Below are 267,564 nucleotides of genomic sequence, written 5' to 3' on the forward strand. Positions count from 1 at the left end.
GGGGTGACAATCTCATTCCGCAAGTCTTTATAAAACAGAGTGCAAGCCAGAAGGGCATGCGCCACCGATTCGGTACTTCCATCTCCACAGGGATATAAGTGTTTATCGTAACTGCTGCAGAAGTCAAATCACGGGGGCAAAGACATCTCATGATTCTCTCCTTTTGCCCTTGGAAGGAACCAAGATAATGGGGTGATTGGCCACAGGAGGCTTCGCGTGCCTGCCTCCCAGAGAAGCAGAGCAATAACCTTGGCACCCCGGCGCTGATACACACATGTACTGCGAGGGAGCCAGCGTTTGTCCACAGACAGCTTTCCCGGTCATGTAGCCAGCAGGACTAAACCGCTTCTGGCAGAAACAGAACACCATGACAGAACACCATGACAGAAACCAGAGTGCACGGAAATGCCATTTACCTTCCCTTCCCGCCGCAGCGGTACCTATTTATCTACTTGCACTTTTGTGTGGGATGCGGGTGGCGCTGTGGTTTAAACCACTGAGTCTCTTGGGCTTGCCAGTCGGAAGGTCAGCAGTTTGAATCCCCGTGAAGGGGTGAACTCCCGTCGCCTATCAGTTTGAAAGCACGCCAGTGCAAGTAGATAAACAGCAGTGTTAGAAACTGAGAAGTGAAAGCTAGGAGCTCAGTGGCACCTGAAACCAAGGTTATGGGCTCCGCAACGGAGTGTCTAGGCACACTTCTTTTTTTATAACAAGAATACAAAGCTGAAAATGAATGAACTGCAGCTTAGGCTCGTTTTTCACATGGTCTAGTCCTCATCTTAAGACTGCAAAAAGCAAAGCCATTCTTCCCTTGCCCGCCTCCCTAAAATTCTTATGAGGGTTCCTTCTCCAGTCTTCAGAGAGTGGCTGCAAGTGGGGAGGCGGAAAAAGGTCCCCCTTTCCTTCCAGCAGTGGCAGTTTTAATCTGAGCCCAGAGCTCAGAAACTGCTCACATTAATGAAATTCCCTGTCACAAAATGCACCAAGAACAATGGGAGTTTCGAACATTGATAAATACCATAGGTACCACTGCGGTGGGAAGGTAAATGCCATTTCCGTGTGCTCTGGTTTCCGTCATGGTGTTCTGTTGCACCAGAAGCAGTTTAGTCTTGCTGGCCATATGACCCGGAAAGCTGTCTGAGGACAAACGCCGGCTCCTGCAGCCTGAAAGCGAGATGAGCGCCGCAACCCCATAGTCACCTTTGACTGGATTTAACTGTCTAGGGGTCCTTTTTACCTTTACCTTTTTACGCTAGGTCCATTTTTTACATAAACCTATACATATTAAAAGACGCCTGCTTCTTGGGAGGAAAGGAATGACAAACCTAGACAGCATCTTAAAAAGCAGAAACATCACCTTGCCAACAAAGGTCCTAGAGTTAAAGCTATGGTTTTCCCAGTAGTGATGTATGGAAGTGAGAGCTGGACCATAAAGAAGGCTGATCACCGAAGAATTGATGCTTTTGAATTATAGTGCTGGAGGAGACTCTTGAGAGTCCCATGGACTGCAAGAAGATCAAACCTATCCATTCTGAAGGAAATCAGCCCTGAGTGCTCACTGGAAGGACAGATCCTGAAGCTGAGGTTCCAATACTTTGGCCACCTCATGAGAAGACAAGACTCCCTAGAAAAGACCCTGATGTTGGGAAAGATGGAAGGCACAAGGAGAAGGGGACGACAGAGGACGAGATGGTTGGACAGTGTTCTCTAAGCTACCAGCATGAGTTTGACCAAACTGCGGGAGGCAGTGGAAGACAAGGGTGCCTGGCGTGCTCTGGTCCATGGGGTCATGAAGAGTCGGACATGACTAAACGACTAAACAACAACAATACGTATATATTTGTGCACAACTGGACCTGGTCAAGCGATCTGTTCTCCTTTGCAGTGAACACACAGGTCACATGAATAGGGCCTACACCTGCATGCAAATGTATACGAATAAACTTTGGTCCACGCTAATGAAGTACATATATATGTTTACATGGGGAGTATTTCCCATTAAATAAAGTGAGGCCTGCTTCCAAATAAAGCATGCATAAAATTGTGCTGCACCACCTTGATGCATCCTGCAGAAGGTCAGAAAGACCCAAGTTGTTCTACAACCTGCACTTCAGTGTGAAATGGCGCACAGAGAAACCACAAAACCGAAAACCTGCACTGTGTGCCAAAACAGAATCCCTTTACATTCTACAGTCATACCTCGGGTTACAGGCGCTTCAGATTGCATGATTTCAGGTTGCGCACTGCGCTGAACCTGGAAGTACCAGAACGGGTTACTTCTGGGTTTCAGTGCTTGCACATGAGCAGAAATGCCAAATCACGCTTTGCACATGCACAGAAGCATTAAATCGCAGGTCGTGTGGGTTGCGAACGTGCCTCCCACACGGATCATGTTCACAACCCGAGCGTCCACTGTACTACAATACATTTTTATGGCTATACATACAGATAGGAAGCACTGTTTTTTTAAAAAAACTAAAACTTGTCTTGTTCAGGGTGTATTTTGACTCTTTGTGAAAACCATGTATGACTCGGCCCCCCTGAGTCTAGAAATGATAAGTGGTTGGTGAAACTATTCATTCAGCTTGCTAACATTAGAGATATAAACACCCCCACCTAGATCAGAATTAAAACATGCGCACACACAACCTTGTTCTGTTTAACTGATTTATATATTAAAGGCAGTTATTACACTTTCAAAGGGAGAGATGGATGGCTAGTTTAGAAGGCATTTCTACAGTAATTTATGATTACAAAAAGATATCCTAAAAGGTACAAAAAAGGGTTGACAAATAAATACCCAACCTAGCTCCTAATTAAAATAATAATAATATACAAAAAAACATGTTTAGGCACCAAGATGTAAAATGTTGCTTGAGGCTTGGTCTCTGATCTCCAAGTTCAAGAACCGCTTAAAATACACAGCAAGGATGCGTTATATCAAGCATAATAGCTCTAAACAATATTCATTAAGTGGAGGGAATACCTTAATGCATTTCCCCAGACATAATTTAATATCACCACCTTTATAATAATATTATTTAAAGGGCAACTGCAAGGAAAGTCCTTGCAACTGAGGCAATGATAATGAAAAAGGGCTGCCATATGTCTGGAATAAGGCAGTTGGATACAGTGTCCAGGCAGAAATCATTGAAATATCCAGGAAAATCCAGACGCATGGCAACCCATGTCGGAAGTCTAGTTTTTGGCGAATCTCCTTCAACAACTTTGGCCCCAAAAAGCAAAGTTTTTGAAATATGGTGTAATGGTTCTAGAGATTGCTTGTGCGTAAGTTGCCTTTACTCCTGGCTAGGTTGCATGGTTGAACCCTTTCTGACCGGACAGCCTCTATTCCGTGGCTGCCTCAGTCGCTGGCAGAATCCGTCAGTGGGCGTTTCATAAACCGCTTCCAAGATAAAAGCTGCTTGACGCCCAGTCTCCTCCCCCGTTGCCTGCGCGAAAGCTTTTTGCGCAAGGTGGGTGTGGGCAAAGGAGCACTAGTCCCCTCTCCGCTGGTCTCCTGCGAAGAGTCCTGGAGCCACCTCACCGCTTCCTCTATCTCCTCCCCTTCACCACTGGTGTTACGCTGATTTTCTTCCCCAGCGTATGGGCTATCCCTCCTCCTACTGGGACCCTCTCCACCATCATCCGGGAGCCCTCTCACCTCCTCCTGCTCCGATGGCAGTTCCCTGACATATGGCAACCCTTTGATAATATGTGTAGTCTTTGGTAGATCATGGCCACTGGGCCCATCACGTCCTGGCAAATAGAAGGGGAAGAAATGGAGGCAGTGAGAGATATTACTTTCTTGGGCTCCATGATCACTGCAGATGGTGACAGCAGTCACGAAATTAAAAGACGCTGGCTTCTTGGGAGAAAAGCAATGACAAACCTAGACAGCATCTTAAAAAGCAGAGGCATCACCTTGTCAACAAAGGTCCGTATAGTTAAAGCTATCGTTTTCCCAGAAGTGATGTATGGAAGTGAGAGCTGGAACATAAAGAAGGCTGATCGCCAAAGAATTGATGCTTTTGAATTATGGTGCTGGAGGAGACTCTTGAGAGTCCCATGGACTGCAAGAAGAACAAACCTATCCATTCTTAAGGAAATCAGCCCTGAGTGCTCACTGGAAGGACAGACCATGAAGCTGAGGCTCCAATACTTTGGCCACCTCATGAGAAGAGAAGACTCCCTGGAAAAGACCCTGATGTTGAGAAAGATGGAGGGCACAAGGAGAAGGGGACGACAGAGGACGAGATGGTAGGACAGTGTTCTCGAAGCTACCAGCATGAGTTTGACCAAACTGTGGGAGGCAGTGGAAGACAGGAGTGCCTGGCGTGCTCTGGTCCATGGGGTCGCAAAGAGTCAGACACAACTAAACGACTAAACAACAACAACAACAAAGTGTCCTGAGTTCAGTGTGGCTTCCTCCCAGATAAATGAGATTAGAATTGCAGCCTAAATGGCAAGGTAGTGAATAAGCAAGGCCTAAGCTTCTATGCTATAGAAACAGTGAAGCCGTGGCTTTGAAGCTCTATAGGAGGGATGAGAACCTATGCCCCGCCAACTTCCAGATCATGTTGAGCTTCCATCAGCTCCCGCCAGCAGGGCCACTGGTCAAGAACAATGGGAGTTGGAATCCACCACTGTCTGTAGGACCACACGTTCCTCAACCCTGCTCTACAGGCTGTAGTGAAACAGAAAATGGTGTACATGGAGGTGGAGAGTGTTAATAAATGTCTATAGGTTTCCAAAGTGGGTGGTATCATCCCCTGAAGAGCTGTGGTATTGCCTAGGGGGAAGCTAAAAGGCAAGGGTGCTGCATGGGGCACTGGTGGTACAAATGACTTGAAAAGCTGGTATCAATGAATCAAATTAGCTTTGTTGAATCAATTAAAGCTAGAACCTTCAAAGTACAGTCGTACTTTGGATCTCGAATGCCTTGTGAGTCGAAGATTTTGGCTCCCGAATGCCACAAACCTGGAAGTGAGTGTTCTGGTTTGCGAACGTTCTTTAGAACCTGAACGTCCAATGGGGTTTCTGTGGCTTCCGATTGGCTGCAGGAGCTTCCTGCAGCCTATCAGAAGCCATGCTTTGGTTTCCAAATGTTTTGGAAGTCAAATAGACTTCCGGAACGGATTCCACATGACTTCCGAGGTACGACTAGTTTTAACTGGATTTGAACGAATGCAATTATTTGTTACTGCTTTGAATTTTACTGTGCTATTGTCTTCCATAGTGAGTTGTGCAAAACACTATTCTGAATAATGGGGTTTTTTTATATAAAGTAGGGTAGGGGGCATTGGGGATGAGTTTATGGGACCAGGGGGGCAGTGGCTCAAAAAAGTTTGGGAACCCCGTTGCTATGTACTAAGTTAGTTGGCCTTACCATCAGCCTCACGAAGACCAGCACCCTGGGTGAAGATGTCACCCAGGATGTCATCCATGCATCATCGTTGGTGAAGCACATGCTTGAGGCAGAGTAGACAGTTTTGTCTATCTGGCTTCCACCATAACCAGCAACCTCCCCATTGATACTGAGCTGGACAAGCCTATTGGCAAGGCGGCTACGGCAATGGCTCGCCTCTCCAGAAGGGTATGGGAGAATGTGATGCTTACAACCAAGACCAAGACAAAGGTCTACCAAGGTTGTGTGTTGAGCACACTGCTTTATGGAAGTGAGTCATGGGCAACTTACAACTGCCAGGCAAGACATCTCAATGCCTTCCACATGCGCTGTGACAGGAAGATTTTGGACTTCACAGGGCAGGGCAAAGTCTCAAACAAATATGTCCTCTCCCAAACCCACATTCCCAGTATGTTGGTACTCCTGTCTCAGTGACATCTGTGTTGGCTTGGTCATGTCCACAGAATGGAAGATGGCAGGATCCCCAAGAACATGCTCTATGGGGAGCTAGCATCAGGCACCAGACCCATTGGCAGATCAACTCTTCATTACAAAGATGTCTGCAAACATAACATGAAGGCTGGGAACGTCAACCCTGCCGTGTGGAAGTCCCTTGCAGAAAACCGCAGTGCCTGAAGACAAACAGGTAATGCATCCATAGCAGTGACCAGAGGAGGAATGACAGCTGGGAGGAGCTCAGAGGAGAAACGCCATGGTGCATCTACAGCAGCACAACTGGATGCCTTCCTGTGCCCCAGCTACAACAAAACAAGTCTCTCCCATACTGGTCTCTACAGCGACAGCAGACACTGTAACTGCGGGTGCCTGATGATCATCTTCCAAAGCAACTACTCTATTCCGAACTTAAAAATGGAAAGCATAATGCTGGTGGTCAACTAAAGAGGTTTAAAGACTGTCTCAAGGCAAATCTAAAAAAATGTAGTATAAACAGTGTCAACTGGGGAACACTGGCCTGCGAGCGCTCCGACTGGAGAACAGCCTTTACCAAAGATGTCATGGGCTTTGAAGACACTCAAACTCAGGATGCAAGGGAGAAACATGCTAAGAGGAAGGCACGCTTGGCAAATCGTCACCGTGATCAACTCCCGCCCAGAAACCAATGTCCCCACCGTGGAAGGACGTGTGGATCCAGAATTGGCCTCCACAGCCACTTACGGACTCATTGTTAAAACCGTGTTTATGGAAGACAATCTTACTCGGCTACGAGTGATCGCCAAAGAAGAAGAAGAACCTTCCAACAATTTGACTTCACTCCCAAAGGTGTATTCCTCCATTTGTCTCCCTAGACTGATGAATGCCAACCAAACCACTGGTTCCCAAACTGCCATCCATTCAGGTGGCCTACAGTCTGTCTCTGGATTTGTGGTTTGAAGATGGGAGATGGCACATCCTTAGCATTAAATATTCAAACTGATTTTTAATTGTATTATACAGTGGAACCTTGGTTCTCGAACGTCTCAGTTGACAAACATTTCGGAACTCAAACGCTGAAAACCCGGAAGTAAATGCTGCTGTTTTTGAACGCACCTCAGAAGTCGAACGGCTTCCGCTGTGTATTTAGGGAAATTTTTGATGTTTGAAGTTTTATTCTGCTTTTACTGTTCCGTTGGAAGCCACCCAGAGTGGCTGGGGAAACCCAGCCAGATGGGCAGGTTATAAATAATAAATTATTATTATTATCATTATTATTATTCAATTTTCTCAATTGAATTTGCCAACAGCCCTTTACGCCTCGGTTGTCAAACATTTCTGAAGTCGAACGGCCTTCTGGAACAGATTGCATTTGACAACTGAGGTTCCACTGTAATTGCGTCTATTATTTCTCGTATTCTATTTTACTATATTAGCACTTGAATTCTATGGAATACAGTACAAAATGATACAATATATAAGAAATAAAATAAGTGATTAAAATACAATTAAACCTCATGCAGCATTGAGCACAGCACATTTACTACAACGGGAAGATGGTCGGCTAAGACTCAGCAATTTTCAAGTGGCTCATAGGAATATAGGTTCGAGACTAGACTCTGGGGTGGGCTATTTTAAAAAAAATATTGATTTACATATAAGAAATGACAATGTATGAGGGTTTTTTTTTAAAAAAAGTTCAGCATTGTTCTATTGTTGTTATAACATCATTTTCTGTCCTGGGTGAAAGGAAAATATATATAGAAACCACCAGCAGCCTTTGAAACAGTTAAGCGTATGGAATAAGAATTGGGAGAGACAGTGTGAGAGCTTCCTTTAATCATCTGTATGGCAGTCTGAGTCAAAGACTGGGGGCAAATTAAGCTAAATTCAGATGGCTTGGCTTTGTTCACTAGAGGCTGGGGGGTACTTAACTGCGAAATACATTGAAACAAAGATCCAGAGCAAGTACGGCAATGTTTTTTGGGGAGGAGGGGAGAAATGCTTTAAAATCTCATTTCATTTGTGCTGTGTGAAGCCAGCACGCATAGGAGCTTCCTTTTCTGGGAGGTGGGGGACCAAGATACAGAGTCGATACATACGTACTCAACCCTTATAATTCCAAGCCCACCTGCCCCCATGTGTCATTTAATTTCTCCAGGTTAACTGGCACCACTAAGTGCTAACTTCTCTGTTGTTCAATCCCTGATACCAAAGCACCTCACTTAGACAAAATACGCAGGGCCGTCTGACCCATAGGCGCTAGGGGTGCGGAGCACCTGGGTGCTGGGCTCTCAGGGGCGCCAGGCCGTGAGTCCGGGGCCCGAGAGTTGAGTCCGGGGAAGAGCCTACCCTTTGGTCGGAGCTCCGCGACGGGTTCTTCCGCGCCACGAGTTCGGGAGCGACCGAGCCAGCGAGACACTGAGGCCGCCAGCCTTCTCCACCCTCCTGCGCACCTGGGGCTGGGCAACCTGGAGGGGGCGCCGGGCGGATCTTTGCACCCTGGTACCGCATATCCTTAAGACAGCCCTGAAAATACAACTGGGAAGTAACACTTTGTCACCTCCACTTTTCTTCCTAAGGCTGCAACCCTATAGCCATATACCCAGCAGTAGGCTCCTGTTGAACCTGATAGGGTTTGCTTTTAAAAACCAGCCCTAAGCCTTTAGAGGGAGGCCCTCACAATAACCTAGCGGCCATGGGCAGTGTGAGTTGTGCTGAATGCTAATCCTGCCCCACAGGAACTTGCAAAACAGTGCTTCAAAACAGTTCCTGCAAAAACAGTGAAAGGGGCACGGTTACACGAAACCTTTCTTTCCCCCAGCCCCTGGCTCCAAGACAAAAGTATTCTCCGAAAAGAACGCTTGGCTCTGCTTTATAAAATCATAAAATCAGCCTGGCCAAAAAAGAGCTGGTAACGGGAATGCAGACAAGAAAGAAACCATACAGAGATATCCCAGAAGAGCCTTCTAAGTTGAGGTCGAACACCTTCCATTGAAATTGTTAGTTTTTGCGCAAGCAAGTTATATGTTGAAGCAAATCTTCACAAAGGTGAGCAGGCCTGTGCAAAGTTGCTCGCTGATCCATCAAAGTTTGTCTTATTCGTGACTTTAGAGCTAAGAGGGTTTCTACTGAGATTAGGTAAACCTCCAGATCAGAATGTGAGAAGGTTGTTCCAGACAGCAATGTGTGTGTTTTTAAACTGAAACGCCGCAACGTTTTCCTGAATTAAATTTCATTTCATGTTTCCTATTTTATTGTTTTAACAGCAGGTATAAAAGTACAAAGGAATTAATCTAAGTTTACTTTTCAGGAATGGATGTTATTAAACAGGGCTCCCACTGACTTCATTAGTTTTTAACAAAGAAACTGGCTGTAGCATCCTACTGGCCAAAAGGGATGCTGACAGTTGTCACTATAATTAAAAAATAAATTCAGAGAGGAGGTGAATCACAATGGGGTTTTTTGCTCTGATCAGTGCACACAGGGAATGAGAATTCCCCACATTCTATACATACAGTGGTACCTCGGGTTACAGACGCTTCAGGTTACAGACTCCGATAACCCAGAAATAGTACCTCGGGTTAAGAACTTTGCTTCAGGATGAGAACAGAAATCGTTGGTGGTGGCACGGCAGCAGCAGGAGGCCCCATTAGCTAAAGTGGTACCATAGGTTATGAACGGTTTCAGATTAAGAATGGACCTCCAAAACAAATTAAGTTCTTAACCCAAGGTACCACTGTATTTGTAAAAATTATTTAGATTGTGGGTGCATTTTATTAATGTACAATGTCTAGTAATTTTAAATCAAAACAGTGATAGGACGGGAAGGGTTTTGCTTATTGGTAATGAACAGGCCCATCAAAACTGTGCAACACCATTGCTGGTTTTACGGAATGTTGTAGAGTATTTGTCTCAAAAGAAATAGCAAGATAGCACAGCTTTGTATTTGTAAAAGCTGGGGGAAGGAGGAAAACAGTGCACCGAGTCACTGCAAACTCTGGTGACATTCACAAACAGGATATACACAGCAAAAGCAGAGAGTCTTGCTATTGCTTCTTTTTCCCTTTGAAGGGGGACTAAACTTCATTTAGAACCTTTTATTGAGGGTGAAAGAGGAGAGCGCAAAATATGGTCTGAAGCTCAACATCAAAAAAACAAAGATCATGGCCACTGGTCCCAATCACTTCCTGGCAAATAGAAGGGGAAGAAATGGAGGCAGTGAGAGATTTTACTTTCTTGGGCTCCATGATCACTGCAGATGGTGACAGCAGCCAGGAAATTAAAAGATGCTGGCTTCTTGGGAGAAAGGTGATGGCAAACCTAGACAGCATCTTAAAAACCAGAGACATCACCTTGCCAACAAAGGTCCGTATAGTTAAAGCTATGGTTTTCCCAGTAGTGATGTATGGAAGTGCGAGCTGGACCATAAAGAAGGCTGATTGCCAAAGAACTGATGCTTTTGAATTATGGTGCTGGAGGAGACTCTTGAGAGTCCCATGGACTGCAAGAAGATCAAACCTATCCATTCTGAAGGAAATCAGCCCTGAGTGCTCACTGGAAGGACAGATCCTGAAGCTGAGGCTCCAATACTTTGGCCACCTCATGAGAAGAGAAGACTCCCTAGAAAAGACCCTGATGTTGGGAAAGATGGAGGGCAAAGGAGAAGGAGACGACAGAGGACCAGATGGTTGGACAGTGTTCTCGAAGCTAGCAGCATGAGTTTGACCAAACTGTGGGAGGCAGTGGAAGACAGGAGTGCCTGGCGTGCTCTGGTCCATGGGGTCACGAAGGGTTGGACACAACTAAACGACTAAACAACAACAAACTTCGTTTCAGCTCTCACTCAACCCCTCTCTAAAAAACAACCCCCATTCATTTTGCCTGTACAGAGGATTGACTAAGGCCTCCCTTGCTTTCAACATCTCAAGGTGCCTTTTGCAAGTGCAGCTAATGTACCTGCGTTACACCCTGATTTTTGATATATTCACTCATGTCCTGCAGGAAGTAACTCAATGCTGTTTGAACTACAGCAGGCCAAATGCTAAAGAGATTATTGACGGGCATTTGTGAACTCACAAATCTTCTTCTTGAGAGGTTAGACAACATTGCACTGAGCAAATGTTATCCCACAGTTTACTGTCACTTTACTTGTCAGAAAAAGCCCAGCAAGACTGTTGCACAACAGCTCAGATGAAATTTTATTGCACAACCTGAATTTGCCAGTATACAACTGAATTCCATCCAAAAACAGCAACTGTCTGTAATAGCGCCCAAAGTAACTTCATACATCTCAATATATTGTTGGCACAGCCAATATGAATAAGCACAATTTGGATCTAGTATCATCTATTTACATGAGATTCCGTTTTAAAAATTATTGTTTCTTCCATCCCCACTGACTACTTTTGTTGTTAATTACTTGAGCATATGCTGTATGCCCCTTGGGAGTTAGTTAGCATTAAGATGTATTGGTTTCACAGTGTCAAAGTATAGTGAAAATATCCCAGATCAATAGAAGAAATTTTGCCTGTTTGAATTATTCCTGCTACTTTAGGACAACATATCGTATGTCTGCTCAGATTAGAAACAGAAGTGCATGCCTTCTGGTTCCTAGAAAACCTTGGGAATAAATAAGCCATGCAAAATTCAAGCTGAACTGCATGCTTTTTAAGAATTCGGGCAAATGTAAATAGAAAGCATTTGTTATCCTTTCGAAAGTAGAAATGTTTCTTCATTCTATAGAAATGTGCGCTCTCTTTCCGTAGATCTGAACAGTTAATCTCATTGCCAGCTAACTCAGTTTAGACTGTAATACTATACTGCTACTAACATGCTCAAAGTAGAGGCTTATACAAAGTGTATGTATTCAAGACCACTTCAAGAAGTTTTCTTTAGTGAAACTTGCTTTAGAGCGAATCAGACAGTTATAGCTAAATTCTGCAGTAGGCTCCGAAAAACCTGTGGGGGGAGGTAGCTGTCAAAACTATCATGAGCTTAATTCTTCATTTCTAAAGTGGTGGCATTTCAGTTTCATGGTCCTGCAACTGTAAATATGCAGTGTTAAACCTCACAGTAGTGTGACCCTATTACAAGGCTCCGAGGCTTGTGCAATGAAGTTTAAATAACACAGTGGGATTTTCTCTTTGTAAATAACCTATAAGCCATTTCCCAAAGTCATACTGTGAAGTTAATCTAGATCTTTGTGGGTGGTAGATGTGAGGAAAAGAAAAAAAAGGACATGCACACACACTGACAGCACACTACTTTTGTTCCCTTGAATTGGGAATACTGTTTCTTTTATGATACCTCCAGCCTCCTACTGTATAGTCAAATATCTGTGAACGGTGGACCTTTGACTCCATTCACATCAGTGAGCCAAAAGTTATTCCCATTAAAAAGTTACAAGTTTTTGCACAAGAGGTCTCAGCTGAATTCTTGGATTGTCCCTCTTACTAGCTATTAACTTGCTTCTCCTTATTTTCACTCATTAATTGCGTAGAGCGGTTAGTTCGTCCCCCTAACAAGGCCCAGAATCTGGTTTTTGAACGGTGGCTGTTGCGTAGAAAACTAGCAATTAATATTTACAGGAGGCAAAGAACTGCATCCAGTTGACCACACGGTTAAGTCATTCTGTAGCTGGCATCGGAAAGGCTCTGTCTCAGAAGCCGGAGCCAGGAGTACGTCAGCAGTAAAAAAAAACCTGGTGTCCGTGAAGTTAACTCGTTATTCGAAGAAACAAAAGAGCTGAGTCATAGTGGTCACAGCAACCCTTCCCATTAGGTCTTGCCCCAATGAGACAGTTGCAGATAGAAGGTCTCCCCCTTCCCACTGTTCTCTAAGGCTCTTCTTGCAGTTCCTTCCACAGCAGCCTAAGGCTCCACAGTCTTGTCTAACATTGCTCCACCCTGTTTATTTCTCGGTATGTTCTGGGAGACCAGGGGGGATGGGAGCTGGTCATAGCAGGAGGGGGAGACTCCCTAGATTCTTCAGCAGCCTGCCTCATCTCTGCCTCCTGGGGCCCCTCCTCTCCTGAGACTGAGTCTGGACTGCTCTCTTTCACAGCCTCTTCCTCCTCACTATACCCTGTTGCCTCTTCAGCTTCTGACACATTCTGTTCCCTCTTTGTTTGTTTTAATACTGCTGTACAGTGGTACCTCGGGTTAAGAACTTAATTTGTTCTGGAGGGCTGTTCTTAACCTGAAACTGTTCTTAACCTGAGGTACCACTTTAGCTAATGGGGCCTCCCGCTGCTGCCGTGTGATTTATGTCCTCATCCTGAAGCAAAGTTCTTAACCCGAGGTACTATTTCTGGGTTAGCGGAGTCTGTAACCTGAAGCGTCTGTAACCCGAGGTACCACTGTATTTTCTATTTTTGTTACTGTTGTTTGATTTTATCGCTGTTTTCATATGACTATTTTATATCATTTTACACAAGCCTCTTAGAGGGTTGGGTTTTGTTGTTGTTCTTAAGCAAAGCATTATATAAATCTCGATAAATAAATGAAATCCTGTCTGAGAGGCTCGATTCTTGCTTCCAAGATGGTTATTGTTCTTCAGCTTAAAAGCATAAATTATCAAGTGCATAATCAGTGTAGCTATTTAATGGGAAATGGTATAATTGCAAGAGTGAAATTAACTTTCCCATTAAGAACTACCCTGAGGAGGGCAGGTGAGAAGGGTGAAATAAAACATTCGAGCTGTAGAAACCTGCCTGAGGTTAGTCTTTCTGCCAACACTGACAAAACAAGTTTGATAAATGGTCTTAAAACACTTTCTATAAAAATATAAACATGTCACTAAAATAAAATTATTCCTGCTCGCAGTTGATAAATGTCTGTCTGATCAAATTTTAAAAAATGCCTTGCATTGTTTTTAGGCAGCTTCTTTTGTTGAACCAATTGCACCACCTTCCAATTGTGCAAACTTTGTATTAAATTACTGCTGTACTCATATACGTGCACCTCAGTTCAAAACAGGCATAGATCACATTGAATATGAATGGTACACTTCTCCTTTGCGGAGTCTTGCAAATGAGCTGATTCTGCCCTCCTCCCCCAAACACTTCTGTATTGGGCAGGGAAATGCTTCAGATGATGCTTAGTGTGTCTTTTCCATGTGCGTATCTTCACTAAGATGTAATATAAGGAGAAGCCAAGCCCATAATTAGCGACTGGAGTATGGAATTGCCCAAGAAAGATGTTTGTATGCCACAACCGCTGCTCAAATTTTACTAGCTAAGAATTGGAAAACACAAGAAGTCCCAGCAGTGGAGGAATGACAGATGAAGATGATGGACTTTTTGGAGCTAGCTGACCTGACTGGAAGAGTCCGCGACCAGAAGGAGGAGGACTACCAGGAGGAATGGATGAAATTCAAAGACTATTTACTTAAATATGTTAAGTTAATTTAACTGGAAAAGCTTGCAAATATCAGATAGGCTTAGGATTTAAATAAGTAATATGATGAATTAATATGTTTAATGCTGAATTGGAAAGAAAGAAAGATGTTAAGTGTGAGAAGATTTCACCCCTCCCATATCCAAGAATCTGCTGGTGTTCTCTGCTGATTCTCCAGAGAAGAGGGGCGGTTTCTGCTCTCTACTTATTCCGCTCCAGCCTCACATCAGTGTCGGAGAGAGAGAGACTGAGTGTTAGAGAGAGATCATGTGTATAGATAAGGTTGCTGCTAAGAGCAGCTGCAGACACTCAGTGCAGTTCGGAATTTTCGTTTAAACCTCATTCAGTGGTGCCTCGCAAGACGAAAAGAATCTGTTCCGCGAGTCTCTTCGTCTTGCGGTTTTTTTCATCTTGCGAAGCAAGCCCATTAGCGGCTTAGCGGATTAGCGCTATTAGTGGCTTAGCGGGCTTAGCGGATCAGCTGATAAGCGGCTTAGCGGCTTGGGAAAAAGGGGGGGGAGGGAAAAAACCCCGCAGGAACTCGCAAGACATTTTCGTCTTGCGAAGCAAGCCCATAGCAAATTCATTTTGCGAAGCACCTCCAAAACGGAAAACCCTTTCGTCTAGCGGGTTTTCCGTCTTGCGAGGCATTCGTCTTGCGGGGCACCACTGTTGTGTATTATAGCTGTAGATAGAATAAAGAAGATATTCTACAGAGCTGTTCTCCGAGTCGTTTATGCTCTGCTATACTCTGCTATACTCTGCTGTGCGACAATTGTCTTCTTGTGGAAGTGAATCCGGTGCTCACAACTCTAAGCTGTGAGTCCACAGCACTTTGACCTGTTCCTGTGCAGAAGGTGGTCTCTGGAAGTGCTACCCAGCTTGCCTAGCCAAGTCTGGGCTGAAGTGGATGAGTCCAGTCAGTGGCACTGGCTCAAGGGCGATGCTGACAAAGTGATTTAGTTAATTTTGTAAGAATTTAGGTTTTGGAAAACCATTAAAATGGGATACACTGAAATTCAACCAGGGGGATACGAGGAAGTCACTTAACAATGTTATGAAGTTTGGTTTAAATACGGTTGAGATTTATGTTTGCTTGCTTAAAAAAATTCTGGAAAATTAATTTTAAAAATTGGGGGGGGGGAGAGAATTAGTGACTGAAGTAAGGTCATCTTTAATTAAATGAAGTCATGCAGTAAGCCAACTTAAACTGCTGTTACAATCATGCCATAGGATTTTGCCATCACTCTGCAAAGAGGAGGAAGAGGTATGATAGAATGATAGAATCATAAAGTTGGAAGAGACCCCTTGGATCATCTAGTCCAATTCGCAGGAATATGCAGCTGTACGGCGATCAAACCTTTGACCTTGGCATTATCAGCACCAGGCTTTAACTAACTAAGCTGGGCATGTCTATAAATTCTTTCTCAAGCTGTGTACATTACAGTCGTACTTTGGTTCTCAAACTTAAGCCGTTCCGGGAGTCCATTCGACTCCCAAAACTGTTCAAAAACCATGGCACGGCTTCCGATTGGCTGCAGTTGGACATTCGGCTTCCGAAAAATGTTCACAAAGCGGAACACTCACTTCCGGGTTTGCGGCGTTCAGCAGCCAAAATGTATGAGTACCCAGGCGTTCGAGAACCAAGGCATGACTTTAGTGGCTTAAAATGCAGCTAGGTCATTCCTCCCCACCCCACCCCAATTCGGACCAAAGCTTGTTTGGGGGAAAACACATCAAAATGCATAAGAAAAAACCAGGATAGATAATAGATTGTCTATTCTCCGAATGCTGCTTTTCAAACCAGCAGCAAGAGCACACTGGTTGCCGAGTAATCAAGAGGGTGTGTACAGCCGAAGTCTCTGGTAGCATTTTTCAACTTGGGGCAAAATGGAAACAATTTGGTTTGTTGGCTCCACATCAAGAAGTTCCTGTTTCTGCCTTAAAATCTCTGCCCTCTGGCTACATGGAGCTAGGTAAGAACGAAGGCCCAGAAGATAGACTTCAATTAAACGGAAGATTGAGTATCAGCTGGGAAGGAGCAGGTTGACAGAGTAAACTGTAATTATGTAGATCCAAAGCTGGGAAATGTCAATTAACAGGGTGCTAACAGGCATTTGGTGCTCTAGATTAATTAGTTAATGTTAGCAAAGGGCTCCTTGAAGATGGAAAGTGTTGCAAGCTAAGTAGTATAATCACAAATCAGCATGATTCCCCTAAAGGAAAATATGCACTGGTTTTCTCGAACTGCTCCTATAAAGAGCCATCATTTCTGCATATTTTCTTCAAAATGTCCACATTTTGGGATGTGGGGAAGAATGCATTATCCTTTCTTTTCCACCCCCTGAAATATAATGTGAAAACTAAGCAAGTGAGGCACGAGTTCCATAACCAGCCTAACAAATGCACAATATCCTGGACCAATAATACCTAGAGTAGTAAAAATATTTTCCACTGGTGGCTTATATTAAGTTTTTATGAGTAAAGAAAAACATACATTCTGAAGTGTGGTGGATATGTTTCTTTCCACCACAAAGCCTTGCGCACACACAATTCTGTTCTTCAAACCACCTAGCCCCTCTCCCTATGAGTAGTCAGTTCTCGTATTCTGTTTTATTCAATTGCTTTGCTTAAAAAAAAAATATGCAAGCTGCATTGTCAGGATGTGCTTTTTAGGTGGGGTGGAAATAAAACAAATAGTCAGCTGTTCTCAATGATCAATCCCTATTCATCCATTATGATTAAGGTCCCCAATTCAGATTCCTCCTCAATCTGGAGAAGACCATTCCTGACTGACTCCCACAATTTTAGAACTTTGTTTCTCACCTGCCCTGAATTCATCTCCGTGGTCCTCTCCCATCTGAACTTCAGCTGCTGCTTTTAGAACTCGACCTCTTGCCTGGCTTGGACTGCACTTCCTACTCCTGGACCTAATGACCTTGGATGTTGTGTATGGGATCGTTGGCAATCGTGGGCTAACTACTTTGCCCTATCAGAATGATAGTCAGCTTCCACCGTATTTTTAAAATGGACTGTTTTAGGCCCGATCCATGCAAAACACTGTGGAGTCCTGAGGCAGAGCGGGTAGTTAGGGGAGCTGAGAAGACAAAGTTATTTCCAAGTCTTCTTGTGTTTTGTATTTTCTTGTTAGGTCTTGCTTCCTCCTGGTGGTATGCTATGATTGGCTTCAGACTGAGGTGAAATCTTCACCTCTCTCGAATGGGGTGGGGCAGTGACCTAAGGCTCTCCAGAATATTAGCGAGTACAGTGGTACCTTGGGTTAAGTACTTAATTCGTTCTGGAGGTCCTTACTTAACCTGAAACTGTTCTTAACCTGAAGCACCACTTTAGCTAATGGGGCCTCCTGCTGCTGCTGCGCCGCCGGAGCACAATTTCTGTTCTCATCCTGAAGCAAAGTTCTGAACCTGAAGCAATATTTCTGGGTTAGCGGAGTCTGTAACCTGAAGCGTATGTAACCTGAAGTGTATGTAACCCAAGGTACCACTGCATGTCTTAACTCACACCACTTCTTTTGTAGACATAACATGCTGCTATCATTGATGAGACTAACTTCTGAGCTAGTTCCTCTGCTCTCTTACCTAACCTCCAATTTCGATTGGAGGAAGTATGCGTGGAGGAACACTGACAGCAACATGGTGGTGTTAAACAATAACGGACATTTAAGTAGAGCAAGCAGGGATGAAGGCACAAACAGGATAATAGAGGTTTGACTAGAGCAAATGGAGGAGGAGACTGAGGGGGAAAGTGGTGGTTTAAAACAAGGCTTCAATGCAGCAAGAAGAAAGTTGGGAACAGATCTGCCGTGGTATCTTTTTGGTGTTAGCTTCTGTGCTGTACCCATCTCTGCTATTTTTCATTGTTAGAATTTTTTAAAAACAAGAACAACAACCCTCCTTTCTCGATCTGTTCAGACCTCTCCTACCACTTTCTGATCTGGGTGTCCTTCCATTCCAGCTCCCATCCCATTGTCGTTGTGCAGCCTTCTTTCTCTTATGCTCCCCTAATCCACTCTGACTTCATACAAATCCCAGCTCCTGGTGAGTGATTCCAACTCCCCCAATGGGAGCTGCATGATGACACACTTACATTTTTATTATATAGCACCATTTTTATTATATAGTAAGATATAAATTGTTAACAAAAACAAATGATAAAAAGTGAATACTTTCTTCTGTCATCAAGTCTTTGAGGATTCCCCATTTGTTTGTTTTAATCCCTGTTATCAGTTTAATTATATTTCTTTGAACGGCATGGATTGTATTTGACTGATTTTTAGGTGTTTTTATTCTTGATTGTAAACTATTTTAAGGGAGTGGTAAAGTAGTGTATAAGTTTAAATATAAGTAAAATAGTACCCCAAATTACAAGTCAAAGCAATAGTTTCCTGCAATCTGATAATCTTAACAGATGTTTCATATTAAACGATTCCTTCTTAAAGAACTGCTTCAGTGTCTGCAACAGGGCTTTAAAAATAACAAATAAATAAATAGCAGTACAACTTTAGATTATAAGAAAAATCAAACTATGCCAAAAACCTGACATAAACATTTGTATAAGCTTAAATGCCTACCTAGCTCACCCTGTTTCTTGTTTCTGAATCAGATCAGGTTACCTTTTCTGCTACTGTAGAAATTGATGGAACCGTTTTCTTTTAGAATTGCATGGTATTTTTATAGCTAAATATGGACCTAATTCCTGCACAGTTTGAGACCGAAATCAAAACAATTTGATTTCAGTGTCTTTCAATATCCCCCAATTCCTGACTTAACTGTCTGTTTTCCAATCAATTCTGATTTTCCACTGGAACCCTCTGAGATTTGGTTACATGTATAGAGTACAACTGACGTGCTCTTACCCAAGGAAACCCAGGGTGGTAACACCTCTATTGTCTATTGTCAGAGCTGGCTCCTGGTCCCAGCTCACAAAGGACCAACGCTAGCCTGTAGTAAAGTATCAAAGTCTTTATTGAAGAATAGTTTCCATTTCCAAGCCTCAGCGCCCCAGCTCTACGTCTAGAGTCTAGACCGGCGAAGCTCCGTCTGAATCTCCGCCCCCTGTACACCAGTTTAAGACTCTAATCTTACTCCACCTCTCCCTTCTCTCCTTTCTCCTCTGGGTCCTGCTGCCCCCCGGGGTCTCCTCCCTCCTGGACTCCTCTGACGCAGACGTTGACCCTCCTGACTCCTCCCGCTCTCTTCGGCGGGCTTTAGGACTTGGCTCCCTACCCGGGCTGCCAACTGTGCCGCCTTCCTGTACATTTGAACTTGGCGCGCGCGCGCGTTTAACCTTCCTCTTAACCGTTTCCTCGCTCCCTGACGGAGGCGTGGTCAATCCTGCCTCATGTTCTCCCGCTGGTAGCGCGCCGCCTGATCCCGATGCCTGGGACTCCTCCCCCCTACTTCCCTCTGGTGTGGACGCTGGTCCAGATTTCCAGCTGCTGCTCTCTGAGTCCCCTCTGGCCCCTTCTCCCTGAAGTGCCCCCCTGGGTACTCCCCTTGCCCTGACCATGGGAGCCCCTTTTTGTGAATCCTCTGATTCACTGGACAGACTCAGAGACCTCGGATCGCTGTCATCGCTGACATTTCCTTCGGACTCCTCCCCTTCGCTCTCCATTTCCTCCCTCTCCTGTGCCTCTGCTCCTGAACCCCTGACATCTATGAAGACTCCTGGCACTATACCCCGATAAAACTGCCCTACATAAAGAAAAATGTTTTATCCCAGTTCCGGCAATGCAAAAAGTATAGAGGTATGTACTTCCACCTTCAGTGGAAGTGCAAACCAGGGTAAAAATTTTGTGAAATGGTATTTAGAGAAATTATAAATTTCAGATTATGAAACAGAGTTACCAAGAGCAACTTAAGCACGTCTGGGAATATGGGATGGTCCTGATGAAGAAGGGACCAGGTAAACATAATATGATTATTACAAAGAATTAGAAGTATTTTGAGGGGATTACTAAGGAAGAACGGTGTAACTGAGCATGGTTAATAGCAAGGGTTTGCCTGGTGAGGAGCAACCCAGATCCTGAAACTCTGGCGCCCAAATCTGAGAACTAAGGTGGCCCCTAGTGATGTAATAGGGTATGGGCTTCAATTATGTCAAAGGGGGTGGGCCCCGGTGATGTCATTAAGCATGACACATTACGTATTTACTCCAGTCACTGAAGGGACGCGGGTGGCGCTGTGGGTAAAAGCCTCAGCGCCTAGGGCTTGCCAATCGAAAGGTCGGCGGTTTGAATCCCGGCGGCGGGGTGCGCTCCCGTTGTTCGGTCCCAGTGCCTGCCAACCTAGCAGTTCGAAAGCACTCCCAGGTGCAAGTAGATAAATAGGGACCGCTTATTAGCGGGAAGGTAAACGGCGCTTCCGTGTGCAGCTCTGGTTCGCCAGAGCAGCGATGTCACGCTGGCCACGTGACCCGGAAGTGTCTCCAGACAGCGCTGGCCCCCAGCCTCTTGAGTGAGATGGGCGCACAACCCTAGAGTCTGTCAAGACTGGCCCGTACAGGCAGGGGTACCTTTACCTTTTACCAGTCACTGAAAGAACATCATTCAAATGAAAAGAAGTGCAGTGGTACCTCAGGTTAAGTGCTTAATTCGTTCCAGAGGTCCATTCTTAACCTGAAACTGTTCTTCACCTGAAGCACCACTTTAGCTAATGGGGCCTCCTGCTGCTGCCGTGCCGCCGGAGCACAATTTCTGTTCTCATCCTGATCCTGAGGTAATATTTCTGGGTTAGCGGAGTCTGTAACCTGAAGCGTATGTAACCCGAGGTACCACTGTATTAACAAATAAGCAAATATATCACTGGTTGGAAATTAAGATAGAAATCTTGGCTTGGGTTCCCAGGTCCCGCTGAAATGAGAAGAATCGGTAACTAGCTAATTAATTAAGAAGCCCAAAGGAATTGTTAGGTAGTGAAACAGGGATTGAACGCTGACAAAGGCTGAGAGCAAGGGAAAGCAAGTGGGAGGCATTTTGACCCCACTGTTCTCTAACCAAAAATGTGCACATTCAGCACAGCCCTAACATACATCAAGAGGCAAAGGATTTTGTGACCTAACAGATCTCAAGCTCCCAAGGAAACTAACCCAATAAATAATAATAAAAAGTATGCAGATAGAAAGCCAGCAGGGGTGTGGAGGCTACCCTGCACATCTGTAACTCTTTGTCCACTGGAAAAAAAAGTTGTGTGTGCAGAGGGAGTGTTTGATGCAAGCAGTGGCGTAGCGTGGGTTGTCAGCACCCGGGGCAAGGCAAGTAATTTGCGCCCCCTAACCCGGGGCAAGGCAAGTAATTTGTGCCCCCCCCCCACTGCACTGTCCCTCCCCCAGATAGTCCCTTGCTCTCTCTCTGCACCGCACCACATGCCTGGCACCCTCCCCTCCACAGTGGGCGGTGACCCGGTGGCTCAGATCGGATTCGCACAGCCAGCACTGCAGTGAGAGAGAGTGAGTGAGCCAGGTAGGGGCAGAGAGCTGCGAGTGCGAGTGCGAGTGTGAGCGTGCGCCCCCAGATGTTGCGCCCGGTGTGCCCGCCCCCCCTGCACCCCCATGCTACGCCACTGGATGCAAGGAGCTTGTAGCCTTCAGGAAAAGAGTTCATTCCCTTGAGGCCAAGGTGGTTGACCTGGAGAAGCAGAAGAGGATGGTGGATTTGAGGATGCCACAGCTGTGCCCTGCTCCCCCATTGTCATGGCGAAGGGGCTGCAGAGGAGGAAGGTGTCTGAGGAGGAGGGAAGAGCTCCCTCAGAAGGGACCCATTACTTGGGGGATTATTTTTATTTTTTTAGGATTTGATATCCCGCTTTATCACTACCCGAAGGAGTCTCAAAGCGGCTAACATTCCCCTTTCCCTTCCTCCCCCACAACAAACACTCTGTGAGGTGAGTGGGGCTGAGAGACTTCAGAGAAGTGTGACTAGCCCAAGGTCACCCAGCAGCTGCATGTGGAGGAGCAGAGATGTGAACCCAGTTCACCAGATTACGAGTCCACCGCTCTTAACCACTACACCACAATTATCCTCTTGTGCTGCCAGGGGGCAGGAAGATCCTGGCAGTGGGTGATCCAATCATTAGTGACACAGGTGGGCATACACACTGCATGGTGCCTTGCCTGTTTGGCACAGAGATTGGGGATCTAGATAGCATGGTAAATAGTGTTTGGGAAGGGGTCCGTGATCGTGGTGCATACAAGCATGAGGAAATATAGCTGTGCAGTCCTGGAAACCTAATTTCGGTTGCCATATTAAAAGCTAGAACCTTCAAAGTACAGTCGTACCTTGGATCCTGAACGCCTTGCGAGTCAAACATTTTGGCTCCCAAACACCTCAAACCCGGAAGTGAGTCTTCCGGTTTGCGAACGTGCTTTGGAACTTGAACGTCCGACAGGGCTTCTGCAACTTCCAATTGGCTGCAGGAGCTTTCTGCAGCCAATCAGAAGCTGCCCTTTGGTTTCCAAATGTCTTGGAAGTTGAACGGACTTCCGGAACGGATTCCGTTCGACTTCCGAGGCACCACTGTAGTTTAAGTTGACTTTCCCTGTAGGTGTAGCTGCATAGTCTCAATGCATGGTTGAGATACTGGAGTCAGGAGAAGGAATTTTGATTTGTTAGGCACTGAGGAACAAGCCAAGTCTGTTCATATGTGAAGTATTCCCCTTGGACTAGGATGGAACAAGACTGTTGGCATTTAAAAATAAAAATGTGACAAAGCAGCTTTTAAACCAATTGTGTGCTCCTCTGTAAGTGGTGATAAGTGGTCCAAAGAGTAATTGAGTGCTGGGGCTGTACAGTTGTGCCCTTGCCCAAAATGCCTAGGCTAGGGTGACTTTGAGATGGAGAATGAAATCAATGAGATAGCTAAAGGAGGAAGTGCTGTAGCAAAGTGACTTCAGTTATCTTTACATAGACTGGATATATGCATATTATATTAATGATGTTATGTACTGAGTTGAATAGGATCCAAAATACAGCAGTCTGATTGGTCCTAGAACAATAGGATCCAAAATGCAGCAGTCTGATTGGTCCCAGAACAATAGGACTCAGAATGCAACAGTCTGACTGGTCCTAGAACAATGCAGCAGTGTGACTGGTCTGCAGGAGCCACCCAATCCAGTTCCAGGTGGAAGTGAATCCACAACCTGATTGGCCTACAGGAGAATTCCAGAATTAGCCAATCACGTGCAGCCCATTGTGTAAATAATGTATATAAAGCAGATACTTTGAGGGGACTTTCATTCCTCCTCACCACTATGAGCTGAATAAAGAGCATGAAATCCACTCTCGACTCTCAGTATATTTCAAATGACAAGGAGAAAGTTCCTAAAGGACTGTGGTCATGGAACCAACCAGGGGGTTGGTGACCCTATCTTTAATCTTAAGTGGTGCCTGTACATGCTGTGAGATATAAGTGTTGCTGAACCAGTTAGAAACAAGGCCCATACTGCTATTAAATTCAACCTATGTGTAAGTGGGCATGTGTCAAGAAAGGCCAACACAATCACATTTAACTTCAAAATCTTCCCCAAACTAAGGGGACTCTTAAAAAAGAAGTTGAAACAGAATGTGATGAGGGTCAAATCTCTCCACAACACTCGGGTATTGCTCAAAACCAGAATGATCAAAGCTCAGCTGCACTGTATAGCACACATCAGGAAAGGTACCTACCTTTCTAATAGAATGCCAGCATGGTTAATGAGCAGAGTCAAGGAGACTACCAGGCTGCAGGCGAAAACGTTTTTCTATAACCAGGACTTTGTCTGATTAAACAATTTATGGTCTTTTAAATGTGTTTATGGGAGGAGGACTATTGGCTTGTTTTTAGTTTTTGTTATGTATTTTGGGTTCTCATTCTGTACTTTTGTTGTTGTAAACCACTCTGGAATCTTTGGATGAAGGGTGGTATCCAGGCCTTCTTAAGCATATCCGGTGCCGTGGTGCAAAGATCCCTCTGCCCCCCCCCCCCCGGTTTCCCAGAGTTGTCGACCTTTTCCCAAGCCTCTGTGGGGATCGCTCTCCTCCCATGGAGGAGCCAGCCATATGGTTGATGGGGCACAGATGGCAGGCATGCAGGGAAAGGGGAGGCCACCGGCAAAGCCGCACAGCTCCCCCACTTGCTGGGGCGCCCCTGAGAGCCTGGCGCCCCGGCACAACACGCCACTAAGCACAATGGAAAGACGGCTCTGGGTGATATTATCATTAATAGTGCTACAACAGCAGCAAGAATACTTATCGCAAAGTATTGGAAGACACAAGATTTACCCACTCTGGAAGAATGGCAGATGAAGGTGATGGACTATATGGAATTGGCAAAAATGACCGGCAGAATCCGAGACCAGGGAGAAGAGCTGGTGGAGGAAGATTGGAAGAAATTTAAAGACTATTTATAGAAATACTATAAAATTAATGAATGTTAGAATGATGTTGGATTGAGGTTAAAGGGTTATTAGTAATAATTTGGTGAAGGAGTATGGAAAAATGGAAGGTTAAAAAGATGAAAAATTAAAGGTATAATATACTAAGATAAAGATAAAGATAAGATAGAGGGAAAGGATTTGCTGACTAAATAATTGAACTGGAATACAGAGAGGGGAGGTGTGGGGAAGTCTGGGAAACAAGCAAATGTAAGAAATACTATGAAAACTGAATTGTTTTTATTTGTTTTTTATTTTTGTATTCTTCTCTTTCTTTTTTTATGTGAAAATCTTAATAAAAAATATTATAAAAAAAATATTATTATTAAGAGTGTTTGGAAAACACCATTTGTTTGGAAAATGGAAGCCTAGTCCAAATGAAGGGAACACAAAAGCAAGCAGAGAACAGGAGATGCAAAAGAAGAAGAAGCCAATTCAAGGAGCACATCGCTTAAAAACCTAAAGATTACTCACACACAAAAATCTACATCTGAAGGCCTTTAATACGTTTTAAGTGGTGACGACTTCTCTTCTTCCTCAAGCAGCTTAACCACACAAAGTGATTTATTATCTTTTTAGAGGCAGAGACTGCTCCCAGTTCCTCAAGGTGGGGCTTTAATGTTGAGAAACTATGATACAAAATCCCCAGTCAGTCATGAAGCTCAGTTAATGGCCTTAGGCTATGAGAGAATGACCTACTTGGCTATTTAGAGGAAAGAGCAGAATTTGTAGAGCACTTCATACAATGAAACAAGAAATAGTAATCAATAAAATATGTATTTTAGGTCTTCAGCTAAAAGCTTCTGGCTCTTTTAAAGCTAAAATTCCTTCGGTAAATCAGTATACGACCACCATGTTCAGTTTGCACTCAGTTTGCCCCTCCTCAAACTTATGCCAGTAACTGAAATATTCTCCAAAGGTGAAAATTCCTGCATTTCACATACTCCTGAAAGTTCCTTTCAGAGCCTATTGCCTGAAAGGAGAAAATCATAACCTTTCATTGTTATTTTCAAAATTACTGCTTGTTTAAATTAAAAGCGATATTATTTTCCCTCCGAGAAAGACCCGCGTTCATTTTTTTCCTTATTAAAGCCATTCTGCTTTTCAGAAATATTTCCCTGGCGCTTTCTTTTCTGTCTTGATTGTAATTAATCCTGACATTTATCACATTTAGGTAAACTGGTGAAACAGTATCCATGTAAACTCTCAACGGCAGCCGTGTATGCAATATATTTGGTAGTTTCCGAGGAGCGATGTTTGCGTTTTTAGATTTGAAAAGTTTGAACAGAGGATTCCAGCTGTGAGATACCAGGAAGAATCCAGCTGCACAGCTTTAATGGGGGAGAAGGGTGTTTGTAAGAGGGGCCTATTCTTCCTTTCAATCAATTACCATAACAAATTACTGGATTTCGGCCAGAAAAGACACAAAAGCTCAATGTGTAGCATTGTTTTTGGGCTTCGTAAACTGTTACATTTGAAGCCTGGCCTAGATAAAACCCAGATGGGGGAAAAGGACAGGGCAGCCAGCACCGTTGGTGTGTCTGAAATGATAGCAACTCAATTTTCGCCCAAGAAAACGTTTTCATGAATGTGCTTCCTTTTGAAGGGTACTTGAGAGCCGGAGGTCCAAAGGCCTTTGAAATCAATGTCAAGGCTACCATTGACTTCAAAGGGCTCTAGGCTTTTTACCGTTGCAACAGGTATAGCATAAGCACAGAGGCTAACACATGTCAGATGTGACCCAGAGAAGAAATCCTATCAAGGAACGAGTACAGGAAACTTATCCATTCTTTCTCCAGCATTTCTGCAGGGACTCAGCCAACATGGGTATCAATCACTGCCAGCTGAGTTGGTGGTTTTATGATGCGAATATCTGCCTGCTGTGAAATGAAAATCACCCACTACTTTCACATAAACCAGTGAGCGGCTCCCTGTCGCAAGAATACTGAGCCGTGCCCTCTTTCGTGGTGCGCATCAAGGGAACCTTTTGAAAAATGGTGAGCGGTCTGAAATTTGGCTGCTAAGATTGTCTAATGCATAAAGGAAAATACCTGAACTAAAGAAAGCATCTGATCTCATACATCAAACTAAGGAAACCATGAATATAGTCACATGCATCACATTTTCTCTTGCTCTGACATATTACAGTGGTACCTCAGGTTAAGAACTTAATTTATTCTGGAGGTCTGTTCTTAACCTGAAACTGTTCTTAACCTGAAGCACCACTTTAGCTAGGGGGGCCTCCTGCTGCCGCTGCGGCGCCGGAGCACGATTTCTGTTCTCATCCTGAAGCAAAGTTCTTAACCTGAGGTAATATTTCTGGGTTAGCGGAGTCTGTAACCTGAAGCGTATGTAACCCGAGGTACCACTGTACATTAAATTATACGTTACTGCTGTATCCCAGATTCAAAAGAACCATTCCAGCAGAGGGCCTGTTTCTCCCCCCGCCCCCATACAATGAAACTGACATTTAACTGCCTCTTCATTTTCAAACCCTTTACCAGTGTCTAAGCTTCTAATGCATGGGTAGGCAAACTAAGGCCCAGGGGCCGGATCCGGCCCATTCGTCTTCTAATTCCAGCCCACGGACGGTCTGGGGATCAGTGTATTTTTACATGAGTAGAATGTGTGCTTTTATTTAAAATGCATCTCTAGGTTATTTGTGGGGTATAGGAATTCGTTCAATTTTTCTCTCCAAAATATAGTCCGGCCCCCCACAAGATCTGAGGGACAGTGGACCAGCCCCCTGCTGAAAAAGTTTGCTGACCCCTGATCTAATGAATGCCCCTGGCCACATACAAATGAATACTTCAGTGAACACATAAACTCCCCACGATACATATTTTTCACTGGACTGACTGTGGCATGTTTGTTCCATGGCATGTAATGTGGTATTGATTGTATGATTTTGGACTCGGCTTGATTTCCCAGTTTGACCCATAATGAGTGAATTTCTAGATTACACATAAAAAGGTAAAGGTAAAGGTACCCCTGCCCGTACGGGCCAGTCTTGACAGACTCTAGGGTTGTGCGCCCATCTCACTCAAAGAGGCCGGGGGCCAGCGCTGTCCGAAGACACTTTCGGGTCACGTGGCCAGCGTGACATCGCTGCTCTGGCGAGCCAGAGCCGCACACGGAAACGCCGTTTACCTTCCCGCTAGTAAGCGGTCCCTATTTATCTACTTGCACCCGAGAGTGCTTTCGAACTGCTAGGTTGGCAGGCGCTGGGACCGAACAGCGGGAGCACACCCCGCCGCAGGGATTCGAACCGCCGACCTTTCGATCGGCAAGCCCTAGGCGCTGAGGCTTTTACCCACAGCGCCACCCGCATCCCACAAGATTACACATAATGATAGCCAAATATTGTCTATTTATTAAATTTGTGTAACACCCTTCCTTCAAAGAGCACAGTACAGTTCATACCATAAAAATACAAAATGAGAACACAAAATACATAATAAAACAAAAACAAACCAATAACCGCCCCCCCTCCCACGAACACATTTAAAAGTACATGGGATGCTAATCAGCCAAAGGCCTGATAAAAGATGAACATTTTCGCCTGGCAGTAGGCAAGCCTCCCTGGGGAGAGAATTCTACTATGAAGGAGCCACCACAGAAAAGGCTTATTTTTTTGTTACTATCCTCCGAACCTCTCATGGAGGGCTTCAGATTATGATTGCAGGGTCTTGGTTAGTTCATATGGAGGGAGGTGGTCCCCCCATATGTAAACGTTAAAAAGCACAGATGTTTAATAACATTGAACCCTGAAGACCCTCACGTTGAAGGCTCCACAGGGCCAGAGAACCTTCCCCAAGCATCATCTTCTGGAAACAACCAGTCAAGTAGGACCAGAACCACTGTGAAGCGGTGCCACCCACGCCTAACTTGGACAGTTGCTCCAGAAGGATGCCACGGAGGTGTTAGAATTCCTGATCTATGATTGCAGTCATAGGATTGTTGTCTTTCACATGACGGTATACGTTTTGACTCCACAGAGTGGGATGTGATGGAAACAGGATGTTTGTGTTACTGTGTTCCGTGAAGTGGGACTATTGTCCTTTGTTCTTTTTCTCTTTGCTGCCTAATGCTAGAAAGAGAGGGAGCCATGTTGCAGTGCTCCGTGTGTGTTTATATGTAAATAAAGTAGATTAGCCAAAATGCTGAGTTGCTGAGGTCTGTTACGCAAAGCTGTGAAGACTCTGCAGATCTCTAAGTGTGCCGGTGTCAGCTGGCATTGGTCACTGTGATGTTTGGGCTGAAGAAAGCTTATGAAGCTCCTGAACGATCGACCAGGAGGGAGGGAACATGCCAGTTGAGCATGTGTCTCTACCAGAGTCCTACTCGAGTGAAGGCTGAACTCCTGACAGGAGGATGGTATCAAAAGCCACTGAGAGGTCGTGGAGAATTAACATGGATACATTTCTGTTGTCTTCTCTCCCACCAGAGGTCATCCTACAGGGAAACCAAAGCCATTTCTGTGTAAAAACCGGGCCTAAACCCCAACTGAAATGGATCTAGAAGAATGGTTTCCACCAAGAGCGCCTGGATCTTGGAGGACAACAGCAAACCACCTCTCTCTACTGACAATATTCATCAACCTTCAGGCCCTTGATTTCTAACAATGTCTAGCCAACCTTGCATCCAAGGGTTTCTCTTGCTTAACCCGCACAAGTATTTCCATCGTACAGTCCATGGTGCCAATAACAAGACTCTATAAACATTTATTTAAGGACGCGGGTGGCGCTGTGAGTAAAACCTCAGCGCCTAGGACTTGCCGATCGCATGGTCGGTGGTTCAAATCCCCGCGGCGGGGTGCGCTCCCGTCGTTCGGTCCCAGCGCCTGCCAACCTAGCAGTTCGAAAGTACCCCGGGTGCAAGTAGATAAATAGGGACCGCTTACCAGCGGGAAGGTAAACGGCGTTCCGTGTGCTGCGCTGGCTTGCCAGATGCAGCTTGTCACGCTGGCCACGTGACCCGGAAGTGTCTGCGGACAGCGCTGGCTCCCGGCCTCTAGAGTGAGATGAGCACAACCCTAGAGTCTGGCAAGACTGGCCCATATGGGCAGGGGTACCTTTACCTTTTTATAAACATTTATGCTACTGCCTGTTTCTGTCCTCCCACTGGTGGTTTTCACCAGTTCCCCATTGCAGCTGCCGACACCACCTCACATACTGTTTGTGGGGCTCCCCAACCCACCAGAACAGTTTTTTTGCGGGGGGTGGGGGTGTTGCTGCAGTGGGAAGGAAAAATGGCCCTGCTGGATCAAAGTCACTGAGTTCAGCTACGCTAGTACATGTGCAAAATAAATTATTTTAATTGAATTAGTGTTTAGTACAGTGGTACCTTGGTTTCCAAACTTAATCCATTCCGGAAGTCTGTTCCAAAACCAAAGCGTTCTAAAACCAAGGCGTGCTTTCCCATAGAAAGTAATGCAGAATGGATTAATCCGCTCCAGACTTTTAAAAACAACCCCTAAAACAGCAATTTAACATGAATTTTACTATCTAACGAGACCATTGATCCATAAAATGAAAGCAATAATCAATGTACTGTACTATAAAATAAGTAAGACAGAACTGTAGGTGATAAAATAATAATAATAATAATAATCTTATGTGCACTGATGATAGTCATTGTTTTGGGGGGTATCCATTTCGTCAGTCACACAATCAATCAATCAGTAGCTGAACTGGGTTCCACACAGTCACAAAAACAAATCACAAAAACGAAGTCACAAGCCACAGTCATAAAAACGGAGTCACAAGCAACAGTCACAAGTCAGTCCCATAAAACAAAGAACAAGTCACAGTCAAAAAAATGAAAAAGCCACACAAACAAAAGGCACAAAAAAAAAGCAAAAAAAAGAGCTCCAAATATCACCTCTGCGTTGCGTGGGTGCGCGGGACTCAACAGCCGACAGACTCAATAGGAAGCCTCTGATTAGCAGCAGAAGACTCAGTTTACAAATGGAACATACTCAACAGGAAGCAGAACATGTTCAGCTTCCAAGGCACAGTTCACAAACCAGAACATCTACTTCCTGGTTTGCAGCGTTCTATTTCCAAGTTGTTCGTAAACTAAGCTGTTCTAAAACCAAGGTACCACTGCAACAGACTCTTGCCTCATTACATTGAGGACATATATGTCACTGAGAAACAAATGACCTAGCTTGGGAACTCATGTATTCTAGAAATTTGCTTAAGGCCAAAATAATACTTGATCGGCAAACATTACCACAGTGGACAACTATATCAACGTTAGCTGCATTCTGTAGCAGTTCTGAGAGACAGAAAGAGAGGATACAGAACTCCAATAATTTAAAAAAAAACCTTATTTTTAGATACACTATGTTGTAGATGTCATTCCAATGGCGCAATATAGAATGCATATAAAAAGGTCCAAATTCAATGCAAATTTGTTACTATAACTGAGTGCAAAGATGCCACAGCGGAATAATCAAACACAATCTGGCTTTGTTTATATGAGAAATATTAAGCTATGTTTTCCACGAAGGAATGACATTCCCTCTGGATACACATAGCGATCACAGGGTTATGATTAATGACTATGGAGGGTAGGAGTGGAGATTAGCTTCAAGGGAGGGTCATAAAGAGTACTCAAGTTAAAGATGACTATACTCAACGTTGACTTTTGTAGCTCTATTTTTTAAAACATATCTGATGAACTGAGAACTGATGTAAGTGGAGAGTTATAGACATTCCACCCTTGATTGTATATTACTCTTTTTCTCTCTGGAATGGGTGCAGTTTACAGTTTCTGTTATTTAATTTTGCTGTTATTTAATTTGTCATTGTTAAACCCCCCCCCCATATAAAAAAAGAAGAAGATTCAAGACAGAAAGATCACTGGAAATCAGAGCATATTGCATTTCCGCACGTTTCCTTTAAAAACAACATTTAAACGTCTCGGTGCTGTTGTGATATGTGGGATTAAGGATATTTTAGCATTCTTGAATAGCTTTTTAAAGAAAACCAGGGCAACCATTTTGATTTCCCACAATGCCCCAGTGTGATGCTGTGTGGCTGGGACAAATAAACGATGGAATTTCAGGATATCGGCAAAATGTCCAGGTTTCTGAAACTTTCCCAAAAAACGCTCAACAACTTTTGGTGCCTGGATTTTTACTTCTTGAAATATGGCAACCCTACTCTGGACCCAAATGATATGAGCCCATTAGAGTGTACAGTGGTGCCCCGCAAGACGAATGCCTCGCAAGACGGAAAACCCGCTAGACGAAAGGGTTTTCCGTTTTGGAGGTGCTTCGCAAAACGAATTTCCTATGGGCTTGCTTCGCAAGATGAAAATGTCTTGCGAGTTGCTGCGATTTTTTTTTCCGCTCCCCACCCCCTTTTTCTAAGGCACTAAGCTGCTAATAGCCTTTTAGCAGCTAATCCGCTAATCCCTTAAACCTTTAATAGCCGCTAATAGCCGCTAATAGCGCTAATCCGCTAATCCGCTAATGGGGTTGCTTCGCAAGACGAAAAAACCGCTAGACGAAGAGACTCACGGAACGGATTCTTTTCGTCTTGCGAGGCACCACTGTACTTTGCGCAGGACCCCTTCACTCCTGAAGCCAGCCCTCATAACCATCAAATGAGTGGATCTTTGGGAAGACTTTCTAGCCGGTTCTGAACTGTGTTTTCCTGACGGAGTTCAACTCCCCAGTGTAAAAATAAATAAATCTGCAGCCAGTTTCACGGTAACTGCAGGAATATTCCGGGTGCTCCATCTCCCAACACTGACATTCTTCCTCAAAAGTCATAGACTATTAGCAGGGCCGTCTTAAGCATATCCGGCGCCGTGGTGCAAAAATCCCTCCGGTGCCGACGCCCCGCCATTTCCCAGTGTTGGGTTTTTTTATTATTTATTTAATCATTTTTTCAATACAAAAACAACCACAAAAAAACCAACAAAAATCATAATAACACTAATAACACAATCTGACACTTCAGATTTAAGTACTGATATACCTATGACTACACCTTTTTAACAATATTTCCCCACCTCTCCTCCCCCTACCTCCTACCACTGTCCGCCTTATCGCTTAAATATTCCTTCCAGATTTCTTCATATTTATCCATTCTTAATTTGCATCAACATGCAATTCATTCGTGTGTAGCTAGTCTGTCCATATTATCAATCCATGTGCTCAATGGAATCTTTTTGCGGCTCTTCCAATTCATCAAAACAAGTTTTTTTTTGTTTGTAATATGGCAAGATACATCCATTTTGTTGACCCCTTGTAATCTCCCACATTTCCGGAATATAATTTAGAATTAAATTCAATTCACCTAAACAACAATTTCTTTTTATTACTCTTGCTATAAATGTCCTCACCTCGCACCAAAATGATCTTATCATCGGGCCATTTTCAAGAGTTGTCGACCTTTTCCCAAGCCTCTGCGGGGATCGCTCTCCTTCCGTGAAGGCTTGGGAGGCAAGCTGCAAGCCTGCCAGTCATATGGTTGACGGGGCACAGTTGGCAGGCATGCAGGGAAAGGGGAGGCCGTCGGCAAAGCCACACAGCTCCCCCACTCGCTGGGGCGCCCCTGAGAGCCTGGCGCCCTGGCGCAACGCGCCACTAAGCCCAATAGGAAAGACGGCTCTGACTATTAGAGAACTTTCACATACAGCTGAGAGAGAAAAATATCTGCTGTGCCGTGCTAGTATAGAGAATGTCTCCAGAGCACCAATGAATATAACCACACACAAAAAGCAGATGCAAACTTAAGATTCTAAGTTGTGCAGCTATTAGCAAGCGAAACTGCCCGCAACATGATCCAAATCATGTTTACTCAGACTAACGTCCCACTGGATTCAGTGTGGTTTGTGTGCTTAAGGTTACTGCTGTGGAAATATTTCCTGCACAATGTCACAAATGCTATTAACACATTTTCCTATTCTAAAAGACGGGATATGCTAAAAATCAATATGATCCAATTAATGTGCTCTCTAGTCTATAGTAAAGCTGGAGAATATTACAATTTTCACCTACGGCTTTTAAAGTTGTCTTTAGGTTGCAATATTATGCAAACTTACTTGGGAGTAAGTCCCATTACCTTTCGAGTAAACAAGCACGGGAGCAGGCTGTTCATTTAGCTTATGCCGCCAATCATTGTTAATGACCTTTTAAAGTCATTTGCAAGTGGGATTTCTGTCATACTGTACTGCCATCAGGCTTTTTATATATGTCTACATAATGCATATGGCTGCAATGTTTACATGTCTGGAAATTTGAATGAATTCAACAGCACTTCCAAGCTTGCATGTGCTATATTTAGAGAGAAAATCTTTGCCTTTAAACTTAACTGCTTGAGCCTGTGAATGCAGTTCATTCTCGATTTCTTTAATACCGTACCAAGAATTTAAGCGGAATGGTATCTCAATAGGTATAGAAATAAATATATGTATTATGTCTCAAAATCATAAAAAAGTCCCTTCTTTCGTTTCAAGTGTGTAGGGGATGGGGAGAAAGTAGATAAATGCAGATGGGGAATTGTTGTGTTAGAGAAAAATCTGCTCCTGCGGACACACACAGTTGTCTTCCCCCAATTCCTGCAAAATATAGGCTATGGCTCCTCACTTCTCCCCATCATAATGATGGGCATTTTGCTAGCAACATACACCACTCTGTAATTACATTTCCAGACGGAAATATGGGCAAGAACTTGACCGAGGAAGGCACTTTAGTTGTCAGATTTACTTGGTGGACAATAGAAAATGGCAAGGAAGCACAGGGGATTGGAATGATCTAATAGAGAGTTCATCAAGTTGAATTTCATGTGTTTGCTTTCCAAACCAACACCCTTCTGTAGCTTGGACACGGACCCTAATGGATACACTTCAAAATAACAGTAAGCATCTAAGCCTGTGTGGGTTGAAGAACATCTCACAGGGCTTTGTCCTAGCCAAGGTTAGATGAGGCTCTCAGAAAAGTATTAAATGAAACCTCCGCTTTCAAGCCTCAGAAGATTTTCAGAGTTAAAAAGTTTCTATTTGCTTTAGCGTTTTTTCTTCCAAAAAGCTAATGAGCTCTTCAAATAGGCAAAAATCTGTTTATTCCCACCTGGCAACTAATAATACAAGTGAAACAGATATGTGTTTTCCATTGAGGTTCCTACCATTTGCTCTTGCATTTATATTATTGGCTTGTTCAAAGGAAAGAAATAGTAGCTTGAGCTCATAATATATTGGGCAAAATTTCAAGAAGATTAGGGCACGTGGTGAAGGATTTTGGATGGAAAGCATACATTTATGGCAAAGAATCCTTTGTGCCAGAAATCCAAATTGCACTGGAAATCATCTCTGCCTTGTATCAGCTATGTCCCAGCCATAGACTCTCCTAACAGCAGGGAGGGCCTAACACCATTGTCACAAAGCCAAAATGAATTCTGAATTATACCAACCCAGAAAATGAGCAATCTTGATTGGATAGAGCTCCACATTCAGAAGTATTAGGCACCCAGATATACACATTCAGAAATATTCCATCTGAAATGTACTGATGGGTAATAACTTGCTAATAAAGGTAAAGGTAAAGGTACCCCTGCCCGTACGGGCCAGTCTTGACAGACTGTAGGGTTGTGCGCCCATCTCACTCAAGAGGCCGGGGGCCAGCGCTGTCCGGAGACACTTCTGGGTCATGTGGCCAGCGTGACGAAGCTGCTCTGGCGAACCAGAGCCGCACACGGAAACGCCGTTTACCTTCCCGCTAGTAAGCGGTCCCTATTTATCTACTTGCACCCGAGAGTGCTTTCGAACTGCTAGGTTGGCAGGCGCTGGGACCGAACAACGGAAGCGTACCCCGCCGCGGGGATTCGAACCGCCGACCTTTCGATCGGCAAGCCCTAGGCGCTGAGGCTTTTACCCACAGCGCCACCCGCGTCCCTTGCTAATAGGAAGCATGCAAATCAAAGAAAAGTCCAAGTTAGGACTCCTGTCCTTGACAGGATAACTTACATATGCAGGGAGATTTTAAAGTATGGAACCTGTGTGCATTCTACTGGTTCCTTCCACTACTGGTTACTGGGAAAGCAGGACACAACTCACCAAATTCTAGGAGTTTGCACACAGCCCTATTCCAGATGAAGAAAACTCATACACAATCTATGAACATTTACACAAACGGGCTGGGACAGGTGTTGTAAGGGTCTTGGAAGACACATTTGGACAAGGGAATCCCCAGGAAGGGTGGGTCTTTCAACCTGCCCTCTGGGAGGTCAGACTCATCCTCAAGGTTTACTATGTGGGTTAACTTCCCAATCCGATTACTGAAGCTGTACCTAGGGGCTCACAAGCTATCATTCTTTTAGATGGCATCCAGTCGCATGTCGTCTAATCTCCTTTCTAACAAATCAGAATGGGTCATCTGGAAGCGCCCTCGTTGTTCCGATCAAATTACAGATACCTTGTGTAATGTATAGTTTGCCCATCAGTTGACTCTTTGTGAAATTCTTAACGATAATAGGCTTCCGTGTGAGACAGTATAATGCCCAGCTAAAAGCACATTCGGGTTCTGCATGTCTTTGTTTATAACTAAAATGTATCTGCTGCTCAGCCACTTGTGCAGCCTCAAGACCAATGCCCCCTGCTATACATACTAAACATACCTTATAGTGAACACTGGGCCACGGCCAACAGGGTAGTGGCAAATTCAGAAGTGCAAGGTGCCTTCATCATTGTCACAGCCATGTATCCTGACAGCCGCACCCCCTTTTTAGACTACACAACCTAAGATTGTATAATAATCTTATAAATAAACAAGAATAATTAGGGATGCATTGCTATGCTCAGTGTAGATTGCTGAGTGTTGTCTTTCAGCAAGTCTACTATTTTCTGGGCAAGTGATTTGGCATGTTCTCAAGGTTTTTTTTCAGCCGGAACTCAGTTCCGACACCTCTCAGGTGGGCGCCATTGCCATTACAGTGGTGCCTCGCAAGACGAAATTAATTCGTTCTGCGAGTTTTTTCGTCTTGTGAATTTGTTCGTCTTGCGAAGCACCACTGTGCATTGACGGTTTCCCATAGGAATGCATTGGTGGTTTTAAAAAAAAGGCGCAAGACGTTTCGTCTTGCAAAGCAAGCCCATAGGGAAATCCATCTTGCGAAGCAACTCAGAAAACAAAAAACTCTTTCGTCTTGCGAGTTTTTCATCTTCCGAGGCATTCGTCTTGCAGGGCACCACTGTATAAGAATATATATTCCTTGAAGTTCCACGGTAGATAACAGAACTTGCACACAATTCTCTTGGAAAGTGAAGCACCTTGTTTTTTCAGTGTTCCTAAATGCTCTGCTTGGGAGCATACAATACAACAATCCCTCAGTCTTCGTTTTGCCCACTTTTTCAGAGTGATCCCATGAGCTAGTCCTCAGTGGCAGACTCACTTCTTTTCACTGATTGGCTGCAATCAGAACAAATGATGAGTAGGTAAAAAGTTCGTCTTTCGTGTTCTTTGGGTGGCTTTAGGGCACTATAATAACAATTTAAAATAAAATACAATAAAGAAGTAAAGTAAAGTAAAATAATTTATTTATACCCCGCCACTCTGGGCGGCTCCCAACAGAATATTAAAAGCACACTAAAATATCAAACATTAAAAACTTCCCTGTAGACATGGCCCCCCGCAGCAGAAATATTAACAGGTCTTCAACCTCACACAACCCCAGACACCACTATACCTCTGAAAAGGACAGGTGGACTCTTTACATTAATCCTGTAATGTTGCACATAACAGCTACATGAGAATTCCATAATTCATGGCAGAAATAATGTACTTCTTATGTGTGCTGTTGGGATTCTGTGACTGCAGAAATATCATCACACTTGATCTTAGCTGAAAGGCCCAAGAGTCTATCCTGGAAAAAAGCCTTCCCTTCATGAGTCAGCCATCATATGAATATGCTGTTAATGTGTTTTCCTAGTGATCCCCTTCATGGAATTGGATGTCAGAGCTCATAAATGTTATGCAAAGTACCACAGCTGTCACCAAAAAAAGAGGAAGCAGAACGTCTCCATCCTTTCCTTTCCTACATTCTGTTTTACTTACATCTTTTTCGTGTTCTGAATCACAACACCACTCACTATTCCACCCCACCTTATTGGCTGGCGCTGGTGGGGGAGTGCGCTGTGCTGTGATGTCAGGATGACAAAAGGTGAGTCAAACTAAACCTGGCAGAGAAACGGAAGAGAACAGCATGTGTGGGTTCTGTTTTGGTGGCAGCTACATGTTTCAGCCAAAGGAGGAAAACGCTACCAGTTTTGAATTAATAAAAGAAATAAAACTTGAATACTTAAAAAAGAAAAGAAAAAAGCAGCCGTTCTCCATTGCCACCGAGGAAAACTCAAGAATAGCAGCCTGAATTGTGACTGAATATTAGGAAAAAGTGTAAGAACAGCTGAGCAATGGAACAAGTTGTCTAGGAAGTTCTCTGGAGGCCTTTGGGGGAGAGGGTGGATCAACAGTGTCAGAAATAATTTAAGTCAAAGGAATCCTGCTATAGTGCAGGTGGCTGGACACACGATGACCTAGAATGCACCTTCCGGACTTTATGATTCTGGATTTTCTGAAATCACAGCAAATATGCAATTGCTATAAAACTTATGTGGTGTTTCCATCCTTTGTAACAGATTGTGTGAGTGAGTTAATGCAAATACCCTTTGTGGAAAGATTTATTTTTAATAAATGAGATATTGGAGTGGTCACTGTCCAGCAGCATTTCTGAGCGAGGGAACCATGTCTTTCAATGTTCTTCCATGCCACAAATTCCCTGCCTGTGGAAGGCTCTCTGATATGCTGATTTTCTATTTGCAATGAGATTTTTGGTGAGAATATTCAAGGATGCACTTATTCTCCCGAAGCGTCTACCGTTACATGAACGGCACAACATTTCTTTACCTTCTTCCTTTAAGTCTGTCCTTGCAACTCCTTTTCTTAAAAACAAATCTTCAGATCCATTCCCCCTTTTCTACCAGCCCTCTTCTTGATCACTTCCAAACTGGTTTTCACTCAGCAGAGGCTTCTATAACTACCGGTAATGTTTTCATCCATCTTGTTGTTGTTGTTGTTGTTTAGTCGTGTCAGACTCTTTGTGGCCCCATGGACCAGACTACGCCAGGCACTTCTGTCTTCTGCTGCCTCCCACAATTTGGTCAAAATCATGCTGGTAGCTTTGAGAACACTGTCCAGCCATCTCATCCTCTGTTGTCCCCTTCTCCTTGTGCCCTCCATCTTTCCCAACATCAGGGTCTTTTCCAGGGAGTCTTCTCTTCTCATGAGGTGGCCAAAGTATTGGAGTCTCAGCTTCACGAACTGTCCTTCCAGTGAGCACTCAGGGCTGATTTCCTTCAGAATGGATAGGTTTGATCTTCTTGCAGTCCATGGGACTCTCAAGAGTTTCCTCCAGCACCATAACTCAAAAGTATCAATTCTTTGGCGATCAGCCTTCTTTATGGTCCAGCTCTCACTTCCATACATCACTACTGGGAAAACCATAGCTTTAACTATACAGACCTTTGTTGGCAAGGTGATGTCTCTGCTTTTTAAGATGCTTTTCATCCATCTTAATCTTGCAGAAAAACCTAAGAATCAATTCTCTGTACTACTTCTTTAGAATCTTTCATTACCCTTTGATACAGTTGACTACTTTCTCTCCCCTCCTCTTTTCTTTAGTTCTTCTAGTTTTTCAGCTATACTATTGCCATGGTTTCAGTCATACTATCAGTCCTTTAAGGCTTATTTCAATAGTTCTTCATCTGCTCCACTTTCTGCAAGAATTCCTCAGGGATCAGTATTATGCTGCCTTCTATGCTTTTAATATTTTCTCTCTCGGTTCCATTACACATTCTTTTGTTCTTCAGCACCCCCTTCATGCCAATGAATTTTGGTTCTACTTCATTACATGATATTGCACTGCATTCCTTGCCTCCATTTCGGGGTTGACATCAGCACCTAGCATCCTTGGCCAGCTGACAAAAACCCCAGTATCCAAGCAGGAAATGATGACATTTAAAATTTCCCACAATACCCTTGAGTTTCTGGCTTAAGTGCTGCCTTGTGGGATTATCGGAGCCTTAAAGGTTGGGGCACTATGGGGAATTTAAAATTGCGATCCATAGTTGGATCTTCCCTGAGGTACAGGAGGGGGTTGGCAGAGGCGGAGAAAGAAAAGGGTGTGGTTAAAAAGTAAAAACAGTGTAAAATAATTAAAAAAGAGGTGGGAGTACTATCACAACGACTAATGGTTAAGGTAAATATTGTGGCAGCAGACAGCATAAAATTAACAATAATTCAAATGGAGTGTGTGCAGTGTGTCTTGTGATCAATTATGCAGGGCGGAGCTTACCTGGGCCCCCACAATATTTTATTCAAGTTGGCACCCCTGACAGATGCAAAATACATCACAAATCAGTTTTAAGTGGGTGCCTAAATGCCATTGGGTGGATGCCTGTCTGATGTTCATTCCATAAGGCAGGTGCCACCACACTAAAGACCCTGTCCTTAGCAGACTTTGGATAACCCTCAAGAGACTATGGTCCTACCAAGAACCTCTCTCCCAAGGATCAAGGTGACCAGGGAACAGTACACAAAGGAAAGTGTTTTCATTAAGAGGCCCATGTTCCCAGCCCTGATTGATTCTCCTCCTGCTTTCCTTTTCTTCCTAATGTGAGCATGACCTATTTTTCTTTCTTTCTTCTCATTTGCATACGGCACCTAGCAACCTTGATGTGGTTTTAAATAGTAGCATCGGCAATTCTGAACGCTCAGCTCAGCTCTCATATCACTTTGGTCTAGTGGTAAAAAGCTCCGCACCAAAAAGACCCAGCTCACTGATCAGATTAAACAAAAGGAGCATCTTTGCTAGGGTTTCTTTTGCCTCCGTGATTCAGTGGCACTTTTAAAGTGGTATATTAGGGGGAGGATGCAGTTTCCATTTAAGAAATTGTGCACACCTCAGGTTTACCCTGTCAAATGATAATTGCTCAGGTATCTGGTTTCAGCTGGCAGGCAACGGTTGCTCCTTTTTCATCTCTGAAGAATCTGGGTATGGGAAGGAAAGGGAAAATTCTAGGAATGTAGGCAGGTAACCTTTAATATCATCAGAGTCCCATTCCTTCTTTCTATACTGAGTGGCTTTTCTCACTGTAAGTCCTGAGAGGCCTGGCTAGTGGATTCAGGAACTACAAGTTAACATCTTTCCACTAAATGATTATTGGCTTGTGGTAACACAGAAGAGGACGCGGGTGGCGCTGTGGGTTAAAGCCTCAGCGCCTAGGGCTTGCCGATCGAAAGGTCGGCGGTTCGAATCCCCGCAGCGGGGTGCCCTCCCGTTGTTCGGTCCCAGCGCCTGCCAACCTAGCAGTTCGAAAGCACGTCAAAGTGCAAGTAGATAAATAGGGACCGCTTACTAGCGGGAAGGTAAACGGCGTTTCCGTGTGCGGCTCTGGCTCGCCAGAGCAGCGATGTCACGCTGGCCACGTGACCCGGAAGTGTCTTCGGACAGCGCTGGCCCCCGGCCTCTTGGGCGCAGAACCCTAGAGTCTGTCAAGACTGGCCCTTACGGGCAGGGGTACCTTTACCTTTTTAACACAGAAGAGGGTTTTTTCATTGGTGCCACCAATGTTGTGGAATGCTCCCCCAGGGACACGGGTAGTGCTGTGGTCTAAACCACTGAGCCTCTTGGGCTTGCCGATTGGAAGGTCGGCGGTTCGAATCCCCGTGGCAGGGAGAGCTCCCGTTGCGCTGTCCCAGCTCCTGCCAACCTAGCAGTTTGAAAGCACGCCAGTGCAAGTAGATAAATAGGTACGCTGCGGCAGGAAGGTAAACGGCGTTTCTGTGCACTCTGGTTTCCGTCATGGTGTCCCGTTGCACCAGAAGCAGTTTAGTCATGCTGGCGACATGACCCGGGAAGCTGTCTGTGGACAAACGCCGGCTCCCTTGGCCTGAAAGTGAGATGAGCACCACACCCCATAGTTGCCTTTGACTGGACTTAACCGTCCAGGGGTCCTTTACCTTTTTACCTTTAATGCTCCCCCATCATAAATGCAAGACAGCACATCGGTACTAATGACATGCTGCCATCTGTTGAGGTCATTCCCCCAATCTACTGACTTGCTCTTTAAACCATTTCAATTGTTCAGTTGACTTAATGGGCTTGTTTAATTGTCCATTTTTATTGTGAACCATAATTGCGCGTGACTATACTTTTTATAATCAGTTTCATATTTGTAAACCGCTTAGAAGCCACTTTGGCAATTAAGCATTATGTAAATTAAATTAATCATAGATTCTATACATTCAAAAATGTATAGAAGTGGGGCAGTGTCTGCATGGGTGATATGCAAATATAATAAATAAGTGTCTTTGTTGTCCCTTGAATTTTACAGGCTAACAAAAAAAGCAAGTGATTGGCAGGTATACATGTAGCAAAAACTTGGAGCACAGCAGTAAATCACCCAGCAAAGGGTAGAATAACTACCTCCTTCCCATCAGAAAGAGCAAATGCAGATGCAATTACTTTGCGCCTGTGACCATGATGGGAACAGAATTTTGCAGACCGGCAAATGCAAAACATTTGCTAACAGCATCAGATGCTACATTATAAATTATCTAGACTTTCTATAATCTATGGCTTGGAGGCAATTAAATGAGGCAGACAAACATTTGGCCATAGTATTCCGATCTAAGGCTGTGCGCGCACATGTTTTTACTTTGTGTGACTGCGAATAGAGAAAATTAAATTAAAATTAAATTAGATCTGACAGTAGCCTCATTTTGTTGGGAATAGAATCTCCAGCAGGGTCTGTGTGGTCCAGAAAGAAGAGATTTTAAGCATTTTCCAGAATTCCCTAATCCTGATTAGATGCTGCATGTCCTTAAAATTACTTCCACTTCCCGGAACTTCTAGGGGATCCTGTTTTATTTTCTTTCATATGTTTTCCTCTTTGAAGGGATACAGCTTACCAAAAACAAAAGCAGTATCATGTGGTCGGTGCAGCCAATCAAAAATATGCCTCACAGCCCCCATTTGATACATAACATGGCAATAAAGGTAAAAAGGTAAAGGACCCCTGGACGGTTAAATCCAGTCAAAGGCAACTATGGGGTTGCTGTGCTCATCTTGCTTTCAGTCTGAGGGAGCCAGCATTTGTCCACAGCTTTCCAGGTCATGTGACCAGCATGACTAAACCACTTCTGGCACAACGGAACACCGTGACGGAAACCAGAGTGCATGGAAGCGCTGTTTACTTTCCCGCCACAGTGGTAACTTTTTATCTACTTGCACTGGTGCGCTTTTGAACTGCTAGGTTGGCAGGAACTGGGACAGAGCAGCAGGAGCTCACCCCGTCACGGGGATTCGAACCGCCAACCTTCTGATCAGCAAGCTCAAGAGGCTCAGTGGTTTGGACCACAGCGCCACCGGCATCCCTTCACATGGCAATAATAAAATATGTGCAAAAAGAAACCAAAATCCTTTGCAGATAAATGAGAGCCAGCCTAGTACAATGGAAACAGTGCTGTACTTGAGTTGGGGAAACCTGGGTTCAGCAAGTGGCTCTGGACAGGTTATCATCTCAGTCTCCATCACAGGGTTGTTGTACTTATAAAATGGGATAATCTTCAACTGTGCCATTCTGAGGCCTTTGGAAGAAGTGTGTGAGAAGTAAATATTAAAATTAGGAAAAAGGAATCTGTATGGCAGGTAAGTCTCTCTCTGGCTTTGTTCAGAAGGTGCAAAGGGAAGTCACTGAGAGAGAGAGAGACAGAGAGAGAGAGAATGAATATGAATGAAATAGAGACATTACATTTGTTCAGCCCAGACACTGAGGTCCAGCTCCGAGGGCCTTCTGGCGGTTCCCTCACTGCGAGAAGTGAGGTTACAGGGAACCAGGCAGAGGGCCTTCTCAGTAGTGGCACCCACCCTGTGGAACGCCCTCCCATGAGATGTCAAGGAAATAAACAACTATCTTACTTTTAGAAGACACCTGAAGGCAGCCCTGTTTAGGGAAGTTTTAAATGTTTGAAGTTTTAAAGTGTTGTTGTTGTTCTTGATATTCTGTTGGGAGTCACCCCAGAGTCGCTGGGGAAATCCAGCCAGATGGATGGGGTATAAATAATAAATTATTATTATTAAATATTTGGAACATTTGCTTTCTTTACAGATACACTAGCAAAGCATCATGGACACAAAGGGGCATTGTGATTTGTTACACACACCACACATAAAATCCTCAGAGAAAGGTCCCGAATCCCTAAAGCTCTTCACTTTTGGCCAACTCGCAGCTTTCTCTCTGCATCTGTCTTCAAAACCACCAACTTGAACTTTCTGGCATACAGTCACCAAAGTACTTTTCTCTGACCCACCCATCCCCCGTATGAACTTTCATAGCCATTCATATTCTAGACTCTTATAATCATCTCTAGAAAGCAAAATCAGATCCATTCGCATTTCATATTACATGTTTCAGGTTAGCGATCAAATTGAATTTTGCATTTCTTAGTAAGGCTTTAAAGAGTATAGCTGTGTGTGTGCTGTTGTTTTAAAAAATCATGACCGAATATGTTTTGCATTTATAACAGCAGCTTTAAATTTTCAACCAATCTTAAATTTTTACTCTATTTAACTGAGATGTTGTCAACAAAAACTGGGTTAAAAATACATTGTAATCTTCTGTGGTCCCTCTGGCCAGGCTGGGAAAGAATCACAGAAGGCAAGAAAAGCAGGGGCCATCACTTAAATAATCCCTGCCCTAAATGCTACAGTTTTGGTGCTGGGCCCTAGTTTTAATAATATGAAATTGTGTCTTCTTCTTTTTTTACATTTGTTGCATGTTGCATCCTATGTCAACCTTGGAAAGATTTTTATTCTAGAAAGGCGGTATAAAATGTATTGAATAATAAATGAAATAATACAATATACAGTAAATTTTGGGGCCACTTGGCTGAAGCAAGCCTTATTGGTGGCTAACTGACACAGTCACTCATTCCACAGTTTCAAGCATCCCACCCTTTCCAGAAAGCATGTTCTCCCTCATGGAGAGCACGTGTTGCGGTGGGGTCTGCCGAGCCACCCCTCTGTTGCCAGGCAGGTTCCTAAAGAGGGCCTAGGGCAACAATTGGATAGCTGGTGAATGTTAGAAGAATGCTGGAATGATGTTACATGGTTTTAGCAGAAATGTTATAAAGAATTAAGTAAAAACTGATTGTTAATGGGCTAAAGTGGAAAATTTAAAGTTAGATTGTGTTAGACAAATTATAGAACAAACAAAAAAAGATTGAGAAAGATGGAAAGGATTTGCTGAAATAGCTAAATTGAACTAGAATACAAAAAAGGGAGGTGTGACGAGGTCGATGAAACTAGTAAATGAAAGGCAAAGAAATGGAAATTGGATGCGTTTTTTAATGTTTTTGTTTTTCTTGTTGTTTTGATGTATTTTGTTGTTGTTGTTTTTCTTTTTATCTTTGATGTATTGTTTGTTAAATTCTTTATTGTTTTTTCTTTTTTTCTTTTTGTAACTGTTAAATTTCTAATAAATATTATTATAAAAAAAAACACAATTGGATAGCTGGGTTGCTGGGGTAAAAGTTATAGTTGCAATTTGGGTGGGAGGAGTAAAAGGTTTTAAATACTCTGCACGCAGCCTGGAGCTTTCTCTTTGCTGCGTGCAACGGATCACCCGCCCACCCGCCCTAAATTAAGGGGGTTTTTTGCGTTGACCTTGCTATGCCTGTCATGGGGTTGTCTGCCGTTGGGGCAGGGGCCCGACGGCAGGAATTTTGTCCATCTGGCTGATTGGCTGGGCCATTTGGTTTTTGCCTACTGCGTAGCAAATCGTCACAACTTGTAAGGTTGCGGTTAGGCATTGGTTATAAATTGGCTGGAGGAGGGGTTAGGATAGGCTGGGCCTGCCCCTCCATGGTTGCTGCGGAAAGGGAAATCCGTTAAAGGAATCCAGGGGCTTGCCATCTTTTCATCCGGATCCCTGGAATGGGGCTAGGGCCGGGAAGCCTTGGGGAGCATGCGGGGAGAGGTGAGGGCCTGTGACTCAGCTCCATTTCTCCCCAATATTGTTTTCCCTTACTGGCTTTCGGTGGTGCCCAGAAGTCAGTTCTGTCGCCAGGCAGGGGGACAGATAGTCTTAACCAATGCCTAAACAACCACTCACGCTCATGTATTTCAGTAAATTTGTGGCCAAAATTATGCCAAAAACCTTAAACAAAAATAATGTGTGTGATGTGAGTTATTTGGGGGGTGGCTTGGGGACCCTGACACGCAATAAACCATGCTTCCAAACAAGAGGGGTCCGTCCCCCGTTTTAGGCTCAATTTCTCTGCCCTCACTTCCACCTTTACTCCTCAACAAACACATATTCCACCACGAAACTGGATGCCACCACAATTTGATATGGATGCCTAGCTGAGAAAGCAAGAGACTCCACCCAGATGCAACATTTCCTCTCAAAATACACACATTAAAACAGATTTTGATACTTAAAAAAAAAAAAGTGGAGAAGTTAACTGCAATTTGGTTGTTAGCAGATAGCTTCTCTCTGCTCTGCACATTAGCCTGGAAGGAGTGGATCAGGCCAGTTTAATTTCTGAATTTACGGAGAATGAATTCCTCAGGCATCCCTAAAACCTAAGGGAGCCTCTCTGTAAGGTCTATTGAAATTAGAAAGGCATGCTTTTAAGAATATTTATTAAGGACTGGGCATAAAGAGAGAATAAGCTGGACGCAAGTAATCGTGGAACACTAAGCTTTATTGCACGCGGTAGTGTCTGATGCGAGAGTTATAGGTTAATGTGACCTTGCTGTACTTTAAAGGAAATTGAACAATGCGCAAGAGTAGAGCCAATTACTAAAGCTGTCATCCAAAATGTATTTGAAGTTTGTCCTCTAGATATACAGGACTTCCATTCCCATTTTTAAAAAAACCACCTTCCATGACTCTTTCTTACTACTACAGCACTCATCTGTCACTTGCTAAGTTTTTGAAATATTCCAGACATGTCCCTGTTTTCTGTTTTGCCTCCTCTCCATTACTTTCTACTAGCCGTTCCTTTTTAAATGATATACGATGGGGTTTTTTGTTGCTTTTTTACCTTGATGAATAACCTGGGTGTTTCATAAACAGACTTTCCTGAACTGTCGCATCTTTAAGGCTTCGAATTAGGCATTTACGATGCAACTTTAAATCGAATCATACGAGAGTTCCTACTCAAATGTTAATAACAACCTTTGGCAGCAGAGATTATGTTCTTAAAAACACAAAATAACAGAGCTGAAGAGTTTACAAAAAAATTATGTTGTTAAAAACACACACACACATACACACACAAATAATAGAGCTAGAGAGTTTACAAATAATGAGAAGTTCATTTCTATTACTTCTTGCAATTCCAGATTTAATATAATGCATGAGCAAACACAAAGTCCTGATTCGGAGTTGATAAATGGACATAATCTGTTACAGATTTGTCACAGTGGATAAAATTAGGTATACTAGCTTTACAGGAGTCATGTTGGTACCATCACATTTTGCATGACCGTTGAGTTGAGGCATGATATAGGGCATATTCACAAGAGCAAGTTGAAGGATAAATCGGGGCAGATCCACAGGACCTGTTTTGTTTTGTTGTTCTGGGGATTACAAACCATTTCAGTTAAATAAGAATGTCGGATTACAAAGTTGTTATGATTACACCAGCACCACCATCAATTTTTTAATCTGTTTCACCAGGCTGTTTCCTGAAATCTCACTGAATCCCTTGAAAGAGCTTATTTGAAACTGTAAATGTTTATTCTTCGTTCATGTATATTATTGTATGAAACCTCTGTTGCAATGTGACCCCAGCCCAAGAATACATAGACAAGAAAGTTAATGGCACCCCAGTAATTAGTTGGTGCGTGGAAATGAGTGGTCCTTTCAAGGAGGTTTCAAATAGGTTTTTCCACCTGAAATTCATATATTTTTCTGGTATGCACCTGGTTGCTGTAAGAATGAAAGAATATAGGTTTTCATGTAATAGACCATGTTTACAATCCAGAAACATAATCTAAGATCTTTGCTCAGACACATTACATACACTACATAATTATTTTTGCTTCCTTAGAGACAGATTTCTATCTCACTGTCAGCCTACGAAATGAGTATATTAAGCAAGATCACTTAGGTTATGCTTGCCGTCCTGTACACCCTAAACACTGAATATCTAGATCCATTTCAATCTGATAACATTTAGTCTCGCATATACTGAACTTTAACAATATATAAATTGGGTTTGAATAAATATTTGTTGGGTGACAGCAGCCACCCAACAAATTAAGAGACGCCTGCTTCTTGGGAGGAAAGCAATGGCAAACCTAGACAGCATTTTAAAAAGTAGAGACATCACCTTGCCAACAAAGGTCCGTATAGTAAAAGCTATGGTTTTCCCAGTGGTGATGTATGGAAGTGAGAGCTGGACCATCAAGAAGGCTGATCGCCGAAGAATTGACGCTTTTGAATTATGGTGCTGGAGGAGACTCTTGAGAGTCCCATGGACTGCAAGAAGATTAAACACATCCATTCTGAAGGAAATCAGCCCTGAGTGCTCACTGGAAGGACAGATCGTGAAGCTGAGGCTCCAATACTTTGGCCACCTCATGAGAAGAGAAGACTCACTGGAAAAGACCCTGATGTTGGGAAAGATGGAGGGCACAAGGAGAAGGGGACGACAGAGGACGAGATGGTTAGACAGTGTTCTCGAAGCTACAAACATGAATCTGACCAAACTGCGGGTGGCAGTGGAAGACAGGAGTGCCTGGCGTGCTTTGGTCCATGGGGTCACGAAGAGTCGGACACGACTGAACGACTGAACAACAACAAAAATATTTGTTGACCTCCATGCCTGTTCACTCCAACCCTGCTACTGTTTGGCAGATAGCATTCTAAGGGGCAAATCTTAGCAATTCTGTGGTGGCAGTGGAACATTAAGGAATAAAGAACTTTAGTACATTTACTAGAAGGTATTGTTTGTAGGATCATAAGGACTCCCATTCCTTCGCATTTGGTATTGTGGCAATTGGAATGAGGAAAGCAAGGACCTGTTGTTGTTGTTTAGTCGTTTAGTCGTGTCCGACTCTTTGTGACCCCATGGACCAGAGCACGTCAGGCACTTCTGTCTTCCACTGCCTCCCGCAGTTTGGTCAAACTCATGCTGGTAGCTTCGAGAACACTATCCAACCATATTGTCCTCTGTCATCCCCTTCTCCTTGTGCCCTCCATCTTTCCCAACATCAGGGTCTTTTCCAGGGAGTCTTCTCTTCTCATGAGGTGGCCAAAGTATTGGAGCCTCAGCTTCATGATCTGTCCTTCCAGTGAGCATTCAGGGCTGATTTCCTTCAGAATGGAGAGGTTTGATCTTCTTGCAGTCCCTGGGACTTTCAAGAGTCTCCTCCAGCACCATAATTCAAAAGCATCTATTCTTTGGCGATCAACAAATTGGACGTCCGGGAGTGACCACCGGGCAGGCAAAATTCAAGTGCCCCAGGAAGGATTGAATCTCTCTAAGTGTTACCTTTCTAAAATGAAGTAATTGGGAAATAACAGCCTTAAGGGCTGATAATTTCTCAATTGGCAAGCGAGATATTTGGGAGACCGTATCCAGTTGGATGCCCAAGTACATCAGTGTTGTGGCAGGGCCTGTTATAATTCCTGCTCCGTGATTGCAGTCATGAGATTGTTGTCTATCACATGATGGTGTATGTTTTAACTCCACAGAGTGGGAAGTGATGGAGACAGGATGTTTGTGTTATTGTGTTCCGTGAAGTGGGACTATTGTCCTTTGTTCTTTTTCTCTTTGCTAGAGAGAGAGGGAGCCATGTTGCAGTGCTCTGTGTGTGTTTATATGTAAATAAAGTAGATTAGCCAAAATGCTGAGTTGCTGAGGTCTGTCAGGCAAGCTGCGAAGACTCTGCGGATCCCTAAGTGTGCCAATGTGTGTTGGCATCAGTCGCTGTGATGTTTGGGTTGAAGAAAGCTTTCGAAGCTCCCAAACGATCGACTAGAAGGGAGGGAGCATGCCAGTTAGGCATGTGTCTCTGCCAGGGTCCTACTCGAGTGTAGGACAAGCTGCTGACAGGGCCTTCAGTCTTCTCAGCTGCTAGCGGGACTCCCATTTCCTCAGACAGGGCTGCCAGTTCTTCTAAGAGGGTAGCGCATGCAGTGCTATTCCGGAGATTCTGGTACAGGCTGGTGCCATGTGGGTGGATGTGAGGAGGAAACAGAATGAGGAGACGGAAGCTGCTAGATCCACGGCGCAAGGCTGAAAGGGGCGATTCAGCGTCACACCGGGGTTTAATTGCCCTGGCCACGCCCCCTGAGCCGCCCGATTGGCCACTTGCTGCCTGGCATAGCCTACCCCCTCAGCGTGACGCGGTGGGTGTGGGCCTGGCGGCAAGACTACAGCCTGTCCCAACTCGGAAGCAATTTACCATGGTGGCAATCTGTGCCAGGAGAATAGGGCAAGTGTAAATTCAAGAGTAGCCTTTATCTCAGTCTGCTTAATGGATGTTTATGATTTATTTATTTTCCAAAAAAAAAAAAAAAAAACCACCTATAAGTCTACTATGATCATTTGCATTACCTCCAAAGTTCATTTTAAGCAGTGTTCTTTTTTTAAGAGACATTAATTATAACTGAGTCCAACATTTAACATTTCATTTACATTCTGCTTTAAAAACGTAAGATTTTTCATGGTGTGTTTTTTTAATCCACCTCAACAGTAAGAGCTCCAGCTTACTGAAACTGAAATTGTTCGAAATTCTTGGATGCCAAGACTTAAGTTTGGGGCATGTACTCTTTGTTGAGAGAACCCCTTCAGAGATTTAACATGGAAAAACATTCAGCAAAGAAATGTGTCGATATATCGGCGGTAAACCCTATGACATACGCCCTTTCCAGTCAATTCCAAAGTATTTCACTTTAAAATCACCTTCCAAAGTTTCCCACTTCCTCTAACATCGAAAAAGGCCATGTGTTTGGGAAGTTATAAAATGGTTTACTTACAAACTCTCCAAAGGTCAGGTTCATGTGCTTTTCCACACAGCAGTCAGGAAAGTTGCGGTAAGTCATAGCTTGGTAACAAAATGGTAAACTGTTGATATAGGAAAATGCTAGTTTCAGACTCCATTCTTGTCTTAAAAAAGAAAAGAAAAAATTCTGGTTAAAGCCATGTGTCTGGAGGGAGAAGCTCAGAGCTCATCACATCCTTAGTCTCATCATATGTAGACTAAGGCTTGGTTACCAATTTCCTGTCAAGTTGAAGGGAAATGATGTAGGCAAAACCTGGCAGGACATCTTATTCTATGGCATTAGCCCCTTCATGCATTAATTAGAAGCATGGTGATTATACGAGGCTGGTTTATCGTACAGAAATGGGCACAAAATAAACTGCCCACTAGTTGTAAAGCGAACTTTTGTATAGGCCAGACATGTCCAACAAGTCGATCGCAATCAACAACTTTTGCCAACCCCCTCCCCCCAAAAAGCTCAACAACTCCTGGCAATGACAATGGGTAGATCACAGCCAGTCTTCTTATACTGTGAGTAGATCGCAGTCTCTTGGGCAGGGGTCAGCAAACTTTTTCAGCAGGGGGCCGGTCCACTGTCCCTCAGACCTTGTGGAGGTCTATATATTTTTTTTGGGGGGGGGGGGATGAACGAATTCCTATGCCCCACAAATAGCCCATAAAGTTTCACAGTCTGGAAGGGAAAAAGATACAGCACAGCTCCAAAAGCATAATAAAGCATTAGTCTATACTAGGCGCATCCAACTCCCAAGAGCATGGGATGAGTAGGCAAACTAAGGCCCGGGGGCTGGATCCGGCCCAATCACCTTCCAAATCTGGCCCGTGGACGTTCCAGGAATCAGCATGTTTTTACATGAGTAGAATGTGCCCTTTTTGCTAGATTTTCAGGTGATGGTTTTTTATTAAAAAAAACAAATAAAAAAATATTAAAATAAAACAAAAGAAGATGCCTATGTGTCTCCACCAATATAATCTCCCCAGTTTTATTTGAATTATGAGTAAACCTTCTACTTAAACAGGACAAAACAGACCTCTGAAACCTCTAGATTGGCCATACCTTGTGTAGATTGCCTGGTCAGCAGTGGAGTTCTTTCCCTTTGTTACATTTTCCAGCTTTAGTGCAACTTGAGCTTCACAGCTGTAGTTATCAGTGGCACCTAAACAAGTTCCATATTGTTTTCAGCACAGCTGTTGCACATGACCTGCTGGCTAAATCAATTTCAACTCAACATTAGCCCTAATGCAGAGTCTCAGTTGACTGCAAGGGATTTGAATGAAATTGCAATCTATTGTGTTCGCCCTTAAAGTCAGTGGCAGCACTTCCTTGTTTGTCTGCCAATACTGGGCTCAGTGTGGGGAGCTGTTCATTCCCGGGGGGCCGGTTAAGAGGTGTTCCATGTGGATGAAACGTCCGAGAAGATTGAGATAATGGCAGTGGGAGAGAAGGAAACTGGGAAAGCCAAGTTAGCAGGTGCACTGATGACTTAGTAGAGATAAGTTGAAAGCAGTGAACTGGATTAAATCCACGGAACATTTTTAAAGCCAGAAGGGCCATTTAGAGGTGGATTGGAAGGCTGATATGCAAGAAAGTTAGAGAATGTTCTGTAAGATTGTGCCGATATGGCCATATTAACTAGAAGGAAAATAGCTGGGCACATCCCTCTGGAGCCTTTCAAATTAAGATAACAAAGATTTATGAACATTATAAAAGAGGTAACTGCAACCGGCAAGATAAGGAGTGATTAGAGCGGTGGTGAGGATTTTGTCAGAAAGGTCAGGGAGAGGGCAAATTCTGGTTATCTTATAGGCAAGAAAAATGTGCATTGAGAAATCCAAGCTGATACAATTTATTTTAACCTTTGTGTGAAGAATATTCACTGTCCTCTGAAAAGGATATTGCGGCATGGAACATCTTCCCTCTCCCAGCACCTCCTACATCTGCCACCAGAGCTAGGGGCTGCAAGAGATATCAGAAGCAGCTACCCAGTGAGTAAGTCCTGGCCTGTGTGGGACTAACATCGGGCTTCTTCAGTCAGTTCTAGGCCAGGAGACGGCATTTGTTGGAACGTCAGAGAACAATAACCTGTATACACCCATGCCCGGCTGCAGAGACGATTGTCTCGTTGCCTGTTTTATTGGGTTTTTACAAATACTGTAAGCCATTTTGAGGATTTCAGTTCATAGTATAAATACTCGGAAGTCAATGAAATGAGAAAAGCAGCAGCGCTTTTAGAGTTGACTGTTTCTGCTTTCAACTCACAGCAAATCTCTTTAGGGCAAATATCTGAGCACATGAAAGAAACAAATAGAGAAGAACACAAACCAAGGAGAACCAACGTGGTCAACTTGCCAGCACTGTTTGGCTATTCTAGTCCACTTCTTGTGTGTACCAGTTCAGTTGTCAGTTCAGTTGTCAGGATCATGTGTACCAGTTCAGTTGTCAGGATCATGATGGATAACTCAGAGACATCAACTCAGTGTGAAGCGGTAGTGCGGGGGGTAGGGAGCAAATTCTGTGCTAAGGTTTACTAGAAATGGTATTGGGGGCAGAGATGACTAGGCCTTTTTGTTGTTATAATGGCATTATGTTATGCAACACAATGGTACAACTCTATAGAGTTCTAACTGCCCCATCTTGAAATGAATATTGTAGAACTGTGAAAGCTGCAGGAAAGGATAACCAAAATCAGTGGCAGAGGGCCTTCTCGGTAGTGGCACCCGCCCTGTGGAACGCCCTCCCACCAGATGTCAAAGAGATAAACAACTACCTGACTTTCAGAAGACACCTGAAGGCAGCCCTGTTTAGGGAAGCTTATAATGTTTGATGGATTACTGTATTTTAATATTTTGTTGGAAGCCGCCCAGAGTGGCTACGGAAACCCAGTCAGATGTATGGGGTATAAATAGTAAAATTATCTTTATGGAATGGGACGTCACTATTTTCATTGGAGAATTGTTGGAGGGTATTACAGCCCGGTAAAGGAGTAAGCATATACAAAACTGTTCAAACTGTGTGGAGCAATGAGCTCTTTGGCCAAAACATGGCGATTGCTGAAATCCTGCAAAAACCATTCACCCAAAATATATGCCTAAAACTTGCAAAGTGACAAGAATCACTTTATTTGCACATACAGCCACCTACACAATCAGGCCAATAATCCGTGAGTTCTTTAAGATTCCAGAGGTGTTAGTATATCGATGGACAGCGCTTTTATCATTACATGCTAGGAGCAATTGAAAGCCATATGAATAAAAAGGTTTTAATTTTAAGAATTGTGTTTATGTAACTTAAGTGGCATTTGAGAGCCAGATTCACCCGAACCCTGTCTAGTCTGTGTGCTTTGGGAGCCAAAGCCAACCACATTGGTTTGGCCAGGGGCTCGATCGCACCACAAGGAATACAGATAGAGCTTTAATCAGTCTGTCCTGAGCTGGAGACGTTTAGAAACTGAACCATGCCAAGAGCAGTGCATCATATCCGGAGTCTTCCATCTTATTTTCAAGTCAGGGCTTTTTCTCCTAAAGAAAACAACCAACTGTTTTATTTACATTGATTAAAAAAAAACCCTTAAATTGTTGTTGGCAGCATGCGGAGCGATGGTTTCGTCTCCCTGAGTCCACTTCACTCCGAGTTCCTTCCCCTTCCTCTCTTTTCTACTGCAGCCAGGAGAAATGGTTTCATTAGAGCAGAGATAGCTAACCTTTGGCCTTACAGATGCTGCCAAACGACAGCTCAGTCATCATGGCCGACGCTCAGGGATGGCGGCAGATTTAGTTCACTAACATATGGAGGGCCACAGTTTGCCCCTTGCTGAATTGGAGGATGCAGCTGGTTTTGTTGTGACTAACATTTGTGTACCAATCATATCTGTTGTGTGTGGAGGTCGCAAATATTCGTAGTGGGTTGAGGAGGAGCTGTATGCATCTGCAAACACTATGCGGATAATATCCAGCTCTACCTGTCTTTCAAACCAGAACCAGTGAAGGCGGTGAAGGTCCTGTGTGAGTGTCTGGAGGCGGTTGGAGGATGGATGACGGCTAACAGATTGAGGTTGAATCCTGACAAGACAGAAGTATTGTTTTTGGGGGACAGGAGGCAGGCAGGTGTGGAGGACTCCCTGGTCCTGAATGGGGTAACTGTGCCCCTGAAGGACCAGGTGCACAGCCTGGGAGTCATTCTGGACTCACAGCTGTCCATGGAGGAGCAGGTTAATTCTGTGTTTACCAGCTCCATCTGGTGCGCAGACCCTATCTGCCTGCGGACTGCCTCGCCAAAGTGGTGTATGCTCTAGTTATCTCCCACTTGGACTACTGCAATGCACTCTATGTGGGGCTACCTTTGAAGGTGACCCGGAAACTACAACTAATCCAGAATGCGGCAGCTAGACTGGTGACTGGGGGCGGCCACCGAGACCTACTTTGGCTCCCAGTATGTTTCCGAGCACAATTCAAAGTGTTGGTGCTGACCTTTAAAGCCCTAAACGGCATCGGTCTAGTATACCTGAAGGAGCATCTCCACCCCCATCGTTCTGCCCGGACACTGAGGCCAAGCGCCAAGGGCCTTCTGGCGGTTCCCTCACTGCGAGAAGCCAAGTTATAGGGAACCAGGCAGAGGGACTTCTCTGTAGTGGCACCCGCCCTGTGGAACGCCCTCCTACCAGATGTCAAAGAGAAGAAAAACTACCAGACTTTTAGAAGACATCTGAAGGCAGCCTTGCTTAGAGGAGCTTTTAATGTTTAACAGACCACTGTATTTTAATACTTTGTTGAAAGCCGCCCAGAGTGTCTGGGGGAACCCAGCCAGATGGGTGGGGTATAAATAAATTATTATTATTATTATTATTATTATTATTATTATTATTATTATTACACTGAGAAATGTGGTGGATAGGTTCAAATTGAATGTGGTCTTAGCATTGTAGAGTTGGAAGGGACCACGATGGCTGGAACCCACAACCATGAGATTAAGAGTCGCATGCCAGACCCTCCAAGTGTTCCGATTTTCCAGGGATGTCCCTGATTTAGAGAAGCCATCTCAGTTTCTGATTTGATCCCATAATGTCCCACTTTGCCTTAGGATTTTCACTGGAGAAATGTTGGATGGTATGGAGTTACCCGACTCCTGAGCCATCTGAAGGCAATCCTGTATAGGGAAGTTTTCTTAATGTTTAATGTTTTATTATGTCTTTATATATGTTGGAAGCTGCCCAGAGTGGCTGGGGCAGCCCAGTAAGATGTGTGGGGTATAAATAGTAAATTTATCATTATGGAATGGGACGTCCCTATTTTCATCGGAGAAATATTAGAGGGCATGTCATGCTCTACCGACTGAGTTGGGTATGATACAAGTCCCACCCCCCCATGTACAAATTAGACCTGACATAAATTCTCAAAGTGATTCATTCATCGGCTCAGTGAATGGTTATATTACTCTTTCCTAATGGTCGAAGGTAACTCATCCATTGTGGAGTGAGTTGTCTGCAAATCCTTACGAATAAATCTTGAAGAGAGCAGCAGAGACTTTTTAAAAACAGTTTTTGTTGATGCGCCTACAGTTTCTCTTCAGTCTCACCTAGAATTGCTCTAATCAGTCTGTAATCTGCCCTGCCGCGGTACATGCTATGTGATAAGTCTGACAACATGTTTAAGCTTACTTGTCTTTTTTTGGCTCGGGATCAGAGAAAAAAACTCTCCTGCCCCAGATCAGAATTACCATTTTGCAGATACTCTGGAAGAAAAACTAGGGCAAGAGCCAAGACCTATAGGCCACTGGAAATACATGTGAAGTAAAATGATGCACAAAGTGTATGCTAACAGTTGTTTCCTCTGATATGCTGAGTGTGCTGCAGTTTTGTTTTGTTTTAAGTGCCCTTTGAAGCTGGCTTTGGGGTTATCACCTTTTCCTGGAAATTCCCCCTGCACCTTTAACAAGGAGTGTGCTAGGCAGAAATTAAACAGATGAAGCTTTCCCATTACTGCCTGACAATACTGGCAAAAACATGGCATGCCGAACCTTTAACTGCCATGCAGAAGTTCATTTACTGATCACATTGAGAGCTGACATTTCCTCCAGGGGGGTCCAGATGGCGTAGAGAGCAACACCCCCCACTCTGCATTGTATTCTCACAACAACCCCATGGGGTAGGCCAGACTATGTGAGTGTGAATGGCCAAGATTGCCCTGTGAGCTTAATAAAAATAATAAATAATATAATAAAAATAATAAAGAAATATTATTTTTATTATGGCTGTGTGAGGTCTCTCCAGCCTTAGTCAGAGTATGTACTCTACAGTGGTACCTCGGGTTAAGTACTTAATTTGTTCTGGAGGTCCGTTCTTAACCTGAAACTGTTCTTAACCTGAAGCACCACTTTAGCTAATGGGGCCTCCTGCTGCAGCTGTGCCGCCGGAGCACGATTTCTGTTCTCATCCTGAAGCAAAGTTCTTAACCCGAGGTACTATTTCTGGGTTAGCGGAGTCTGTAACCTGAAGTGCCTGTAACTTGAAGCGTATGTAACCTGAGATACCACTGTATTTATTTGAGTCTAATGCGCCATCAAATCTAACATGCAATTTTCGTGTTTTTTAAATTAATTTTTATTAATTTTCCAATTATAATCCAATGATAGCCTCATTATAACAATGCCAATTTAAAATACAATTACTAATATCAATCATTTGAATACTGAATTATATAATTTAGATAAGGTGGGGCCCCACGTGCTAGAACTGATGATTTTGATGATTTTCTTTATTGCTGCGTTACAAAATCTTACTAATTTCAACTGCATTCCAGTCATCATCATAATCCCTTATACAACAGCTGCAATATTTATAACTTCTATTCGTGTTGACACATTAAATGATTTATACAACTGCAAGTGAGGCACTCAAACTATACCCTTGTTCTTCCCGTGTGTGGCAATTATTCTGTTCATGTTGTTTCATCCTGTCCTTGTAAAATGTTATGTCTGTGTGCATCTCAATTTTCAGAACCTTGAAACTCCAAAAAAGCATTTGCTAGTGAATGTAAATGCGCCATCAAATCTAATGCACACCTTCATTTTCGCAATGTAATTTGGCCAAAAAAAGGTGGGTGTTAGATGCAGGTAAATACGGTGATCACTGCAAATGTTGGTGTCACGCAAGAGGACAAAAGCAGTGGGGTGACCCTACTCTGATGCCCTCTCTAGTTTTGGCTAATCCATAATTATCCTTATCGTTCATTAAAGGGGATGGTCAAACGCTTGCATATCATTTGTAGTTTCACCATGCCACCTGGGGGTACCATTCTGCGAAGCCAACATAGCTAACAGCATAAAAAGACAGACATAATCTCATTCACAGCTGAAATCATGCTCTTTATTCACCTCATAGTGGTGACGAGGATGGAAGCTCCCCCACAATATCTGCTTTATATACATTTTTTACACAATGGGCTGCACGTGATTGGCTAATTCCAGGATTCTCCTGTAGGCCAATCAGGTTGTGGATTCACTTCCACCTGGAGCTGGATTGGGTGGCTCCTGTGGACCAATCATACTGCTGCATTGTTCTAGGACCAATCAGACTGCTGCATTCTGAATACTATTGTTCTAGGACCAATCAAACTGCTGCATTTTGGATCCTATTGTTCTAGGACCAATCAGACTGCTGCATTTTGGATACTATTGTTCTAGGACCAATCAGACTGCTGCATTTTGGACCCTATTCAACTCAGTACATAACAACAGCCTAATCATACAGAAGGATACCTGGAACATAAATGTGCCTGAATCCAACCAGGATTGTGTGTGTGATTCGTTGTCAGCTGTAGCCTGCAAGAGACAGAACTATGCAAAGGAATCAGGAGAAATGTATTCTTCGGATCCTCCTTAGTTCTGTTTCCGGAAAACTGCAGAGTGAATTCTCACCAAAAGGGACAAAAATAAAATCCCATGAGCAGAAATGTGGCGTGTAAGAAAAAGAGCCAAGAGTTGCTGCGATTGACCTGCTAGAGTTAAGTAGTGTTTATAAAATGATGTAAAAGATAATTAGCAAATGCTATTTTGTCCCCAGAGGTTCAGTCTACACTTGCTTAATTATAAATATAATTTAAAATGAGGACTGCTTTTAGAGGGCCTATATTGGAACGAATTTCCTACAGGATAGCTAGATTCAATCTGCACTGTGGCCAGTTGCCACCTCCATTTTTTCCTTCACAGATCTGCTAGATCTGTGGTTATACTCTGCTCATTGGCTGGGTGGACATCTTCATTCTGAAATCATTTCAGGGATTTCCAAACGCAGCAATGCCTCAGCAGAAACACAAACAGACAAGGGCATCTCACCAATCTGGACCCCATGAATCCTTTATCACTTGATTTAAACTAGGGCAGACTGTGCCCGCCAGGTGTTTTTGACTACAGCTCCAGCCAGCAGGGCAGGGATAGTGCTGTGGATCTGGCCTCCCGGTGCAGAGCAGGATAGAGATGATACTGAGGTTGTTCAGGTGCAGGAATTGAGTCAACCCAGCACTCTTACTGGTGTGTCTCAAGCATCTCAACCTCACCACCAATCTGTCCGGCTCCCACACCATCCCTGGAAGCCAGGTTCATGGTGGTTCAGCTCCCCAGCCAACTGCTGTCCAAAACATCTGCAGGCCACCAGGTTGGCAAAGGTTAATATATACAGATGTATGAAGTTTTTTCCCCTTGCTCATTATAATGATTTCTGTGAGCAATCTTCGGTTAATGTAACTGCCATTTCTTGATCCATCACAAATGCCTGCAGTGTTACTATGCTGAGCCTATAAATTAACCAGAAAACCATGCTTAGACCTGCCAGAGATCAGCGTTTGGCCTGATCAGTTCATGTTTGTGATGTAGATTTTGTCCACATCTTGAACATCTATATGATAAAGACTACTGTAAGATTTTGTATTTAGCAGCAGCTGGCAAGTTTCTCTTCTTTTAATGCATTGAAGCAGGGTTTGGAAATTTGTCCTAGACCGAGATTCAAATCATAAAGCTTGGCCAGCACGTATGCAAACACATCTGTGAGTCGTAGAAATTAGCCAAGAACAAATGAGAGCTGGGATTCTGAGGATTCATGTAAGAGTACACACATGGTTCACAAAAGATGCACTCTGCTTTCAAATTTTAGATGTTAATACCTTTTAAATTGAGGTCTAAGATCACACTCTTATCATATGGTCCTTCTGCCCTAAAACCACTGCTGTCAATAGCTTACTATGGAAGACACTTGTGAATATTGTGGGGTGTTGGGATAGACTTAAATGGCATGAGAGGACATGTGCCACCAACTTTTTGTCACAGTCTTCCTTTGCTAACAGCACTCTGGAGATGGAGGCATCAAGGTAAATCTTCAAACCCTTTAAGCATGCATTTCATAGAAAATTACCCAGGGTTAACAATCAGCAGAGTATTTCCTTAAGAAACAAAGAAAACAAATTCACAGTAAATGGAAGCATGTGATGAATTAATAATCTCCTTAACCACTGACCACAAAACATGATTTGCACAAAACATCATACCAAACCATATCTTAGTATGACTGCATGAGCATGCAAGTTCTGGAGGGGAGATCACAGCTGTTTGATCCTCTTCTGGTCTTCCTGCATCAGTGCTGCCATAAGCTAAGCCATGGTTTGGCTCAGTGTGTCATCCACTCTAAATAAACTATGAACTGTTCTTGGGCTGAGCTTTATATGATATGCTCATACAAGCCATGGATGAAGATTTGTGAAACTGAAATGTACTGGAAATACCTACTTGTTCTTTGTCCAATCTAACGCATGTTTACTCAAAATTAAGCAGCACTGATTTCAGTGGGGCAACTTCCCAAGATGCGTGCATAGGATTGCAGCTTTCATTTCCTTTTGTATCTTTCACATTCTGGGGCCATCAAAGCAACAACTATTTATTTTAGCAGACAGCTTTAATCCTGCCTGCTTTTCAAAGAAGTGGAGTATTCTAAGGGGAAAAGAGAATTTATTTTCTTAGGATTATAGTCAGGTCAGTAACAGCATAATACAGGTATTTGGGTTACCCCCCCCCCCACCCTAACTATATTAAACTTCTATTGAGCACGTTCTTCAACATATCTTAATTTAAATTAGGGTCTGTATCCTACTCCACATATAATTTTAGTGCAGTGCTTAGTGAAAGAAATGTATACATGTCATTGAGAGAAAGAGTCTCCCATGAAGAATATCCCTTCTAGTGGAGAACATTAGTATGATGTGCATTTAATTGTACACATTTGCTTTGCTGCAAGAGACTTTCGCCAAAGTACTAAGCCAAGCACGCTAAACAAATCGGTTTTATGTTTTGCTTGGCAGCATCAAGGCCAAAGTAATTGAGTTACGTACTAATTGTAAGGAAGGGGCTTGGTGTTCCATGGCTTATCTGTGTATTTCTCACATTAATGTTCTTCATATCAAACTTGCCAGCTGCAGCGCTTTACTATAAAGACAATGCCTGCCCCAAACAAACGATATGCATTCTTAACAACTGGAAAGAGGTTGAGACTGTTCAAAGTGTGCACAGGTAGCTTTTAGAAATTGCATTAGATGGTATCTTAATTTTCATGGTGTGACAGCACACATTGGATCCAGAAATTGGGTTTCCCATTTTGGTTTCCAAGGGGATGGTTTTTATTGTGATTATGTTACCAAACTGGCATGGAAACTGTGTCGCTGTGGCTAGATCCCACACACAGTACTGGTAATGTCTAAGTAAAGAGGAACCATGTGGGTTGAGAGCATAGCACGACTTCTTCCCATTGCTTGTCCTAAGGGCACAGTTAATATGAAAAGGAACCCTAGCAATCACCAAGTCAGAATCTGAAGAATCTTTATTTGCATCAGCCACTAGCCATAGCAATAAAATAAAATAAAATGTACTGAAGATAGAGGTGAAAACTTAACTATAGAAAATACTTTTTGGGTGTTACAAGTCTATACACACACACACACACACACCCCAGTATGAAGTAAACTCCATCATGCTGTCTTCTGGTAGCTGGCAGAATCAATTTCTAGCTTGTTTGTAGACTGAGGGCACAAGGAGAAGGGGACAACAGAGGACGAGATGGTTGGACAGTGTTCTCGAAGCTACCAGCATGAGTTTGACCAAACTGCGGGAGGCAGTGGAAGACAGGAGTGCTTGGCGTGCTCTGGTCCATGGGGTCACAAAGAGTCTGACATGACTAAATGACTAAACAACAACAAGAGCAAGGCCCACCCAGTGCATAATTTTATTTACATGATAAAATTTCCACATCACTAAGAGCATTGCTTACAAAACAGTTATAAAAAACTATTTAATTTTTTTAAAAAAATAACACCACCAATAAACTAAAAACACATGTCTGCATTCTGCAGGTATGGGTAGGCTTGTTTAAACAAAAATTTCTTTAGCAGTCACCAAAAGGAGTAAGGCGAAGTCACCTGCCTGATGTCAGTACAGGTGTGAATTTCAAAACGGAGGGAGCTTTTATTATTGTAGCCAAATTCACCCCATCACTGCTTCCACATAGAAATAAGCGCAAAAGTAGGACATAAATTGCTGTACAATCATGCATGCTTGACTCCATGCAGTTTCATGATTTATTTTTGTTTGTTTGTTTTCATGCTTTCCATATAGCAGCAGCATCAACATCTGAAACCACCTTAATTGGCTACATTTTCTCTTTTTCCTTCTTCAGCAAGTAAATGGAGATGATACCATTACTCAGTCGTGGGCTTTGAACCACGGTACATTTGCCACGTTCCAGTACTGCAGGATCTCCTCAAATCCTCGTTCTAATCCTTTCAAAGATTAGATCAATGCACTACATAATTAACTGCATACTCTCTTAAGGAATAGACTTCTCCATTAGTACAGCTTGTACAGAAGAATAAAAGCTTTGTTATCTTGGACCGGCCTTCTTTTGGATTGTTCCTTCCATACACCCTTGTATTTGTTTATTACTCCTTTATTGAGAGCTGGTGGTGTTCTTGACGTTGCCCAGGCCCAAAGGAAGACAGTTATAGCTTCATAACATTCTTCTTGCTTTATTTGATCAAGTTGCTTTTTAATGCAGTCATTACTTTAGCATCAAAAGTGCGAGGGTATTTGTCCACTTTTCCCCCTTTTTCTTTTTGCCAGTCAAACATTTGTTCCGCGTCTCCTTTCGTTAAACAACTGTTGCCTGTCCTGAGTTAGTCTCGGTCACCTCCCTGACGGACAGGACTCGCTCTGTTTCCCCTACTTGAGCGTTTCCAGCCCACGCTGTTCCTGTACAGCATTTTGCTGATACCTTAGATCTCCCTCTCACTCCAAATGACCTCATGCAACATCTGTAGTTGCGCTGGATTAAAGGATATAGGAAACCTTACTTGAACTATGTTCTGGGGCACGAACCATTTTGAACCATACCCCACCTCCCGTGTTGTGCTGCCTGCACAGACAAAGGCATAAAGTAGTGGTCAGAGAGGGGGGAAAGCATAGGTTCAGATAGTCCTCTTAATTCTACAGAATCCTACAAAGTGTCTGGCTGAATAATATGCAGAGCAGCAGTAATCTGGCATTGCTCAAAGTAAGAGTTTTCGGGGACCCAGGAAATTTAAAACACAGAGAAGCAGCATGATTATACAGTGGTACCTCGGGATGTGAACAGGATCCGTTCCGGAGCCCCATTCGCATCCCGAACAGAACATAAGACGCGACAGCGCGTGTCGCCACTTTCGTGCATGCGTGTGACATCATTTTGACCGTCTGTGCATGCATGAGCGGCGAAACCCGGAAGTAGCTCCATGACTTCCGGGTCGTCATGGAGCACAACCCGAAAGCGCTCAACCTGAAGCATATTTATCCCAAGGTATGACTGTATTATGGGACGCGGGTGGCGCTGTGGGTTAAACCACAGAGCCTAGGACTTGCCGATCAGAAGGTTGGCGGTTTGAATCCCCGCGATGGGGTGAGCTCCCGTTGCTCGGTCCCTGCTCCTGCCAACCTAGCAGTTTGAAAGCACGTTGAAGTGCAAGTAGATAAATAGGTACCGCTCCGGCGGGAAGGTAAACGGCGTTTCCATGCGCTGCTCTGGTTCACCAGAAGTGACTTAGTCATGCTGGCCTCATGACCCGGAAGCTGTATGCCGGGCTCCCTCGGCCAATAAAGTGAGATGAGCGCCACAACCCCAGAGTCGGCCACGACTGGACCTCATAGTCAGGGGTCCCTTTACCTTTATATGACTGTATTACAACAACTTTTGTTCAGCCATCTCTTTAATTACTCACTTGATCGCCATAGGTGACCAGGAATTCCACCCCAGCAAGTGAACAGGCTGGGAAAGGAGTAACCGTTTCCTCTGTTCTCCCTTCACCAGCTTGTCCAACACAGTAATTCTGACATTCCCAGGGGAACAATTCAGTTGTGAAAGGCAGAGCTGCCAGAAGTCGAACATAACATCGCACCATTTGGGCACGCTGGTGCCCAGCTTTAGTTGGTGATATGGACTGATCGTAAGGATAAGTTACGCATGTTTGCTAAAAGATCAACAATTTCACACTGTACGGGAATTAATCTATCCAAGTGTAACTGCTTCATGTCCAGCTCGCTTGTCTTTCCAGATCTTAGCTGCTGCCTTTCTTTTTGGAAGGGGAGCCACAGTAGTGGTGGTGTGGAGGGCAAATCTCTCATTCTTGGTTCCTCTCAGTTTCTCAAGCTGCAGGGTGGGCAAAAATGCACTAAACTGGGATCCGGTCACTTGATACAATCTCACTCCCATGGGGGAGGAAGAGAGAAAATATCTGTCTTTCCTCTTTGCTTTTGGGTTATTGAGATCTTGCTCTGACGAAAAGTATTCCGTCTTCTGAAAATCAATTGACATTATTATGGCGAAATGAAGGTACAGTGGGAAATGACAAAGGTGTACAGAGACCTATGCCTGATTTACCTATGACTCCAAGATGTCCTAAGGGAGAGATGCTTACCTCTCTGGTTAAAAGAGTTTCAATGGAGACAGCTACTCTTGAGTTTGGTGGCAGTGTGAAATCGGTCACCCAAAGCAGTCAATGTGATTGTGACAGCATGGCTCTAATGAGCTACAGGAAAGCACTTTCTAGCCATTGTTACAGCTTTTGTACTGATGTCTATTTCTAGAAGAACAGAAAACACTTATGTAAAGCCACAGTACGAAAGTATGGAGTATTGTATAAGAATACAATGTCTCCAAGGTTCCAAAATCAATTATCTGGATACAGCCTAGCATAAAGAATAGTCTGTCCCTGCCAGTAGTTCAGCCAGTAAATTGGTTTTGCTATCCATCTGTTTCATTTCCTACAGCTTCAGGTAGTCTGAAATAGTTTCAGATGCATAATTTTGATTGTCATAATCTGTCATAATTTTGACTTGATTATGTGTTTCCTAGAGATGGCCTTGTGTTCTGCCACTTGCAAATAAAGTAAATTTTAAAAACCTTTAAACACTGAATAGTTCATCAGCACACAACCAATTTGACAGATGGCCACAGAACTTATTTTCTTCCTTCCTACGGGTATGGTTTGATAGAGTTTACCAAACCTGAAGCTAATGCTGCAAAATGCTGGATCTATACTGATCTGGAAAACACTATAAAAAGGCTATAAAAGAATAGCTCTCGTTGCAATTTCTCATTGGGACAGACCCAGGTACCAACATGCCAAAACTGGTGTTGTGGGTAGGGAGCCCCTGACCTACTCTTTCCTAGGGATGTGTTAAGGCATACAACAACAACAACAACAACAACAACAACAACAACAACAACAACATTTATCCCCCCCCCCCAACATTTATCCCCTGGTTATAGTGGAGCATGCAAAACCTGAAGAATAAATTAATGCAAAAATATGCCACGGGCAAATACTAAGGAGTGGGGAAAGAGGGACACAGACTTAAGCAGCCTAAATCCACAGATGAAGACATTGTCTGTGCCTCTCAAAAATACAGCCTGTTTTCTAGCCCCTTGGCACTGATAGTAATATAAAGTACTTGCCCTATAGTGGGAGGCCTAAGGGTGTTGGACCCAAGTGGTAGTGAATGCCTGAACTCTCCAGGAAAAGCTCTTCATCTCAGCAAGAGAGCACAGTAGCTTGCCATTCCCCCACCCCCTTAGACAATGAAGAGATTGCAAACCTGTAATGGAAATATGGCTGTACATCCAGCAATTAATATGAAGCATGACAGCCATGGCTCTCAGCTGCAAAACTCTGGGGGAAGGAGTGGATTCAGGGAACTGTTGCCACGTGGTAGATCATCTCTTCTTTCAAATCCTAAAATAAATGAATGGTACTTTTCTAAGCATTTGGGGTTTGTGAGTGTGTTGCTTTTTTAAAAAAAAGAGAGAGAAAGAGTAGCTGGCCTGGCCAAATGCATCAGGCAGATGTGGCGGGAGAACCTACCTGAAATGCCAGCTGGATTTGTGCTAGCATTCTTGGAGAGTCTGAAGGCACGAATGGCTGCTTTGAATTTAATATCTGTTATTTCCTGATTGCACAGCTTTGCTTACAGGGCATTGACTGTCCATTCTGCAGTGCCCACTTTGAAGACTCCTCCTCACAGTTCCCTTTAACGCCCCCACCTCCCGCTTCCTGAAAATGAATATTTCACTAAATAAAACCAAAATAATAAATTGTGTTCTTTCAACATTTTGGCTCCGGTGACCCAGCTCTTAACCAAAGACAGACAGCAATTCACAGTAAAGCGTACAGTCAAACGGTTAACACATTTTAAGATACATTTTTTGGCAAAGATGGAAATTTGTGAAATAGTTTGATTTTTATTTTACATTTTTTAGTTTAAATGAAGCTGCTGGTGTGTGGGGAGGGGGACACTGGCATGACCCATACTACTAGTATTATAAAAGTTATTTACAACATGCCCTTTAATTATACTCTTAAAAACTAAATGGACAGCAGGCATTTGCCAACAAACTACACACATATACACATGTTTGAAGCCAATCTGTCAGCTTGTGTTTATTGAAGGGATAGCCATTAATCACATACTTTATATTTTATTTATTTGGCTTCTAACTCACTTAAGGTTTCTGTTAAGAGGCATGGAGAACCCAATATCTCTACATGGCTTTTCATATGGAATTGGGAACCAATTCCCCAAATGGAACAGTGGTCCACTTGGTATGCACATCTGAGCAAACTGCTAAAGGGGTTTGGTGTTGGAAATAGTTTCTCACATGCATTCTTGAGATGGTGACCTTCATTAGCCTCCAACATTTCTACAGGGCATTTCCTATCTCGAAGATCTTGGGGAAGGAGTGGGAAGCACAGAGGCGGCCATTAGCCAGGAAATTACAAAATGCAACCTTTTTTCAGGGAACAGTTTTGTGTCAACATTGGCTATAGCCAGCCAAGCATGCAGGGAGCTGGTGTGAGTTTTGGCAGGATCCGGGCCTGAGTGAAACGGAACGTTGCAGCATATCCAGAGCAAGAGACTCGGTCTGGAAACAGAGTCGCTTGCAGGCTAGGGTCTGTACTGGTGAGAGGATCAGGATTTAGGTAAAAGGTAAAGGACCCCTGGATGGTTAAGTTCAGTCAAAGGCGACTTAGGGGTTGAGGCACTAATCTTGCTTTCAGGCCGAGGGAGCTGGCATTTGTCCACAGATAGCTTTCCAGATCATGTGGCCAGCATGACTAAACCGCTTCTGGCACAATGGGACACCGTGACGGAAACCAGAGCGCATAGAAACGCCATATACTTTCCAGCCATAGCAGTACCTATTTATCTACTTGCACTGGTGTGCTTTCGAACTGCTAGGTAGGCAGGAGCTGGGACAGAGCAACAGGAGCTCACCCCGTTGTGTGGATTCGAACCGCCAACCTTCTGATTGGCAAGCCCAAGAGACTCATTGTAGGACGTAGAGGAGGAGGTACACTGGGGCTGTATTTTCTCCTTTCCCCTGCAGGCTTGAATACAATGCAATATACAGAAGGGTGCAAACAAGGAGACTCCCATTGGAATCTTGACTGATCCAGAGTCTCCAAGTGTCCCTATTTTCCAGGGATTTATAGAAGCCATCCCAGTTTCTGATTTGATCCTAGAATGTCCCACTTTTCCTTAGGATGTCCCTATTTTCATTGGAGAAATGTTGGAGAGTGTGGACTTATCCAACCCCCCCGAGCCGTCTGAAAGCAATCCAGTGTAGGGAAGTTTTCTTAATGTTTAATTGTGTTTTTATATCTGTTGGAATCTGCCCAGAGTGGCTGGGGCAACCCCATCAGATGTGTGAGGCATAAATAGTAAAACAGTTAGGGCTAGAGGGGTCAGCTTGCGAGGGAGATGTATTGAGCCTCCCTCCCTAAGCCAGGCAGAAGCTTCCCGGGCTTTGGGAAGGAAGTCCCAGGCCTCTGACAGATTGCTGGAGCCCTCCTGCCTCCTTCCCAAAGCTGGACGGGCTTTGGGAAGATGGCAGGAGGGGTCTTGGACCGCTCAGAACATTGCACCTCCCTCCCTAAGCTGGGCTGTGGCTTCCCGGGCTTTGGAAAGGAGGCCATTTAAGGGTTTAGCATAGTCCACTGACCACATGCCATGGGTGCAGACTGCCCTGAGCATTTCTTCTTCCTGCCCCACTCAGTCAGTAAAGGTCTCCCTGCCCAAGTCTCTGCTAATGTGACAGAGAGAAGACGCAGAGAGGGAGCAGTTATAGAGAAATCACACAGAACAACCAAAAGAAAGACGGTCTAGAGCAGGAAGGGGAAAATGAAAGGAGGCAAGTCACTGCCAATAGTCGAGGTCTTGTGGAGTTCAGCCAAGCTATCCCTGTGTGAGGCAGGGTTGGTCTAGTTGGTGGGGTGGTCCCTCCCCTTGGAGATGCTGCAGAAGGCTGGTGTTGACTTTGTCTAATGCTGGCCAGAAGGAGGTGCCATTTTGAGGTGAGGAATGCCCTCCAGAAAACACTGGTAAAGTGCAAATTGGCTAAACAAAAATCTATACATATTTTTCGATAGTATGCAAGAACATTGTCCTGTTGAGATGTTATAAATTTAAATATAAAGAATGTTAGAAAAATGTTGGAATGAAGTTATATGGCTTTAGTAGAAATGTTTTAAGGAATTAAGTATAGATAGATTAATAGAATATTAAAGGGGGGGAAATAAGGACAGAATGTGTTAAGATAATTATAGGATAGAAAATAGAGGAAGATGGAAAGGAATTGCTGAAACAATTAACAGAAGTGGAATACAAAAAGGGAGGTGTGAGGTGGTCGTTGAAATAAGTGAATGAAAGAAAAGATATTGAAATTGTTTGAGGTGTTTTAAATTGTTTTTGTTTGGTTTTGTTGCATTAATGTGTTAGTGTTGTGTGGTGTCTTTGTATTGTATTGTATTCTTCTTTTACCTTGTTTTTTGCTGTGTTTTTTCCCCTTTTTTTGGTGTAGTGTTTGAATTGCTGGAAAAGTAATAAATATTATTTTTAAAATAATTTTAAAAAGAGATGTTATAAATTTCTTTACATTTCGTGGTTATCAAAAGGAACCAGGTTCAAAGGCACTTGCATAACGATGTCAGCCAAAAACTGCTTCGCTAATTTTCCCCAGAGCCATGCCTCGGCTCCAATTCAGTAAATTACATAAGCTGTTGGACAGCGCAAGGTGACACTGACATTTTCTGATGGCAGGCCAAATAGATATTTCACAAACTTACATGAGAAATTTGCATAGAACTTAATTTTAATATGGGTTTGGAACATTTCTCGCAAAATCTAACCCAGAGACGATATACGCTCACTGTTCTCAAATCAGTACGTAGCATTCTATCAAAAAGGCAGTTGGTACTGAATAGGAACATATCAAACTTAAATTCTTGTCCTTAAAAATCTCCCAAAGTATTATGTTGCTCTATAATTTAGCATTTCCAGTCTTGGCAGACCAATATTCTCACTGAACAATGGATACTAATGTTAATAAAATGCACTGGGCATCTGGGAACTTGCATGCTTGCAAATTGTAGTAGATGGCAGTTAACACAGAATTCAATGACTCTTCTACAATGTACTGTATTATTAAACACTTTTAAGGAGCTTATTTCCTATCCCCAACAATGATTGATAAAAACCTGACCACTGGGAGATAGTTCTCCTGGTCCAAAACAGATTAAAACGTCTTTAGAAAAAGAAATGCTAAAAGTGAGGGGCAAAAAAAAAACTGTCCGATGAGGACTGCATATGCTCAGTGGGTACTGAATGCCCATTGAATGGAATGGGATATCATAGAAGGGGGCATGGAACCCTGGGGAAAATGGAACCCTGAAAAGGAAAATCTGGAACCCTGAAAAGGAACACTGCACACAGTAACATTCTGTAAACATTCCCACTTCTCTATCCCTGTTTCTGAGCTCCTGCATGTGGTAGACACGTAGGAATTACGTCTCTGAAAAACGTCTCTGAAAAGTTGCATTTTTGGCAATTACTGCCAATGCCACCAGCTACTATTTCTAGGCAAGCTTAAAAAAGAAAGTCACATACTCCATCAGCACACATGCAAAATGTGTTTCAAAAGTTCATGGAGCACTTTGAGAGGTTTTTCATGTTGCTTGCTGTAATGGTTCTAGGGGGAAAGGGAGTTTAGGGGATAAGTAGGAAGGGAATCATAGTACAGGAACTGAACCTGCGTCGTAGGAAAATAGGAGCGAGGTGACCAGGAAACAATATATACAGATGTTGGAACAGTCCAACAGGATCAGTCTAACAGACTGTGCCATCAAACAATGTGTAATGGTTCTAGGGGTTGCTCGTGCGTAAATCGGCGCCACACCTGGGTGGGTTGCCTGAGTGAACCCTTTCTGTCTGGACAGCCACTCGCCCGTGGCTGTCTCAATCGCTGGCAGAATCCGTCAGTGGGCGTTTCTTGAACTTCTTCCAGCATAAAAGTTCTTTGACGCCTAGTCTCTGCCTACTTTCCCTGCGCGGAAGTCTTCTGCGCAGGGAGGGTGTGGGCATCGGAGGACCCATGCTCTCCCCACTGGTCCCCGGCGAGGAGTCTTGGAGCCACCTCGCCGATTCCCCCATCTGCCCCCCTTCTCCACTGGTGCTACGTTGATTTCCTTCCCCAGAAGATGTGCTGCTTCTCTCCCTCCCGGGACGCTCTCCGGAATCCCTCTGGAGCCCTCCCTCTCCTTCTGGCTCCGATGGCAGTTCCCTGACACTTGCCTTACATATTGTGATACAATGGTACCTCAGGTTACATACGCTTCAGGTTACACACTCTGCTAACCCAGAAATAGTGCTTCAGGTTAAGAACTTTGCTTCAGGATGAGAACAGAATTTGTGCGGTGGCAGCGGGAGGCCCCATTTGCTAAAGTGGTACCTCAGGTTAAGAACAGTTTTAGGTTAAGAATGGACCTCCAGAATGAATTAAGTACTTAACCTGAGGTACCACTGTATTATGATTTTTTTCCCCCCTGCATCAAAAATAATTGTGCATGCCTTCAATTTGCATTGTTGTTCCTGAAACTGACAGAATCTCAGTAGCGGAAAAGTTTCTGGATATACTTTCAGAAAACGTATCCAGTAACAATGATGTCTTATGTTATGCTATAACTACACAGCTTAAAGAATGAAATCATACAAATCATTCCTTTTCCTAATTTTTTTTCCCAGTAGGAGACCCAAAGGCCTAATATATTCACATTTAAGGGAGGGCGGACGTAAGTTCTCATACCCTACAACATTTATTCGATGAAAATAGGGACGCCCCATTCCATAAGCATAATTTTTATTATTTATACCCCACACATCTTACTGGGTTGCCACAGGCACTCTGGAAACTGAAAATCAGAAACTGGGGTGGCTTCTCTAAATCAGAGACATCCCTGGAAAATAGTGACGCTTGCATAGCTGTCAACTTACAGATTTGAAAATAAGGGACCAGCAGCCAAAATAAGGGACCTGCGGCCTCACCTGTTCCAGGCACTCCAGTCTTCCTGTCCTCCTGCAGTCTGGTCAAACTCATGCTGAATAGCTTCGAGAACACTGTCCAACCAACTTTGTAACCAGAGGTTCTGAATAGAACTGAATAGAACTGAATAGAATCTGAATAGAATCTGAATCACATGCACCACAAGGCCTATGCAGCCTCAACTTAAGATGGCTCCCCGGCCTGGCTTTGCACTGCGAAGTTTGCAGCAGCACATGCAACAAAATGGCATCCAGCATTCAAAAAACCCCTCAGCTTGCATTAACTAGCCACACACAAGGCATGCAAGCTCCACCCCCCAGTCGTTCTTAGACTTCTTATTGGGTGAGCAACACAGTCAAGCAACACAGTTGGAGCCTCCCCCCTCCCTGGCCTGCAGGGAGGGAGGGAGAGGAGCTGCTTCCTTTGGAATTTAAGGGACATCATTTAAGGGACATCCATCAATAAGGGACAGCAGCGGGACATGGCGCTGGAATAAGGGGCTGCCCCTTCAAATAAGGGACACTTGACAGCTATGGGCGCTTGGACGGTCTGAGTTCTTCCTTACCTATACTTTTTCTATCTTATCATGATAAGTCTGCCGGCTGTTTACCCTTCCTGTGAAAGACTCTATGCAACATTGCTTGGATAGGCCCAGAGGGCTTGATCTGTGAAATCATAGAAAGGCTCCCACTGATTTCAGGGGACATTTGGATCAGGCATATTAAATACCGAACTCCAGCTGTTACTATATACATGAACACAAAACCACAGTGCTAAATTAACAGCTGAACATGGTTTGCAAATGTGATCTGCATTCTAAAGCCAAGTCTTCGTGAACTTTTAATATAAATCTACAATGTGAAAAAAAAGAAGTTTAACAATAAATCTACTATTACTATAAATGACTGGTGACATTTTTCATACTGATAGGACTTTTTTTGTTGTTGCAGGGGGTGCATTATCTCAACACCACATGTTCTTATTCACATGGTTGTTTAGAGAACTGAACAGTATTTATCCGATGGATTTGAGTGGTTTTCATAACAGATTCTTGAATATAACTTATTGCAATCGTGTGATACACTAACACTAAGAGATATATATTCAATCCTTAACCACCAAACACTCATCAAAGCCCTTTGAAAGTCTTTTTTTAAAAAAAATACTCCAGAAATTTTCACACAGAATCCTGAAACTGAGCAGGGGAGAACATTCATCTCAGCAGGCCTGCTGAGTAGTCAAAATGGCACACAATGTGTGTGCAAAATTGTAAGCAGGTCAGGAGGGCTGCGAATGCCTGTGAGAAATTTACAGTGGAGCACTGTCCTGTTTGAAAGTTGAAGAGGGAGAAAGAAGTTGTAAAAAAAAGAGAGAGAAACCAACCACCATGCGGGAATCCTCTCAGAAATAAATCAATTACCTAACCCTCATCCGCACACACGTTTCTCACTGGCACCTCAAAACGCTCACTAGCACAACAGCACAAAGAAAATGGCTGCCCAATTTGACCTCTGGTGTGTCAGAGACACACCCTCCAAGTGTCCCTATTTTCCAGGGACGGTCCTGGAATTATGAAAGCCATCCCAGCTTCTGATTTGATTCCAGAAATCAAATATATATATCACTATATTCAAATATATAATCAAATATATATATCACTATCTGCTTTGTATAAGTTTTCATACGTTACTATGGAGTATTTGTATTCCTTTGTGTTTTTTGTTTGTTTTTCTTTTGATTGTGCAGTTTTACAAGCATGTGTGTAAGCATTGTAAATAAACTCAATAAAAAAAACTAAAAAGGGGTTTTCTCAGGATGGTGAAGGGTGTGTGTGCTGTGTCCTGTTGGTATAGTGGTGGCAAAAAGGGGAAGGACCAAAAAATAGGGAGTTGAGGAGGGTCAGTTGGGGGGTGGAATGAGAAATGTCCCTATTTTCATCGTGTTGGAGGGTAGGCAGAGATGGTCCCTGTTAGATTCCACTTTCAGGCTTTGGCCCAAAACACGTTCTGCATACCTAGGAGAGTAAGAGATCTTTTACTTGGAACACCATTAATCTTGAGAAACGGAAGGGGCTCCGTTTCTCCTGCCGCTTCGCTGAAGGGGTGCTGAGCAGAGAGGGGGAGAATTACTATTTTTCCTGTTCTCCCCCTCCTATGGTGCAGTGCGTCCTATGGTCCAGTGCATCCTATAGAGCGAAAAATACAGTATGTTGTAAATGTGCTTTAAATGTATCATGTGTATACAACCTGGGAGTTGCAAATTTCAATTTTAAAGCATTTGCTTTTTCTCTAACTATTGCTTTTGGCATGGGGAAGTGAATAAAGCAGACTAACTCACCAAATCACAAACGTAGTCCGAGTTCTTTAACTGAAAGAACAAGTGGAGCGAAGCTGTTTTCTACCATCCTTGAGCTTTAGCAGCAAGGCAAGAATACAGGGCTTCCCTGTTGGATGTTTTCTACTACCAAAACAGAGGCTACCAGGAATTTGCAGGATGTGGGGAACCAATAAGCACAAAAGGGATTTCCAGTGGCACCTAAACCCCAAATTACCTGGGCGCTGCTTTAGAAAGGCCCTTTGAAACACTTCCTCTTCTCTGGTGTGGCCTAGACAGCCTTGTCTAGTCCACACACACAGCTAGCACCCCAGTCATTGATAAATCATTGTTTCCCGGCACATTGACAAGTTTTTCCTAAGCATCCATGGCCAATTATTGAATCATGGGCCCTAAGCTGACTCCCCCACTGACAATGGCCCATATGGAGTTCGCCTCCCGAACAGATGTTTTTGCTCTGTTGTTCGTATGGTCACTGACCCCGTTTTAATGCATCATTCTTTCCCTCTCCGTTAAAGATTCAAATTCAGATAAAACTTCAGGGGTTTTTTTTTGTAAGGCAAACAGTAAATAAATGTCCCCTTGTCAAACCACTGAGAGCCTCGTTAGCTTCAGAGTTTATAGTGGAGAATGGAGACTAAAACTTGTTGCCTCCTTATTTATGTGCTTTGGTACACATTATTTCACATTATTGTTACATGGTGATGTCATCACGGCTATTCCAGCTCTCCAGCCTTCCATTTCAAATTCAATGTAGCTGGAAAATAAAGAGCTATAAGGTTGGCAAGCTGTCCCAGCACATAGACACACACTGTTAGGAAAATAATAAAACAGATCCCAGGCACATGTAACTAAGTTCCACCTCATTCTTCGTCCTGTTTAGAACTTAAGCATGCTCTTGCTCTTCCCCCCTCCCCCTGCAAAATTCTGCTGTCTGAATAATTTTCTAATTTTCAGACAGCAAAATTGTCTATGCTGAAATCTGAACTTGCATTTCACCTTTCCCATTTGAGTTTCAAAAGCTGACATGTGACTTTGAAGGTTGCTTTCAAAACCAAAAAAAGAATTGGTTACACAAATGAAGTTTACGTAAAATATTAAACCTATGGTAAGTGTCAGGGGTTCAGGAGCAGAGTCACAGGAGAGGGAGGAAATGGAGAGCGAGGAGGAGGAGTCTGAAGGAAATGTCAGCGAAGACAGCAGTCCAAGGTCTCTGAGTCTCTCCAGTGACTCGGAAGATTCACAGAAAGGGGCCCCCATGGTCAGGGCAAGGGGAGTGCCCAGGGGGGCACCTCAGGAAGAAGGGGCCAGAGGGGACTCAGAGAGTAGCAGCTGGAAATCCGGACCAGCGTCCCCCCCAGAGGGCAGTAGGGGGGAGGAGTCCCAAGCATCGGGATCAGGTGGCGCGCGGGCAGCGGGAGAACGTGAGGCAGGAGCGACCACACCCTCGGCAGGGAGCGAGGAAACGGTCATCAGGAAAGTTAAACGCGCGCGCGCGCCAAGTTCAAATGTACAGGAAGGCGGCAAGGTGGGCAGCCCGGGTAGGGAGCCAGGTCCTAAAGCCCGCCGAAGAGAGGGGGAAGAGTCAGAGGGCTCAACATCTGCTTCAGAAGAGTCCAGGAGGGAGGAGACACCGGGGGGTAGTAGGACCCAGAGGAAGAGAGAGAGAAGGAAGAGGTGGAGTAAGATTAGAGTGTTAAACTGGTGCGCAGGGGGGGAAGACTCAGATGGAGCTTCGCCGGTCTAAAGTTCAGACGTAGAGCTGGGACGCTGAGGCTTTGAAATGGAAACTATTCTTCAATAAAGACTTTGATAATATACTATCGGCTAGCGTTGGTCCTTGGTGAGCTGGGACCCGGAGCCAGCCCTGACAGTAAGCTCCATCTCCTAAAAAGGTTTTGGCACCAGGAACCTCGCCACGTGAGTCGACGCAGCGAGGGAAGAAGAGGGGTGCTTCCAGAGCTCACAACACTCAGGCAAGATGACTACGGAAGAGCAAATAAAAGCCCTGCAAGAAGCGGTGACACAACTCAGCACAGAGGCACTTGCATCCAGGAAGAGAGAGGAGGAAATGGTTACCGCCTGCCGGGATCTCCAGGTCAGGTTGGACGTGCTTTCTAAACAGGGGCAAACGGGATCCAAGGCAGAAGGCATTGGCTTGGGGAGAAGGGGAGGCAGCCTTGTATCGCATTTCGACGGGAGTTTGCAGCAGTACCCCAACTTCAGAACAGACCGCCAAACTGTTCATAGACCACGTCTTCAGGGTGCACGGTCTGCCACGGTCTATCTTGTCCGACAGGGGGCGCCAGTTCATTTCGAACTTCTGGCAGAAACTGATGGGTTTCCTGAACGTCAAGATCAACTTAGCGTCGGCGAGACACCCGCAGACCAACGGCCAAGTGGAGCGCGTCAACGCCATCATGCAGCAGTACCTGAGATGCTATGCAAATCAGCAGCCGACAACATGGGTGGACTACCTGCCGCTCGCTGAGTTCGCCTACAACAACACGAAGCACGTGTCAACGGGGGTGACACCGTTCTTCGCCAACAACGGGAGGCATCCCAGAACCTTCCCGGGATTAGGGAGACTGGGGGAGGGAGAGCCACAGGCAGCGGAAGTCTTGGCGGCAGAATTGCAGGAGGTTCACGAACAGCTTAGGAGGCAGTTAGAGCTTGCAAAGCACGCATACAAACTGCAGGCTGACAAGCACAGAAGGGTTGGGGAGGACATAAAGGTGGGAGACTGGGTATGGTTAGCGGCACACGCAGTGCCGACCAGATCACTAGCTAAGAAGAAACTCGGACATAAGCAGCTAGGACCTTACCAAGTTGAAGCACGGATCAATCCGGTGGCTTTCCGGTTGACACTTCCGGAGGGATCCAGAATGCACCCAGTATTCCATAGGTCGGTGCTCACGCCCTACAAAGCACCTCACCGATTTCAGGCGCAGGACACGGCACCAGACCCATATGGGGAGACCCCCCCAAGGAGGGAGTCGCCAGGAAGGGAGCCCATCAACCAGGTCACAGAGATTTTAGACTCGAGATGGGGGGAAGAGGGAGTAGAATACTTGCTCGCCAGTGAAGGTACCCCGGCCAGCGCCAACCGTTGGGTGCCGGACTATGCCCTGAACGAGCCTCTTCTCAAGGAGGAGTTTCATGCCTTGTTCCCACACAGGCCCATGCCAGCCGAGTATTTCGACGACTGGCTTTTCACACCCACGCTTTCAACCAGCACCTTCCAGGGGTTCACCTCGGACGAGGAACCAGCAACGGAAACACGTTCCCCGGAGGGCTCGCCCTCGGGGTTTGCCTCAGACCGCTCGTTTTGGTGGGACGATCGAGGAGAGGAGCGGTGGAGCAGGAGGTGGCTGAGGGGTCCTTGGCGGGCAACGGACCCAGAGGACACCGAGGGTGAGATGGACATGGACAGGCTGGGGGAGGACGTTGGGTTCGAGCATGGCGGCACGGAGATGGAAGCAGAGGAGATTGAGGTCGGCGAAGACAAGGAGGACGAGCCGGACTTATCCGGATGGATGCACGCCACGGGGGACGAACTGTATCCGCCATTCACCCCCACAACGACGGAGCACCCAGCACCCCCGCCAGAGGAGGGGGAGGGGGGAACGGGGGGCTTCGAGGGGGGGATGGATGTCAGGGGTTCAGGAGCAGAGTCACAGGAGAGGGAGGAAATGGAGAGCGAGGAGGAGGAGTCTGAAGGAAATGTCAGCGAAGACAGCAGTCCAAGGTCTCTGAGTCTCTCCAGTGACTCGGAAGATTCACAGAAAGGGGCCCCCATGGTCAGGGCAAGGGGAGTGCCCAGGGGGGCACCTCAGGAAGAAGGGGCCAGAGGGGACTCAGAGAGTAGCAGCTGGAAATCCGGACCAGCGTCCCCCCCAGAGGGCAGTAGGGGGGAGGAGTCCCAAGCATCGGGATCAGGTGGCGCGCGGGCAGCGGGAGAACGTGAGGCAGGAGCGACCACACCCTCGGCAGGGAGCGAGGAAACGGTCATCAGGAAAGTTAAACGCGCGCGCGCGCCAAGTTCAAATGTACAGGAAGGCGGCAAGGTGGGCAGCCCGGGTAGGGAGCCAGGTCCTAAAGCCCGCCAAAGAGAGGGGGAAGAGTCAGAGGGCTCAACATCTGCTTCAGAAGAGTCCAGGAGGGAGGAGACACCGGGGGGTAGTAGGACCCAGAGGAAGAGAGAGAGAAGGAAGAGGTGGAGTAAGATTAGAGTGTTAAACTGGTGCGCAGGGGGGGAAGACTCAGATGGAGCTTCGCCGGTCTAAAGTTCAGACGTAGAGCTGGGACGCTGAGGCTTTGAAATGGAAACTATTCTTCAATAAAGACTTTGATAATATACTATCGGCTAGCGTTGGTCCTTGGTGAGCTGGGACCCGGAGCCAGCCCTGACAGTAAGTCTTCTATCAGATACCATTAAGTGTTAATTGCTATGTGTCCCGTTCAAAACTAGAGGTGGCGCCATTAGAGCCAGTGTGGTGTAGTGGTTAAGAGCGGTAGACTTGTAATCTGGTGAACCGGGTTCGCGTCTCCGCTCCTCCACATGCAGCCGCTGGGTGACCTTGGGCCAGTCACACTTCTTTGAAGTCTCTCAGCCCCACTCACCTCACAGAGTGTTTGTTGTGGGGGAGGAAGGGAAAGGAGAATGTTGGCCGCTTTGAGACTCCCTAGGGTAGTGATAAAGTGGGATATCAAATCCAAACTCTTCTTCTTCTTCTAGAAACAATAGACACAGGGAGCAAATTTCATCAGAATTGCAGCACACAGGAAGGTGAGGTTTAACTCTTTGCTCCAGAGCTTCAATTCCACTCCCTGCCCCCTCTCCATAATCCTCCCCCCAGTACTATTGCTAGCCCTAAACTCAAAGTTCCCATTGGTGGAAATGAGAGCTTTCTCCCTTAGACTAACTGGTGTAGACAGGAAAGATTTTTCGTAAGGATTGCTGCTGAGGAGGGAAATATCACCGTCTCCTACTGGTGGTAAGTTAGGAAATGGAGTCATGTTTCTTTCCCCTTCAATGTGCTCCTCTTTTGTGTAGGTAACAGACCTCCACCCCTGCTTTATATATGGAAGGCAGCAAACATGTTCTTAACATATACACATATGCACAGTTATCTTGCTCTTCTAGTTTGACCCTAAAGCGGCAGCACATTCGCTCGGAATGAGGTTTTATTGCATGCAATTGGGTGTAGTTTGTTTTACACTGTTAGGTGGTTCACCATCAAACATGCTAAGTTGTCCCATTCAGAGCTCATCAGTATAATCATTTTATTACTGTCCATGACCAGTATCAAGGCAAAGCTCATCATTTTCATTGAACTTAGTAAAAGTAACTGCTGGGTCCCATTGTTTACCAGGGTTTTGACCAGCTCAACCTACAGCAGAGATCTGAACCACATTCTAGAATGTAAAATCTGGAGTGTGAACTCCTTTTATCCCAGTAGTTTTGCCAGTGTTTACTTAGGTCCTTCTCTCAGATATCCCTCTAGGCAAAGCCTACCTATTATTTATTTGAACTGGGAAAGCAAGCTACTGTTCCAGACTTTGTACATGTTGTATGAGTTCTACCCTCAGGGTAGTTACTTTTTCCTCTTCCATCTCCAGCTAACCTGATTTTTTTCCTGATGAGTCTCATTGGCAGCTACTGGAGGCATGCAAACCTTGGTGTTTACTTGCAGTGCTGGTCCAACACATTTTGCTGCCTGATGCAAACTCCAAATGCTTTCACCACCTAGTGCAAACAATCTAAACATCTTGTTACATCATTTATATGCCAATTCACACTTTCAGCTGGTTGTCACCATCACCATACTGCAATCTGAAGCAGATTGTTTCACCCTAAAGTGGCTGTAGCCACTATGCTTCCTAACTTCCTGTTGCTGAGCCTAACTTCCTGTTGTGCAGCCACTACACTTCCTGACTTCCTGTTGCTGAGCCTTTTCTGAGCCTAACTTCCTGTTGCGTAGCCACTACACTTCCTGACTTCCTGTTGCTGGGCCTAACTTCCTGTTGCTGAGCCTTTAAGAGCTGTTAGATCAGCAGTCAAACCATAAAGATGTCACAAGCACAGGCTCAGAGTCATGCCCAATATTGCGAGGGCTGTGTGTGCCTCCCGATGTGAAATTTGTGTGCCAGGCCACATTGGTCGGCCCAGGGCGACATCCTGCCAGGCCGCACCACATCCGGAGATGCCCCATGGCCCTGAGTGACATGCCGCCAGGTCTCCTCTGCCCCCTCAAGGTTGGGGGGGGAGCAGACATGGGGAGGACTGTTGAAGCCTCAGCCCCAAAGAGTTGCCACGCCTGGTCACAAGGAATGCCCCTACTGAGTACATGTTGTGTGTAGTTAATGTCCCAGATTCTATCTCTGAAATCCCAAGTTACTTTCTCCCCCTTTAGATAAAAAATATGTCCATGTACTGTAATATTAGATGAAAAAACAACAACCACACAAGGATTTTGGGAAATGATACATAATGAGTTGGAAAAAAATGTTTTAAATTATCTTTTCTAAAAAACAACCCAAAGACTTCCTTTTAGGAATTCTAAGTACCGAAATCCAAAGGGATCAGAAAAGACTATTTATGTATGCAACCACGGTTCTGCGGATGTTATTGACCCAGAGATGTAAAGAGTCCCTACTTGAGAAGAATGGCAGATCAAATTGATGGATTATGTCGGAAATGGCTAAAACAACCAAAAGAATCAGGAAAACCATAATCTTAGTAAGGAATGGGGGGAAATTTATAACTTATCTTAAACACCGCTGTAAACAGGAAGAAGAAGAAGAAGAAGAAGAAGAAGAAGAAGAAGAAGAAGAAGAAGAAGAAGAGAAAATTTGAAAAGGTAAGGAAACTTTGTTTCTCGGCTCTAGGACATAGCTCTCTACAGTATATAACAATCACGGAGATTCCTCAGCATTCCTCAAATGCAGTCCCAGCAACTGCTCACACATATCACACATTGGTTTATGTTTGCAGAACTCAGGACAGCTTGTGCCTAAGTGAGTTCTCCACACTGGTTCCAAAAGAGTGACCAATGGATTCCTTCACTTTTAGCTACATTATCCAAACACTCTTTTTCTTTCTTTCACTGCACTGAGAGTGACTCTGAAGCCAAACAGCTGGAAAACATGCAGTGTGTATATTACACTTCATACATTATTACTACCATCTCTGTTAACACATTGCATACCTTAACAAAATCCTTCTTCAACTGACACTTGTTAGAGTCTGGGATCCAGTATGATCAATGGTCTACTACCAAGATCTGTAAATGGGAACTTAATGTCAAAAAGTGCTTTTGGAGACAAAATATTGGTATAATATTTAAAATACAGACTCAAGTGTTCCACTTTGGAGAAGTTAGTATTGTGGCATAATGATAACATACTTGAGAAAGCTCAGTATTTGCAGTGATTTCGTTGTTCCCGCTAGCAATAGAATAAATGCAAAGTGTAGCTTTGTCATTAACAGGACTGCAAAAATTATGTAACCAAAAGAAACTGATTTTACTGCTGTTATCACTTAAATAGCCTTGTAGATGATAGGAAAGACTGCTCCAAACCTCAGAAAATGGGCATTAAAATGGCAAACTCTTGTACTGAGGTTGCAACTCAGTTTGATTATTTATTTCTGTGTTTTTTCCCCATTTCCTTGTGAGCAACAGGTTGATACGTATATATTCAACAAGATATATCCTACTAAACATAACACCTGAATTTGCATTCAGCTTGCATACTTTGGCCTGATGAATTTTGCACCCCTGATAAATCCATTCTCTCTTTACTTACCACAACCACATACCATTTGTGTACCCATAAGGCAAATAGGGACGTGGGTGGTGCTGTGGGTTAAACCACAGAGCTTAGAACCTGCCGATCAGAAGGTCAGCGGTTCGAATCCCCGTGACGGGGTGAGCTCCCGTTGCTCCTGCTCCTGCTCCTGCCAACCTAGCAGTTCGAAAGCACGTCAAAGTGCAAGTAGATACATCGGTACCGCTCCGGAGGGAAGGTTAATGGCGTTCCTGTGTTCTGGTTCACCAGAATCGGCTTAGTCATGCTGGCCAAATGACCCGGAAGCTGTACGCCGGCTCCCTTGGCCAATAAAGCAAGATGAGCGCCGCAACCCCAGAGTCGGCCACAACTGGACCTAATGGTCAGGGGTCCCTTTACCTTTACCTAAAGACAAAAAGGCGAGAAAGCATGTCAGATTCTACAAAAAAAAAAAAAAATACAAAACAATTTCAAACCTCCTGCCGGCACTTTAAATTAAAAATTAAAAAACAGGAAACCCACAGAGAATCAAAGAGGGAAAGGGAAAGGATGGTGGTAGTATAAGACGTGTTAATAATAATAATAATAATAATAATAATAATAATAATAATTTATTTGTACCCCGCCCATCTGGCTGGGTTTCCCCAGCCACTCTGGGCGGCTTCCAACAAAGATGAAAAATACACTAAAATGTCACATATTAGAAACTTCCCTGAACAATCTGCACCCCTTCCTTTCCCCCACGACAAAATATTAATTCTTTTGTTGGAGGTGCGAATCAGTTCAGACTAGGGATGGAAGAGAAATTCAGTTCACTTTGCATTTTCATGCGAGTCTATCCAACCTGCACTTCCTGGGGGGGAAATGTGAACTGAAATGCAGCTATTCTGTGGAATTTGTACTTCTCCGAATTTTGTGATGCTAAGCTATTTCACCCTAGCTTGAAAATGAAGCATTTGCAGATTGACACCAGAGTTGTTCAGCTTCAGTTGAAGTGATATGCTAGATACCTCCTCCGCTCAAATACTCTGGGCCCAAACACCCCAAGCTATAAAAACGAGGAGCGTGAGGGGAAAGGGAGTTTAGGGGATAAGTAGGAAGGGAATCATAGTACAGGAACTGAACCTGCGTCGTAGGAAAATAGGAGCGAGGTGACCAGGAAACAATATATACAGATGTTGGAACAGTCCAACAGGATCAGTCTAACAGACTGTGCCATCAAACAATGTGTAATGGTTCTAGGGGTTGCTCGTGCGTAAATCGGCGCCACACCTGGGTGGGTTGCTTGAGTGAACCCTTTCTGTCTGGACAGCCACTCGCCCGTGGCTGTCTCAATCGCTGGCAGAATCCGTCAGTGGGCGTTTCTTGAACTTCTTCCAGCATAAAAGTTCTTTAACGCCTAGTCGCCGCCTACTCTCCCTGCGCAGAAGCCTTCTGCGCAGGGACGGTGTGGGCATCGGAGGACCCGTGCTCTCCCCGCTGGTCCCCGGCGAGGAGTCTTGGAGCCACCTCGCCGATTCCCCCATCTGCCCCACTTCTCCACTGGTGCTATGCTGATTTCCTTCCCCAGAAGATGTGCTGCTTCTCTCCCTCCCGGGACGCTCTCCGGAATCCCTCTGGAGCCCTCCCTCTCCCTCTGGCTCCGATGGCAGTTCCCTGACACAATGGTAGGATGGGACATGCCAATTACTGCAGAAACACGTCATCAGAAACCATGCCAGCATGCCAGTTGTACAGGATCTTCCAGGGAGCGGATAGCGCTGTGGTCTAAACCACTGAGCCTCTTGGGCTTGCCAATTGGAAGGTCAGAAGTTTGAATCCGTGCAATGGGGTGAGCTCCTGTCGCTCTGTCCCAGCTCCTGCCAAGCTAGCAGTTCGAAAGTAGGCCAGTGCAAGTAGATAAATAGGTACCACTGTGGCAGGAAGGTGAATGGCGTTTCTGTGCACTCTGGTTTCTGTCACGGTGTCCCATTGCGCCAGAAGCTGTTTAGTCATGCTGGACACATGATTTGGAAAGCTGTCTGTGAACAAACACCGGCTCCCTCGACCTGAAAGCGAGATGAGCGCTGCAACCCCATAGTTGCCTTTGACTGGACTTAACCATCCAGGGGTCCTTTGCTTTTTTTTTTAACAAGATCTTCCACTGGTGTTCCACTGAGGTGTGAGAAACATTTAGCATCAGAATTTTCGCGCCATGTTGCCTTTAAACAACTAGCCCTTGTTGGTTTCAGAGGCAATGAAATTCTATTTGTACACCGATGAGAGCAAATAATTCATGATCTGTTGCTATTTCACACATTTGCAAAATTATTCAGATGCTGTATTACTCGAACCATTGTCACCTTGCCATGCAAGAAAGGATCCTGCCTGGTAGGGAAGGTTATATTTTGAAATGAAAACACTCTTAATTCAACATTTTCAGCTTCACTCCATGAGGTCAAGGAGTGCTGACATAATATCCCCAAAGTGCCCTGGGAAATAAAAACGGCGATGACAAGAGAATGGAAACAACTTGTAAGTCAGAAAGATAAAAGAATGGGAGGCTGTTTTATAGAAATCACTTCCAAGAGTTGGACATCTAATTAACACAAATTCGTTCTCATCCAGAACCTTTGAAATTTTCTGTTTCTGAAAAGAAAATATACTGATTTTTTTTTTTTGTTTTCTGTTTTATAATCCTTTAAATCGAAAACATATGAAAGAAGTTTATGCAATATCATGTGGAAACCATTATGTGCCTCTTTAGTTTTCAAGCTTATGAACCAAGTTCTGCACTACTTACATAAGTTGTAAGGGGGAGCTTCTCAAGAACAGAACTCCTCACAAAGTGAAATAAGCTCTACGCTATTAAATATTCTATTGTAAAATGTGGCAGTCTCTGAGCATGTGCTAGTACAGTAGAAGCACAGAGTTATTAATTCTTCACCCTTGTTTTAGCTCTGGAGCGTTCCAAACAGACCATCTATATACAGTGGTGCCCCGCAAGACGAATGCCTCGCAAGACGGAAAACCCGCTAGACAAAAGGGTTTTCCGTTTTCGCAGGACGAATTTCTCTATGGGCTTGCTTCGCAAGACGAAAATGTCTTGCGATTCTTGCGATTTTTTTTCGCTCCCCACCCCCTTTTTCTAAGGCACTAAGCTGCTAATAGCCTTTTAGCAGCTAATCCGCTAATCCCTTAAACCTTTAATAGCCGCTAATAGCCGCTAAACCGCTAATAGCGCTAATCCGCTAATAGGGTTGCTTCGCAAGACGAAAAAACCGCTAGACGAAGAGACTCGTGGAACGGATTCTTTTCGTCTTGCGAGGCACCACTGTATCTCAACTAAAAAAGCATACTTTAATTCCTATGAATTGGATTCCTGTATACAAATCCTGAACAGTGGTACCTCTGGTTAAGAACTTAATTCGTTCTGGAGGTCCATTCTTAACCTGAAATTGTTCTTAACCTGAGGTACCACTATAGCTAATGGGGCCTCCCGCTGCCGCCACGCGATTTCTGTTCTCATCCTGAGGTAAAGTTCTTAACCCGAGGTACTATTTCTGAGTTAGCGGAGACAGTAACCTGAAGCATCTGTAACCCGAGGTACCACTGTACTCTGAATACATGACGCAAATTATGTATTCGTTCAGAATTTGGGGAAGCATCAGATCACCAGCTATTTATTTATTTATTTATTTACTTCATCAAACGCATATACTGCTTGATTGTAAAAAACGAACAAACCTCAAAGTTGTTTTCCAAAGGAATAAAACAGTAAAACTGTTGGTAAAAACATCTAACAATTTAAAACATTCAAAAAATAAAAATAAAATTGGGGTGAAACTGCAGAAAAAGATTAAAATACAAATCAACATTCTACGTATCTGGGTAGACTTGTCTAAACAAAAACGTTTTTAGCGGCGTTGAAAATAGTGCTTTGGGGTTCTAACAGTCTGCACCCCTCACTGACCTTTCTATGGGCTCTCCTTTGATGTTTTGCCTGGCTGCACTGTATCCTTGAATTATGTTAACTCTTCTTCTTTTCTTGGATGCTGAGAGAGATATATGAATGTGTTCCTGCTGCAGAAATCTCTGAATCTGTAGAGCTGAAATGTATCCAGCTGTACAAAGGTACAAAGAGTCGAGACCTGTCGGGGAACTGCCATCAGCTCAGAGGCGAGATGGAAGAGCAGTTGTGTTACAGGGAGCCTCCGAAAATCTTGCGAAGCAGTTCCTCTTCCAGTGAAGCGGAAAGCCCCACCTCCAGTGGAGAAGAGGTGCAGGGACCAGAGGATGCTAGGGAGAGCCTTAACACCGAGCCTGAGCAAACCGGAGAGGCGGGGAGCACGCCCTTACCAGCGCCCATTCTGTGCAGTAGACTCTGGCGCAGGGAGAGGCGGAAAAACCTGGGGGTGACACGAGAAAGGTTGTTTTCTGCTGCTCCAGAGAAGCGGACATGGAGCAATGGATCCAAACTACAAGAAAGAAGAGTCCATCTAAACATTAGGAAGAACTTCCTGACAGTAAGAGCTGTTCGACAGTGGAATTTGCTGCCAAGGAGTGTGGTGGAGTCTCCTTCTTTGGAGGTCTTTAAGCAGAGGCTCAACAACCATATGTCAGGAGTGCTCTGATGGTGTTTCCTGCTTGGCAGGGGGTTGGACTCAATGGCCCTTGTGGTCTCTTCCAACTCTATGATTCTATGATTCTATGACTTTTATGCTGGGGGAGGTACAAAAACCGACCACTCCCAGATTCTGCTAGCGATTGAGCCAGACATGAACTTACGGTGCTCTTCACTGTAAATAGTTTGCACCGAGAATAAAGCCTGTAAAAGACAGGTCGGAGTCTTGCCTGGTTATTCTTGAGCATCAGCATATGACAGGACTCTCCAAGTTTCCCTGTTTTCCAGGGACAGTCACAGTTCGTCGGAGAAATATTGGCAGGTATGGAATGGTAAAAGCCTCAGCGCCTAGGGCTTGCCGATCGAAAGGTCGGCGGTTCGAATCCCCGCGGCGGGGTGCGCTCCCGTTGCTCGGTCCCAGCGCCTGCCAACCTAGCAGTTCAAAAGCACTCCCGGATGCAAGTAGACAAATGGGGACCGCTTACTAGCGGGAAGGTAAATGGCGTTTCCGTGTGCGGCTCTGGCTCGCCAGATGCGGCTTTGTCACGCTGGCCACATGACCCGGAAGTGTCTCCGGACAGCGCTGGCCCCCGGCCTCTTAAGTGAGATGGGCGCACAACCCTAGAGTCTGTCAAGACTGGCCCGTACGGGCAGGGGTACCTTTACCTTTACCTTTATTTCATCAGAGAAATGCAGGCACGTGCTGATGCTGGGTACCCATAGTGTGTGGCCCAAGTCAGTGCCCATGGAGAGTCATATCTGTCATACTGCCAGCCTTTGCTTTTGGTATGTCCATCACTGGAGAGCAGAGAGGGCAGAGTCCAATCTTTTTGTGCCAGTCCTCTGTTCTTGTTCTTGTTTAGTCATTTAGTCGTGTCCGACTCTTTGTGACCTCATGGACCAGAGCACGTCAGGCACTTCTGTCTTCCACTGCCTCCCGCAGTTGGGTCAAACTCATGCTGGTAGCTTCAAGAACACTGTCCAACCATCTTGTCCTCTGTCGTCCCTTTCTCCTTGTGCCCTCAATCTTTCCCAACATCAGGGTCTTTTCCAGGGAGTCTTCTCTTCTCATGAGGTGGCCAAAGTATTGGAGCCTCAGCTTCACGATCTGTCCTTCCAGTGAGCACTCAGCGCTGATTTCCTTAAGAATGGATAGGTTTGTTCTTCTTGCAGTCCATGGGTCTCTCAAGAGTCTCCTCCAGCAGCATAATTCAAAAGCATCAATTCTTCGGCGATCAGACTTCTTTATGGTCCAGCTCTCAATTTCATATATCACTACTGGGAAAACCATAGCTTTTACTATACGGACTTTTGTTGGCAAGGTGATGTCTCTACTTTTTAAGATGCTGTCTAGGTTTGTCTTTGCTTTTCTCCCAAGAAGCAGGAGTCTTTTAATTTCGTGGCTGCTGTCACCATCTGCAGTGATTATGGAGCCCAAGAAAGTAAAATCTCTCACTGCCTCCATTTCTTCCCCTTCTATTTGCCAGGAGGAGATGGGACCAGTGGCCATGATCTTCGTTTTTTTGATGTTGAGCTTCAGAACACATTTTGCGCTCTCCTCTTTCACCCTCATTAAAAGGTTCTTTAATTCCTCCTCACTTTCTGCCATCAAGGTTGTGTCATCTGCATATCTGAGGTTGTTGATATTTCAGTCCTCTAAGTATTGTTTTTAGAAGACTAAAACTAGGAGGAGCTTGTGGACTTCATTAAGGCCTCCCTACCCTCTTTTGAGCTGTGTGTCCATATCTCAAGAAGAGGGAATATCATTAGAAGCAGCCTCTGTCCTTAAAATATTTTGGATTAAATAAAAGTTGTCTAGAAAGATAGGAAAAACACTTCAGGCTGCTCTTCATTTGATCATGCTTGGACCCTTCTTAAATCCATTAACAAAGGAGTGGTGGTGGAATCATATGAGTTGAACGGGATCAGAAGAACCTACTTTTTATGAAGAAAAGTATATAGATAGAAAGCTTCAGTGTCATTTCCAAGAAATGAGGAAAAATAAGAATTTATGCATTATTGGCCAAATCATGGTTGCTTTTATTTTGCTCCATATCATCTGGAGTTAATGAAACATTACAGAGGATGTCTGTATTCTCATATGAACACAGTATCTTATATTGCAGCACTGTGCATTTAGGGTTTTATAACATTAAAAAGAGAGAGAGAGCGCGCACATAAAAGGACTGGTAGATAAAATCATGCCATATAGTCAATGGCTCAATTTCCTGCAGATAGTTCTGGCTATGACATATTAAAATAATACTAAGCCCCAAAGATTCTGATACAAGCTTAATGAGGGCAGATCCACGAAGAGAGGGGATTTGAACAGAAAGAAAGGGTAACACAGGCCCATTCAAGGACCACCATTGACTTGTGATGATAGCCAGAAACCCCAGTTGGGCATTGGGGCAATCCTTTGTTTTGGATGGAGGGGAGCTTGTAGTCTTTGCCTGCCCCTCCAAATGCTTGGGTATCCCATTAAAGGGATCTGGGGGGGATGGCCAGGGCCAAGTGCCCAGGCGGGGCCAGGGCCGAAGGCACTCCCCCAGGCAGCGGTCCCTGTGGGGTTCACCCTATTTTATGTAAGTCTTTTTTTAAAAAAAAAAACAAACTTTTTTTATTCAAAATTAAAACAAAACATATTATCCAGAAACCTATCATCCTTATTTTTCCCCCATTTTTCCTCCCTCCCCCCACAAAACCCACCCACCCTCACCCCCCAGCTTCCCTCAGTTCCAGTCTTTGATTTCTCTAAGAATGCTGTTTTTCTGCATGTTACACAGTTGTATAGATCCTCAAACTATTTAGCTGATTATTATCAATAGAAAGTTTGTGAATGTTTATTCAAAGCCAGCCAAGGAGTCCAGTTCATTTTGTTGCGTCTTCAGATACTTTGCAAAGGGTTCCCATTCATCTTTAAAGTCACAGTTATCCTTGTCCCATAGTTTATATGTCAGTTTTGCCAGTTCTGAATAGTCCATCAATTTTTCTTGCCATGATTCTTTAGTTGGGGTTTCTTCAGTCTTCCATCCTTGTGCTATTAGAACTCTCATGGCCTGATATAAGTCTTAAGAACCCCTGCCTGGATTAACCACGCGTCACTTCCAGCAGGTGGGCTGAAAGTATTTAGATTGTAGTTGGACTGTCTTGATTATCAATAAATGTTCTTAAATTTTGTATATACATATTACCAAACCCCCCCCCACAAAAAATGAAATATTCTTGGCCGATACACATAACCTTCAAGAGGAGAGGGGTTTGGTTGAAATAACAAGCTTGCATTATCAGTTCATTCTCCATTCCTTCAAGTAAATGTACAGAAATCTTGGAAAATATGAAAGCATAGTGTACAAAACTACATACAAAAAACCCAGAAAGCATCTAATGATGAACAAAAAAGGGAGAAATGCTTCTCAGAGATATTGGAAAGAATAGTCGTTTATTGTTATATTATCCCAATCCGTTTTAAAGCCTTGCTTACAATAGGGTTGCCATATTTCAAAAATGTTAAAAAATGATACTCTGAAAGTTTTGAAAGACCTCAAAATTGTTGAGCTTTTTTCTTACAAAAATGTCAAAAGAACCATGTGTTTTTTTTGATTGACTTGCCTAAGATCCAGGACAAAACGCTGTCTTTCAGAAATTCCTTCCGGGCATCAATTCCGCCTTTGAAATCCCAGTAATGTCCAGGAAAATCCGGGTGTATGGCAGCCCAAGCTTACAGGGCAAAGCAAGCATTTCTTCCTATTTTTATTGTTTACAAAAATGTACGTCCAAACAATGTACAAAATCTCCTGTTTATGTTGACAGTTGGTACGTATTGCATAAAGAGGTGAGAAATTGCTGTTACAGGGTCAGGTGGGGTAGGCATCTAGTTCATCCACATTTTATTAAACCTGGTCAGATGGGATGAGAAGCCTTCATAATATAAAATCAATTTGTGGTGGCAATAAAGCCAATTTACCACAAACTATCACCACCTCTTAGAATAAAATTCAGCTTTCTTCAAGGGAGACGGCAGCAGAAAGTAGTCACCAAAATATTTTTAAGGTTTACTTGATCTAGGAGTCACGCATTCATGACCAAGAGTGATTGGTTCTGTTTATTGTGTGCTTCCTCTGTCGTCCTTGTGTTTCAGACATTTCCCTGTGCTCACTTGGGACTGAAGGAAGAGGGAGGTGGAACAGAGATAAAGTTAGGAGGTGATGTGTGCTTGTGGCGAGATTATGTAAGCCCACATGATGTAAACACCCTGACTTGGGAGTTACAGAAAGAAGCTGTGCTATCAAAATTGCTTTTTCAGTAACGTGTCTGTGCAAAGAGATCAATGCTTGCGTTTGTTTAAAAACACAAACTTAAGTAGAAAAAAGGTTTCTCTTTTTAAGATGAATGTTACATCTGTTATCTATACTATCTGCTTTTCTTTTAAATAATTGTCATTTGAAATCTAGTTAAAGGTTATTTGGATTTCATACATATCAATAGAGTGATTGGCCACCAATGGCTTCATGGTTTGGATTTTGCTAATCGATCTTTCTTGGCACGTCATATTACCACCATTCTTACCTAAGGTTATACAAACGTCCAGAGTTAAGACAAAGCCACTAATTTGCATTTAATTTTGTTTAAAATGGCAGCACTTCCAAAACAGCATGCTGTTATAACAGAGTCAACATGTGTGGTCATTGTTTAAGAAATATTGCTCCTTCTGTGAAAAGTTATGCATTGAAAAGAGTACTTTTCATCATCTACAGTTCCTGTTCCAGTTACACATTAGCACCCATGGGATGAAGACAGATGCAACAATGCAGAAGAAATCACAGCTTGTTCGCCACACCGATACGCACGAACATACCCAATGTGTGCTTGGCTTCATAATTTAAATGGCAGATCCACACACAAGCAAGTTGAGCGCTGATTCAGCCAAGGAGTTCCAGACTGAATAAACCTATAGTGGCATTGCCAATTCCCAAATAAATGTAGGCATTTTCAGGGCGCTCCATTCTTCAAACAGCTCCTGTCCTCCACATGGTTGTGCTCAATTGGGAACAGGAAAGAGCATCATTGCCTTTGCCTTTGCAATTAAATTTGCCCATCTTGACTAGTATTTTAAAGTTTTTAAAGTTTGGCCAGCTTTACTTTTTAAACAAAACTGTGTCTATCTTGGCTGCAAAAGAAGGAAGAGGCATGCTTGGATTAGTTGTTTGCCCTTAGATGGCCAAAGTCACCTCCTTCCACTATTTATTCCTCCTTGGTGGCATTGCTCAAGAAACTGAATATCGGAGTTTCTTAATTCCTTATGGTCTTTTCCATGGAGCATGCAATGTCTTTATTCAGTCTAATTAATTGCTTGGAGAAGAAAATCCATGTGCAAGAAATGAATGGAGGAAGCCTCCAGGTGTATAGAAATATGTTTATTCCAAATATAAATCCTTCTAAGTCTTTGGTCTCCAGCTCTGTTGCAAAATAGAGTCCATTCCAAAAGCTTTTGAATGTCAGTTTTATTTGGAGGTTTATCAAAACATCCTTATCATATTTCAGAGGGCCTTATTTTTTCAAACATAAAAATACGGAAATCAAACGGAATCCGTTCCAGAAGTCCGTTCAACTTCCAAAACGTTCGGAAATAAAGGCACGGCTTCTGATTGGCTGCAGGAAGCTGCTGCAGCCAATCGGAAGCCACGGAAGCCGCGGTGGACATTTGGGTTCCAAAGAACATTTGCAAACCGGAACATTCACTTCTGGGCCAGCGGCGTTCGGGAGCCAAAACGTTTGAATCGCAAGGCGTTCATCAACCAAGGTACGACTGTAATAGATATATTTTCTAAATTATTTTTACTGCCATAATTCCGACACTTGAACCAAGGGCTGCTTTGCGATACATATCTCAGAAATTGAACTGATTCTGGTGCAATATTCATAAATTATTATATACTGAAGCCAGGAATGAATTTGGGCCCAAGACTCTTTCCTCTCTCCTCCTCTTCCCAAACACACTGATTTTGATGTGAAGATTTCCTGTGTTCTCAGCCACAGCTTTTTTTAGTAGCCTGTTTTACTATTTCCTTTTTTGAGAGTGGTTGATCATTTGTCACTATTCAATTCATCGATAATTTGCATCTTGACAAATGCATTAGCAGCATATTTCCTATTTCATTCCTTCACTGGAATTAGTTTTCCACTAGCTGGATAACAAAGAATCAGGATTGCTCTTTGGGGTTTTTAATGGACAATGATGAGTTAGGCAAGTAGCTTCAGATTGTATTCTGCTGCCATGCTTGGGTTTGGATTGATGAATGTCAGTAAGCCAAGAGACTGTCAAGGCCATATGAAAGTTTTCAGCGCTAAGAATGACCTAATCTATCCCTTCACATACGTTACATACATTGTGTACTTTCTGTTCAGTTCTTCATTTTGTCCCTTGGCTGGCATGTATGAATGAACACAGTCCAGAGCTCCAGCTCTAACATGAAATGATATGGCTCATTCCTCTAGCAGTAGGACATTCTTGTACATCAGAACATCTGGATTCTGTACATTTTCAGTCCTGTGCAGAAATGTTACTGCCTGCAAACGTAATATTTATTATGAAGTACCAGCAGGACAAATGATGGGTGAAAGTTTTCAACAGGGTTTTTTTCTCCTGGTGAAGAATCTTATTCTAAGTGGTCCCATTGTTGAGTTTTTGCTAATCGTGCTGCAGTCAGTAAGAAGCCTGCTAGTTCTCTGTAGCGTAATGTGGAGCCCAAGTCTATGTCCGATGATAATAGGGAGAAGGAAGCTGGCTTGTAATTGTAACTCTATTCCAGAAGTTTTTAATGTGGGGACATTCTCTGAGTTCACATAGAAGTATGAAATGTGTGTGACACAGTAAAGAGTGTGTGGTTTTGAGATTTTGAGGAGATTCTTCTTTTTAAAGAAAACGCTTGGCATTCTCCATGGGAGGCCTAGTGGATAAACCTCTCCTAGATTTAAGCAATCATAGTTTCTAAAAAGCTGCCACAATTTCTGGGTCCTGTCAAAATCAGTATGGAAATGACAAGGGATGAAGGTGGGTGTTTTTCTCACAGCTGCGTTACTGCTTGTTTTCTTTTGAACTTTGTTTTTTTCCAAAAAAATTTATTGATTTTCCACATTTATCACAAAGATGACATAGTAAAATGCATAACAAAAAGAAAACACATTACACTACAAAGAAAAGAAAACTAAACACAAAAAATATTGTTTCTTCAAGTACCTAATAGTAATTACATTGATAACTGACATCCTTGAATCCCCTCTGTCTGAATTTCATTGTATCACCTGTATAACAGTTCTCCAAATTCATATTTCTAATAATATTAACTCCTTTCATTTACTGACCTCTTCTCCTTTATTAATATTCTAATCCTTAATCTTTGCTACCACATATTCTTATTCTACCCCTAAGCCTATTTATTACTTCCAAGAATTTTCTATTTATCTTCTATTACAATATTTAACTAAATATTCTTTAAATTTCTTCCAGGCCTCTTGTCTCTCCTCCTCTTTCTGGTCATGGATTCTTCCAGTCAGGTCCAACATCTTCATCTGCCATTCTTCTATTGTTTGTTTTCTCTTGAACTTTGTGAGGCAAAAGATGAAGAGCAAAGTTTTGGATTCAAATTAAAAAATAATGCTACTTGAATTGGGGGAAAATAGAGAAGGAAGGATTTGAATAGAAAGTTAAGTCTAGAATACTTTTTTTAAAAAAATAGTAGAAAACAATTCAATTTTTAAAAAAACAAATCATAACTTTCCAGACCTAAATATGGGCAATAGTACAGTGGTACCTCACAAGATGAATGCCTCGGAAGACGAAAAACTCGCAAGACGAAAGAGTTTTTTGTTTTCTGAGTTGCTTTGCAAGACAGATTTCCCTATGGGCTTGCTTCGCAAGACGAAACGTCTTGCGCCTTTTTTAAAAAACCGCCAATGCATTCCTATGGGAAACCGTCAATACACAGTGGTGCTTCGCAAGACAAAAAAAACTCGCAGAACGAATTAATTTCGTCTTGCGAGGCACCACTGTAAAGGTAAAGGGACCCGACCATTAGATCCAGTCGTGACCGACTGGGGTTGCTGTGCTCATCTCGCTATATTGGCCGAGGGAGCTGGCGTATAGCTTCCAGGTCATGTGGCCAGCATTTCTAAGCCGCTTCTGAAGAACCAGAGCAGCACACGGAAACGATGTTTACCTTCCCGCCGGAGTGGTACCTATTTATCTACTTGCACTTTGACATGCTTTTGAACTGCCAGATTGGCAGGAGCAGGGACCGAGCAACGGGAGCTCACCCCGTCACGGGGATTCAAACTGCCGACCTTCTGATCGGCAAGTCCTAGGCTCTGTGGTTTAACCCACAGCGCCACCCGCATCCCCATGGGCAATAGTAGTTAATTTCAAATTCTAGTTCCATGCAACAATGTGTTGCATGCAACTAGTAACCATGCATGGGAGATGCATTTCTGGAAGAGTAAATGTATTCAGGCCATTCCATTGTGTCTAGATGAGTAGTGCAATAAAGAAATGGATGTTGGGATATTCCCGTTCCACCTTAAAAAGAAGCAGGATGTTTGTGTCACAGCCTGCGTATTTCCTGTTCACAGGATGTTTCTGTTGTGTCTTTTGCTTTCGTTTCTCTCTCACTGCCGGAACTCTCTCATGCAGGCAGTCATGGCTTTTCTTTGTTCTGATCAACACTGAATAAACCTCTAAATAATGCTCTCCTGTGTGCATCTTCCGTTGTGCATATCTGCTGCTAGAGCGTGCAAGAGCTCTGGATCTTTGGGAAGCTATTTCTGGAGCTCCTGTCGCTAATTGCTGATACTGCGTGTCTACGGGAGATTGATGGATGTCCGGAGACGACGTGGAGTCAAGATGGACTTTATCTCCCTGGCAGTATCTCAACAACAAGGTTTCAGGCCCAGATAAACAGCACTTACAGGAGAGCAAGACTGCGACATGCTGCTGAGGTATGTGGGGAAAGCAAAAGTAAGGCTTTTCGTTGCCGCGGCAAAGTGCCTTTGATGTCCGGCTGGCTTAATTGGCCTGGGAGTCAAGCCAAAGGCTTCATGATTTATGGGCAGCCAAGATAAGAAGCCTCAAGTGAAAAGGGGCTCGGCTAGAGTGAAAAGGGGATGGAGTTTTTCCAAGCTTCTCAAACAGCTTCTGAAGCTGCTGAGTGCCCAAAGCTAAATCGGCAAAATTATGATGTCTGGGCTGTGTGGTGTGAAAGTTTACTGCGTCAGTTTGGAGTGTGGCATACTGTGAGTGAGGCCCCTCCAGTTCCTCTGACAGAGAGATGGAAGACCCAAGATTCAAGGGCCATTGACATAATAGTCTTGTCCGTCTCTCTGGAGGAAATTGCCACGCTAGCTGGCAACACCACTGCTCGTGGGATGTGGAATGCTTTGAAGCTGGCCCATCTACCAGTCAACTCAGCCCAGAGTTTGACTGCATCGGAGGTCCTGGTTGTTTCCCGGAATGCAAGTGGATGCAGGGATGCCGTGGGCACCGGTTGCAAGCTGCAGGGGGAGCTGACTGTGATGTCATCCCAGACAGCATTCCAGCCTCCAGGGGGAGCCAAGGAGTCGGCAGATGAGAGCTCTGTTTCTCGTGGGAACCAAGGTCATCGCCTTTGCAGAGGCCGGAAGGCCAAAGGTAAACAGAGACAGATGCCTGCAGATGGCCAGAAGCAGAAGGGGGGTGAAGAGCCCACGCCAGTGGAAAACAAGGCTTTGTTTGCTGGCACAGCTTCACTAAAGGCTAAAGGCAAGCCTGATGGCCAGGAGCAGGGGGGCAAGCAGTTTAAGCCCACGCCGGTGGAAAACAAGGTTTTGCTTGCCAGAAAAGCTGCTCCAAAGGCCCAGCCCCGATTTATTGTGGATTCTGGTTCCAGTCGCCATCTAGCAAAAGATAAGCATCTCTTAATCTCCTTCAAACCTCAAGAAGGTGAGATCCACCTGGCTGACGGAAGGACGTTGCAGATTGCAGGAGAAGGGACTGTGAAACTCACAAGTCTGCACACGACCATCATAAATGTACTTTATGTTCCAGGTGCTGTGAACAATTTGCTCAGTGTCCCACAGCTGATAGGGCGTGGTTTTCAGGTTTCCTTCAAGAGGAGCGGCTGTGTCATCAGGAAAGGCAAAGAGGACATTTTGCATGCAAAGTTTATGGATGGCTTGTTCTGTATAACTTATGATGACAATGCTGTTGCTGTGTCTAATGTTGATTCTTGTTGTGTTGCACAAACTAACAAGGTTCTTCATGCAGGTTGTGTTCATGAAGCACACAGAAGATTTTGTCACATGTCTTGGCAGGCGCTGGCCAAGATGCCGGAATTGGTTGAGGGTTTGAACATCAAACCCTGTAAGTTTCACATGAAATGTGTATCTTGTGCAGAGAACAAGGTGAAGGTTGCTCCAAAAGGCAAGGAGTCTAGCAGGCAGGCTTCCAAACCCTACCAGCTAGTCTACGCAGACCTGGTTGGTCCTCTTGCGCCCTCTTTGGGTGGAGCAAGGTACTTCATGGTTCTAATTGATTCCTTTTCCAGGTACATTCATGTGTTTATGCTCGAGCAGAAATCGCAAGCGTTTCCTAGGTTCAAGGCATTCTGTGCTTGGTTGGAGAATGTTCACAGTAAACGCATCGGCTGTCTGTTTACTGATCGAGGCGGGGAGTTCACTTCTCAGCAGTTTGAAGCTTTCCTGACTGAGAAGGGAATTCAGCATAGCCTCTCAAGTCCTGGATCCCCATGGGAGGTTTGTGAGCAAGCAAAACACAAACATCCTGCTTCTTTTTAAGGTGGAACGGGAATATCCCAACATCCTCCCCCTTTCCGTGTAACCTGTAGTACCTGTGGTTCAACCCAATTGCAACCTTTGTGCATAAACCTTAAGTTGTTCTCTGTTAACAACCTTAGACAACAGATCAGCAGGAATTTCATTTCCTACCATGTAGGACACCCGAATAAGTCCTTTCTGAATACACTCTCTTGCACGATGTAGCTTAATCTGCAAGTACTTGGTTCTTTGCTTGCAACTCTCTGAGTTCAGCAAAGCCAAACAGGATCTATTGTCTTGATACACTTGCATAGGACATTTTACAGAAACTCTGATGTCCTTAAACAGTTGCATCAACCATTCACAATCCATGAGTGAAAATGACAGAGCATTGAGTTCTGCTTCACAGGAACTAAGGCTCACTGTCGTCTGCTTCTTGCACAGCCAGTCAAACAGACAGTGGTTGTACATGTAGCATACTCCAGAAGTGCTTGTACCATCCATGGTGTCACTTCCAAAACTTGCATCTGCAAAGATTTCAAGACCTCCAGTCTTCTGACTGGTGAACCTCAGCCTGTAGTGCATAGTCCCTTTCAAATAGCGGGCTATGCGCTTCAGAGCTTTCCAATCCTGAACAGTAGGATTATTAGCATGTCTGCTAAGCAGGTTAGTGCTTACAGCTATGTCAGGTCTTGAGCATCTAGCAATGAAATTCAACTTGCCTAGGATGCATCTGTACAGCGTTGTGTCAGAAAACGCTTCAGCAGTACTATCTACCTGGTAACCTGTCACCATCGGTGTGTCTGCTGGGTTTGCATCAACCAAATTCAACCTGGTTAATACATCAGCAATTTTCTGTGTTTGGTGAACCAGAAAATTACCTGCTTGGTCCCTCTCCACCTGCAGAGAAAGATAGTTGGATACCTCACCAAGATCCTTCATGTCAAAGTGCTCCTTCAGCTGAGCTAGGGTGCTTTGGTACAAAGCCTGATTCCTCCAGAACATCAGAAGATCATCAACAAAACATAAACAATATAGTTTGTTTTTTCCCTCCTCCTTGACAAACACACATGGATCAGCTTTGCCCTGGTGAAAACCTAGAGAAAGCAATGTCTCTTTGAGTTTTGTGTTCCAACACCTGGCACTCTGCTTGAGACCATACAAGGATTTCCGCAGTTTACAGACCATTCCCTTCTGTATCTGCATTCCATCAGGTGGAAGCATATACAGCTCCTCCGCCAAATTCCCGTACAAAAAAGCTGTATTAATGTCATGATGGGAAACATGCAGTTTCTCCTCCGCAGCAATCTTGAGCATCAGTCGAATGCTCTCATATTTGACGGTGGGTGAGTAGGTCTCGTGGTAATCCTGTTCTGGTACCTGTGAAAAACCTCTGGCAACCAATCTGGCTTTGTGTCTGACAACCTTGCCATTCTGGTCTGTCTTGGCCTTGAAGACCCATTTGCTGCCAACCAGTCTCATTCCTGGGACTTGGTAGCAGAGGATGGTTTCCTGACTGAGAAGGGAATTCAGCATAGCCTCTCAAGTCCTGGATCCCCATGGGAGGTTTGTGAGCAAGCAAAACACAAACATCCTGCTTCTTTTTAAGGTGGAACGGGAATATCCCAACATCCTCCCCCTTTCCGTGTAACCTGTAGTACCTGTGGTTCAACCCAATTGCAACCTTTGTGCATAAACCTTAAGTTGTTCTCTGTTAACAACCTTAGACAACAGATCAGCAGGAATTTCATTTCCTGCCATGTAGGACACCCGAATAAGTCCTTTCTGAATACACTCTAAATAATGCTCTCCTGTGTGCATCTTCCGTTGTGCATATCTGCTGCTAGAGCGTGCAAGAGCTCTGGATCTTTGGGAAGCTATTTCTGGAGCTCCTGTCGCTAATTGCTGATACTGCGTGTCTACGGGAGATTGATGGATGTCCGGAGACGACGTGGAGTCAAGATGGACTTTATCTCCCTGGCAGTATCTCAACAATGGATTTATATCTGTAGAACACAGTGTCCCAGTCCTACCACAGTTTGAAAGTCTCCCACAACAGGTCAGAAGAATCACAGTGCAGGGCAGACTAAGGAAACTACCCTCAGGTCAGGAGAGAAGGAATAACTTAACTCTCACAAATTATCACTCACATGTATAGAACACAGTACTAGTAAATAATTTTGACACAACATTCTCATTATGAAACAATGCTAATTAAAACTTTAAATATCAATATAGTAGCTGACATGCATAGCATCAGACATTTTATAATTAGCAGATGCAAATGCTCCTTTGAAAGAAGAACATGTCCACATATGGGGAAATAAATGATCAATGAAGGGGGAATTTTAAAAGTTGAAAAATGAAATAGAATACGGAACATGAACTTTCCCTACTTCCCTTCATAAAAATTAGATGACCAACTTGCAGAAAGTGTAAAAGACGAGACTTCAACCAGCACATGTGTAAAAGATCTTGCAAATTTCCCTTGCCTCCCTTAATAAAAATGAGATGGCCAACTGCACGAAGCATAAAGATGAGACCCAGCAGCAGATGTGTAAAGGAGCAAGAGATAAGAGCCTTAGGTTTGCTTCTCATATTATAAGAAGCAGGAGCACCCCAATGAGTCATGTCTACATGAACATATTGTTCAAATAACCACATAGGTAACAAAGTTCTAAAATGCATAGGCCTTGCTTCCATGGGATTGTCTTGCAACAATTTTTGCACACTGCCACTAACAGTCTGTTTGTTTGTTTTTCTTCCTTTTTTTAAGAAATGGAAATGACCAGCTGGAGTTTTGCTCTCTAGGTTTGAAATTTAAGGTATTTATTATTCTTATTTATTAAATTTGCAACCTGCCTTTCTCCAAAATGAGTGCAAGGTAGCTGCTTCAAGCCAAGGAAGATAAGTCACTAATATAGGCATTCAGTGTCTATTGGAGTGGGGGGTGGGGAATTGAAATTGATTGTAATACAGTAATTGCAAGAGTTTGGAATGTGACTGAAGTCTAAATTTACCCTTTGGTCCACTCGGCCTCAGAAATCATCCAAGGTCACATCTGACCTTGTCCTAATTTCTGCAGTATTTCACACTGATGGACAGGTCTGCAAAATTCACATTTCGGCACAATTGACGTTTCTTAAATGAAACTTTTCCTAAATGATGTTTCCTAAATGAAACCAATCTGAAGTGTTGTCTTTACTACTCATCACATGATATGAACAGAAGATATAAAACACAGATCTGTAACCTCCCCCCATGTACCTACATGGACGATGTAGCAACCCAGAGGGGCTGGGGATGGATGGATGGATAGATATTATTATTATTATTATTATTATTATTATTATTATTATTATTATTAACAACTGTGCTGGGAGCTGGCGCATGCATTGCATTGAATATCCATATTAGGGATAAAGAAGGAACTGATTTATACATGGAATGCTTTAAAATGACTTATACGTGAAATTTGGTGGTTTCAGTCGAGTTTTGCTTGGATCACTTCCTGCATCAAGGGCTGTTTATGTCCGAGCTGATTTTCTCATTGCTAGTGTGTTTTTTAAAAGCTTGACGAATTGGATGCACAAAAGAATATGTCTGTTACATTTTAAATATGTTTTAGACTGTCAACCCTCGTGCTGTATTGTATTTCTGCAGCGTCGATTTAAAAGTACTTTGTACTTTTATACATATGTACTTTTATACAGTTAAATGCACTGTTTATGTGCTAGTTCATTTAGGAAATGCATATGCATATATTCCATGTTTAATACTGGGCATATACCGTATTTTTCGCCCTATAGGACGCACTTTTTCCCCTCCAAAAATGAAGGGGAAATGTGTGTGCGTCCTATGGGGCAAATGCAGGCTTTCGCTGAAGCCTGGAGAGCGAGAGGAGTCGGTGTGCACCGACCCCTCTCGCTCTCCAGGCTTCAGGAGAGCCCCACCGCCAGCCCCACAAACTGGGGGGGGGGGGAGCCTGACTTGGTTAGAAGGCTGGCAGGGGGGGGAGAAGCCTGCTCCTCCCCGTCGCCAGCCCCGCAAACTCAGGGGACAGCGGGAGAGGCGTGGCGCGCCTTTCCCACTGTCCCCTGACTTGGTTAGAAGGCTGGCGGGGGGAGAAGCCTGCTCCTCCCCGTCGCCAGCCCCGCAAACTCAGGGGACAGCGGGAGAGGCGCAGCGGGCCTTTCCCGCTGTCCCCCAACTTGGTTAGAAGGCTGGCGGAGGGCTTCCCCCTCCTCCAGCCCCGCAAGCTCCCAGAGCGAGGCCAAAGCTGCACAGCTTCGGCATCTCTGGGTCCCGTTCTGGGGGCTGGGGGAGGGGGAAGCTCGGGCTTCCCCCGCCCCAGCCCCGCGCCTGGGGAAATTTTTTTTTCCTTTATTTCCCCCCCCCCCCCCAAATCTAGGTGCGTCCTATGGGCCGGTGCGTCCTATAGGGCGAAAAATACGGTAATAACGCATAAAACATGTGAAGTTTGTTCATATGGAATTAGAAACTGTTAATGAAACTCGGGGGGGGAGGGGGGAACATGCACAAAAGCTTAGCATCGAGTTTTCCAGACAATCCCATCCCTAGTCAAAAGCTCACCATGTAGCACTTTAGATCCCAGACTACATAAATAAGATACCCAGATGCATCCCATTTGTTCTCTCTGACATGGAACATAACAAAAGGCAAAGAAGTTGCAAGCACAGCACGTTCTGTTTCTGCTCAGACTAATTATGTGGCAGGAACATCCACTGAGAAGCCAGAGAGCCAGTTTCAGAGCTTCTAGCCATAGTACTAAAATCTCACAACATGAAGAGCACCACTGTCATGTCTGATGCTTGGCAAAAAGTAACCCAGGACATGGAACTAGGGCTTCATTAAGTTGGTGCACAGCAGGTTTGTGGTTGAAGGCAGGAGACGGCACACCCAACACATTAGATATCCATATTGATCTTTAATTGTATTGGGGTTTTTTTTTTTAAAAAAAAATAAATCTTGTATTTTATTGTATTACAATTTGAAATACAGCCATACCTTGCTTTTCAAACAGCTTAGTTCTCGAAGGTTTTGGCTCCTGAACACCACAAACCCGGAAGTGAGTGTTCCGGTTTGCGAACTATTTTTGGAAGCCAAACATCCGATGGGGCTTCCGCGACTTCCAATTGGCTGCAGGAACCTCCTGCAGCCAATTGGAAGCCTCGCTTTGGTTTCCGAACGTTTTGGAAGTCGAACGGACTTCTGGAACAGATTCCGTTCGACTTCCAAGGTATGATTGCATGTAAGAAATGAAACAAGCAACAAAGGTACAATTAAAAACCATACAGCGTAGAGTTCAGCTCATTGCAATTGCTACAACAGGCATCAAGAAAGAATCAAGTGGTCCACTAAGACCCTCAGCTATTTTCAAGTGGTCCGTGGAAAGGGGGTAAGTCACCACTGGTCTGTGGGCACAGAAACAAGTGCATATGCATGGATGCAGAAGAGACCAAGCCCCACATATTTAGCCCTGTGGAGAAAATGGCTGCCTTTCACCAAGTAGTACAGCAGAGATTTCTACTGAACAATTTTCTCTGCCCGCCCCCCACCCCGTCTCCTTTAGCATGAGCATCTAATGCACAGCACGGTTTTATAGCAACACACCCAGGCATCTGGTAAATCCTCTTCTTTTTCCAGATGGGTGTTTTCCAATTCACCAGTATCCCCCCCCCAAAAAAAAACCCCACACATGTGTTTCAACAAATAGCACATGAGCTTTGCTATCCGACAGCAGAAAATACAGAACTAGCACAAATATTATCCCCCCCCCTTCCACTGGTCCATGTTTTCTGTTAGAGTTAACTTAGATACTTATCACAAAGGTTTACTGATTTGTAACTCACGATTCAACAATCTATCCAAGGCAGCTTACAATAAAAAGCATAGTAAACCAATAACCAGCAATTAAGAAATGATGAAACAAAACAATAATCATAAACCAAGAGGGGTTGCATCTAAAACATAAAACTCAAGTGACCTAAGGCTCAAAATCATGGACAAATAAAAACTCTTATGTGCGTCAATTGTGAGACCATGGCAGGCATCATTTGGGAAAAAGATTTACAGATAAGGGGTCACTATCAGAAATACCACAGTTTAATTCTCAATTTAGGTGGTTGGTAGTGAAGAACCTTATTACCACATCTCAGTTCCAGGAATTACATACATGTGAGAAAACACACCACCCTCCATGTGTGTGTCTATCCCAGACCCAGGCCATTTAGGACACTAAAAATCTAAACCAGCATCTTTTAAGACTGGTACTGTATGCTGTGTAAAGTATTGCTATAGATTTATAGGTGGTAGAATATAATTAAGGTCTGGGAATGTCAAAACTTTCCTTGGAGGAAATAGCCAGAGCCAAGTGTGTATTAGGGCTAGCATGGGGTTTGGTGGACCTGCTGATAAGCCTCTGTTATCAGCCCAAGTAAAAGCTTGTTAAATAGGCACACTTCCTGGGTTGTGTCTTGGACATTGTGATCCTAGCCAAATCAGCAACTGTTGATGAAGTGAGACAAACGTCTTTGTGAGGTGACCGGGGTGTGTGTGTGTGTTAACTATTAGGATTCAAAGTATCAAAGGAAATAGGTGTGTAAATAAAGGGGTGGAAGTGATGTGACAAGGAAGCAGAGAGGAACAGCTGAGCTGGGATGGGCCTGGCAGAGCAAGTGAGGCTGCCGAGAAAGGATGCTGATGCTGAAACTAAGGAATAAGCGGGCATGTGTTGGGGTGCTTTGGTGTGAGCCACTTGAAAGCTTCAGCTCATATATATGTGAAGTGGGAAGCAGTGTCCAGACATGCTGTTGTTGTTTAGTCGTGTCTGACTCTTCGTGACCCCATGGACCAGAGCACGCCAGGCACTCCTGTCTTCCACTGCCTCCCACAGTTTGGTCAAACACATGCTGGTAGCTTCGAGAACACTGGCCAACCATCTCGTCCTCTGTCATCCCCTTCTTCTTGTGCCCTCAATCATTCCCAACATCAGGGTCTTTTCCAGGGAGTCTTCTCTTCTTCTGAGGTGGCCAAAGTATTGGAGTCTCAGCTTCAGGATCTGTCCTTCCAGTGAGCACTCAGGGCTGATTTCCTTCAGAATGGATAGGTTTGATCTTCTTGCAGTCCATGGGACTTTCAAGAGTCTCCTCCAACACCATAATTCAAAAGCATCAATTCTTCAGCGATCAGCCTTCTTTATGGTCCAGCTCTCACTTCCATACATCACTACTGGGAAAACCATGGCTTTAACTATGCTAGCTCCACAACTACTTAGGGCAAAACTAAAAAAAAGCTCAACAATGTTTACATCCAGATTTTCATTTGTTGCAATATGGCAACCCTATCATAAAGACACTATAGCTACCCTTGTGCCTAATTTCCCAAAGGAAACACAAACGGAGATTAAAAGCAAGTGCCCTGGATTCTCCTCCACTGCTCAGCAGAGATCGGGGTGGCTTGAGACAGTATCATGCAGCAGTGAATTGAAAAGTTACCAGTGGAAAGAAAACCCATGGATTTTTCTTCCTCTGGCATACCAGAAGACAGCCATGTTATTCTCCTGCACCCAAACCAACCAAGAGTCTTGTAACTGTTTGGATGAGACGGGGGCAATTGGCAGGCCCCCAGATGGCTCCAGCCCACCGGATGGCAGCCGGGTGAACTCCAGTTCTCAGAACAGCATCAAAACTGTGACTCAAGCCTCAGAGGCCTTTAGAGACTGAGCACGCAAGCCAGCAGAGATAAGAACGCTTTGCAACGGAAGGGCGGACAAAGGCATATGTAAGCATATTTATAAGCATTTTATTCAGCATCAGGACAAAGGAAAAACATGTCTGCTTCCCTTCGTATCCAAGCAAACAGCATAAGCAAAAGCTTATGGAAGTTCCCAGCAGGATGTGCTGGAAGTAAACAGACATATGACATACGCATGCCTGTTCTAAAGGTGGAATGGAACTATATCCTAACAGTAACAAGTGCTATTTTTCTAGGAAAAATAGGTGCCAGAACTCATCATGAACCCTTCTCTTGTTGTCTTAGAATGACAATGGTGCCCACCTGAGAGGTGCCAGAACTGAGTTCCAGCGAGTTCCGGCTGAAAGAAAAACCCAGTTGTAACTCCTAAAATACTAACCAGTTTATTATGACATGCGTTTTCATGGACTGAAGTCCACTTCTTCAGATCGGTACCACTTTCAGTTTTGTTCCATTTGATTCCTGAATGTACAAAAGGATGACTGTAAGCAGTTCTCACCTCATACTCTAAGCCAGGGGTCAGCAATCTTTTTCAGCAGGGGGCCGGTCCACTGTCCCTCAGACACACATTCTGTTCATGTAAAAACACCAGGCAGGCCCCACAAATAACCCAGAGATGCATTTTAAATAAAAGGACACATTCTACTCATGCTGACTCCCAGACCGTCCGCGGGCTGGATTTAGAAGGTGATTGGGCCAGATCTGGCCCCCGGGCCTTAGTTTGCCTACCCATGCTCAGATATCAGTTTGAAATGGATGTTATCCATTTCTGTATATCATATGGGATTCTGTATGTTTAAACACCTTGCACAGTGCCCACCAAATACACCTTGCCTTGCTGTCAAGCAGGAGGGCAAATCGTTTTTGGTTCAAGGGCCACTTTCATCCATTGCCAATCCTCCATCTACATAGTACCCCACATTCTTAGATGAACATACACACAGGACACAAAGCAAGGAGGGGCCAAATTGCGACTTCGTCAGGGTATTGGATTGGTTGGAGGGATTTGAGTCTCTCTGCCCACTCCAATGTTATGTCTACATAATTATTTTTCTCCTTTTGCCACTGTTGCCAAAACTGGTGAGGGTTCAGAAAAAGTTATGGGTGGGGTGAACTTGATCTAGGTCTTGGGTAAACCACCCTTCTTGTAATTATTCCATGCCTGTATCTGCCTGATCAATAGTATCAATGTGAATAAACAGCATCATATCAGACAACTCCTAAGGGCCGAGGTCCCTTCAGCCACCCCCCCTAAAATATTTGAGGGGGCCGGGGGTGCTCAAAGTTTATGTACATTGCCATTCAAATGGCATGTGTGCACCACATCTTGTGATCAATTACGCAGTGTGGGCCTTACCTGCCCCCCAATATTTTATTCAACTTGGCACCCCAGAACAGCATCAATGTTTGCACTGCACAGTGCTCAGAAATAAGATTGCGGGCTTAGCTTGCCATTCCTTGATTTTCTAAATTTAAGTCTGAAAAGTTAAATGAAAGTGAAAAAGCTTGTTTCTTTAGACACTTCTGACGATTAAAACTTAAAAGCTGTGAGATGAGGGAATGTGGGCAAAGCTATGATGTGACCCCAGCTATGTTGTGCTGCAATGCAAGACGACTTGCAGACTTAAACTGCACAAGCACTCTGTAGCTCATTTTAAAAAATGCGTGTTGCAAAATAATTCTAGATTAGTTTTAATTTGCTTAACGCTACTACCTCCTGCTGGCGAATTTGAATAATTTACAGCATTAGCCAGTTCTGATATAAAAACAAAGAATATTTATTGGGGAAATGTTCCATTGCACTATACACATTTGTTTGTTAAATTGTCCATTCCATGAACCTGGGATTGCAACTGAACACTAACAGTGTGAAAGATGTACAATAGCTTTTCAAGGTGAAGAAATGGTAAAGAGTGTGGACAGCAAGGAGACTCTCTGCAAATATTCCCCTCTACTGCCGCTATGCTTTTCTTCATTTGTTTTTAATGCATTGCTGTAAACCAGACCATTCTTTCTACCTTACAAAATGTTCAGGTCAGAGGAGGGAAGTATGTCATGATACGCTAAGCTGGTATTCATTTTTTGATTGTCTGTGCTTTATTCAGAATAGGAAGAGAGAGGAGAGGAAATAGTTATGCAGTGAAAAATTTATAAATAGCAACCACTAAGTCAATTTCGTAGAGATTTTGTGAGGCCGGATTTTACCTGTTGATATAACAGCCTGGAAAGCTACTAGCATATTTTCTATAGATTTGACATAAATTGGAGGAGGGTGGGAGCTTTTCCCCAAGAGCTCTCAATGGCATCTGTAAAAGAGCCTGCAAAATCCTTTATTAAAAGAGGGGGTGGCATAGGGAGGAACCTCCTCCTCTAATACAGTGGTGCCTCGCAAGACGAAATTAATCCGTTCCGCGAGTCTCTTGCGGTTTTTTCGTCTTGCGAAGCACGGCTATTAGCGGCTTAGCGGCTATTAGCGGCTTAGCGGCTTTAAGAAAAAGGAAAAAAACTCGCAAGAACTCGCAAGACGTTTCGTCTTGTGAAGCAAGCCCATAGGGAAATTCGTCTTGCGAAACGACTCAAAAAACGGAAAACTCTTTCGTCTAGCGAGTTTTTCGTCTTGCGAGGCATTCGTCTTGCGGGGTACCACTGTAACTATAAAACACACTTTAATAGTAATATACAATGTGCAAGAGTTTAATCATTCTTTCAAAAATTTGCATACCACTTAGCCCCATGATTTCTAAGTGACAATGAGGTTACAATGAGATAGAAAAGATAAGCCAGCTTTTTAAAAAATAATAATAATGATGATTGTTGCTTTTTTCCCAATTACCTAAAGGCAAAACTAAATATATAACAAACCATTATGACTAAAACACTGATTCACAGAGTAGAATAATACACTGAACAGGTAAGACACACAATTTCTCCCCCACCCTTATGACATATATAATATATCAGTACCTATGGGGTATTACTGATGAGAATGAGTAAGAGGATATTTTATTAATTAATAATATATTCACTAAATTAATTGTATTTAATTATGTATGTAGGCTAACAGGTAGTGCCTGTTTTTAAAACTGTGGGCCTAGCTCAGAGAGCCCCAGTAGCAGACTATTAAATCCCATCCTTAGGTAGACTAATGAAGCATAGATATAGGCCATTAAACCTTATTTGATTCTGCTCAGCAGCTGACCCTCCATTTTGACCTCTTTTCAGTGAAACAGATCACACAGCAAGTTTAAAATGAATTACTTACAGTTTCTAGGTCTCAGACATGCATCCTTCCTTATGCAAAGGCAATACAATATTCTGAGTAATACAGCGAAGCAGCCTGAGACACGTGTCTGAGAGGCACGTCTGCCTCTGCTGCTTAGTGCGTGAAGAGGCAAGTGGGGGAACAGGAAATAGGCTTTACTTCCTCCCTCTCAGGAGGGGGGGCATGACCTCTGAACCTCTTCTAGCAATTAGAACTCTGTGGTCCTTAACCCCTTCATGCACTAACTAGCCCCAATGTGTGGTGCTGTGTAGGGATAGCAGCAGCAAATGAAAAACAGTGAGAGTTGGTGAAAAAAATTGCCTGCTCTGCAATTCTCCTGGCTGCTACTCCTCACCTGCCACTGCTGGATGGATGGAGATAGGGTATACCTGCATTATTTTGCAAATCAGGATGTTTTTAGTTGAAAGGCATAGATAACTACAGTGGTACATCTGGATGCGAATGGGATCCGTTCCGGAGCCCCGTTCTCATCCAGAAGCGAACGCAACCCACGTCCACACATGCACAAGTTGCGATTCGCCACTTCTGTGCATGTGCGTGACATCATTTTGACCGTCTGCGCGAGCGGCAAAAGCCGGAAGTAATGCGCGGGTCGCCGTAGTGCACAACCTAAAAATACTTATCCCAAAGCTACTTCAACTTGAGGTCTGACTGTATCTCTGCCTTAACAAAATAAAAAAAAATCCTTTCAGTAGCACCTTAGAGACCAACTAAGTTTGTTATTGGTATGAGCTTTTTGTGCATGCACACGAAAGCTCATACCAATAACAAACTTAGTTGGTCTCTAAGGTGCTACTGGAAGGATTTTATTTTATTTTATTTCGACTACGGCAGACGAACACGGCTACCTACCTATAACTATCTCTGCCTTTTAGCTGCATAAAAACAAAAACTAAAAACATCCTGATTTGCAAAATAATGCAGGTATACCCCTAGTCATTGTGTTTCTTTGTGAATGCCCCCCGTGATGGGAAACTATTTAGCTTACCAATTTTCTTTACAGCATCAGGAAGTTATCTGAATCATGTATGAAGCATCCCTAAGGTGTCTCATTGCCCTGTCCTATCCTGCCCTGCTGGCTCGGTACATGGGAAGCCCTGGGCATTTCATCACAAACCATCCTCTCCGGCTGCAATGTTTAATGCCACACCTTCCCCGAGGCTCCGTTTATTACATAACAAATGGACCTTTTGTTCCCAGGGCTCGATCATGTGCAATCTCTGCAGTGCAAAATATTGATTTGCCAGGCCTATTAACAGCAGAGAGCTTCTAAAAGCTTGTATGTGGAAACTGGAATGACTCCAGTTCAGTTTCATGACACGCATTAGTTAGGCCAGAGCTCAGGTCCTAGAAGCTATTTAAGTGAGATTTTTTTTGCAAGCTCCTGTTTCTCCAGAGGAGTCATTCATATGGGTAAAAATATTTCTTAATGGAAGGAAGGAAGGAAGGAAGGAAGGAGGGAGCACGGTTTGTTTACAGAGCTTTCAGTACAATTCAGAGTGAAAATCTTATGTGCTTGTTGTTGTTTAGTCGTTTAGTCGTGTCCGACTCTTCGTGACCCCATGGACCAGAGCACGCCAGGCACTCCTGTCTTACATTGCCTCCCACAGTTTGGTCAAACTCATGCTGGTAGCTTCGAGAACACTATCCAACCATCTCATCTTCTGTCGCCCCCTTCTCCTTGTGCCCTCCATCTTTCCCAACATCAGGGTCTTTTCCAGTGAGTCTTCTCTTCTCATGAGGTGAGTTCCCCCCAAAAAAAATCTACCCTGGAACCAGTTAAACCTCCCCATGGTGGTGCAGTAGGTTTAAGATCACAAGGAAGAAAAAAATCCATCAACCAGGTGACATGGGAAACGTAGACTACAGTCATATGTACACCCACTGGAGAATAAGCCTAAATAGGATTTCCAAATAAACTTTCATAGATAGCTAATTTAACTGTACTTGACTATGGTGGTACCTATTGCTATGTACTTTTAAATATCTTTAAAAAAAAATTATTATTATTATTTATTGAATTTGTATACTGCCCTTCATCTGGAGATCACAGAGTGACTCACAACATAAAAATACAAAATGTGAACACAATACCTAACAAGAACAGGAATAAGAACAAACCAATAACCCCCCCTCCCATGAACACATTTTAACATATATAGAATGCTAATCAGCCAAAGGCTTGGTTAAAGTAAAGGTAGGACAGTTAAATCCAGTCAAAGGTGACTATGGGGTTGTGGCGCTCATCTCACTTTCAAGCCAAGGGAGCCGGTGTTTGTCCACAGACAGCTTTCCATGTCATGCGGCCAGCATGACTAAACCACTTTTGGTACAACTGAACACTGTGACGGAAACCAGAGGGCACAGAAACGCTGTTTACCTTCCCACTTCAGCGGTACCTATTTATCTACTCACACTGGCGTGCTTTCGAACTGCTAGGTTGGCAGGAGCTGGGACAGGGCAACGGGAGCTCAGCCCGTTGTGGGGATTCAAACTGCCGACCTTCTGATTGGCAAGACCAAGAGGCTCAGCGATGGAGGTGGTGCTGTGGCCTGGTTAAAGATACACGTGCTTACCTCGCGCCTAAATATATTTGATGACGGCAGCAGGCAAGCCTCCCTGGGGAGAGCATTCCACAAACAGGGAGCCACCACAGAAGTCCCATTCTCGTGTTGCCACCCTCCGGACCTCTTATGGAGGAGGCACATGAAGAAGGGCCTTAGATGGTGATTGCATCGTCTGGGTCAGTTCATATGGAGAGAGGTGGTCCTTGAGATATTGTGGTCCTAAGCCACTTCAGGATTTATAGGTCAAAACCAGCACTTGGAATTCGGCCCAGAAACTAATTGGCAGCCAGTGCAGTTGGGCCAGGTTGGTATAATATGTTCAAACTGTTGTGCCCCAGTGAGAAATCCTTAAATGATTAGGGCAGATCAGTGTTTAGGCCAGAGGAAGCCAACATGGTGCTCTTCAGATGGACTATGGGGGCTCACCCCAAGTATACGGAACTCCCTTTCTGCAATACTGTGTCAAGCACAATTTTTTTACGGCTTCCATCTCTTGCTAAATTTATGCCTCTTTCCTATGGCCTTTGGAAACGGAATAATTTATTCTGGTGTCCTCCTTTTAGTATTTTACCTACACAAGAAGCAGAGCACTAGGCAAATAAATTTCTCACATTCTTTATTGATAAGTGGAACATTTATAATGGAGCAACACTGGCAACAAACATTGTCAGTGCCATCTGCTCAACAGAGGGCACTCTAAGCCTGCTTAAATATGGGGTGCATATGGGTTTATTTTCGTTTATAGTAGGGAATCTGTCACTTTCAGTTTCCCTCACTCTTCCTTTTCCCCATCTTCAGTTATCCACATTTCCATATCAGTTTGTGAATTATTTTTAAGATCTCCTGAAAATTCAACAGCATTTTAGTGCGAATTTATCCTAAAATGCACATTTTTGTATGCAATTTTGCCTAATATACACATATTTGCAAAGCATTTTACCCATGATATGTTATTGCTTACGAAAATCCATATTTTATGCACACTTTACCATAGTATATTCATGTTGACACACATAATTTGGCTGGAGAAGTGCATTGCAAAATTTTGCGAAGTGCGAATTTCAAAGGATGGCTGTGTTTCTTCTGCATATTGTCTTGGAAGCGTGAACTAAACTGAATCAAATTACACCACTTTGTACTTAATCGGTGATTAAATATCTCCCATAAAGATATCTAGTTCTGTAAACTCAAGTGTAGGTGTCAGGGAACTGCCATCGGCTCAGAGGCGAGAGGGGAAAAGCCGGATGGATTACAGAGAGCCCCCAAAGATCGTGGGAAGCAGCACCTCCTCAGCAGAGGAGAGTAACTACGCCTCCAGTGGAGAGGAGCTGCAGGGCTCGGAGTAGGCGAGGCGGTGCCAGGACACCTTGCCGGAGCAAAGAGGGGAGGAGAGAGGTCCTCTGTTGCCCACGCCTTCCCTGCGCAGTAGCCTTCCGCGCAGAGAGGGGAGGCGCAGACTGGGCGGTCAAGAAAATACTCTGCTGGGGAAGGTTTAAGGACCGCCCACTCTCAGATTCTGCCAGTGAATGAGCGGGCCATGGAATAGTGGCGCTCTGCATGGTGAAGGTTTTTTGGCACCAATAACAAGGCTTTACAACAGACCAGGGAGGCATTTGCCTGATTGCTCTCGAGCAACCCCCTGATACCCTTACAGTAGGGAATCTCAGGTCCAGGGTCCAGTTTCAGCCCGCTAAGCATTTCTGCTTGAATTTCAGGACTCTCCATAGGCCACACACTTCCCCTAGGTCACATCATTCAGTCACCATGCCCTGCCCTTCAAGGTCCTTCTGGAACGAGTCCTTAAACAATGATAATGCCTTGCTTGCCTAGATAGAGAGGGTAAAACCCTCTGGCTTCTGCATGGCTGAGATGTAGCCTATGTTCAAAGGTAAGAGTGACATCCCTGGCTCCACCCACCCCTGGAATGGTAGCCCTCTGGCTGAAACAGGTTTTATTTTATTGTTTGAAGAAAAATGAAATAATATTATATTTTTTAAAAGAAAACTTACTATTCCAAAACAAGTAGCCAGTTTATGGAAGCTATATACTCCCTGCTACCCAGGTATATAAAACAAAAAGCTCCATCAATGACCCCCCCCCCCAAAAAAAAAACAACCATTACAGCTTTTTACAGATTGGACATCCTGATGTTCTTTCACCTATGGCACTTTCCTGATCTAAATTCAGGCATTGCATCTTGAAGCTATAGGCATCAAAGGCGTTACAGGCATGAATTAGATTAGGAAAACTGCTTGGTTGGTGGAGGGAGGGGAACAAACTGTTAACCAGCTCCCTTTCCCCTCAGCTTCATTTGAATAAAAGGAAAAAAAATGTCTGGTGATCCAATCTCCGATATTGTATCACACATATAAAAAGGTAAAGGGACCCCTGACCATTAGGTCCAGTTGTGGACGACTCTGCGGTTGCGGCGCTCATCTTGCTTTATTGGCCGAGGGAGCCAGTGTACAGCTTCCGGGTCATGTGGCCAGCATGACTAAACCGCTTCTGGTGAACCAGAGCAGCGCACGGAAACACCATTTACCTTCCCGCTGGAGCAGTACCTATTTATCTACTTGCACTTCGATGTGCTTTCGAACTTCTAGGTGAGCAGGAGCTGGGACTGAACAACAGGAGCTCACCCTGTTGCGGGGATTCAAACCACCAACCTTCTGATCTGCAAGCCCTAGACTCTGTGGTTTACACCACAGCACCACCCGCGCTGGTCCCCCCCCCCCCATCTTAGGTGGTTATAATTGTTTTCACATAACGTGCAGCCAGAATTTAAGAATCTTGAATGATAAATTCGGCACATAAGGCACGTTTTTCATTTAGCCTTGTGTTTGAATAATCTTATGTGGATGTTAAGAAGCCTGGGGTGTCTTAACAATTTCCCCAGTAACAATATCACCTGTTAGTAAAGCTTAATTCATCTGGCCTTCTTTATCTTCCCTTCTGCTTGAACATAGGAAGTCACTTTATACCAGATCAAAGTATTTATCTGGTCCACTATCTTCTACTTACCAGCAGGAGCTCTTCAGAGGCCTGGTTCACAGCCATGATAAGCCATGCGGTGGCAGATTTTGGGCTTTAACATTTCTGTGGGGCCCCGGCTCTCACCTTCCATGGTTTGTTGTTGTTGCGATGCCCGCTGCAGCACCCTCTCAACTCAGTGTACACTGCGGGCAAACTGGTTGTGCTCCCTTACATCCGCCTCTGTGCATTGCTCCCATTTATCTACACTGAATCATGTTATTTAGAATTGTAGAGTTGAAAGGGTCATTTGGTCCAACCCTCTGCAATGCAGGACTCCTCTGACCAACGTGGTGCTTGAACCCACGACCCCAAAATTAAGAGTCTCATGCTTTAGCAACTGAGCTATCCCTCGGATGATGTGTTTTAATGCAAGACTATAGTTACATTAGGATTCCCACAAAACAAATAATCATGCCTAATGCTGCTCAGCCCCACCACCTGAACACTGGGAGAACACAGGTCAAACTACCGTATTTTTCCATCTATAAGACGCCCCCATGTATAAGACGCCCCCTATTTGGGGGGAGGGGTTAAGATTTAAGAAAATGGGGGGGGGGGAGATGGCCCAGAGTATAAGATGCCCCCTAATTTTTGACATTATTTTTTAGAGAGAGAAAACCTAGTCTTATACACAGGAAAATACGGTATTTGTATATCGATCCCACTTAGGGTCTGAAGCAGATTTTTTCCCATTACCTGCTCCTTTTCACCAGAGACATCAGGCATTGAACCAGAGACCTTATGAATTCAGGGCATGCGCTCTACCATTGCAAGTCAGATCATATTTTACCTAGTAACACTAGGACTTTCACTCTTGCTAGAAGCTTGGCCTTGCCCTCACTGGTTCTGGAAGGTTCCTATAGAAGAGTCCCGTATGCACAGAGACTTTGCGTCTGCCCATTAGGGGAAATAGGAAGCCCCAAACATATATATTTTTAGATGTCCTTTTTATGTTGAGATTCGTAGAGACACCACTGATCCTTAGCTGAAGAGGCTCGCCGATCTTTCTGACAATTCTAAACTTAGTTCTCTCCTCTTAGGCAAAGATCACAAGATGACCTGGCTGGTAGCCAGATTTTGCACCCAGATTTGTAGGCACAGATCATCCTCTAGAATAAAATACTTACTTGGGAAATGCTGAAGTCGCCCTTTGGGGTGCCTCAGGGTCAATTTTTATGGTGGCCCAAATCTCAGTTGTACGGGTGTATGTATATATCTCAATTTTAACTCATGAGCTATTGCTGCAATCTGCTCTGGTTGTATATTTTATCTTTATGAATGCTGTTTTTATTGTGTTATGTGAGCTGGTCTTTGACCGTAATAAATTATCTATGAAGGTACCAAGTGACGCTATTAAATGAAGCCTTGTGTATTTGAGTTTCTGGTCCAGTTCCTGAATCTGGTAACATTTTGCCTGAGTCTCGTCATGACAACAGAGCTATCTTCTGTCCCATTCTTACCTTTAGGAGGAACAGCAGAGCAAAGCATATGGTTAACTAAACAAATGCTTGCACGCATATAGAGGATTTTTAAATAACACACACAAAAAATCCCTGTATCTGTTAAGATGTTCATAAGTAATAGAAGTAATTGTTACTGCTCGCCAGAAATTGAAACAGCAGCACCACTAATGAGATAATAAATTACAAGTACAGCCGTAGCAACAATCTAGTTTAAAGATAACAGCTCTCGTTTTCTACACAATTAGCAAAATGTGGCCAAAGAAAACAAGCCAGTGGTGTAGTGCCTTTGGAGGCTGTGGACATGGGCTTGCGTTGATCTCCTGAAACCCAAATACTGCACATTGCTGCCAATTACCTAGAGGGAGAATTGCACTGTGAAGGATTTACTCAGTCTACCGTCCAGTTTGGGTTTGCGTCTTTAAAAGGCACAGATACACTACTTGTCTGTAAGCACTTACAGTATTCTCCCGAGTCCTCATTAAAATGAAGCAAACAACACAATTGCTCTTTTGAGCTTTTTCAGCTGCAGCCTCTTGCTGTTTTACTGAGAAAGAAGCTTAATACTTCAGGGGCATAACACTACCAGTCTTTGATACGCTTCGTGTTACTTCCCTTCGTGGCATCATGATTGCTAGTCTTTTTCCACCTTTAAACGTGTCTCTACCAGCCAGTAGCATCTACCCTTCCCTTCACCTCTGACTGCATTGTATACCAATTTAATCTACTTCTTGACTTCCTATTATCTGAATTTTGCTGCTTCAAAACAGCTCCTGTGTGTGTGTGTGTGTGTAAATTTGTGAGGATACCTGCCTCTCAAATTCAGGTAAATCTGCCTCTCAAATTCAGGTAAATCAATGGCATTTAATCTATAATTTAGAGGTGGGAAGCAAATTCCAAACCAATATACTGAATCTCTGAATCATAGTTACAGGTAGGTAGCCGTGTTGGTCTGCTGTAGTTGAAACAAAATTAAAAAATTCCTTCCAGTAGCACCTTAGAGACCAACTAAGTTTGTTATTGGTATGAGCTTTCGTGTGCATGCACACTTCTTCAGATACCTGAAGAAGTGCATTTTGTTTCTCTGAATCATGTCAGATCAGCGAATGGCATACAGTATAGTAGTCACAAACCTACATTGGTCCACATCCTCCGGGAGCAGAACTGTGGAGCAAAGTGGGCTGTGGATTGCAGCAAATGGATCAACTTCACATTTTTTGGTTACATTCTCATTGACCAACCAATCAAGGCCACAAAAACGCACAAAATCAATGCCTGCTGAGATTTGGAAATGTGATATAAGCATTTACACTGCAACCCTGTGCCCAATTAAATGCCTTCTGCACATTTATTTGGAAGAATGTTCTACGGCAAGCAATGTAGTCTGCTTCCAGGTAAATATATTTTAAAATCAAGATGAAAATTCCGCTGAAGTCAATGGGTTGTTTTCAACTAAGTTCTACTCAAAGTAAACCTACTAAAATTAGTGAATCAGTCACGTCTATTAATTTCAGTGGGTCTGCACTGAGTATGACTAATGTTGGATACAACCCAGTAAGTATGTATACCATTTTAACACACATACACATACCTGAAATTTTGTGTCCTACCAGACGACTTCCAAAGAAATAAAAAGGTATTATTATTGCAGTTTTGAAATTAAAAAGTGGATCTTCCTTGCTTTCAAGAAAGACAGTTTTATTTACTGACTGAATTCAGATTCTGCCCTTCAACGTAAAAAAAACATTTCCAGGGCTTGTAAAAATATGCTAAAAGCAACAGTAAAAACCACTAGATAAAATATAAACACAGCAAGAAACAGCAGGATGAAAGTGGCAGTTAAACACAATCCTGCCAGGTTTTGGTTTTTTTAAAAGTCTCAGGGAAATAAAAATAACTTTGTCTGGAAATTTTAGAATACTTTTGATTAACCAATTGGCTAGGAATGGTATTTTAAATGCAAGTTAACAGCTCAAGGTGTGAATATTCTAGCTCTAAAAATAGCCTTTCTTATCTAGAGTGGCATATCCAGTTAACAGCAACAGACCACTGTGTGAGAGCATATCTTAAGCGTGGACTGGTACTGATGTTCAGCACAGAACCATCACCTTATTTGTTATAACATGCAAGTTTCCTGGGCAACTTCTTCACCAAGGGGGAAAAAAATCCTTAACAGGTGTGAAAAGGTGACCTCGACTGCTCCTGTTGAATAGGGTGAAGAATGTAAACCATTTCACATGCAAAGCAACAGGTAACCGCTCACCTTGATTTTCACTTGTGCTTCGAGTGGCATTCCTACAAATTCCTTCTTGTTAAGTATCATTGAACCTAGTGGGAATCATTTGTGAGTAAGTATGCATATGATTATATTCCTATTCAGAGGTAAGGTGTGAAATAGAGCTTAAGTATTAATGGGCTACATTAATTTTGTATTTGTGAGATTGCATTCTGCAATGGTTTTATGCCTTATTCCAGGAAAGGAACAGCTTTGTCGTTCTGTAAGGTTTTTATGAATATGGCTTGAAATCTTACAGAATTGTAAAGCCGACAGTTAAGATGCACAAAAAAACCGTTAGCAACAACCCTTTTCCTCAGCAGTGAAAGAAGAGATTTATACTGTATATAAATAGCCTAAAAACTGCCACCTTCCTGTCTCCCCACACAGAGCCATTAAGTCCCGTGATGACACAGAATGCTTATGATAATTTTTGCAATGGGATTTGTGGAGCAGGGATGCAAAAGTTATCTGCATATTGATCCAGCAGCACAATGGTGTCTGTTTCTCAATCGAAAGCTATTCCTGCTGAATTGAAGACCACTTGAGGAAACTTTTCACAGGCAAAAATGTGATTTGGCATAGGTGTCTGTTGTTTGGTTGGATGGAATATAAACTCCTGCAGGTTATGAGCACTATATCTAGGGCATACCTAACAATAAATTGCACCAGTGATTGATTTGAACTAGACAATCAAATTTATGTCTACAGATGTATCTGGTATATGGTGTAATATATTAAGATGTGTTTTCAGTTTGGTTCGGATGTTATTGGGCTGTTTCTGCTCTTTGACAGCTGTTCCTTTATACTTTGCCCTGCTTGAAAGCACTAATAATAAGACATTAAAAAGTAGGTCACTAATGTGGGGCAGTGATTTCTTCAACTCTTTCGTCTTTTGTCTGCAGTCACATCTTGTGCTTGTTCTAAACTGTGACAAGTTGTTTTCATTTTGTTTTGCAGAAAATGAAAAACAAATTGCTTTCATCCACACGCTTCCCTCCACAGGCAGAACATAACTTTTGAAAACACAATAAAAGTAAGTGTAGAACGAAGACTGAAGTTTTATATCACAACAAGACACAGTAAACATCTGCATTTATTTGAACATACCACGATCATTTTAAGAGTCAATGTTTGTGGGAAATTTAAGAACTTTCCATCAATGCATGGTTTTTGTTTTTTTTAAAAAAAACACATCGGTATTATTACTGTCATATTGCAAAATATATTCCTATAAAGCCACAAACATACTTGATACAAATCCTAGAACAATTTGAACTCGGTTCTAACATGAATTAATTGGCCTGTATTAAGGGCACTGTTATTCAAATTTACTTCCAGCTATAAAATTATAGATGTCTTTTTCAAAATATACTATTACACCGGACTCCTTTTAAAGCCTATTTAGCATCCATATTGCAGAATACCGCATAAAACTGAAGAAGCTGATTCCCCCCCACCCCAAAGCTTGCTTGAACTAATGCAGAAGCCAGATGGAGTTCATTAAATCTAGGCATACAGGGATTAAAAATAAATCCCCCAACGCATCCAGAAAAAAAGTTATTTTAGTACTTGGAAATGAAGAGTTTGAGCATCTTACTTTGAACTGTCTACAAGTGAATTAACGTCACTCACTTCAGTGTCATCTGTCACTCACTTACTCCCATTAACAAGCTGACAGAATTGCTCTTTATTTTAAAGTGAACATCAATCCGCAGACTTTTTTTTCCAGTTAGAAAGGACTTTGTAACACCATTTAGTAATAAAGTCTCGGATAATCAAGAACCAGCTTTGCTAAGTTACCTTCTAAAGTACTACATCTATATTGCCTGTTCCCTTAGCTTGTTCTTCTGACTATAAAGCACCATTCCCGCCCACCCAAAGTATATATATATCTATCTCATTTTATTTAAAATATGATTCTATTTGTAGAATGGCAAAACGTCATGTATCACATTTATCTATGTCATTGTATTATTAGTACAAAAAGTAAAACAATTCCAAAGCACGTTTGCACAATCGAGGTTTCACAAAAATATGCACTTTTCCGAACTGTGTTACAATCAGTGGGTACAGTAGAGACAAACAGGCACCTCTGTTTTAAAAGTTTGTTTGACAACAAAAACGATCCTATGGTACTCAGAGCCTTGGGACGACTGTGACTAACAGAATACACTCGCACCTGAACAGCGTAACCAAACAAATTCTGCTAAGGCAAGCACAATAACATCGATTTGCAGGTGATGTATGTGTGTGTGTGTGTGTCTGTGTGTGTGCACGCGAGTGAGAAAGTTTACATCTTTGACTCTCCGTTACCAATGGTCTTTCAAGAACGTCGTCTTTTACACTTTGGAGAGGAGCCCTGACTCCGGAGCACTTGCCTTAATGAGGTTCTGGATTTCTTTGAATTTGGGGTGGTCTTTGTCGGCTATTAGCTGCAGCAATATAGCTTCACTAGTGGTAACGATAATCCCGGTGCGAGCTAGACGCTGAAAAAAAAGAGAGCAAAAGAAGACAGCTGGGGTGAGTATATGCTGCGTACCTAGTGAGTAACTTTTCAACCACAATACCACTGCCTCTGCAATTTCTTGTCACAGGTGAGGAGGTCCCAGGTAAGGAGGATTGGCAATTTAAGATGATAGAATACGCAAAACTAGCTGGCCTAGTGTACAGAAGAAGAGAGCAAGAAGAACGTATGTTTAAAGAATGGGGAATTTTTTGCCGAGTATATGGAAAGCAATTTTGCACAGCTGGAAACGCTGGCAGCGTTAAGGTGAATTCAACAGGGTAATAAATACTTGAGCAATAAATAAACAAATAAAATTTCTCGGCACAATATATTACAGTTCGTTATTTTAAAACATGAGAAACATCCATTACCATTTGCGAGGGTAAACTTCTGTTCTCTTTCACTGCAATGTAGGTAGGCTGGATTAAAAATCCAAATGGCTAGGACTTTAAATCACTTATATGGAATAGTAATACACAGGGCTTTTTTTCCTGCCAGAATTCAGTTCCGGCATTTCTCAGGTGGGCGCCATTGCCATTATAAGATAACAAGGGAGGCATTTTTCTAGCAAAAGGGCACTGGTAATATAAAATTACCTATGTCCTTGGTGAAATTAAACAGGATTTAACAGCAGGAGGTCATATTCCATGTAACATATTAAATTTGGCAGATCCTTATTAGAGGAATACCAATTTCCCTAATATCAATTTGTTTTTGTCCTGTAACACTTCTGAGACTATCAAGATATTTTAGCTGCTGGTGGGAGAAAAATATGCATAATATATTAAAGAGTTCTCGATGGAAACACTGAGATCAGATGCACACCTTTGCCAATGAAAAATAAGATTTGATTTAGCATGATAGGTTTGTCAAATGGCTGTAGTCGTGGTAAAGAAGTGGGTGAGAAATTATAAAAAAATGCCTAGTTTCTAGAAAGACGCTATGCTACTCTGGAACAGCAAAAGAAAGCCTTGTGGTTTCTTAAAAACTAACATTCTTTATTATTACAGCATAATCTTTCATGGCTCAATCAGATGTGATACCTGGATACTGCTAACTCTTAAACATTCCAAATATCAACACAAAAACACACACAAGGAACAAGCAAAAAAGAGGAAGCACTAAATAATGCTTTCATTCAGAAAATGAGGCAGTAATTAAAAGAACAAAGGAAGTTGCAAATACAAACTTCAAAAATGTTTGGTCCAGGTGACATTTAAAACGAATAATGACACGAAGTCAAAGTTGGGAATTATCTTCTTTGAATATGCCCGGTTTACAAGGCCATAAGAAATCGTCCTAAATCCCCTATAAGAACATGACTGTTGTCCAGTATGTATTAGAAAAGTTGAGGGCAAATCGCTTTGCACTGAGAATTAGGCAGAAACATTTGCCATCACATATGAAAATTGCTCTCTGCAAGCGGGAGGATAAGAAATAAGTATTACTTAGTGTAGACTTATTTAAAATTAATGGACATAACTTAGTCACGTGGTCGGGGGAGCAATGCTTATGATGGAGAAACAACAATTTTCTCATTGAAAGGAAAGTTGGGGGGGGGGAGTTTGGTATTTTGTTTTTGGTATAGCTGGACAGTTCAGTTCTAACAGTAAGATGGTTAAACAACATGTCGTAATAACATTTAGTTCCAATGATCTTTATTACAGCAGTTGAATGTTTTGTACCCAAACAGAAAATCATAAAAGTATTTATTAATACTTTATGACAGCAGTCCAATGAATACTTATGTCTGAGTAACCCACTGAAAACAGCAGAATTACTTCTCGTTAACTGTGCATAGGATTGCACTCTAGAGATGATACAGTGAAGAATCGGAGAGGGCTGATTATTTTAATGCTAGATAAAATCAAAGGATGAGTCAGTTGTGGCACAGAAAGGAATTTTTATAGTAACACTATTAGATCGGCAGTCGAGACAGAAAGTCTGGAAAAACACATCTATTATAACCCAACCATCCTGCTATGGTAGAATTCCCTAAATCAAAAACCATTCTTGATGGATGCTGATCGACTTCCCCTCACAAACTTCCAAAAACAATTTCTTATTGAGCTTTCTCCATTGTTGTTCCGGTCTTAATATTAAAGCTTAGTAGTTAAAAACAGTAGTGTACAAAACGATCAGCCAAAAGCTTAGATAAATAAAAGAGACTTTACATGTTTCCTGAATGCAGGTAAAGAGAGCAACTCCTAGATATCCCCAAAATGAATGACTTGGACAAAATAAGCAAGATATATGGATCTCATCGGATTTTCTACCATTTTTGGTTACAATATGGTTCCTACTTCTCTTCCATGTAGTATGAATCCTAAAGTCTATCAGAAAGTTAGTGGTTATGCCCATCTTGTAACAATTAAAGAGATCAATCTCATATACATCCCCATCTCAAAGTAGTTACCTCTAGGGCAAACATTCTGTCCATCATACTTCTTGAAGATGTTGCATCGGCCACAATGTGAACTTCGAGACCTCTGCCTACCAATTCCAGAGCTGTCTGTTGGATGCAGACATGAGTCTTGGAGAAAAAACAAAAATTAACTTCATCAACTATCACATAAACAGAATATCAACAACTTCAGGACAAGCTAGCTGTTTGTGTATTTGTTTTCCAGACAGTTAGACAAAATGATCCGAATATAAGTGTATATAAGTGATTAGAGCAAGTTTAGCAAGCTGTATTTACAGATAGCATGTAACCTATTTGTTCTATTATGGAATAACATTGGTTTTCATATATCTGTTCTTCTCTATGTATATAAATATTTTATAGGATTATTGCCATAACACTAAAAAATACAAAAACATCACTTTTATCTAAATAACAGTAATTTTTCAGAAAGTCTATAGGCAAGTTATTAATGCAGTACTTACTTCTACCCCAAATAAAACAACACTGCGAACTCCAGGAATTTCTGCTATTGCAGACTCAACTTCAGGCAATACCATAGAAAACTTTGTTTTTGGTAAGACAAGTTTAGCTGCAGTTAAATCTATTTCTTGCACTGTGCTTCCAAGACCTTTAGGATACTGCTCCGTTACAATAACTGGGATTCCTAAAATTCGTGCACCTTGAAGCTGCAAATGGAAAAAGCCGACACAAGAATTAAACTTTTATTTAAGCAATAAAATAGTCCATAACAATAAAAATTATACAGCAGCAGCAGCTGATAAAATTAGAAACCAGGTATGTTATACTAAGAAACCAGGTAAACTTACTAATCGTTGTCCTACGCTGATGATATCTCCAAAATACTTGATAGCAGGTCTAAATCTCTCTTGCATATCACAACAGAAAAACACAGTGCTTGAAGGTGTGAGGTTGCCCAATGTAGTTAACTGAAATAAAGGAAAAATCAGAAATCACAGGTTAAGCAAGTCCTATTTGAGGGGGGGGGGGGATTTTGCATTGGCTAGGAGCCAAATACCCACTTTAGGTGAGCCCAAAGGGCTAGGTGTGTCCAGCAGGATATTGGACTTTTTTTTCTTTGAACAGCATGCTCCCATGTCATACAGCCAACTCACAAATCCTCCGTTTCAAAACCAAGATGTAACAGCAAGAGGAAAAAGAAAAATCAAAAGCTCCTTGAAGTGTGTTGAACTGGTTACACAATTCTTTGGATCCCAGTCATTATCTGCTGAGATAGCCCTGACATGCAGTCTTCCAGCACCTGAAGACATGTGCAATCTAAACACATTTCAAGATAAAGGTAACAGGCATCGACATTGAGATTTGTAAATACAGCAACACCGAACATGACGTATTGCAAATACTTGATAAATTAAAAGCTTAATTTAAAGAACAACTAAGCAAAAAAACAGCATTCTAAAGTGAATCGCAGTGGGTTCTTCCCCTATTATGTGATCCCAACTTCACTATTTACATTCAGACTACTAAGACTGGAAAATTGTTCCCCATTCTAAGGAGCTGTGTCAACCCACCACTTTTGCCTCAGGCAGACTGAACCCTTTCTTAAAGTTGCTCTTTTGAAGTAGCACACAGAGACACAGACACAGACCCTTCACCATAATGAAAGTACCCCCTCCCCCCCAAAAAATCACAAGAAGTTTAAATGCAAAAAACTGGCAGAAGGCTTCTCTCCGAAAATCTACATAACAAGTTTTTCATTTCCCCGAAGCTAGCACAGGACACAGAACTGAAGGAGAGCAGAGACAGCACTCTAAAACCATCTTCACCATCCTTTAAAGCACTGTGAGTCTTTATCCTTACTAATGTCACTCTGAATATGGGAAGAACCTCTGCTGTCCCTTACTAATACAACCATATTAATCCCTATGCATAATTCTGCAACTCACACTTTTTAATGTATGTCTATTTAAGGAGGAGGGTTGCAGCTCGGTAGCAGAACTCACGTTTTGTGTGCGGAAGGTCAACCTTCAGCAGTTTCTGGAAAGACTCCTGTCTCGAACCCTGGAGATCTACAGCTAGTCAATACCCAACTAGGTAAATCAATTGTCTGAGACAGCTTCTTTTGTTTCTAAAACATAGGATGGAATCCAGGGAACTGTGAGCAATATTGTCCTCAGCTATTCCTTCTCACTGCAGCCCCTTGCACCTTCCCAGGGGCTGCAGAAATCAAAACTCACCTCCCTTATGTTAGTGGAAGTGGCTCTCCGGACTGCACTCGTAATTTTTCAACAGTGTGAGCAACTACTTGGGAATTATTTTATGTCCGTGATAAGCATACGTAAAGTCGCTTAAAAGATGAAAGTTTAAGCTGGAGCTGACTCACCATCATTAAATGCAGTGTGGCTTAACTTTGTAACCCCCTTCCAAGTACCCTTTTGGTGCACACTGGCACAGTTTGTACATCACAGTTAGCTAAACTTTAGAAGAGACTATGGTTTGACATAAATGAGAAGCAAGCTGGTGCCTGCTGCTCAAAGGGTCCCTGACACTGCTTCCCCCTGTTCCTATCGCACTGCAGACAAAGCAAGCCAGCCTGCCTTCTTGCGATGTCAAAACACAGGTTTGTGGCTTATTTCCATCAAACAAACCATAAGCAACAGGCCCAGAACAAACCTTGTGATTTGTCTGAAGAGAAACAAACTACAAGCCTCAGGTCAAAGGACAAGTCAGACAGAGCAGCAGCCGGAGCACTCTGAGAACTTGCTTCAAACTACAGTTTTAATGCGATGTCTGAACAGGGCTAATGTGTGCTATCAAGGTAAGGACAGCAAACCAAAACAAATGTTTAGCATGGTCTCCTACACCCAGTCTGTTCTGCATCTTTCAGTTCAGACTCCCTTTCATGAGCAGCAGCACACTATTGATTGTTACTGGGACTTAAAGCTCGCAGCCGTGACAGGATGAGAATGCATAAGTACTGATCAAAATTGGGTAGGGACAAGTAGAGGAAATGAGCGCTTGCACCTCTATTATGAGCAAATTTGTGGGGTAGTTAAGTGCAAGTGATCTGAAGCAATATGTTAAACTAGTCTGTTTTTTAAATAATACGGTGCCTGACTCTGCACAAGATCAGGTTGTTATTGTTCCTCAAAACATGTTCCCTAACTGATGAAGAGGCATTACTGAATGTACAGTTTGTACTTGTATGCTGCGGCGGTGGATGAAAGTTCCCTGCATTCTCCTGAGGTTACATGCCCTTACACACTTGCTTTTTAGAGACGTATTCTCCACTCAGCTATGTTTCCAAGTGGATGCTTTGCATAGATTTTTTATATAACTAGTCTCACATACCTAGTTCAAATTGAATGCATTACCGAATGCCCTTTCCTTAATCTGCAAACTCTTACTTTAATTTTGGACTGAGAATACTTTCCTTGCCAGCTTCAGGATAACATCAGTCCAAAAGAAGGCTCTCCTTCGTATTGCCTTTGAGTCCATTTCTGGCTTTCTGGGGTAGGAGGGCACTTCGTCCCTGGCTTATCAGATGGGTGAGGTGAAAGGCACTCCCAATTCTCAGTTGGGGTTAGATGAGAAGCCCTTACCCTCATCAAAATTGAGTAAGCTGAAGTTGAGACATGTCAGGAGAATCATGCTCCACCTGCCAACATCATTCTACTGCCTTCTGGAGGTGGGAAGAATCAGATTTCTCCTCCCATCTTCAGGGGATTTCTTGCTACTCTGGCCAGTATTTTAAAGGAGGAGATGGAAGCAAGCCCCACTGAAATCACTGGGTGGTGCGGTCTTAAAATTAAAAATGCTTTGGACCAGATTACCTGATGGCAACAGAGCCCCCCTTCACATCTCACCTGAGCCACAAACACCTTACATGCCTCTAGGAGGAAAGCCCTCCTCTCTTTTTTGCCTGTGCTACCCAAGCACATACCAAAATTTCTCTGATGAAAATAGGGAAGTCCTATTCCATGATGATGATGATGATAATTAATATATTTATACCCCACCCATCTGACTGGGTTGCCCCAGCCACTCTGGGCAGCTTCCAACTTATGTATAACAAACATTTTAAAAACTTCCCTATAGGAGGCTGCCTTCAGATGTCCTCTAAAGGTTGTCTAGTTACTTATCTCCTTGGCTCGGGGGTCACATAACTCCATACCCTCCAACATTTCTCTGATTAAAATATGGGTGTCCTACCATACCCACCAATGAAAATAGGACGTTCTAAGAAAAAGCGAGACCTTCTGGGATCAAATCAGAAACCGAGATGGCTTCTGTAAATCCAGGACCATCCCTGGAAAATAGGGACACTTTTAGGCTCTGCAAGCACCATACTAGCATTGGCCTACCCTTCAAGGTTGGCGGTAAGGATCACTACACATGGGCATAACCAGGATTTTTGTTCGGGGGGGGGGGGAACGACCAATGTGACGGGTCAGTTAGTTATTTCCCGTGCTTTTTTTCTCGGGGGGGGGGTACGCAGACCCCTGAACATTTTGTGCATCTATGTTTGGCCTCAACGAGGGGCAGTATTTTTAATATCAATAGGAAAATGAGAATACTCCTAAACATTTTTAAAAAGAAAAAAAGCACTGAGTATTTCTATTGTTTTACTTGATCTGGGGGATGGGGCAGCTTGCCCCCCTCTGCGACGCCCATGTCACTACCCACTTCAGACATGCACCTGGCAGCTGTTTTTATAAGAGAAAAGGAATGCGAGAGAGAGAGAGAGAGATTTATGCTTTTCTCTCTGGGCAGGAGGCAGACCTGGAGTTTGTCCCGCGTGTTTGGGCGGCAGGGAACCAGCAAGCTGCCAGCCGGGAGAGTTCACCTCCTCCTCCTCCAAACGGGAGAGGATGGTGGGGGCGAATGGATCTCCCCCTTTCCGTGAGCAGGGGAGACCCACCCCGCGCCCCCCACCCACCGCGCAAAGAAACGGCTCTGGGTGCGCAAGGCTCGTCCCCCTGCCGGCTCTCCCCTGCGCCCACCTGTATCTGCAGCGGCACCAGGCGCACTTTGCAGCGCTCGCCCACCAGGAAGCCCTTGGGCAGGTCGATGTACTGGCTCCACTCGTCGGAGAAGAGCTGCACCACGAACTTGCGGTGCATGTCCAGCTGGTCGCCGTAGAGGCTCAGGAACTTCTGGATCAGCACCTCGTAGCCCGAGCCGTGCGGCACCGTCGAAGGCCTGGCGAACACCGAGAAGCAGAACAGCACCGGCACCGAGCCGGGAGACGAGCCGCCGGCGGCGGTGGAGCCTTCCACCAAGGGCTGCTGCTGCTGCTCCGCCGCCGCCATGTTCGCGGGCAGCCGCTCCAGTTCCGCGCCTCCGCTGCTCCTCCTCCTGCTGCCGCTGCCGGTGCCGCCTCCCGGCCAGACGGGGCGCGCCGGCGGCTCCCAATCGCGGCTCCTGCTCCTCCTCCTCCTCACCATGGGAGCCAGCCCTGCCTCGGCTCGCCTGGCCGGGGCGGAGCGCGCAGGTGGACGCCGCGCTTCGCTTCCCCTCGAGCCTTCCGCGCCCGCCCTCAGGCCGCGTCCCCGTTATCGCCTCGCCACGAGCCGCTCCGTCGTCTCCTTCGCCCCCCACGCAATCCACGCGCGTTGTGCTGGCTGGCGCGGAAGGATACGGGCTTGCGCTGTGGAGGGAGGGGGGGAATCTGAGGTGGCCAGTGACGGTGCTTAGAGGCGGTGGCCGCGGGGAAGCAGGGCTATGGCGGCGGCGGCTGCTGCTGCCGCCTGGCAGTCTGAGGGGAAATTCGGGATGGGGTGGAAATGCCCCTTCCCTCGTTTCCTCTGGTCTTGTGGTTTCCATCTGCCGGCGAACAATTGTACCACGACAAGCAGATGCCAGCACCACCCGCGCCAAAAAGAGAGAGAGGGAGGCTGTGCCACTTTGGGGTTTTGGCCACTCAAGTGTTTTCAATCCCTCCAGCATTTCCCTGATGAAAATAGGAACGCCTTATTCCAGAGGTTTTTGACTTTTGGGGTCCGTGGCTCCCCTGCCAGTGCCGGATTTACCCATAATCTAAACAAGTTATAGCTTAGGGCCCCACTCTTTTGGGGGCCCCCAAAAAATTAAAGGGGAAAAACTGGATGCACATTTCCAAAATGTAAGATAAAAAAAACCCAAACAAAATAAAACCTACATGCAGCAATAGTGTTTTGTGTTGTGTGGGCTCCTGTGATGGAAGTAATGGGCCCCACCTGCTAGCTTGCTCCCTAAAATATCACTGTTTGCTCATTTCTGTATATAGGGTGCCTACATTCTGCATGTGCAAATGGGTTTAGATACCTAATAGGTCCATAAATTACCATATAGCATATTGTTATGTACTGAAGTTCTCACCCTGGGCCAGCAGGGGGATACTGTAGATAATTTACACTCAAGTTCACATATGTAAATAAGGGATTGAAAGTGACGTTCAGTGATTGGATAGTTACAGAAAGTGGTTACTGTTGCGTTGTAGGCTGGCTCTATATAAGTAGACTGGCTGAACCCTTCAGTTCAGTTCTGTTCTGGCCTGTGAATAAACAAGAGCTGTTTGAAGAATCACTGTGTCGTCTGATATGTTCACCCACAACTTAACACATATATTCAATACAATAAACAGAGGCAATTTGTTGTTGACAAAGGACAGCTGGATATACAAGGTGAGTCTTTTAAAAGAGCCCCCGTGGAACATGTTTACTTTGTATCCACGGGGCCTCTTTTAAAGGACTAACCCTGTATAAAGGGCCCCATTACCTTCAGTAGCTTAGGGCCTCATCAAACCTAAATCCAGCCCTGCCCTTGACCAACTGCATTCTTTCTGTGGTATCCCTGTGGGGCAGTTATGCTACCCCTTGCCAGCGCCCCTGGTCTCTGAGCTGCCCTTCCTGCCCCAAAGAGAGGTGCCGCCTCGCACTGCCCCACAGGGGCCTGGGAAGCACCCCCTGGCCAGCCCCAGAGGCACAATTCGCCTGGGGAGCTTGTAGCCAGGGCTGCTGTAATAAACAGCTGTGGAAGCCTTTGGGAGGCAGAGATGCAAGAGGGCATTAAAGGAGGGAGGGAAGGAAAGAGGGGCAGGGGCCAATGTTGCCCGTGGCACCCCTGACCAAAATTCAAGGCATCCCAGGGGGCCACAGCACACTGGTTGAAAACCACTGTCCAGATTCCATTATTATTATTATTATTATTAGCCCATCTGACTGGGTTGCCCCAGCTACTCTGGGTGGCTTCCAACATACATAAAACATAATAAAACATTAAACATTAAAACTTCCCTATACAGTTCAGATGTCTTCTAAAGGTTATCTAGTCACTTATCTCCCTGGCTTGTGGGCCACATAATTCCATGCTCTTCAACGTTTCTCCGATGAAAATAGGGACGTCCTAAGGAAAAGCGGGACATTCTGAGGACAAATCAGAAACTGGGGTGGCTTCTGTAAATTGGACTATCCCTGGAAAATAGGGACACAGAGTCTGAAATACATCCATTTTTTTTCAGTGGCCAGCTTAATTACTCAACAAGGCTTATCCTAATGCTGATTGAGTTCATGACTGCAGCCAATAATTTAATGCTGTTGTGACAGAAGCTCCTGAAGTGGTCAGCTGTATGAGCTAGTCATTAACCAACTTGAATCAATTCCAGTTCCTTAATTAAAATATGATAGTGTCAATCCTATTTAGCTCATTTGATTTAATCAGTCTTAATTTGCCATGTGTTACTTTTAAAGACTACTGTAGTAATTTAGCATTCAGGATGGCATAGTAATGACCAGCATTTTACAGTTTTATTGTACATCTATTGCAATTCCTAATTGCAAATATAGTGTAATGTATTTTGTTGCTCTCCCCCCCCCCCTTTTCTAGCTATGATGCTAAAATTTTGGATTGGATGCAATGTATTGTATCAGTGCAACAAGAAGTCTGGAATGACTCAAGAAGGACTTGGTTAAACATAATGTACTGCAGAGGCAGTCTAGGGCTGTGGCAATAAGAAGTATAATCCGATCCATGCTAGCCCAGGACACCCTTTGCACTTGTGCAGTGCTATTTTCACAAGGGATGTTTAACTCAGGATCACCTTACCTGGAGCTAATAACCAATGACTCATACATCACACAAGATTGGGACCTCCCCTGTTCCCTGGGGACAGCTTTCCACAAAACTGAAATAAATGTGGGATACAGGATGGTGAACGAGATGAATCTTGTTGAATAGTGGGTAGACATAGCAGATGACACAGTGATTCTTCCAAAGCAGCTCTTTATTTGTAAGCTGGACAGAACTGAACAGCAAACAGCTCAGCCGGCCTGCTTTTATAGGCAGCCAGCTGTCAACAATGTAGCAACAACAACCCAGGGTTTCGCCCCTAAAATAACTGACGTGGACCTGAGTGAAAACTACATACACAATACTCCTGGTGGCCAGGGTGAGAACTTCAATACATAACAAATCTTTTGTCTGTTCCATTGGGATTCATGTTTTTGATTTTGACAGCAGTTGAACTGGGAGCAAATGAGCCTCTACAATATTTAGGACAGATAGTCAACCAGTCCAGAAAAGTCCAAGAAATAGTGGTTCTAGAAGCGTTTAATATGGGAATACCTATCTCTTATTGAGCACCCTATTTCCAGGTCAAGGTGGGTGGTAGAAGGGATTGCAGACATTGCCCAGCATTAATTCAATAACATGGGTACCTATTTGACCAAACAGACTTGCTCCTCTGCAAATGCTGATATAGCAGCACACACATGGATATGTTTGTTCTTGATAAAACACTTGCTTGCATCATTCATCTCAATTGATCTCTCTCTATTTGTCTATTGAATACATGTACTAAATATTTTTTTGCAGCAGAATATTTTTATCCAGCCCGCCTTCCTCCTAGAGTTTAGTTTCTTTTTTAATCAGTCTTTTCCCCAAGTCAGTTAAATTGCAGCCATTGAGTTTAAACCAGCTTAGCTTCATGGTGTCTGGTCTGACATCTTACTTACACACGTAAGTCTCCTACAAGTATATTTTTTGTATAGCAAAGTACATGTACATTATACTGTGACGGTACATCTCTCTCCCCCCTCCCCTGCTTTCATATGTGATGGTGTCCACACAGGACATGTGTTTTCCCTTATCTGTCTTGTGAGAAGCAACCCTGACAAAATTTTGTTCCTTTGTCCAAGAAAAACTTATGCAATCTTGCAGAGGTATTCTTTTCAAAAACAGTCTTGCCTCCTTTTTTTCTTCCTTCCACACATTCATGTCTAGATTCAGAGTTATTTGCTATTTTCTGCTTTAGTAATGCTGAACCACTGTGACCTACTCTTCTTCCTTCCATCATTCAATGTCAGCCAAGGTCTGAATTGATATCCTCATTTTGTCTACAGTCTCTGGAGACCTGTCAAGAGCTTCCTCAACAAGCTAAGCTCTGCTCAACAAGATTTTCTTCCACCCAGTTTCTTTAGTGTCCTGAATTTTGAATGATAGACAAAGCAGTGACTGCTGTCGAGCTTATTTCCCCAATTATTGTATATTCTATGTATTGTATCTGTTTCAAGCCTGTAAGTTACCTTACATTGGCCCTGCTAGCTCCACTGAACTTTTTAAACCGTGTGAACTTGTCAACTTGTTCTACATACTTTCCACTGAATGGTACTTCTGCAAACTTTTCCTCATTAATTTCAGCCACTGTATTACCAGCTTTTATTATGAGACCACAGCTGTATTATCCTCTTCATCCAGGTAGGTATATTATTGTGATGGGAGCGCCATTAGGTTCTTAAAATTAACATTGCCTTCTGTGTCCCAAGATGTGGCAGCTGGGCCTTGGTAGAGTCTATACATTTTGTTTAATTGATTACTGCATTCATTACTTTGCATTGTATACCACCTTGGGAGTTCAATCTGAACTTGCAGAGCCACTGGCTGGAGATTTGGATGGTGTGGAAGTATTCCTTTGCTAGCAGAGAAAAGTGCTGCTGGGAAGGCAGATCTGTGGCGGATCTCAGTACACCTATGGAAAGCTTAGTGGGTGTAGATCTACCACTGGTGGTTTCTACTAGCAGCAGGCCCTGAAACAAAACATGTTGATATCTCTTGAGTCCAATACCCCTTCATTCCCCCATCTACTGTTGGCAGAATGCTCCTGAATACAGTCGTACCTTGATTTTCAAACAGCTTCGTTCTCAAACGTTTTGGCTCTCGAAGGCCGCAAACCCAGAAGTGACTGTTCCAGTTTGTGAACTATTTTTGGAAGCCGAATGTCCGATGGGGCTTCCATGGCTTCCGATTGCCTGGCAGGAACTTCCTGCAGCCAATCAGAAGCCGCACTTTGGTTTCTGAATGTTTTGGAAGTTGAATGGACTTCCGGAACAGATTCTGTTCAACTTCCAAGGTACGACTGTACTACTTTGCTAGGAATCACAAGTGAAAAAAGCACTATTGCGCTCAGGTCCTCTTGCAGGCTCCCTATATGCATGTGATTGGCCACTGTGGGACCAGAAGGCTGAATTAAATGGGACTTTGACCGCATTCAGCCCTTCCTTGGCTTCTGGGCAGGGGGTTCAAAACGAAGTTGGAAAGCCTTTGGATGCAGCTGTAGCTCTGCCATGTCTCTACCCACCTACCCACTTCTGATTGCTGTGAATGTGTTGTCCTCAAATGCAGTTTCAAAATCCATAAACAAATAACTGAAGCTTGTTTATTGGAGGGATTTTTACTTTGCTCCTCAGCCAGAAAAGGGTCCCAGTTATCTTCCCACAAGGGCCAACAGTGATGCCGAAATCCAGCATCACCTGAGCTCTGTGACTGAAGTGCAAAGTGTTTGAGGACTGCGACATTCGCAGGGAAACCCAAAATCCTTGTTTACAAAGCTATTGTACTACCAACCTTGCTGTATGCTTGTGAAACATGGACCACTTATAAACGCCATCTCCAACTCCTCAAAAGATTCCATCAACGGTGTCTCCAAAACAATTTACACATCACTTGGGAAGACAGGAAATTTTTACAGAAATATTGCAAAATTAATGAATGTTAGAAGAATATTGGAATGAAGTTATATGGTTTTAGTAGAAATGTTATAAAGAATCAAGCAAAAACTGATTGTCAATGGGCTAAAGCGGAAAATTTAAAGTTAGATTGTGTTAAGATAAATTATAGAACAAAAATTGGGAAAGAGGGAAAAGATTTGCTGAATTAGCTAATTTGAACTAGAATACAGAAAAGGGAGGTGTGAGGAAGTCGAGGAAATAAGTGAATGAAAGATAAAGATATGGAATTTGGATGTGTTTTTAAAAGTTTTTGTTTTTTCTTGTTGTTTTGATGTACTGTTTTTTCTTTCTATTTTTGATGTATTGTTTGTTAAAAAAAAGTTACTGGTGTTTTTTTCTCTCATACTTTCTTTTTGTAACTATAAAACTTTTAATAAATATTATTAAAAAAAAACAGACAGGCAAACTAATGACAGTGTACTGGAAGAAGGAAAGATAACCAGTGTCGAAGCAACGATTCTTCAACATCAACTTCGTTGGACTGGTCATGTTGTTCGGATGCCTGATTGTCGTCTTCCAAAGCAACTACTCTATTCTGAACTTAAAAATGGAAATTTTAAAAGTGTAATGCTGGTGGTCAACAAAAGAGGTTTAAAGACTCTCTCCACGCAATTCTTTAAAAATGTAGTATAAATACCGATGACTGGGAAACACTGGCCTGCAAGCACTCCAATTGGGGAACAGCCTTTACCAAGGGAACATGCACAATCTCTCTATAGTAGTTTCTAACTTGACTGAAGTGGTACAGAAATCAAAATTGTTCCTGAAATAATGTGTTTTGTTAAATCTGGCCTTATCTTTAAATTTTGTGCATCACTTTAGGCAAAAAGCAAAATGTATTATTATTTTTTGAACATGGAGATAGAAAAGGGAAGCACAGTTCTTAATTTGACAGTAGGCTTCTTGCCTCTAGAAATAAATTATAATTGGGAGCAGGAGGGTAATTGCTTTAGGGATTTTGTGTAGAAAGCTGAGTTGCTGGCTCATATCAGACTCCTGAGCTTGAATTACTTTTTAATACATATTCCTGCCTAACACATTAGCAAAAAGAAAAAACTCTCATGCATGCAATTGGTGTACTTCTAAAACAACTTGCCTATTTAGTGTTAGACATAAAGATCCACCACGCTGATTGTTTCTGCAGTTATTTGGGTTTCGATTCATTCATCCTCAACTACTTTGCATTTCTTATCATTTGAATCGATCTAAAGAAGTTTCATCATTTCATTTTTTGGGAGGGGATTGTAGTATAGTAACAAAGGGAAAGATTAGAATGTGAGCGCTAAGCTTGTATTCAGTTAAGAGTCTTCCCTTTCATACTGCTTAAAACTGAAAAAGCAACACAGTTAATTCAGGCCCATTGCCATTTTTGTAGAGTATGGAAATCCTAACAAAAACACATTTATATAAATAGATTGGAACTGGGGAAAAAGGAAGAAAATAAAGCATTAACAGAAGGGATTGTTACAAATGTGCTTTATATCTGATGATCACATTGTATTTGTACAATTCTTACTTGTACTAAATGGAAATGAGATTATCTTCTAGCTTTTCCTTATAGCCATAATGAAATGAATGGGGGAAATCCATTAAAACAGAACTACTGAACAGCCTGCAGATGAACAGCAGGATGTAACTGTTTAAATAAAACAGTGTAGCCATGATCCAGTCAAACATAAGCACTTTTAAGTCCCATGCTTAACTCTCTTCCACTAGAGTCAACACGACTCTTAACTTTGGCTAGATAGTGCCACAAGTATTTTCTTCTTACCTTGGGAATAAAACAACACATCATGGAGATATAAACTGGTATGCTGATATGCATAACATAGAATTCCCATTAAGAATAGAAACTATTTGTAGAAATGTATTATTATTTGACTCGGTCATTATTCAATAATAACTTGACTCTCACTTTTATTGACTGAAAGTCTAGAGTTCTCCCAACCAGCAGATCCGCTGTTCCATAACATGATATTTCAGGGAAAGTTTGCACATCATTAAAGAGGGGCATATTTTCCTCATAACGAATCTGGAAGTTTCTCTGCTCAGAATTTGGTGGGAATTTCCCATATATTCCCGAGCCACAAAATTGTAAACATACCGTAAGTGAAAGCTGGACCATAAAGAAGGCTGATCACCGAAGAATTGATGCTTTTGAATTATGGTGCTGGAGGAGGCTCCTCTCAATGGACTTCAAGAAAATCAAACCTCTCCATTCTTAAGGAAATCAGTCCTGAGTGCTCACTGGAAGGACAGATCCTGAAGCTGAGGCTCCAATACTTTGGCCACCTCATGAGAAGAGAAGACTCCCTGGAAAAGACCCTGATGTTGGGAAAGACTGAGGGCACAAGGAGAAGGGGGCGACAGAGGACGAGATGGTTGGACAGTGTTCTCGAAGCTACCAGCATGAGTTTGACCAAACTGCGGGAGGCAGTGGAAGACAGGAGTGCCTGGTGTGCTCTGATCCATGGGGTCATGAAGAGTCGGACACGTCTCAACAGTTAAACAACAACAACAACAACCATAAGTGCATGATTAAAACTGAAACAAAAATACGTTGCGTTTTAAAAATTCTGGTCCTTTATTATTTATGAAAGCAGCTTATTAATACATTTTGTATAATAAAAAAAAATCACAGGAACACAGGAAGCCTCATACTAAGCTGGACCATTTGTCCATCTTTGTCCCATACCACCTACTCTGACCAACAGCATCCTTTCTCAAGCAGAGAGCAGGAAACATCATCCTTTTAACCGGAGGTGCCAGGGAATAAACATCAGGCCTCCTGCCTGAAAAACATGTGCTCTACAACTGAGCTATGCTCCCACTCCATTATGTTCTACCTTTATTTTTTTATTTAAAAAAACAAACCTCTACAACTGAGCTATGCTCCCACTCCTTTATGTTCTACCTTTATTGTTTATTAAAAAAAACACCAGTTAATGTGTGTGTAAAACGAGAAAGGAACTTGCTTTTAATAAAGTCAAGAAAAACAGCATTTACAGAATTGCTATTTTAGTTTAAGATCTCGGAGATCCATTGTTCATCACTTACAAGGAGTTAATGGGCACTTCTGACTCAACAGCACTGGGCCAAGGGTACGAAGCGTTTCTATTGCCTCTCGTGCTCTGAAGAGCTTACAAAGCAATCACTGTAGAATGGTAGGAAGGGAAATGCAGTGTACTTCTTTTTAAAAGGTGCTGAAGTTTGTGTACGGGTGTCTTCTTACTGTCTGTGATAGCTAGTTCTATGCTGCACTCAGGGATTTTGGCCTGGATCCTAATTTTCGTTCTGTGAATGAAGCTAGATGTTCCCAACAGGCCCTTTCCTCTTAAACCCTCTCTATCCTCCGAATCTCTGCTCCTGAGGACTGGGGGGAAACAGCCGAAACAGAATGGCATATGGCAGGTGGGGATGGCTAGCAGCAAGAAAGGGAGGCTGTGTGGGCAGAAGGGCCTCACACAGAAATCCTTTGGATCCATGCCCTAGTTCAGGGGTAGGCAACCTAAGGCCCGGGGGTCAGATGCGGCCCAATCGCCTTCTCAATCCAGCCCGCGGAAGGTCCGGGAATCAGTGTGTTTTTACATGAGTAGAATGTGTGCTTTTATGTAAAATGCATCTCTGGGTTATTTGTGGGGCATAGGAATTCATTCATTCCCCCCCCCCCAAAAAAAAAAATATAGCCCGGCCTACCACATTGTTATGTACTGAAGTTCTCACCCTGGGCCAGCAGGGGGATACTGTAGATAGTTATGCAAATAAGGAATCAAAAGTGACATTCAGTGATTGGGTAGTTTTAGAAAATTGTTACAGTTACATTGTACTGGAGCTCTATATAACCAGGCTGACTGAACCATAGAATCATAGAATCATAGAGTTGGAGGAGACCACAAGGGCCATCGAGTCCAACCCCCTGCCAAGCAGGAAACACCATCAGAGCACTCCTGACATATGGTTGTCAAGCCTCTGCTTAAAGACCTCCAAAGAAGGAGACTCCACCACACTCCTTGGCAGCAAATTCCACTGTCGAACAGCTCTTACTGTCAGGAAGTTCTTCCTAATGTTTAGGTGGAATCTTCTTTCTTGTAGTTTGGATCCATTGCTCCGTGTCCGCTTCTCTGGAGCAGCAGAAAACAACCTTTCTCCCTCCTCTATGTGACATCCTTTTATATATTTGAACATGGCTATCATATCACCCCTTAACCTCCTCTTCTCCAGGCTAAACATGCCCAGCTCCCTTAGCCGTTCCTCATAAGGCATCGTTTCCAGGCCTTTGACCATTTTGGTTGCCCTCATCTGGACACGTTCCAGTTTGTCAGTGTCCTTCTTGAACTGTGGTGCCCAGAACTGGACACAGTACTCGAGGTGAGGTCTGACCAGAGCAGAATACAGTGGCACTATTACTTCCCTTGATCTAGATGCTATACTCCTATTGATGCAGCCCAGAATTGCATTGGCTTTTTTAGCTGCCGCGTCACACTGTTGGCTCATGTCAAGTTTGTGGTCAACCAAGACTCCTAGATCCTTTTCACATGTACTGTACTACTACCCTTCAGTTCAGTTCTGTCCTGGCCTGTGAATAAACAAGAGCTTTTTGAAGAATCGCTGTGTCATCTGATATGTTCACTCACAACTTAACACACATAGTCTGAGGGACGATGGACCGGCCCACGGCTGAAAAAGGTTACTGACCCCTGCCCTAGTTTCTAGGGCAATAGAAATGTAAAGGTACAGAAAGTGGATCAGATAGCTAGTTTCTACAAGAATCGGATTGTGTGCCAGGTGGAGTGTCATGAGGCATAGGAGGGAAATTTTTCAATCATTCGTTGTGCGCTGCCATGAGTCTGGCACAGAAGAATGGGACTTTAAAATGTATTAAAATAAATAAGAAATATTGCTTTACAACTAGGAACACCTTCATGTGAGGGCTGCTTTACAAATGGCAATTCTTTTAGGGGCAAGGGTTTGGGGTATTTTAATGAACGAACCAAAACACCTGTTGCGTACATGTAAAAAAGTTCTTTTATATGATAGGGAATTCCTAATGTGCAAGATACAGGTACCCAGTGTGCAAAAGACATTTGCACAACCTTCTTGTATTATTGCAGACAAAGGTATTCTTCCTGTATATTTGCATAGGAACAGAAATCAACGTGTTATCTTTGTTTCATGCTCAAAAACAGAACACTAACAGCACAATCCTATGTGTGTCTAGTCTGAGGTAAGTACGTACAGGACTGCAATTTAATTTATTTAGTTTTGGAAATAAAAGCATTCAGAAGAGCTCTGCACAGAGAGGGACTACAAGCTGGTACTAAGTTTTTAAACAAAGAATACTACTGTGGTTCAGAGGCCATTAAGATCAGAAAACATTAAAATAAGGAAGAGTGAATAATTTCTGTTTCAGTAAAATAAATAATGTTGCAGTCCTGCGTGTCAGAAGTAATAGCACAATACTGAATATGTCTACTCGGAAGCATGTTCCACTGTATTCAGTAGTGGCTTGGCCTCAGGTGTACAGAATTGCAGCACAAATTATCACAAAGGTATGATCTTTGCAGAGTTAACAAATCAAAATTGTGGCATGATTCTCTCTTTTCAACTGTGTCTTGTTTTTAAAAAATAAATGTTTATAGGCATAACTTGGATATATGGTAAGTTCCGTTCCAGACCACTGCAATAAAGCGAATATTGCAAAAAAAAGGGAGTCACACTGTTAGGTACTGAAGTTCTCACCCTGGGCCAGCAGGGGGATACTGTAGATAGTTCAGGTCCACATATGCAAATAAGGGATCGAAAGTGACATTCAGTGATTGGATAGTTTTAGAAAATTGTTACAGTTACGTTGTAGTGGAGCTCTATATAAGCAGGCTGGCTGAACCCTTCAGTTCAGTTCTGTTCTGGCCTGTGAATAAACAAGAGCTGTTTGAAGAATCGCTGTGTCGTCTGATATGTTCACCCACAACTTAACTTTTATTTTGTTTCTCGGTGCATATGAGTGTTATGTTTACACTATTAAGCAGGGGAGGGAGGGGAAAAGCCTGGCTCGAGCCCTGGCCAGCTCCATTCTCGAGAAGAGAGGCAGTAGTAAGAAGGCCTCCTTTCCCTGGCTGGGCTTCTTGCAGCTGCACCGACATCCTCACAATGATAAACTTCTGTAAAGCACAATAAAGCACTGTGCAATAAAAAGAGGTATGCCTGTATAGTTAGGAGGTGACCATTAGGAACAACGGCCATCTACTGCTAATAGTGACCAGTTTTTGTCCAGCAGAGGGAGATTATACTATAAAACATGCAGCGTAAGACAGCGAAAGATAATTTCGCTGTAGCTTTGTTATTCTCTCAATGTCATTTGTTTATGCTGATCATAAACAACATTTAATTATATGAAAACTATAAAATACTGAACCAATGATAGTCTAAGGCTAGCCTTGGAGTAAATCTTACTGAATTCGATAGGACTTACTTCTGAGTAGACATGCCTAGGATTGAACTATAAGAGGTAGATTAGTATGCACTGATGGTCAAAACAGAGAAAGATTAATAGAGCACAATCCCTCCCTAATATTTACAGTAAAATTCAACAGTGTACATCTCTTCACCAGGAGACCATACAGAATATAGCTGACAAACATGTTTAAAGTTTTGTCTTGTCTTGTGCAGTAGCTTGTAAAATCCTTATTAATAAACACTAAAGTTTCACTTGTCCAGATAAGATTCTATCGTGCAGTTCTTTAGTTAATAAAACGTAAGACTTCTTACAACTGTCCAAAAAATATAGCGGGTCACTGATTTCAGATGGATTAAATCCTTCCTGGACCAACTGAAATTTTTGTTGCTTGAAAGTTCCTGTGACTTCCATTACTTCCTACAGGCAAAAGAGAAGATTTTTAGTTTGTTTACTGTAAACAAAACAGGCTCACCAAGAGATGTGTTACATCTTTATCTGGGGGGAGATGAATATCTTCAGAGTCTGAGGCTACCTTTGAATAACTCATGAAACCATGGTGCAGCATGATGCGGATGAATCACAATGACCTTGGGTTGCTTAGAAGGCCAAGAATCTGGGAGGTTTTGCCTCTGCTTTTAGTTAACCACAATTTGCCATATCCTCCAAACCTGGAATTCTGATTAACACCAACTGTAGTCAGTTTCCACAAACTAGTTCTATAACCCATGGTTTGAATTTGACATGTTTGAAATTAACAGTTAACGTTAATGACTTTTTTTTAAATGTCCCATGACATTATAAACCAGAAGCAAAACTAAATGCTTCTTAACTCCTCAGCCACAATGCTGGAGGAGAGAGAGGGAGCACATGATCGCAAGGTTTGTTTTTGCTCATGTACATTACAATAAACCATGGTTTAACACGAAATGCAAAATGCAGCTTCATTAACTTGGTTCACACAAGAAGGAAATCCAAACTATGGCTTACTGAGACCATGTGAAAGTCTGAGCTATGAGTTGTAGTCAATAACAAACCTTGACCACAGCTTGTGATTAGTGAGGAAATAAATCCTGGAAGGCTGCATACACATTCGAACTGTTTTGGTAAGCTCTAGTTTGGCTCATTGTGTTGTGTGAACCAACTTAATGTCAAGCATGGAGTTCTGAAGCTTGAAGCAGAATTTATAAAAGTAGCTTTATAATACACCAATATCCTATAATTTGCTGAACTTTTAAATCTATAAATTTGTTTGGAAACTGTAAAGATTATATTACAAAAATGTTAATATTTGATACAAAGGGTTTTAGCTGCCCACATACATTTCCTCTGAGTTATACAACTGTCACAGAAATCAAAGATGGAAAAGGCAGTGAGGTTCATCTCTATACTGACACATGCTTTATTAATTCAATTTTTAAAAATCCTTTGCCCAACCAAAAGATGTTCTGCAAAAGCCAGTAAGGACAACTAGGTACGGTATATATACCAAGGCATGTGGTCATATATCTTATTTTTCTGCTCTTTCTCTTTTTCCTATTGTACTGTGTGAGGAAATACACAGAGATGCATTTGCTCAATTCTAAAGCAATTCTTAAGAGTCTTCCTACTAGAAGCACAGCAAAGCTAAAGTCTTGCAGGATTCAGTTCTTAGTATGTATCTTTCAGTCTCACCCAAGAGAAGCCTTTATTACCTCCCAGTACCCCTCCCTACCAGATATTGATGCAGGCAAGGGCCCCACAGCCCCCCTGGCTCACAATATTCCCATTTACAAAATCCAGTTATGAAACGTGGTAGCCAACAGATGTAAGCTGAGACTGTATTTATTTTATGGATAGCCAACACAGTGCATTCCATACGTTGTTGGATGACAACTCACTCCTGCCCATTGGCCATCCTGGCTGGGGTTGGTAGGAGTTGGAGTCCAACAACGACATCCAGAGGGCACCATGTTGCCAGCCTTGACCCAACACTACAAACAACTGTCTAACTGACTTCACTTTTCAAAGAGTCAGTAGCAACTTGGTGCCCCCTCCAATGTCACTGGAACTACTGGCCATTGGCAATGCTGGCTGAGGCTGATGGGTATTTTAGGTCAAAGGATCTGGTGGGCACCATCTGTGGGGGGCGGGGTGAGTCTGCTATTATGTAATTTCTAATATGCTCTGTTCTAGATGCGGAATCTCTACATTCCAACATTATTTCTTTTGCCAGTCGAAATTTCATTTTGTTATTCCTGATTCATGTTTCTAATCCCACTAATCCCTTTATATTATCTTTCCTGGGGTACACAACTCTTTCCAATTTAGCATAATCTGTAGTTTTCATTAGTGTGCTATCTAATTCCAACTTGTTAATGGAAATGGTAAAGAGGACTAAATGTACAACTGATTTCTGAAATACCCATTAGGTAGCTTTCTCTGAAGTCATCACTTAGTGTTCAGTATGTGTGGCTTAGTAGATCGCTGAGCTGATTTCCTGCTAATGATTAAGAGGCTTGGAGACATGCCTACGGTGCTTCGTATATTATTACCTGGAGTCTTAAAAAGAGTGGACAGGCATAGCTGGGCAGATACATCACCACATGTTGATAAAGTTGTTCCAGATCTAAAGACTTATTAGGCTTTAAGATGACAGAGGCCATTCCTGCTTTTCCTTCATAACCTGTAGGGGATTATTAATGTTATATCCATTAAAATTCAACAATATCCAGCTATCAAATGATATAGTCAGTGCTTCTCATACTACACCATAGTATTGCTTTTGGACGAAATGAAAGAAAACACCATAATAATTCATGGTTCCGGTCGCACATCACCACCCTGTGTGTCTGAGCTTCTGTCTATAACTGTTTAAACCAGAAAGCTGTGTGGGTCACTTAAATCTGTGCTTGCTACAGTGAAGCATATCTGGTTCAGATTCCAAGCTAGCAACACAAGGACAGACTTGTGTTAATAGCATATACAGTCTGTTGTTTCTTTTTCCATAAGAGCCCTTCTAAATGCCTATTCTAGTTTTCAGTATTGGGAGCTAAAAAAATGCATTTTACATTAAATGGATGCTCCTGAGCTTGAGGAAGAAAAGGGGGGAAATGAACAAGAATTGTTTTACTAATACTGCAGGGAGATGGTATTCTTGCTGGTGCATGGAATCTGTTTCTAAACATTTTAAATGTGAGTGCTCCTATAGGAATAGTAAAGTTGGGAACATTCAAGCTTCAGCAGTTGACACCCATGGGAAACAACTGGGGTTTCTCTATGGTATTTTCGATAGCTTATGGCAATGAGGCAGCAGAGATGGCATTAAAGTGAAGGAGCATAAGACTTGATTCTGACTTCATAGGTTAGAGCTATGTGAATGTCAGATCTGTAGCAAAGGCAGCAGTTAAGAAACTGTACTTCTCTTTCATTCTGTAGTGCTCTGTTAGATGCTTAGCATAAAAACAATGCTACAGTGGTACCTCGCAAGACGAATGCCTTGCAAGATGAAAAACTCGCAAGACGAAAGAGTTTTTCATTTTCTGAGTTGCTTCGCAAGACGAATTTCCCTATGGGCTTGCTTCGCAAGACGAAAACGTCTTGCGCCTTTTTTTTAAAACCGTCAATGCATCCCTATGGGAAACCGTCAATGCACAGTGGTGCTTCGCAAGACAAAAAAATTCACAAGACAAAAAAACTTGCAGAACGAATTAATTTCGTCTTGCGAGGCACCACTGTAATTTCAAATGCAACTCCCCCTCTGCAAAACTGTCAGAATGATCCCAGATACATTTAGTGGTACCTCTGGATGCGAACGGGATCTGTTCCGGAGCCCCCTTCGCATCCTGAATAGAACGTAAGATGCAACTGCGGATGCAAGGGCCACGTTTTGCCGCTTCCGCGCATGCGTGTTACGTCATTTTGAGCATCTGTGCATGCGCGAACGATGAAACCCGGAAGTAACGCGCTCCGTTACTTCTGGGTCGCCGCGGACTATAACTTGAAAACGCTCAACCCGAAGCACATTTAACCCGAGGTATGACTGTATTGTAAGCTTCGTTCATTTAAAGTTTTCTAAGCAAATATTTCCCGATTAACAGAATTAAAAATCTGCAAATTAAGTTATTTACATTTTAGTTAGCTCTCTGTGTTGTTTAATTTCGTTTAGTTTTACGCATGCGACGTTCAATGCATGTGTGAACATTTTCTTTCATCCTCCATCCCAAAATAAGGCCATATCACAAACTACTTAAGTCTAAAATACTATATGCACATTTAATGTGGCTCACTTCTGAGTAAACACGCACATAGGATTGCATTGATAAAAACTGGTTTCCCGGCATAGGAAATTTTCTCTTTTGAAAATAAGAACAAAGCCTCAGTATGGGAGGCAACTTAGGGGGCAATACAAACCTCATTGGAGCATAGTCACCAGCACATCATATACAGATCTATTACTGATGCTGGCCAGGGTGGAAGGTGAGATGGCAGGAAAAATGCTGTTCTGCTGTGCTAGTTCCTCGGCTGATGCATTGACAATGCCTTTATCAGGCCTGTTGCTGCTACATGATGACAGCAGGGATGCAGCTGCATCCCCAAATACCCCATTTCCATTTAGAGGACTTCCACTTTGGGGTGTTCCTTATTGGTGGGTCAGCCTCACTGTCAGTGAAACCCTTCCAGCAGATCTAGGTGGGTTTGGTTGAGGAATGCGTCCACCTCGTCAAAAAACCCTCCAGCAGAGCTGACTGGGAATTTAGATAAGTGTCACTTCTCTGGATCATATCATAAGCTTGTTTGTTGCACACTGATGTAAGGTAAAGGTAAAGGGACCCCTGACCATTAGGTCCAGTCGTGACCAACTCTGGGGTTTTGCACTCATCTCGCTTTATTGGCCGAGGGGGCCAGCGTACAGCTTCTGGGTCATGTGGCCAGCATGACTAAGCTGCTTCTGGCGAACCAGAGCAGTGCACAGAAATGCCGTTTACCTTCCCGACGGAGTGGTACCTATTTATCTACTTGCTCTTTGACGTGCTTTTGAACTGCTAGGTTGGCAGGAGCAGGGACTGAACAACGGAAGCTCACCCCGTTGCAGGGATTCAAACTGCCAACCTTCTGATCGGCAAGTCCTAGGCTCTGTGGTTTAACCCACTTTCAAATTTCATTATTTACTTCATTTTTAAAAAAGCTTCCTTCCTAACGAATAGCCCTTCGATATTAGCAGATGCCATTTGCATCGACACTATTTACGAAGAAAATGCGGGATATTTTCCTTACCTTGTACAGAAACCCCATACACGTTGGCTTCCTGTATGAAATCCAACATACCGATGACATCAGAAATCTCGGTAGTGGCAACGTTTTCCCCTTTCCATCTAAAATGAAAAGTGTGCAGCTAAATATGCATGGTACCTCATGATAGCTTGCAATTCTGCTTTTTTAATTTTAACCATGCAGGAAAAACACCAAGCTTGCATTTCTTTTAAGGACTGTTCTCTGCAAAACAGGAATATTGCCCTTCATTTGGGATTTTGACAGTATCTGCTCATTACTGATAAAACTATGATTTATCATCACTTCCAGGAATGATGAGCTTTCAGGCATATGCACTCCCCTCTTCCTTCACGGTCATGTGAAGATTGGCTAATTGGAAATAGATTGGGGGGGGGGGGAATCGAGAGCTGAGCATTCATGTTCAAACCCTAAACTGTGGTTAATAACTATGGATTATTGAAATAAATTTTGCTTAATTTTTTAAAAAGTTGGCTTGTTTCAGTAAACCATAGTTTACTGGACCACAATTGATCTGGTCCAGACACAATGCTTAACTGCAGTTAGCTAAAAATGGAAGTGAAATCTTACAATCTCCCAGAGAAGGAGAGAGCATGAGTGTGTGGGATGAAGGCTTGCCCAGGCTTTTGTGAATGTAACAAAAAACCACAGTTGTAGCCAATGTCAGTACTACTCAAAGTAAACCCATTGAAATCAAAGGACAAGTTATTTTTTAATTGTTCTACACTGAGTAGGACAAATACCACCATTTATTATTATCAATACACCTTTTGACTTTAGTATCTTGAGGAATTAAACTTACAAAGGTTAGCTGTGAATTTAATTGTTAGAAAAATCAACCTGTAAACTTTAAAGCAAAGCATATTATTAGAGCATACAGGTTGTGTAGTTGGCAAATGTATTCCCTGCTTCTTACGATTAGCTATTTCCAAAGATTTTTATTTTTAGGTAAAATACTCCCCCCGCTCGGTTAAAATGTTTGTAGTCAGATGTAGGGTGCACTGGGCATAGAACAAAAGTAAGTGTAAGCAGCACTGTCTGTTCACACACACACACATTCAGATGGTTTAAGTTTTATTAGTAGCTGTACCTGAATGTATCTCCTGTCCTGTCCCAAAAATAAAGAAAGTTATCTTGATCTTGAAATATCAGGTCCCCTGTATTGAAATAAAAATCTTCCTTCTTAAACACGCCACAAAGTAATTTCTTTTCTGTGTCTCTCTTATTTCCAGCATAGCCAAAGAATGGGTTCTTTGAGTGTACTTTGGATATTAAGAGGCCAGGCTCACCTGCGTGTAAAATTGTGGAGAAAAAGACAGATGCAAGTTAGCTTGGCACAATCTGTAATTATTTACCAAGTTGTCTAAAGCTATTAAAAGGACAGAATGCCTCTTGAAGCATCGTAGCAAAAAGTGTTTGTGTGTATGCGAGTTTCTCTTGCATTGCCTCTCTTGTCAATCCGAAGTGATCACAAAATGCTGACCAAAGAAGCATGTTGATTCACTCTAAAAGATCCTAAGAAAAATATAAAGGCGGCTTTATTCTAAATTATTATACTATGGCCATGATAAATCAAAAGCAGACTGTAGTCAGCCTACAAACTCAAGACTTCTCGAGAAGGAAAATATGATGCCACCCATGTACAGAATCCAACTGGACTAGGAGTTAAATCTCACTTTAACACTGGTGATGGGATAACATCCTCTACCAGACCTGAGTGCAGCAGAATAACTTGGGGAGCAGAGAGAATACTATTTTGGAGGACTCTGGGAGAATGGTTCTGTCACCTGGCATTTAATGACTGAAGCAGGTGCTTCATTCTGCCTACTGGTAGGGCGGGCCATGCCAGAACTCTCACATCCAGATGTACTGCCATTTGATAACAAACTGTATCTCTGATACATTTGGGCCAAAAAAAATGGGGGGGGGGATATTCGGAAAGAAATAGAACTTAAGAGGGACTGCTTAGCTCTAAGCTTTTAAGGCCTCATTTGGGTTGAAAAAATAATAATTCTGGGCCATTTAGAAAGATTGAAGGTTCTTTCCACATGCAGGAGTTTGAACATTTCAACATGCAAATTTCATGGCCTGTGCATTATGCATGCTACCTTGGTCTTCACATAACTGAGTATGCCCTTGCAGTGTTGTTGGGATTTTTTTTTGGGGGGGGGGGAGGAAATAGGACAGATTGGATATTATAGACACGGATTTCCCAAGATCAGGTTCTGTATATTAAGCAAAATCAACATACAAAAAGGAAATTCCAATCTAGCCTAAAAAAACCAGTCTAGTTTTTCTAGAAAAATGTCAAGTGGAAGCGTTATGAGATTGCTTTCCTGTGGTCTCATTATTTTCCTTAAATATGTATTAAAGAAGAAATAACAAAGAATCCCAAATAAACTGAAACAATATGAGCTGTAAGCTTGTTAGAATTAAATTATTGTAAATATGTAAATAACGTACAAATAAAAAGAAACAAAATTGTTTCACAATCTGGCCACCAGATGACAGCAGTGGCTTGGCGTTATCTGATCCTAAGCTATGCATTTTAAAATTCTGGAGACTTTTCTAGCAAGTACATTAGCAACCTCTCTAAGCATGAATAAAGAGTAAGGCTTTATATCAGACCAACTGTTAAGAATTTGCATCGCTGACAGCATGGAAACTGTGACAGGCTTGGCGAAATACTCAATGCTAGGGTCTCATAAGCACATTCAGTTGTGATGCCATCTTCGCTGGAAGTAAACTCATGTAACACAGTGGTTGTAATATAACTGAGTTACACATGGACTCTACTAATGCTTTTCTAGTTTAGTTCAACAAGCAATGTGACCACAACGTTTTACCAGAACTCCACAGTGTTTTTCTGATATTTCAAATCCGTCAATTTCTGTCTCCTTGTGCTACGGAGCAGCACTTACCGTATTTTTCCGTCTATAAGACGCCCCCATGTATAAGACCCCCACCTATTTTTGGGGACTCAGTTTTAAGAAGAGGAGGGGAGATGGCCCAAAGTTGGCCCTCCATGCAGCTGCGGGCAGAAAACACTTCCTAGACTGTTTCCCGCGCACAGCGGCATCAGGTGAAAGTTGTGATCCCGTCAAGTGGCTAGTTGGCAAGTGTGCCACTTCTTCCCCCCCCCCCCATGCCACTATCCATGTATAGGACAACCTCAGTTTTTTGACATGATTTTTGAGTCAAAAAACCTCGTCTAATACACGGAAAAATAGGGTACAGAGGTGCCTCGGGTTACAGACGCTTCAGGTTACACACGCTTCAGGTTACAGACTTCACTAACCCAGAAATAGTTAGCAGGTTAAGAACTTTGCTTCAGAATGAGAACTGAAATTGTTCTCTGGCGGCGCGGCAGCAGCAGGAGGCCCCATTAGCTAAAGTGGTGCTTCAGGTTAAAAATAGTTTCAGGTTAAGAACGGACCTCCGGAACGAATTAAGTACTTAACCCAAGGTACCACTGTATATAATTGTGTTGTAATGTGTATGTGCATCTCTGTGTACAAACAAGCCCTACACCTTTAGCAAAATCTGCCTTATAATATTTAGGTTTTTCTCAGCAATCCTTAAAAAATTCAAGCTAAGATTCTCAGCATCCTGAATGATACGGCTTGGTCCAGGGATTCACAGTACAACAATGGCCAAGGTGGTTTCTCTCGATACGACTAAGGAACAGTGACTATGCCTGTTAAGAAACTGCAGTCCTATTAAAGTATGTGTTCTTGTTTTCATTTCAATTAGGCACCCAATACCTCTGGAGTATCTATTGCCATCAAAATTCAGGATAAAATCCTTACCTTTCTTAACTCTTTCACACCATCCGTGTTTGTTTCTGATTGGCTCTCCTTTTTGCAAATCATACTTGATTAAGTCGAAAGGGAAAAAGAGCTTAAAGTAGAAAGAAAAAATGGGCTCAGTAATGTTTAGACAGTGACATCTTGTGGCAACATTCAATAATGTACATTAATGTGTGATCTACTTAATGATTGTACTTACCTAAAAGTAAGCTTTTATAAAGATGCAACAAATACATTTTAATTGTAATATTCATATTGTAAACTGCTCAGACTGCTTTTGTTATTGTCTGTATATTTGTAAATAAATAAACATGGGGAATATTTAAAACCTTGGGCACCAATGCTGTGAAATGAAGTAATTTCATATACCACTTTCAAAAGTTCTAATGTACTTACCAAGTTATACAAAATGCATTTCAAAACTTTCTCAAATGTCAGATTGTGAAATTCAAAAAATGTTAGAGGTGGGAAACCTGTGAGCCTTCAAACATTGCTGAACTACAAACCCGATTATTAGACCATAGCTGTCAACTTTTCCCTTTTCTTGTTGAGGAATCCTATTCGGAATAAGGGAATTTCCCTTAAAAAAAGGGAAACGTTGACAGCTATGCAATTAGACATGCTGGTTCAGTCTGATAAAGAGTTCAACAACATCTGGAGGGCCGCAGATTAGTCACCCGCGGAGTAAAGGAATAGATGAAATTGTGGCAGTCAAAATATAGATCCACTAGCTGTAGAAAGCTGCATTCTCATGTTACATTTGCATGTGTTTCTAGACAAAGTGAAAAGGCTCTTCAGAATATTACAAATGGTTATAGTCAATGAGTCAAAGTATTCCTTCAATGACCACCTGTTGACTTGCTTCCCTCCTAGCTCAACAGGAAGGCCACTTTCAACCTACACAATTACACACACTATGAATAGGGAGCCACCTTCCAGTATCAACGACATACAATAAGATATATATGAGTAAGTTTCAGATATAACATGCAACTTTGGATCCATGTTAATTTGCAGAATATATCGAAAAATGTCCTGTTTCACAACTCATGCTAGATTAAAACAAAACTAAATCAAAAAATGTTCTTTCATTTGCAGAAGAGGATGTGCAATTTCCCCCCTCAAAAATGGAATCTTAACAACTGTTACAGAACTTCCCTCTCATAAAGGTAAAGGTAAAGGAACCCCTGACCACTAAGTCCAGTTGTGACCGACTCTGGGGTTGCGGCGCTCATCTCACTTTATTGGCCGAGGGAGCCGGCGTACAGCTTCCGGGTCATGTGGCCAGCATGACAAAGCCGCTTCTGGAGAACCAGAGCAGCGCACAGAAACACCGTTTACCTTCCCACCGGAGCGGTACCTATTTATCTACTTGTACTTTGATGTGCTTTCGAACTGCTAGGTTGGTAGGAGCAGGGACTGAGCAACAGGAGCTCACCCCGTTGCGGGGATTCGAACTGCCAACCTTCTGATCGGCAAGTTCTAGGCTCTGTGGTTTCACAATGAAAATCCAGTTAGGAATCAAGCACAAAACTGTAGGATCACAGACATAAAACATGCTTTTCCAGATGTAAAAGCATAAACGTTTCCTAATTGTTTTGCTGTTACTAAGTGGAAAAAGTACCCCCCGCACAACACTGTGAAAACTTTTGGCTACCCACTTCCATTTAATAGTTTCTGTCCAGAAAGTTGCAGCTTGTATTTGTTATCCAACACCATCAAAAGAGGTTCTTCTGTGGTTGTGTGTGTGGAGGATCAAATGGAGAACAGCTTGGATAACACTTTAACAACTGTAACTCATCATGGCCTTCAGATGCTAGCAGAACATTTTTAAAAACACTGAAGCTGAAGTCAATTCCTCCACAGCCAGACCTCTCTTTCACCAGTGTCGGAACAGGGAAGAAGAGGATTGTTATCAAGGAAATTCTATCTTCCAAGCAACAGCAGCTTGAGTGCTGAACAAATGTAGTTCTCCTGAAGCTGATATACCATCTGGGAAAAGACACCTGGATTTTCCCATTAACAAGGCATTGAAGAATGACCCAGTTCATCTCTTTGAATACAGCAGTGGGAGTTACTGGACTGGTTGGCATGCAGTGCTAAGGTAAACCATGGCTTAGGCGTAGGGGTGGGAAATCTCTGCCCAGTGAGCCAAGATCGGACCACCAGGGGTCCAATTTAGCCCACAAGGCCATTTCCCCTAAAACACGCCTACTTGCCCATTAGTTGACATCACTGGTGATATCAGTTTATGGGCAGGAGGACAGGGTTAAATTCTGCATTGATTATGCACAGCTTGTTATAGTTATAGTTTACGGTTTGCCTCCATCTTCCAAGTGGTCAGCCCTTTAGATATTTAAAGATGGCTATCATATCGCCTCTTGGTCTCCTCTTTTCTAGACTCAGTCCTTTTGTATAAGGCATGGTTTGAAGGCCCGTTATTATCTTGGTAGCCCAGGCTTGAAAGGGGTTAGTTTAATCTCCGGTTCGCTAGTAAAACTGAATTGCTGTGTTGTAAAATATGATGCATGTCCAAAAAGTGTGTCACCAACATGAAAAGTTTGGAAAGCTCTGCCTTAGGATCTCCCATCTGAACAAAATAATTTAACATTTCTTTAAGCTGAAAAACTAACATTTTGGAAACAATGTAAATAAAAAAGAAAAAGAACTGTTTCTTGCATTATCCACAGGATGGGGTAAAACTGCAGTGTTTTATTTGGTTGAAATATAATACTTATTAGAAACTCAAGAAGCCCAAGACCCAAATGATACAGCTGTCACTGAAGTCTTTTAAGTACCCCCTGCTACTAATAATGTCCAACAGACAACAAAATCAAATAACTAATATTTTAATTCATAGAAAGCCTCAGCTGGCATAAATTAATACTCCCAGATGGGAACTGACTAACCCACTAATTGAAAAACTAAGGAAATAATTATTCCTGTTTCTGCTTTAGATGACGGGAAAAGGAAATGTAGCATGACTAAACTATGCTACCAGGATATTTGGTTTGAGGAAAAGCAGAAGAGTTGTGCCATCCAATGTCCTTGGGAAAGAGAAATGTTTATTCTTGGGCTCAAATTTTCTCAATTTCTGGTGTTCTGGTGCTCATATAACCAAAACTGCACCATCTATAAACAATAGGAGGGTTACGAAGCAGCATGGTAAACATCTAGGAAGTATGTGTCTACTCAGAAGTAAGGCCCCCATTGAGATCATGGGAACACACTCCCAGGTTAGTGTATTTAGAATAGCAGCTGAAGGGGAGAATGTCTCAAAACCAGCCTAATACAAACTGAGCATGCTCAGTGGCCATGGAATGATGACTAACTGGGGCAGAGGGCAAATGGAAAACTAGAGCGGAGAGAAAGAATGGGATGGAGTGGACAGCAGCACTCCACACTGCAACATTTCATTGTAGATCTCACTTGTGTTTTCACAGCACACAGGAACTGTTGTTGTTGTTTAGTCGTTTCCAACTCTTCGTGACCCCATGGACCAGAGCACGCCAGGCACTCCTGTCTTCCACTGCCTCCCGCAGTTTGGTCAAACTCATGCTGGTAGCTTCGAGAACACTGTCCAACCATCTTGTCCTCTGTCGTCCCCTTCTCCTTGTGACCTCCATCTTTCCCAACATCAGGGTCTTTTCCAGGGAGTCTTCTCTTCCCCTTCATGGATCACTGCCTTGCCGTGGTGAAGGGGCTTGAAGAACTCACGAGAAGCTATGAGCTGTGCCATGCAGGGCACCCAAGATGAACAGGTCATAGTGGAGAGTTTTAACCAAATGTGATCCACCTGGAGGAGGAACCCGCAAGCCACTCCAGTATCCCTGCCAAGAAAACTCCATGGACAAAGACACAGGAACTACTATAGTTTAAAGCCACAGCCATTTCTGTGGTTTGGAACAGATGAGCTCCCTTAAGACCAAACTGGTTAAGGTAGGTCAAAGGGTTCTGGAGCGACATACACTCAGAACTAAAAATAATGTTAAAGGTAAATTTCCCTAAAAAACCAGAAGAGTTTCTTCTGGGTATTACTGGCATTGACAGTAATATAAGAAAATTCTTTTTATATGCAACCACGGCCGTGAGAGTGCTTTTTGCGACATATTGGAAAAATGACAAACTCCCTACCAGAGTCGAATGGTTACTCAAATTGACAGAATACGCAGAATTAGCCTCCCTTTCGGAAAGAATCAGAGATAAAACAGACAAGAGTTCATTCTAGAATGGGATAATCTCAAAAATTATTTGAAAAATAGCTGTAATTTAAACACAGTAGTTGCCTTTGAATGATTTCTGTAAGTAATATATACAATGGAAAATGATACTGAAATAGAAAAGAGAATTTTTATAAATTAATAATTACAAATCAAAGCAAGATGTTTAATATAAAGGAAACATGGAGAGGACAGGAAGTCATGGGTTCGTGTAGAAAGCACATAGTTAAAACTGCATGTATCATTTGTGATATTTTTATTGGATTGATGATAGTGAAGATGACTAGGTGTTGTATATATATGAAAAATGAATAATAAAACTTGAATAAAGACTGAAAAAAAAGACTAAACTGGTTAACTTCTATCAAGAGAAAGAGCAATACTTTAATTTAATGTGAGGGGGAAAATATTGCGTCTTTTTTTTAGAATGTAGAGAATTTAAATATTATGAATAATGTATGAGTTCTTATTTCAGCAAAAGTCTGGCAGCCTTATAAACTCTCAAGATTTTTTTTTAAAAAGCACAAAAATACAGACGTTTTAGAAGTGATCTTGCACATACTGGATTCAATAGGAATGAGTTGTCAATGATATGAGTTGGCTGCTACAATCCTTAGTTCAGAAATATCTATTTCACTATTTAGCTTGTAATGCAATGGATTTCCATACAGGACTTTTCAGTACAAGTAAAAAATTACTGAGCAAGCATGATTGTCCAGAATGCAGACTTCTCAAATGTCATTGTCAAGCTCTTAGACCATGTTTCTCAAGCCCTGCAATTACTTTTCCCTTTTGGACTTTCACAGCTTGTCACTTACTACACAACAATACCCATTAACTGGGAAGAGATCCAAAATGAAAACTAGATGAGTAACTGTTCAAAAGACTTGTAGTACTCCAGGAAGTCAAGGCGCTCAGAATGCTAAGCATGTTGCTGATTCAATCGGTATCTTCTTTTCAATTCCTTTGTGAGAAGGGGGAACACACAAAAAGTACTAAGAGCCTTCCATTGGACCAACATCCTTTGAGTGTGCAGTCCTTCTTGCTTCACAAAAATGAGCCACTTTGTAAAAGAGGCCCCAGGAACTTTAATCCTTATGTTTTATCCACAACTAAAGTCATTCCAATATTAAGCCATTGCAGGGTGTATAAAAATCAATATGTTTAATGAAAGACTCTCTGATTATATGATTGCTCCCTTTGAATGGAAGCAGGGGTCTAATTTTCTTCAATTCCTGCTTCCCTTTGCAACTCCCTGTTGTTGTTGTTTAGTCGTTTAGTCATGTCCGACTCTTCGTGACCACATGGACCAGAGCACGCCAGGCACTTCTGTCTTCCACTGCCTCCCACAGTTTAGTCAAACTTATGCTGGTAGCTTCGAGAACACTATCCAACCATCTCGTCCTCTGTCGTCCCCTTCTCCTTGTGCCCTCCATCTTTCCCAACATCAGGGTCTTTTCCAGGGTGTCTTCTCTTCTCATGAGGTGGCCAAAGTATTGGAGTCTCAGCTTCAGGATCTGTCCTTCCAGTGAGCACTCAGGGCTGATTTCCTTAAGAATGGAGAGGTTTGATCTTCCTGCAGTCCATGGGACTCTCAAGAGTCTCCTCCAGCACCATAATTCAAAAGCATCAATTCTTCGGCGATCAGCCTTCTTTATGGTCCAGCTCTCACTTCCATACATCACTATTGGGAAAACCATAGCTTTAACTATACGGACCTTCCCTGTGCAGTCCCACAGATCTGCTCCAGAGTTTGGGGAAACCCTCCAAAACAGTATGGTGAAATGAGAACTGAACAAGAAATGGGAGGAAATCATCTCCTTGTGTCACCCACCTTAGATAGCGTCTCCAAAAGAATATCATAGGTGATAGAATCAAACGTTGCTGAGAGTTCAAGGAGAAGCAAGATAGTACGTAGTGTGAGGGAGGGAATATTGACTTCAACATGTGATGTTATTCCTCGTTTGGTTGGCAATGCAAAATGACCATTCACTGGCCACCATCTGAATGATAGATGGTGGGAACACCCACCCATTGGTATTATTACCTTAGCTTTTTGTTCTGATACTGATGTACTTTCCACCTCACTGCTGGGAGTGCAGAGGATTAAAACTATAGTACATTGGCATCGGTCCGGGCATAGTAGCTGTTAGCACAGCAGAACCACATTATTGCTGTTTATTGCTCTGTTAGTCATGATCACACAAAAATAAGTGGATTTTTGAAAGAGTTTCACAATGAGTTGTTGTAAGTTGGGCTTGTTTACTGCTTGCTATGCTAATGCATGCACTGACAACTCTCTGTTCTTAGTATTCATACATCCACACAAAGGGAGCTTTCTATACACTGATCTAAATGTATCCCTATCCCACAGGAGTCATGCTACTGGAGGGTTTCATTTTATTAAAGCTAAATGACAGCAAGCCCTGAGAAGAATTTCAGTGATTTATGAGCAGAATCCCAGTTGTCTACAGACATGGACAAAGTATTCAGTGATCCCCAAACCAAGTTTTTCAGTGAAGCATCACTAGCAAACAATTTTTTTAAAAATCCACCTCCCCAAAAAAGGAATTTAGAAAGGGAAGGGGAGTAAATATTTAGATCTGTTTCATGGTTAAAACCATAAAGCAAAGATTCAAACAACTGCATATATCATTGGTAAAGGTAAAGGGACCCCTGACCATTAGGTCCAGTCACGGACAACTCTGGGGTTGCAGCGCTCATCTCGATTTACTGGCCGAGGGAGCAGGTGTACAGCTTCCGGGTCATGTGGCCAGCATGACTAAGCCACTTCTGGCAAACCAGAGCAGCGCATGGAAACACCGTTTACCTTCCCGTTTACCTATTTATCTACTTGCACTTTGACGTGCTTTCAGGGACCAAGCAATGGGAGCTCACACCGTCGCAGGGATTCAAACCACAGACCTTCTGATCGGGAAGCCCTAGGCTCTGTGGTTTAACCCACTGCGCCACCCGCGTCCCTGCATATATCATATCTGACCAAAATACCGCAATTAATAACTAGATTATGGATTTAGGGCTTGATAGAGAGCTAGGTTTAAAGCTTGATTTTGTATGAACAGCAGCTTCCCACCGAGTGATTCAGATTCTGAAGTTGCTATAAAAAGTTGCTACTGCTATAAAAGTCCTATTAATCTGGCATTCCTTCACACAGTATATACATGTAAATAGTCACCTTATAAAAGAAATTAGTTCGACCCACAGATCCAATTTTGCCCGTGTGATTCATGAAGCAAATGTTTCCTTCCGTTGCACCATAAAATTCACATATCTTGATGTCACCAAATCGGTGTAAAAATTCCTTCCAGATATCTGTTCTTACTCCGTTCCCAACTGCTAGGCGAACTTTGTGATTCCTCTCTCCCTCTTTCTGAAAGACATTTTAAAAACACACATAGACATCCTTAAGATGAACCCATCACATTTTAACCTACAGCAGATTCCAAGCTCGCATTTAAAAAGAAAATTAAAATCCAGCCCCCGTCTTGAGTTTATCTACAGATCATAAACCAGCTGCAGTGTGACCCATCATAAAAATCACAACCAATTCCTTGGAGGTTCCTGAGGGCGGTCCTGGTATGGGATGGCTCCTTGTAGAGTTGGAAGGGACCCAAGGGTCATCTAGTCCAACCCCCTGCAATGTAGGAATCACAACTAAATCATCTATGATGGATGGCCATCCAAGCTCTGCTTAAAATCATCAAACGAAGGAGAGTCTCCCACCTTCTAAGGGAGTCCATTCTATCACTCTATACCTAAGGCTAGAGGCAGACAATAGGAGTGTATATTTGTGTGTGTGTGCATTTGTGTGCGTTGAAGTTAGTATGGTGAAAACACCCTTCACAATGCTATGTACAGTCATACCTTGTGTTACGTTAGGTTGATGTTGCGTCTTTTCGGCTTGTGAACACGGCAAACCTGGAAGTGTATACTTCTGGGTTTCGCCGCGCCCGCATGCGCAGAAGTGTTCTATGCGCTTCGCACATGCGCAGAAGTGCTCTATCACGCTCTGCACTTGGACAGAAGCACCAGTCTAGTTGTGGACTTTTCGGGGTTTGAATGACAACCCGGAACAGATCATGTCCGCAACTAGAGGTACCACTATATACTTATTCCGCTTTTTAGTTTCTCAGGTTTTTATAGTGTTTGAGAACCTGCAAAAACTATTGGATTAGAGATGATATCAAGACCAAAAAGAAGTATATATACATCACTAACAATGTAACCTCTGTTTGAACTACAATCAGTTCTTAGGAACAGCCTATATGTTTATGTACTTGACAACTCATCAACCTTTTTAATGTGGCTTTTTTTATCTGCAGAATTTACACTGCATTTGGCCATGACAAATGGCCATAAGTGACAACCAGCTTTTGCATTTTTAATCATCACCACCCCAACCTAGCTAATTAGCTTTAAATAAGGGCTTATCCACATTTACCTTTTGCTGCACTCTTTCCAGGCACAGGTTCACGCTTTAACGCTCTTGCTTTCTTTTCTTTTTTGGCCTGAGCTCTCCCTGTGAAAACTCACTCTTTAAAGCTGAATAGGAGCAATGTCAATTTGGGTTTTCTGCGGATTGACCTTTGCTCCGATTGAGCTTTAAACAGCCGGGCAAAAAGGAAGTGTACATATGCCCTAGGTCCGGCTGTGAGCAATGAGATTATAGTTAGTTGTTTCATTGGTTTCAATAAGGATTTATGCTGCAATTCTAAACACGCTTACATGGCAGAATGACACTTATATGGCAGAAAGCCCTGTTGAGAACAATCAGACTTGTTTTTATGCAGACTGTGCAAAGAATTGCATTCCTAGCCACAATTCCCTTTAGCTGAATCAGGGCAACCATTTTTAAAATGTGCAGAAAAGTCATTTAAATCATGTTGCTTTTTTGGTTATCCTGCTTATTTTCCTCCAGGCAATCAACTAAAATAGACTTGATTTGAGCACCTACTTTTAAAAGCACCTACCTTCAAAGGAATCTGATTCCTTGCTAATTTCAAATTGGCATGTCATCTGCACCACTGCAGCTACCCTATGCTGAGGTCACTGAATTCTCTGTTATTGAAATGCAAATCCTGGTAACACCAGACTAAAAACAACAACAAAGACTTTTATTGTGACCTTTTGTTCAGTGATGAAAAAAGACCAGTAGAGAAACTCGCTCAATTCAGACTGAATGGTTTATTCATATCCCTGCAGAAACCGAAACTCTCTAGTAGCCAGTTTCACATGCAGGTAAACTTTGTTTCCATTTATCCTTTTCATTAACAAAAGAAAGCTTTGTTTATTGTAGATATCCCACACAAGGAGACAGATTAATTCAAAGCTGCTATGGCATTGTTTGCAACCTTAATGGTTTGCAAAATCACAGTTGCTGTCACAAGTCCCTGCAAAGTAACTAAACCAATTCAACACATCTCAAGGCAGAAAATACTTTTGAGGCAACAGGCAGTGCCAGGGGCCAGCATTTGGGATTAAGAATGTAGAGTAAGGAAACAGACCTATAGAGGCAAGTGCAAAGTTGCAAACACTGGAAATACCCTGAGGACATCATGGAAACCTTATACAAATCTGAGAGCTATTAAGTGAGCTTAACAAGAGTTAAGCAAGTTATGCATAAATATCATATCAATCGACTTTAGAAACTTTTTTTTAGAGCAGCTTGGTTTTATTGTTTATGTGAATGCACTGTTACTGCAGTAGTTTGTCATTATTACTTTCACCCTAATATCCCATGGTGGGTTACAACAATTAAAATACACTATTAGACCAATTGTATGCTTTGGACAAGATTCATCTAAAGCAGGGGTCAGCAAACTTTTTCAGCAGAGGGCCAGTCCACAGTCCCTCAGACCTTGTGGGGGGCCGCACTATATTTTGGAAAAAAATTAATGAACGAATTCCTATGCCCCACAAATAACCCAAAGGTTCATTTTAAATAAAAGCTCACATTCTACTCATGTAAAAACACCCGATTCCCAGACCGTCCGGGGGCCGGATTGAGAAGGCGATTGGGCCACATCCGCATAGTTTGCATACCCATGATCTAAAGAACACCGTCAGTGGGAAGCCCTGCACTCGGACTTCCACTTGTGCAATGAGGCTTTCTCCCTCTCCTGTGTGCCCCCTGGAATTGGCTCAGGGGGGAGAACCCTCAGACCAGCATGTGGGGAATGGGGGGGGGGGGTTGTTCCATCTGGCAACTAATAGGCTTGCGTAGACAGAACATTTGTAATAGCATGACGCTGAATTCTATCTACCGTCATTGTTTTAAATTATACTAGTTTGTTTCTTTCTACTCTGTTAGCTGCCTTGGCAACATACATTATGCTGAAAGTGTGGGATGTGTTGTGTAAATAAATATATAACACAACATATTGTTGTTGTTTCTCCTTCAGCAGTTATGATGGCCCTAATAAGAGGGAGGCAGCAATTACAAAAACACACACACACACACACACACACACACACACACAAAAAAAGAAAACTGGCCTTGAACCAAAGCTTTAGCACTCCCAACGAGACCTTGTTTTATTTTCTCCACAAACCCCATCTTCAATCTGTCAATTGCTATTCTCAGTTCTACACTGAAAAATATGCAACCTAAATCAGGCAGGGCTCATACCAGGATGTCAACAATCCAATCTAATCCACATCTTTCTGAATATAATAGCATAGTAAAAAGATGCTGATTAACCCTGGGTATATATAAGGAATTTGTCTGGCTGGAGTGGCTGTGCCTTCAAATATTTTTTTGTAATTCTTCATCTGCGATATGAATTTGTAGGTGCTATTACACATTTATATAGGACAGTGGTGAGAACCAAGAATTTGTATTTCTCTTGCTTTGAACTTCCCTATTGTTCTCTCTTGATTTATCTTTTACAGATTTATCTTCTTAAGTTTTTACTTACTTGTTAGATTTATAAACCCCTCTTAGGAGTGCTCTGATGGTGTTTCCTGCTTGGCAGGGGGTTGGACTCGATGGCCCTTGTGGTCTCTTCCAACTCTATGATTCTATGATTCTTCATTAACAGATCACAGGGCCGTTCACAATATAAGATGACAGACAACACATTTTTCGGATGTTTGTGCATGGCATGGCAGTAATGCTGTCAGTCCCAATACAGGCATTTCCATAAATAACTAAGGAATTGCCATTTTGTGGGGAAGTTGCGGAGCCAGAAACTAACTATGAGAAGTCTGAATCGCTCTGCGTAAATATTGGCCCCAAAGTGCAAATGCATATCATGCATGCCATGGAGACTGCATCAAACTCTGCTGTCACATGTACCGTATTTTTCCATGTATAACACAACCCCATGTATAAGACGACCCCTATTTTTGGGAGTCCAAAATTAAGACATTTTAAAATTAAGGAAGTTGTTGAGCTTTTTGGGGGAAATCACAAAAACAGTTGAGCTTCTTTTGTAATTTTGCTGAGCTGTTGAGCGTTTTTTTCTTATGACACCCCCCCCCCCCCCGCAACTGTTCCCTTCTACCTGCTACCAACAAGGCTCCAGCCCTCGTTTACTTACCGTATTAACCCAAGTATAAGATAACCCCCAATTTATCACTAAAATTTTCATTAAAAGGTTGTCTTATAGATGGGAAAATACTGTACTTTAGAAGCAGGTAGATTTCTTTTAGAAGCAATAAGATAAAAGGAGGCGGGCTATCCTTTCAAAGAGTTGCCTGCCTCATAATACATTTGGCTGGGATCCTTGGCTCAAGAGAGATTTATACATGCTTAGCATGACTGAAATTCTTGCAGCACCCATTTTTCCTTACTAAAAATATGTTGGCAATCTTGCAATCTTGGGGACAATTCCAACGCTGTTTACCCAGGCTAGATACCCAGATAGCAGGAGTGTTCTAACTCATTCAAAATTGTTCAGGTAAATCGCAACCATTAATGGAAGTCAGAGTTTTGTGCTCTGAGGTTTTCTGCCACATATGTTTTAAGCATGGTTTTAACAATTTTATGATGGTATCTGACTGTGTTTTGTATTGTTTAAAATTGTCTTTCGTAAACTCTAGGGTCTCATTAGACGAAGAGTGGGCTATAGATAAAACTAACACATAATTATATTATTTTAATTGGACTTACCACAGGCTGCTTGCAAAGGTAACGACACAGTTCCCCAATGTATTGAATAACTGTAATATTATACTTTTTGCAATCAGTCCAGAACTGGCTAGCTGAAAACTTCTTTCTTAAAACACATGTCGCACCTTGGGGGAAAAACAAAACTACAGTTTCAGGATTAACGTTTGGCTGACACTATGCACAGTACCTACTGGATAATCTTATTAAGAACAGATTTGAATTTAATTGATACACACTTGGTTTAATTTAAAAATCTATGTACATGTTGCAATACATTGGGGCAGGGAACCTCAAAGTCTTGGGGGCTGAATATAGATCCCTGTACCTCTCCGTCTGGCCCTTGTACTCTCCTCAGGCCACACCTTTTAGTGTCTCTGCTTTGCACACTATTTTTGAATGACTGGAATGAGTCTTTGAACTCTGATCATGTGTCCTGCTTGTATGGATGGCTGATGGTGGGGTGAAAGATTGTGTATAAAAACCAGGCTCCTGTAGAAAGGTAAAGTTGACATTTGTTGCCCTACCCACTTTCGCCTCCTTACCCACCTACCACTGGTATGTGGCCTCAAATGGCTTAGAAGGGACTATGGCCTCAGGCTGAGATGGACCCCACCCCTAAAACACACTGTGCCTTTGCATGAAGGCTGAACTGGGCCCAGTGACTCCGCTCTGTTGCCAGAGGAGAAGTGTGTTAGTCTGCTGAAGCAAAAGCAGCAACAGATTTATTATGGCACAAGCTTCTTCAAATAAACAATAAATCTATCCTTCTCTTGGATGTTTTCCCACTGCTGGCAGGCCACGATTGGGGCAAGTCCTTGATATCAGGGTGAACTGGGGTGTGCATTTTAAGCCTTTTATGGTTGGTGGGTTGTATCTCAGGAGCTGACAGTGGTAGCTAGGCCTGTGCACAGCACCCGGTCTCCCACAACCAGATTGATCACCATGCCTGAACAACATGTTCGGTGTGCCTTTGAGGTAACTGATTCTACCAGAACACTCTTGTAATGCTAAATATCCCTTAAACTAGGATTGGCTACCCTACTGGCGCGGCCAGATCACTTCATAATAATAATAATAATAATAATAATAATAATAATAATAATAATTTATTTATACCCTGCCATCTGGCTGGGTTGCTCCAGCCACTCTGGGCAGCTCCCAACAGAATATTATTATTATTAATAAAAAAGCGATAAAACATCAAATATTAAAAACTTCCCTAAACAGGGCTGCCTTCAGATGACTTCTAAAAGTCAGGTACTTGTATATTTCCTTGACAAATGATGGGAGGGTGTTCCACAGGGCGGGCGCCACTACCAAGAAGGCCCTATGCCTGGTTCCCTGTAACCTCACTTCTCGCAGTGAGGGAACTGCCAGAAGGCCCTCGGAGCTGGACCTCAGTGTTCGGGCTGAATGATGGGGGTGGAGATGCTCCTTCAGGTATACTGTGCTCTCAGGCTGCACTCCTGGTCCTTCAGGGGCACAGTTACCCCGTTCAGGAACTAGGGACAGGCAGACTGCAACCATGCAAAACGTATTTCTGATCTTAGCAGTTATATATCAAGCTGGGCTCTGGGCCAGGCCATATTGGCTGCCGCCCCTCTGGGAAGTACTGGTAAACTTCCCTTGAGGTGAAAATGCCTGTTTACACAGAAACGTGCAGAATGCTATATGAACCCAGAAGGGATGTTTAATTTGTTTGCTGCTCCTTAGAGTTTGGATGCCCTGCTTATCCAACCGCACCAAAACTGAAACTTTTTTGTGCATCCAGGAGTCCTCTACGTCAGTGTTTCCCAACCTTGGGCCTCCAGCTGTTTTCGAACTACAATTCCCATCATCCCTGACCACTGGTCTTGCTAGCTGAGGATTATGGGAGTTGTAGTCCAAAAACAGCTGGAGGCCCAAGGTTGGGAAATGCTGCTCTACGTATCAGAAAGTTACTACATGGTATTAGTGTGAACTTTCATCCATTTTATGCAGAGGAAAAACCAGCTTTTCAGAGTAATTCGTTTGGCTGATTAGGAAAAAGTGAAACTGCAGTAAGTCCCCTCCCCCTTTTTTTTAACAGAAGATGCTTTCATCTCTGTCTTTTTCCCCAGTGGATCACGGAAACAAATTATGCTTATCACCATATGATCTGTAGCCAGTACAGAACATAAAGCTCTCAACAACATAAAGCTATCCTCAGAGACCTGTAATGGAAATTCTATGAGAGCAGCATATATCAGGTGGAAGAGGAGCTTCTTACAGTTGCTCTTTCCCATAACCCAGGGCTCTGACTCTCCATCCTTATAGCACTGGGCCCTTTTAAAAGTAGCTCTGCTCACAAGCAATGGGACTCAACTGCTCAGAGAAAGCAGCAGTCCTATTTAAGGTTCAGTGTAGGGTTCCTGGTTGTCATAGGGATATTAAGGTCTGCATTGACTGACCTGCAGCCCTAAGCTTCATTTGGCTCTATCCAGATGATACCTGTACTGGTTGCCTTTTTGGAACTTGACCTCTGCTTTGCTTGACCTTGCCTTGATTGAACCTAACCTGTGATGGAACCTAACCTGTAACTTTGCATTCCTACAATATGCTAAGCACGCACCCGAAACATAGAATAGAAGCTGTCCCCTGGCTAGGACAGAATGCACCCCCTGCACATAATTCTGTAATAATCAAGGGAATTACTGAGCTTCTCTAAACTGGTACCACTGCAAAATGGCAGAATGAGATTTGAAATGTGACTTAAAGCAACTACAAGGCACACCCCATTAATGTGATTATTGATTGAGGGTCTTTTCTTGGCTTATTCTAACTATTTCAGTGTAGAAGTTGATCATTCATCTCCTTTAGAAACACTTGTACACGCTTTCCATAAGCATGACTAAAGACTGTCGACATGCAGAGGGCCGGGAGGCCAACTGGCAAGCCCCAGCTGTGCCATCTCCTTCCATCGGCCCGTGCTCAGACGTAAATCAGCGACCAGGGCACGCTATTAGCAGAGTGTACTGCGCATACAGAATAGTCGTGAGGCTTGTGAAATCATTCTACAGCTACAGATTTATTAAACATAAATCAGGACAAAGAAACATGTTCTTTCTCTCTCTCCCCCCCTCTCGTGTCATCTCAGAGAGAACAGCAAAAGCAAAAGCTATACACAAATGGAAGTTCCCAGCAACCTGTGCTGGAATGTAAACAGACATGTGACATGCAAAAATCTCATGCCTGTTCCTTAAGGTGGAATGGAAATGTCAGCTTGCCTTACCCAGTTCAATGCATCCACCTATGCCAAGTAGAGCGGCTGCACTGTGGTAAAGAGGGAGAGTAATATAAATTATGTCATCAGGAGTAGCACCAAATGCCCATAATCCAGCAGCTCCTTTTAGAACTTGCAGATGACTGATAATTGCAGCCTTTGGTAAACCTGAAATAAAGAAATAAAATATACACAAACATATTTTTTTTCTTTCAAAGGAAGTAAAAAAAGCTTAATTACAAAATCAATGGCTACTTTTTGCACTCCAGGGTGAAATTTTCATCTATATGCTAAAATAGGTTATTTAATTTGCACAAATTGTTCTGGGATATTACTAAGTAACATCCAAAATAAATAAACAAACCAGTTGCTCCTGCTGAAGCCCATTCACTATGTATTCTGCGAAAAGATTAAAATAACAGGCAAGTCAATGCATTAAGAAAACATTATTTTGAAATAGGATATTGAAATTTGATGTAAAATTATTTTATTGTTTGAAGAAAAATGAAATTTTTTTTTTTTTTTTTAAAAGAAAACTTATTTCAAAACAAGTAGCTAGTTTATGGAAGCTATATACTCCCTGCTACCCAGGTATATAAAACAAAAAGCTCCATCAATGATTCCCGCAGCCCCCCCCCCAAAAAAAACCACAACTATTACAGCTTTTTACAGATTGGGCATCCTGATGTTCTTTCACCTATGGTGCTTTCCTGATCTAAATCCAGGCATCACATCTTGAAGCTATAGGCATCAAAGGCGTTACAGGCGTGAATTAGATTAGGAAAACTGCTTGGTTGGTGGAGGGAGGGGAGGGGAACAAACTGTTAACCAGCTCCCTTTCCCCTCAGCCTCTTTTGAATAAAAGGGAAAAAAAGTTTGGTGATCCAATCTCCGATATTCTATCACACATATAGTTGTAATAATTAGATAGTCTAATTATTTCCTTGGAAAAGAGCTTCTCTTCTGGTCACACTACCTGCTTTGGTTGAATTATAAAAGTTGCAAATTTTTAGGCAAATTATGCTTTTGCAAATTCTATATGTATGTTAAGTAACAAGTAAGCAATTTTTTATTTATACCCCGCCCTCCCCAGCCAAGACCGGGCTCAGGGCGGCTAATATCAAATGTCAAATACATTAAAACACAATCAAACAATTCATTAAAATACAGCTAAAAAATTAGAATCGGAATAAAATTAAATGACTGTGCATGAAATTACAACCATAGGGGTCGAGAACCTCAAGTATTCATCAGAGCCAGCTATCCATGTTGGTCCCACATGAGCCGATAAAAGGGCCAGAGGTAACTTACAGGATCCCATAGAGGGGGGTCAAACTGGGCCTGGACCGAAGGCCAGGCAGAACAGCTCCGTCTTGCAGGCCCTGCGGAAGGATGTCAAGTCCCACAGGGCCCTGGTCTCCTGCGACAGAGCGTATATATGCAGCATGAATTAAACTGACTTATGCTTCAACCTGATCCTGGAAGATATGAGAGGTGGTTGTTGTTGTTTCCATTTCAACATTCTGCATGTGCTGCTGCAATCATTTCAATAGGGACCATGCACACAAGTGTGGCTTTAAATGTATGTAAATTTAAGATTTAAGCACTTGACACTTGGTTTCAATAACACAAGTAAAAAGGGGGGGGGGAATGTGTGCTACATCATTGATCAGGAAATATTATGGGTAACGGAGATAAGACATGTTCTGCAAGCATCAGAGAAGAAAACGAAAAGGCATCTATAATATTGGTATATGACACAGACACACAAATTAGCCTTTGCTGTTAATCAAAATGTAAGGAAAATATGGCAAATAGGGCCTCTTAAATAATATTTAATACAAAAATAATCGTAAAATTTAACAAACAGCAATAATACTATGAGCGGAACATTTGTTTTTAATCAGCTATATAATGTTGCTTTTCATGTCCTCTGATAAGGAGTGTTTCAGAACAAGCACATAAAGATCTTAGCTTCTTAGCATCTGTACCAATGGCAACAAACCTGGCCATCTGCTTCAAAACTGAAGGGCTAGTTAGTAACTTAATCCTATTTTCTTTCTCCACAATGACCTGTAAGCTCAGCAAGCTTGGACAGGAAACATTTCATAACAGATATATAACAACATGCTAAGAAAGGAGATTATAAAGCTCACGAAGCCAAATTCCAAAGCTACGTCACATGATCAGAAAATATGCTGCTATTTGTTCCAATGTTCAAAGTAGAATTAGTAGGTGGTGGGTGTTGTTTTGCAATATTAAAAGGTAAAACAAAAAGTAGTTATTTCTTAAATGAGTAAGTTTAATGTCCTGGCCATCTGGAAAAACTGAAAAGCTTACTACGTACTATATAGGTTTATGGGGTCAGAAGTATACAGTAGGCAGCTGGCCTTAAAAAAGAAAGAAAGAAATTTTTTAACTGTTTTCCAAGCCAAGAGCTTTTCGAGGTGGGGCCCTCCCATATCAGTGTAGATTTATAGTGTGTTTGCACTAGGTTAATCATTAAAAAACAACAACACCACAATCACTTCTGACTGTGTATTGAAAACCTTTATAGAATGTTGTACCTGTTGTTCCAGAAGTAAAAATGTAGAGGTGAGGATCCTTCAAGTTATTAGCAACACAGAGATTAGCTGGTACAGGATCGTCAGAGGCAACTTCCAGCTTGTCCAAAATGGTATCAACATGTGGCAATGTGGATTCTTTCGCCATCACCCAAATCCTGATATCTTCTTGGAGGCTAGGAAGAATTTCCTCTAAGGTTCCAAGCATATCTAAAAAATAATATTAAATACATATTAAATACAATACTGGATTCATTAAATAGATATCAGTAGTGAAATGTCTGTCAGGATTGGAGACTGGGGCAGGAAGCAGGTCAGGTATATGTCCCAGATTACAATCTTCAAGAGAACCCAAAAGGAGCCACTGAGAACAAAGTATACTACAGTGGTACCTCAGGTTACAGACACTTCAGGTTACAGACTCTGCTAACCCAGAAATAGTACCTCGGGTTAAGAACTTTGCTTCAGGATGAGAACAGAAATCGTGCGGTGGCAGCAGTGGTAGGCCCCATTAGCTAAAGTGGTGTTTCAGGTTAAGAATGGTTCCAGGTTAAGAATGGACCTCCAGAACGAATTAAGTTCTTAACCTGAGGTACCACTGTATCATCTAGAAAGTACCTTTCTGCTTTTCATTTCTTCACTGCACTAGGGTATGAGAAACACATGATTAGATTCACGTAACACTAATCCAAAGTTTGACAAAAGGGTAACTAAGCTATGCCTTCCCCTAGATGTTGTCGGACTACCTGACCGTTAGCTATGCTGGCCGGGGTTTGCTGGAATCCAACAACTTTAGCAGGGCCACAGGTTAGCTAGTCGTGGCTTAGCATTATGGGGAAAAACACATGAAGAAGAGTTTGGATTTGGATTTGATATCCCACTTTATCACTACCCTAAGGAGTCTCAAAGCGGCTAACAATCTCCTTTCCCTTCCTCCCCCACAACAAACACTCTGTGAGGTGAGTGGGGCTGAGAGACTTCAGAGAAGTGTGACTGGCCCAAGGTCACTCAGCAGCTGCATGTGGAGGAGCGGGGAATCGAACCCGGTTCCCCAGATTATGAGTCTACCACTCTTAACCACTACACCACACATGCACATGCATGCATCCCTGCTTCTCCTCTGATGTGGCTGTGAAGAGGCCAGAGGATTCTCCTTGGCAGATCTTAAATATAAGCTTGATTTGTACTGGGAGAGGTGGTTTGCTAAGTATCCCTGTCCCAAGCGGTTTAGGCTTTAAATGTTAACAACAAAACCCTGAACTAATAAATAATAATAATAATACATTTATACCCCGCCCATCTGGCCGGGCTTCCCCAGCCACTCTGGGCAGCTTCCAACAAAATATTAAAATACAGTAATGCATCAAACATTAAAAGCTTCCCTAAACAGGGCTGCCTTCAGATGTCTTCTAAAAGTCTGGTAGTAGTTGTTCTCTTTGACATCTGGTGGGAGGGCGCCACCACCGAGAAGGCCCTCTGCCTGGTTCCCTGTAACCTGGCTTCTTGAAGTGAGGGAACCGCCAGAAGGCCCTCGGCGCTGGACCTCAGTGTCCAGGTAGAACGATGGGGGTGGAGACACTCCTTCAGATATACTGAACCGAGGCTGTTTAGGGCTTTAAAGGTCAGCACCAACACTTGCCTTAATGTCTAATTAAGATGTGGTACATCTTTCAAAATTGGCACAGTACCTCTACAGCTGGGTGTCCCACTAAGCACTCTAGCAGCTGCATTTTCAGCTGGCTGTAGCTTGCAAACCAGATGCAAGGGTAGTCCCATTTACAGCACATTACTGTAATCTAATTGGGAGGTTACCAATGTATGGACCATCTATGCAAAGTTCTCAGTGTATAGAACTGGTTGTAGATGGAACACCAACCAAAGCTGGTAACTGGTGCTTTGAGCCACTGAGGCCACCTGGGCTTCTAATGAAGGCAATGAATCTAAGAGAAGCCCCAAATTACACACCTGCTCCTTCATATGGAGTACAACCTGAGCTAGAGCTTGTACAAAACTCAATTTCCAGACATGGCCACTATCTTGTCAAGATTATGTTGCAGTTTATTAAGAATGTATTGTCCCTCCCGATTCAGATGTTACATAGAAATAGAGCTTGCCACCGTCAGCATACCAGTGTCATCTTTACCCATAGTTTCTAATGACACTCCCAGTGGCTTCATATGGACATTAGATAGTACTGGGGACAAAATCATGCCCTATGGCACACCACAGAGGGTCAAGGCACAGTCACCCAAGAGCATTTTCTGGAATCAATCCTGCAAGCAGAACTAAACCCATCATAAAATGGGGCACTCATCCTGTGACTCAGGGACATCCCAGGAGGATACCACGATCAACAGTATCAAAACCTTCTGGAAGTACGTAGAGTTCACAAAGAATTGGCAGATTGCAGCTGCTCCCATTGTCTTGATAGAATAGCATTTCAATGATGCCTAGTGATTATATTTCCATATCATCTTACATCACTTCCTAAAGTACAGTACTTTTCAAAGCAAGTTCATTTTGTTAAATAAAACCCATTTCCCTTGATTCTAAACACACATTAGTTTCTCCTTAATTTTTCAGAATGAATTTCAGCAATGCAAGAACTTATTCCCATCAATCTTTAATTTAAGACAGCTGCATTCATCTGGTAATATGTAGGCTAATAGAACTTTCATAAGAAAGACTTTTAAAGCAAAATATTAAACTGAAACATGCTAAAAGAATAAACAATCCAAGTATAACTCCAGATGTCATTCATTTCTACTTCAATTTCAGCATAATTTTTTAGAGTACAGTCAGTCTCACAGTGATCCTATAAAAGTCAATTCAGTAATTTTTGTGGAGATTTAACAATATTTACCGAACTGTTCCTTAAAAGACAAATTGAATTATCTAGTGATTTTTTAAAATGCATACATTTTCTCCTGTTCTTAATAACTATCTCATAGAACAGAGGGTCATGATCCACATAAGCACGACAAAACAAGAAACAAGTCTATTTACCATATGCAACAAATGACACATGGAATTTGTACAATGTTAACAAGGAACTAACTACCATGCAAGACCACTTAGTCTTGTGTTAAGTGGTCAAAGAGACAATGATCAGGATTCTTGAAATAATCTTCCAGAGAGTTTTTACTGGTGACATTTTATAGAAATCTTTAGCATCAACTAAAGTTGGATTTAAAAATTATGCTATTCATGTGTCTTCTATTATGATAATCCATATGTATAGGCCTATATGTAACAGCTATTTCAGGAAAACATGTTATACATGCTTAGGACCACAATGCCCCAAGGACCACCTCTGCTCATATGAACTAATCTGGACCCTGCAATCATCATCTGAGGCCCTTTGTCATCTGCCATTCCATCTGAGAACAGGAGGCCAGCAACACAAGAACAGGCCTTTTCTGTGGTGGCTCCCTGTTTGTGGAATGCTCTCCCCAAGGAGGCTCACCTGGCGATTACACATCTTTAGGCACACCAAGTGAAAACATTTTTCTTCAACCAGGCATTTGGCTGATTAACATTCTATGGCTTTTTAAATGTGTTTGTGGGAGGGGATTATTGGTTTGTTTTTGTTTTATTATGTCTTTTGTATTCTTAATTTGTATTTATCTGTGTGAACCGCCGTAGGATCTTCCGATGAAGGGTGGTATGCAAATTTAATAATAATAAAGTAATTCTCAAATACTTATGCCTCTCAATGGAAATCAGCATATACTGTTTTCAATAATCAAGATCCTTATTGATCACTGTATTCTTTCCCACTTGGTAATTCTGCATCAGGGAGAGGCTTTCATATTGGAAGGCAAGTATGTTGTGAGTCTGCAAACCTTCCAGGAAGCTTTCTTTAAGAGGTTGGGTGATGGGAGACAATTTAGACACCCAAACTTTTACAGCACTTTGGAAGGGTTTATTTATTATTTATTTGTAGTCTGCCCTTCTCACAAGAGTTCCAGAGTAGCAGACGATAACATTATAAATCATAACTGATAAACATGTAAAGCAAAACAAATCAAAGGGCATCTTAAAATTGAGTAAAAATCACCACATAGAGGGGTTAACAGCTGCACGCATGTGGGGATAGCTGACACTACAAGGCACCGTCCTCTGCATTCTGCTGTCCATGCAACCATGCACAGGGAGCGTAAATGCTGTCTTCAAATATCTGAAGGGTGGTCATATGGAAGATGAAGCAAATTTGTTCCCTGCTGTTCCAGAGAACAGGACTAGACTCAGTGGGTGGAAACTGCATGAAAGCAGATTACAGCTAAACATCAGGAGATGCTTCCTAACACTAAGAGCTGTTCATCAGTAGAACAGGCTGCCTCAGGAAGTATTAAATCTCTTTCACTAGATGTATTTAAGCAGATCTAACACACTGAGCCTCTTGGGCTTGCAGTCTGAATCTGCAGGACGGTGGTGAGCTCCCGTTGCTCTGCCCCAGCTTCTGCCAACCTAGCAGTTCAAAAGCACACCAGTGCAAGTAGATAAATAGGTACCGCTGCAGCAGGAAGGTAAACGGTGTTTAGATGTACTCTGGAACTCATCACAGTGTCCTGTTGTGCCAGAAGCGGTTTAGTCATGCTGGCCACTTGACCTGGAAAGCTGTCTGTGGACAAACACCGGTTCCCTCAGCCTGAAAGTGAGATGAACGCTGCATCCCATAGTTGCCTTTGACTGACCTTAACCGTCCAGGGGTCCTTTACCTTTTTACAGCATTGAACAGGGGAGGTTCAATTACATTAAAGAGAAGAGAAATTTCTGTATTGCAGGGAGTTGGACTAGAAGACCCTTTGGGTTCTTTCAGCTCTACAATTCTATAATTCTATGAGTCTATGTCACAGTGCCTCCCAATTCTACTATTTCACCCTGCAGTCACCCCTCTTCATCCACATTACCTTTGCAAACCCAGGTTTGGAATTGCCAAAGATACATTTGCTGACTTAACGTGTATTTTACAGTATTTAATAAAAACTGTATACCACTTAATTGTAAACAAAGCCTCTGGCTTATATTCAAGGTAGTGCTAAGCTTCCATAAGTGCAAGGAGTTTCCTTGAGGGATGGAAGCTTCTCCTCTGTCCTCCCTCTGTATGCCCCTAAAATCTGTTCTGGGTTCCCCCCTAGACCCTTTAGAGCAAATCTGGGGATGGGGTGGGATGCAGGGAACAGGAGAGGGAGCAATTCCCATTGGGCTAGCAGGAATTGTGCTGGCTCCTGCTAGCGCAACAGGTTAGCTCAATATAGCTTTCCATATTGGAGCCATAACGAATAGAATAAACTACCACTTGTTGGCTCATGCCAGTATTCAACAAGACATATAAGAATAATTAGTCCTACAGATTCCTACACATGAAAAACGCTTATGTCCCTGTGGAGATGGAAGTACCAAATCAGTGGTGCATGCCCTTCTGGCTTGCACTCTTTATAAAGACTTGAGGAATGAGATTATCACCCCTCTCTTACTGTCCATTCCAGGTCACCCAACCACTGCCACAGTGTCCTCCTGGCAGATCAAGAGTACCAGATGACAGCAAAGGTTTCAAGGTTTTTAGCTGGGGCACTTAGAATAAGGTCCACTATTTGACTGCTGATTCAGGACCCGGAAGTGTGTTTTGTATAATCAACTTTTTATTTCTGTTCTTTGTATATTGCATTGCTGTTTTGTTGCTATGGCCGATGGCTGATGCAAATAAAGATTCATTCATTCACTCACTCACTCACTCATTCATTCCAGACTTCTAAATTGGCTGCTAAAGCATAACTGAGACCAAGTAATGTTGAGAATCTGCCCCAAACCCTTAAGATATGAAGAAAATCGCTGTGCATGCTGCATGCAACTTCTAGCAAAACATGGGATTTCTTTGTTGCTAAAGCACCGTGTCCTTGTGATTACAAGTTAGAACACCCTCACCTGCCGCTATAAGTTTATATATTCAAAATAGTGCCAAACCTTTTTCAGGACTCGTGTGTGTGTGTGTGTGTGTGTGTGTGCATGAGTGTATGTAACATACAGTTTCCACGCACATGCAAAACTAGACTATCAAGGAGAAGGCTTTACCCTATCAAACCATTTTCTATGCTCATAGACCTTTCTACTCTAAGAAGTATTCAAATACGCAATCACTGATCTGCATGCAGCCTGAGTTGGTATCACAGGAACAAACTCAGAGAGGCTAAGGTCCATTCCCCCTCCCCAGTGGCATAGCTTGGGGGGTGCAGGGGGGGCCGGCCACACCGGGCGCAACATCTGGGGGGGGTGCGCTCGCACTCGCAGCTCTCTGCCCCTGCCTGGCTCACTCTCTCTCTCTCACTGCAGTGCTGGCTGTGCGAATCCGATCCGAGCCGCCGGGTCGCCGCCCACTGTGGAGGGGAGGGTGCCAGGCGTGCGGTGCGGAGAGAGAGCAAGGGACTATCTGGGGGAGGGACAGTGCAGCGGGGGGAGGGGCGCAAATTACTTGCCTTGCCCCGGGTGCTGACAACCCACGCTACGCCACTGTTCCCCCCACCCCAATATTTGAGGGGACAGGGCTCCCGCAAAGTTGACAGACGTTGCCATTCATATGGCGTGCATGCAGCATGTCATGCAATTATGTGGGGCGGAGCTTAACTGCCCGCCCCCAATACTGTACTTAAGTTGGCATCCCTGGTTGGCATAAACCCCCACCCTGCTCCTCTAGATTCTCTAGAATGAAGATGAGTGTAGCCAGGATTTTTTCCTAGGGGTGGCAGAACCGATGTGATTGGTCAGTTAATTAAGGATTTCTCTTGTTTTACTTGATGGGGGGGGCAGCTGACCCCTGACCCCTTTTGCTATGCCCATGAGAAGGAATAAACTATAGGGCACATTGAGGAGAGAGAATGAAGTGCACTAGGATAAAGGGGCGGGCAATATGCAAATATCAGGTGCAGCGTTAGAAACAGATATGAAAGCTAGGCGCCTTATACTTAGGTTATGGGCGCAACAACGGAATGTCTAGGCACACTTTTTTTTTAAGAACAAGAATACAAAGCTGAAAATGAATGAACCGCAGCTAAAATATTTTGTTCATTTTTCACATGGTTGATCCCACCCTCCTAATATTCTTCAGAGGGTCTCTTGTTTTTGTTTTAATTTTATTTCGACAACGTAATAATCATAAATAAGAATAAAATGTGCACACCACCACCAAGGCCATTCCATTGTAACTATCCCACCCCCCCCCAAATTTCAACACCTCTTGTGATGGTTTGACCCCTTTCCGTTTTAACAGCACAAATTCTACAGACACCCTCCATATCTCCTCAAAATCACTTCTCCTGCATATTCCCCATCTTACCATAATGGCACATGTTAATTTATCATTAATAGCTATATTCCACACCACTTTATACCGTCCTTCCATTTTATATTCTGCTTGCCCCTTCCACTTCCTAGCTATAATGATTCATGCAGCTGTCAATAAATTTGTGAGCAAGTCCTTCATAGCCTGTGAACAGAGGGTGACTTCTCCAGTCTTCAGAGAGCAGCTGGAAGTAGGAAGGCAGAAAAAGCTCCTCCTCTCCTTCCACTCTGCAGTTTTAATCAGAAATCTCAGGGGCAGTGCTGCTCCCAGAAACTGGAAATTCCCTGTCGCCAAAGGCGCCTAGAACAACGGGGGGAGTTTCGAACACGGATCAGGCGCGTACTTTACCTGCTCCCACCACCAGCATCTTGGGCGCGCAGCTGGCGATGCAGTGCAGGAGGGACCTGGCGCGGACGTTGCAGTTGAGGAAAGCCACCACGCAGCCCAGCTTGGCCAGCCCAAACCAGGCGTGGATGAAGTCGGGCTCGTTGCTCATGAGCAGAGCCACGGTGTCGCCCCTGGCCAGCGCCCCTTCCTCGAGGAAAAGGCGCGCCACCCGGTTGCTCCTCCGGTCCACCTCCCGGTAGGTGTGCACCTGCTCCTCGTAGATGAGGAAGGGCTTGTCGGGCTGCCGGCGGGCCAACGCCCCGAAGCGCTCCAGCACGGTGGAAACGCTGCCGCGCAGCCTGTAGACCTCGACCCTCAAGCCATAGCGCGCCACTTTCAGCAAGTACTTCAGGTCGGCCCAGAAGTAAGGGAAGAAGAGCTTCTGGAGGAAGTGCAAGGAGACCAGACCGGCCGCCACTACCGTCGCCCAAGAGGGAAACATGAGCTCGGCGGCCGGGGCAAAAAACAACGACGGCGCGCGGAGTGGAAAGTCTTTTTTCGGGAGACCAAACAGGCGGACAAACAAGCGCACGCCGCCCGCCTCCGCCCGGCCAAGGGAGCGGGGAGGAGCCAGTCACCCGAGGCGCCCGGGCAGCCTCGTAAAGGAGCCGGGAGCGGAGGGAGGGCGCTCGAAGGAGATGAAGACGCAGCGGCTCTCCTCTTGAAGGGGCTTCGGGCCCCGCACCTGCCCCTGCGGAAGCGGAGGGTCCTCGTTCCCTCAGCGGACTTGAGCGAGCGGCAGCGACTTCCCCCGGCTGTCCCAGCAAAGCGCCGCCGGCGAAGGCGTGGAGAGGCTGTTGCGCGCGCGCCTCCGTCGTCGTCTTCCCCTTCACTACCTCAGCCCTTGCATAAGGCGTCGACTCCGCCCCTTCGCCAGAGGCGGCGGCGGGAAAAGCGAGCGGACCGCTGCCCGCCTCTCGCCTCACGATACGGCGGGAGCAGAGGTGCCAACTTGCGCGCCTGCGTAGCAGCGAAGGTCCCTTCGCTCCCCCCCCCCATAAAGTATCTGAGGGGACCGCCGTCCCCCAAAGTTCATGGGCATTGCCGTTCGAATGGTGTGCGCCATCAGTGATGTGGGGCGGGGCTTACCTGGCCCCCAATATTTTATTCCAGTTGGTACCCCTGCCTGTGCGCATACGGTCACCCCTCCACCATGCCATGCCCCCCATCTGTTCATGCCACTGTTGCCACCACCGCCCTGCGGGACCCCGCTGCTTGTTAGGATATAGTTCCATTCCACCTTTAGACCAGGCATGAGGAGTTGTTGTATGTCACATGTCTGTTTACTTCCAACGCAGTCTGCTGGGAACTTCCCTTGTATATAGCTTTTGCTATACTGTTTTTTGCTTGGACACGAAGGGAAGCAGACATGTTTTTCCTTTGTTCCTAATGCTGAAAAAAGGTAAAGGGACCCCTGGCCGTTAGGTGCAGTTCTGGCCGACTCTGGGGTTGTGGCGCTCATCTCACTTTATTGGCCGAGGGAGCTGGCGTACAGCTTCCGGGTCATGTGGCCAGCATGACTAAGCCGCTTCTGGCGGACCACAGCAGCGCATGGAAACACCGTTTACCTTCCCGCTGGAGTGGTACCTATTTATCTACTTGCACTTTGACGTGCTTTTGAACTGCTAGGTTGGCAGGAGCAGGGACCGAGTAACAGGAGCTAACCCCGTCGCGGGGATTCGAACCACCAACCTTTTGATTGGCAAATCCTAGGCTCTGTGGTTTAACCCACAGCGCCACCCAATGCTTGTAAATATGCTTACATATGCCTCTGTCCGCCACTTCTGTTGTGAAGTTATTCACTCTGCTGATTAGAGCATGCTCAGTTTCTGAAGGCTTCTGAGACCTGAGTTGCTGATTGATGCTGTTCCGAGAACCGAAGTTTGCCCGGCTGCCGGCCGGTGGCTGGAGCCACCTGGGGGCCTGCCAAATGCCCCCGTCTCCCCGGACACATCCCAACACTGCTCACCTCCCTGCCCCCCCCATACAACCTCACCGCTCACTGCCGCTACCCACACCGGTCCACTGCTGCCGCATGACCCTGACGCTCGCCTCCCTGACGCATCTGCCGGACCACGTGGCTCTGCCTTACCTTCACCGGCTGAGATCTTTCTCTGCCCGCTCTGCCACCGAGGAGTGCCGCGGCGAGACCTGGCAGGCTGCTGCCGCCTCCCACCACGAGGACTGCCAAGCCACTGCCACCACATTGCGCAAAGCCTGCCACACTGCTGGCCTACTTGCTAGCCTGCCAACACCGACACGCTTCTGGAAGCCGGCGCACCTCCTGTCCACCGCCTGGTACGTGTGAACCTGCCCTTTGCTGATGCTTTTGGCCCAGCTTCACAAAGCGCTCTAGTGTGGCATGAATCCTGCCCCGTGGCATGTAGACCTCCACGGTCGAGCCATGGCACATCACTTTCAGCAAGGTCGGCCCAGAAGTAAGGGAGGAAGAGCTGCTGAACCACCCTCACCTTCACTGGCTGAGCTCTTTCTCCACCTGGTGGGTCTGATGTTCCTGCCGCCACCTCCTGCTGTGGCGAGCCCCCCCCCCCAGCCCGCCAGCGCAAGGCCTGCCAGGCCACCGGCATGAGTCCTGCCAGGCCGCTGCCAGTGCTGTGAAGCTTGACAGGCTGCTGGCAGGCCTGCTAGGCCAACAACAAGCAGCCTGACAGTCCTTGTGGCACCACTGGCGGCCTGGCATGCCTCGGAAGCGGGATTTCAGATTGAGGCTCCATGCTAGGCTCTCAGTATTGGGGAGGGGTCTGAGCACCCCACTACAAAATATTGAGGAGACTGAAGACACCTCCACTCATAGGAGTTTGTGCCCCGGTTGAGAGGCAGAGGGACTGGTCCAAAGTCACCCACTGAACTTCAGGGCTGAGTAGAGATTTGAACCCTGGTCTCCCAGGTCCTTGTCTGACCACTACACATATGAACATCAGTAAAAAGTAACACATTCCAGGCTAAACTATGTTTCTAGCATAACTTGTGAATTTTCCTTGCTCCTTTCACAAATGTGGTGGTTCTACTCCATAATATAATGTGAGATAAAAGACACAAAGACACAAAAGGGGCCTGTGTAATCCCTGAGGGGGTGACAAAAGGCACACCACGGGGGCGGCACTTACCACAGGGCCTGGCCTGCAGTGGGCCCGAGCCACGCGTCTCTCCTGGGAGTGAGGCGGTGGCTTGGGGCCCTGAGCTGCCCGAAATGGCAACATGGGGCTTGCGTCCGCCATGCGGACACCATGGGTGGATCGCCACAGCGCCTCCCTGGGTGGATTGCCCTGCCTCCGTGGGCGGCTTGCCCCGCCCCCAGCGCCACGGGTGCTGGAGCGGCTAGCTACACCCCTGCCTAGGCATCACAAAGATATCACTTGTGAACAGAGTATTTCTTAAATTTCTGATTTACAGTCCGTCTTTGAGTCAGATCACTGTGTTGCCGCTTTCATGCTACATTTTCCCCGAAGAAGTCCAGTACAATGTGTGAATTGACCATAAGTTACATATTTTTCCACCCTCCAGGCAGAAATGAAAAGCAGCGAATTGGGTAATGAAATTAAGCGGTTTGGTAAGTTCATTGAATAACAAGGGAGCAGCCCAGGGTAGTTGAGTGGAACTTGAAAAAACAGCTAATTCATACAAAACCTCTTACATATGCAGGTCTGGAAGCTGCTGGCTACATTGTCACACACTGCAGTTTAAAATGGTTGGTTGTGATGATGCATGTGATTTTTTGTGAATATTTATTATACCATCTGACTATCATCAGCTAAATTACCCATTTATCTGATAAAACAGGCTGACTTTCTGTTGAGTATTGGACAGGTTCCAATGTAACGTTTTACAGTTAGATCATTCATAGATAGCATATAGGACAGTGTTTCAACGTTGCCATATTTTATTGAAAGCAACTGTAATCAAATTCCATTCCATGTATAAGTTAGTTTAAGCTCCACTTGACAATTATTTGTGTATCAGCGGGTCTGATAGTTATTGCAAGACTAACTTGTTACAGTTTTTCTAAAAAGTTCACTTACCTTTTGAAGATAACTTTAAATGGCATGGTGGTTTGTCCTGTATATCGTTTGCAGTTTGTTCTGCGAAATGTAGGTTTATAGCACTTTTTTATTTTTTTTTAGGCGGGGAGATGACGACACATTATGAAAATGCATGTTGGTCAAGTGTTGAATATAAATATTATTTCCCTCCTTAATTAATACAATTTCATGCAAGTCATGCTGCAAACATATACTGTTTTTCATCTGCCTGTTTTGAGGTGTATAGGAGGCGTCTGATTATTGAGCAGTCAGGGGCCTCACACTTGAAAAATCCTTTTATCCTCTTCTTATTGTTTAAGCTTCAGATGAAAGAGGGCTCAGAAACAATTAAGCAGATTTTGTTTGTCCATTCAGGACACGTCTTGCATTGTGTAATCGTGTCCCAGTTCTTTGAACTTAAGAAGTATAAATGATAAGGATTGCTTTTTTTGTAGATTATAGTTTTATCTGTAATTCAAAGCCTTAAATGAATATATAAGAAAGTTAAAAATGTTAGATGTTTGTGAAACACCTGTTGACACTGCTGTTTATGGAGCTGGCATTCTGAAATAACTAAGGGTAGAAACATCAGGTTTCAAAATGCTTATAACAGGTATAGAGTAAATTAATAATAGGTCACAATGAACCATGGGGGCAGAGATTAAATCAATTGGTACCAATGGGATAATTTTTCCTACAGTTAATAGCTGGAAGGGGGGGGGGATTTCATGACCTGCAGGAAGGTTGTGATGAAAATCATCATCCAACAATTATTACTATTATTTCTTAAAACATCACATAGTTTCTAATAAAGCATTTAGGGTCACAAATTAGAGAAATTTCATTTCCCCCACATCAATATGACTTAAATGTAGTCAGCAACTTGAACAGGATGAGTTACCTTAGCAATTGTGCAGTGCCTGAACTCATGTACCCATGATAAAATAAACACTCGCAACATCACAGTTCACAGATGCAAGTGTATATATTTTTCCTACACAGAAATTATCTCTGTGCAGGAAAAGTATTATGGGGAAAGCGGTCAGAATCGAAACAAAAGTTTACGCAAATCTGAAATGGGGTGGGATCAGATAATGGCTTTAACTTTTCATTTTTGATTTGCATAAGTTCAAATCTGAAAACGAAAGTTACACTAACAAGAAGGTAAAATGTGATGAATTTAATGTGAATAGTGTTAAATATAAAAAAATTGTATTTCTAATGTTCCAATATCCAACCACAGGTTTAACCGAGGGTGTTAGAAAACATCCCAGTTAGGAGAATCATAAATGTGCATTTTTGCAAGTTCAAATTATGAAAATCTTAGATTCCCCCCCCCCCCATTCAGTTCATATTAGTTTTAGAAGTGGCATTTTGATTCAAATACTTCCTGACTTCATTAAACCCAAGGCTGCAATCCTAACCAAACTTTTTCAGGACAAAGTTCCATTGAACTCAGTGGGATTTTACCTCTGAGTATACATCCTTAGGGGGACGTGGGTGGTGCTGTGGCTTAAACCACAGAGCCTAGGACTTGCCAATCAAAAGGTTGGCGGTTCGAATCCCCGCGACAGGGTGAGCTCCCATTGCTCGATCCCTGCTCCTGCCAACCTAGCAGTTTGAAAGCACATCAATGTGCAAGTAGATAAATAGGTACCGCTCCATCAGGAAGGTAAACGGCGTTTCCGTGCGCTGCTTTGGTTTGCCAGAAGTGGCTTAGTCATGCTGGCCACATGACCCGGAAGCTGTACGCCGGCTCCCTCGGCCAATAAAGCGAGATGAGTGCCGCAACCCCAGTGTTGGCCACGACTGGACCTAATGGTCAGGGATACCTTTACCTTTACCTTTATACATGCTTAGGATTGTTCTGTAAGTAATGTTCAGGGGAAGGTCAAGCCTGTGTTTTCTTATGCTGAGGGGTAGATAATGCCACTATGAAGCTAATGGCTAACTCTTTAGCCGGTTGCCATGTTTTCTGGCCCCCATCCTTCATGAACCTTTCTCTGCACTGAAGAAGGAGAAGAGGCACCACCTAAGGAAACATTACCCCTCATTTCAGGCCATAGAATATTATTTTACACAACATCTCAGACACAGAGAGCCCTGGCACCTCTGTCTTTACTGCCTTGATGCTAGAGCCTGCAGTACCCCTAAAGAAACAGATCCTTGGCGGGGGTGGGGTTAACAGCAGATCCCCAGGAGGCCCCAGCATGCTGCTGAGACAACAGCTCTCCTTGGGTGAGTTACTGCCAGTCTTTGCCACAGAGATCTGTCCAGGGTCCTGAAAGATCTTGCCCGTTGCAACCCTGCACTTTCATCTTGACTGCTGAATGTCTCCTTTGCTTCAGCCCAGCATCCCCTGGCTTCCTTGAGCCAAGCTCGGACAGGAGACCAAGGACTCATCGGAGGGAGTTAGGGCACAGAGCAGCAGACAGGCACCAGACTCATACTTCAGCCAGTTGCCAGTCATAGATGTCAGGAGTTGCAGGGGGAACACTAGCCAGGCAGAATGGTTGATATTTTGCAAGAGGGCTTCCTAGATTTGAATCCAGGGCCTGGTATAGCTCCCTCTCAACTCAGGCACACCTAAGCCAATTCAGAAAGACCAAATGCCAACCAGTTCTTTTGGCCCACCATTCCATTTCCCTTTCAGTTCCTCGCTGTAGTTTAATAAAACTGTTTTTTTTAATATTGGGTAATAGGGTGTTTTTATAGTAAGATTGGGTTTTAATTGTTGTAACCTGCCTTTGGATCTTAGGATGGAGATCAGGCAATGAATAAATGAAATATTTGCCCTTAACTTGGGTTTTCTAATTTACATGGTATCCTCCAGATTATGCTGAACTGCAGTTCTCATCGTCCCTGACCATTGCCCATGCTAGGTGGTACTTATGGAAGTTGTAGTCCAACACATTGAATACCCCTGTCTGAGCTGAAGAAGACACTTCAGATCAGCATATAGGTAAACAGAGACTGTGGGTGCATTTGGGTTAGCCAGGAGCTCTTTGGGCACATTGGAAACACAGGAAACTGCCTTATGCCGAGTCAGCCTCTTGGTCTATCTAGCTCTCACTGGTGCCAACTCCAAGGGGCCCGGACATCCACTGCCATCACACACTATCCACCATTGCCACAAAGTTGGTGGCTATGATTGCCTCCTATGGGACTGAGTTCTGTACTTTAATCCGTGCTGAATCTTCCAATATTCAGTTTCATTGGAAGTTCTAATCTTATTAGAAAGAACAGATCTTGGATTGGCAACTCATAGCAGATCGGGGCGGATTCCTCCTACTGTCTGTACCCTATTGCTTAGGAAAATCCTAGTTGTTTCCTCATCTTGTTTGCCAGACAAGAGAAATTCACAAACAGCTGTGGGTTTGCTAAACTTCCATATAGGCTCTATTTGTTTGACACATTTTTGTAGTTTCTGGATCTGGATGGATGAGAATTTTATCTGCTGGTATCTTTTAATTCTTGCTTCATCACAAGGGAATGAGAGGCAACAAAGATAACATAAACAATAGGCCTAGTGTATGCAATTATGAGCGATCAGCATTACATTATGAATAAACAGCTACATTTTTGTTTTCCAAAGGATCTTTCATGCCAAAGAATTTGACTTGGATTTGGTATAACAACTGTGTTTATATTCTTCATAAATTGTCATGGTCCACGGTGTCTTTTATGACAAGAGTAATTAAGGCTGGGTTCCTGTCAAGTGAAAAATCCCGGGTACAACAACCAAAGTTTTGAAAAATGGACACAAACCCTTAAGTACTAAAAATGCATTTATTTGTTTTAGAAGCTGTTTTTTTATAATTTCACAATGTGTTTTATGCATAGGAACTCCTATTCCAGCTTCCCTACAATGGTTGCTGTTTCCCAGAGCCAGGAAAGAATTTCCCTGCTTTGCAGGTTTTGCCTCCCCCGTAGCAATTGTCACAACTTTGGCGGTTTTAGGCCTTGGACGGTACTCTTTAGTCCATCAACGGAATAGAGGGGGAGTGTGGTTACACACCCCTCATGCGGTGATGTTAGCAGGGCCCCGTTAGAGGGGTTTTCACAGGGAGTCACTAGCCATGAGTGTTTGGTGTATGGTCAAACTCACAGAACTGAATTCAATTTCATTGTTCTGTATGGGACAATGACAATAAAGATAAAGATATTGTATCGAGTGGGGGGCCAGCTGTGTAAACGTCCATTTTGCAGTGCCCCCCATATTTCCTGCCTTGCTTCTGCTCAGCCTCAATCCCCAACTGGGGGCTGAGAGGGACACCTGCCTAATGCCTAAAGATGCACACCAAACTACAATAGAATTAAACTGAAGTTGGGGAGAAGGGAGTGTCTCTTCCAACCACTGGCTGTTGATACAATGGAACGGGTGATCAAACTAGGTCATACTGAGAGCAGACCTACTGAAATCAATCAATTCAGGCCTAGTAATTTCTATGAGTCTACTCTGTGTCTGGAGAACATTGCATATTACCCAGAGCAGCAAACTTTGTCTACTGTGGCCAGTGATGAGGGATGCTGAGAGCTGTACAGGTTTCCCACCTAAGGGTCAAGGCTTTTCCCTCAAAATGAAGAAGGGCAGGCGCTGGCCAGAGGCAAAAATGCCAACCCACAGAAGCAGCCCTTCCACTGATAGCCATTATTGTTATGTAGTCTGGCATCCGTTTGGCAGAACATCCTAGGATGCACTAGGGAGTTTCCCTTAGTGCAGCCTGCCCTAGTGAGCCCCACTTGTGAAGGAACAATTTGGAGCTCACTTTGAAGCCATGCCCTTCTCTGCCCCACATATATGGCATTAGATGTGGGGCTAGTAGGCATGGTTTGGAGAAGATGGCCTTGAGCACTAAATTGGGGCATTATGGATCTTTTTCAGTTTTCCATTTTAGCCTTCTTGGGTCCCAATCGGGCAAAAGGTGTGAGATTTATAGCCTCAAACTGGGTATTACAACTTTTAAGATATTTTATAAATATGAAAGTTAATCACTGATGGCCAATGTGGTCAACCATTTTTCCAGGGTCATAGGCTATAAAAATAAAACCTTGTTTCTTCACTTAATTTTTTTAACCCTTGGCCCATTGCCTAATATTTCCAAAAAGCTTACAGTCCTTTATCTAGTACATTGAGATAGTATACTAAGAGCAGCTTTTTTTCAGCCAGAACTCACTCCAGAGCTCAGTTCTGGCACCTCTCAGGTGGGTGCCATTGCCATTACTGTATAAGAAAACAAGGGAGGCATTTATGAGTTCCGGCACCTCTTTTTCTAGAAAAATAGCACTGACTAAAAGTATTTTCATTATTTGTAAAAGCCAGTTAGAGTAACTTAGGCTTAAAATGCAGCAAGGTCATTTTTAATATTGTGTGTGTGTGTGTGTGTGTGTGTGTGTGTGTGTGTACACACACTAGAGACAGGGAATGAATGAATGAATGAATGAATGAATCTTTATTTGCATCAGCCATCGGCCATAGCAATAAAACAACAATACAATATACAAAGAATAGAAATAAAAAGTCAATTATATAAAATACATTTTAGGGTTTTGAATCAGGGAATGTTTTCACCCAGTGTGCATTACCCCCAATTCAGTGAAGTTGTCACCTGCACATGTGCAACGGCTTTCTCAAATGTGCACACCTCAGCTTAACAGTGGGTTACATTTTCAAACCTGCCAACCTAGCAGTTCGAAAGCACGTCAAAGTGCAAGTAGATAAATAGGTACCGCTGTGGCGGGAAGGTAAGCAGCGTTTCCGTGCGCTGCTCTGGTTTGCCAGAAGTGGCTTAGTCATGCTGGCCACATGACCCGGAAGCTGTACGCCGGCTCCCTCGGCCAATAAAGCGAGATGAGCACCACAACCCCAGAGTCGTCCATGACTGGACCTAATGGTCAGGGGTCCCTTTACCTTTTACATTTTCAAATGGGTTGGAATCCTAAAACAGCAGCACTACAGGATAAACCTGGATTGCAGCTAATGTTATGTGTAATTGGCTTCAAACACCAGCAGTAAACAGCAATGTGTACACTGTGTCAGATGTCTGGACTTAGACAAGTTTTTTGGGGGGAAAGCTCAACAACTCTGGGGCTTGTCTAACAAAAAGCTCAACATTTTTGGAGTGTCCTGGTTTTTGCTTTTTGAACTGTGGCAACCCTAACAGTGAGCGACTGTTCCATGAAGCTCAAAAGCTTCCCATCTCTTTGATCAACAACAAGTTTTCAATTATACAGCCCATGTTTCACTTTGTAGTAAGAGTGGGTCTTTTTTAAAATATCTAATTTCAAAATAAAAATGAAGTTTTTAAATACTGCCACCCTGTGGTGGTTGGGAAACTTAACACAACTTTCAGTTCAAGTTCCACAGTATGCCATATTTATTCCAAACTTTCAGAGCAGTTCCCAATTAGGAGTGATTCTGTCTTGCTGATGTCAGCACATTTTACATTTTTTGGCTCAAAGAATCCACACCTGTGTACAATAAAAACTACAACGGATTCTTTATAAACTTGCCCAACTTGCTTGCAACCACCCAGGCCTTTTGCTCCCACAAAAGTTTCAAAGACGCCATTTCATAATATTGCATTTCTACTTAAAAGCCTGTTTCCGAATGTATTAGCAACTGTTCTGTCACTAATTACCTTTTGTATCCATCTTTAATCGAAATAGTCCATCCCAATATTCTCTTAAATATTATATTCATAAAGATAGGTGCTGTTTACTTCTTAAGCAGAGGCAGGGAATCTCAGACCCAAGGACTGGATGTGGCCTTCAAGACATGCCCCCTGCAGGGCATGCCCGCCTCTCCAGGGCTCACACATCCTATCACCAAACAACACCTATGGACCCTGCTCTGTGCCCTCTTAGTGCTTTTGCCTGGCTGGAATGCTTTCTTAGTTTGTGCATGGTTGCATGGAAAATACTGAGGGTATCAGGGGGCAGGTGGGCCAGAAACCTCTTACTTTTCCATGGCTAAAATGTAGCCAATTGTTGAAAACTAAGGATCACAAAGGTCCGTATAGTTAAAGCTACGGTTTTCCCAGTAGTGATGTATGGAAGTGAGAGCTGGAAGATCTCGGTTTTCCCAGTAGTAATGCATGGAGGTGAGAAGGCTGATCACCGAAGAATTGATGCTTTTGAATTATGGTGCTGGAGGAGACTCTTGAGAGTCCCATGGACTGCAAGAAGATCAAACCTATCCATTCTGAAGGAAATCAGCCCTGAGTGCTCACTGGAAGGACAGATCGTGAAGCTGAGGCTCCAGTACTCTGGCCACCTCATGAGAAGAGAAGACTCCCTGGAAAAGACCCTGATGCTGGGGAAGATGGAAGGCACAAAGAGAAGGGGACGACAGAGGACGAGATGGTTGGACAGTGTCCTCGAACCTACCAGCATGAGTTTGACCCAACTGCGGGAGACAGTGGAAGACAGGAGTGCCTGGCGTGCTCTGGTCCAAAGGGTCACGAAGAGTCGGACATGACTAAACGGCTAAACAACAACAGCAACAAGGATCACATCTGTTCTTCTGCCATTTTTTGCCTCTGGCCACATCCACTTTTGCACCTGACCTGGCATGTGTCCCCCAGATGGTTGCCATAAGGGAATGTGGGTCTGGGCCTGAAAAAGGCTCCCATCCTTAGTTTATTAACAATCTGAATGCACCTCTGTCCAGCCATTCCAACAAATGGTCTTCTGTTTTCCTATGTAAGGTCTGGCTTTAGTTGCTTAGGGATAACCACTCTTATGTTGCTCTGCGTAGCCATAAACGCAGTGGAAAAGGAGACCATTTATAAGGAGATGCTGTGCTGCCCTAATGAGAAGATTAGGAACACCTGTATTCCCTTCCTCCCCTCCAACCTGGCTTCTATATATGACACCGTACCATAAATGGGCTTGTATGTCTCTGTGTAAATCTAGAATATGTTAACGCAGGCCTTTCCTTCTCCATTTCCTTGACTGCTGTGCTGAGTCTGCTAATATATTATTTGCCAATTAGCTCACTTGCACTGGCAGGGTTGTGTGATAAGGGCCATGCTGAGACAGACCACCCAGGTATTTCACTGGCTGCTGAACAGCTCTCCATCTGGCCAGCTGGTAATAGCTTTCCATCACTACAAACCTGCGCCGGATTCAAGCATATTACTCAAAGCAGCTTTTGCTTTAGATGCCAACATTATTCTAATGTATTCGCTACTCAGTAGAGAAACCTTAATGAGAAATTCCCTCTTAAACATGTTGCTTTAAGCTTTGTAATGAACTTTGCTCTCCCCACTTTATTGCCAATGAGCCCAGCCATTATGCACCAGATCAGTGACCTTTAACCTTTAATTTTTACAATAGCAGATATAGACTTTATCCCTGATCCTGGTGTGGACTTTGGTATTACGGTGCCCTGAACGAGGACAAAGTTTGGTGCCCTAAATATTTATTTTGTGCACTCTCCCCTCTTACCTTCCATTCTGTGGATCCTCTTAAATGAACCACGTCTTAGTTGTGGCAACTCAGTCATCTGTCTGACTGGGCCTATCTTTGAGCAGAAACCTGTACCCCTCAGCTCAGCACCCTATGCAGAAGAATCGCCTGTACTGGCCTAAATCTGGTGCTGCCTGATCCAAATATTGTTGCATACAGATCTACTCAACAGATAGCTGAAGCCAGTGTTGACAGCGCAACCTATCCAGGGATGATGAGGGGAAGTTTGTGGTATCCTTTTCCTCCCAAGGAGATGATAAATATAGATGGAGTGGATCAGTTCTGCAGTCACAATCCTGATGCAACACTGGCAAAGTCCAGCAATAATAATAATACTTCAGATAGGGTTTTTAAGTGTTCAAAGTGCTTCACAAGTATTATGTTGTAATCACTGCACCAATAGGTTGGATTATATTTGAGCTCAGATTTATTTTCTGTGCACTCATCCAAGATTCAAAGGTCTACAATTTATTAATGCAGATGCACATTCATTCACATACCAGTGCGCTATCACAGTTTTAATGCTGGAATCCTAGAGTATCGTTCAAGTGTGTTTCTAAAGTCGTTTGCCACTAGAGGGCATTGATGTGTTAAAATAAAATAAAAAATGGCATGGTGATGGATATGAAAAAGCCCAATCTGCTTTATTAAGGTGTTGCAGATTTCTGCATCTAGAACTCAGATTAACAAATGCAAGTGAATGCAAGCTTTGGCAGCAATTTTTTTTTTTGGGGGGGTAGGGATTGCATAATAAAATAAACAACAAAGAATCTTTGGGAACTGTGATGACGACCCTTAATTTTATTGTAGCATATACATTCCTAGACTTTGTCAGACGGAGAGTTCTGTCTGGTGAAGGTTCATAAAGTCCACCGCACCATCATGGGTCAGTAGCTTCCACTGTCAAATATAAATCAATCCCCTCTGCACCACATCTCTTTTTGAGCTGCTTTTAATCTAACAAGTATGTGAGTATGTGGATACCTTTCCAAGAATTTGCATGCATTCTAGTAATGCTTACTGCCATTTATTGCCACAGTGGATCAGGCAGTCCCTGAGTGACCCTCACAAAGTTGCTTAGCTAATCCAAAAGGGTAGTTCCCTGAACTTCAGGAACAAAGCTTTCCAGTGGATGTTGAGCAAAAGCTTGCTCAGAAACCCAATCAAACTGGCACAATCAGACTGGATAACATTTCCGGCCATGTCACCTTTGGCTAATTCAGGCATTGTTCAGTTTCCTTCATCCCATGGCTGGGCAGCATTTTCGCCATGGCTCTTTGGTGTTTGCTTGAGGCTGGAACACTGGCACCCATAAAACAGCTTCAAAAAATGCCAAACTCCTTTGCCTAACTTGCCATTTATTTATCAAGAAGATGTTAAAACGAATATCAAAACCCACAAACACCTGAGCCTTAAAGTTAATATTGCAGATGCTAATTGAGAGGCAAAACGACCAGTTGTAACATTTCAAAACATTTTTAGCGAGAGGTCAAGCACTGGTGGACGAACGTGGGGGTGGGGGAAGCAGTCCACCCCGGGTGCCCTCCTGGGGGGGGGGAGTGCCATCATGGCTGCCCCCCAGGATGCACACCACTTGCTGCACACCCCTGGGGTGCGCACCATGCCCCTGTGACACACGCCAGCCACAGCCCCGCCTGTTTGCTGCTCTGCCATGGAGGTCAAGTAATATTCCGTGGAATAGTTGTGGGCATCCATCTGTTTGGGGAGACAATGGAAGCATGTGCCTCTGGGAGTAAAATCAAACCATTGGAGAGATACAGCACCTGGCTGTAGAGACTGATATGAGAGAGGCATTGTCATGGGCGATCGAAGTCCCGGCTGAGGACGTCGGGACCGGGGGCAAGATGGCAGGGTGGGAGCAGGAACAAGAGACCAGAAGTCAGGGGTCCGAGGGTCAGGAACCAAGGAGTCGCGAAGTCAAGGGTCCGAGGATCAAGAAGCAGGGAGTCAAGAAGCCAAGATCTGAGGATCAGGAAGCAAGAAATCAAGAAGCCAAACACAGCAAGGCAGTAAGTGTGTTGCTGTGGCAAAGAGGGAAATGCTGACCTTATAGAAGAGAGTTTGGATTTGATATCCCACCTTTCACTCCCTTTAAGGAGTCTCAAAGCGGCTAACATTCTCCTTTCCCTTCCTCCCCCACAACAAACACTCTGTGAGGTGAGTGGGGCTGAGAGACTTCAAGGAAGTGTGACTGGCACAAGGTCACCCAGCAGCTGCATGTGGAGGAGCGGAGACATGAACCCGGTTCCCCAGATTACAAGACTACCGCTCTCAACCACTACACCACACATATCCCTTCCTGTCTCTTGCCACCAGGTGCAGTGAGTCACCAAGCGGCCTCACCTGTGTGGCCGCGCCTTGCCTCTCCAGAACAAACTTAGGAAGGCCCCAGTCCTGCGAAGCCCTACTGGTCACAGGGCCTGGCTCCTGCACGCACTCCTGACAGGCATGCTTTATTGCAGTTGGGGTGTCTGGTTTTGCTGGCGCAGATGCACCACGGCGTTGCGTCTCTCTGTGCTGCTCCCAGCAGTAGCGGGCTCCATGTTTTAATGCCGGTCTCAAACCAAGCAGGGATCTGCTGTTCTCTTTTGTCAAAAGCTTGCATCTTTGATGTGGTTCCACCTTGGTTCAACGCTATCTCTGGGGCAGTCCAGTAACCAAAGAACCAATATCCTCCATGCTGCTCAAAGGCAGATAGAGCCAATGAACCTGGAAGTTCCACTGCTGAGGGCAGACAGTTTCCTACAGTGATCCAACCCATACTTTGAGAAAATGTGTCAAGGGGATTGCAAGGCTGCGTAGGCCAGTCCCATTCTTGCTTTCAAGGCTCTGATCGGGACAGGGACCTCTCTTGCATGGGGGATCTCTTTTCACATTCCTCAGCATACACACAGAGCCCATTCATATACACACAACAACACATGGCAGCAGCTGAGCTAACCTGTGCTCCCATGTTATTTCAATGATTAGAGGATGTTCATCTGAGCCCTCCCCACTTTTGTTAGCAGTGGGAGAGTTTTCCCACACAGCCAAATATGAATAGAAAATGCACTGTTCTGCTAAGTGTACTGATCTAATGTTTCCAAGAACCAACTGCTAAAGATGTCGCTTAGACCTTTCTGAAAGGAGCGCCAGTATTTGCCAATGGTTCTTAGGTTTGTTGGTAGTGGTGGTGTGTGTGTGTGTGTGTGTGTGTGTGTGTAAACAATCAAACACTATATAAACTATATGGTATAATTAAAGATTCCAGAAAACTTTGGTGTTCACCCGGTATCAAAGATGCCACCCAACACTTGGATAATGAAACCAGACCATTTAGTGCCAGTAAAGGTAAAGGGACCCCTGACCATTAGGTCCAGTCGTGGCCGACTCTGGGGTTGTGGCGCTCATCTCGCTTTATTGGCCGAGGGAACCAGCATACAGCTTCCGGGTCATGTGGCCAGCATGACTAAGCCACTTCTGGCGAACCAGAGCAGCGCATGGAAACACCGCTTACCTTCTCGCCGGAGTGGTACCTATTTATCTACTTTCACTTTGACGTGCTTTCGAACTGCTAGGTTGGCAGGAGCAGGGACCGAGCAACGGGAGCTCACCCTGTCGTGGGGATTCGAACTGCTGACCTTCTGATCGGCAAGTCCTAGGCTCTGTGTTTTAACCCACAGTGCCACCTGCATCCCTCTTTAGTGCCAGTATGTGTTGGCAAGTTGGCATCATTTGGCAGCAATGTCATAGCTCGCAATGTCATAGCATTGTAGTGTGATGAGGCTGTGGTGCAGGGGAACCAATAACTTAAAAAACCCAAAACATGATGGGAATTACTAGGTGCTGATGCAGGAGACTGTATGTGTGAGAGAGAGACAGGTTTGACTAGGTGTTGGTTGATTTCTCATCAAAAAGAAAAAACCAAAATTAGTTGCAATGGATACATTTTTTAAAATGAGCGGCTTTGATTCTGACTCTTTTTGAACGTGCTGTAATCGTATTTTGAAGTTTTTCCCTGTTATAGATATGCAGGTTACATTATAGTTTTAAATGAAAACAGATAGAGTTTGTTTTTTTGTTTTTTTAAGGGAAAAATCACCAGGATTTTAGGCTTTTCGAAGTCTCCAGAGTTATGAGACACAGGAATTGTCCACCCTGCCAATTTGCTTGGATTCTGTGTTGAAAAGCTAGCCTTTCTGTCTGGGTTGTCTTCTTGATGAAGCCTGGTTATAAAAGCAAATAAACGAAAATGCTTTAAGTCTTTTGCCATCTAACATTTTCCTTTCTGTGCATTTCTGCTGGGTGTGATGATGAGGAGAGAATCATGCAGAGGCTGATGTACATAAAGCAGGTTCTTGTGGCGTAATTCTCTCCTGGAATGTATGATAAATATTTTTCCCAATGGCCTACCTTAAGACAAATGATCTATGCGGTTGGATGACATAATTTCTGTAATGGGATGGGATGGGGGCAAAGAAATGGAAAATATGACTGCGGCTGCCAACGCATAATGAATACCCTTTTGAAAATGCGAGGTAAAACAAGCTTGGTTTGCAGTCACTAATGATGACGGCAAATGATCATCTTATAAACCTTGCAGTTCCTCTCTTTCTCTCGTATTGAGAAATCTCACGCACGTTATTGAATTTATATTCTGCCTTTCGTCTAACGTGACACTCAAGGCAGAATACATAGGGTTCTCAGGTGGTTTCTCATCCAGTCACTGACTGACCCAGATCCACTTAGATTAAGCAAGGGGGGCACATCGTGTGTCCTCAGACCACGCCCTGGGACCACATGCTGTTACTCTCAGCACAGAGGTTTCCATGCACAAAAGTGACTTTATCAGCAGCTCCCCCCCCCCAGATGTGTGTACGCTCCCTTGAAAAGAACGAGGCTCCACATTGGGCACAGAATATATTCCGATGAGCGCACAAAGTACTTTCTTTTCTCACTTTAAAACTCAGTATTAATTTGTTCAGTATTGTATGATCCAATTCAAATTTCTGAATTTGGCCCACATGGATGGTAGCATGTTCTAAGGTCTGGTTTTGTTTCAATCCCATTATTTATTGTCTTTTTTGAAGCAGTTTTGCTTTCATGTTAACTCCGAGCAGCTAAAATAAGATTTCCAGGTTTTTTCTCTGGGCCTCTGCTCAGGATCACACCTGCTTAGTTTTATCAGTTTCACTGTATCCTGTGCTTCTAGAACATTCACTAGACTGCTCTTAAATCATAATCATCATAGACAGTCTCTAACTTGTTCCATCAGCTCAATACAGTGGTACCTCGGGTTACATACGCTTCAGGTTACAGACTCCGCTAACCCAGAAATATTACCTTGAGTTAAGAACTTTGCTTCAGGATGAGAACAGAAATCGTGCTCCGGCGGCAGGGCGGCAGCGGGAGGCCCCATTAGCTAAAGTGGTGCTTCAGGTTAAGAACAGTTTCAGGTTTAGAACAGACCTCCGGAACGAATTAAGTTCTTAACCTGAGGTACCACTGTAGTATTTTTTTGTACAACAGAACCGCCAGCTCCCTGCCCTGGTCTCCTGTCCCTGTGCAAACCCCCCCAAAATCTGCTTTGGAGGTGGAGGGAAAACCCATAACAGATTTAGGGGGCATGGGAGGAAGAGAGGGGTGAGTTCTTTTGCTCAAGCAGAAATCCTTGCGCTGATGGAACAAGTTAGTTGGATTCCACTCAATATTATTTATTCACTTATTTAACTTGTTAGTTGCTTGCTGCCCAAAAGGTCTCCAAGCAACCTGCAACAAATTGAAAACATAAACATAAGTAAAAAATGTTATATATGCAGTTCAGGAAAAAAAATCACAAAGCATAAATACAAGCAGTTGGTGTAGTCAACCGTTTATCACAGCGAGCAACAAATCAATTCACAGCTCTTTTGCGTGGATTGTTCAGAGCCCAGCCCTGCTCCAGTTTAAGACAGTCTTTGTTGCGTTTTTGCTTTTATCCAGAATAAAGTTCACTTTTCCCAACCTCAAATTATTCTGATGTAGTTTGGTTTTCCCTTTCTGGGACATAGTCTAAATCAAATAGCTGTATGTTTCTCTGCCTAATTTAAATTCATCACTTTGAAAATAACATCACTACCTTATGTAATTCTGGATAAAAAGGGAGATTTGTATTTTTTTAGAAGTGTCCCATATAAAAACGGTCTTTTGCTGCCGCCATAGAGAAGTTACCGTATTTTTCGCTCTATAGGACACACCCGACCATAGGACGCACCTTGTTTTAGAGGGGGAGAACAAGAAAAAAAAAATCTGCCCCTCTCTGCTCAGCGCCCCTTCAGCAAAGCGGCAGGAGAAACGGAGCCCCTTCCATTTCTCCTCCTGCTTCGCTGAAGGGGCGCTGCTCTCCCAGCTTCAGCAAAAGGAACCTGCTGCGCTCCAAAGGCTTCAGGCGGCTATCCCTGAAGCCTGGAGAGCGAGAGGGGTTGGTGCGCACTGACCCCTCTCGCTCTCCAGGCTTCAGCGAAAGCAACGAGTAGCCTCCGGAGCGTGGAGGGAGCGCTCCCTCTGCACTTCAGAGGCTTCGCATTGCTATCGCTGAAGCCAAGGAGCCTGCATTTGCTCCATGACACACACGCATTTCCCCTTAATTTTTGGAAGGGAAAAAGTGCGTCCTATAGAGCGAAAAATACGGTATGTTGTAGATGAAGCATTTGTGCCATCACCCAGTCCTCCGGAAGTCCCTCCATGAGATTTATCTCCATCAGAAAGAGATGGGAAGGTGGGTGGGAATTGCAGGAGCAGATCCATAGGGCCACATGACAGATTCTTTTAATTCCTGAGTAGGTGCAAAGGTTTGTGCAACCCAGTACATGTGCTGAAGTCATATTGACTTAGCCATTGATGGTGGAAATGCAGAAGGAGGGGGGGGGGGACCAGAACAGAGGCTCAGGCAACCACACCCAAAAGATTTATGTTCCAGGCCAAGCTTAACAGCACTTGCTTAATGATTTTTAAAATCACAGTCCTACCAGACCTGCAACTGCAGCGGAGAAAGGAGAGGGGAATAGCAGTTCATGTTTTTAACAATGATACACACATGTCCACAGTATGGTGTCTTAACCTCTAGCTGAATATCTTTCTCCTAATTGCCATTTTCCAGCTACATAGTCAAGAATTATCCACATATGCAGACAGAATTGTCTCGCTTAGAAAAACATACTTTTCAGAGGTTCTCTGATTTGGATTAAAAAAAAAAAGACAAGTCTGCATTACATTCCAGTGTAAACAAAACCCCAGATGTTTTAGCACATGGATGTGAAGTAAAAACTTTCTATTCTTTATTTACACATTCTAGCAAATATTTTACCAAGAAAAAGTGGCGAATGTTGACTTTTCACCACTTAGGCCCCAGTTGGAACAACATCCTGTATGCCACAACATCCACATTCCTTGTAAAGTTTTCTTCACATAAATCTTTGGGGACAAACATCTGACACTTCTCCTTTTCGGTCAACAATGGCGATTACCTTTTAAAGCACAATGGCAAAGTGAGCCCAAGAACAAAATAGCTCTTCTCATTCATTCTTTCCCCAATGTTATTTCACCTGGAGGGAAAAAATATCAGCCTGGAATCAATTTCTCTTGTTAAAATCCTTTCCCACTGTCTGTGAGTGTATGGAATTTGATAGCAAATGTTACTTTGTCAGATGGCGGTCTATAGTCCATTTGTTTCAGAGGAGGTCTGTTGAAGTGAAGGATGCTATTAGTCTCTGAAATGTCCTGTGCTCAAAAAGTGAGACTTTGGGGCAACGGTAGCAATGGCAGGCCTCCTTCTGTCTTAATAGAAGCTCTGAACCATAAACACATACATTGCATCCTGAAAGACCTATATTGGCTCCCAGTACGTTTCCGAGCACAATTCAAAATGTTGGTGCTGACCTTTCAAGCCCTAAACAGCCTCGGCCAAGTAAACCTGAAGGAGAGTCTCCACCCCCATCGTTCTGCCCAAACGCTGAGGTCCAGCTCTGAGGACGTTCTGATGGGAGAGGTTGCAGAAGCCAAGACAGCCAGCGGGATGGATCCTGCTCGCTGTCTTGGCTTTGCTCTTTGAGAGCCAGTGTGGTGTAGTGGTTAAGAGCGGTAGTCATGTAATCTGCGTAACCGGGTTCGCGTCTCCGCTCCTCCACATGCAGCTGCTGGGTGACCTTGGGCCAGTCACAGTCTCTCAGCCCCACTCACCTCACAGAGTGTTTGTTGTGGGGGAGGAAGGGAAAGGAGAATGTTAGCCGCTTTGAGATTCCTTAAAGGGAGTGAAAGGCGGGATATCAAATCCAAACTCTTCTTCTTCTTCTTCTTCTTCTTCTTTGGAGCTGGGGGGGAGGAACCCGGGCTTCCCCCACAGCCCCGAGAAGCTCTGGGAGAAGTGGACAGGCTGCGTGCAGCCTGTCCGCTGCTCTTTGGGGTGGGGGGGGTGGGCGGAAATAATATGTTTTTTCTTGATTCCCCCCTCTAAAAACTAGGTGCGCCTTATGGTCAGGTGCGCCTTATGGAGTGAAAAATACGGTAATTATTTCCAGGTGACTGCTATGAGCAAGAAATAACCAAATAATCTGCTGTGAGCATATTCATAAGGAAGATATCCATAACTATAAGAATTCTGGTGTTCTTTCTTTCTTCTTTCTCTCTTTCCCATGGCTACAGGTACACATGTGCTTCTGATGCACATCTTAAGAAGTGAATGCAGGTCCACAGCAAATGAGTTAGTCTTGAAGGTGCCACAAGTCTTTGGGTTGTTTTTGTTCGACTTCCAAGGGACGACTGTACATAAGCTTCATTGAATGTGGACGGACTTATTTCTGAGTAGACACATAGGATTTCACTGTAAATTTGAAAAAGTTCCCACACATGGAAAAAATGGTGGTTGGAGGATTAAAAATGTGCTACAGAAAAATGCATCTATTCACAGCTTGACACCAAACACACAGGAAGATTAAATGTGATGGTAAATCCACCTTCTTACCTAAACAATGGAATAATTTATACAACCTCATTCAAAGCTCGTACAAGTGCATAGCAAACTGAGTTTCTGTCTTTCACCCAGGCACACCAGCGTTAAAAGAGAAGTTCAAGTATTTTAAATGAAAAGTGATCATATTGAACTTTACTGACAAGGTTTTGCTTAATTTGGGGGGAAATACAACAGGGAACAGAACAAAGACTAAAACCAGAGTAAAAGGAACTGTGAATAAGTGACAAATTAGAGGGCGGGAAATTCACTCGACGCTTTATGCTTTTGGAATACTTTTATGAAAATGAAGTGCTATAACACATCATCAAAAAGCTTTGGAATGTTAGAGAAATATGTCAAGGTAGGTCAGGATAGGTTAACTGTGTCCTCATTGTTTTAAGTGCTACACTTTTGCTTTAGCTAAATATGATGTTTGTGTACACACCATACATTCGAAGCACATTATTTCCCATAAAAAAATCTGGGAACTGTAGTTTACCACTAACAGAGCTGCCAAAGCCCAGCACCCTTAGAAACTACATTTCCAAGAATAGGTTTTTTTTTGGGGGGGGAATAATGTGCTTTTAATATATGGCATGTACGCAACCCATGAAAGTGTTTGATTGGAGCTCTAAAACCAGACATCTCTGGCTCAAAATTCAGTCTTCAGGGCTCCCTCTTGGTCTACTTGCTGCCTGCTAAGGTTCTTTCTGCTCACATGAGTCTTTGCCAAACAGACATGGAAGATTAAGAAAGCCAGGAGGGAAGAAGGATGTGAAAAATGAAAAACAGTGAGAAAATGGGGAATGAGAGGGGAAAGAATGTGTTAATGATGGAGGAAATGAGTGGGAAAGTTGTCCTGACAAGCTATTCAATGCCCTTTCTTCTCGCCTTCGCGGCTTACCCCAAATGACACGCAGTCTCTGCTGGTGGAGAGGGGAGTTGCATGAGAAGTCTGGAAAAACCTCTCAAATTGGAGTTACCAGGTCAGCAACGTACTATTCCCAGAGGGCTGGCAACATCCCATTCCCTAAATCTCAAAGGCAACCCCAATGCGTTTTGTCTCTGTGTAGCCAAACCACCAAGTTCCTTGGCCACCTCTCCTGCAGGGATGGCTTGCATAGCAATTATTTGGCATGCTGGAGGACACTGGTGTTTCCCACAGGAAAGGTTAGCAGGGAGACTTCCTCAAAGCGGGTAAAACTTGAGGGCCACAATTTTCAGTTTGGCTAGCAATACTAGTCACAGATTTAAGGACCGTGTTGACAACTGCGTTGATGTGCACCAACATACACCCATTTCCCTAAGCCACAGCAGTTCACATTTAGAGGGCAATGACTGCATGAATTTTTCCAATGAGAGGAGTTATTTGGGAAAAGGGCGTCTCACAAAAGTTGTACCAACCACATATGAAGTCCCATACATGCCATTTGAACCCACGTGTAATAGCTTCCTCCTCGCAATTGCCGTGCCTTCCTTGTTCCTTGCATTTTTAATTCTAAAGGTTTATGCTTGTGTGGCCGCCTTTGCAAAGCTCTCCTACCTCGGAGTCCTTTTCAATAAAGAAAGGAAAAGGGGGAAGAAAGAAATATTTTTTAATGTGTTCCCTCCTTGACCACTTTTTGAAAGTGCACATTTAAAAAAGTTACCACTAGGCTATAAAGGGACATAAGGGGTTGTATTCAGCACAGAGAATTTGAAAATTTTGCAAACGTAAACATTTCTCAATATTTAATTTCACTCTCATTTTATTATGGCGTATTGATTGTCGAATGGAATCCATTCTGGAAGTCAGTTCGACTTCTGGAAACATTCAGCAACCAAGGCGTGGCTTCCGATTGGCTGCGGGAGCTTCCTGTACTCAATCGAAAGCGGTGGAAGACATGTTGGATGTTCGGATTCCGAAGAACGTTCGCGAACCAGAACACACACTTATGGGTTTGTGGCATTCTGGAGCCAAAACGTTCGACTCACAAGGCTTTTAACTTCCAAGGTACAACTGTATTGCAGCAATGATCACTGGCCTAGAAAGTCATTCCCTGGCATGTCAGCAGTGCATCTGAATGAGCCAATGCTGGGCTTTCCCCTAACATTAGGCATAGAGTGAGATGGCCATCTCAGGCACCGGATGTTCGGAGATGGAGAGTGGTGGTCAATTGTTGTCATACGGATTTGTGTGTGCCACACAACCCAGTCTGCTGCCTTCAGTTGCAATGGAGGATGCAGTCCCACTGTCAGTGTTGAAATAAGATTCAGCTGCCATGACAGTTGGTTTCTGTACATGGGTTGGGGCAGAGATGGCCTCTTGTCCTTTATCTCGAGCAACCAAATGTCTTGCTCCGTCCCTGAGCCACCGCACGCAGCAACAATATTTGAGATGAAAACCATAAATGCATGAGAAAGCAAGGAGTCAGCACCAGCTTCCACATTTCCTCATCACTCATTTTTCAAAATTGGCCCCATGAAACCTTGGGACTTTGGGCTCCGGCCAGTTAGGAAGAGAAAGCCGTGGCTACAGTGCAAAGGCAAATGACAAAGTAAGAACATGCAGGTTAACTAAATACTATTGAGGTCTGCCATTTGCTTTGCAAATGTTATATTTATTTTTCTCTGTAGCTCAACTGTTTACAGGGCACAATGCAACTTCTCACATTCGGGACAACGAAGTAACTGAGGGAGCAGAAAATAAATGGAAAACAAAAGAATATCAATGCAGTGAAAGTTAAATAAACCGTTCAGCTTCTAGCCAGCTATAGTGCTGTGTGCTGGGATTTATGACTTGGACTTAAACATGCCCTGTGGAAGCCAAGTATAAAAATCAGACATTTACTCTCCTGTGAAAAAGTTAAACGGCTAAATTTTCCATTAAGTAGAAACTATCTAGATGTCCAAAGAAAATGCATCCCATTTGGGTTACAGTTCAATGGAGAAGAGCAGGCATGTAATTCCTGCTGTGACACTTCAGGCTGCATAAAATCCAGCAGCGTAAAGACATAATAAGGCAAGGAAGTCTCACAAGAATTGCATACCATTGCATACATTTCACAATGTGGAAAGAAATTTATACCAGTGAGAAGTTCAGTGCAAGCCAGTTATCATACCAGGAGGAGTATCACTGCTACTCATTCACTGCTTTATAACACATCTGTTTTGAGAGCGATATATTCCCAGTTCTTAGAAGATTTTAAAAAGTCTTATTAGAATTTTTGTATTCCGAGATACTTTCCAGTAAAAAGTTTGGGGTGTGTGAGTGAGGAGCTAACAACAAACTCTAAGTGTTGTTCTCGGGCTTCCCCTAAAGCGCAGTGGTCAGGGCCGGATTTAGGTTTGATGAGGCCCTAAGCTACTGGAGGTAATGGGGCCCTTTATATGTCCAGCTGTCCTTTGTCAAAAACAAGTTTTCACTGTTTTTTGTGTTGAATGTATGCTATATGGCAATTTATGGACCTAATAGGTATCTAAAGCCATTTACACATAACAAAATATGTATTTTATCAAAGTAATTGTTGAACTGAAATGCAATTAAGAAGAAACATAATTATAATATATACCGTATTTTTCGCTCTATAAGACGCACCAGACCACAAGGATGCACCTAGTTTTTGGAGGAGGAAAATTAAAAAAAAATCTGAATCTCTCTTACTGTTCTGGCTTATGGGATAGCTGTGCAGCCTGCGTTCGCTCCATAAGACGCACACACATTTCCCCTTACTTTTTAGGAGGGAAAAAGTGAGTCTTATAGAGCAAAAAATACGGTATATATAGTATTATAGTAGCAATAGGGAACTGTACTAGTAAATAATAATATAGGCCTACCAAATAATAAAGATGAATATTTTTCTAAAGTAATTTTATAATGGGATCAAAATAAATAAATTATGTATTACATGAAATCAATCAGTAGGCAGAAGACTCATACCCTTAGTCTATGCTGCCTGATCACCAGGCTACAAGCACTCTTTAATATTAGATAACAGGTACAACAGCTTGGCCTACATTCAACTGTGCTGCACTGCGGTCTTCAGCTGCATGATATGTTGCCTTGCAACCAGTCCATGCAGAATGTAAGCACCCTATATATAGAAATGAGCAAACCAGTGATATTTTAGGGAGCAGACGGGGCCCATCACTTATACCATAGGAGCCTACACAACACAAAACACTGTTGCTGTACGTACGTTTTATTTTATTTGTTTTTTATCTTATATTTTGGAAATGTAAATCCAGTTTTTTTCCTCTTTAATTTTTTTGGGGCCCCCCAAGAGAATATAGCTTGTTTAGCTTATACGTAAATGTGGCACTGACAGTGGTTTATGTCAGGGGTCAGCAACCTTTTCCAGCTGTGGGCCAGTCCACCGTCCCTCAGACCATGTGGTGGGCCAGACTATATATTTGGGGGGGGGGGAATGAACAAATTCCTATGCCCCACAAATAACCCAGAGGTTCATTTTAAATAAAAGCACACATTCTACTCTTGCAAAAACACCAGACAGGCCCCACAAATAACCCAGAGATGCATTTTAAATAAAAGGACGCATTCTACTCATGTAAAAACACGCTGATTCCCTGACAGTCCGCAAGCCGGATTGAGAAGGCGATTGGGCCGCATCCGGCCCCCGGGCCTTAGGTTGCCTACCCCTGTTGTATGTGAACCCTGAAAGCAGGATTAACTATGTTGGTAGCTCCAGTCATTATTGTCCTCACTCCTAGCAGGGCAGAAACAGCTCAGGTATTTAACCCCCCCTTCACCTGGTTCTGATGTTCACACGCATTGCACAGCTGCGTGGGATCACACGACAGAAAAAGCAGGTCTTGTGCAAATGCATGTTTGCCTGAAGAGGGTGTTACTACTGAAAGTATAATTTAGAAACTCAGGTTTCAAAGTACAAAATTAAGTTTTCAAAAACCGTAGTCTGCTGTATACAGTCTAGGAAACTGAGCCAGACCGCATATTTGGAGGAAGGCTATATGGCAATATTTTTGGTTTGGAAGCCGGAGGGTATTTTATTGAAGCTGGTCCAAGGAAATCTCCTTGCACTTTCTCAATGATCGTTAGAAAAAATATATATATAGTCAGCTACACTCATCTTGTTACGGAGCCAGTTACATTGTGAGTGCCACATCCCTACAGACCTCCAGAGCCATAAATACCGCTTCCAATTAAACTAATAAGGATGCTCTCCATCAAGGGCCATTGTACTAAAAAGTTCTTTGGGGGTGGGGAGGCAAATTTCATTTAAGGAATTTATTTCTACTCTTGTCCAGTGTGAACTGGAAATCTGTTTCTTTTTCAAAAAATAAAAATGGTAGGAAGATCATATTTTGTATGTTCATTCCACTCAAGATACGTGCATTGGAGAAGGTCTTATTGCTCCCAATACTAGTTCCTGTGTACAGCCAAAATACAAGAAACAGCATTACTGGGAAATAAAATATGATGTGGCATGTGCGTTTTCACACCCACTTCACTGATTCTCTCATGCAGTCTCCTCAGGCCAGGACAGACTGAATTTCTGGTTGTGTCAGGCACTTTGTCACAAGCAGGCATCCGCTGAACTTGTGCTGGATAAATTCAGAATGAAATCCATATTCTGCCATGAATAGGGTTGCCATATTTAAAGAAGTAAAAATCCGGACACAAAAAGTTGTTGATGGGAAATCGCCCAAAGTTTCAAAAACCTGGACATTTTGCCAATTCCCCGAAATACACTCTGGATGCTAATTCCGTCTTTGGAATCTCAAACATATGGCAACCCTAGTCATATAGCTTTGGGGCAGGTTTCTGCAATAATCAGCCCCTAAAAGGGTTGTTGTGAATATCCAAGTTCCCTGAACTCCTAGGAAGAATCTCTCTCTCTCTCTCTGTATAATTATATAAATATATATATGAGAATGAGAGAATATTGGCCTGTTCAGAACCACACATGCTATTTTACTTTGTCTTAACATGGAGAATATTTTGGAAATCTGTTACAAAAACTTGTCTGGATTTTTACTTCTCTTTAGAACGCTGCGGTTATTCCATTTGCTTCCTAGTAAGAGTAAAAAGACTGGTCCATTTTGTGGCCTGCACTCAGCTGAATGGGGCCAGTAAAATATATACCAGAACTGGGTTTCTTCTATGTGTTTTTAACAACTCGGGTGAATACACCATTTCCTCTTCCTTCACCACAGAAGTGCCTTGAAAAGGGATCTGAAGGAAAAGCGTTTCTAGGGATTTGTTCTTAGAAGGATGACGAAAAAGGAGAGGGAGGGGGAATTCCTTTCAGTTTAAGGGAAATTGGAGGATCATGGCATCTTGAGGTTTGGGACAGCTAAACCATACTAATCCTCACACTAGGCCTCCTGGCAAAATTCTGAAGGCTGCTGGAGCAGCCAGTCGTGGAGAAAGCCAGAAGCAGAGAGTGGAATCTGGGCAGCAAGGCTACAGTCCTTGATATCAAGATTGTGAGGAGATGGGAGGGGGTTACATTCCCAGTTTTGGCATCCATCTTTTGAGGCTTGCCAAACACACCCTAAGAATGGCCACACATGCGCTGGCGTCCATGCCAGAGCACACCAAGGAACAAAATGAAAACAGGAATACGGCTGACGCCACAGTGCCAGCAACAACAGCTACTCGGGAGCCAGATTTCTGCAAATAATATGTGTAGGTGCCTTTTCTTTCCTGTTCCCTTGTTACTTATTTCTTTCAGCAGGTGAAATATCATAGATTTTGTTTCTTCTTTTCAATTAGAGAGAAGGTACATTTATTTTTTAAGACGTCGAAAGGAACTTTATTTTGGAATTGTAAATGAGGAATTGTAACTCCTGGACTTCAACTGCAATTTTCTGCCATTCCCTCAGGCCAATTGATTTTAGCTCTTCTGAAAGTGAGTGCTGAGATTGTGCCCTTTAGTGAATCCCCAGTTTTTGCTCTTTGGTGCTGGGATAATTATCACTTTATCCCAGGGCTTTTCCCCCCAGCCAGAACACACTGGAACTCAGTTCTAGCACCTCTCAGGTGGGTGCCATTGCCATTATAAGAGAACAAGGGAGACATTCATTGTGAGTTCTGGCACCTCTTTTTCTAGAAAAATAACACTGCTTTATTCTAACTATGCATTGCCATTATAAAGTGGACATTTTCTAGTTACCCACTAGTCATAGCCACATTCAATAGCTTCAAAAATCATCCTTCCACAAAAGACAGGGCTGTTGTTGTGTGGTTGCATTGCAGATATTAATTTTGCACAGCATGAAGTGACTGGATGCATATGAACGGACTCCTTTTAGAAATAAATAATTGTCCAGACCTATAAAATATTGTTCAAAGATTACTTGCAGAACTTCCTTCAAAAGCATAATGAAATACAGTAAATGATACCTCCAAAATAACCATAAGATATTGTGCAATGTCCCGCACAGGCTCAGCATCTTTTTAGAAATAAAAGATACATACAAACTGCGTCTCTCCCCCATTCCAGCATGCACTGGAGAGTCATTCATGCCCTTTTGCTCTCTGTGGCATTCAGAGAAAGACTAACAGGCAACTCCCTTCAAAATGGCAATTTGCAGTTTCAATACCTTTGTCACCTGATCTAATGTTACAACACTTACATGTTAGCTAGCAAAAAACAACAATTCATTAATTATCAACTCAGCAAGAGCACAGAGGGCTCTTCTTGCTTTTCAAAAGCTTCAGTGGAATCTCCTCATGTTAAGCCTTCATTAATACACAGACATTTTCCATTTCTGTGTGAATTAAACCAATTCTACTTAACAGTTTGTTTTCATTGTCTGAAAGCATCTGAATTCTGCTAAAGTTATAAAGAGTTGCTTTATACTGAGTCAGACAGATCATCCATCTAAATCGTATAGGCTTTCCGAAGTTTAGAGCATAAATCTTTACCAGCTCTTCTACCTGAGATTTTTCTAACTGGACATATATACTCCTGGTGGACTTACAAGGCTCACACTTACAAGTTGCAACCATTGTGCTACTTATACTTTGAGTCACTCACACATTTAATGGGATGGGGCAGTTGCCTTGATCATTTGCTACTTTGGCTTCTTGGAGGCAAGTGCTTGGGCCCCCATGACCCTTCCTCTCCCTGAAGGCAGTGGTACCTCGGGTTAAGTACTTAATTCGTTCCGGAGGTCTGTTCTTAACCTGAAACTGTTCTTGACCTGAAGCACCACTTTAGCTAATGGGGCCTCCTGCTGCTGCCATGCTGCCGGAGCACAATTTCTGTTCTCATCCTGAAGCAAAGTTCTTAACCCGAGGTACTATTTCTGGATTAGTGGAGTCTGTAACCTGAAGCGTATGTAACCTGAAGCGTCTGTAACCCGAGATACTACTGTATTTGTGAACCACAGTTCCCTCCCCCTATCACAAATCAAATCATATAGCATCTGAATAATAGCATGAAAAGCATGTGTCCATGTGAAGGTTTTTACTTTTCTGTGTTTGCGTTTTGGTAATACACTGAAGGAAGTGTTTACAAAGGGATAGCATTCGGTATCTGTTAGCTGGCAATAATTCGGCTTTTAACTATTTCACCCAGCTGAAGTTGTTTGAGTTGTGCTGTGCATCTGCAAATGCAAATTATGAGGTAATCAGATCCTGATCTGCTGACAGCCGTAATCAATTTAATTACTTCACTAAAGTTTAACAATGAAGTTAATTGCAAGTGAGCCATCAAAACCGTTATTCCATTAATTCATGCAAAAAAAAGTGAAGGAGTTAAAGAGTTCAAACCAAATGCCAAGATTTAAAATTCAGTTGTGTGTTGGCTACGCATAGAGTTATGTTACCGTTTCTCTCTAACTCTATTCCCACATTATTTTATGTTTAAGTTTCACTGAACTTCTTCATACTTTTGTGTAAGGGCATGTCATTCTATATACACAAATTGAAAGTGACCTAGAATAAATTAGAGTGATACAGCAAAATAGCACTTTTAAGTTGAGCCGGGTATCCTAGAAAACATCTGTGTTCAGTTAAGAAGTCCTCTGTTTTACAGTAGACCATGTTCTTTGTACTAAAATGAACTTTTGTTCTGGCAGTAGGCAGATGGTGTTAACAGTGTTTAATTAGGTGGCTTTCAAAACTTGTATACCTCCTCTTGTCTCAGACAATATTTGCCAAGAGTTTAAGGTTATTATCAGAGGAAAGGGCAGCAAACTGTGTTGCACAACCATTTCTCATCCACTAAATCATGTTGAAATTCAGGATAGTGATATAAAATAGTCTATGCGTATTTATTGCTCTAGCAGCAAAAGGACAAATGTAAGAAATACAAGATACCCTATAAATACCTCCAACCTTCCTGTGTCCCATGATTCACGCAAAAATGTCAAACACAAATGTAAAGACCCGAACAAAAATCAAAAGTGATGCTTTAGCAAAAAAGCTTACGATGTAAATTGAATGTTATGTCTAGTTCTATTATTTTCTATTTATGATCCATTTACATATGAATTGTATGCATATATATTATCAGATAGGGACACGGGTGGCACTGTGGGTTAAACCACAGAGCCTAGGACTTGCCGATCAGAAGGTCGACGGTTCGAATCCCCATGACGGGGTGAGCTCCCGTTGCTCTTGGTCCCTGCTCCTGCCAACCTAGCAGTTCGAAAGCACATCAAAGTGCAAATAGATAAATAGGTACCGCTCTGGCGGGAAGGTAAACGGCGTTTCCGTGCGCTGCTCTGGTTCACCAGAAGCAGCTTAGTTATGCTGGCCACATGACCCGGAAGCTGTACGCCGGCTCCCTCGGCCAAGAAAGCGAGATGAGCGCCGCAACCCCAGAGTTGGCCACGACTGGACCAAATGGTCAGGGGTCCCTTTACCTTATATTATCAGATAATCTATTTCCACACACACACACAAAGTACTAGTGCAGAACAATCAAACATGTTTACTTGGAAGTAAATCTAACTATATTCCATATTGTTTACTCTCATGCAAGTGTGCAAAGGATTACAGCCTGAATTATACACTTTTTCCTCCGTGGTGGAATCCATGTAGATACCACATATACATGAAGAGTCTGTGGACATTTCCCCGAAGGTTTTACAAAAGAAATTGGGTTAAAAAAAATTTTTTTTGAAAGGAAAACAGGTGGTAGGATTGTGAGCAAACCAAATTTCACTTTCAGGGAATCTGGTTGTACATCTGCTAAACCGGGTTTGAAATATTAACACTGGAGTAGATTTCGCTACAGCACAAAAATGCATGCTTTCCTATAAAGTCCAAACCATCCACATGAAAGGTCGTTACAGTTCCACAAAATCCTTTCACAAAGTCTAAGACAAGGATTTCCGGAATATTGGCCCTGTTTCGCTGTTCTGGGGTTCATCAGTAGTTAAAGCTCATATGTGATATTACAGGACAGTCGATCTTATGGCATAGTAGTAGCTCCAATGAGAATATCGAAACAAGGCAAATATTCCTTATGGTTTGGACTTTATGAACAGACAGGTGGAATGGACACCATTACACGGATGGACCTTATGCATGAACTGACTATAGAATGATCTGATCCACTGGGTCTTCTGCTTTGTTCGTTTGTTGAACTTTATGAGTTACTTCTGTTGAAATTTACAATTTGATACTATGAATAGTATATTTTATTTATCTAAGAACACAGCTGGTTACGTCTCATGTGTTTATTGAATGTGCCAGTTGTTGGCATCCGTCCATATGAAAAGAAAATAGGTCACCACCCTATTTCTAGCACTGTGTTTTGTTTGTTATAAACCTGGTTTCCGGTGTTTCAGAATCTAGTTTTGACAAAGAAGCAGAGGTTGCATCCAACTGCATATTCCTTCATCTGCCATTTGACTACGGTGGCAATTCCACCCCACTCTGAATTCCTAGGCACTTCACATATTATGCAGTCGCGAACCTACTGTATGCGGTTATTTGTGAATATGCAACAGGAAGCTACAGCAAATCCCACCAACCTAGCATGTGCAACTGTATGAATCATGCAGGTGAAAACAGATTTGTCATGTGAACGTATTGCTGTGATGGCCTGGGATTCAGACTGAGGCTGAACCTGAGGAATCCCAGCCTGCGCAGGAGTCCCCGCCTCCAGAACCAGCTGAGGCGGGGCTGGGGCCTGAACCTGAAGGGTCCTCATGTGTGCTAGATCCTCAAGAGTCTGCTCTGGCTCCTGAGGTGATGGAGGACCCATGGCCTGCAGGTGCTCCACTCTCAGCCCCGTCAGGGGAAGAGGAGGTTGCCTCTGGGTCCGGTAACCCTCCAGCCTCTCCTGAGCTGCCTAGGCTCAGAGCAGAGAGGCGGAGGGAACTAAGTTCCCGCAGGAGGAGTGCTCACCTCCAGGCCAGGAGAGGCGAGTCACCTGTGGACCAGGGCCAATAAAAGCCAGCCAGCCCAGTCTCAGGTTGCAGGAGCAACATTGTTGCTAGCCTGTTCCTGCCTGCACCCTGTTCTGCTCTTCTGTCAGAGTTCCTGACCCCACCCGACTCCCTGTCTTGGACCTAGCTACAGCTTTGATGGACAGCCTCCATCGCCCCCTCAACCGCACCCTCGACCTCGGACTGGACTTGGACCTTGCCTCTCGGTTAGCCCCCTGGGACCAGCACAATTGTGTTTTTAGGTCTGACAGCAAAAGAGTTTATGGGTGCCTCTTGCAAACGTTCCTGTGTGAAGTGGCCTTACAGAGTCTGTACGAACTTTGCTCATTTGTTCGCTTGGTGGAGTTTGCATGCAAAAGGGCCTTGGTGCATTTGTTCCTTTCAGCAGTTGGCTGTTCTTTCAACAGCTGATTATGAATATACTGTGTCAGGGTTCAGGTCCAGGGTTACATCCATACAATGAATGTGGATAACATGCCTTAAAGCCAGTATATATATTTAGTTAGACTGTGTTTATGATGATTGTTACAATGACAGCTTTATTTTATTTTTGTTTTAAGGAAAAAACCCCACAAAGGAAATAGCGAAGATATGAATCATTTCACTAGTATTAAGGCTCACTAGACTGATACATGATTTCGAAGGGTGAAAGTGAAATGAGTTTAGGCTCAAATTATCCTTCAATATTTCTGCAATATTGAGATTTTCTGTAGGAAGTCTCCTAGAAGCAGAAGAATGGGCCAGTGTTGTTACTGAGTGTCATTCGCAGGATTTAGACTACAGTAGCTCCCATGCTTCTAAAGACATCATCAAAGAGGACCCTGAATCTACACAGGAATGCCAGATTTAAGCACAAGCTAAGTAAGCTGCAGGGACACGGGTGGCGCTGTGGGTTAAACCACAGAGCCTAGGACTTGCCAATCAGAAGGTCGGCGGTTCGAATCCCCGCAACAGGGTGAGCTCCCGTTGTTCGGTCCCAGCTTCTGCCAACCTAGCAGTTCGAAAGCACGCCCCAAAGTGCAAGTAGATAAATAGGTACCACTCCGGTGGGAAGGTAAACAGTGTTTCTGTGCATTGTTCTGTTGCGCCAGAAGCTGCTTAGTCATGCTGGCCACATGACCTGGAAAAACAGTCTGTGGACAAACGCTGGCCCAACGTGTCTTAATATGGCCAGATACACAGGTTAGCATTTACTTATGTAATGTATGGGTTGCATATGTCTGTTGTGTCTCAGTTTGCTAGATACAGTTTATTCATAATTGCTTTATTGCATCTTTGCATTATGGATGTTTGTGTCAAATGGCTTTTATACTTGCAAACCACTTAGAAGCCTATTTTGGCATTAAGCTGCACATTTCTTAATGAAGTAATTTTAATATTAACAACAACAATAGTATTTCCATCTTGGTGAGTCTGTCATTCGTGCCTGGAATTGGCTTTTCCATCCTTCTTTTTCCTCCTTCAAATACGTCCTTGACTCGCTTGTACAGTAAATATTATGTACAGAATACAACTGAGGGTTTTAGGTTTTTCATACTATTTATATTTAGAATACTCTGGCTCCACCTCAGATTGTATAAATCATTCGCCTTTTACATATTTAGGGTATCTAATTATCCTGTGCAAAGTGCCTAATAGAAAGCGAGCTGACAACCAGAAAGGTCTGATGAAAGCCCAACTACCATTAAAAAAAAAACCTATCACCCTCAGTTATATTTTCAACTTTCAAGATCCTTATTGATGTCTTCCATATTCCTAGCCTTGGCAAATCAATTTTCAGTAGCAGTGTGTGTGCGCGCGCTAACTAGGGAGATAAATTCATTTTTTTAATTATTATTTTTGCTGTTTTATTTATTTATTAAAGTTCTTATGTTACATCGGTAAACATTATCCTATTACATCACAAGGCTTATTATACTATAATTTTCAGCATGTATACAAAGTTTATATACTTAAAGAAAGAAAGAAAGAAAGAAAAAACAAGGACAAAAAACTATTCCCAAAACATATATAAACCAACACTTTGGAATTCCTATCTATCCCATGGTATATTCCTTTTTTCTTTTTTTTTACAAATGGATGTACTCTTATTATTGTATGTTTCTTTACATGTTATCTAATACATTCCTATATCAATATGTACCCTTGGTCTTATTTCTTAACTCAGTCTCTCTCCAACATCAATTGAATGCTGTATAGATAGCGAACCTTTCTTGTATTTTTGAACATATATCTTATATCTATCCCACTGTTCCATAAATTTTTGTTTTGAATTGCCTCTCAGGCTATTTGTCAACTGCGCCATTTCAGCAAATTCTTGTAGCTTTTTATGCCAATGCGTTATTGTCAGGACTTCTTCTTCTTCCTTCCACCCCTTTGCCGCCAAAGTCCGAGCTGCAGCCGTTGCATATAAAAATACCTCCCTAAAGGCATTCGGGATGTCCCTGCCAACAATACTTAACAGAAATGCCTCTGGTCTTTTTAGAAAAGTTATTCCAAACATTTTTTTAACTCATCATAAATTAAGCTAGGAGATAAATTTAGCAATGCAGTTCTTTGGAGCAATGCTCCAAATTTCGCAATGCAGTTCTTCAGCCAAGCCATGTGTACAAAAATGCATATAACTAAGGTGAGGGCTGCACAAAATGCATATATTAGTGAAAACAGCGTACCAAAATGCATTGAATTGGGGCAAATATAAATATTAGAGAAAATATGCGTATATTAGGCAAAATTGCAAAAAAAAGTGTTACAAAATTCACTCCAAAATGCCAATGAATTTTCATGAGGACTTTTAGAAAAGAATTCACAAAGTGATGCGGAAATGTGGAGAACTGAACTTCAGATGGGGATAAAATGAGAAACAAGCTGAAATGGACAGTGTGGCAACACAGAATTGCTTCCGGCTTCCAACTTAATATTAAAAGCACTTCCGCTGCTGCTACGGTTGGAGGCGAAGGGCTTCTCAACCTTTTCCTTTTAGGTTATTTTCTTGTAAAAAGAAGAAAAAAAACCCACCCCAACCTATACCCCCAGCTGAAAATGGTGGGAAAATAGGAAGAGGATAAAGGGTCGAGAAGCCCCAGCCTCATGACTTCAAACTATGTCCTCTACAGTGTGTTTTTACAACATTTCTATAAAGAAAATCGCAATACTACATGTACCATGGAGTTCTACCCTTAGCAGGACTTTCAGCTCCTATTTACCTGTTTCCTGTTCTTGTCTCTGAGCCTATCTAAACGTAAATGCCTTTCTTGTAACTTCATCACCCATCTATTTTCCAGATCATTAATAAATATATTTCAACAATGCCAGGTCTGCAATACAACTTAGACTCCCTGTTGTTAACCTTTAACTATGATGGAAAGTGATAACCAATTCATTCTTATTCCGAGTTTCCTGTCTCAGAGCCAATCTCCGATCCATGACAATAATTTGCTTCTCGTGCCAAGACTACTGCTTGCTGCTTTTAGTAGCCAGCTGGGGAGCACCTTTACAAATACCATCAACCGTGTTTCCTCTTTTATCCGGGACTACATTGCACATAGAGGAATCGGTGTTATACCAGCCCTTTGAACAAAAAAGAGGCCTTTTGCCAATGCAGCGCTTTTTATTTGAAACATACGCACTTCAAGCTGAAATATCAGCCGGAGCTTTTCTGTATTTTGAAGCCTTTATTATAAGATACTGATCCCCCGTGACAGCAACATTTGGTGTGCCAAGGCAGCCAATTTATATTCCCTTTTAATCTTTCCATGAAGATACAATGGATTTCAAACTCAAACGCCGACTTCTTGGACTCCCTCCTATTCTCACACCAACAGTGCAAACACACACTTCCAATTGCTTCTTCTCCTGTCTAAAAGTTTCATTCTAACAGATGTACAGATACAGGGTGCGTAGGTCCAAGTAAGTTTCGGAGCTGGAGGAGAGCGCAACACTGTCTGCGCAGCAAAGGAGCTTGAAGTCCCACTCCTGTGCATTCTTATCGGGAATTAATTTCCACAGAACTCACTGGGACCTAATTGGTTTCAAAAAAGGATTGGAAGGGCTGTAAATGCATGGTCTGGAGATTCTGAGGGATGAGTCACAGAAGTTATAGGCGCATGGAGATGAATGCTGGAGGTATATGCCAATAATATTTGATGGTCTTATCCATTAATAATGATACACTGGGAAGTAGTGAGTGGTTTAATCACACTAACGACCCATTATGTTACACTTCTTCTTTTTCAAAATTTTTATTCATTTTATAGCACAAATAAACAACACAAACAGAAAAACAAACAATAGAAACAAATTCTTGTCTTGTCCTTATTTTTTCTAAACATTGTTAGGTGGGATTCCCCAGGCCCCCCTATCTGATTTTCATTTTACCTCATCTTTAGCAGTTTACATATATCGTAATTTCTAACCATTTTTTAATATCACGCTTACTTTAACCATAAAAATCTTCACATTTTATCACTTACAAATAATACTATTTTAAAATACATTGTCTTCTACTTCTAACCCTACAGCCTAGATCCACGTCCAAAGCTATTCTGAGATTTAAATATTAACATATTTTTTTCAAATATTCCTTAAATTTCTTCCAGTCTTCTTTCACCGTCTCTTCTCTCTGGTCTCGGAGTCTCTGGAGCAGGTGGCGCTGTGGTCTAAATCACCGAGCCTCTTGGGCTTGCCGATTGGAAGGTCAGCGGTTCGAATCCGTGGGATGGGGTGAGCTCCCGTTGCTCTGTCCCAGCTTCTGCCAACCTAGCAGTTCGAAAGCACAACAGGGTGTGTAGATAAATAGGTACCGCTATGGCGGGAAGGTAAACAGCATTTCTGTGTGCTCTGGTTTCCATCATGGTATTCCGTTGCACCAAAAGCAGTTTAGTCATGCTGGCCACATGACCCAGAAAGCTGTCTGTGGACAAACACCGGCTCCCTCAGCCTGAAAGCGAGATGAGCGCCGCAACCCCATAGTCGTCTTTGACTGGACTTAACCGTCCAGGGGTCCTTTACCTTTTACCTTTACTTTTGGAGAGTTCAACAATTTTGGTAGGTTATTTTGGTGACCAAATTAAATATGAAGATTACTGTGGAACTTAATAGCTGCTGCTCATATGTTAGTGGTCTCAAATTGGAAAGAACAGTCTTCCACCTATGATTAAAGAGTATCTAGTTAAAGCTTGGGCAACAGCAGAAATGCATATACTCTCCCTGTTGGTTCAATTGTCAGATACCAGACGAAAGAGGCAATAAAGAAAAAGAAAGAGGAGCAGGAGGAACAGAAAAAAGGACACATTAATAGAATCATAGAATCATAGAGTTGGAAGACACCACAAGGGCCATCGAGTCCAACCCCCTGCCAAGCAGGAAACACCATCAGACCACTCCTGACATATGGTTGTCAAGCCTCTGCTTAAAGACCTCCAAAGAAGGAGACTCCACCACACTCCTTGCCAGCAAATTCCACTGTCGAACAGCTCTTACTGTCAGGAAGTTCTTCCTAATGTTTAGGTGGAATCTTCTTTCTTGTAGTTTGGATCCATTGCTCCGTGTCCGCTTCTCTGGAGCAGCAGAAAACAACCTTTCTCCCTCCTCTATGTGACATCCTTTTATATATTTGAACATGGCTATCATATCACCCCTTAACCTCCTCTTCTCCAGGCTAAACATGCCCAGCTCCCTTAGCCGTTCCTCGTAAGGCATCGTTTCCAGGCCTTTGACCATTTTGGTTGCCCCCCTCTGGACACGTTCCAGTTTTTCAGTGTCCTTCTTGAACTGTGGTGCCCAGAACTGGACACAGTACTCCAGGTGAGGTCTGACCAGAGCAGAATACAGTGGCACTATTACTTCCCTTGATCTAGATGCTATACTCCTATTGATGCAGCCCAGAATTGCATTGGCTTTTTTAGCTGCCGCGTCACACTGTTGGCTCATGTCAAGTTTGTGGTCAACCAAGACTCCTAGATCCTTTTCACATGTACTGCTCTCAAGCCAGGTGTCACCCATCTTGTATTTGTGCCTCTCATTTTTTTTGCCCAAGTGCAATACTTTACATTTCTCCCTGTTAAAATTCATGCAAACCCTTTCTCCACATCCCCAATATCTAAGGAAAAAGTAAATGAAATATTTGGGGGCAAGACTAAAAATATAATTGTGTTTCATTGACGAGATATTATTAATAAAATCCATTCAGACACCAAAATGTGTTGGGCCATCTGCGCAAATTCCAGTGTATTCGCCACTTATTCAATCCAAAACAAACACTATAAGTTGCATTTCCATCTCAGGGCCGGTCCTGCCATAGGACAGCATGAGGCAATTGCTTCAGGTTGCAAATGTTGGGCTGTTTGGGGGAGCAGCAGCAACCCCTACAGCTTCTTCCTCCTGAGCTCCCTAGCCATTCCCTTCCATTGGAGATCAGAGCTATGTATGCCACAGGCTTGTCACACACACCCTAAACTAGCCCAATTCCCTCAGGTGTGCAGCGGGACATGGTCCTGTTGCCAGTGCGGAAGTAAGAATCAGCTTCTATCAGTGCTATCAGCATGGGATGAGGGTGAGACGCCATCTTGCCTTTTGCCTCAGGCAGTAAATATCCTGGGTCGGCCCTGGGCCATGCCATAAACTAAGATGAAGACTAGGATTTCAAGCTAAACTTTAACTCTTATTTAACTTCTTACCTTCAAATCTGTCACTCAGTTGTATGTAACACATCAGTGCTAGCCTGCTTTGAGAAACATTCATGACTGCTGCAACCCATGTGGGATAGCTTTTAAAACAGTATTGGTACACAGGGAAAATAGACTCGTTTGCTGGACAACATAAAGCGTAAAATCAATTATTTCCCCATTTGCTTTGAGAATGGCTGTAATCACCACACCGAACTTTTCACAACCAGCTGTGACTAGAGTAGAAACAGCTCCCCAAAGCCAAATTTGCAAGAGAAGGCCTGATTATTTTTTTCGCCAGCCTATGCAGCATGCAGAAGCAATTGTACAGCTATTGGCAGCTAACAAAGCCTTGCGCCAAAAAGAACCAGATGCTATGTCTGGACAGATACCAGAAATGCCTCGTATATATATGGTTGTGGGTACTAAAGAATGAGACAGGACAGCAAATAAGGAGGAGAACGGGCCCTTTGATCCTTTTGCTTCAGCTGCAATTAATATGACAACACGTGTGAAATATACTCAGAGTCGAGTGTGAATTTCATGCTCTTTATTCAGCTCATAGTAGCAATGAATGAATCTTTCCTCAAAACGTCTAGCTATATATACATTATTTACACAATGGGCCCCGCGTGATTGGCAAATTCCAGGCTGCTCCTGTAGGCCAATCAGCTTGCGGATTCACCTCCTCCAGGAGTCTGATTGGCTGCTCCTGCAGGCCAATCAGGTTGCTGATTCACTTCCACCTGGAGCTGGATTGGGTGGCTCCTGCGGACCAATAAGACTGCTGCATTCTGGATCCTATTGTTCTGGGATTCAGCTCAGTACATAATGTGCTAAAGAAAAATGGAACGTGGGATAATGGGATAGTCATACTCAGAGTAGACCTATTGTAATTAATGCATGTGACCATGGGGGCTGGTGTTAAGTAGATCAGATCCAAATTCCATTTAGGAGCAGAGCAACTGCTGGTTGTTTTCCCTTGCCAGAGGGAAAACAAGTGTTTAAAATAGAGTTTGACAGGCACTGCCTTTTTTTACCATAATAAGTTCCCCTTGGGATCCATTCAATGTGACTGAACTGAACAGAGTTAGGATCCCCCACTATTTGGTCCCCCCTCTACTTTGGAACACCAGTTTTTTAGGGTTTACGCCAGCATGAATTTTGTCAGGCTCAGCTTACCTGTTTGGACACTGGCTGAGCCAGGATAGAGGAGTTATGGCAGTGTACCTCTGCCTGAGTCAGGGTTGGGGAACTGCCAGAAGGCCCTCAGAGCTGGACCTCAGTGTCCGGGCTGAACGATGGGGGTGAGGTGCTCCTTCAGGTATACTGGACCGAGGCCATTTAGGGCTTTCAAGGTCAGCACCAACACTTTGAATTGTGCTCGGAAACGTACTGGGAGCCAATATAGGTTTTTCAAGACCGGTGTTATGTGGTCTCGGTGTCAGCTCCCAGTCAAGAATTATATGTCACCTGGGGGGTGGGGATCAGGATTTTAGAGATGCTTAGGTGAGGCATGGCCTAGAAGAGGTTGGGAACCACTGGACTAATCCTGTTTTAAAGCCAACTAAAAGATGTGAACAGAAGAAAGAGAAACCCACCCTCTTCTTGCTGCTTTCAACTGATCATGTAGTGTCTTTCTGCACCCGGTGAAAAGGTTGCTTTCTGCTAGCAGGCAAAGACATTTTTATTTATTTATCGAGCAAGAGCTTTATATTGCCAGATTAAAAATAATAATAATATCTGAGCGGTTTATATAAATAATATAAAACATTCATTAAACACAGACTTTGAAAACAGTAAACACCATAAAATTATCAAAATATAGATAAAATCAACAGGTTTTTAAAAACAAATGCAGTCGGTAAAATTATATGTCTGGCTCAGCTTGCCTAAACAAAAAAAGGTTTTAGTGGAAGTTGCAAATGTTGATATTAGATGTCTGCCGAATATCAGTCACAATTATACAGCACATTGACCCAGAAGTTGGACTTGTAAAGGATAAAATTGGTTTTAAGTGGGTTCCCCTCCACCTTAACTTGCTTTCTTGTATAATTGTATTATGGGGTTTTTAAAAAATAAAAATCCAGTTATCTGTCACATTTACTCTTATTTCATTTGTAGAGTTATTTATTATTATTATTATTATTATTATTATTTATTACTTATACCCCACCCATCTGGCCAGGCCTCTCCAGCCACTCTGGGCGGCTTCCAACAGGTTATTAAAAACACAATAAAAGATCAAACATTAAAAACATCCCTAAACAGGGTTTATTACACAAACCAATGCACAATATTTGCATCCCACACATAGATGGGGGTGTTTATTCCATTACCTCCCCACTCCTTGAACTTGATAGGTTTGTGCAGAGGAATAGAATGGAGTTACAAATATTTTTGTGTATTTGTTTTATTTAGGGAAATCTGTGGTTTACAACACACATTCATACTCTCTCTCTCTCTCACACACACACACACCCTTTGGAGGGGGACAGGAAGCCACAATCTCCAGGAAAAAGTCAACCCATTTCTAAAGGAAAAGCGGAGTCCTACAGGCAGTGATCCAAAAAGACTGCAGCTGCTTCCCTTCCTCCCCAAGTCCACCTGGGCTGAGAGCAGACAGCTGTGGTGTAAATGACCCAACCACTAACGGAAGATGAGCCTAATGATCGTGATAATGGGGCATGGCAAGTTCATCTCCTTAGAGAAGGCCTTCAGGAAGGACCTGCTGCGTTTATTTTTTTTTATTTTTTTAGTGTCAAAACTCCTCTTTATTATGGAGGCTGCTTCATGGGCAAACATTCTTTCCCAGAGCAATGACTAGCTTTAGTCCTGGCAGATGTGAAGCTTCCACCCAGTTGTGTTCCTATAAGTCACCTATATATGTTCCTTTTGCACATATGTACACACCCACTGGGGGTCTTCTTGTCGTTTCTCCAGTCCACCACATGCAGGATGAGGAACACACTATGAGATCAATCACTGCACCCTCTCTTTGGCATGAGCAGTGGATTAAGTCAAGCCTCTTCTTAAGACATCCAACTAATTGCCCCAGGCGTTACCAAGATGTTCTCAGGCACAGTCATGTCCCCAGGTAATATCACATGTTAAGAAGCAGCTTCCTCCTAATGTGTCATTAACTCACTGGCTGGACAGGCGAGGGCTCTCAGAACTGGGGCTGCCCAATTTCGCCAGTGGCTTTCGAGGCAAAGCCTCGAGTCTTCAGTGTTACGGGCTGTGTCAAGGCTGTGTAATTGGACCTGGTGCATTCTTTTGGCACTGCTCCTACCTCCCTCATTTGGCAGTCAGATAGTTCAAGTTTGCTCTGCAGCTGCAACAATAAAGACTCCAGGAATTTTGCTGATTGCATGTGCAAGCAAAGGTTTCTTTCTACCATTCTCTAAAGAGCATCAACTCAGTTCTTTGTAAGTGACTTACTCTCTGGTTTCGCTATGAAACTGCAGCCGAACTCGCCAAGCCAGGCTGCTGCAGAGTAAGCTGTGAATAGATCCTTCCCTTTGGGGGCCATATCTGATTTCTCTCTTTCTGGGTTTTAGTGCACTAGAGCTGCACGTCTGCATGCAATCTTGAGAGCCCAAAGCAAGAAGCAGTTGTTGTTTAGTCGTTTAGTCATGTCCGACTCTTCGTGACCCCATGGACCAGAGCACGCCAGGCACTCCTGTCTTCCACTGCCTCCCGCAGTTTGGTCAAACTCATGCTGGTAGCTTTGAGAACACTGTCCCACCATCTCGTCCTCTGTCGTCCCCTTCTCCTTGTGCCCTCGATCTTTCCCAACATCAGGGTCTTTTCCAGGGAGTCTTCTCTTCTCATGAGGTGGCCAAAGTATTGGAGCCTCAGCTTCAGGATCTGTCCTTCCAGTGAGCACTCAGGGCTGATTTCCTTAAGAATTGATAGGTTTGATCTTCTTGCAGTCCATGGGACTCTCAACAGTCTCCTCCAGCACCATAATTCAAAAGCATCAATTCTTTGGCGATCAGCCTTCTTTATGGTCCAGCTCTCACTTCCATACATCACTACTGGGAAAACCATAGCTTTAACTTCTCTAATATGTGTTTTGGCCCTAGAATTCTTGCTAAGAGTGCCAGCTATAGTTTTGCTTGTGGACTAGTATTGTGGTTTGTTTTTATTGTTTTTAAATGGAGTAGGTAGGTTGGGTGAGCTTATAAGCATATTGAAAGTCATGGAATTTCAGAGTCTGCTAGCCTCAGTCAAATGAGCCAACAAATGCACAATATTAAAACATTTCAATATTTGCAGTGTACACTTCATGGGCTCTTATGGCTTGTTGGGTTTCCCAGGGGGTCTCAAGGGTTTTGGATCTGGTCCTTAGGCTTGCAAAAGTTCCCTGCTCATATACTATAGTGTTAAGAGTTTGTGGGTGTCAGACTCATAGCTGTCAACTTTCAGATTTGAAAATAAGGGATCAGCAGCCTCACCTGTCCTGGAGACAGTCTAGGGGATATCTAACAATCCGGGAGAGCAGCGGGAAGCAGCGGGAAACGGCACTGGAATAAGGGAATTTCCTGCAAAAAAAGGGAAGTTTGACAGTTATGGTCAGACTCCTATAATCCCTGGATCAAGGCTGCCAACTTGAATAAAATATTGTGGGGGCCCAGGTAAGCCCCACCCCTCACAATCAATCACATGATGCAGTGCACACAATTCATTTGCATGGGAATGCCCATCAACTTTGTGGGGGCCCAGCCCCCTCAAATATTTTATTGTGGGGGCCACGGACCCTAGGAGTTGGCTCCTATGCCCTGGATTCAGCAAGTGTGAGAATTTGATCAAGCCATGGGTTGATGGGTGCCTGACTACCCTGTCTCTAGAAAATGTTAACAGTTAATTAAGCCAGGCTAGTTTCCTTTTGAGGTGATAAACCCTGGGTGATCAGCCATTAAAAGGAGGGGTCTTGCTGCAAGATGGCAAATGGGTAGGGTGCCGTGCAATTGTCATGGGCCAGGAGTCAGCTTCACCTGCTGAACAGCAGCCTGAAGGTGAGAAGATGGATTGACTCCACCTGCAGCTGATCAGCCTTCAAGGACACAGAAGAGAAGGTCTGATGAGAACCAGCTGGCTTCAGCCTTCTTAAGCAGAAGCATCCTGTTCTTCACAGTAGTCAACTAAATGCCTATGGGAAGCCCATAGTGAGATGGACAACCATTTCCTGCTATTGTTCCTGGATGACTGGTATTCAGAGTTGCATCTGAATCTGGAGATACTCAGGGCTTTTTTCCAGCTGGACCTTGCCAGAACTCAGTTCTGGCACAATTGCCATTCTAAGTGAACGAGGAAGGCATTCACGGTGAGTTCTGGAACCTCTTTTTCTAGAAAAATAGCACTGAATATGCTATATAACTATTACGACTCATAGCCACTGGTAGCCTTATTTTTCAAGAATTGTTCATGATATTTATCTTGAAGGCCTAAGCCAGACTTCCAAAGAAATACTTAAAATTCATTACTTTTGCAGCATAACCTTGGACTGCCCTCCAACGTTGAATTAATGTTGCTTTATGTTTTATATTTTGCCTTTCTGATAAGTCATGCTGGCACCTTTAACTCAGATAAGTGCTGATTAAAGTTTCTGTCTTCTTGCCAGAAAAAAATTAAAGCAGTATTAATCTTTTTCCATTCTAAATGATTCACAGTAGATTTGTTAAATGCAAACTCTTTGAGAAAGGTTGATTTACTGTTACAGGATGATGTGTCTTTTTTGCATTCAAGGTTGCACAAGCCTAGATAAGATTTGCGAACCTATCCAAGAGTAAATTTTCACCATCTTCCCAGACTATCTGTGAAGCTTGATCACTGGGAGGCCATTAGAGAGACAGAATATTTAGGCTAATGTGCAATCCAGATTTCAACAGAAACACCTTAACATTTGTTTGTGGTTGAAAGTCTGGGAACTATCTGCTTACACTGCAACTTTATTTTACATCTCTCCTCCCCATTGGAAGAAGTAAAACAAAGGAGATCTTTGCATTCCTTGTACAATCATGATTCTTTTTTTATTCTTCGATTGTCTCTCTTATAAAGAACACATTTTGTTTTCTGAGGTTAAGGTAAGAACCTTAAGAGAGACTTATTTTTTAAATAAAATCATACTGTCTACCACAAAGCCATACGTTGGGGAATATGGGTTAAGTTGAAAACACATTTTTTTTAAAAGACATCTACAATATAATCCTGTACCTTGGCTTACTCAGAAGTAAGGCTTACTATGTTTAATGGAGCTCATTCCCAATGTGTGCAGCTGGGTGGGGGAGAAGATATGAAAGAAATTTATAAAATTTTGCATGGAGAGGGGAAAGTTTTTTAGGTCCCCCTCCAAGTAATCTATGTATTCAGCATTCATGCTGATTTGCTTGCACAAAAGTTGCATGGTGGTTTGGCTATGTCCAGCCTTTATTGTGGGTGGACTCATGGTTTTGAACGTTAAGGAAGGGTTAAGGAATGGTTTTGATAACATATATAGCCACATGACGTCCTGTTATTAACGTTCATAATGTGTTATTAAATGCATTAATGCATTAACCAGAGGGCTCTGCAGAGCAGCCAGCAACCAACTGCAAGGAGACAGCATTTTGACAGAGGAAAAAAACAAGGTAAAAAACACTTAAGTATTTCCTATGACGTTTTAAAATGACACATCTAATATCGTTCTAATAACGTTAAAGAGGTCAGTGTAGATCCAGCCTGTATATCCATGGGGTGGTTAAATGACAATGAGCATTCATCCTGATTTACTTGAGGGATGTTTATACTTCTTCCCATTGGTCATTTGTTCATCTCATCCATTTCCAAGCCGCAAAAAGTCCAATACTTTTTTTAAAAAGCAATTTTGTTTCACTGTGGCAACAGAGGCCTTTAATCCACTTTAACCTTGCGAAACCAGTATGTGCTTGAATCCCTTCCATAAAATGGGGGCGTTACAGAGGTACCCTTGGTCCCATCAGTCGATCCAGGGCAGACAAAAGAAAACAGGTTTTCACAAAACACACAAAATGTGGTGGTGTCCAATAGCAGTGCTGGTGCAAGGCATTAAAAGTGTTGTTGCGCAATTCAGACATGGCTTCCTGCCGTCTTTTATTTGCCTCCATGGGCATACCTGAAGCAAGTGATTTTGCCCTCCTACATAGGTGGCAACTCCCTGGGGCCCTGGGTGCCCGAGCACCCACAAAATTCCCTATTAAGGGGCCGGCCACCCACAAATTTAGGTGCAGGCTGCATGGCACCCGCAGCCCAGGCACCCACGGTTGTGGGGCCCAGTTGCTCTGCTATGTGGCAAAGCTAGTTCAATGGCTTTATTTCCCCCCCAAATGCTTTTTTATGGATTTTTCTTTGATATGAACCAAACAAATAAATACAATAAAATTCCATAATCATATACCCACTTACTATCTCAACGCTCTGCCAAGCACAGACTTTCCTCCCTCCCTTGGAGCCAGTGTGGTGTAGTGGTTAAGAGTGGTAGTCTAGTAATCTGGGGAACCGGGTTCGCGTCTCCGCTCCTCCACATGCAGCTGCTGGGTGACCTTGGGCCAGTCACCCTTCTCTGAAGTCTCTCAGCCCCACTCACCCCACAGAGTGTTTGTTGTGGGGGAGGAAGGGAAAGGAGAATGTTAGCCGCTTTGAGACTCCTTAAAGGGAGTGAAAGGCGGGATATCAAATCCAAACTCTTCTTCTCCCTTCAGCAGGTTTTCATATTACACTTTCCTTTCCACAGTTGCTTAATAACATTCTATCCACATCATAAGATTTTAGTCCTGCTACAGTTTTTAGACTTCTACAGTTATTACTTATATACTCCACAAATTTGCTCCACTCTCTTCTGAACTTTGTTTCCTCTTGGTTACGAATCCTGTAGGTCAGTTTTGCTAATTCCACATATTCCACCATTTTTGTCTGCCACTCCTCCAGTGTTGGTAATTCCTGTATTTTCCATTTTTGGGCTACCAAAATTCTGGTGGCAGTTGTGGCATACATGAATAATCTCTTATCTGGTTTTCCTATTTCTTCTCCTATCAGACCTAGCAAAAAGGCTTCTGTTTTTTTGGGGAAGGTATATTTAAACATCTTTTTCACTTCATTGTAGATCATATCCCATAATTGTTTCATTTTCTCACATTAGTTCAATGGTTTTAAAGGGGGATTACACTAATTAAAAGGAGGATAGGTCTATCAATGTCTATTAATAATGAACATTATATAGAATCTCCATTGTCGGAACATCCCAAGTAGACAAAATTCTCTAGACTTCTTTGGTTTCTTATGGTGCATATGACACAATAGTAGCTTGTATTCCCCATTTATATAGAGAGATTTGTCTATCAGCATGTCTCTTGTATAAACGTTTCAAATGCTTAATTTAAAAATGTGCAGATGAAGCTTTTCCTTTAAAACCCACATTAAGAATTGTATATGGGAGGACTGAGGCTGAAAGGACAGGGCAGATAGGATCTTTGCATTTTGTTATGAATGTGCTTTCCCAGTTCACAATACCCTGCTTGTTCAGCAGGACTGTTACTCAGTGGAAAGAGATCTTATAGCCTGAGCAAAGCTTTCATGGATAATGTGTGCTCATGTGAGCAGACAGGTGATTTCTCCTGCTTTACCTGCAGAGGGCAGTGTAGTCGTCCCTTTCAGAAATGTCTGGTTTGGGGTACAAAGAAACAGAGATGTGTCGCAAAGTCCACTTTTTGCGCCAGCTTCTGTCTGGAAATAGTATTTTTCTTATTGGATGAGGAGGATCAGCTTTTGCAGAAGTAGGTTTGGTAACACATGTGAATATACTTTAATGCTTAGCAAATTCTAAGCTGTTGAAGTTGGTTAATGCATCCACATTACCAACAGACATTGACTTATTTATTTATTTGCATATTTTTATGCCATCTTCTGGTGCAGAACTGACTGGGGACTCAATTGCATGTCTCATTTGGCTAGTATTTTGCTGTTGATAAGTTTGTCCAGTCATGGGATTCTGCAATAGTTACACATTCAGACATGACTAATGTAGACACTTGCAAATTATTTATTTCCCATCAAGTCTACATGCTGTTCCTTTAACTTATGTGGGTGTTTTATCTCTAATGCTCAAGCAGATGTTTTGGTTGAGTTGACCGCATTGTCTTAAGATATATTCTGCTTCCTGGACATCTGGAAATGGTACTCTAGAATTAACCGCCACATTTCATCATTTTTAGAATCAGTCTTTGAATTTACATTTCTTTTCCTTTTTTAAAAAAGGAAAAAAGCTAAACAGATACCACCTAGTTTTATCATGTTTTGTCAATTCTTCAGTTCTCTGTTAACATATTTTGCAGCGTAAGAATAGTTATTAATGTTCTCAGTCAAGGCAGCTGTTTTCCATGTGTTATTTTCATTTATCATCATAAGAGTATTTCTCCGTTTGACAGTGAAGTTGAAGATATGTGTGATTCTCGTGTCTTGTCACTCCTGCATCAATATAGCATTGTGTTGATATACACAGAAAAGGGCTTTGTTTGTGTCTGTTTAAAAGAATGGAAAAGTATTTCAAGTCTAGCATAACTGTTGTCACCTCTGATACTATGACTTATGCAAAACAAGGATCTATTTTCCGCATCTGTTCTTGATAAGAGCATATTTTTCATTCTTTAGCATGAAGTATAAATGGTTCTATTTAGCGTATCAAAAGGCAGAATATTTTATATTATCAAGAATGACTTTTCCCAAGTGTATACCCAACGCTAGCCAGTTAGCGTCTTCCTGCGTTTAGTTAAGGTCTTCACTGACACAAATGATTACTCTGTGGACTTTAGAAAATTCCATTGTAAATAAGAATTGATAAATATTTTTAAAAATATGTTTATATTAAAAGTTCAGCAATAGGCATATCAGCTTTATGGTATTTTCAACAATCTTGAAAACTGGAGATCTCTTTCCTCCGCTTGCTTAAAAAAAAGATATCATTGTGTATCTGCCCATGTTCAGAAAAGTCAATGTGTTCTTTTTAATATTTGGTTGAGCTACTAAATCCTCAAACACTAAAATTCCTTAATCATGAGCATATGGTTTTGCTGAATGCCACCCATACTGCCAACATAAACTGTACGAAAAGTCATGATTAGAGCTTGTGTGTTTTAAAACAATAATACATTTGAGTTTTTCCCTCCATCTCCTCTACATTTAGGGTCCTGCTCTAATGCTTTTCCTTATGACTGTAAAGGTTAATCCCTTTTTTTTTCAAAAAAAGAGAAGTTGAAATATTTATTTTATCACATCACTGCAGCATATGAGGCCATTAAAGACAATAGCAAGTTTGACTCCAGCCTCTTTTGCTATAGCAAGAGCGAGGAAATTCTGGCTTGTGGGTTAAACTTGGTCTACAAGAGGTTCAAATTTAGCTGGTGAGGCTGTTTTCTTCAAATCGCGCCCACCTGCTCCGCACAAAATGTCATCTGTGATGCCAAGCGCTCGCCCACAGAGATGCAGCGACCAATGCGCAATTGGGAGCCTTAAAGTGCAGTTTTGATTGTGCATTGGGTTGGCAAGCAAAAGCAGGCTTTGGCCCCATCGCTCATCAGCTGTATGGTCAGGAGAGCCCATGCCTGCTGGATTGGCTGCATGAGAGACTTCCCTATTGGAACTTGCTTGTGAGAGACTTCCCTATTGGAACTTGCTTGCGTTCCGCTCCCTGCCCTGACATCATCGCTGGCGCGCCACGCCTCCCAGTTGGGCACCCAATCGGGTGACACTGCGGGGGCGTGGTCTAGCCGCTCAAATGCGGCCGCGCCAGCTCTCCCCGCCATTGTGCTGCTGATTTCCATGAGTCACCCACCCACCACTCCCTCTAGGGCGTAACTTCTCATTTGGCCTTGCTATGGACCTATGGTTGGTCGCCCTGGTTGCCCAGGGGGCCTGGTAGGAATTTTTTCCAATTGGCAAATTGGCACCAGCCTCTTGGTTTTTTTTCGCCTACCTCATAGCAATCGTCACAACGTTCTCGGTATTTGGCGGTTAGGCATTGGAATGTGTGGTTGGTGTATGGAAGGGCAAGGTGTGGCCATCGCCTGTCCCTTCATTTACAGGTATTCTGTTAAAGGAATCAGGCGGTCATGGATCCTGTCCAATGCCCTGTGTGGCTGGGGGTCATGGCACGACCCCTGGTGACATCAGGGGAGAGCTTATAGTTGTATTTGCATCAACAGGCTCCCCCTACTGGTGGTTAACCCCTCGTCAGACTCACTCCTCTCCGAGTGGGTGCAGTCAAATTTGCTGTTGTCCAATGCCTAAGCCAATACCTTCTCACATGCTGTAATCAATAAAAGTTGTGGCCTTTTCTAGCCCATTAACCTAATATACTGTGTCCATGTGTCTTTATTATTCCCAAGCGGGGGACGGGTCCTTGAATCACAAATGCATGATGGGCGGCACAGCCAAAGTCTGTTACACGATGGCTCCTGAGTACCTCTGCATTGCTGAATGCCAGGCCTAATCCAGTCCGCCTAACGGTTTAATCCGGCCCAAAAGCTCAACAACTAGGGTCTTAAAAAGCTCAACAACTTCAATCCAATAAAAAGGTCAACAACTTTGTCCGGCCCTCACACATGTTCACTTCATCAAATCTGGCCCTCTTTGAAAAAAGCTTGGACACCCCTGCTGTATGCTAACATCCCTGTTCCGAGAGCACAAGCAGTCCCTCAAATACAGACATAGTGGGAATCAGTCTACTGGAGTAAGATGCTGAAATTTTTTACAGATTCATACGTGGGTTGTTTTGCACACCTATCAAAGTGGTCTTCGCCTGAAGGGGGAAAAAATCAGTTATGGGCCAACAAGGATATCCATGAGAGGCTATGTAATAGGCAAACACATTGAAAGACTGGAGAGTTTACATTTCTTCAACCATGGTTGAAATTAAAACTGGTAGGATTTTGATTAATTGGGGTATGGATGAAAGTACAAGTCGCAGAACTGTGCCAGATGAGGATCTCAGGGCTGGCTCATAAAAACCAGCTTGGCTGACCTAGCAAAGAGCAAATGTGTTAAGACGATAAAAGGTGTCTGAGAGGAATCTTCTGACCTGGGCAGACAGATGTTGCAAAGTTGATTAGGTATGTGTTTGAGGTGGCAGGAAAAGAGTTTTTGAGCCCCTCTTGAAATGACCGTGCTGTAAGATCTGGACTCCCTCCATGCACACTGAAGGTGTAAATAGGTGTCATATTTTTCCAGGACATGTCCTCTTTTCCTGGGGCAAAATTTGAGGCAAATTGCATTTATTTGCTTTGAATGGCCGTCGTAGTGTCCTCTTTTTTTGCTCTTCGAAATATGGCAGCCGTAGGTGAATAAACGGTATCTCTTAAAGTTGTAACCGTCTCTGCCATTTTTCAGTTCTCCAAAGGAACACAGACCCTGGGCGAGTGCCTGGAACCCCATGGGTTCTTGCTGCCACTTAGCAGAGATAGGGGAAGGCCCCCAACTTTTGTAACAATACATTTTACTTCATTTTATACAACCATAGAGTTGTGTTTGTAGGCATTGTCTTTCACAGGAGCATGGCTGCCTTATTACCTCAGTACTGAAGTAATCATTACTGTTTGCATCTATATTCTTCTTCTTTGGTGATCACTCGTAGCCGAGTAAGATTGTCTTCCATATACATGGTTTTAACAGTGAGTCTGTAAGTGACTGTGGAGGCCAATTCTGGATCCACACGTCCTTCCACAGTGGGGACATAGGTTTCCGGGTGGCAGTTGATCTTAGTGAGGGTTTGCCAAACATGCCTTCTTCTTAGCACGTTTCTCTCTTTAGTCCTGAGTTTGAGCATCTTCAAAGTCCATGACACCTTTGGTAAAGAATGTTCTCCAGTTGGAGAGCTTGCAGACCAGTGTTTCCCAGTTGTCAGCATTTATACGGTGGTACCTCGGGTTAAGAACTTAATTCGTTCTGGAGGTCCGTTTTTAACCTGAAACTGTTCTTAACCTGAGGTACCACTTTAGCTAATGTGGCCTCCAGCTGCTGTGGCGCCACCACTGCGTGATTTATATTCTCATCCTGAAGCAAAGTTCTTAACCCGAGGTACTATTTCTGGGTTAGCGGAGTCTGTAACCCAAAGCGTCTGTAACCCGAGGTACCACTGTACTACATTTTTTAAAGATTTGCCTTGAGAGCGTCTTTAAACCTCTTTTGTTGACCACTCTATATTGTATGAAATGACTGGCAGTGGTTCTCCAGGATTTCAGCAGGATTATTTCCCAGCACTACCCGGAGATGCCAGGATTGAATCTGGAACCTTCTGCATGCAATGTGGATGGTGTACCACTGAGCGATGGCCCCTCCCCCAAACATTAATTTCTCTTACCATTTTGCTTGAGGTGGTCAAGTAATATCCTCATTCTTAAAGGTAAAGGTACCCCTGCCCGTACGGGCCAGTCTTGACAGACTCTAGGGTTGTGCGCCCATCTCACTCAAGAGGCCGGGGGCCAGCGCTGTCCGGAGGCACTTCCGGGTCACGTGGCCAGCGTGACATCGCTGCTCTGGCGAGCCAGAGCCGCACACGGAACGCTGTTTACCTTCCCGCTAGTAAGCGGTCCCTATTTATCTACTTGCACCCGGGAGTGCTTTTGAACTGCTAGGTTGGCAGGTGCTGGGACCGAACAATGGGAGCGCACCCTGCCGCGGGGATTCGAACCGCCAACCTTTCGATCGGCAAGCCCTAGGCGCTGAGGCTTTTACCCACAGTGCCACCCGCGTCCCTATCCTCATTCTTACATACCGGTAATTATATGGGTAGAGGATAATCTTGCTGCTGGAGGTGGGAGAAGAATAGCTTCGCTCCAGGATCGATATGCAGTTGTGGTTATAACCGGTAGTGAAACTGTTCCACTTGCTGAGCTGCAAACTGCTGTTTCCCATCATTTGTAGTTAGTGGTTTAAATGTTGGGAAACACTGATTTCCCCACAACAGAGTTACTTTCAGGAGTTCCGTCTTTCAAGGTGGTTGAGTTGTCTTTCCTGGAAAGGTCTACAGACTCAGTAAAAAATAATAATCAAAAATCTGTGTGCTTGAGATAGGAGTTTTCTCTGTACATGTGCATCCCTTAAATCATGGCTCCATATCCATCTGTCATATTTAAGATGTGGGGAAGGGGATGGAGAAAGTGATTAATATATACTGTCGGACTGAACTCCACTTTTTACAGATTTTGTATAGAGTGACATAAAATATACACAGTTGCATTATCATGCCGCATGTTTCTAAGATCTATTCTTTACCAGATGTGGGGCTCAGGCGACTCCCATTACTATATTTGAATTACTTTAATGCGCCCTTTGCCATGTGCATGTCTCCTCAAAATATTGCTTTCAGAATCCAGACACAGGCTTCCTAATTTTGCAGCACTGGTGTTTTTGTAATGGATGACTGGGCAAAGACGTGTCCATGGGGACAATAAATAAATTTATCTCACAGTTCTGCAGATGATAGGGAGCAAACCAGAACATTTTCCAGATGAAAGTGCTTTGAGCAGTTGCCGGAGGATAGGTGAGAGAGCACCTTCCATTCATCTTGTCCTATTGGCAAAGAACACAGCCCATTTTTTCAACATGCTAGTTGAGGGGGGTGTTGTTGGAAGCTAAATGTTTAGTAATTGATGTCAGTGTCACTAGGGATCCTGTGAAAGTGAGTCTAGTCTCTTTTTGGCTGCTACTGTTGTGCTTTTGATGTTGTCGCTGGGAGAGCATAGCATGTTTCTAGTTACACCAGTGTAAACTTTAATGGAACAGTGGTTGACAGGATTGCTCTGTCGACAGAACATTTCTGTGAACTGTTCCTGCTTCACTTCTGTACTTTTAGAATTGAAACATATATTTTCTGAAGAACTACCCAAAGAGATTAACACTAGCATCTGCTGAGTGCGACTACCTGGAAGAGAATTGTGTGGACTGTATGCCAAAGACAATTTGGAGGCAAAGTTAAGAATATATATTTGAACAGCTCTTTTTATGTGTGGTTCTGTCTATAAAGCATTCTTTGCCTCTGAATCATTTGTTTAACATCTAGTGTTTTTTGTTTGCTAAGTGCATTAACAGTTGTGCAAGATAATTAATAATTTGTCAAGGCATAGATGACTCCAAAAAGTTTTAAATAATGTGCCCATACTACTACCATATGTCAAATTAAACATTTCTGATGCAATCTTTACAAGGTCAGGAACCTGATCTACCCAGTGGTAGGTGATTTAGCTATCTATTCAGCCAGAAAAATGTAAGTGTTGAGTCGACGTTGGTACCTTGCCAACATCTCAGCTATGTTGCAGCACAGACAAAACAGAGAATGTGACTATTTACAAACCCTATCTCCAGTGAAATGTTTGTATGATGCAAATTATTGATACTAAGTGTGTTCGGTTCCAGAGTTTAATATAAACATAGCAAACTACTGTATTATATTCACTATGTTAGTGAAAGAAACAGAAATTCCTAACGGCAAAGCATAAACTCCACCAGGAGCTATAGGTTCCAAGAACTCTAGACAGGGCCAGCTTTTAGGACACCAAAACATCTAGATTCTGGTTTGCAATAAAGTTTTAATATGTAAAGAAAATTTTATTGGCTGTTCCTGCTACCTGCATTGGATCGATACCTAACAGTTTTGAGTAATACCAGGTTGAAGCAATTTAGTCTAGCGACACAGGATCAGCTCTCTAAATAGTTAAGCGCTTGATTCTTTGTTTCCTCAGCAGTCCACTCCTCAGATAATGTTCCCAGATTTTACTCTTTGCCTTTAATTCAAGCACACAACAAATACTAGTCAAAGGAACTACTCTCAATTTATTAGTAGCAAGAAAACAGGTACAGTGGTACCTCGGGTTACAGACACTTCAGGTTACAGACTCCGCTAACCCAGAAATAGTACCTCAGATTAAGAACATTGCTTCAGGATGAGAACAGAAATCACGTGGCGGCAGCAGGAGGCCCCATTAGTATCTCAGATTAAGAACAGTTTCAGGTTAAGAACGGACCTCCAGAACGAATTAAGTTCTTAACCAGAGGTACCACTGTATTTCCTTTTACATGAATGGACTCAGAAGTCCTCTCAAGGAACAGGCCTAAAAGCCAAGTCCTTCCTGTTGCGTTTGGTAAGGGCAAGGGAGTCTTTTGTGTATGGTCATTAATCTATTATATACAGTGCTATTTTTCTAGAAAAAGAGATGCCAGAGCCAGGGCTGGCTTACCCATAGGAGCTAGGGGTGCGGGGCACCCGGGCGCTGGGCTCTCAGGGGTGCCAGGCCGAGAGTCCGGGGCCAAGATTTGGAGTCCAGGGATTGAAGAGCCAGGCCAGCCAAAAAACTGGGGGCGCTGGGCAGTTTTTTGCACCCCGGCACCGCATATGCTAAAGGCAGCCCTGGCCAGAGCTCACCATGAATTTCTCCCTTGTTTTCTTACAATGACAATGGCGTCCACCTGAGAGGTGCCAGAACTGAGTTCCGGCTGAAAACCAACAACCCTGAGTACATGTGCTTCCCAACAGCAAGGACATATGATTCTGCTTAATTTTTTGTTTCCCTCAGTTTTCCAGTCTTACATTCTTCTTACATTCCAGTCTTAATGTGTGAGTGCCTGGAGGCGGTTGGAGGATGGATGGCGGCTAATGGATTGAATTTGAATCCTGACAAGACAGAAGTACTATTTTTGGGGGACAGAGAGCGGGCAGGTGTGGGGGACTCCCTGGTCCTGTATGGGGTAACTGTGCCCCTGAAGGACCAGGTGCGCAGCCTGGGAGTAATTTTGGACTCTCAGCTGTCCATGGAGGTGCAGGTCAATTCTGTATCCAGGGCAGCTGTCTACCAACTCCACCTGGTACGCAGGCTGAGACCCTACCTGCCACTGTCTTGCCAGAGTGGTGCATGCTCTAGTTATCTCCCACTTGGACTACTGCAATGCGCTCTACGTGAGGCTACCTTTAAAGGTGACCCAGAAACTACAACTAATCCAGAATGCGGCAGCTAGACTGGTGACTGGGGGCGGCCGCCGAGACCACATAACACCAGTCTTGAAAGACCTACATTGGCTCCCAGTACGTTTCTGAGCACAATTCAAAGTGCTGGTGTTGACCTTTAAAGCCCTAAACGGCCTCGGCCCAGTATACCTGAAGGAGCGTCTCCACCTCCATCGTTCTGCCCGGACACTGAGGTCCAGCACCGAGGGCCTTCTGGCGGTTCCCTCATTGCGAGAAGCAAAGCTACAGGGAACCAGGCAGAGGGCCTTCTCGGTAGTGGCGCCCGCCCTGTGGAACGCCCTCCCAGCAGATGTCAAAGCAATAAACAACTACCTGACATTCAGAAGACATCTTAAGGCAGCCCTGTTCAGGGAAGTTTTTAATGTGTGATATTTTAGTGTATTTTTGGTTTCTGTGGAAGCCGCCCAGAGTGGCTGGGGAAGCCCAGCCAGATGGGCGGGGTACAAATAATAAATTATTATTATTATTATTCAGTGCTCTACATTTCTATGTCAATTTGCGATTTATTTTTAAAAAGCTCTCACAAAAATATTCCACCCTTTTAATGTGCTCTGAATGCACACATTTTTATATTCACCTTGGTGTAATATGCATATTTTGCAAGAATATTTCCCTAATGTGTTTTTGTATGTTGTTTTCACTAACACATGTGCTTTTAGGCATGTTTCCCCTAATATACATATTTTTGTGCCTGTTGTTTTGTATTCAGAGGTGTTTGAGTTCACATATTGTTTGGGGGCAGTGTGAATTAGGTAGGTTCTCCTTAAAATGTGAAATGAACCAAATTACTTTCCCATTCCTACCCAACAGTAGCATCAACGTCTTCTTCAGGAAATATTATCTGAGGATACTCTCACATGGCAGCCTACCCCAGCGTCGTAGCACTAAGGGTTGAGGGTTGGGTTGGGAGCACAGCTTACAAAAGAGGTACTGAAACGAATTCAGAATTCTGAAATGATTATCATTGTATTTATGCCACTTAAAGGTAAAGGTAAAGGTACCCCTGCCTGTACGGGCTAGTCTTGACAGACTCTAGGGTTGTGCGCCCATCTCACTCAAAGAGGCCGGGGGCCAGCGCTGTCCGAAGACACTTCTGGGTCACGTGGCCAGCGTGACATCACTGCTCTGGCGAGCCAGAGCCGCACACGGAAACGCCGTTTACCTTCCCGCTAGTAAGCGGTCCCTATTTCTCTACTTGCACCCGAGAGTGCTTTCAAACTGCTAGGTTGGCAGGCGCTGGGACCGAACAACGGGAGAGCACCCCGCTGCGGGGATTCAAACCGCCACTTACGTTGATCCTATTAGACTGTTTTGAGTATCAGCAATCAGCACCAGGACTGGCAGAGGCACAATGCAGACAGCAGGTTATCTTATGTGCAAAATTCTTCGTCTAGAAGCATCCATTTGCTATCCTGGATCCAATTTGATGGCCCATTACCAACAGACTGTGGTTGTCTTCTAAATATTGGACGGCGAGAAGATCAGTGATATGAAGAAGCAAAATGAAATGAAACTCCTGTTGGGCCTGTCTCCTGTTAAATCTCTCCAAAAACAAGGAGAGTTGCTTGTAGCCTAAGTGAGTTCTTCAGCGTTACTTGGATTAAACTGATTTAACCCATTCACGTCGATGGAAATGTGATTCAGACTGTTCGGAGAGCTGGCTGGGGTTCTCTAAATCTTTAGCTGAGTCTTTGCCAGCCCTGGCCCATTGTCTGGAGCAAGGTAAAGGCTGTTCCAACATACGCAGCCGTAAACAGTTTTTTAGATGGCCGCCTGCCAGCAAGCTGCAGCACTGCTTTTCCCAGCCATCTCCTCCGCAAGCTCAGTTTGTTCCTTATAGGAACATACATACAACAGAGTGAATGGGTCTGATTTTTTCACTGTGGAGCTAATGCAGATGTCGTTGCTGCTTTTATGTTGCAAGTGAATTTTAGATTTATTTTTTAATACAAGATTGGAAGGAGAAAAACATGTAGGCTAGGAAGGAAGATCCTTCGAATTGCACACTCGATATATTTCATGTTTTCCAAGCAGAAAGCCTTTATTTCTGTGACTGTGACACTTTGGTGTACAATTCCAACCCTGCAAATCGGCTTACCTGGTCTGATTTTGCACCATGTTGTGGAATGTGGGACATTATCGATGAGCTAGTACAGGCACCCCCAAACTCGGCCCTCCAGCTGTTTTGGGACTACAAGTCCCATCATCCCTAGCTAACAGGACCACAGTGGTCAGGGATGATGGGCATTGTAGTCCCAAAACATCTGGAGGACGGAGTTTGGGGGTGCCTGAGCTAGTATCATGCAAGGAGAAAAATTAGAGGAGGTGCCAAGGGGCCAAGTGAAGAATAAACTGTGGCTAATGATGGTGAGGTGGCCCTTTGGTAGCAACAGCTGCTTTCTAAGGCTTCACCACATAAAGGAAGTTTAAGTTTAAGCCATATTTTTAACTAGCAAGATTTGGTGACAAATGCATCTGGATCTTTGTTGGATTGTGTGGTAGTTGCTATGCTTTAAAAGCTAAGAGGGCATGTGGCTGGCAGCCAAGACAGATTTACGATGGAGAAGTATTTAAAAGCCCTATGGGTTGCATCCTATGCTAGCTCTACTTAGAGTAGACCTATTAAAATTAATAAACATGACTAACTTAGACCCATTAATATCAGCGGGTTTACTCTGAGTTGGACTAGTATTTGGATGCAGCATAGAGCACCACTTCATAGAAGTTAGTTTTCTTTCAGCAGAAAGCTGACTCTGTCATGAACCTTCCATCACTGCTGCTGCTTAGCAATGCAATAATAATAATAATAATAATACAGTGGTGCCTCGCAAGACGAAAAGAATCCGTTCCGTGAGTCTCTTCGTCTAGCGGTTTTTTCGTCTTGCGAAGCAAGCCCATTGACGGATTAGCGGATTAGCGCTATTAGCGGTTTAGCGGCTATTAAAGGCTTAAGGGATTAGCGGATTAGCTGCTAAAAGGCTATTAGCAGCTTAGTGCCTTAGAAAAAGGGGTTGGGGAGCGGAAAAAAATCGCAAGAATCGCAAGACATTTTCGTCTTGCGAAGCAAGCCCATAGAGAAATTCGTCCTGCGAAGCGCATTGAAAAACAGAAAACCCTTTCGTCTAACGGGTTTTCCGTCTTGCGAGGCATTCGTCTTGCGGGGCACCACTGAAATAATAATTAATATTTTTTTAATTTATTCCCCGCCCATCTGGCTTTGTCTCCCCAGCCCCTCTGGGCAGCTCCCAACAAAATATTAAAAACACGATAAAACATCAAACATTAAAAACTTCGCTAAACAGGGCTGCCTTCAGATGCCTTCTAAAACTCAGATAGTTGTTTCTTTCCTTGACAGCTGGTGGGAGGGCATTCCACAGGTCAGGTGCCACTACCGAGAAGTCCCTTTGCCTGGTTCCCTGTAACCTCACTTCTTGCTGTGAGGGAACAGCCAGAAGGCCCTTGGAGCTGGATCTCAGTGTCTGGGCTGAAAGATGGGGGTGGAGATGCTCCTTCGAATATACTGGACTGAGGCCGTTATGCATCAGCATAAAGAGTCTATGTGTCCTCTGCTGCTAGTAGGGTGCCTGTTGCTGCTAAAAAACCACACATATCCCTTAAAAAGATGTTGGAGGGAGGCAAGGAAGGACTCATGTGATCCTAAGAATTCAGTAATTCTGTAGACCTAGTAATCAAATATAGAGTATACAGTCAAAGCAACATAACAGAAAACTAAAATATTATCTTATACTGCCCAATGAAATAGGTAAAGAGCAGCCTCTGATTTCAGGAGAGTGGTGGCTATTAGCAAATTTTAAAAAAGCCATGACTACTCACTAGGTTGTTTTAAAACTAAAAATAATTTTGCTGGTTTTCTTGTCAGTCTCATCATTGTTTGTTATGCAGCTTTTCAAAGTGGCTCACAGCATGGTGAAGTTCTCTTATGGTGCACAAAGTTACAAGTCCTAATGAAACAGTCATATGAAAAATAGGCTTAAAAACAAGTATTAACAAAACAAAAAAAGAACAGTCCACTGATAATTCACAGTAAGTTCTGACCCCAAAAATAAAAAAGGAAGATAAGGCAGATAATGGAGAAAAAGGAATGCATTTCTGGAACTAAGTCTTAACCTCAGAAACAAGAACAAAATAATACCCCACCATTCACAAGCCAGGGAATACATTTTTAAAATAAAATAGAATTATCTCTCAATTTCATCAGTCTTTGGATCTGGAGGCTATATTACCGTATTTTTTGCCCCATAGGGCACACCGGACCATAGGGCGCACCTAGGTTTTTTTTTGGGGGGGGGAGGAATAAAGAAAAAAAATTATTCCCCCCCCCAGGCACGGGGCCAGGGCGGGGGAAGCCCGAGCTTCCCCCAACCCCAGCCCCCAGAACAGGCTGCTATCCGCAAGCCTAGGGAGCCTGGAGGGAAGTCGTGCCGGTCTCCCACGGCTTGTGGAGAGCTGCCCGAAGCCCGGGGTGCGCTGCTCAGCTGCAACAGTCTTCGTGATGCAGGCAGCTCTCCGCAAGCCTTGGGAGACCAGCGCAACTTCCTGCCGGGCTCCCACGGCTTGCAGATAGCTGCCCGAAGCCTGGGGTGTGCAGCGCTGCGGGTTTCAGGCTGCAGGCTGCTGTGTGCAATCCTTGCAAGCCCCACGGGAACTCCCGCGGACTCCCCAGGCTTGCAGATAGCTTCCTAAAGCCTGCATTCACCCCATAGGACGCACACACATTTCCCCTTCATTTTTGGAGGGGGAAAAGTGCGTCCTATAGGGCGAAAAATACGGTATTTTTAGCATGCATTGTACATCATTTTGAACTGCACAAAGTGTGAACAGTATCTAAATGGGTGGATGAAAAATGCTGCAGGCTTTCAAGCCTGTTTTTTGTTCGTGATGTTTATCTCATAGATTCCCCCCACCCCAATTATAGAACTCAAGGCAGCATACATGGGATTCCCAAGGCAGTCTCCCATCCATATACTGACCAAATGCAGACTTGTTTAGGCTCAGCAAAGTAGCTACATCATGTGCCTTCATACTTTGTCCTGGAGCCAAAACATTTCTGACTTCGGGACACTTACTTTCTGCATCAGCTCCAAAATAGAAAGCTTGAAAACAGCACATTTACTAGGGCATAAATTCCACTGCAATCAATGGGACTTGTCTACAAGTGACTGTGCTTAGGATCCTGTTGTAAAGATGACAAGTGCAGTAAGCATTCTGGTTATTCTCTGCTCCCTCGCAGGGTTTAATTTGAGCCAGAACCAGTTTTGTATACTGGAGGCAAGTAGTAATGGAGTACATATGTGCATATGAAAAATGGATTTCCCTTGCCACTGACTAACCACAGCATCCTCCAGACATCTGGGATTAGGGACCATCAAAGACTACAGCTTTCAGGTGGTTCCATTCTTCTTCTTCTTCTTCTTCTTCTTCTTCTTCTTCTTCTTCTTCTTCTTCTTCTTCTATATTTATATCCCGCCTTTGACAGGACTCAAGGCTGCCTACAGAAAAAGAACCTCTTAAAAAAACATAGAAAAAGCAACCATTAAAATGCCATTGAACACTGATACGCATTAAAATAATGTGAATTATTTTAATTCTATATTACAAGTTCCAAAGTCTGGGAGCAGCCAACAAGAAGGCCCTCTCCTGTATTCCCACCAAGCATGCCTGTTAACACAGGTTAATTCTGTGTCCAGGGCAGCTGTCTATCAGCTCCATCTGGTACACAGGCTGAGACCCTACCTGCCCGCGGACTGCCTTGCCAGAGTGGTGCATGCTCTGGTTATCTTCCACTTGGACTACTGCAATGCACTCTACGTGGGGCTACCTTTGAAGGTGACCCAGAAACTGCAATTAATCCAGAATGCGGCAGCTAGACTGGTGACTGGGAGTGGCCGCCGAGACCACATAACACCGGTCCTGAAAGATCTTCATTGGCTCCCAGTATGTTTCCGAGCACAATTTCATGAAAGCCATGGGGGAATTAGAACACAAAGCTTCCACTATTTTCCAAATTAATGGGGACTTTTTTTTCTAGAAGCAATTAACAAAGCAATGAGTGAAGTGTGGGTGCTGACCTTTAAAGCCCTAAACGGCCTCGGTCCTGTATACCTGAAGGAGTGTCTCCACCCCCATTATCCAGCCTGGACACTGAGGTCCAGCTCCGAGGGCCTTCTGGCAGTTCCCTTGCTGCAAGAAGTGAGGTTACAGGGGACCAGGCAGAGGGCCTTCTCGGTATTGGTGCCTGCCCTGTGGAACGCCCTCCCGTCAGATGTCAAAGAGATAAACAACTACTAGACTTTTAGAAGACATATGAAAGCAGCCCTGTTTAGGGAAGCTTTTAATGTTTAATAGGTTATTGTATTTTAATATTTTGTTGGAAACTGCCCAGAGTGGCTGAGGAAACCCAGCCAAATGGGTGGGGTATAAATAATAAATTATTATTATTATTCCCATATGCTATAGTTCTCCTTTCCAAAAGGGCTGTGTTCTGTTTGCTTATCTAAAATGTAATCATGTGAATGAAATATTCTCCACCTTCAATCATTTGCTTTTAAGTTAACAATGGCAAACTGTAGCAATTCACGGGTGTACCTTGCGTTGTTTTTGTTTTCACAGTCACAATGGCAGTTGCCTGATAGACCTTTGTGTGGGTAACACCGGCAAAAAGTTAACAGCGTTGAATTTATTGTATTTTGCATCTTGCTCCAAAGAGCTCAGAATGGTGTGCTTGGCATTATTCCATTTTATCCTCACAATCGCTTGTGAGGTAGGTTATACTGCCTTTCCTGCGGCCACCCAGTGAGCTTCATGGCTGAGTGGAGATTTGAAAGGGGTCTTCTAGTCCAAGGTAAATACGTCCAGAAAATTTGCATTTTCTATAGAACACAGGGCAGTTTTCATCTCAAATTGCAAATGTTGGCCTAAGGTCAGTGGTGTAACAGAGGAGCCACACTTCATTCCATCAACAGCCTTCTTCATTAAAACATATAATAAACTGCATTTACATAGACACCAGAGACAAAGGCTGTCTTTTTATATATACGTATCGAAAAGGTAACTAATAATCTCACTTGATTATGTTAGTAGAAAAGTTGCCCAAGAAATTGACTTTAATGCCCCATTAAAAATGCATTGGTTCTCAAAGTAGGCTTCTTAAGAGTATTCTTCAAGATAACACTTTTACTGTGGAGCTTCAAGAAGGTACATGGCAAGAGACAGGGCCAAATTATGCAAGGCGGGAAGGTTAGTCAGCTGGAAAAATGATTGATTACTTTCACTTCACTGTTCTCAGCAGAGCTGCAACTTGAAAGAGCGTATTCTCTCATTTTGCACTAAGCGTAGCACTAGATCATTCCACTCCTCCGCAATTTGGATCGGGGAGGGGAGACTCACTGGCATTTCTAAATTCTGCAGTGAAACTGGTCACAAATTCACTATATTTTAAAAAACCCTCGTAAAGAATCTCTCTCTCTCTCTCTCTCTCTCTCTCACACACACACACACACACACACACACACACCTTTTGCCATTGCAGTTTTAGGTTCTGCAAATTTAACATTGGTTCCCATCCCCAAAGCCGCCTTAGTCCCTTCTCTGTGGCTGTACCACAAGTTGTCAAATAAATGGTAAAATTTGTGGAATGTCATCCCAGGTAACAGGTTGAGGTTAGTTTGCCGGGAAAGGTAATTGCTGTAGCACTTCTAGCAGATGAAACTGGATAGGCAATACAAGGCAAAATCTCCCACTGGTTTGGTACTTTAACCACTTTCCCCTTTAAAAGAAGGAACAATATGGTGAAGGTCAATACATTCTGAACATATTTTCCTCAACCATAAGGAAAGAACCATACATAGTCTGCTTAGGAAGAGAGGGATAATGGAATCTTTATGCTTACAATTATTTTTTTTACTGTTATTTTGCGTCACACATAGATTAATTGTATTTGTGAACTCCTTTATAAGCTGCCTTGTATGTAGTTAATTGAACAGCAGACTAGTAGTGGTAATAATAATTATATGAACTATGACAATGGCACCTTTATGAATACAGCAAAGATTTGCAAATTTAATACTTGAGAGTAAAGATTTATTACAATTTCGTTTTGCACAAGGATAGGAGTTGATTTTTTTTTTGTCATTTTGTTTGCTTGTGACTGACCAAAATTGCATTTTTCATTCTCAACTTTCTTCACAACAATGGAAAACACATGAATCCGCCTTGCCACGTAGTTCCTTCAGCACATATTAGACATTTTCAAGAGAAAGCATGGTAATAGAAAACACAGGCAATTAAGCAAGCAACATTGCCAAATGGCGTGACTAACAAGGGAGGGAAGAGGGAAGGAGAAGCTCTTGCTGCCCATGGTTGGTAATGAAATATGAACAGGAATACCATTTGCAAAACTTTCAACCCAACCCATGAACTGGATAAACAGGAGGGCTTGGATATGAGCCAAACTCAGTGGGACTAATCAACCTAAATCTAAGAATTCAGACTTGATTGTATTGCGGATTAGTCTTTAGTTATGAACATTTTAGTATCCCCTTTTGAGGACTGACAGGAATCATTGTTCTACCGTTTGGAGCTCTTGGTTGATTATCCCTCCTGAAGCTCTTTTTGATATAATTTTAGATATGAGAGATACTTACACTGCCATTACCAGTACATTCCATGCAGTTGGCATTCGTACATGCTTGTGAACCAGCAATTGTTTGTCTCTCCCCTTAAATATATAGTTCGCCGCATAATGAATAGTAATTGAAACCAAAATCTCAGGGTTACTCGAATGATCACCTGTCACCATTGTCTGTTGGAGGTGTGGCAATTTTATCTGAATGGACAGGAATATTTTCTTGTATCACTGGTTTACATTGCTTGTTCTGCATGTGAACTTGGCACCAATCCTTGGCTTCTTCCAAATATATGGTGAAGGGTTCTGTAAAACTGAGGCGTTTGCCTCTAATACCCACCCTGAGCAGTTGGTCCAGGAGAATACCATTGTCAATGGTATCAAAAGCCAATGAGAGATCAATTTACAGTAACATTTCTTCTGTCCCTCTTTTGATAAAGGCCCAAATCGAGACTGAAGTGGGTCCAGATACTTAGTTGGGTTACATAATGGTAGGACACCCTTTAGAAGCTTGGAAAGAGAATGTAATGTAAGCCTGCAAGCAGTGCACACTGAGAGCCATTGTGGTGTAGTGGTTAAGAGCAGTGGACTCGTAATCTGGTGAACCGGGTTTGATTCCCCGCTCCTCCACATGCAGCTGCTGGGTGACCTTGGGCTAGTCACACTTCTCTGAAGTTTCTCAGCCTCACCTCAGAGTGTTTGTTGTGGGGGAGGAAGGGAAAGGAGGTTGTTAGCCGCTTTGAGACTCCTTCAGGTAGCGATAAAGCCGGATATCAAATCCAAGCTCCTCTTCTTTTTGATGACAGACAGCATTTAATAATTTTACGTGCTTACTAAATAAAATGACGACAAACCATTTTAAAAATACACAAGCTCATACAAATCTCCTGAAAGTTGCATCCTTTGCCTACTATTTCCTGCCCACAGTTGCAACTTGACATCATTCATAGTTTATTGCACTGAACCGTCTATAATCAAATGACCTGTTAATGGTGAAGCCACATGTGAACAATGTAGTAATTCCAGTGAGTGCCAACAAAACCTTTAGGCTATGCCCAACTTCATGTAGCCTTTAAAGGCCATATCTATGATGGGAAAACCTGCAGGAATGCTTTTGAGAACTCTAGAGAGCTGGCATGTTTAGTCTTTCTTTTCATACTTGTGAACGCTTGCTCGTTCTGAACAGTCAAGTTCCATTAGTACCAAGTGTCAAACACCTTCTAAGAAAGAAGGTCCCTGAAAAACAGTTCTCACTGTATAACTTTTTAAAATTAGTTATTGCAACAAATGAATGAGAACAGACCCTTTGCTGGTACCATCTTTTTGCAACCTGTTGATACTACTCTGGCCAACATGAACTGGATGCCTAGGCAATGCATTGATGCATCAGGTTGTTTCATCCCCACATAGAGGACCAAAATATGGAGCTAATACTCTGTTTCACACCACAAAGTAAGCCTAGCCATGGCTTACTCTTTTTGCTCCTGCCCAATACTGAACTCAGCCAAGGTTTGACACCCAACACCATCCAAACCCAGCCTCATGGTTATGCTCTCTTCACTGACCGTGAACTGCAGCGAAGAACGAACACCAGCATCATCTTGGTATTAGGAAAATATAACTTTTTCTTTAAATGTAGAAGATTCTAATCCTGCTGTCTAATTTGGCTCTTAAACTAGCAGGGAACAGAAGAGTTTTTGGATTTGATATTCCACTTTATCACTACCTGAAGGAGTCTCAAAGCGGCTAACATTCTCCTTTCCCTTCCTCCCCCACAACAAACACTCTGTGAGGTGAGTGAGGCTAAGAGACTTCAAGAAGTGTGACTAGCCCAAGGTCACCCAGCAGCTGCATGTGGAGGAGCCGGGAAGCGAACCCGGTTCCCCAGATTGCGAGTCCACTGCTCTTAATCACTACACCACACTGGCTCTCAAAAGTGGGAACGGCATGTTTAACAAGGGACTCAGCTATATTAGTGAAAATACAGCGATTGGAATGTGAGGTGAGTGACAGCCCAGCGGGGAAGCAAACCTGGTTCACCAGATTACGAGTCTACCGCTCTTAACCACTACACCACACCACAGATGATATGCAGGTCATCTCTTGCCTGCCAAAGTTATATGGTGATCCCTTGTGCAAACAGACCTTAATAGCCACTCTCCACTAGCAGCATAGGAAGATGCTGAATCAGACCATTGGTCTATCTTGATCAGAATTGTCTACCCTGACTGGCAAAAGCTCTCCAGGGGCTCAAGCAGATGTTTCTCTCTGCCCTATCTGGAGATACTGAGGACTGAATCTGGGCAGATTTCCTATCACTGAGCTACTGTGACTGAAGGCACATATCTTTACCCTCACTTCTGACACCTGAGATGTGTATTTTTTGGGACCCACCTTAACACTGTAATTGTAAGTTGTTTTAAACTGTTTTTAACATTGTTTTTAAATTGTTGTAGCCTAATCTGGGACATTAGGGTGAAGGGGGGATGATAATAATAATAATAATAATAATAATAATAATAATAATAATAATTTGATAACAGTGCTTTTTTTCTTTAAAAAAATGTTTAGGGGTACTCTCCTTTTGTCTCGAGAAAAACCACCATTTTATAGTTCAAATCAGGAAAAATAAATATGGAAAATGAACCAAAGTACAAAGATTCACAAAATGTTTAGGGGTATGCGTACCCCTGCCTCCCCCCCCCCCCTCCAGAAAAAAGCACTGATTAATAATGTATTTTTCTAGGTGACACAGATCTCTAGGCTGGGGTGGCTGACTATGAAAGCAATGGAGAAATGTACTAGTTATACTTTTGCCGTCTTTTCCAGCTGAAAAATTAAAACAAACAAACCATATGTCAAAATCACAAATCCTATTCAGCAGTATTACTTTAGCACATTAAAGGAGTTAGGCACCATCTAGTATTTGTTCTTGCCAAATTATTTATGGAAAGCATTTAGCATTGACTTTGCTATCCTGCAGTTGATTAGAAGCCTTTTTTAAAAAAACCTTGCATGGCAAACTATTGCTATTGACATAATAAACAAGTCGGCCTTAAAGGCAGATGTTTACAGTATGCTGCAAATTATTTTAAAAGAAGGGGAGGCAAAACCCGACATTCTTTACGTTTGTCTCAACAGCTGCATTCAGTAGTTGGCATCCGGTAGTTGAGCTGTGCAACGTTAAACTTTATGGCTTTTTAAGCATTTCAGGTACTATTCCATTGTATCAAGCTTTCCATTATTTTTGGCAGTACACATTAGGAATGTCTGCTTCATTCAAACATAGCTTTGGTGCCAGCATCATGCTGGGACAGAAAAAGAGACTAACATTACAAAAACAAGAAAGCAAACTGTAAAGAAGGGTCTTTTAAAAAAAATAACACCCATCTTTTACAAAGTCACCTTCCAGATGATGCAATTAATATGCTACATTATGATAATTAAGAGGATAGAATCCGTTTGCTAGACTGGAGGATGTCTTTAAAAATAATGTTTTCCAGGTAGCTAATTTACTCACTTGGCTGGAATACTCAGAAATAACTGTCTATAGATGGAGATGAAAACCAGACTTCACTCATTCCAGTCTGGGGGGGGGGGAGAGTAAATGTGGGCCATCACTGCCAGTGAAACACCTGCTTGGGGCACAGCCACATACTTTTGGCCGATTAATAGACTTCATAACTAACTAAGCTACTGATAACTTAAGAGGACAAATAAAATACCATTGATGGCTGAGTGTTACCTCTATGTCTAGACTTACAATGGCTGTGATCAGCACCCTTAGTTTGATGTTATTGTTGTTGTTGTTGTTGTTGTTGTTGTTTAGTCGTGTCCGACTCTTCGTGACCCCATGGACCAGAGCACGCCAGGCACTTCTGTCTTCCACTGCCTCCCGCAGTTTGGTCAGACTCATGTTTGTAGCTTCGAGAACACTGTCCAACCATCTCGTCCTCTGTCATCCCCTTCTCCTTCTGCCCTCCATCTTTCCCAACATCAGGGTCTTTTCCAGGGAGTCTTCTCTTCTCATGAGGTGGCCAAAGTATTGGAGCCTCAGCTTCAGGATCTGTCCTTCCAGTGAGCACTCAGGGCTGATTTCCTTCAGAATCGATAGGTTTGATCTTCTTGCAGTCCATGGGACTCTCAAGAGTCTCCTCCAGCCTTCTCTTCCTTTTCCTTAGGACGTCCCTATTTTCATCAAAGAAATGTTGGAGGGTATGGCTTAGGGGACAAAAGAGGAAATTGAGCACATGATGGACCTAATAATGATGATGATGATGATGATGATGATGATGATGATGTTATTGTTTAGTCATTTAGTCATGTCCAACTCTTCATGACCCCATGGACCAGAGCACGCCAGGCACTCCTAAAAGTATGGGAGCCTCAGCTTCAGGATCTGTCCTTCCAGTGAGCACTCAGCGATGATTTCCTTAAGAATGGATAGGTTTGATCTTCTTGCAGTCCATGGGACTCTCAAGAGTCTCCTCCAGCACCATAATTCAAAAGCATCAATTCTTTGGCGATCAGTTTGATATTAGCATTATTTATTTGCCCCGTAGGCATGATCTTTTGCCCGATACGCAAGTTTTCCCTGGCCCTTTCTTTATCTTGGAAAATGCACAATTCCATCTGTAAACAGTGGCTTTGCTAATTTATTTTTACTTTTTAAAATATTGGAGCCGGCACAAAGCTGATCTAACGGTCAACAGCAAACACCTAGCACGGATAGCCAACATGGTGTCCTCCAGATGTTTCTTTACTACAACTCCCATCATTCTGGATCACTGGCAATGGCTGATGAGAGTTGTCGTACCAGTATACCTGAAGGAGCGTCTCCACCCCCATCGTTCTGCCCGGACACTGAGGTCCAGCGCTGAGGGCCTTCTGGCGACTCCCTCATTCCGAGAAGCCAAGTTACAGGGAACCAGGCAGAGGGCCTTCTCGGTAGTGGCACCCGCCCTGTGGAATGCCCTCCCACCAGATGTCAAAGAGAAGAACAACTACCAAACTTTAAGAAGACATCTGAAAGCAGCCCTGTTTAGGGAAGCTTTCAATGTTTAATAGGTTATTGCATTGTAGTGTTTTGTTGGAAGCCGCCCAGAGTGGCTGGGGAAACCCAGCCAGATGGGCGGGGTATAAATAATAAATTATTATTTATTTATTTATTTATTTATTTATTTATTTATTTATTTCATCACCTGTGCGACATCATCTGGCATAGTGTCTCTTGGCTAAGTTGTTGGGCAGGTGGGTCAACTTCCTGGAATAATAGGGGAGATCTGATGGCCATCATTGCAATGTGCCAGGTGCGCTAAGAGGAAATGAGTCGCTGTGGAGCTAATTCAATGCTTCTGTCGCTGAACTCTTACTGCCTCTCACCTCCCACCCTTCTCTCTCAGAAACTGGCAGTGTTCAGAAGGCAGGTCAGCAACTCTGCACCACCCTATTAACTGCTATTGGAAGAAACACTGGGTTGAGTCCAAAGATTCTGTTCTTGCCAGAACTATTAAATCATAGAATCTTAGAGTCAAGGGGCCCCAAGGGTCATCTAGTCCAACCCCCTGCGATGCAGGAATCTCAGCTAAAGCACCCATGGCAGATGGCCACCCAACCTCTGCTTAAAAACCTCCAAGGAAGGAGAGCCCACAACCTCCCGAGGGAGACTGTTCCACTGCCAAACAGCTCTTACTTTCTGAAAGTTTTCCCCAAATGTTTAGTCGGAATCTTCTTGCAACTTGAAGCCATTGTTTCGAGTCCTACCCTCCAGAGCAGGAGAAAACAAGCATGCTCCCTCCATGTGACAGCCCTTAAGATATTTGAAGATGGCTATCATATCTCCTCTCAGTCTCCACTTTTCCAAGCTAAACATACCCAGTTCCTTCAGCAAGACAGATGGATCCATTGATGTCTTTTGTTTTAAATTTGATGCCCATGTCTTTTCGTATTTACTCATCCAGAACAACTCCTTTCTATGGGCAGTGCATTAAAACAAAATTGCAAAAAAAGAAAAAAGAAAAAAGGAATGTTCTTCTGTGTTAGTTTTCTTGGCAATACTTGCGGGTACAGTCATACCTTGGTTGTGTTTTTTGGGGGGTTACTTCCGGGTTTCGGCCATCGCACATGCGCAGAAGCACCAAATTGCAACCCGCACATGCGCAGATGTGCCACTGCGGATTGCGAACGCTGCGGATTGCGAATGTGCATCCCACATGGATCACGTTTGCAATCCTAGCATCCACTGATGGAACAGCAATACCAAACTAGAACCTGGAAGTTTTGCTTAGCAGCAAAACATCAGCTTATTGCCCATAATCATCAAAAAAGCTTTATTAAACGAGCTTTCTCCTGTTTTTCCACCATTTGCATAATTTCTGGTCCACAATGCACTTTCAGATGACCTGTGAGGGAAGGGATAAAAATGGATGTCCATCTGATTCTGGCATATATATTTTTTCTTTTTCTGTTGGGGATCCCAACTGCTATTAAGAGAACTTTATTTACCACCCTAATGAAAGCATCACATGGAAGCAAGTTCTACTGAGCCAGTAGGAAGTTCTTTAACATAAGATCTCTGATCAAGAGTTTTCTGTGCAGTTCATCCACACGTGACAGAACTCCACAATTCTACATCAGAATCTTCTTTCTCTTGAATAGAGGGGGCAGTTCTGATTTTGAAACCTTTTTCCTTTTTGTGTGAATAGTTCTGGAGTGACTGGGGGACCCCAGGTGTGGAACACAAATCCCGCATCTGCAATCAATTGCTGAGTCAAGGTTATTCCATTCGGGATCAGGGTTCAAGTTAATGTTTTATTTCTGAAATAAGCAGTGTTTCAAGCAGCGTACGAGATGAAAATTCTGTATATTTCTGACTCACTGTTTGGATGGGATTTATATTTGACATCTGGGGAGCTATCCAACTAAAAAGGGTGTAAAATTTAACAGAGATGGTTATGTATTGTTTGCCGCATTGTTTATTTTAACAGTCTGAAAATATTCTGGTTCCATATATGTTGACCATATCTCTTATATTTCGGGGCCTCTCATTCCCTACTGACTGGAAATGTAGCGTAGAAAAGTTTAATTCTGTACAGCTGCACTTTTGTCTTATCTTAATGTGGACTGCATATTGTCTCAGACATCTAGGTATAACACAAAGCATGAAGGGCTAAACAGAAGAAATTGTGCTGTATAGGAGAAGGGAAAATCTATATTTGACTACCTATTGTTTGAAAAAAAAAATAGGTTCATGATCTTCTGTTTATCATGGGACTTTATATAAGCAAGGAAAATTTGGAAATGGTTGTGTGTATTTTTTAATACAGTTAATCAGCAAGTCAAGCTGGAATAGTAAAACATTACTATGCGAAGTCAATTTATGAAATCATGAATACTTTTGCTCCCATGTGAGATGCTTGGGTACATCCTTGAAACAGACAGTATTGAGCAATTAAAGGACATGTCAGCCAGGGGCGAACGAAGACTAACCGACACCCGAGGCAGGGCAAACCGCTGGCTGCACACGCGTTACACCACTACGTGCGACGCATGCATGGCATCGCTACGTAGGGCGCATGTGTGGCATCGCTACGTAGGGCGCATGTGTGGCATCGCCCGAGCGCCATACGGACGGTGGAGGGATCCTCTGCTCGTGGCTGTAGTGGTGGCGGAGGGATCCCACCTCCCTCTGTACAGCGCTCAAGTGGTGTCGGCGGCAAACCGCTATGTACAGCGCATGTGTGGCATCACTACCTACAGCGCATACGTGCTACACCATGCATGTGTTGTACATAGTGGTTTGCCGCCGGAGCGGTTTGCCGTACGGTCGGTGGCGGGATCCTCTGCTCACGGCTGCAGCCGCGAACGTAGGGTCCTCCACATGCGACTGTGGTGGTGCAATGGCTGCTTGCACCACCACACCAGGGAGCAGCAGGGCGAGCACCCAATGGGGTGCCTTGTCACCCCCCCAGACATGGCACCCCGGGCGCACCGCCTCCCTGCCCCCCTTGCAACGCCACTGATGTCAGCTAATGAGGCCACACATTTCAGCCTCTCTAATACTTTGTATATTATAGTGGCTATACTGTTGTTATTATTATTATTACAGTGGTACCTCGGGTTACAGGCGCTTCGGGTCACACATTTTCAGGTTGCCTACCATGGGAAACCTGGAAGTACCAGAAAGGGTTACTTCTGGGTTTCGCCGCTTGCGCATGCACAGAAGCGCTAAATTGTGCTTCGCACATGCACAGAAGCACCAAATTGTGTCACACATGTGCTCAGATGTGGCGCTGTGGGTTGCGGACATGTCTCCGTCACGGATTACGTCCACAACCCAAGGTTCCACTGTATTACATATTTATGACCTTCCTCTAAAGGAAGTGTACAAGAGATAATCCCATTTTATTCTCCCATTTTTTCCTATGTGATAAAAGATTACTTTTATGTATTAGAAGATTACTTCCCCCAATCCATTCAGCGATCAGAGACCATATACAGAAAACAACCCTGAATTTTTTCCGGTTCTGGAACGACACACACAGTCAGCATCCCAGTGGTAGGTCTGTTGTTTCCAACTTAATCCCTTTTGCTTCCTCTGCTCCTCTTGGAATTGCTTGTTAAATTCGAAAATTAAGGTCCCAACTTATACATAACTGACTGGTGCGGTCCCAGCTACTGTTAATTTTTACCTTCCTTTTGTTAGCCCAGAAAGGGGCAATACCTTTACCCTCCTAATCATTCCTGATTTTGATGAGACAGGAAAATGGGAGTGTTAATCTTTGCTTTCGTTTTAACCTTTAAGTCTCCATTTGGGGCAGGCATAGGCAAACTCGGCCCTCCAGATGTTTTGGGACTACAACTCCCATCATCCCTAACCAACAGCACCAGTGGTCAGGGATGATGGGATTTGTAGTCCCAAAACATCTGGAGGGCCGAGTTTGCCTATGCCTGATTTGGGGCATAAAAAGAGTTGTGTTTTGTCTCAGTAACTCGTAATAGTTTTGCATCTCAAAGAGACCCCTGCCCAGAGTTTCCCTGTACATGAACTTTTCTGTGATCTTCCTTCCTTCTCTCTCGCTTTCTGTTGAGGAAGAGGTGCCTTCCTTTCGTCTACATCAAGCCTTCTCTTCGCAGGTATACCCCCACACCTCCTTCCCTCTCTGACAAGCACATCAGTTGACCAAATCCTCATTCTCTCTCCTTCCTCTGTTTTCTGCTTCCCAACCAAGTATATGAAAGAACCACAGGCTTACAGTGGAGCTACATGCTATGCTCACAGTGGGACTGAAAATGGTGTCCCACCTCACACTCTCAAATGCACGATTGTACAAATGTACACCCTAGGGCTCTGCACCACCTTTGGACAAATCTGCACCACCTTTGGACAAATCTCTTGTCCTGAACCCAACTGATTTGCCCAGTGGAACCAGTGGAGTGAACCGGGCTGGCCAGGCAACGGCATGTTTAATAAGGGACTCAGCTATATTAGTCAAAATACAGTGATTTGAATGTGTTGCAAACACCAGAGGGCACCAGAGAGCACAAAAACCTTTCTATAACATTTTTACATAGGTTTTTTTTCCCCTTAAGGTAAAGGTACCCCTGACCATTAGGTCCAGTCGTGGACAACTCTGGGGTTGCTGCTCTCATCTTGTTTTACTGGCCGAGGGAGCCGGTGTACAGCTTCCGGGTCATGTGTCCAGTATGACTAAGCCGCTTCTGGCAAACCAGAGCAGCGCACGGAAACGGCGTTTACCTTCCCACCAGAGTGGTACCTATTTATCTACTTGCACTTTGACGTGCTTTCGAACTGCTAGGTTGGCAGGAGCAGGGACAGAGCAATGGGAGCTCACCCCGTCGTGGGGATTCAAACCGCCGATTGGCAAGCCCTAGGCTCTGTGGGGTTTTTTTTTCTTATGATGATTTAATTTCTGACTTATTTATAGTGTGCGTTTTTCCCCTGTGTGTAGATCCAGCCCAGGAGTTTAAACACAATTAAACATGCGGCCAGAGGGAAGGAAGGAGGTATAGGCAGAGATTATTATCTGTCCTTCCTCCTGCTTTGCACATGTTTAATCAGGGTTTAAGCGTAGGATCTGGAAGGTGGGGTGCGGAGAGAAGTAGCCAATGCAGGCAAGAGTCTCTCTGTGCGTCCCTTTCTTCTCCATCTCCTCAAACCAGTAACATGCTTACCGTATTTTTTGCTCTATAAGACTCACCTTTTCCCTCCTAAAAAGTAAGGGGAAATGTGTGTGCGTCTTATGGAGCAAATGCAGGCCGCACAGCTATCACAGAAGCCAGAACGGCAAGAGGGATTGCTGCTTTCACTGCGCAGCGATCCCTCTTGTTGTTCTGGCTTCTGAGATTCAGAATATTTTTTTCTTGTTTCCCTCCTCCAAAAACTAGGTGCGTCTTATGGTCTGGTGCGTCTTATAGAGCGAAAAATACGGGTAATTTTTCTTTAAAGCCCTCATTATTGTAAACCGCCCTGTGATCCTCGGATGAGGGGTGGTATAGAAATTTAATATGAAAAAATAAAAGTGCAAATGGGGCTCTGGACCAGATTGCGGGGGACATGCACAGCCCTAGCACACACCTTCATCTCTGTGTTTGTCATATTGTGTGGTGTGTTTCCTCACTCTTGCCAGGGGCAGTTACTATTGTGGCAACTCAGATTGGTGCAAGATTGCTACCATCCATGCTGCCGCCACTGACCTCCTTCCTCCTTGACCTCTCACTTGTCCTTTGGTAGTCAGGGGCTGCATTGCAGGCTACTGTGTGGGAAGGTGTGGCGCTTATTCCAACACTGGCAAGAGGAAATGTATGCAATTATGTGTCATCGTGCAAAAAGCTGGAGTGCTTCCTCTTTGCTATAGAATAAAAATGTCGAACACATGTTTGGAAATTAAAGTGGGGGTGGCCTTGTTCACATTCATCAACTGTAGCATTGCTTCTGTTTTTGTTCGGGGAAACAGCAAAAGTATGCAAAAAAATGCCAAGTGATATCAGTACGATATCAATGACTGAGCGGTGAATATTATTGGGTGGATCTGTTATCCCTTCCTCCCTCCCCAAATACTGTCTTTTTTTCTTCTTGAAATAACTCATCTCTAGAAATAGCGAGAAGCAGGTTTTTTAAAAAAAGGAGTTACTGAAAAAAGAACATAAGACGCAGAGAAGCCAAAATAGGAATGCTCCAGAAATACGAAATTCCAAAGGTTTCATATTTAGAAGCTCTTTCTACAAATAAAGATTTTGCAGTTAACTTTTGTCCTGAGGGACTTGTCGTTTTGATGGATGGTAATCAACACATTCCTGGGAAAACAGCCTATTCCTCGAACGACCTTTAACAGTCCCATTGACTGCTTTGTGTGACCTGACTGGAAACAGATAATAGTTTTAAAAAGTGCCAGAGGTGGTATAACAGAGGCACTGTTGCCTGTGCTGTGGGCATTCATTGCACTGGGAAGGAAATAAATAGGCAAGCACCAGAGTTAGATTAAACAGGCCACAGTCTTGTTGAAGGAGCACGGACCAGCATGCTAGCTATCCAAACCACTGTGGAGGAGATGGCTGTAATACAACCTGGGCTGATAAGCAGTGGCGTAGCGTGGGTTGTCAGCACCCGGGGCAAGGCAAGTAATTTGCGCCCCCTAACGTGTGGATTTGCGCCCCTAACCCGTGGATTTGCGCCCTGTAACCCTAACCCCCAAATGTTGCGCCCGGTGCGGCCGGCCCCCCCTGCACCCCCCACGCTACGCCACTGCTGATAAGTCAGAGAAACTGACAAGAGCAGTTGCCCTGACACAATTCTGTTCACCCATGTACCGGTCCTGATAATTATCCATTCGCTTTGGAAGGAAAGTGCGAGGCAAGTTCCTCAACAAAGATGCCAACAAACCCATGTGATATCCTTCAGAACCATAGACTACCGTTGCACTTGAGCACTTGGCCTTGGGAGTATCCTCCCATTTCCCTTTATGGGAACATGGGAAACTGCCTTTTACCAGATCAGACTATCTCGCCAGAGTGGTGCATGCTCTAGTTATCTCCCGCTTGGACTACTGCAATGCGCTCTCCGTGGGGCTACCTTTGAAGGTGATCCGGAAACTGCAACTAATCCAGAATGGGGCAGCTAGACTGGTGGCTGGGAGTGGCTGCCAAGACCACATAGCACTGGTCCTGAAAGACCTACATTGGCTCCCAGTACATTTCTGAGCACAATTCAAAGTGTTGGTGCTGACCTTTAAAGCCCTAAATGGCCTCAGCCCATTATACCTGAAGGAGCATCTCCACCCCCACCGTTCAGCCCAGACACTGAGGTCCAGCTCCGAGGGCCTTCTGACGGCTCCCTCACTGTGAGAAGTGCGGTTATAGGGAACCAGGCACTACCTTCTTGGTAGTGGTGCCCGCCCTGTGGAACGCCCTCCCACCAGATGTCAAGGAAATAAACAACTATCTCACTTTTAGAAGACATCTGAAGACAACTCTGTTTAGGGAAGTTTTTAATGTTTGATGTTTTATTGTTTTTTAATATTCTGTTGGGAGCCGCCCAGAGTGGCTGGGGAGACCCAGCCAGATGGGCGGGATAATAATAATAATAATAATATTTCTAGGCCACTACAGTCTTGTCTGACTTACAGCAGCTTTCCAGACTTTCTCTTAGAGGTCTTCCACATCATGTGCAGGTCATTTTAACCGGAAACAACAGGGATTAAACCTGGAACCTGTGATGCACTTGACCACGGGACTATAGACCTTCCCATTCTCAGCTGACAAGGTTCTTCTGTGAACCTTCCCACATTCCTGCTACTACTGGTACTTTTCTACATCCACACTGGTCCTTCTGCCACTGGAAAAAAATTACTATAAATTTTGAATCCCTTGCCACCCCTTAAAGCCCTAAAGGTAAAGATAAAGGGACCCCTGACCATTAGGTCCAGTCGTAGCCTTCTCTGGGGTTGCGGCGCTCATCTCGCTTTATTGGCCGAGGGAGCCGGCGTACAGCTTCCGGCTCATGTGGCCAGCATGACTAAGCAGCTTCTGGCGAACCAGAGCAGCGCATAGAAACGCCGTTTACCTTCCCGCCAGAGCGGTACCTATTTATCTACTTGCACTTTGACGTGCTTTCGAACTCCTAGGTTGGCAGGAGCAGGGACCGAGCAACGGGAGCTCAGCCCGTCACGGGGATTCGAACCTCTGACCTTCTGATTGGCAAGTCCTAGGCTCTGTGGTTTAACCCACAGCGCCACCCACGTCACCCTTAAAGCCCTACTTGCAGCCAATTCATGTACTGTGAATCCTGCCCTGGGGTGCCTTCGGGAGGAAAGGTAGGCTAAAGATGTAAGAGTAAACAAGCAAACATTTCCATTGCTCCAAAACAAGACATGAAGAGAAAAGCCCCTATGCATTTATTTCACCTTGAAACACAGAGCTGGTTGCACAAACAAATCCAGTATGCCATAAGTGACAATTTGTGGATCTAGAATACTCTTTTCAGACTACCCTTCTAATATTCTTCTGTTACAGAGGTCTGCATTAACAAAAAATATCCATGCGCTACAGCAGGGATTCCCAACCTTTTTGGGCCTGTGGACAGATTTGGACTTTTGAAAGTGGTGTTGGAGGTTGGGAGCTTGCTCAGGATAATGGCAAGTGCTCGTGGCTAATGTTCCACAGCCACTCCAGTTAATATTGGGGTTTTCTTGGGACTTTGCCTGCAATAAAAGGAGGTAGCTGCACAGATAAGGAGGAGGGGTGCTTGGAGGCGGCACATTGTAGGAGCTAAGGAATGTGACCTCTTCACATCCAAAAAGGAGGCTATCTGGCAGATGAAGGCCCCTGCCCCTCCACCCAAAATGGTGGCAGAATTCTCCTGGACCTGTTGGAATTAAAGGTCAGCAAGACAGAATGAATGAGTTACAGTGATTCAAACCTAATAAAATGTTGAAATCCAGATGAAGGGCATTTTGAAATCCAGATGCGAGGGGCGGGGTGGGGAAACATTAAAGGAGAGAAATATATATTGATGGCAGCGATCCTGGAAAACCAGACTATTATGAAAGACTTTGGAAGCCTACAGGGGGACGGATAGTGGCACACAGAAAAAGTAGTAAGCAGAGAAACGGAAACAACTGAAAAACAAGCAGTAAACAAGCAAATATAAAATTATCACCACCACTAGCACTGTGGACAAAACCATGTGCTTTCACTCAAATAAAGTTCCACTGATGGAACTTTGAGCAGATCGCCTATACTTGCAATTGACAACAATAAGCAATGTAGACAATGGCCGAATTAGTTTCCAGTCCGGTCTCAGAAGAGCCTATTCTTGAAATCCTGATTGTTACAAATAACATCATGACTCAGATGAGTACCTACTCCTCTATTGCCATGGCATTGGCTGCTGTTTCGTTACTATTAAAAGGCGCTCCAATATTGTCAGGAATATTATTTCTGGAAGATGTGTAATATTAGCAGTAGAGAATGTGATCCTGTATGGAAAACGTGGCAATTTGTACTGTGCTTAAATGTGTGTGTGTGCGTGCATGCAAGAAGTTCATCTACATGGATCCTGTGAATAAGATCAGTTTTAGTGTTTAAGTGAAAGAAGAATTCTGAATATTTTTCACTTGAATTATGATCTGATTCAAACTCACAGATGTAGAATTCAAAGAATTTTAATGTAAGAAGTATGGAAGCAAGATACTGCGCAAACTGAAACGATATATCATGGAAACTGGGAACTGGTCTAAAAGTTTAGTTCTGCCAAGGTTTTGTTTTATCTGGAAAATGTAGTAAGTAAGGCTTTCTCAGAACATATAACTAAAGGCACCTATATAATAACAATAATGAGCAAGAAAATATGAGAAAAAAACAACACACCTCTCAACTTGCCTTTTAATAACCTGGATCTTAAGCATTTGTACTGATTTCTTCTTCTTCTGGCCCAATGATAGTGCGGTCTTCCTTGATACTATAGTATTGCTAATGCCATTTCTACAATTTTGAACAAACAATATGCTTTTTTTGGGTGGGGGGAATAAGCCTTACTATAATTGGTGGGGAGTCTGTATCGCCGTTTATGGGAGTAAAACGGGAGAATCAGTTTTTTGAAAAGTCACTGGAACAGGCAAACCTCTTTCCTAATGCAGAGCTTTGACTGCAAGCTTTTAGGTTTGTTCTGCTCCACACGGTCATATGGTGGCAAGCTGTTTTATGTGCAGTGGATGTGGTTGTGCTGATGTTGAGAAAAGTTTAGTTAATTCACTTGAAGCATTTTACCCCACTCTTCAGCCAAAAAGGCTTGCAGAACAGCTTATATAACACTGATAAGAAACTAGACCGTCTCTACCATCAAGCTTACAGTTTAAAAGGAAAGAGAGATAGGGAGGGAAGAAATTTTTTTAATTAAGAAAAACAACAACAGTTCAGGGTTCTTAAATGACCGACTTGAATGGAAACTGTTCACGAAGAGGAGCAGCCAAACGGGGTTCGTCTGGCCCCTCAGTAAAAGTCCTTCCAAGTTTCCTATCTATGTCTGATGAAATGTTATTCTGATTTGTGGGAAAGGATTCTTTTTCCTCCTTGCTTTGAGCCTAAATAATTTTTTTAAAATGTGTGGGCCATGCTCCTTTCATGGTTTTTTGGAGCCTCCCTGGGCTATTCTACTCAGCTTAAGAGCCTTCTTCATGCCCCTTTTTTAGAGATACCTTGGGGTAGGACCAACTTTAGTCCTCATAGCTCAGGAGCAAAGGGAAACAGAATTAGGTTGGCTGGCTAGATCTTGAGGTCCTCAGTCCTGGTGGTTACTTTGACAAGTGTCAAATCACCTGATAGGCAGGAGACCTTCTCAGCTTCACCTGGAGATACCAGCGACTGAACTTTGGACTTCTAGGCTGCAAAGCATCTGTTCTACCACTAAGCTATAGGAAATCCCATTGCTCATTCTCCATGTGTGAAACCTACATAGGAAGGGGGACAGTAGGACTGCACTGCTGATTCCCTGGACATGTGAGATACTGAGATGGCCAAGCAATGTAGCCCTGTTGCCCCTTCTCCTTGGAAACGAACGAAGGCGACTAACCCGAAAGTCAAGTCATGTTTGATGACAAGTACAATAAGTACCCCTTTGTGCCCTTGTGAGTTTTAATTGTATTTTTATTACAGTGGTACCTCAGGTTACATACGCTTCAGGTTGCATATGCTTCAGGTTACAGACTCTGCTAACCCAGAAATAGTGCTTCAGGTTAAGAACTTTGCTTCAGGATGAGAACAGAAATCGTGCTCCAGTGGCACAGCGGCAGCAGGAGGCCCCATTAGCTAAAGTGGTGCTTCAGGTTAAAAACAGTTTCTGCTTAAGAACGGACCTCCGGAACGAATTAAGTACTTAACCTGAGGTACCACTGTGCTTCTTTTATTTCTTATTCTGCATTTTATTGTATTACAGTTTGAATTCTATGAAATTCAGATATAAAATAATTCTAAGCAACAAAATACAATTTAAATTCATACAGCATCTGGCACAGCATGTTACAATTGCTACAACGGGCAGAAAAATGATGAAGTGGTCCACCAAGACCCTTGGCAGTTTTCAAGTGGTCCACAGGAGAGGAGAGTTTGGGAACTGCTGGTTTAAAAGATTTCACATGGATGTGAACTATATTTGATGTGTACTGTGATTAGGTCATGGGAGGAAGCAAAAATAAATGAAGCGTACTGATGAAATGTTGACTTTTTACACACATCCTTCCGCAGTCAAGGCATGCAGCTAATAAAATAAAATATCTTTTCTTCTCTTTCACTTTCTCTGTGTATTTTTCCAGTGACTATAATAAAAGTGGAAGTGAAACAACTTGTATTTGAATTTGATCGAAGGAAGCTCCGTTTTTTCCACAAACTTAATAACACACCTTAAAGTATTACTTTTTTGTTCAAAGGAGTGCTGTACATAGATATCTGCTCAGAAGAAAGCATCATTGGGACTTACTTGCATGTAAATGTGTCTAGGATTTCATGATTTTGTGCAATGGTTTGCTTGTAAGCCTATTTCCGTGTGGATTCTCATTTTGTTCTTTTGAGGAGACACAAACTATGTCTCGCTACACTGTACTGGTTGCAAACACATAACTTGCATTATTCTCTGCTTAAATGATGCCTTAAGGCACTGTCCAATGTACGACACACTTAGCATATTGTTTGGGGGGAAATTCTAGACAGAAATATAGGACTAAATTAGTCTCTTATAAATATCCATTTGCAGAGCAGAAGCAGGCTCTTGTTTTTTAGGTAGGCTTAAATCTGAATGAGTAAACACATTAAAATATAAAATTATATAGTCTTCTTTCAGTTAGAGCCTAAGATCCAGGAGGGATTTTCCGGGAATTGTCTCAAACCTCCTTCTTCTATACGGAAAAAGCACTTATGAATGTTCAGCAACTATGGCTGTAATCGCACATGGCTCCAATCCTATGTATACATACCTGAGAATAAGCCCCACCGAACTCAGTGGGGCTTACTTCTGAGTAGACATGTATAGGATTGTTCTGTAATTTTGCTTATTTTGACAGTCTATTTCCCCAGAAAGCTGTTGCCTTTGTCAGCTTGGGCCAACATCAATTAGGGCTTGAGTATTTAGTCACTTAGTTTCATCTAATAAAAACTGATAGATTGGGCATAAGATTCCCGCTCCCATTATTATTTTCATTTGTTGTTGTTGTTTAGTCGTGTCTGACTCTTCGTGACCCCCTGGACCAGAGCACGCCAGGCACTCCTGTCTTCCACTGCCTCCCGCATTTAGTCAAACTCATGTCCGTAGCTTCGAGAACACTGTCCAACCATCTCGTCCTCTGTCGTCCCCTTCTCCCTGTGCCCTCAATCTTTCCCCACATCAGGGTCTTTTCCAGGGAGTCTTCTCTTCTCATGAGGTTCCCAAAGTATTGGAGCCTCAGCTTCAGGATCAAGTGCTTAAAGAAACTACAGAAGACAGCCACCCTCTGAGAAGAGTCATTCTACCTTCTCACCAACACTGGGAGAGATGCCTTTTCACTGGATGATGCCATATCATGTCCAAACAGAGGCATACCTAGTGGTTGGTGAAACCAGCCTCCATCTCTTTGTGGCAACATACTGCCGCTGTCATTGCAAGATCAAACATGGGGAAGCTTCCCGTCCTTATTGCACTGTGGCACAAAGGTGTGCAATTGTTTTCACCCTTCCTCCTCACCAGTGTTTTTTTTCTTTAAAAAGTGTTTCGGGGTACTCTCATTTTGACTCAGGGACGCGGGTGGCACTGTGGTTTAAACCACTGTTCAGCTTAGACTTGCCGATCAGAAAGTCGGCAGTTTGAGGCACTGCGATCGGGTGAGCTCCCGTTGTTCGGTCCCAGCTCCTGCCAACCTAGCAGTTCAAAAGCACACCAAAAACTGCAAGCAGATAAATAGGTACCGCTCCAGCGGGAAGGTAAACGGCATTTCCATGCGCTGCTCTGGTTTTGCCAGAAGCGGCTTAGTCATGCTGGCCACATGACCCAGAAAAACTGTCTTCAGAAGTGGACAAAGGCCAGCTCCCTCAGTCTGTAAAGCGAGAAGAGCGCTGCAACCCCAGAGTCGTTCGCGACTGGACTTAACTGTCAGGTGTCCCTTTACATTTTGACTCAAGGAAATCACCATTTTATAGTTCAAATCAGGAAAAATAAATGCATCAAATGGACCAAAGTACCCCTGCCCTCACTTCAGATGCGTCAGAAACTTGGGTCCTGTAAAATGTAGCACTTTCTAATGTGGTTCCTACAATAAAGTGGTGTTTTTTTTTCCCTGAGAGGGGTGCTGATACAACTCCTTGCCAAAGGTGCAAGCGACCCTAGGTAGGCCTCCAGTCCTAAGGGCCCAAGAGTAAGTGATCACAGCCCAGTGCCTCACTTCAAATTTCTAAAGGGACCTCATCAGGTGCCTCCAGCCCTTATGGAACTACTAGACCTGAATGCACACACAATTGAGCCCCATTTTGCACATTGACAGCCCTGGAACCAGTTTTTCCAAGTGATGGAAAGACCTCATGATATCCAGTGGACACATTAAAGCTTTCTAGAGTCTTTGAATGATTATCTTATGTCACAGCACTAAGGGGACTGTTAAAGAAAACGTTCAGACTTCAGGAAAAAGTTAATGTAAAGTGCAGTTTGTTTGTTTGTTGTGTATTTGTTGAGTTAGAAGTAAGCCAATGGGAGATTTTGATGGGCAAACAAGGAGTGCAGTGTTAGGGAATCTAGTCCAGTTCCCGTTCGGGTTTGCTCTGGAGCTCTGGCTCCAGTGGCAGCTGCAAAAAATAAAAATAAAAAGATGTATAAATATGTGTGTGTGTGTGTGTGTGTGTGTGTGTAGTAGGAAAATAAATAATAAGATGAAAATTTTATTCAGATGCTACACAACACACACACACACACACACACACACAGAGTATGGGAGACATTTACCCCTGGTCTGCAAGAAGCGAATAACTAGCATTTCCTTTTCAGACTGAAAACTAGAGGAATGCAACAGCACATCTGTGTGAAATTAACATCCTTCCCTCCTGAAAATTCACAGAACTGCACAGTTCCAATATGTGATTACAAGCCTTGATTTGTGTTAGCTAATAAAAGCACTAGGATTGAGCATGCTAAAGGGTCCAATGATTAAAAATGGAATATGGCCTTGTTTTTTAAAAACAAACGCTACCAGCCGTTCTTGAGGGAGCTTCAACACATTTGCCTGAGGCTTTCAGTGGAATCAGATGAACACAGACAACGCAGTGACTGAGAACAAGCCAATCATGGGATATTGAACTCTTGGCATCGGACATAAACTTGTGGGAGTATCACACACAGCCTTAACTATAGTTAGGAAACACTTTGAACCTGCAGAAAGGCTCACAGTGTCTGCTACAGTTTAAACTTTGCAAATGCAATTAATATCAAATGTAAAGTTATGGGATTTGCATGAGCCTCATACCAAGTACGGTATATTTTACACATTTACATTGAATGTATGGTGTTCCTACGGTGCATAGTTAGATGATTTTTTTGCCTTCGCATCTTAAAAAAGAAATACTCTTGAACAGTATTCAACAAAGTATTTGCACGAGCATGTTGGGATTTTCCCCTCTCTCCTCTTCTCTCATCTCCCCACATAATCCTCTCTGGATGACTGGGGGCGGGGGGATGGACGGATCGATAACAGATTTAAGGGGTGTGTGGAAGAAGGAGTCTGTCACCCTGGTCTGTCTCCCTTAAGTAAAATAGCCAAACATGTTTTCAGAAATGGGGATTATGCATACCTGCTATCCAGAAACAATTTCCTCCCGGAATGTTGATGGGCCCATTTGGACGACCCACCCTTGGAAACCTATGGAAATGGATATGATCCTGAATGCTCTGGGTGGGTTTCCAGTGGAGAAAGCTAATGATCCTGTCAACGCTCTGGTCTTGCCAGGGAACGGGTGGTTGATGTGATTGATCCTGAGCATCTCCTCCGCTGTTGCGGAGCCCGAGTGGCTCCTTGGTATTCTGGGGAGCTACAGGCTGTGAGGTAAACTAGAATAAGGCCAGAGCGGAAGCGGTGCAAGTCTCGCTCTGAAACCAGCCACACTCCAGTTGCGCATTACAGCTATGAATAAATTGAAGGGCTGCTAAAGCTGTGCATGTTCTTTGGGGCTGATATATATACACACCGCTTGTTTGTAGAAAAAACCTCAAAATGGTTTAAAATCTCACAGCTACTATAAGCACTGCTGGGAGAAGAGAGTCCTGCCAACAAGCTTACTAAAACTGCCCCCTCTGTAACTCTTCATAATATGGATCTGCTGTGAAATATTATTGATCAAATTCACAATCAACCTCAACGATTGCTGAAAATTCTTGATTTGGTTGTACACACACACACACACACACACACACAATGAATGACCACCATTACAAAAATTGTGTTTATATGAAAAATCCCAATCTTAGCCTCGGATAAGGAGAATCTCTTGTAATGAACAGTGAACAAATGTTTTGTAAGTCATTACTCCTTCTTAAAACCTTCAGTCAAATATCCCAAGGGATATAGTTTCAGCCTCATTTCAATAAACCAACTTGTTGAGGTTACTACGGTCTCTCCTTCTGTTATTTGTGGTAGTCCGTGTGGTATTGGCAACTGTCTGTCATCTTTGTCTTGCCAACCCAGACTTCGATTTCCCAGACTACTTTTACATTTTTCGTTCCCTGCAAATCTTGCATTCAGCATTTTGTGATTTTTTTTTGTTAATGTTTTTGAGACACTTCCACCTTTTTGATTGTAACATCTCCAGTTTCATAGTTGAAGTTCCATTAGTTGGCACTTTCCTGACTCAATACAGTATTAATTCTATTTTTCCTGCAGATACTTTGTTTCTTTCTGTATGTAACTGTTCTTGTTGGTTGTCTGTTATGCCAGTATTTTGGTTTGCTTGGCTGCCTATTGCTTATATTAATTTGCTCTTGTATTTTCATTTCATCTGTATAATGCCATTGTTTTTTAACACATCCCTTGGGGTAATAGTCGATGCACTTGGCTTTGCATATGCATTTTTTCATTTAATATAGCTATAGGTTAAAGTAGGGACACTTCATACACTGAAATTGATAGACATGACTAACTTAGGCCCATTACTTTCAGTGGGTCTACTCTGGGAAAAATTTAGTTGGCTACAATCCAATATTCTGCAACATAGTAATTTGCTAATTTTATCCTGCTTTTCAATAGATTCCAGAAACAAATACAGTTGGAGATTCAAAGGAGTAGGCAGGCAGGAAAGAAGACAAAATTACCCCTCTCCTTTTCTTCTATCTCCTTTATTAGAGATAGGCATATTAGGAGATGGGATACAGGATTAGAAGGATTGGCAAATAAAATAAAATAAAATAAAATATCTAAGGGAACATGTATTGTCAGGGTCAACCAGGTTGTCATAGTAGATACGTAAAACTAATGATCGTATTAGTTGCTTGCTGGTCTCCATTGAAAACAAAATAAAACATCACTTGACCCATGGTTGGTACCATTTTGACGCATCTACTCAACACCAGTCATTGGTGTTAGTTTTCTTTGAAATGATTAGCAAGCTCCCATAAATATCCTCAGAGCAGGGGTGGGGAAACTCTACCAGTCCCAGCCTTATCAGGATTGGTCTGCGGGGCCAAATTTGACAGGTGGGTGGGGCCACTCATATTGTAATCATGTGACCTCATTATGACAACACATGATTGACAGGTGGGTGACCCAATATACTTCAAAATACCTTTCATGGGGTTCCCAAGCACCTAGAAGCCAGCTGTTGGGTGCTTAGGAATCACAGAGCCAAGCATAAGCCTAGAAAATTACTGTAGTTATTTCTCCCTTCCCCATGGAGAGTGGGGAAAAAAGAAGCTGTTATTTTACAGGCATCCCTGCATGTAATATCTGAATCAAAAGTGGATCTCGTCAACATTTTGGCTTAGCTATATGTGAACTTTTAAGAAAAATGCACAGTGCTTTCTTTAAGGCTAAGTTAGACTCGCTGAGGGTTATACAAATGAGCATTTGTCATATATCACTAGAATGAACCTTCCAGTGTCAATAACTTGAAAAGGTACATGACCCTGATGATTACGTAAGGCCCGACTTAACATTTCATTGTTCTATTTTAACATATACTATTTCAAGTGTTTTAAATATGAAGTGAGTTTGAATAACAGATGGATGTGTTTTGTTCCCACTGTACTTTCCTGAATAAGTACTGAAAGATCAAAGCAGTATAGGCTCGCCGTAGCTTTAGCAAAATGGGAGCAAGGCCAGGCTATTGGGAACTATTTGAAGCTCAAAGCCTTTATTATAAAGCTGGGAGGCCCCAGCAGATTCTATGCATTTGTATGAAGTTTTGAAGGAAGATTTGAGACTTGCATACAGCAACTTATAATTTGCAAAGAACACATTCACTGGTGACAGAAAACAAGAGAGGCATGTCGGCTTGTAAAAATGGCCAAGAAACAATGACAGAGAGAAAAACATTGTAATTATTCCCATAGACATGGGTTGTTATCTCATACTAACAACTTCTTGGATAAGAACCCTGAGATAACAACATTGGACAACAACCTCTAGGCCTCTACTTTCCAGAGTCAGGGCCAATTGTCATGGAACAGTGACCATTGCTAGAGAAAAATACATGGCACTGTCTTGGGTTGAACAATGTGAAAAGGAAACAGTCATCTTGTAGCTTGTTTGAACTATGGGGATTTTAAAGTGTTCAACTACGAAAAAAAAGCATGTTTGACTTGCTCTCTACTCAAGACATGCTGTCATGTAATTACACTACAAAAGGGGTCTCTTTGACTAGATGTTCTTGACATAATAGTTAATTCAGTCCCACTGGTGGCTAAAGTTATCTTTTTGATGGAGGTTTCTGAAGTCATCGTAATGACAGAGAGCCCTCTGTGTATGGATGGGCTTCCAAAGATGAAAAAGGTGTTCTATCCTCCCGTGGCCTTTCCCCATAGTGCAAACTATGTATTTTCTCTTTTGAAAACACAATGGTAAATGTCAATTCCCTGCAGAACTCTGTGATTGCAAAACTGCAGAGATGGCCTAAAAAATATTGCATGCTTTCCCCCTGCTTATTTAACTGCTATAAGCTTTTTTATCTTGATGTTGCATTGGGTTATTCCGAAAGCTCCAGGGAAAGTGCATATATGCCTTTCCCACTTGAGTTTGTTGACATTGTCTAAATTGGCCTTGGCCAACCTGGTGCCCTCCATATGTTTTGGATTACAACTCCATAGGCAGAAGGCCAGAGGGCATTATTTTGGCAAAGGCTGGCCTAGATTTCTTTTATAAGGAGTGCTTACATTTGAAATGGGAGCCAGAAACTCTGTATTTATGCCAGCCAGGTACCGCTTCTTTCCTGTAGTTAAATATATGGTGGAGTGATGATGGCATATCAGAATTTACGTGTCAGTGTGAAATTTGGTCCCTGTAACCTTGTAAAGACAGTACCTAAGGAGAAGAAAAGGCAGTAGCTAAGCATGAAAGCTGAGGGGGTCAGCCCGGTCTTATTCAACATCTTTATCAATGACTTGGATGATGGACTCAAGGGCATCCTGATCAAATTTGCAGATGACACCAAACTGGGAGGGGTGGCTAACACCCCAGAGGACAGGATCACACTTCAAAACGACCTTGACAGATTAGAGAACTGGGCAAAAACAAACAAGATGAATTTTAACAGGGAGAAATGTAAAGTATTGCACTTGGGCAAAAAAAATGAGAGGCACAAATACAAGATGGGTGACACCTGGCTTGAGAGCAGTACATGTGAAAAGGATCTAGGAGTCTTGGTTGACCACAAACTTGACATGAGCCAACAGTGTGACGCGGCAGCTAAAAAAGCCAATGCAATTCTGGGCTGCATCAATAGGAGTATAGCATCTAGATCAAGGGAAGTAATAGTGCCACTGTATTCTGCTCTGGTCAGACCTCACCTGGAGTACTGTGTCCAGTTCTGGGCACCACAGTTCAAGAAGGACACTGACAAACTGGAACGTGTCCAGAGGAGGGCAACCAAAATGGTCAAAGGCCTGGAAACGATGCCTTATGAGGAACGGCTAAGGGAGCTGGGCATGTTTAGCCTGGAGAAGAGGAGGTTAAGGGGTGATATGATAGCCATGTTCAAATATACAAAAGGATGTCTCATAGAGGAGGGAGAAAGGTTGTTTTCTGCTGCTCCAGAGAAGCGGACACGGAGCAATGGATCCAAACTACAAGAAAGAAGATTCCACCTAAACATTAGGAAGAACTTCCTGACAGTAAGAGCTGTTCGACAGTGGAATTTGCTGCCAAGGAGTGTGGTGGAGTTTCCTTCTTTGGAGGTCTTTAAGCAGAGGCTTGACAACCATATGTCAGGAGTGGTCTGATGGTGTTTCCTGCTTGGCAGGGGGTTGGACTCGATGGCCCTTGTGGTCTCTTCCAACTCTATGATTCTATGATTCCTCCACCCTCACTGCATTTCAAGTGCTTGTCTAACAGATTTACTTTGGATCGCCAGGAACTAATGTCAACTGCGGAAAAAACATGTTCCCCTCTTTATTTTCGACTCACTTGGGTGCAAGAATTTAACCTTAATTATTTACAATAATTACAAAAAGGAGGGCTTTTTTTCGCTGGCTAGGTTCAATTGTAATCCTTCTAACCTCCTTTGGGGTAGGTTTGCGGGTATGGCAGAAGGAGATAAGATCTGCCCATGTGATGCCCACCTGGTGGAAACTCTAGCTCACATGGTTCTTAAATGTAAAATGTATGATAATCTCCATCCACAATTCTTAGACCATCTATGTATCCCAATGTGGAAACCAGAGACAGAGGTTATACACTTCTTATTACAAGAGAGAGACCAGGAGCTCACCAAGACAGTAGCTAAGTTCTTCTATTTGATTTTTTTGCTGCCGAAGTACGCTACAGGACCCTGCCCTTGCTGGAGACCCACAGAGATGAAATAGATTGCTTGCCTCTTCTTCCCTTTGGCAAATGATTGTACTGTTGAAATGGTGATGAGATCGCATTGGCCTATTTATTCTGAATGTTTGTAAGTGAAGCCAATAAAGGTTTGATGATGATGATGATTTACTTTGGAATGGAATTACAAAGCAGACATAAGAATTTGGAGAAAGCAGCTAGCTATTTTCTTGCCAGCTTTAAATAAGACTTGGTTAGTAGAGCTAACCATGGTAGAGCGCACGAGGGCTTTTTTTCAGACGGAGGTCACAGGAATTCAGCTCTGGCACCTCTCAGGTGGGTGCCATTGCCATTCTAAAAGAACAAGGGAGAAATCCATGGTGAGCTCTGGAACCTCTTTTTCTCCCAAAATAGCACTGGAGCTCACCATCCCTCATAGGAAGCATAGGAAGATGAATTTGAGGTCCAGTGGCATTTGTCACCCCAAACATCTGGCCATACCAGGTTGGCAAAGCCTGATTTAATACCCAGGATTGTTTTGTGATATGCATTTGATGTTGATGATAATAAAATCATGATGATAGCTAGAGTTGGACCAATATGACTTTGCAGCAAACCTTTACTTTCTCATGTGTTGTTAGCAATCATTTCGTTTGGTCCAAACGTCTTGTGAATTCCCAGTATTCCAGTGTTGATATTAAAGGTAAAGGTAAAGGGACCCCTAACCATTAGGTCCAGTCGCAGACAACTCTGGGGTTGCGGCGCTCATCTCGCTTTATTGGTCAAGGGAGCCGGCGTACAGCTTCTGGGTCATGTAGCCAGCATGACTAAGTCGCTTCTGGCGAACCAGAGCAGTGCACAGAAACGCCATTTACCTTCCCGCCGGAGTGATACCTATTTATCTACTTGCACTTTGACATGCTTTCGAACTGCTAGGTTGGCAGGAGCAGGGACCGAGCAATGGGAGCTCACCCCATCGCGGGGATTCGAACCGCCGACCTTCTGATCGGCAAGTCCTAGGCTCTGTGGTTTGTGCCACCCGTGTCCTTGTGTTGGTGTTAAATCTACAATATTATCCTTGCAGTACAAGAAACAAAAGACTAGATTGCATGGCGATGCCTTTTGCGGTAGCAGTTTTCAGTTATTAGCTTCCTGTGTTCAATTGTTCTGCTGCTGTAGTTTGCTGCAAGAGAAACATATCTGTTGTCAGTGAGAGAAACCAGGATTCCATATTGCTCTACTGAAACTGAAGTTTGGTGGAAAAGTCACAGGTGGTCAGATTCTTACCCCTGGGTTACGGCTGAGTTTCCTTCACAGTCCCAGGACAGTTTCTAACAGTGTTTCCCAAACTTGGGTTTCCAGCTGTTTCCAGACACTACAACCCCCATCATCCCTGACCACCGGTCCTGCTAGCTAGGGATGATGGGAGTTGTAGTCCACAAACAGCTGGAGCCCCAAGTTTGGGAAACCTTGGTCTGTAAGGACATTTGCCAGCCAGGATTGAGCTCCACTGAAGTCCTGGTTGTAGGCATTTCTGGAGCCCTGCGCGGCATCCTCGCTTTTCTGCCCTGCAGCTGCCAGTTCCACTGATCAAAGCCGATAGAAATCAGCGCTCTCGTTGACATCCGTGGGCTCTGGATCGCGTTCAAGTTCCCATCTGGTTCCTTTTAGGAGGGGCGTCGCCTCGTGTGCCTGTCAGGATCCCGGAGGCTCGTGAAGGGAGCCCCTCGTGCGTGCCAGACAGTCCCCCGCCAGCTCTCTCCGGAGACCCCATGCAGCCTCCAAACCACATCTTTTCCCTCTCTTCCAGAGGCGCAATGGACGACGCTGCCTCCTTTTTCCTTCGCAGGTTCCCAGAGTAGGGTTGCTTAGCTTCTTTTTAAAAAGTTTTC

At 43.3% G+C, this 267,564-nt stretch overlaps 2 protein-coding genes and 1 long non-coding RNA gene across 5 annotated transcripts; 1 reads left to right on the forward strand and 2 right to left on the reverse strand.

The window, feature by feature from the left end:
* Positions 1–27,297: 27,297 nt before the first annotated feature.
* LOC310660206 lies at positions 27,298–137,229 on the forward strand. Its single transcript, XR_014503306.1, has 2 exons — positions 27,298–27,328; positions 137,128–137,229. It is a non-coding gene; the product is annotated as an uncharacterized lncRNA (long non-coding RNA).
* ISOC1 (isochorismatase domain containing 1) lies at positions 118,702–128,408 on the reverse strand. The gene is made up of 5 exons (XM_083404312.1): positions 127,522–128,408; positions 123,367–123,486; positions 123,022–123,225; positions 122,549–122,665; positions 118,702–120,112 (listed from the first exon to the last, which is right to left on the reverse strand). The coding sequence occupies exons 1-5, from the start codon at positions 127,963–127,965 to the stop codon at positions 119,966–119,968; spliced, it is 1,032 nt and encodes a 343-aa protein (XP_083260438.1). The 5' UTR covers positions 127,966–128,408; the 3' UTR covers positions 118,702–119,965.
* On the reverse strand, positions 136,124–175,829 carry SLC27A6 (solute carrier family 27 member 6). 3 transcript variants are annotated; one of them, XM_083404034.1, is made up of 12 exons: positions 174,941–175,824; positions 167,257–167,463; positions 164,699–164,857; positions 161,449–161,573; positions 156,511–156,705; positions 149,095–149,185; positions 146,376–146,574; positions 145,271–145,368; positions 142,549–142,679; positions 138,110–140,434; positions 136,438–137,414; positions 136,124–136,369 (listed from the first exon to the last, which is right to left on the reverse strand). In XM_083404034.1, exons 1-10 carry the CDS (start codon positions 175,419–175,421, stop codon positions 140,258–140,260), a joined length of 1,863 nt encoding a protein of 620 aa, XP_083260160.1. In that variant the 5' UTR covers positions 175,422–175,824; the 3' UTR covers positions 136,124–136,369; positions 136,438–137,414; positions 138,110–140,257. The 3 variants fall into 3 exon arrangements, with proteins under 3 accessions (XP_083260160.1, XP_083260158.1, XP_083260159.1); XM_083404032.1 differs by having other exon boundaries at positions 136,124–137,414; positions 174,941–175,829; XM_083404033.1 differs by having other exon boundaries at positions 136,124–137,414; positions 138,105–140,434.
* Positions 175,830–267,564: the final 91,735 nt, after the last annotated feature.

Source organism: Podarcis tiliguerta (genome assembly GCF_965153285.1).
Source record: "Podarcis tiliguerta genome assembly, chromosome: 11".
NCBI classification, from domain to species: Eukaryota; Metazoa; Chordata; class Lepidosauria; order Squamata; family Lacertidae; genus Podarcis; species Podarcis tiliguerta.

Excerpts from the sequence above, each read along its gene's own strand:
- ISOC1 (XM_083404312.1), bottom strand. The coding sequence starts at position 127,965 with ATGGTGAGGAGGAGGAGGAGCAGGAGCCGCGATTGGGAGCCGCCGGCG. Across the intron at positions 123,487-127,521 it reads TGGTGCCGCTGCAGATACAG|TTAACTACATTGGGCAACCT; the intron begins GTGGGCGCAGGG and ends CCTTTATTTCAG. Across the intron at positions 123,226-123,366 it reads TCAGCGTAGGACAACGATTA|CTTCAAGGTGCACGAATTTT; the intron begins GTAAGTTTACCT and ends TTCCATTTGCAG.
- SLC27A6 (XM_083404032.1), bottom strand. The coding sequence starts at position 175,421 with ATGTTTCCCTCTTGGGCGACGGTAGTGGCGGCCGGTCTGGTCTCCTTG. Across the intron at positions 161,574-164,698 it reads AGGTGGATGCATTGAACTGG|GTGCGACATGTGTTTTAAGA; the intron begins GTAAGGCAAGCT and ends TTTTCCCCCAAG. Across the intron at positions 156,706-161,448 it reads ACCTTTGCAAGCAGCCTGTG|AAAGAGGGAGAGAGGAATCA; the intron begins GTAAGTCCAATT and ends AATGTCTTTCAG.